Below are 258,013 nucleotides of genomic sequence, written 5' to 3' on the forward strand. Positions count from 1 at the left end.
GCCTCAAAATAACAGAAATGGATTACCTCACAGTTCTGGAGGCCGGGAGTTTGAAATCAAGGCATTGGCAGGGCCGTGCTTCCTCTGACGCCTCTAGCAGAGAATCCTTCCTCGACTCTGCCAGCTTCCCTGGCTTGTAGATGCACTGCTGCTGTCACATGGCCCTCTCCTCCCTGCGAGTCTTCACATCGTCTTCCTTCTGTGTGTGTCTGTCTCTGTGTCCAAACTTCCCCTTTCCACAAGAACACCAGCCATGTTGGATTAGGGCCCACCCTAATGACCTCATTTTAACTTGATTGCCTCTGTAAAGACCCTATTTCCAAAAAAGGTCACATTCTGAGCTACTGGGGATTAAGACTTCAACATATCTTTCTCGAGGGACACAATTCAGCCCTAACAGGGGTTTTCTTACTCCAAGTCCCTGTCTCCACCTGAAGCCCTGTGTCAGATGGAGGCCATGTTCCCTGGGCCTGAGCCCTTGTCCTCCAGGGTACAGCACTGCCTAGCTCATAACAGTCCTTCTTCCACTCGTCTTGGCCTGGGAAATGGAATCTTTGGGACTTTCCTACTATGCTGCTTGCCAGTTCAGCTCTCGGAATATTTTGTGTTCCTAAATTCCTCAGCTGAGGCTCTGTCCATCTTCCACAACATCCCATTCTCAGGATGCAACATTCCTGTTGCCGGTTGCCATGCCTGACTATCATCTGTCACCTATGTTGCAACCCACTAGATCAGTGTTTCTCAAAGTTGGTCTATGGGCCACCTGCAGCAGAATCATTCAGAAGTACTGTTAAAAATATTGTTTATTTTGACCCACCCAACCCCACTGAATCAGAACCTGTAGCTGTGGGGTCCAAGATTCCATGTTTCTTACCAACTGTCCTAGAGGTGTTCACGAACACTCAAATTTGAGGATCACTACTCCAGATCATGCCTTCTGCTTACCTGGCTTTCCTGCCAGCTCCTGCTGTAGGGTCTGCCTCGCAGTGTTGGCACTATTTCTGCAGGGAGATCTCCTTGCAGGCTCTGCTCCCCTTCCAGTCAGCCCCTCACTACCACGGTTAGACCAACCATTCTGAGCCACCAATTCAGATGTCACAGCCAGAGAGGGGAGACTAGTACTGAAATAAGCTATTCTTATGAAGAAAAACACAAGTGTCTGGATTTCACTTAGCCTAGTAAAGGTGTGTCATCACATTGTTGTCATCTGCCACCAGGTCGGCTCCGACTCTCGGTGACACTGTGAATGAGAGATATCCACAAGGTCCTGTCCTCAACAGCCCTACTTAGCTTCTGTAGACTCATGCCTATGGCTTCCTTTATGGAATCAATTTATCCCATGTTTGGTCTTCCTCTGTTTTTTAAAAAAATTATTTTATTGAGGTCATATTGGTTTATAACATTGTGTAATTTCAGGTGTACATTATTTTATATCAGTTTCTGTATAGACTGTATCGTACTCACCCCCAATAGTCTAGTTTTTGTCCGTCACCATATATATGTGTCTCTTTACCCCTTTCACCTTCCTCCCACCCCCCTACTCCTTTAGTAACCAATAATCTGTTCTCTTTATCCATGTGTTTGTTTATCTTCCACATATGAGTGAAATCATACAGTATTTGTCTTTCTCTGTCTGGCTTATTTTCTTTAACATAATACCCTCAAGGTCTATCCATGTTGTTGCAAATTGGACCATTTTGTCCTTTTTTACGGTGGAATAGTATTCCATTGTGTATATATACACCACATCTTTTTTATCCATTCGTCAGCCATTGGGCACTTGGGTTGCTTCCACATCTTGGCTATTGTGAATAATGCTGCAATGAACATAACGGTGCATAAATCTTTCTTTTTTTTTTTTTTTTGAGGAAGATTAGCCCTGAGTTAACTACTTCCAATTCTCCTCTTTTTGCTGAGGAAGACTGGCCCTGAGCTAACATCCGTGCCCATCTTCCTCTACTTTATATGTGGGATGCCTACCACAGCATGGCTTTTGCCAAGCAGTGCCATGCCTGCATCTGGGATCCAAACCGGCAAACCCTGGGCCACTGAGAAGCGGAACATGCGAACTTAGCCACCACGCCACTAGGCTGGCCCCTGCATAAATCTTTTTCTGCTGCTTTCTACTTTTCCCAGCATTTCTGTCTTTTCCAGAGAATCCTGCCTTCTCGTGAGGTGCCTAAAGTAGAAGAGCCTTGGTTTTATCATTTTTGCTTCCAGCAATTAGATGAGAATAAAAGTATTTATTGAAGGGCTCTAAGAATATCCCCCAAAATTAAAAATCTGATAGATAAACTATCTACAACAGTCATCTAAAGATTAATCATATTAAATATATTTATATATGTACACAATGAATATATATATATCTTATCTGTATAGGTATAAAATGGATAGTAGAGAGAGGCTATCCATAGGCCTGATTGCTTCCTTCAAGCCCAAACACTCTTCTCCATTCTAGTCCAGAAAACATTGCCAGTCTGAAAGTCCTCAATCACCTGATTTAAACTTTAGTTTAAAAGAGCAAGCCTATTTTATTCTGGTGCTTTTAAGGATTCAGACTTTTGGGGTTTGGCTCCAGTATAAATGAATTATACAATAGACGAAAGTATGTAAAGATATTAATTTTTAGAGCTCAGTTCACGAATGAATTCTTACAATTTTCTTTGAGAGATTGAACTTTCAATTCTATTTAACCACCAGAAAAGAGTGGGCATGGGGCCCAGCACAGAAACAGCCCTCCTGCGGGGACCGAATAAATATTTGATGATGTTGATCATATTCTCGCCCAAGGCTGAGAGATTCTCACCAACACAGGGACAGATGATCATCCCTTAAATGGCTTGTGGTTTTTGTATATAAAATTCATGTCAGACTTTTACTTGTTAATAATACTGTACGTTATAATGACAGAGGAGTTTTCTATGCACCGATGCCTACCAGTTATTTGAAAATAAATCCTTCAGTATCTAGAACAAGGTTGAGAAACTCCAAAGCAAGGCACAGGTTGACAGAATGATCTCACTGAAGTAAAGAAAGATCTAAAGTGATCATTTAAGTAGATTAAAGAAACTCATTTGGATTTCAGTGATATTTCCTGGATATTTCAATCAAATTGTGATATTATTCACTTCATTTGCTCATTTTATAAAGATGAAGCCGCCATAATTATACTAAGTTTAAAGGAAAAGATGCTTCCATTCAATTTTTTACAATTCAGCAAATTTGCATTTCTAAGGAACACTTTTCTTGATTGTTTTTTTTTCTGCCTTCTTACAGGTATGTTCTTTAAATAGTTGACGCTAGGACAGAAGTGTTGTATAGTAACAGGCCAGGGATTTCACAGTAAAAAGCCAGGACTGTTGACCCTCTGACACCTCCAGAGACCTGGCACATTTTCCCAGAGTCAGAGGAAGCTGTCTTTGCTGCCTCCTCGTCTCCTTTCTGACCTCAGCCCTGCCACCTTCACAGCAGTCTCCGTACTGAGCTTCCCCGAGTTGTCCCCTGTTGTGTAAAGCCTCTTATTAAAATACCACTCAGGTTTCACATCACATCACCCTCACAAAGTACCCCGCAAAAGAAAGAATGCAAATGCTACCATTCTCATTTTCCCCACTCCACTTCTAAGTAGTTTCCTTAGCTACGAATTAAGAAAATTTAGCTGATTAAAGTAGCTCATATTAATCTTACATTATAAAAGAGGAATATGTCAGGTTAAATGGGGAAAGAAAGAGAATGAAATAGGGTTCTCAGTGGCCCTCACCATGGCTGTCTACTTCTCCATGACAGATAAACAGGAGGAACAACTGGGCACCCCATCTTTGAAGGGGTGCCCCCCTTCCTGCTTACTGCGTACCTTCTAATCCACTTTTCTCTTACCAGTTAATCTCAGCCCTTCAAATATGAAAACGCCGATGCTTTGATGATCCTATATGCAGACCTCAGAAAGAGTTACTCTTTCATCCACACCCACGAAGTGTTTCTTTTGAACCCCAAACAGAAGGTAAGGAGAAAGCTTTGATTTTTACTTCATTTTTCTTTTCTTTACACAGAATAATCTTTCTGTGTTTAGATACTGTAGGTAATTTGGGAATCCCAAACTATGTAAATGACCCCTCTCTACGTTTCAGTTATACATAAATTAAACTACTTCCTCAAAAGACATTTTGCAAAGTACAGGCCAGCTTTGAAAACGTGTGTCAGTTTTTTATTGAAAACAATTCAAAAGCAGCCCACGGCATGTCGTATTTGTTTTTTATGTGCAGCTATAAAAGAACTCATCGGGACAAACATACAGGTGAGTTTTAAAAGGCCAGGGTGGTGGTATCTTTCAGTAGTTGTAGACATTATAAGTTTAAAAATTGTGAACTTGTGTCCTTTCCATTTCTTATTTCTTTTCCAATGAGACATTGGGTTAAGTTCTAGTTTTTAAATGTATCTGAACCAATAGAAAAGAAAATTAAACAAAGGCCTAGGGTACCGGTTCCAGTCAAACTTTAACCTCCAAGACCAAAACCCGCTAAACTGGCTGAGTTGAGCATCAGAACAAGCTCAATTTGGGGACAGCACCGTGACACAGGGCAATAGCTGCGCCAATCACATCTGCAAAGCAGCATTTTGAGTGCAAGTCTGAATTACTATAGGAGAGAAAATTTATGGCATTTTTCTCCTCCATTTTGAGGCTTGTCAACAGTGCTTTACAATAGGGAAATACTACAGCTGTCATCTAATAGCAGAATGCATTTGTACAGAAGGGACAATGGGCTTCATCGCGCAGATGACCAATTCAATACATAAGCATGTCAAGTTGATAAAAGGAGCATAGATCAAGGGGAACCCACAGCTAAGCACTAGAGAGACAAGTAGGAAGAGAGCCTGATGCAAATACTGAATAAGGAATAACGTTTGAAGGCAAGCTGACTAGTGACAACAGTCCCATGACTATGCAATACTAGAGGTCTGCAGGAAAACTGTTATAGTAGTGGTTGTGATAGTTAGAATACAGCTCAAGGGACTATAACAAAGAGAGCCAAAAATACAGCCCCTTAAGTAAGATAGGCGTTTGTTTCTTTCATACATTGCTGCCCAGAGGTGGTTGAGCGTTCCGGGGCACATAGGTGGCCCTGTTCCGAGGCCTGATGGGGAGCCAGGTTGCTTTGATTTTGCAGCCCTGCCTCCTATTAAAGTGTTGCTCTCATCCTCATAATTGGAGGTGGCTCACTAGCACCAGACCGTGTGCTTGCTATCAGAAGCAAGGAATGAGAAAGTAGAGACAACCAACTTCTTTTTCAAGGACATGTCCCAGAAATTATATGCATCACATATCTTCCCGCTAGATGCAAAGGAGTCTGGGAAAATCTAAGACTCAATGGCTTTTCCTGCTCAAAAGAGAATGGATACTGGAGTTCAATTAGAATTTTCCCATAGTAGTTAAATGACAAGCTTCAGAACACACGTGTGTGTATCGTGTGCCTACCCACTCTCATACACAAGCATTCTTCAGAGTAATTAGGGCTTATATGGAAGGCAATATTACTTAATGGGTAAGATAGATGAACGGTAAAGTTTGAGACCAGGGAGACCTGAGTTTGAATCCTGGCTCTACCATGGACTAGGTGTGTAGCTCTGCTAAACGTTAATTTTCTTCCCTATAAGATGGAGATAATTCTTACCTCATAGAAATGTGACAAGGGGCAAATTAAATAATGTGTATTGTTGGATAATAAAGAATTTTTCTGGTCTTTGCCCTGGGTTCCTGGCAGGGAGTTTCTAAAACCATCGGAATTTCCCAAGTGTCTTTGTTATTCATGAACCCTTTGGGTCACCCTTGAGTTCCTGCTAACAAGATAGAGATGGCTTAGGATAAGGGCTGGTTACCAGAAAGACCAACTGTGTGATTAGAGGTTTGGGACCCTGGGCCATGTGATATCAGCCCAATCTCCTGACTCTTGGGGAGGAGAGTTGGCTGGAGATTGAGTTCAGTCACATGGCCAATGATTCAATATGTATTGAAATCCCAATAAAAACTCTGGACACCAAAACTCAGTGGAACTCCCAGTTGGTGAACACATTGACGCCAGGAGAGTGACACACACTGATTCCACACGGACAAGGCAAAGGAGCTCTGCATTTGGGACCCTCCCAGACCTTGTCCTATGTGTCTGTTCATTTGACTGGTCCTGATTTGTGTCCTTTATAACAAAACTTTAATAATAGGTATAGTGTTTTCCCCAAATCTGTGAGTTATCCTAGTGAATTATCAAACCTGCAGGAGTTGTGGGAACCCCCAAATCTGTAGCTAATCAGTCAGATATGTAGGTGGCATGGGGCCCTGCAAAGTGCGGTTGGCATCTGAAGTGAGGGCAGTCTTGTGGAGGACCAAGCCCTTAACGTGTGGGGTCTGTGCGAACTTCGGGTGGTTTGTCCCAGAATTGAATTGCAGTACACCAGTTCCTGTCAGAATATGTATAAAATGCTTAGATAGTACCTGGAATATGTGAGAGCTCAATAAAGGCTAAATGATACTATTGCTTTCAATTATTTTTATTTTTAGAGTTATCATTACTTGATTGAGTTACTGGAATCCTAGTGATGTTGAAATAATATTTAACTGCAATCCTTCTCAACAGAGTTAGTGTTTTCCCCAGTATGTGGCTATCTCCAAGCCCCTTTCTATGAATAGAAGGTTGAAATGAGGGCCTTGTGACCATCCCAAGTTAGTGAAGAAAACCAGTACACCACCAGGCCTTGCCTCAGATGTGCAACTAAGACCACCTTCAGGAGCACCCAGTTTCGAGGCTCCTGCGTGAGCGCCACTTATAAAGTACACAAGCTTATAAGCCCATCAGAATTGAGAGTCATCTGAAGGAGGTAGAGTTTTATTCAAGCCAGAGGTGACCTCGTGCCTATATTCTGAGGGCTGCCACCATGTAGAAGGGGGGATCCCAATTCACAAAGTCTGGCAGAGTCATGTGCTTTATGGCACAGTGGAATTACCAAGATCCAGGCAAGATGGGGATGATTTTTTATATACGTTTAAGTGTGGTAGAAAAACAATGTGACTTGCAGTTTGGCAGAATTGTGTTGAAATTTATTTTTGCCACTAGCAACTATGTGATGTGGGGTAAATTTTTTAATTTCTCTGAATGTTTCCCTCTTATAAAAATGGAATAATAACGCATCACTCACGTGGTTTGGAGCAGAAGCAGTGAGATGGTGCGTGTGTTCACCACAGCACCCAGCTCATGGAAGCCACAGAGCGCGTGTGGGTGCCCATCTCTTCCTTTCCTGGGGCATAGGGGGAGGGAAATCCTTCCACTCACTTACTACTTAAAAAGCCCAGTGCAGAAAGCTTTCTAGGATCCGATTACCAGTTATTCTTTTCCTGAAAGGCAAATCTTAAGTTACGGTTTTACTGTAAACATCTCCAAAACACTGCAGGCAGAAAGATCAAGGCGATTTGCAGTTCCTGAAAGGATTCATGATATCCCATGAAAGTTCGTGTTTCAAGGCTGATCTGCTGGTTGATGAGATTCTGTCATCAGGAGTTTTCTTTCTCCATGTGGCTTCTTAGAAGATAATCTGCCTTTCACAGTTTATTCCCCACAATTTGTCCCTTTGCACAGATAGTATTTTCCACCACTTTGGCATTTAGAGAACATTTCTATTCAGAATTTGCCATAAGGGATGGAACAGAACTCTTCCACTAATGAAGAATCTTTTCATTTAGACAGAGCTTTCATCTCTTCTCCATCTCTCCTCTCTCCCTGATGCTAAAATCCTGCCTGCCTATCTTGCCAAGGTAGACATGACTACAGAGTTCAAGGTCGCTTTCAACAGATGACTGTGTGGTGTCCCAGGGAGGCAGGATATCGATCCTCCAGAAGGAAGGTGCTTTTATTTTTATTTATTTATTTTTCTTTTTTGAGGAAGATTAGCCCTGAGCTAACATCTGCCGCCAATCCTCCTCTTTTTGCTGAGGAAGACTGGCCCTGAGCTCAGATCCGTGCCCATCTTCCTCCACTTTATATGTGGGAGGCCTGCCATGGCATGGCTTGCCAAGCAGTGCCATGTCCACACCAGGGATCCGAACCAGCAAAGCCGGGCCACCGAAGCGGAATGTGTACACTTAACTGCTGTGCCACCGGGCCGGCTCCAGAAGGTGCTTTTATTTTATTTTATTTTATTTTTATTTTCATGAGGAAGACTGTCACTGAGCTAACATCTGTGCCAATCTTCCTCTACTTTATGTGGGCCACCGCCACAGTGTGGCTGGAGGAGCTGTGCGTAGGTCTGCACATGGATCTGAAACTGCAAACCCCAGGCCACCAAAGCAGAGTGTGGGAACTTAACCACTACGCCACCAGACTGGCCCCTAGAAGGAAGGTACTTTTACAGTGCACGTGATCTATAAGTCATTGCACTTCAAAACATCATTAGACTAATACTAATTAACCAATAATTAAGTGTTTGTAATTAAGGATGTGGGCAAATATTAATTATAAAAATGTTCACCTCAGTATTTTTTAGTATTTCTACTTCATAAAACAGTAATTCATAAAAAAGTAGAAACAAAGTGCCCAACCCATAAAGAATTAGTTAACAGTTATGGAATTCTACATAATAGAACACTATTTAGCCATTAAAAATGAAGTTGTAGAAATACTTATTAAAGTTTATATATTAGCAATCTACATGTGCAAAAAAATTATAAAATTACGTATTGTACAGTTCCATTTTGGTAAAACAATTACATATTTATGTATTGTTTGTATACTATGAATATGTCAAGGAAAACGTCTATCACTAAAACCCAAGTAATAGAATTACAGGATTTTTATTTTCTTCTTTTTTCTTGAATATAGTCTCAGTTTTTCTATAATGAACAAGCATTACTGGCATACATTTTAAAAGTTATTGTTAAAATACTCATTTTCTGAACACTACACTGTGCTCAGTGAGACGTAAGGAAAGCATAACAAGGCTTCACAGTAAAAAGAGAGTTTATGTGCCAGAAGAGGCAACGTACTGGAAGACCCAGCCTCAGCTGAACGCTGGGATGCTTGCGTCCATGACAGACTCGCCTCTGCACGAGATAACCTTGGGCAAGCCATATCCCTTTTCTGTACGTCACTTTTTTTCCACATAGAAAGCATGGTGACATTCCACACCTTGATACCCTATCACTGAGATTGGGTGCGTACCTCTCATGTGCTCGGGGTCACAGGAAAAACCCACACACTGTCAGCACTCTGGATTTCCATTCGTGATGCGAGCTACGGGTTTGTCGGAGTGTTTGTTTAGTATTTCTATTTATTTAGCTATTATTAGATTATGTTCTGGACACTTTTCCATGCATCATGGGGAGCGCGTCTCTGTGGGTCATCTGGGACTCGTAATCATTTCCATCAGGAGCAGAGAAGCTGTTTTGCTTTTCGCTTCTCTGATAGGTTCGAGGAGATCTTTGATACGTCTCTGTATTGTTTGGTTTGCAGTGCAGGCTTTACTCAAGCGAAAGTTCACCAAGAGCATGGCCTCTGACTGCAAAACTGGGTAATTCAGTAAAAGGGACATGAAGAGTTTTTAATGGCTTTTAGACAATGTGCGGTGGCCTGAAGAGAAAATAGATTGTAAAACAGAGAAATATCTTAAAGTTGTGCAGGTTGGTCTTTATAACTCTATGCGAGACTCTATGGTTCATACACTTGAATCTTTGCAGCGACTCATGATGTGGAAAATGCTCATCTATGCATTTAAGACGAGCAGAGAGAAGGGGGATTGCTATCAATGTTTCTTCAAATTAAACTTAACAGGAAAATCTGAACTTGGGTATTAAAATCAGGAGACATAACAATGTTGACAAGCCTGAAGATGAGTGTCTGAGACTCTCTTTCTGGCTAGCTCTATAGCATGCACACTTCTACATCTGGCAGAAAACCGGAGCACCCGAAATCTTCCTCTGAGCTTACAGATGACCAACGCCAGGTGGCTAATTATGATTCATTTTTGATTCCAATTTAACCATTAATTGAAGTAGGTATCCTTGACTTACCATTCAGTGCAAGAAAAGCTCAAAAAAGAAAATGTGATACACAATCCTGAAAAACTGCTGCCTGGTTCCATTACCGCCTTTACATCTATTGCTCATGGTCGCTATAGCAACTAGCATTGAAGATGCAAACACACAAAATCAAAGTCCTAGGCTGATGTGACAGCTCTCAAATGGCTTTGTTCCATGTCTAAGATTTCCCTGCCTGGTCTTGCATCACATTTCACCTCCAAAGCCTCGAGTGACTAACTTACTGCTTGGGAATGGGCAGGCTAGCGGGATAAGGGTGGGCTGGAGACAGGCTATGTTAGGGTCACCTGCCCTTTCAGAGAAAAAAGAGCAGACGTCCAGTGCACTTAGTGAGACTCAGCCCCCTGTGTGTTCTGCTGGGAAAGAAAGAGGCTGGTCTGCGACAGCTGTTGCATTGTTGTGAGCGATGCTTGCCCAGCCCCCTCCGGGAGCAAAGATGGGGTCAGGCCCTGCGTTGCCTGGCCACAAACTCACCATAGCCTTGCTTGGGCAGTGGGTGGGGTGGGAGTGTAGCTTCTAATTCTAGACCAAAAAAGGACAGATGATTTTTCAAATGTTGAGTTCAAAGCAAAGAAAGAGGGAGAGAGCCGAGCAGGAGAGGGAAGCTAAGCTAGAATTAATACTCCGACCATTTATGAAAAACAAATTGGGCCAGTGATTTTTATTTGGATTTAAATAAACATTATGGTTTATTTCATCTATTTTTGTAGCAGACATGGGCAATGTGTATAAACAGAAAAGTAGTAAATAGAAACTATTCCACTTGGGCATTTATAATTTCAACATAAAGAGATGTTGACAATTATGTCCAAGACTGGCCTTGTATGCTACAAGCACAATTTTCTGGCGTTCCATTAATTAAGAAAAATTAGGCCATCTTCCAAACAGGGAAAATTGCAGACCCCAAAATATCCCTTTTGGAAAACTACATAAGTCATGACATGGCATAAGTTGGAATATTTTTATACACATAAATCCTTAACTGAACAACAAACTAATAATTCTCAAGCATTTCTCTAAAGGGAGCTTAATATTTTGGTTGGCACATGTGCCCAGGGGAAGTATTACATTAATACTTGCTTTTTACACAGGTCCTTTTTTTATGTACTCAGAGTGCTTTATGGTGGATTAGATCTACAAATTGAAAAGAGAATGAATACATTTTAGCATTTATGACTTACTTTGTCAAAAGAACACTCTTAAGAAGCACAAAAATAAAGCCCTGTCTCAAACCTGAAGGAAAGCTTAAATGACTAATGGCTTGAGAAAAATAAAGAAAGCTACAATATATTTAAGGTAATAATCCATTAATCAGATGTGGGAAAAATACACAATACTGCTTTGCTAATGAAGATTATAACTGTGTGATCTGGCCTTGGACCTACTCAAATCAGGTTGGACCTAAATCCAATGATCTGGGGATAAAAATATAAAAAATTATGATCCATGACACAAATGCTCCATTTTCTCAGGCCCCTGGGCTCAGTCACATCTGTTGGGCGAGTTCTCTGACACTGTTAAGTGGAGAAATGGCTTGTGGAAAAGAGTTCTAGAATTTTCCCTATGTCTGAAGTGCTGCATATGACATTTAGGCCTGAAAAGTTCATTTGTTACTTTAGTTCCACTGTCAGTGCCCGCGTAAGGGGTGGCAAGGGGAGGGAGCTAGGAGTCCATTCTGTTTATCTTATCTGCCTTTTTAGCATTAAGCCCAAAAGAAAAGTGGCAGCAGTTAAAGAGGTACAGCTGCTGGAAATGCTTTTTATTTCGGTCAATTGGCAGACAAATATAATGCGATCTCTTAAGGTAAAGGGACAGATGCCATTCGATGCAGCCATTAGCAAAAGAAGGGAATCACTTATTGATTGCGATAGCTAAGCATAGTGCTGATAAACACAAAGCTGACATTTATGAGACATTATGCCCTGGGCAGTTCAGACGTTCAACAGGGTGGACACAGGGAACCAAGTCAGGGGTTTCAGTCTTGAGTGACTTAGTGAGGCTGCTTGCCTGGCTCTTTTGAAAACCTGGGTCCAAAAGCGCAGCAACCTTCTAAATGAAGAGTGCACAGTATAAATGCACAAAGGGCAGGCACAGGGAGTGGGTGGGCTGCGGAGGGGCTCATCTCACTGGTGTGCCAAAAGTCCGTCCAAAGCCAGCGCCTCCCTGTGTTGATCTCCCAGGGACAGCCGAGAGTATAGGCTTAGGGAGACCAGAGAGATCTGATTTCAGATCATAGATGTGTGATCGATCTCGGGCAAATGACTTCATCTCTCTGAGCCTCAACTTCTCGTCTGTAAATCAATGGATTGTTTACAAAGTGCTTGCTTCACACATGCCAGGCACATATTAAGACTTCCCTCTCCCTCGTCAATCTCACTCCTTGCCATTGACTTCTCTGCTTTAACCACGTGGCAGTACGAAGGCTGTTCTTTTGCTTACCAATTCTTTCACTTGCTCAGCATTTTATTGGTTGTTGGTCTTTGGCTTTCCTACAACTGAAAAAGAACCATGAAGAAAGCAGAATGGTGTAGAGTTATTACAAGGATAAAAAGAAATAATGCATATGAAGTGCACGTTGGAGGTAGGCATTCACACATTCATTCTTTCCACAGACACTTGCTGTGTGTGACTGCGCCAGGAGTGGGAGCCAGACTTGTCCCTGGTCTATGTGGGTGATGTGGGAGTAACAGAAAGTGTTGGGGGAGGACAGGACACCAAAACCACTTCCAAAAAAGGGCAATGCTTGAGTTGAGTCTTGAAAGAAAAGAGGGAGGCAGCCAGATTGGGAGTTGGGGAGAGCGGGGAGGGTGTTCCAGAAAGGGGGGTTGGGGAGGGAAGAAGGGCCAGGGAAACACAGCACACCCAGAGCTCCCAGGGCACCTTTCAGTTTCCTCCTCCCAAACGTGGGCAGGCAGGGGTGCCACTCTCTGAGGACAGCTCCTAACATGAAAACAAAAGATGGGACCCCAAACTAAAAAAAGCAAGACAATACTTTGAGGAAATAAAATCAATGCAAGGAGAACTCTTTCAAAAAAAAATCATTATTAATATCATCATGGAGAGTAGAGAAAATATCATACCCATGAAATAAGCACAGAATGCTATAAAAATATTAAAGAACAAACAAACAAACAAAGCTTCTGGAAATGAAAATCTTGAAAGTAAGATCAAGGTAGTCGAGCTGTAGAGAAAAAACTAAGGAGATACAATAATCTGACTTTTAAATGGACAAAGTCGAAGTCTGTTACTATGTTCTAGATGTCCATTTCCTCCAGAAAAGGCTACACACTAGAATTATTCCTCACAACCCAAAACAGCTGACTGTGAGATGGCTGATGACCCCCTAAGGATGAGGGTGCTCTGAGAAGAATGAACAGATTTAATTCTCATTCCTCCACCTAGAGAGGAAAATTGCTGTCTCCCATCCTGGAGCACAGTTGGTCACAAAATGTTGTGGCAAAAAGTGGTGAGACTGTTCCTGGTGTCTCATCTGTTAAAGAATCATTTTTCCAAGAGGATAAAATAATGGCTCTCAAACAAATATCAAAGAAACACGTGAAAATTTTTAACTCACTAATAATAAAGGAACCAGTAAGACATTGTAATCTGCTCCGAAGAGAACTCAGAGTACCAAACACTTATAGCGAGAAAAGGAATGCTGAAATGAATTTGAAGGACAAAACTTGGAAGTGAATTTTATTTGCCTTAGTTTTTAATACCTGAGTCTGAAAAAAAGCTGTAAGGTGCATTGAAAATCTTAGTAATATTTGCTGAGTTTTGATGGCCTTGCTTTTTTTTTGGTTTACTGATTAATGCCTTTGCCTCCAGCCTGAAGGGCTGTTCTTCCATTGCAATCTACCTAGTTAGCAAACACTCTGTGCCTCAGCAGAGAAATTTTCTGTGCTCCATGTAGCCTTTATTGTAGCCTTTATTGTTTACACCCAAAACAGTTTCCTTACTTATGATAGAACTAGGGTTCTTTTTAATTGTGCTATATTCTGTGTTTATTTTTAAATGTTTTATTGCTACTTTGATTAAATAGGTAACCGAGTGCTGTTTCACAAAAGCTTATGATCTCATCTTAGTTGAATATCCACATCTCCTCTGACAACTTTTTCGGTTTTTGTCTTCCCAGAAAGTGGGCTGGCCCTTGACAGAAGCGTTAATTAGGTGAATTCTTCAGCGGCTTCTTTTTACATTCTAATTTCTATTTTTTCTGGTACCACACAGCCCCTTTCAAGGACCCAACACCAGGAAGTAGAACGTGGCCAAATGCAAATGTCTTCCCTCAACTGGTAAAACCAAAGCTGAAGATGCTCCCTGCTCCTGACTCTTCTATCAGAACCCACCTGTTCCGTGTCTCCTTCCCCAGAATTCCTGTTGTCTTTTAATCTGATGAACTATTCCACGGCAGGGAATTAATCCTGTCCTTTCCCAGACATCATTGGAATTTTAGCAGAAGAAACATTGAGAGACATTTAAATTTTGGAGTCCATATTGAGGACTGTTTTGTTGGGCACTATGCTCTACCTAGATCACCAGACATGGTCAATTCCCAGACTCAGGGAGCTTATCTTCCATTAAATTAAGTCAATGTGGTAAGTGCTATAGTAAAGTTACATAAAAAAAAAGTCCCAGAAGCCCTCACCTTTACGTTCAATTAATTTTTAAGAACGGTGCCAAGATAATTCAGTGGGGCAAAGAAGAGTCTTTTCAAGAAATAGTACTGGGACCACTGGATATTCACACGTAAAAGAATGAAGTTGGACTTTCACCTCACACCATAAACAGAAATTAACTGAAAATGGATCAAAGATCTAAATGTAAGAGCAAACTATAAAACTCAGAAGACAGCGTAGGAATAAATCTTCCTTACCTGGGTTAAGCAATGGTTTCTTAGATATAATACCAACAGCACAAGCAACCAAAGAAAAAATGGACTTTATTAAAAACTTTCATGCTTCAAGGGACACCATCAAGAAAGTGAAAAGACAACATCCAGAATGGGAGCAAATGTTTGCAAATCATGTATCTGACAAGAGACTTGCATCTAGAATATATAAAGAACTCTTGAATAGACTTTTCTCCAAAGAAGATATACAAATGACTAACAAGCACATGAAAAGATGTTCAATTTCCTTAGTCATTAGGGAAATGCAAGTCAAAATCACAATGACATACCTCATCATGCAAACTAGGATGGTATAATTAAAAAGACAGACGACAACTGTTGGAGGATGTAGAAAAACTGGAACCTTCATACACTGCTAGTGGGAATGTAAAACGGTGCAGCCACTCTGGAAAACACTTTGGTAGTTCCTCAAAACATTAAACATAGACTTACCATGTGACCCAGAAATTCCACTCCTAGGTATATACCCAAGAGAATTGAAAACATATGTCCACACAAAAACCGTGTACATGAATGTTCATGCCAGCATGGATCATAATAGGCAAAAAGTGGAAATTACCCAAATGTCCATCAACTGCTGAACGGATAAAAAAAATGTGGCATATCTATATAATGGAATATTATTTGGCCATAAACAGGAATGAAGTATTGATACATGCCACAAAAACAAACCTGAAAAACATTATACTAAGTGAAAGAAATCAGTCACAAAAGACCACGGATTGTATGATTTCATTTATGTGAAATGTCCAGAAGAGCCAAAACCAGAGAAAAAAAGTGGATTAGTGGTTGCCAGGGGCTGCAAGGAATGGGGAGGGTACAGGGCTTCTTTTAGGGGGTCATGAAATGTTCTAAAATCAGATTGTGGTGATGATTGCATAACCCTGGGAATATTCTAAAAGTCACTGAACTGAACACTTTAAATGAGTGAATTTTATGGTATGTGAAATATATCAATATATCTGTGTATTAAAAACAAGTCTGAGAAAATGGAGTAAGCTTAAATGAGAAGGGAAAAGCTTTATGAAGAAAATGACATTTGATCTATGGATTAAAGGATGAAGAGTAGTTTTCCACACAGAGAAAGGTGAAAGGACTTTTCAGCCAGAGGGAAAAGCAAGGAATTGTGAACTCTGAGGTATTTGGGAAATATGTGGCCAGTGCGTGCCTTGAAAGACGTTAGTGGGAAACAAGACTGGAAGGTAAAAGGAGAGTTTGAATCAGCCAGAGTCTCAGCAGGAAAAAGAAAGAGCCCTCAAAAGCGAGTAATTAAGGAGAATGTGACGAAGAGATTGTCCACAGATGTGTGGGCGGAGTTAAAGGAACTCAGAAGGGAAGATGAAGCTCTCCTGGGACCAATAGCAGCAGGAAGTCATTATGATCCCTCAGCCTAAGGGAAAATGACCAGAACTCAGTGAGAGCTATGGCTATTGGAAAGAACCCAATCGATTTAGACTTTAGGTAGAGGAATGTGGTTACTGCCAAACCTTGGAGGAAAGAAGCCCGGGGGGGGGAACATACTGTGACTTCTCTCTCTTCCCACCCTCCAGTCTCCTGTTAGCCAACCCAGAGGGCACAGAACACAGAACCTGTTGATATGGTACACACAGGTCAGCTTCTCAGGGCTCAGAGCTGGGCCAAGTGTGAAGAGTGAGTCTGGAGAGGAAGCAGCTCAGGGCCATATCATGAAAGATTTGTGTGCCTTGCCAAACAGTCTGGACTTAGTCCTATGACAGGAGGAAACCATGCAACGGATTTAAGTAGGGAAGTGACTGCAGTGTGATGGTTTGGAGGGAGAGAGCCTAAAACTGGTTCTCAAAATGTGGTCCCCAGAGCAGCATCATCCGCATCCCCTGGGAAGTTGTCAGAAATGCAAATTCTTGGGTCCCCTCACAGACCTACTGAGTCAGAAATGATGAGAGTGGGGCCCAGCAACGTGTATTTCAACAAGCACCTTCAGGTGATTCTGATGTGTGCTGAAGGTATAGAACCACCGGCCTGGAATCTTATCCCAGAATCAGATACTCAGCAGGATTACTGGAAAGTTGCAAATCACACCTGTTTTAAGTAAGAGTGTGGCTTCGCCCAAGCAGGGCCACTGCTAGGACTGTGCGGGTTGGCAGTGCACATTTCTGGAGGGCACCATTCAGATAGACCACCATGGCCCTGCTAACCGAGGACCTGAAGAGGGGAGGGAAACACTACGGGCCCACACATTGACCTTACTAATGAGGATTTCCGGAGGCAAGCCTGAGCCTAACGGGAAGGAAGTATAATCTTATATACCAAGATGATGTAAATCTTCACTCCTAGAATAAACTGACGTCTGTTGGAGGAGCACACCTTCTCCCCTTGGAAAAAGACTGTGTATGACCGATTGCTTGTCCTATGAAAGAACCAGACAGATTCTCTTCTGAAAGTAATCATAACTGGAAGCAATCTAAATTTTCAAAAACAAGAGATTGGCTAAATAAATGATGGTACATCCTCAAAAGTAATACTATATGGTATTACATGTATTACATCAAATGTATGTATTACGTTGATACATAATTGATAATTCATAAGAATATTTAATGTCATTTAAATTTTTTAAATTAAAATAGTATGTTCTATGGGATTCTACTTTTTTTAATTACATGACTATTATATATGTGTAGAAATAACCTGGAGGGATATACTTTAGAATATTAATAATTCTTATCTCTAGCTGGTAAAATTACATAGGTTTTACTTTCTGCTTTTAATTGTTTGTATCTTAACAATTTTTCATAGTGAACATGCATTTTCAGATAAGAAAAGTTATTTAAAAGAGAAGGCAGAAAATATAATGGAAATATGTTAATATTTAAATACTTAAAAATTTAAAAAATATGTACGTATAACTAAATGACCATAAGCGAAGTTAAAAGAGATGTCAAATTGGGAAGATATTTATAAATTGTATGATAGTGGGTTAATACATAAAAGAATACCCCAATATAAAAATTGGCTAATGTCATAAACTGTGATTTTTAAAAGAAGAAATATGAATGTATTTTAAAAAAAGAAAAAAACATTTAACCTTGCCAGCAATCAAAGAAATGAGAAATGGAAACAAGGTCCACTCCTGCTTGTCTGATTGGCAAAGATTAAAATGAATAATTCAGAGTGTTGTGAGAGTGTAGAAAATGGATATTTTATCATGGTTTGGACAAGAATATAAATAGTCACAAAATTTTTAGATGGAAATTTCAAAATATGTTCTGAAAGCCTTAAAATATGGCCTTTGACCAGATGGAAATTTTCCCTGAGAAAATATTAACCAGATAATTGTATGTAAGTGTATGTTTAGCTAATAAACATTGAAAAGATGCTTAACCTCGCTACTAATCTGGGAAACTCAAATTAAAACAATATGCTATCTTTCATCCATGAGACTGTCAAAATTTAAGAATTTTTCCAACATCAAGCATTGTCAATATTCTGAAAATACAGATATACATTGTTGGCGGAAGCTAACTTGGTATACTCACTTTGAAGACAAATGGATGCTGAGTATTAAAAAAATACTATACTTACTTCCTGACCCAATGATTCTACTCTGTTATCTAACATAGAGAAAATGATACACATCCACAAAGAAAGATACATAAGGATGTGATGTTCACATACTATTTGCAATGAAAAAAAAAAAAAAGAGGGGGAAGAACCTAAATTTCCATACACAGGGGACAGATAAATAAGAGAGAGTGAAGTCATAATATGAAGGAATGAAGTAGAATTATGTATAACTACGTGGAACAGATGTCAAAACATATTGCTGAACGAGAAAAGTAAACTGCAGAATGATGTGCAAGACAATATTATTCATGTAAAAAAACACAAGATGTTACTAAATGTTTTTTGATACATATATTGTGTATATGTTTAGATTACAATATGCACCAAACTCATCATACTCATTTCCTCTTAGAGGAGGGAGGGACCAGATTAGAAGCTGGTAGCCAAAGGGAATTTTCATTTTACTTGGAACAGTCTTATCTTTTTTTTAAAAGAAGAATATTTGTATACTTTAAAAATATTTATATACGTGGAAAGGCTGGGAAATAATGTGTTGAAACACTAATAGTAGTCACTTCTGAGTAGTGGGAAATGGGTGTTAGTTTCTGCTTTCTATGTTTTTATTTATTAAAAAAATTCAAGCTCTTCCCCAAAAGGGATGCACATAAAGAAACTTTACCATAGCTTTGCTAAAAAAAAAAAAAAAAAAAAAGAAAGAAAAAAGAAGAAGGAGAAAGAAAGAAAAGAAAAAAAATCTGAAAGGCTACATAGTGCATGATTCCAATTATATGTCATTCTCGAAAAGTTAAAACTATGAAGACAGTGAAAAGGTCAGTGGTTGCTAGGTTTTGGGGGAGGGAGGGATGAAGGGGAGGAGCATAGAGGATTTTTAGGGCAGTGAAATTACTGTCACACTATAATACTGGATAGATATCATTATACAGTTGTTCAAAGCTACAGAACGTACACCACCAAGTGTAAACCCGAATATAAACTGTGGACTTTGATGATTATGATGTGTCAGTGTAGGTTCATCAATTGTGAGAAATGTACCACTCTGGTGAGGATGTTGATAATGGGAGACTATGTAAGTGTGGGGGCAAGGGGTACAGGGGAAATCTCTGTACCTGTCCCTCAATTTTGCTGTGAACCAAAAACTGCTCTTAAAAAAAAAATAAAGTCTATTAAAAAGGAAGAACTTAACAGTTCCAACAGAGAGGGTTGATGAAATTATGATATGCTGTAGAATAAGTGTTAAAGAAGAAAATCATTAAAAACAATAATAATATGGAAGAAGACATTTTTAAATTTACAACAAAGTACAAGATTAAAGTTAAAAAAAGCTGGTGCAGGGGCTGGCCCCGTGGCCGAGTGGTTAAGTTCGCGCGCTCCGCTGCAGGCGGCTCAGTGTTTCGTTGGTTTGAATCCTGGGTGCGGACATGGCACTGCTCATCAAACCACGCTGAGGCAGCGTCCCACATGCCACAACTAGAAGGACCCACAACAAAGAATATACAACTATGTACCGGGGGGCTTTGGGGAGGAAAAGGAAAAAAATTAAATCTTTGAAAAAAAGCTGGTGCAAACAATTTATGTTGGAATCCATTTTGTGAAAAAGCAGCAAACACTTCTAAATGATAGATCTGTGGGGAACTTTCTTTTTGTTTATCTGTATTTTCACACTTATCTAAAGAGAGCCTTACTAATTAAGTAATAAAGTTGATAAAAGAAAAAAAAGTTTAGTAAGGATAGAGAGGAAAGATGAGTCACTCACATTCTTAGTATTACCCTAGGTGACATTTGATTCTTATTTAGCTTCTATACCTCCCTTTTACTACCTTAAAAAAAAAAAACCACCTGTCCAGGGGACGGCCTGGTGGCGTAGCGGTTAAGTGCACATGTTCTGCTTCAGCAGCCCGGGGTTCACTGGTTCGGATCCCAGGTGTGGACATGGCAAAAAGAGGAGGATTGGCAGCAGTTAGCTCAGGGCTAATCTTCCTCAAAAAAAGAGAGAAAGAAAGAAAATAATTAAATAAAAATAAAAAAATAAAGTACAAAGAAATAGTGGAAAACAATTTTAATATATTTTATTTAACCAAATATGTCCAAAATATTGTTTCAACGTGTAATCAACATAAAACTTATTAATCAGATAATTTACATTCTTCTTTTCACACTGTCTTCAAAATCAGTGTGTATTTTACACTTAACAGCACATCTAAATCCAGACCAGGCATATTGCAACTGTTCGATAGACACACCCAGCCAGCGGCTGTTGTAGGGGACAATGCAGGTCTAGAAGGTTCCACTCCGGAGGGTGCTCCATGTGTACCAACGCTCACATTTACTGAAGAGGGGACACTTCACTTTCTTGTCCTGTCTCCACCTTATAGTCAGAAATTGGTCAGAGGCAGGAAAGGGATGGGGCAAACCATTTGTGAAGTTTTCAGGGAGCAAGGAGCCCTGCTTGTTATCATTCTGAGGTACTTAGGGACTGAAGAGGGTGCTTTGTCAAAAGCAGGCTTTTTTGTGATGCCTCAGAAGCATTCCCTGCATTCAAGGGAGTCTGATTTATGTCCTTGCACGCTCATCACCTATGTGATAGGCCTGGGCCTGGCTTTTTGCACAGTCTCTCCTGTGGTTTGGACCGAGAGGAATTCCCTAACCCACACTGTTTTTCCTATCTGGAACCACCGATAGATAATTCACTCTGCAAGGATTTCCTTCTGTCTCTGGCCCTCTAAAATGCCAAGGCTCTGCCTGCGAGGGAGTGTAACTGATAACAATAGCTTCCATCTCTCTGGCATTTGGACTTTGCAAAACAAGCTCAAAGGCGCTATCGTGCCTTATCCTCACTGCAGTTTGTTAGGACCGCTACTTTGATGAAGAATCCAAGTTTCTGAAAAATCAGTGATTTGGTGATTAGTCTCTGGCAAAGGTTTTTGAAGTTTAGCGGGCATAGGAATCTTTGAGAGTGTTGATTACTGCTGGTGCCAGGGCTTCCTGCCCCGAGAGTCAGGCCTTGTGCAAAGCAGCATTTTTAACAAGCACTCCAGGTAATTCTGAGTCAGGTGGCCTGGCTCCTTACGGTTTAGAAATACCGCTGTGTTACTAGAACCCAGGCTCACACACACAGAACTTCTCTCTCTGTGTCCTCAGCTGTCCCAGATTGGGAGGCAACAAAATAAATCACTTGCATTTTTCTATGAAATTATATTTCAAATGCTTTTTGCCCTTCAGAGGTTTACCTTGGCAGCACGAAATTCTGGGTGTCTTTTTGGGAAAACGAGCTGCTGGACAGGGTTTGTTTTTTTGTTTGTTTGTTTGTTTGTTTTTTGAGGAAGATTAGCCCTGAGCTAACTGCTGCCAATCCTCCTCTTTTTGCTGAGGAAGACTGGCCCTGAGCTAACATCCGTGCCCATCTTCCTCTACTTTATATGTGGGATGCCTGCCACAGCATGGTTTGCCAAGCTGTGCTATGTCTGCACCGGGGATCCAAACTGGCAAACCCCGGGCTGAAGCAGACATCTGCACTTTACCGCTGCACCACTGCGTGGGCCCCTGTACTTTTTTAATGTGACTACTAGAACATCTTAAAGTACATATGTGGCTCGTATTATATTTCTGTGAGACAGTGGCACTCTAGAATGAAAAAGCAAGCAGGTGCTGGATAGCAAAAAATATAAGCTAGACGTGGTTACTCTATTGCCTTTCAACCTGGCCCAAATAGAAGCACAGTTTCCATTTTAAAATGCCTCTCTCTGACCTTTGCTCAAATTGCGGAGATTTCTCCCCCTATCTCTGGTGAAGAGATATTCACTCATTTTTACTTTTTTTAATCACTCAGTTCCTCAAGGTTGGGGGCCATGTGGATTCTGTGTTTTTCGTGGCTCCACATCCACTATGAATGAGAAAGATTTACCCACAATGATCACCATCTGCGCAAACTCCCTTCTACTGTTTATACCTGATGGTGGTTCATCAACGTTTGCGATTGTTCATTACTGTTCAGGCTTATAAATGAACAACTATTGCTAATTGATGAGTATTTATTGCTAATGAGTAAAGGCAGACTGAGAGATGATAATAGAGAGTTCTGGTTACCTGAACAATAGATCAAAAGGCAATTCAAGCACCAAAAGACACCTGTTTTGTGTAAAGCGTAGGGGATTAGGTATACACACACATTCCCCCACACACACGCATGCACACACACAGTGTACCTCACACCACCCCTCTTCTATGGCCTGAAGCTTCACAGTTCCCATAAAAATCCCTCATGGGAAATGTGAAGCTTTTCAAGTATGAATCTGAAAAAATTGAGAGGATTGTAATGTTTAATCTGGAAACATTTGTTATTCTGGGGCTGCATGTACCAGTGGGCAATTACCAAAACAAGGATTAGCTCAAATCCAACTTTGGCTATTTCAGGAAAATCTGTGGGTCAAAGGGGGAAGTTTGTGAAAATCACAAACACACTTTAAAGGATTAAGCAATTTGCTGGCAGTGTGCTTCCGTGGGACCTGCCCCATTCCTTCCTATTCCAACAGTTTCCCCCAACTCTCCCTCTGCCTTGGTTCTTTGTACCTTTTTGTTTGTTTTTTAAATTTCATAATATACAATTAGAAATGACTTAAGTTTACAGGATCTGACCTGAAAAATTAAAATTATTCTGGAAAATTGGGGCTATTAGTCATTCACACATTTGTGTAAACTTGTTCAATGGCCCCTGAAACCAGCTACATTGGAAAAATGGAAGGATGGGCTATGACTGAGGGGAGGAAGGAGCCAATAATTTTTGGAACTTGGAGCACTTTAGGAATTCGGACAGACCTTTGAAGGTACCATAGCGGAGAATGCAGTGCCATGAGGGAACGGGAGCCTGATGAGAAGGGATACCAGATACTGAGAAGGCGTAAAGTGAGTCAAGCGGATGGATGTGGACAGACTTCACAGGTTCAGATTTTCCTAGGGCACCATCCATTAGCTCACGGGAAGGAAACGCTATGCCGTTTCCTCTCTTCCACCCTTCTTTATTCCTGCAAAGACTACCCCTTCCCCTTCAACTCAGACTTCAGGCTAACAAAATTAATGCTGTGACTCAACTGTATTCTGGGGTGTATTTGCTTTTTTGGTCTAGCCTGGGAACATGATCACCATTTATAATATTGATTTTTTTTTTAAGAAAAAACAAATATTCTCTAGCCAAGCAGATGAAATAGGCACAAAATGGACTTTGGGGACAAAATAATTAAGATATAAACTACCCATATAGTTTGGATAATAGCTTCGTGCTTCTAATAAAGTTGTCTTTATTACTCTTGAGATGATTAACCTACGACCCCAGAATAAAGAACAGTCCTTTTTATGAAAACATTTCATTTCATGAAAAACTCTCTCCATTGTCTTTTTGAGATTATTTTTATCATTATTTTGCAAACTCATGAAAATGTTTTTAAGGACAGCATGTGCATGTGGGGCCCCGTTTGTTGTAAGCTGCTGTGTAGTCCTTCAGGCTCAGTGCTAGTGCAGGTCTTCCAGAATTCTCTCTGCATTCCCTCTGATACATCCAACAGCCAAGCTGATTTCCTTCTCTTTCTGCTTCAAAACCACTACCTGATGCTAACTCTATCCCCACATTCTTTTCTGTGTGAGAAAAATGCCAGCTCCCTGAACCCAGAGAGGAGCCGGGCTCTTCTCTTCTCAGGATCTGATGCCACACTTCTGCCCAAGTTGAACAAAACGACACATGCACCCCAATCCTAGAACCCAGCAGTAGAATGAAGTCACGAGAGAAACATGCAGAGCACTGCATAGCAGTTAGTGGAGGGTTGTTCTCTTCAATTACAAATGCAGGGGGAGGAGGATGCCAGCAAATGTTCAAAAACGGGATCTGTCTGGGAAGCCCTAATCTGTAGCATTTGCAGATTTCCGTGATAGAACTCCGTCCACTACAACTGATTTTGAGCTCCCAACGTGATGTCACAGAAGTGGAGCTGGGGAGAGATGTGCAGCGGCACACCACGACACAGTGTTCCCACCATTCACTCGGGGGAACTTCAAGATCACAGATAAAGTAAAACGTAGTGACCATTAACAAGTGATGAGTTTTGAGTATTTATCATCTTTGTGGGTTTTTTTGTTTTTCCTTCTTTTTTCTCCCCAAATCCCCCCAGTACATAGTTGTATATTTTAGTTGTAGGTCCTTCTAGTTGTGGCATGGGGGACGCCACCTCAACGTGGCCTAATGAGCAGTGCCATGTCTGCGCCCAGGATCCGAACCCTGGGCCGCCGAAGCAGAGTGCGCGAACTTAACCACTCGGCCACGGGGCCAGCCCCATCTTTGTTTTTAATATAATGTATGTAACTGTAAGTTTATTTTTGATTTTTTTGCTTTTTCTCCCCAAATCCCCCCAGTAGATAGTTGTATATTTTTAGTTGTGGGTCCTTCTAGTTGCGGCATGTGGAACGCCGCCTCAACATGGCCTGATGAGCGGTGCCATGTCCGTGCCCAGGATCCAAACTGGGGAAACCCTGGGCTGCTGAAGCAGAGTGTGCGAACTTAACCACTCAGCCCTGGGGCCAGCCCCTAACTGTGAGTTTGTATAAGTTAAATTTTAATATTAAGTGTGTTTAACAACTGGCTCACAAAATTCCTGAAATTTAACAATGGCTTTTTGTGAGGCAGTGCCATGGGGCTCCAGCATCCTATTGACATAGACCCACCTTGAGCAGGGGACTCTTCACCTGCATATTTTAAGAAGGGATGTGCCTAGTGAGAAGGCCTCCTGAAATGAAGGCTGTAGGGATCTGCCACTAATGCATTAGGGACACAATCAAACTTACTTAAAATCTTATGTTCCTCTCTCAGACGTCTGGGTTTTCTTTGGAGGTTCCCCTCCTAGTATTGACCTTACTCAAAGCTACTCAACTTGCAAATTCTAGTGGACTTATAGCCACAAGTGGTAGAGCTTCCAGCATCATTGACTTACATGCATAAGTCAAGGGAGATGACCCTGTTATTCAGAATCACTCTTACACTTGAGTGAAAATTAACAGGGTTGGGGCCAGCCCGGTGGCATAGTGGTTAAGTTCATATACTCTACTTCAGCGGCCTGGGGTTTGTGGGCCCAGATCCTGGGTGAGGACCTACACACTGCTCATCAAGCCATGCTGTGGCGGTGTCTCACACACAAAATAGAGGAGGATTGCCACAGATGTTAGCTCACTGGCAATCTTCCTCAAGCAAAAAGAGGAAGATTGGCAACAGATGTTAGCTCATGGCTGATCTTCCTCACCAGAAAAAAAAAAGAAAAGTAACAGAGTTATATTTTACTTGCTTTAACTATGTTTAGATTTCAATAAGTATAATTTCCTAAAACAATAACATAAATCCCAGAGAAGAAGATCTGTCACTTGCACAAAAGCAAAGCCGGAATTCCGATATCTCCTGTTCCCCTTTAACTGGGTGGCTAGTTTTCTGACAACCCAAAATATTATTTTAGGAGCTTGAGACACAGGGAGAGGGCACAGACAACCCGAGAGAAAAGGTTACAATCACAGTTTGGTGAAGAGAAAATACTCTCACAAAGATAATATGCCATGACATATTGTACTGGAGTGTGGCTTTCCATGAGAAATTCCACATCACAAGGTTCTCATGTAGTACAGGACTAAAGTCGCCCCTAATCTCCAAATCCAGAGTCTAAGTGCTCGCACGACCTGCTGGGAAATAAGGCTCTTACATAAATCCTGCAAGCTGTAATATTTCAGCTACAATGGAGAATTTATCTGCCAGGATAATTCCCAAAAAGGAAAGCTACAAAACCCCAAAGAGTAAACAGAATCCTTTCTCTCCACGGCATGCCCAGCCTATCTTTTACTCGTAGACAAGGTTTTGCCACATGCTGACTGCCCATTTTAGGGTTAAAGAGCCCATGCAGAGATTTGATGTTTAAAGAGAGAAAGAAAATGAAAATTGTATGACACACTCAGTGGGGCATATTTTGAAAGCTAACTTGGGATGGTTTGTCTAAAACGTATGGCCAGGGAATTCTTACCAATGGAAGGTCCGTAGAGTCTTCATCTGAGAATTGCTGATCAAGAGTGACAGGACTGGGTACCTGGAGGCAAGGCTTCGGTCTTCAAAACCAGAGACAGCGTCAAGGATTCCACAGAACACAGGAGGCACTCTGCATTTTCTGTTTCTGTTATTCTTGAGAAGTTTCAGGTTGCTATCTCCAGTCTTTAGATCCTATCTATATTTCCTAATCAGATGTTCAACTATTTTAAAACTTATGTGAGTGCAACATGCTGGTGTATAAACTGATGCTGAGATCAAGAAAGCCAGTTTTCTCTTATTTGGACTTACCTAGTGTTATGGGTTAAATCGTAATCCCCCCTCCCCCCGCCTCCCCCATATTCTTACATTGAAACCCTAGCCCCCAGTACCTTAGTGTGAACTTCTTTGGACATAGAGTCTTTACAGAGGGAGCTAAAGCTAAAGGGCAGGTCATTAGGTTGGGGCCCAATCCAAGATGACTGGTGTCTTTATAAAAATGAGGAATTTGGCCACAGAGACAGACATTTATAGAGGGAAGACGATGTGAAGAGACATGGGGAGGTGATGGTCTTCTCCAAGTCAAGGGGAGGAGCCTGGAACGGATCCTTCCTCATAGCCCTCAGAAGGAACCAACCCTGCCAACATCTCGATCTTGGATTTCTAGCCTCCAGAACTGTGAAGAATAAATTTTTGCTTTTAAGCCCCCCAATCTGTGGTACTTTGTTCTGCATCCCCAGCAAATGAATACGCCTAGCACATCCTAGAGGGCCAGGTAACTAGCGACAACAGAAGGCGCTTCCCCTTGGACTTCATTGTTACCTGATGATTCCCTCAACCACCCCATTAGCACTATTAGAATTTGTCTGAAACAGTGTAAGTTGTTTTCAGGAAATGATTTAATTCTCTCAGAGAAGACACCAGACCTATGTGGGCTAACAGGAAACATCAACCATAACATCTACAAACAATAAAAACGAGTATCTGGGCAATTTGGCAACATGTATCAAAGCATTAAAAGCCTTTCTATCCTCCTATGCTGTATTTCTACTTCTAAAGACCTGCTTATGGGTGAACACAAAAATCACACTAGGATGTACATCAGAATTATTGATAATTCCAAAACATTGGAAACGAATTATTCTACAGTAGATAGATTAAACTATAAATTATATAGGTTGATTAAATAAAAAATGGTCACCTTTGCATAATAAAATACCATGTAGCCATTAAAATGCAGATGGAAAAAATTTTGCTGACATAGAAATAAAATAAGCCAATTATAAAATAAAATGATGCCAAGTTTGAAAGAGAAGGAGGGCAGGGGGAAGAAATGTTAATGTTTCTCTCTGGTTTGTAGACTTACGGGGGGTTTTATTGCCTTAAGTAGCGGTATTATCTAAGTTTTCTACAAAGAACAGAATTTCTGTCATAATTAGGAAAAACCAAAAAACTTGGGTACCAGAATTCATAAAATAATTTCTTATGGGTATGATCTTGAGATAATTTGGTCTAATTTTTAATTTATATAAATATTTTATTTTCATATAATGCACATATATAAAAGCAGACAAATCATAAGTGTATGGCATGGTGAATTTTCAAAGTGAAATACCCGTGTAAGCAGCACCCGGATGAAAAATGTGAACAATACCAGCAACGCAGAGGCTTCCTTCATGCTCTCTCCTATCACTATCCCCCGAAGGTAACTGCTCTTCACTATTAGTTTTACCTGTTTTTGAATTTTATGTAAATATAATCATACAATATATACTCTTTCACTCAATGTTGTTTTTGTAAGGTTCATCCATATTTTTACAAGTAGACACAATTCATTCATTCTCATTGCTGGACGGCAGGAGTTGGCAAACTATGGCTCACAGGCCAGACAAGTGTTTTTGTAAATAAAGTTTTACTGAAACACAGCCATGCTCATTCATTTACATCTGTGGCTCCTTTCTTGCTACAATGGCAGAGTTGAGCAGTAGTTGTAACAGAGATCTTACGGCCCACAAAGCCTAAAATATTTATTATGTAGCCCTTTACAGAAAAAGTGGGCCGACTCCTGCTATCTACTTTTTTTTTGCTGAGGAAGAGCTGCCCTGAGCTAACATCCTTGCCAATCTTCTTCTATTTCTTAGTATGTGGGCTGCCAGCACAGCATGGCTGCTAACAGAGCTGTGTAGATCCATGCTTGGGAACCAAACCCAGGCTGCCAAAGCAGAGTGTGCTGAACTTAACCACTAGGCCACCGGAGCTGGCCCTTACGCATTCTGCTTTTGATGGACAATTGGGTTGTTTCTAGTTTGAGGCTATAATGGGGTTACCAGATTTATAAATAAAAATAGAGAATGCTCAGTTAAATTTGAATTTCAGACAAATGACAAAGAATATTTTTAGTGTAAGTATGTCCCAAATATTGTATGTCAACCCCAGGCTGAATAGTGTAGCTGTGAACATTCAAATACCAAAATTCAAGGATGCTCAAGTCCCTTTCATAAAATGGGGTAGTATTTGCATATAATCTACGCACATCCTCCCACATAGTTTAAATCATCTCTAGATCACTTACATGTAAGGTCAATGCCATGCAAATAGCTGTTATACTTTATTGTTTAGGGAATAATGACAAAAAAAAGTCTGTACGTGTTCAGGACAGACACAACCATTGTAGGTCTTTCAATCCACAGTTGGTTGAAGGCATGGTTGTGGAACCCAAGGATACAGAGGGCTAACTGTAGTTGGCTCAGAATTCTGCAAAGTCCTCTCCTTTAGGCAAAACCACATTTTACCATTAAGACCCTGACCTATTTACCAGCTTTAGCCGACACCTTCTGGGGTGGCTGCCAAGTTCACAACACTTTTTCCTCTCTGGGAAGACTCCCAGACACACAGGGATAGGACTGAGGGATCATATGTAAGCCACATGATCTTGTAATCTTTGCTATAGAAAGTGTCGGAAAACTTTCCTGTGTGTCAGAATCAGCTGGAGGATTTGTTAATCAGCTGGAGGACTGTGGAACGCAGCCCTGAAGGTTCTTTTCCAGTAAGTCTGAGGGTGGGGCCCCAGCACTGGCATTTCTAACAAGCCCTCGGGTGATAATGCTGCTGCTGGTCTGGGGCCCACACTTTTGGAACCAGCGCTGTAGATAAGGAAGTCAGTGATAGTCACCTCGAGATAGGGCAATCTGCTTCGCTCAGGAGTCTGAAATTCGGAAGGAGGAGACCCAGTGACTGAGGGCTGTGAGTGCAAAGCTCTGGAGAGAAGGGTCAAAACCCACCACTGTTTAGGTTCCCAGAGCTGGTCTGGTTCCTGCCTGTTATTAGGTGGCGCCTTGGTCGTTTAATCCTTTTTTTTTTTAAGGGTTGGCACCTGGGTTAACAACTGATGCCAATCTTTTTTTTTTTTTTTTTCTGCTTTATCTCCCCAAAACCCCCTGTACTCAGTTGTATATCTTAGTTGCAGGTCCTTCTAGTTGTGGGATGTGGGACGCCGCCTCAACGTAGCCTGACGAGTGGTGCCATGTCCACGCCCAGGATCCGAACCCTGGGCCGCCGTAGCGGAGGGCGCGAACTTAACAACTTGGCCATGGAGCCAGCCCCTCGTTTAATCCTTTGAGTAAATCCTATTATTTCTTTATTGTGCATAAACTGGCCACAGAAAGTTTCTGTTGCTTGCCCCTAAAAGAACTTGAACTAAATCATGAGGATATCAGTTAACTGTTCTACCACGAAAACAAAAACCATTCTAAGTATTTAAAACAGACTTAGGGAGCCAGCCTGGTGGTGCAGCAGTAGGTTCGCACATTCCACTTGGGCAGCCTGGGGTTCACTTGTTCGGATCCTGGGTGAGGACATGGCACTGCTTGGCAAGCCATGCTGTCGCAGGCGTCCCACATATAAAGTAGAGGAAGATGGGTACGGATATTAGCTCAGGGCCAGCCTTCCTCAGCAAAAACAGAGGATTGGCAGCAGATGTTAGCTCAGGGCTAATCTTGCTCACACACACACAAAAAAAACAAAAAAAAACAGACATAGGACAGGGAATCGGTCACATGGGTGATAGAAGTTCTGAAAGCCAGGCAAGCAAGGAGAGCTTAGCAACAGCAGGAAGCCACCTCCACCCCTAGACTGGAGGGACAAAGGGAGAAGTTGGCGTTAACAGAAGCAGAGGTGACCGGGAAGAAGCTGGAACCACGACAGACCAGTCCAACAGGGGAAGTGCTATTGCAGCTGCCAGAAACATCACCCAGTGCAACTCTGCCGGCTGCTCCCTTCCACCCCTCCAATCTCCCAGCAGCCTCTACGGGCTGGGAAGCTTGGGGAAGATCACCTGTGATACTGAGGACAGCTTGGGGCACTGCAAGGACAAGGTATGGATCTGAAAACAAGCCAAGGACCAGCATGGTTCAATCTAGATTTCTCATTGTTTGTTCAAAGTACATTTTGCCTACTTACAAATTACTGAAATAATGTGTGCATGCTGTAAAATTTCTAATAGTTTCTTGTTAAGAATAAGGTTTTTTTCTGTTTAAATAGGTTTTTATTAACTTGTTCCATAATTAGGGCTGACATTTGTAAGATAATCTTCAGGGAAAAATTGCAAATGATAAGAAGCACTAGCATTTGTATAGTTCTTTTCAATTTGAAATGTTTTTTGTGTATCTTAGCTAATTTAATCCTGAAAAACCTTGTGAAGTAGGTCTTACTGTTAGTCCTATTTTTAAGATAAGGAACTGAGGCTCAGAGAGAATAAGTAATACAGAACAAGCAAAGTCACATTGCTCAAAAGTGGGTGAAATGGCCTGATCCCAAACCTGGGCTCCACACACCTCAATTGTTGCAAAACACCAAGCTATTGTGTAAAACACATGCAAGGCTGCAAACTTAAATTCTTGCTCTGTGCATGTCTCATTTCCTCTCTTATCTAAACCCCAGTATCTAGAAGTACAGCTTTGTAACCAGAACTGAGAGAGGTTATTTTGAAAGATCAGCAAAATGCCCCATGGCTTCTTTCCCCTCCTCCACCTGTAGATGATCAATTAAGTCTGTTCTCTGCAGTCCCACAGTTCCTAATTAGTAGGCAAGGATTTGGGGACAAGACAAGGCCTTTCATAAGATCACTCCAGAAGAGCAGCAGTCGCTTAAAAAGGAAAGGAGAAAAAAAGTAAAGAAATCCTTTGAGAATATACATTAAGTTAGATGGAGTGGGTGTTTTTTTGTTTAAGATTTTATTTTTCCTTTTTCTCCCCAAAGCTACCCGGTACATAGTTGTGTATTTTCACTTGTGGGTCCTTCTAGTGTGACATGTGGGACACTGCCTCAGCGTGGCCTCATGAGCGGTGCCATATCTGCACTCAGGGTTTGAACCGGCAAAACCCTGGGCCGCCGAAGCGGAGCTTGCGAACTTAACCACTTGGCCATGGGGCCAGCCCCAAGTGGGTGTTATTGATGGCTTCTGAGACTACTTAGTTACCTAGAAAGAATTAAATACAAACACAATGAGCGTGTGTGTGCATGCGTGTGTGTGTGTGTGTGTGTGTGAGAGAGAGAGAGAGAGAGAGAGAGAGAGAGAGATAGTGACAGGAAGAAAGAGAAAGAGAGAGTTCCCTTCTGTCTCCATAGGAGTTGTTACGCTTCCTCTGGTCCCAGGCCCACAGACTGTATTTCTGATGCTGAAGAGCCAACTTTGTGTGCCCTGGTTACCAATGAAACAGTGTGCAGCGATCAGTTCAAATCCGTCACACTTATAGCAAAATGCTTCCAAACACAATATCTTGCTTTTAATACTTATATCTATATCTACTTAATGGGAAGAACAGCTCACACATGCACATCCACACATTTCTGTGCTTATAGTCTATTGTATATGATGTCCTTTACATATGGAAATGAGCCATGTAACATGACACATCCCTATAATATTAATTGCTATAAAGAATGGAATATTTTTTTTCCAGGCAGACTCTATCCCCTCCTTCATTGCTGAAGACCCAAGAGAACTTGCTGTAACGTGATTTGTCCTATAAAGTTACTCCTCCTCAATAATATACTTATATCTATAAGGATAAGCCCTGCCTTACAGAGAATCTCCACATCCAATGTGACGCAGTAAATTTCAGGCTCACTGATTACACTTCCATCTAAAAGCTTTACACAGTTGTAAAACTGGGAGAGCTTTTAGACTCATCTCAGGTCAAGTTTCTTTTTGAATATTTTTCTGCAATGAACTGCAATACATTAAACCTACCCATTAGCTAGAATATCACTGATTGTGATCTGATGGCCAGTGGAACATTTGTATTGTCTGGGTTCCATTTAAGACAATATTTGGAATGGATGGAATAGCTCAGAACAGGAGAGCAATATTCAACGTCATCTTCCTTCGGTGGAGAAAAATGTGTCTGGTCTACAAGGAGTAAGCTTGTTAAAAGAAAGTCAGCATTAAGCACTAAAATCCCTCTCTCAGCAAAACAAAGCATCTCCCTCTTCCTTGAGATCCTCAACTAGTTCATGTATCATTCTCTTGAACCCAGGTTACTGTTGCACAATGAGGTGAGAAAATAACAGCGACAGGAAGACTTCCACCAACAATTAGGTGGTGAGTTCTTTGAAATCTTCAGTCTTCTAGAGATTTTGCTAGTGGAAATAGGGGTGTGAACCGATCCTCATATGACTGAGACATCGAATGCATTATAATTTACTTTACAACTGGAGTAACTAGATGTATTGATTTTTTTCGTTTAAAAAGACCTGGAGATTTGCTCTCCATGTTAATTTTTCATAATATTTGGTATTCATTAAATAATGAAAAATGCCACGGAAAAATTTTACATATTAGAAATAAAATCTTCCAAAAGCTTCAGAATTCTACTACATACGTTTTTCTTACCTTTAAATACACATTTAGGTGTGTTAAGATCACATCAATTCTTGAACAGCACAGTGTTATGTGGTTTAGGTCATTTAAAAATATTTGAAGAGAAAGGTATGGAAAATGAAGAGAGAGTGTTGTGGACTTAAGAGTATGTGTATACACATATATGTCATTTATTAGAACTTTAGACAAAGATGTCTTCCTGGGAGTTGAGAGCGATGGGAGCGGGAAGCCTGCCGCAAGGAAGAACAAAAGCATGGCTGCGCGATAGCAGCGTCTCTGCAGCACCCCAGGCTCCCTGACGGAGGGCTGCGGCGACTGTCTAGTCTACTACACCGCGTTTTCACTAGTGACAGCCTCCGTTATTCTGTCAGCTCAGCCAACTAAGCTGCTCCCCGCGTTCTGGCTGGTCACCCGGACTCCGTTAACCGGGAGAAGGAAAGAGAAAACAGAAAGCTGATTTGTACCAAGTGGGACACTCGGGGATTTCTCTCCTTCGGGGTCGGCGTCGCCTCACCCTCGGGGACGTGGGGGAATTCCAGGACCGCGCTTAACCCAGAAACCAGCGCGTCCTATTAATTAGGTGCTATGCGTAGGGAAGGCAGTGAAAGGCTTAATCTTCTCTCTCCAGCTGCGGCCAAAAGAGCCGGGGTGGTCAGAACTGCCTGGTCGGTGCGCACTAGCCCTGGACCCCTCGCGGCCCTCAGAGCAAGAACCGGGCCGAGGGGAGGTCAAGTCAAAGGGCACGACCGCAGGGCGCCCCGCCCCCTCCCCGCTCTGTCCGCGGCTGGGCTTCCGAAAGACCACCGCTAACACTGAGAGGCTGGAGGGCGGGGAGGGGGAGGGCCCCGGCGGGGGCGGGACTAGGGGCGGGGACGAAGGGGCCGAGCATTACGTCGGGAAGGGTAGTTCCGCGAACGCCAGTAGCGTAGGTACCCAGGCTCCGCTTGAGAGATCGGGACTACACCTCCCAGGAGTCTGCGGGCTCGGTCGCGGGGTCCATGCGCAGTGGGCGCCACATTGTATCCTATCAGGCGAGGAGAGGGTGATGTCACCTGCGAGTTGGTAACCTACGAGCGGCTGTGAAGGAAACTGTTTAACCGGATCCCATTGTACCCGGAGCGCAGAGCCGCCTTTCCAGCATGCAGGGGCTGCTCAGGTAAGGGGGACGCGCCGCCTCGCCCGCCGCACTCATTCATTGAGTGGCACCGCGCGGTGGCGCGGGGGTGGGCGCGCTTCTTGGCACCGGCGCTGAGTTCCCGGCGCGCCCTCTCGCTGCCTCCCCGGAGCTCCCGGGCCAGTAGGTAAATATTAAACCCGTCCTTCAGGTTGGATCTGGGTGGGAACGGGACCTAGACAGCTCCCGGCTGCCAAGCTGGGTTTGGGAAAATGGCTGCAAGCGCCGCGCAAAGCAGGGCGAGCTCAGAGGAAGGCACCTCCAAGGACAGGGGTTCCTCCTTCCTTTCTTTCTAAGACGCTCGGGTGCCGAGAGAGCCGGCGGGGTACCACTCGCCGCCTTGCTGCAGACACCCCGGGGCTGGGGCGCTGGGGGTCGTGGCCTCGGGTGGGAACTGCGGGCACTGCTGCTGTCGGGAGCTGCTGGCCCGGAAGCCTCCGAGAGGGAGAATCGTGGACTCGGAGGTGGCGACGAGGAAGGAGGGACTCGTTTACCCGCCAGCGTCGGAGCAGAACCCCCAACATCCTTGGCACCCTCACTTCAAGCCTCATTCGAAAGAAATGGGGTGACTATATTTCAGGCAAAGTTGGAAGCTAAAGATCTGAAAGAGAGAAGGGAAACCCGCGCTGCGGAAGGAGCAAGGTGTTGGTGGACAGCGGCGAGGGGAGGCTGTGCTGCCTTGGGACCGGGTTCAAGGCGTCGCAGAGCGCTCCCGCCTCCCGTCCCTCGGGCGAGGGCGCATTTGGGGCCCCTGCACTGATTGCTCCCTCGACAAAGAGCACCTGAGTTGGGGCGAAGCCTGGAGCCCTGGGATGGGAGGTGGTAAGGCGGTGCGGGGTGTTGAATAATCTGATGATAAGGCGCACTGTGGGGCAAGAGGGCTGGGTAATCGGGTTTTCTCAGCTGAGGCTGAAAATCCAGCTGCTTGTGATCCGCTTGCCCTCGGACTGGAGACGTGCCTGAGGCCCGAGAACTCTAAAGTCCTCTGTATTTCCTTTCACCGTCCCTAGCACCCTTATTCTTTCGCTTACTCACTCATTCATCAAACCCTGCTAGTGGCTCTGTTCTCAGGTTGCTCACAGCCTGAGGTTGGGGTGTTCTGTCTCTTGCCCCCATAAAATATTTTAGTGGGCCCGGGAATAGATACTTAGACTCCATCCTCTACCCCCTCATCTCCACCCACGGGAGAGCATCAAGAGCAAATGCCACCCGTGACCGTTTTGCTCCCATTGAGCTGGTAGTTTCTTGAGGCTGGTGAAGGACCTAGTGAATCGAGTGGAGTTTGTCTGCAAGATGAATCCCGTTGCCATGGCGACTCCTGCCGTCGGAATCTTAACTGCTCGCACTGCTGTTTCGATTCGATGTGGCTCTGCGGGCAGCTGGGAGGGCGTGGCCAGTGGGTGTGGTCAAGTGCTCGCCCTGGGCCCAGCTGCTCTCTCCTCTTTTCAGAGCCCAGAGGCTCTCTCCATTCTCTTGTAAATAGCTTGGACACAGTTCTTGGATCCCTTTCCTTCTCGCGTGTCCATTCCTGTCTCCCCGTCCCTCCCCAGAAATGATTGTTTGGAGCCTTTTTCCTGAGGCAAACTCTCAAAATTACAATTGAAAGATCTTCCCTTTCAGGCTGGCTGCATCATCTTCCTAATAAAGTCTATTACAGCGTTGGAGGCGGCTTTCTCAAGGAGGGAGCTCGCCGCTATTCTGCAGGAAGAGAACTCCCCGGCCGCCAGTAACGGTCCTCAACTGGCACTCGGTGCAAGTCCCGGGAAGTTTTTAGGGACAAGTAAATGACTCAAATTGAATTCTGGTACACAAGGGATTACTGAAAGAAAATAAAATACATTAATACAGCGTATTTAAAACATACAAATTACATATGAATTTTAATTCAAATATCAAAAAAAAAAAGACTCAAATTTCAACTTGACCCTCTCTTGACACAAGATACTTAGCGTATGGTCAGTATGGTTCTCACAAAATCTGAAAGGCTGCCTAGAGGATGCAGGACCTTGAGAGTGAAGCCGGCTGCGCTGGGATCTAAGAGGCCTGGGTCCTGCTCTGGCTCTGTCATTACTGGCTACCCGTTCTGGGGTTAACCCTTTCCCTCTGGGGGACTTTGGTCATTGGTGACGTGGGAAGAGGTATAGAGGGTTTCCTAAGGTTGATTCTAGGTATAAAAGTGTATATAAGACTAGGTATAAAAGACTCTGAAAGGACTTATTCATTGTCTTTTATTTTTCTCAAAGAAATCTGAAGATAAGAGTTTAAACCCAGCTTCTGACACTGTGGCATTGGGTTCATGTCTCTGAGTCTTACTTGTATGGATGGCAAATAGCCTGGCTCTTGATGGCAATCCTTCAAAGTGGGCAAGGCAGTCCTATTACTGTTTATAACATTGTTTCTAATATTACCACTGTTATCCCAGTATTTGGACTTCTATTTATACTTTTGTGTAAGAATTAATTGTTTAGGTTTTGCCTTGTTATAGATTTTCAATGAATGCAGTTATTTGAAACTTAATTGCATTAAATATAATTGAATTACACAAATACTTTGTTTCTCTTCTGTTTTCATTTCAGACCAAGGTGGATTATCACAGATATTGCAGTTCAGGGAGGAAAAGTGGGTATTTATGAGCATCTATGCATGTGCATTTGTGTGCAGGTCAATGCCTGGGGATGCTGTGTACCAGGTGGTTGACATTCATCATCTCATTTTAAGCAGGTGATTATATCCCCACTAGGAAACAGGATCAGAAGTTGTCACTCACTCTTTATTTTTGTCCTAGAACTTATCATTGACTGAAAATCTCCTTCAATTATCTGTTTACTTCTTGGCTCCCTATAATTCTGACACCATTTCCAATGTATGGAGTTTTTCCCCCACTCCCCTAAGGTCTTTGAGAGCAGGGTCTTTGTCTTGTCTATCCTTGTCTCTCCAGCATTTAAAGCAGTGTTTGGCCATTGGTAGGTATTTAATAAATATTTGTTGCATCAGTGTTAAGTTGTAGAGCCATAATTGGAGATCCAAGATCTATATTCTTTCTACCAATAGTTCTGTCATCAGTTGTAATATTCCTCTTAGCTTTCTGTCAAGCAGTTTCATCTCAGCATAAACCAAAACTCGTGTGTAGTATGTGACTTGAAATATAAAGGCTTCCCAGGTGTTTGAAAGAGAGAGATGTATTTCGTAATTATTTGCTTTTGGAATACATTCGCCCACATAGACTTTTTTTTCTAGAATTCTTAACATAATTCTTATTATCCCAAACCAGACATTTCTAGATTTCTCTCTATTGTACTATCCCTGGCCCAGATAACTTTCCCAGGAGGTGAATGACAGGAAAATAGGGAGAAAGACCAAGGCAAAGATGCGTAAGGCTTTTGTCAGGTCACCAGTGGCTCCCGAGGCCCCATTTGGGTAGAAGAGCTGGACAATAGCTCTCTCATCTGGGCTGGAGTTGTTCTGTGAACAGCGTCCGTGGTTCCAGGCTGGCTGATGTGAGAGAGGAACGGGGGGAGACATTTGTCCAATATTTGTAGCATTCTGTTATAATCCAGTTATCATCCAGATTTTGTGGGTTTTCAGAAGTGTCAATGAGTGAGGAGGTGTGACCGTAAAGAGGGTGCGGTGGGTCGTGTCCTTGAGTGGTGCTTACAGAAGCTCTGTGAGTAGGTGCCAAGGAATTTGAATCCTGGCTTTCTTGCTTTGTGGACACGCTCTGGGTGTTAAGAATGCGAGTGTGTCTGTGTGTGGTTTTATTTGAGCCACTTTGTTTAAGAGGCTGCCTTTAGTGTTGGTATTATGGTCATCAGAACAAATAAGGTGTTTACAAACAAAACATAGTTAAGATCGAAAGTGTTTCATTGTGTAAATATTTTGGGGATGTTAAAGAGTGGCTTTGGCTTGAGAATCTTGAGGTCTTCTGTGAAATCACTTAAAAAGTTACAGCTGTTGGATCAGGGGAAACAAGCTTTTCCAACAAAGCTTGGTACCACTGAGAGCCTTAGTTGTTTGGTTCAGAAAATAATCATGGCTTGTCACTTCTGTGGGGCCCCCCTTGGCTTTGTGTTGTGCTCGTGGTATCTCCAAGTGTTAAATCTATCCTTGTATTGCAGGAAACAAGGCAACTTTGCCAACTTAGGTTAGCAAACTTGTTTAATGAAAATCCTTTTTTGTTTTGTGATTGATTTTTCTTCTTTGCATAAGGAACGTGGACTACTGTCACTTATTTTGGGATTACAATTTCTAACTTGGTAATGTAGGAAATCTTGCAAGTGAGTGTGTATCTTAAACACTCGCAACATCAGTTCTTGGTTTTCCCAAGAGCTCAGTTTAGAGACAACCGATAGCACAGGTGCTATTGAAGAAATCGGCAAGGAGGGCGGTTTCTGTATGCCGGCAGGAGGCTGGGGCTGAGGATACCTCCCTTGAAGTTACATTCGCTCAGCAACTGTTTTCTTGTGTAGATTGTGCTTAGAGTGGCTGAGAGCGGCTGATAGAGATTGGAATTGAAAGATGGATCTGCAGTGCCCTCCCCTTCCTCCAAACCACCACTTAGTACCCCCACTGAAAGAGGCCCGGATGAAGATGAGCTGCAAGTTGATCTTGGTGACCTACATTCCACTCTAGCAGACTATTTCTGCCCCAGAAAAAGTGTTTACCTTTTTATTTTCTGGTGTCCTTTCCACTGTCCCAGGATCAGAGAAGTGAGCATTTCAGAGTGAGTTTGCATTCATAGCACATGTGTCTAAAAAGGAATTAAATGTTAAATCCTAGGAGCACAGCAACAAGCGTACAGAGCGCCAGCCCTGTTAATCCGAGGTTACCAAACACACCCTCAGCTTTGGTGAGCTTATTTTCCTTGTTGATGTTTAAGCGTGCCTGGCTTTCTTCCCTGTCTGTGACTTTGCAGTAGTAGCCTCCCTCACCCGGAAGGTGCACTCTTCTGATGTCTAAATTCTCGTGCTTTCAGATCCAGCTTGAGTACCGTAGCTTCCAGGAAGCCTTCCCTGCCTGTCCTTCAGCTTTCACCGCCCCCTCTGCTCCTTCCTCCTGAGAGCCCTTAGCCGGACCTCACAACTGACCCCTTACAGCTACTTGTCAAGGTATGGGAGGTGCTGACCTTTGGCCAGGCCCCTCCTAATGCTTTATATGGGCGTAACCATCGACTCCTCACAACAACTCTGTGAGGTGGGTACTACCATCACCGTTTTATAGCTGAGGAAACTGAGGCATGAAGAAGTTTAGGAACTTGCCTGGCTCAGGTCACATAGCTAGTCAGTGGCAGACCAGGTTAGGGACCCAGGCAGCCTAGTTCTTTACACCCTACACTATTGCCTTACCTCTAGTTTCTTACGTGTTACATTCTTTTCTCTCCACCGAGTTGGGAGAATCACAACCTCCTTTGCGTCTCTTAATTCTGAAACGGTGCTGCGTCAGTAACTGCTGGATTGATTAAGAGTGAAAATGCTTCTTCATTTAATGGTTTCTTATACATAGTCTGATTTTCTGGAACAGAAAATGTTGCACAAGATTAAAAATGTTGCATTTGCGTGTTTGAATGATAACTCGAACTCCCTCCTTTTTGCTATGTGAACAATAAGCAAATTATTTGAAAGAGGAACTCCTCTTATACGCCATCTCTAAATTGATTTGGAGTCTGTCCAGCATGAGACCCTATTTGTTAACTGAGATCACTTTTGAGTAGGTTGAATCTTTTATCTGAAAAGCCCTTCTCCCTGGAGCGGGGCCACGGAAGCGTCCCTCAAGAGTTAAGAGGGCCCATAGCTTCTTAGCTTCCCTCCTCCCTGTTGTGTTTTAACATGAATTGTGAGAGCTCTTTTGAAAAGAAAATAATAAAATAATGAAAACTTGAGCAGTTGTCAAACATGTAATCTAATATTGGGTATCCTTAGATATCAAAATAAGGTTTTTTTTCCCCACCTCAAGAGAGAGATTTTTATTTATTTGTACAGTGGAGCAAATTTGGTGCCAAATATACAATTGCAATTCTTTTAAACCGTAGCCATGCTATTGTGAATTAAATGTGGAAAACTAGGGAAGCAAGTTCAATTTCTAATGTAGTTAGTGTCATTTCCTGACTTACGACAGATCTTTTCCTTTTGGCTTAAAACTGGATATTGTGCCACTTTGATAATATTTAATGAAGACACTTGACTCAAACACAAACTGTGTCATTTAGGGAAATAATAGGAAAATTATGCCCTAACAGCATATCGTCAGGAAGGGAAAATGAAAACAAAAGTCTTGTTAGCCGTTAGACTACCCAAACATACTATTCATTCAACAGACATTGATTTCAGGAGCTTTTGTTTATTTAGTTTTTCCATTCATCTTGTTACACTTCCTATGTATGTCATTCACCTTTAGTAATAACTTGAGCTCTTTCTGCTCTATAAATTGCACCAGGATTAGAGTTGAAGGTTACTTGTGTTTCTGCCAGGTACGCAATTAGGGTCACCTATTAAACTGGTCTTTGTCCTTTTCATTTCTGAAAAAAATATCTTCTGTGCGATTAGCGAACTTTGCCCATCTGATGGACTTTCTGAATTTAGACTTCCAAGAGTACACAGCCCAGATCTGAGCTTTAGGCATTGTCTGCGCAATACAGATGCCCATCTTCTGTTTTCTGAGATGGCTTCTTATATTCTGGCCTGTTGGCGAAGCTCAGTTTTTTAGAGACATGCAAACCAGATCGGGGTGTGGGTTAGCTTTGCCTTGTTTTGGAGCCGCAACTGCACATGCAATTCTAGTTGCCCCCCTCTCCCCCCCCCTTTTTTTTTTTTAACTCATCATGTTCTTGACCACAAAGGAGACTAGACAGTATGCTGTAAATATATCAGTGCATAGCCATCATCACTTGGGGCAAAAAGATGGTGCCATATTACAAAAGGAACTGATTTCAGACCTCGTGAGTTAGAGGCAAGGCTTTGTCAGCAGTTTGCCAAGGAACTACATGCTTCTGACAGATGTCCTCCTGTGAAGAGTGGGTCAGGATTAGGGGCAGCTCCCTAAACTTTGCCAAAGCCCCATAGTCTTGGTCTTTTCCTTCTTGGGGGTGTAACTGAAGCCATTGGTGTGTGTTTTGATGCCACATAAATCTTCTGCAGATTTGCACCCTAGAAGAAGGGTGAGGATGATGGTCAACATCATTCACCAAGTGAGTTACATTGTTCATATGTGTATAGGCTTAAATTTGTATTTGTTTCATAGAGATTTGGTAAAACTGAGCAGTGAAATGTCAAGACACAAGTTAAGTTAGTACCTGCAGTTCTGTGACAAGAGGGTTAGACTAGAGACCCTTCTAAATCCTGAGAATTTATTGCAAAACTTATTGTAAAAAGTTAAAGAAAATGAAATGGACAAATTAAACCATTTGAAGGACTGTGCTGCATTCTCTACTTTATTCTTGAAGCTTGGCGAAATTGTGTATACAGAAAATATCATATGGTTCTGTCCAAGGTCAATGATTCATTTTTTCTTGTTTAAAAAATGCATTTACAGTTACCCATATTAGTGGTTGTTATTTGGTTTAGGATGTTGGTGGCAAAAGAAACAACAGTAACATTTCTCTTTGTTTCCCATTCTGCTTGTTTGTGGCAATCTTGTTTGCCTTAGAGGTACTCCCCCAGCTCCATTCTGCCTTGCTCAGCTCTCAGTGGTAATTCCAAGTCAGAGTCAGAGAGGATGTGGAATGAATGGTGCTGGAATTGAAGGTCATGGCTGAGACTGCATCATGTTCTCAGAAGGTTCAATGAAGGGCCTGCCATTAAGTTTTTGTACTTTAAAAATCAAGAATAGAGAATTGGATTGGACTAGAAAACCTCTATGACCCATTTAGGGCTTGACATTCTGTGAGTAGGTGACACCTCCAGCTACAGAAGTTCCAGGAACCATGGCAAGATACTGCTTTGCCTGTGACTTTTTCTGCTAAGAGATTGATTTAAAATTAAAAACATATGTATTATTTTTAGTTTGACCCAATTTCTTTCAGGCTGTGACTGAAGCTGCCTTTCTTCCATACTCCGCCTTTTCCTGCTGTACTCCTTGGACTATAACCTGTGTCTGGAGGACCACTAAACTGCTTCCTTGCCACTTCTCTCACGCCTCTCTGTGGCAGAAGGAGGTTGTTCCCAGTCGGCCAGGTTGCATATGAGGGGAGCAATCACTGACCTTACAGGGATGCACATCTTCCCCTTTAACCTCCTGATTTAGGATGGAGCAGCCGAGAGAGCACAGCTTACATTTTAATTCTCCCAAGCTCAGATTGTTTTTCCGATGAACAAGTTGGGGAAGTAGGTGGAGGGGAGGACAGAGGGAGTTATTGGATTTCACTTATCTTATCATTTGTTTCCCTCCGGATCGCCTTTGTTTATACTGTCTCTTCAGGCCAGGAATTCCTCCAGCAGAAAGCACGCATACACGTGGGGATGTTCAGATCCGGCTTCTTCCTTCTTGTGTTCCCTTTGCTGACTTGGCCTTCCTCTCTGCAGCCTGATCTGAAAGGAGGGCTGGAGATATTTAACCTGCTTTTAATTCTTCCATTATGTGGAAAAGAGTTCTTAAGACAGTGACTTGGGGCAAACGTGTTAATGATTTTTCTAATGGGGAAAAAGGATGATGCTGAGTAGGTTTAAATTTAACATCCACTTGTAACCTGTTTATGTCGGTTGAGGGTTTAGTCACAACGTTTGATACCTTGAAAGGAATCCGTTTGCCTTTTGATTGCTCTTGCAATTGCACAGAGGAAAAACAAACACCAGTTGATTTTAGGTTCAGATGTGGCAGCTCCTTCAAACTTACTGGACCTCTGTTTCCTCATCTGTGAAATCATGTGAAAATGCCAAAATTTTATGAGAACGATATCACCTTAAAATAACGACCTCGTTTATATGGCATTGTGTAGTATTGATGTACTATCCACTGCGTTCCCCTAGAATGGAGATTGTGAGGGGGAACTCTGTGTTTTTACTTTTAGAGCTTCCAGTGTTGGCCCCTGCTCTTGGCACAATGTGCCTGAGACCCTGTTCTTGGCTGGAGCCAAAGATCTGATCTCTAGTCTCTTCTCCTTAACTGAACAGCTCTGGTCACATTCCCCAGTCTTGGGGCTCAGGAAGTTCTGTAGGATGTAAGGCATGACTAGCCACAGTGTCTTTGGGGGATCATCCAGTTCTGTTTAAATTGATGATCGCTTTGAACCGGAGTTGGGCCACCGTTGACACACAGGATGGACGGAGCCAGCTGTTGTCTTTGGTTTGGCCGGCACAGTATTATTTTTAAAAATGGAATGATTTTAGTGAACATTTACATTCTGATTTGTCACAGACATCACCATACACTGATGCCTTATCCACAGCCACTTTGTTTATGTGATATTTCCTTGCCTTCTTGGCCTTTGAGTTTGTTATCTGTATTTGAAACTAAATTATGATGAGAGCCTCTTCAGGCATTTATCCAGCAGTGGGCTGGCAAATACTCTAATCCAGGGTTCCTCAACCCTGTTGGCATTTTGGGTGGGATAGTTCATTGTGGGGAGCTGGGCTGTGCACTGTAGGATGTTGGGCAGCATCCTTGGCCTGCACACACTAGATGCCAGTAGCACCCTTTTTCTAGTTGTAACAACCAAAAATGTCTCCAGACATTGCCAGATGTCCCCTGGGGAGCAAAATCGCCCTGGTTGAGAGCAAGCTGACAGATTTTGGATACCCTGAGAACTTTAAACATTGGACCAGGTTTGCCTATTCAGGGATAAATTGGGATTCATCTGGGAAACTGAGCCACCCTGCTGTTTTTATTTATTTGGGCAGTTGGTTAGAGCAAAGTAAAGGTCAGTGGATAAGACCTTTCGGGGTCACTTCTCCATTCTTCCATGACCACTGCCTAGGAGGCCTGCCACATTTTAAGGACATGTTCCTGGTCTCAACAGGGGACTCTGTGAGACACTGATGCTGGGTCAGGGCAAGCCCACCAGAGCTAGTGGGTAAACAACTTTGAAGCCCATGGCCTGTGTTGGTAGGTGAGTAATGTTATCTGTGGATAAGGAAGATGAGGCTTAGGGGAAAGTCAGCTCTGTCATTATTGTCAAAGGCCAAAATGCTTAAAAAAGGGGGGAGGGCCTTCACCCTTTAAAAATGACAACTTATCTCAAATCAGCAGTGTGGGAAGAGCTCTGAAAAGGATTAACAGAGTGATATTTTTTTTTTTCTCTTTCCCACACAAGAATATCTTTAAAACTTGACTCTCAAACTTGGGCTTTTGGCAACACTCAAACTTGCCTTGCTTTTCAGAAAAACATTGATACGATTTTCAGTAGACAAAGGGAGAATGTTGTGAAGTTTTAATTAGCCAACCCAAGCTCAGTTCTTGAGCGACTAATGCAAAGATAAATGCTTAGAGAAGCATGCAGCTTCAGTTAATATAAACCCAAGTCCCTTCACAGAGGGTCAGGTGGGCCTTCTGGAGGGCTCCATGCTCTTCCTCAAGGCCGTGTGTTGGTTCTCCACCCTGGATGGGCATCAGAATTCCCCATGGTGGATTTAAAAAGGAGACACTTAGGGACTCTGATTCAGTAGATCTGGGGTTTGGGCCCCATCGCCAGGATTCTTCAAGCTCCACAGGTAATTCTGACATGTAGCCAGGACTGAAAACGAGTGGGAAAGCACAAGATCTTGCATTTGGGCAATGTGGTTAAGTTAAAGATGTGTGCTCGGCCTGGATGGATGGCTGGGTAAATGCCCAGCTTTGTTTGTAAAAATTTTGTGTCTTTTGGTATGAATATTTTTTTACTCCTCTAGAAATTTGAATTTGTAAAATCTTTTATATGTGGTGTAGTATGTATGGTCTAATACATGGAACCTAATGCTTCTCATAATCTTGAAGCTTTATTATATTTTGGCATATTTTACCGAAAAACTTGGGGAAGTTATCCTCTCCTTTTCAAAATGCTTCCCTGGGAGGATCACTTTGCATATTAACCTATTGTTTAAAGAAAAGGAAACATAAACCACCCAATCACAAATTGCCAACACCATGTGTGCCCTTGAGATAAAGCGGGCGGCAGAGTAGTAGTAAATACTCTTACTAGCTTCCATTCTAGGAAAATCTAGATCCTAGAAAAGATCTGGATATTTCACAGCTAAGTTGAACTCAGTGAGTTTCCCATCAGGCTCTTCTCTGGCTTCACAAAGTGGGGTGAATTTCTTTGTTGTAAGTTTCCTTCCTTGCCCTGTGCCGCCCGCCATGGAGGCCACAAAGCCCCGGGGTTATAACTGCCAAAGGTGGGAAATAGAATAAAATGCCTCCTTTTACTTGGATTTTACTTAGAATTTCAGATCCAGATTTCTATCAAGCATAGCAGGGGCAAGGGAAGAACTAAGTTTTATGTGAAAATATTATACTGGACATTTCATGGACTATCTCATAAGCCATGGAAGCACCATCTTAAAACATCATTCATTTGGCATGTGAAAAATGTTTTAATGTTGGATTTGAATGTTTCAGAATGCTATTTTAAATCCCACATTTTTAAATTTAAAATACAGAACTTTTGTTTTACTTAAATAAAGCTCAAATCATATTTTCTCTTCAACTTCTGAAATAAATTACGTTGTACAATAGATGAAGAGTCTCCCCAGTGACAGATTCTTCGCTTGCATTGGCAAGTAGTTTCATGTTTTGCTTATTTGGATCATGTCCATGTTTTCAAAGGAATGTTCACAGCATCAGTTATAGGAAGCAATACTCTATAATCCCAAATCACAGTTTTTCTAATATTTGTTGTGCCCTAGATCAAATCTTCCCTCAGTTCTTTTCTTCCCTAAATGCTGATTTTCAGTCTCAGATAGCCAATGTTATGTAGTATTAGAGGAAAATTTGTTAGCATAACATGATAATAGAGAAGAATGACAATTAAAAAGAAAGATAGAGGGGCCAGCCCTGTGGCCTAGTGGTTAAGTTTGGTGTGTTCCACTTTGGTGGCCCAGGTTCAGATCCTGCGTGCAGACCTACAACACTCGTTGGTGGCCATGCTGTGGTGGTGACCCACATACAAAATAGAGGAAGACTGGCACAGATGTTAGCTTAGGGCAAAAAAGTCTTCCTCAAGCAAAAACAAAGAGGAATATTGGCAACAGGTGTTAGTTTAGGGTGCATCTTCCTCAGCAAAAGAAAGAAAGAAGAAAGAAAGAATACAGGATTTCTTTTTAGGGGTGATGAAAATTCTAAAATTAGTGGTAATGGTTACATAGCTTGTAAATATACTAAAACCAATAAACTGTACATTTTAAATGGATGAATATTATACTATGAATTATACCTCAATAAAGCTGTGATTTCAAAAAAAGACATGCTAGGGGGCAGCTTGGTGGTGCAGAGGTTAAGTTTGTATGTTACGCTTTGCTGGCCCAGGGTTTGCCAGTTCGGATCCTGGGTGTGGACCTACGCACTTCTTGTTAAGCCATGCTGTGGCAGGTTGTCCTACATATAAAGTGGAGGAAGGTGGGCACGGATGTTAGCTCAGGGCCAGTCTTCCTCAGCAAAAAAGAGAGAGGATGATTGGTGGCAGCTGTTAGCTCAGGGCTAATCTTCCTCAGGAAAAAAAAAGGGCTAAGAAGAATCAGACTAAGTACAACCTTAGAAGCAAAATTTTAGCCCATAAGGACAATATCTATGACTTACTTTTCCATTTATTTTCTACATGTACATTTTAATTTTTCCTCTAAATAAATAGATATATAATATGGATAAAGAATAATTGTGGGGCGGGCCCCATGGCTGAGTGGTTGAGTTCGTGCGCTCTGCTTTGACGGCCCAGGGTTTTGCCAGTTTGAATTCCGGGCGCGCACATGGCACTGCTCATCAGGCCACGTTGAGGCGGTGTCCCACATGCCACAACTAGGAGGACCCACAACTAAAAATACACAACTATGTGCTGGGGGGATTTGGGGAGAAAAAAGCAGAAAAAAAAGAAGATTGGCAACAGTTGTTAGCTCAGGTGCCAATCTTTAAAAAAAAAAAAAAGAATAAATAATTGTGATAATTCCTTAATATTTATGGACCAGCTGAAACATGGGAGACTTTGTTATGAAGAAATTTTTGTTGTAATGGAATCAGGCTCGTATTTTTCTCATACCTCCTAATTGTGAACTAGGGCATTAAAGAATGGAAAGCTTCGCACTGTTTTATATCTACTGTGATCATAAACTAAGGTTTTGGTGATACATTTGGCTTAGTCACAATTTGCTTTAAACTTGTTCCATCTGATTATTTTGCAGGATTTTTTCTACTGTAGAAGCCTTCACCCTATAAAGAGCACTCAAGTATGTAATCTTGCCTGTAAAGCTAACTGTGTGTGTGTTGGATCAGGAATATTTCATTTATAAGGGATTATGTAGCTCAAGGTTTCTCAAATTTGGATTCACGATCCTTTGAGAAACCCTGCATTAAAAGTTAAATTGCTGAATGTTTAGGTACTCATGTGGGCCAATGGGATCGTAAACTCATGCTGCAGAGGTCGGCTTTGAGGTACTGCAGTGCTATTCGGGTATAAGATGCTTATCCAGGCATATTAGTTTTATGGCTGCGTAATGGATTACCACAAATTCAGCGGCTTAAAACCTCGCCAGGTCAGAAGTCTGGGTGTGTTGTGGCTGGGTTCTCTGCTCAGGGTCTCACCGAGCTAACACTCATCTGTCAGACCAGGCTGTAGTTCCCATCTGGGGCACAGGGGATTCTTCCAAACTCACTGGTTGTTGGCAGAACTTATTTCCTTGTGACTGTAGGTCTGACAACTGCTAGCTGTTGGCCAGGGACTGCCTTTAGCTCCTAGAGGCCACTCACATTCCATGCCAGATGGCACACATTGGCAGTTCACAGCGTGGATGTTTGCTTTCTTCCAGGCTAGCTGGAGGACATGTCTCTGCCTCCCTTTTTTGTAATCAGCCAGAGAAAATACTAATTTTAAGTGCTCACCTGATTAGCTCAGGCCCACCCAGGATAATCTCCCTTTGACCATATGGTGTAACATCATCATCATCATATCCATAAATTCCGCTCACACTCAGGGGTAGGGAGGATAGTATGAGGGTCACTGTAATGAGAAGGTCGCTTAAAGTTCTGCCTATCATATCAAGTGACCAAACTTATGCTGATGTATTGTAGATGATTAAGTCGAAAATACAAAATAAAAAAATGGATGCACCTCACAGTTAGGCCTCAGGACCCCCTCAGATTTATTGCTTTCCATGCCTACTTTTCTTATTTCATGTAGAGAGAAAATGAAGACTAAAAAGAAGTTATATCATTGAAAATTTCTTACACACACACACACACACACACACACTAACTAATACGAGAATCCTCTGTATACACCCACAGCTTTACCAATTATCAGTTCATGACTAATCTTTCATTTCTACCCTTCACTATTTTCCATCAACTCTGGGATTATTTTAAAGCAAATTCTATAAATCACATAATTTCATCTGTAAATATTTTAGTATTTATGTCCAAAAATATCAGGACTCTCTTTAGAAATGTAACTAAATTGCCATTATCATACCTAAAATAATTTAAATTATGTCTTTAAAATCACCAAACATCCAGTCAGCTTTTAAATTTCCCCGTGACTTTTTAAAAAGTTTGACCAACTCAGGATTCAGATAAGTTTCATACATTGTGGCTTTTTATATGCCCCTTACACCTCTTTAAATCCTGTGCAGTTTTTTCCCTTGCAGCTTACTTGTGAAAAGAGCTAGATTATTTGTCCCGTAGAATTTCCTATAGTCTGGACCTCATGGGACAGCATCTCTCTCTGTTTGCCGTAAATTAGTTAAAATGAAAATAATTGATACTGTGGACTAATCTGATCACTAGAGGTAGAAAAGCTTATTTGGTAAACAGAATATATACATATAATTTACTAGATTCATGTGTGTATAGATATTTAGAAAAGTATTTGGGAGTAGAGCAAATATGTTAGGATTTTCAGATTCCTATTATTGAGAGCAGTCTAAGTGTTATATACTTACAGTGCATTATTTAGTTCAATTTAAATTCTTATAGAAAATATGCAGTATATAGATTCATTAAGTGATACTTGGAATTGTTTAGTTCTTTAGCCTAAGCATTTTTGTTAAATCAGATTTTAGCTTCCATAAAAGGAAAAACAAATTCTTTTTTTTCTCTTTGATTGTGGTCGTAATAGTTCATAATGTAGTGAAATTTCAGTTGTACATTATTATTTGTCATACACCATATAAGTATGCCCCTTCACCCCTTGTGCCCACCCTTCACGCTCCTCCCCCAGTAACCACTAATTTGTTCTCTTTGTCTGTAAGTTTGTTTATATTCTGCACATGAGTGAACTCATACAGTGTTTGTCTTTCTCTGTCTGGCTTATTTTGCTTAACATAATGCCCTCAAAGTCCATCCATGTTGTCATGAATGGGACGATTTCGTCTCTTTTCATGGCTGAGTAGTATTCCACTGTATACATGTACCACATCTTCTTTATCCAGTCATCAGTCAATGGGCACTTGGGTTGCTTCCACATCTTGGCTATTGTGAATAATGCTGCAGTGAACTTAGGGGTGCATAAGTCTCTTTGAATTGTTGATTTCAAGTTCTTTAGGTGAATACCCAATAGTGGGATAGCTGGGTCATATGGTAGTTCTATTTTTAATTTTTTGAGAAATGTCCATACTGTTTTCCACAGTGGCTACACCAGTTTGCATTCCTGCCAGCAGTGTATGAGGGCTCCCTTTTCTCCACAACGTCTCCAACATTTGTTATTTTTTGTCTTAGTGATTATAGCCATTCTAATGGGCATAAGATGATATCTTAGTGTAGTTTTGATTTGCATCTCCCTGATGATTAGTGATGTTGAGCATCTTTTCATGTGCCTATTGGCCATCTGTATATCTTCTTTGGAAAAATGTGTGTTCATATTCTCAGCCCACTTTTTGATTGGGTGGTTTGTCTTTTGTAGTTCATTTGTGTGAGTTCTTTATATATTATGGAGATTAACTCCTTATCAGATATATGATTTGTAAATATTTTCTCCCAGTTGGTAGGTTGTTTTTTCATCTTGATCTTGGTTTCCTTTGCCTTCCAGAAGCTCTTTAGTCTGATGAAGTACCACTTGGGAAAAACAGATTCTTAAGGAGGAAGTTATTTCAGTTTTGAGTTTTGGAAAATAACCAGATATTTTGTATTGTGAAGATTATGAAATGATTACTTTTTTATAGTAGGGCTTTGCTAGTTATTTCATATCTGTAGGGTCTCCAAAGACGTGTCCTTTGTCCTCAAAGAACAGGATGTATGTTTTAAGTCCTCACCATTAGAATATTCTATTTTAAAAAATGCAACATGTCAATCTTTAAAAAAAACAAAAAAACAAAAAAATCGCAACTAGCCTTCTAAAGCCCACAACTAAAATATACAACTATGTACTGGGGGGATTTGGAGAAAAAGCAGAAAGGAAAAAAAAAAGAAGATTGGCAACAATTGTTGGCTCAGGTGCCAACAATTAAAAAAAAAAATGCAACATTTAATTTTGTTTTAAGAGAAGAATTTTATATGACTGCCATTGAAAGAAAGTAGAAGATGTTACCTAATTTAAATTGTGTTTTGGAGGAAAAAATAGCATTGGGTTGAGATAAGTAAAAGCTTAATTAAGATCATAATAACTTAGAATAGGGGACACAGAGCTTTTTCTGTAAAGAGCCAGATAGTAAATATTTTAGGCTCTGTAGGCCATGCTGTCCCTGTCAAGTATTCAGTTCTGCGGTTGTTGTAGGAAAAGCAGCCAGAGACCATATGTAAACAAATGGGTGTGGCAAGTTGGGAAGAACCGACATCTTGGCAATGTTGAGTCTTCCTGTTCATGAGCATGGACTCTCTCTCCATTTATTTAGTTCCTTGATTTTGTTCATCAGAGTTTTATAGTTTGCCTCATACAGATCTTGCACATTTAAAAAAAAATTTATAACTAAGTATTTCATTTTGGGGGATGCTAATGTAAATGGTATTGTGTTTTTAATTTCAAATTTGACTCGTTCATTGTTAGTATATCGGAAAGCAGTTGACTGTTATATGTTCGCCTTGTGTCCTGCAACCTAGTTTTTTGTAGCTAGTCTTCATCAAGTTGAGGAAGTTCTTCTCTATTCCTAGTTTACTGAGAGTTTTTATCATGAATGGGCATTGGATTTTGTCAAATGATTCTTCTGCATCTATTGATATGGTCATATGATTTGCCTTCCTGGGATAAATCCCTTTGGTTGTGGCATATAATTCTTTTTATACATTGTTGGATTCAATTTGCTAATATTTTATTGAGGATTTTTGCATCTAAGTTCATGAGAGATGTTGGTCTATAGTTTTATTTTTTCCTAATGTCTTTTTCTTGTTTTGCTGTTAGTGTAATTCTGGCCTCATAGAATGAGTTAGGAAGTATTCCCTCTGCTTATATCCTCTGAAAGAGATTGTAAAGAATTGTAAAGATTGTAAAGAATCCTTAAATATTTGGTAGAATTCACCAGTGAACCCATCTGGACCTGGTGCTTTCTGTTTTAGAAGGTTATTAATTATTGAGCTTTCTGTTTTTATAGTGTTATGGCCTGTATGCAGAAACTGATCTGTTTGTAGGTAGTTGATACTAAAGAATAATTTCCAAAGAGTTTAAAAATAAGATTCTCAAAATTATAAAATAAACATGTCAGCAGTTTTATTTAACTCATTATTTTGTTTTCTTTTTTTTTTTTTAATAACAGCAAGGCATTTTGTAAATTCTTTTTTTTTTTTTTTTTTAAAGATTGGCACCTGGGCTAATGACTGTTTCCAATCTTTTTTTCTTAAGGATTGGCACCTGGGCTAACAACTGTTGCCAATCTTTTTTGTTTTTTTTCTGCTTTATCTCCCCAAACCCCCCAGTACATAGTTGTATATCTTAGTTGCAGGTCCTTCTAGTTGTGGGATGTGGGATGCTGCCTCAGTGTGGCCTGACGAGCAGTGCCGTGTCCGCGCCCAGGGTCCGAACCCTGGGCCGCCACAGCGGAGCGTGCAAACTTAGCCACTCGGCCACGGAGCCGGCCCCTAGAAAATATTTTGATTATAGATTATCTACACTCTTTTGCATTCTCCCAATGAAATGTTGTCATAAGTGTTTTTCATGTTATTAAAACTTTTTTTTATTGTGGTAAAAAACATAAAATTTACCATCTTAGCCATTTTTAAGTGTACAGTTCATAGTGTTAAGTATATTTACGATGTTGTGAAACAAATCTCCAGAACCTTTTCATCTTGTAGAACTAAAACTACACTAATGAAATAATTCCCCTTTGCCCCCTCCTCCCAGCCCCTTGAAACCACTGTTCTTTTTTTTGTTTTTTTTTTTTGGAGGAAGATTAGCCCTCAGCTAACTACTGCCAGTCCTCCTCTTTTTGCTGGGGAAGCCTGGCTCTGAGCTAACATCCGTACCCATCTTTCTCTAGTTTAGACGTGGGACGCCTACCACAGCATGGCTGCCAAGCAGTGCCATGTCCGCACCCGGGATCCGAACCAGCGAACCCCGGGCCGCCGAGAAGCGGAACGTGCGAACTTAACCGCTGCACCACCGGGCCGGCCGCTTGAAACCACTGTTCTAATCTCTTTATCTATGACTTTGACTACTTTAGATACCTTATATAAGTGAAATCATATAGCATTTGACCTTTTATGGCTGGCTTATTTCACTTAGCATCAGGTCCTGGAGGTTCATCCATTTTGTAGTGTGTGTCAGGATTTCCTTCCTTTTTAAAGCTGCATAGTATTCACTGTATGTATACTTCACTTTCACCCACTGATGGACATTTGGTTGCTTCCACCTCTTTGCTATTGTGACTAATGCTGCTGTGAACATGGGGGTGCAAATATCTCTTTGACACCATGCTTTCAGTTCTTTTGGATCTAGACCTAGAGGTGGGATATACCCAGAGGCTGCATCATATGTAGTTCTACTTTTAATATTTTGAGAAACTGCAATACTATTTTTCATAGCAACTGTACCATTTTACATTACCACCAACAAAAGTGCACATTGTTGCCAACATTTATTATTTTATTTTATTTTTTAAAGATTTTACTTATTTCCTTTTTCTCCCCAAAGACCCCCCCTATACATAGTTGTATATTCTTAGTTGTGGGTCCTTCTAGTTGTGGCATGTGGGACGCCGCCTCAGCATGGCCTGATGAGCGGTGCCATGTCCACGCCCAGGATTCAAACTGGCGAAACCCTGGGCTGCCAAAGCAGAGAGCAGGAACTTAACCACTTGGCCATGGGGCCGGCCCCATATTTTCTGTTTTTTTGATAGTAGCCATCCTAATGGGAGTGAGGTTATTAAAACTCTTAATAAACTTCTTAGATGGCTGCATTTATTTCCATTTTATGTGCAGTATAGGTAATCATTTTCTTAATGTTTTTCCATTAAAATTATTATGAACATCTTTTTCTTGTTTCAGATTATTTTCTTAGGATACATTCTTAGAAATAAAATAAATGAGTCAGAGTATATAATTTTAAAGTTTTTTGTAAGTACTGCCAAATTATCCTCAAGAAAGGCTTTGCCAGTTGACACTGTAACAGAGTATTAAAGCATCTTTCATTTCACCCGTATCTGTGTTGAGTATTATTATCTTACAATTATCTGTGATTGAACCACTGGCAAATGCTATGACATTGTATTTTAATTTGCATTTTAAAAATTTGTTAAATAGAACTTTTTTCTCCAGGCCATTTCCATTTTTCCCTTCTCAAATGGCCTGTTTGCCCATTTAAGTCTCAAAGTTTTACAGGTCATAAAAGAGATTAGTTAGCAATGCAAATATGAAGCTACCAGAACTTTTCATAAATATAGTAAACAATCATGAAAACCATTAGAAGGGAACTTACGAGATCTCCAGGGGTGTTTAAAATGACCTAAAATATTTCTCTGTGATTGAGGGTCTCTGTCTGCAGATTTGCATAATTAATTATCCTAATAAGTCCTTTCTTCATTATCTGGAGGGAAACTTTAGGTCAGTCAGCTCCTGTCATTTTATGACCAGTTTGCATTTCCTGCCTCAGTGGCTTCTTGATGTGGTTTTTCCGCTGATAGTGAAATAGCTACAGAGAGGGCATTTCTGAAGGCGGAGAGAACAGGCAGATGATATATAGTTTTTCCATTGGCCCGAACATGTTTGGAAGACTAGGAGGTAGAACAATGAAATAATCCAAATGTTATGAGGAGGGAGGCAGAAGTTTACATTAGAGTGGTTTATGTGATAAAAGAAATGTTATACCCAGTACTTTGTGTTTATAAATGATGTCTTAAAACAGATACTCAAATGTTTAGCTAAAATATTTAAAGCATTGCCTATACAGCCCCTACTATTACAAAAATGCCGTACGCATCACAGTCTGATTGTCTTCATGTCACTATGTCATAAGTCAGTATTGGGGGGGAAATGGGTTTTCTCCTACCTTAGTGCTTTAGGTTTTGTTCTAACTTAAACAGAATAATCCTCTTCCAAGCTAGAGAGAGAGGTTCATGTTTTGAAACTAATTTTAGATGGTTATGGTAACACAGTAATAGAATATAATGTAGTGTTTCCCACCACATTTTAGAGAAGACCACTTATTCAGTATAATCATGGTTCTGTTCACTGTCTTTTTTTTTCTGGGACTCTGTTTTGAGGTGCTGCAGCTGTCTGTCTTCATTTAAGAAGTAACAAACAAACAAGACGAGAACACATCCTGTGGAGCTTTCTGGTGAGGCAGGTGGCGGCAGCTAGTCCCTGTGCCTTAGTTGAGGAGATGTGGTTCGACACAGGGGCGTAGTGGCTGTTACGAAAGGATTTCAGTGCAAAAGTGACCTTCTTCTTCCTGAGACATCAATTCATGTCTTCCCAGCCTGGAAGAACGGATATTTCTTCCTAGCTGATTTGTTAGTTCCTAGACAGCATTCACATCACAGGTGGTTTGACTCATTATAAAATTGACTGATATAGCAGAATTTCAAAGAGTACCAAATGCCTTTCCGAGACTCAGATACTTCACACGTTCCGTGGACAAATGACACCTCCAATGTAAAAGGGACCATCATATTTTTATCTTAATTTTCTATAATGTTTTCTTGACTTGAAATAGCAAAATCTTTTTAATGAAATGTCCTTAATATGAAACAGAATAGCGATTATAAAGCCTTTTATTCTGTGGCTGGTAAAGTTCTAGACTAAAAGTATTCAAACGTACTTTTCTTGTTAATGATAAGGACTTCCGTACTATTTTATGAATTTAACTAAAACACTGATTTAAGAAATATAAAAGATTGTCATTTTCAGATTCAGCCATTCCCTTTTAATTCTTATTATAAAAGAGTTAAGTGGTATATATGACTGATGGATTCGTGTTTTATAACTTACTTTTTATGTAGGTTTCATTTTTTTTTAAAGGTGTTGGTCCTAAATGGTCCTACCGAGATTAGCAACAATTATTTGGTTTGTGTTTACTGAGATTCTCAAACATATAATTTATCTTGTTTTGTTCTGTTGAAAAAACACTTTTAATATCCAGGCTTGAAAATGACGAAGTATAGGTCTGTATTATAGCAATACTGCTATAATTTATTTAGAACAATTACCCAGTTGACAGGCATGAACTTTTTTGAAGTGGAATTTTTTTTTATAGTATCAGATGGAAAGCCCTTATATTATCAGTTGTCCCAAGGAGAACTAATACAAGTAATTAAGTCAAAATTTCAAACCACACATTATGGCTCATGTAGAAAACTCTCTAGTGAGGGAACACAGATTCTTTAGCCTGCTATCTACTTGCATGACTTTGGCCCACAATCTCTTGGGCTTCAGTTCCCTCCCATGTAAAATGGAGAGGTTTGGATTAGCTCACCTGTTCTGATGGATTTGTTGTCTCCAGTGGCTTCTAAAGGAGTCTAACATTCACTGTCTGAATTGACCCTGGAAGTTCTGCATCAGAAATTAGGATGACTCCTTAGACCTGGCAAAATGGAAATCTGGAATGAGTGATTCGCCTAATAATAAATTTAGTGGAATGACAGAATCAGAGTTAGAACTCAGCCCTCCACTAACCATCACATCTTAGATGATTGTCTGGCACAGCCCTGGATGTCAGATATGTGTGTCCCTCCCCCACTTCCTATTCCCTCCACAGCTGTGGCAGACAGTGTTTATCTAATGCTTATCTAAGGTGACATTTCTTTCCTACCCAGCCTGGACACGGCCTCAGAATCCTTCTAAAAGCAGCATTCTAATAGCCACAGCTAGTAGAAGGGAACCTAACTAGTTTGATATTGTAGGTAGTAGTGTCTTTAAAATAAAAAAGGGCACTGTCAGTTTTTTTAAAGAAGATTTACCTTTATTGTTTAATTCAAGTGGAATATTGTTGCTTTGTCTTTAGCAGTGGTTCCCAATGTGATGATTCCTTTTTAATTTTAAAAAAATTATAGATTCCCACATGCCCATGAATTCAAGTAGCACTTTAAATGCATTTCAGTTTTATTAATCACAGCATATAAATTCATTTGGAAAAATGGGCAGACATATCTATGTAAGACATTTACATCCTTATGAAAGAATGACCCCCTGTAATACCTTTGCCACCTCCCCCCCCCAGCCCCACCTACCAAGAGTCAGGCATTAGAGACCATTACTCTATATACCACTCTGACTTTTTTTTGGTTTCAGTTTGAATTTTTTCAGTAAGATTGAGTTTTAGTTTTAAGAGATGTCATCAGTGGTTTTCATGGTATGTGCTGTTGTGTCCCGATTCCAGGAGGAGCCTCAGGGGAGAGCCCCACCCCCCAACCCCACACCCATTCCAGCTTTCACCAGCCTGTCTGCTTGGAAGTCTTCTATATACTGGGGTTCTCCATGAGAGAACCATCATTTGGATAAAGGGTTCACAAACTTAAAAAGCCCTGAAAACTCATGATACTCCCACTTTTCCATTTTTATACAGTGTTTCGGGGTTACTTTATTAGTTAACAGTGGAGCCAGGATGAGGACCTCGATTGTTTGGTTGCAGGCCACTCTTCACCCCCTACCCGAGCTGCTATTCACAGGACCAGTGGAGGATGTCAGCTCGCCAGCTGGGAGTCAGCACATACTTATATGGAAAGAAAAATTGTTTACAATGTAATACCAAGAGACTCAAATCTCTTTCCACCCTTGAATAAAAGTTTATGTGGTGTCCGTGTTTGCAAATGTTTGCCTCGTTTGGGTGTGGACTTCTCTCACTGCTTGGGGTGGGTGGAGGGATGGTGAAGCTTTTTTTTTTAAAGCTTAATTTTATTTTAAAACGGTAAAGAGTGATGCCGTGGGCAGAAGACTGTTTCATTTCCCTTTTCTCCCTGTGCTGTGCCACTTCCTATTGTGTTTGTGACATGCTCTGCTTTGTCAATTTAAGCACTGTCCTAGCAGAGTATCCGGTCTCTTTCCTGGATTTTGCTGTCTGATAAGACAACCTCAGGGCTCATTTCTCTGTGGTGGTCACCTATTGTCTGTATTAAATCAATATGCCATCAGGATACCCAAGTAGGATGCTTCATGTACCCTGTCTGGGCTACCTTTTTTTTGCCTGGGGTCTCAGCAAGAAGCCAGATATCCCTCCGAAGCTCGCTGTGATTTCTAGGACTTGCTCACGTTGGTTTACCTTGGGTGTCTGGGCCTGTGAGTGATCCAGGATAGGTGGAGGGATGTCTGGTGCCAGTTTGCGGAGGGTGCTGTGTAGACCTCAAGTCCATCCCTGGGTGTGGGGTGTTAAGTGTTTCCTGTTCAGATTCTTCCTCGTTGGCAGGGCCCAAGCAGTGCTGGCTGCCCCCACAGACCCCTGACAGGCTCTTGCTTCCTCACCTCCTCAGAAAGCTCATCTCCTAGTGTGGGGACGCTTTTCTGTTAATGCCGCAAAGCCACACACTTCACTTCAGTCAATAGTTTCAACCTGCTTCTTTCTCACATATTTTAACAGATCTGATGATGGGAAACTGGAATGACTTTCTCTGGTCCAGCTCACTTTTTACTAAAGAAGAAGAGCCAAAAGTTAGGAAATAAAAGGAAGAAAGAAAAAAAGAACATAGGAGAGTCTTACTTCAGAAAGCTGATTATTAGTGGGGCTGGCCTGGTGGCACAGCAGTTAAGTTCACACGTTCTGCTTCCGTGGCCTGGGGTTCGTGGTTTGAATCCCGGGTGCGGACCTACACACCGCTTATTAGCCTGTCCCACATATAAAGTAGAGGAAGATGGGCAGGGATGTTAGCTCAGGGCCAGTCTTCCTCAGCAAAAAGAGGACGATTGGCAGCAGATGTTAGCTCAGGGCTAATCTTCCTCAAAAAAAAAAAAACAAAACTGATTATTAGACAATTGAGCAATAATTATCTGCCCTCTTTGACAAGAGCTATTTCCCTCTTATCCATCAGCCCTCCAGCAGACCTTGTTTTCTTTCAGAATGAATTAGGATGGCTAATTGCAAGTACTTTGTCCACCTGAGGAAAGACTGTATGGGAGCTTAGTTATCATAGCACATCACCAACAACACTCTAGAGAAAGACTCACTGAGTCCCCTTCCAGGGGCAAATTTGGTGAGTAACAATGAGTTTGAAGGGCCCTTAAAGTATGTATGAACTTAATGTGCTTTGGTGGGAAATTTCCCTAATGGTAACTTGGTTTCCTTTCCATGGCAAATTAGAAACTGGGAGGTGTTAAAATGTACACTGCTCCTATCTGTGTCACTGGAATCGATTAACTTGCTGTAATCACAACCGGAGTAACTACCTGGTTCAAGTAAAAAGAACAGGAATGTAACCTCAAAGATTATTACCCAGAAGCTGTTTTAAAAGGGCATCCTTAGAAATCTGAGTAAGATCTGTAGTCGAGTTAACTGTGTATGTCCATGTCAATTTCCTAGTTTTGATAATGTGCCTTGTTATGTAAGATATTACAGTGGGGGAAGCAGGGGACTTTTCTGTACTTTTTTTGCAGTGTCTTATGAGTCTATGATTATGGCAAGATAAAAAATTTTAAAAGAAGATACCTGAGAAGAATAATTCTCACTCAGGGTGAGACATTGCAGGTCTGACTTCCTTTGCTCCGTTCTTCCCTGCCTCTCTCCCTCCCTCCCTTCTTTCCTTAGCTTTATTCACATACATTTCACATACGTAAAAGTCACCTATTTTAGAGTACAGCTCATTGTTTTTGTCATAATTCGTTGGCTTATTCACAGAGTTGTGCAACCATCACCACAATCTAATCCTAGAACATTTTCAACTCTTCAAAAAAGGTGCTCCATACCCATTAGCAGTCATCTGTGACCAGCACCCCCCGCCCCCGCCAAATGCCTGGCAACCATGAATCTGCTTCCTGTCTACAGGGATTGGCCTATTCTGGATATTTAATATTAATAGAGTTAAACAATACATCAACAGCCTTTTGTGACTGGCTTCTTTCATTCAGTATAATATTTTGTTTTTTTTGGAGGAAGATTAGCCCTCAGCTAACTACTGCCAGTTCTCCTCTTTTTGCTGAGGAAGCCTGGCTCTGAGCTAACATCCGTGCCCATCTTTCTCTAGTTTATACGTGGGACGCCTACCACAGCATGGCTGCCAAGCAGTGCCATGTCCGCACCCGGGATCCGAACCAGCGAACCCCGGGCCTCCGAGAAGCGGAACGTGCGAACTTAACCACTGCGCCACCGGGCCGGCCCCCAGTATAATATTTTTAAAGGTTCATTCATGTCATAGTGTGTATCAGTATTCAATTCTTTTTTATTGCCAAATAGTATTCCATTTTATGGATATACTACATTTTGTTTATTCATGCATATTTAAGGTTGTTTCCACTTTTTGGTTATTATCAGTAATGCTGGTGTCAACATTTGCGTACAAATTTTTGTGTGAACATGTGTTTTCAGTTCTCTTGGGTAAATACCTAAGCATGGAATTGCTGTGTCATATGGACAGTCTGTGTTTAACATTCTGAGGAACTGCCAGACTGGTTTTCAAAGAGGCTGCACCATTTTATTCCCACCAGCAATGAATGAGGGTTCCAGTTTCTCCACATCTCAGGTGTTTCTTAAACACTGTGTTTTTGTTGTGTTTGGGAAATATTTCCTCATGTCTTGGTGGGTGTGGGAGCAGGGAGCTGAATGATGATTTTGGAGGAAATGAAACAAAATCAAATAAATTATTTTCAGATTGGCTCAGTATAGCTCTGGAAACCTTTCAGCCCTGATCCTACAATCCTTCCTGTTTGACTGGATATGACATTACCAGAATTTTACTTTCCTGGAGAAAAACAAAATATGCCATTTCCTCAGCTAGATGTGGAGGGTTCAAGCAAACATAAAGGACCCCTGAGTTACTGATAATTCCACGGGAACGGGTACTTGGTTTGTGCCTAGAACAGTTTCTCTAACATCGTTCTCTTGATGTTTCTTTGGGGCCGTTCTCCACCTAAGTGTAACATAAGAGCTGAATCAAGGTTTGTTTAGTCACTGCTTGGAAAAGAAACTGTGACTGGATGCTGGTCAGCTGGCTGGGGGCTGCTGGCAGGCCTGCCACAGACCATGCTTTCTGCAGGCCACGGCCTCTCCTGCTTGTTAAAGGCCTGCACCAGGCAGTGGGGTTTCCATTTGCCCTGCCTGAGCGCAGGATAACAGGGCTTTCATAATCCCCCATGGCAGTGGGCAGGCAAGTCTGGAGGTCTTGGAAGTGGCCCAGGACACCAGGGAAAGGCATGATCCCAGCTCCTTGCCCTGCGTCGCCAGCTTGAGGAGTGGGCTAGGGCGAGGGCTGGGGGTAGGTAGGGGAGGGAACACCAAGAAATGTTGCTTCTTAGTTCTGGTACATAGGTATGATAACTCCCACTGTCTTCTCTCCACTACTGGTTATTTTTGGTCATATATTGGCAATCAGATTATTTTGTAAGCAATCAGATTATTTTGCCTGCAGAAACCACACTATAACAGAGAAGGCCTGCCTCTTATGACAACTTTATGAATGGTGTTTGCAAGTGTAGATTCTCTCCAGATTTTCCTTCACACACTCTCACACCCGCAGCGTGAGCCTCTGTCTCTCCCCTTGTGAGAGGGGCTCTGTAGACACAGGTAGGGTCAGAAGGTGAGTGCTGGTCCCTACGGCCTCTCCAGCCCTGTTTTAGCTGACTTCTCCTTTAGTGCTGCCTAGTCGTACCTCCTCTGACTTCCCAGAGTCTTTCTCTGAAATGCCTTACTTTAGTCAGGAGAGGACCCCATATTTCTACCCTGTCTCCATTAAGAACTCCCCATCTCAGGCACATTGTATCAAAGTCAGTGTTATCTCTGTCAAATCAATATCTTCTATTAAAGTGAGGTTAGAGGTGTGTATGGATAGCTGCCTATTTGTTACACCCGTGCAAATTGTCTACCCATTTTATTAAGCCTGTATTTCATAGATTAGGAAAATCAAGGATTTTTAAGTACATCCATTTCAAGGGTCAATTTCATATCACCATGAAGTACTGAAATCCTTTAAGATTAGAGTAACTGTTGGTGTGTTTTCTGTTGGCCAACCCGTTGTGTTGTTTCTCTAGTAAGTAATGTATTTGGCTTAATGACTTCAATTAGGACTCTAGAATTGAATTCTAAATATATATGTAAAACATACTTACTTCTTTTGACTTGTTTGAGGCCCAGCCATGCTTTGACCAAATTGAGAGTTCATAGTTCCTTCCCAACTTCCCCAAATAGGAATTTCCAGTTTTCACTTTTGTTAAATGGAGTTTGATACACATTTGTTCATCTGGTATTGTGTTTGACCCAGTCTTGGGAGAAAGAGAACTGTCTGAAAACGCCAGTTCTCGCGTGGATAGGGGGTGGAAAGCTGCTCTTCCTAACCTGCATGCACCTTCTGTATGACTCACCTCAGTGGACTCAGAGAGGCAGCCTGTCTGACCTGCCAGGCCTCAGGACCAGCTCCCTGTGAGTGTTTGTGACTGGTTTCTAAGGAGGAAAGGATTTGTCAAGCATCAGTCACCAGGACACCTCATACAGCTACCTTCAACCCGAGTCCTGGAAGTGGATTTATCCCACATACAGCTTACCCGTAGAAAATCGTCCTTTCAGCTCCTTGTGACATTTTCGCCTTTGATGGGCTCCTGATTTTATCCATGGTTTGTAACTGGAGTTATGAGTAAAAGTCTGAGATTTGATTCTTCTAAATAAACACGGACTGTGCTGTCCAGTATGGTAGCGACTAGCCCTGTGTGGCTATTTAGGTTATCATTAATTACAGTTAAATAAAAAATTCAGTTCCTCAGTCACCCTAGCCGCATTTAAGAGCCTCATTAGCTGCTTGGGGCTGGTGGCTGTTCTGTTGGACAGTGCAGAGATGGAACGTATCCGTAGTCAGAAAGCTGGCTGACTGTAGACTTCCCTTACCCCAGAAGGTCCAAGCAAGGCACCAATCACAGCAAAGCAAAAGCTTTGCTTAGGTGAATTCAGGTGCTGGAAAGTCGCTGCCGCCTGTCTCTAGTCAAAATGAGAAAAGCAAGTGGACCTGCCATTTGTCCTCTGGGTTTTCTCTGGGCACTGTCTCCTTGCTTCCTTGGTATAGTTTCCTTTCCAAAGGGGTGTGAATGTCCAGTAATCAGACTTGCTCATATTCAAATGCAAGTTAAATATTCTGAAACAGTATATAAATAAGTTATTATCTGCCCTCCCCTTCCATTAGAACCAATACTTCTAGTTCTCTGTCCAGAAGAAAGATGAAGGTAAATTAAAATTTTACCAAGATCCGATTCTCACATATGTTTGAGTTTCATCTTATTTGGGCTTTGTCTTTTTAGGGGTTAGATTTCTTTTTGGTTTAAATGTATGTCTATTGGCTTTGAGTTCTTTGGAGATATTTTTAAGACTGGATGTTTGTTAACTATATCCACCTTGAAATTTGAATTCACAAGTTATAAATTTGCAAAGAGAAGAATCTGGCACAAATCTCCCCTTCTCTCAGCCCTCCACGTGAGACTTGAAGTTGTTAATGGTTTTGTGTGACCTGATATCCTAGGGTTGAGACTGTATACAAGCCATATGACATAGACACACAATGTGTTAGCTCTCCAGCAAGCTTCTAGTAAATGGACAGAGGAGTGGCAGTTAACTGAAAGACCTTTCCTAGTCAATGTGAGCATTGTTTCTTTAATTTCCATTAATTTAAAAATTCTCAATGGCTTGACAGTATATAACTGTGTTCTTTCTAATGTTGGCATTTAGTGGTGATGGTGTCTACATCAAAGTTACATCTAAATTCCTCTCCAAACTCAGACCAAATGTGTGATGCTGAAAAGGAATTTAACACCCGCTACCCTGCCCCCCCCCCCATTACCACCCTATCTCCAGAAACTTTGTAGGTGAGGTTGTGTCTGTGTGTGTGTTTAATAATCTTTTCCTGAGGGCTGGAAAAACTTACTCCACAGCAATTAGCCAGTTCTTGGCATAATCCCCTGGGAAGACCATTGGCTGTGGTGAGTATCCTCGTTCTTATTCTGGGACAGGCAAGAGCACTTTTTTTTTTGCTGAGGAAGATTCGCCCTGAGCTAACATTCACTACCACTCTTCCTTTCTTTTTTTTGTATGTGGGCTGCTACCACAGCATGGCCACTGACAGATGAGTGGTGTAGGTCTGTGCCCAGGAACTGAACCCGGGCTGCCAAAGCAGAGCATGCTGAACTTAACCACTAGGCCTCTGGGGCTGGCCCACAAGAGCACTTTTTATTCTGGTTACAGAACTTCAAGAAGTAGCTTTTACATTCTCTCTTTCATAGAGGACCACTCATATTTTTTGTTCTTTTGTTATGTTTCACACCTGCGTGTAATTGGTGGCACTTTTTGTTAGTCTATGGTAAATTTGTATTTGACTATTATATAACGCTTTTTCCTCCAAGAGTATAACCCAGGCTAAAGTCTAGAAAACTGGAATTTCTGCTCTGCAGAACCTAATCTTAAATCTAGTCAAGACTTCGTGCCAGTGTCTTCTATCTTCATGTACATATAGATGTATAATACTTGGTTTGAACATGAACTTGGCTGTTGTGTTCTGATTCAAGCAGCCCTTACTTACTCGGGCTTCTTGCTCTCAGGTTCCTGGTTTTTAGTATCCCTTTGGGGCCCTCTCCTTTGCCTCAGGAACTGCAGTGCCACATCTAGCCAAGCCTGTATTCATTCTTAACTGTGGCCCAACTTCTTGCTCCAAATGCATACATTTACCTTGTCTGAGTGCTAGCCATAGGTTGTGTTTGGACCCAAGAGTGGTTCCTGCTATGGATATAGCTGTTTGTTTTGAAAACAGAGATTTTCCAGAATGGCATCCATTGATGCCATTGACAAGACAAAAGTATTGTCTTGGCTTCAGTTCTTGATTTTAAGCATTTGACCCAAGTTTCAAGACCTCTCCCCCTGGGATTTTGTTTTACTAGCATCTTCTGGCAGGAGATAGAATGATCCGAGGAAGAGATCCATGAAAGTCGGGGAATTGATGGCTCTATTCTCTAGATGTCAAGGAACTTAACTGAATTTTAAGCTCCTGATCGTCAAGGGCAGTATGTTTTACTGTATTAGCTATACTTAACCTATAAGTACTTAAACTGTAGTACTTAACCTCGAGCCATTCCTGATGGTCTAGTGCTTAAGATTCAGCACTCTCATGGCTGCAGCCTGGGTTTGCCTCCTGGTCAGGGAGCCACACCATTCGTCTGTCAGTTGTCGTACTGTGGCCGCTGCATTGCTGTGATGCTGAAAGCTTTGCCATCAGACAGCAGGTGGAAGAGTCAACTCTGTGCCACTAACAACAACTTAATCTAGTCTGGTGTTTTAATTTTTATTAACAGTTAAAGGTGTTAAAATTGAATATTTCTATATTAAAAATGTTTACCTAGTTTTGAACAACGAACTGGCTTATTACATGGTTTCTTCATTAACCACACTCATTATTGCTTCCAATGAATGAATCTATTAGTGATAATTAATAGCTCTCATGATGAAGCCACAAAATGAATATGGTTAGTGAAGCAAAACTGACGAGAGCGTTTTCCCCCTAACACAAGGTAGGACTGGGCTTCCTCTTTCTTGGCCTGTGCTTTCTCCTCTTCCACCTCACTCCACACATTGGTTTAGCCCCATATCTTCCATTAGGCAGTGAGGACCTCCACGACTAGGTTCACTGTGGCTCCAGGGCTCTGGATTTGTCAGGATAGTGCAGTAGAGTGCTGGGTTTCGCGGGCAGAGACCTTGATTTGAGCCTGTCCTGGGGCCAGCCTTGCTACTATTAGCTCTGTAATTCTGGGTAAGATTTGATTCAATTCTGTAAGATGGCATTATGATGCCTGGCTTCCCTGCCTACTTAGAGGGGGCTCGTGAAGATCAAAGGAGGAATAGTACGTGGAATCATTTGCACAGTACTGTAAAATGTAAGATCCTGCTATTATAAAGAGTAGTAAATTGGGGCTGGCCCAGTGGCGTAGTGGTTAAGTTCACACACTCTGCAGCCCGGGCTCGCAGGTTCGGATCCTGGGCGCAGACCTAGCACGGCTTGTCAAGTCACGCTGTGGCAGCATCCCACATAAAATAGAGGAAGACTGGCACAGGTGTTAGCTCAGCAACAGTCTTCCTCAAGCAAAAAGAGGAAGATTGGCAACAGATGTTAGCTCAGGGCCAGTCTTCCTCACAAAGTGAAACAAACAAACAAAAGTAATAAATTGCCTGTGTATATCTCTGGGTTGATATTTACATTCTTTGAACCCTCTTATTCATGTGTCAAGAAACTCAAGCCTTATGGCATTGGGGCAACTGGGAACAACTGCAAGGAATCCAATGGAACATATGTTCAAAATGTATTTTAGGGCCTGATGATGTTTTTTTTTGCATTTGAATGATCAACTTGGTGCCTCCTGTTATTTTCAAGTAGTTTGAGAATGGAACTCAGGACAGTTTTTACTGGAGTCCATTTGGTAGCATGTCCCCTGGGACCTTTGCCTTGATGGAAGGGTTTTGAATTGATACCTCGTTCCTTGGTGTGCTGTTCTCTCTGCTGGCTTGGTTTGTGCTTCTGTAAGAGCATAGAGAAGGCATCAAGTAGCACCAAAGGGGATGTTTCTTTCTTCGTTTCCTTTTAGCTGATGCATCAGGATTATTTTGATTGCAATCAAGAGAAATCAAACTTAAGCAAAATAATACAAATAATAATAACAATTTACCAGAAGAATATGAGTAGGTCTTGTACCTGTAAAGAAAGCTGGGAAGCACAGGGGGCTTTGGAGATTTAGGATTCCAGGGAGAAAGTCTCCTTGGCCTATCTTGGGTCTTTGCTCAATACTTACACATTTTGTCAGGGTTGGAGGGAGGAGGAGCGTGACACCAAGAGGTGCAAGGAATGGGGGTGGGTTGTTCCCTGTAACATCAGTATGTTAGGCGGCAAAAACAACAGTAGATTTCAATAGGCTTCTCAGTTCTCTGAACCTTCAGGGGCAGCTTAACATTCTTCTGTCCAAGTATCTGCCAGCGTGGGTTAAGCCCCCTTTCCCTTTTACTAACGAGAAATAGGAGTTGAGAAAGATCGAAGAGAGAAGGATTATTATTGGATTGGGGGCATCTGTCCTGAAAATACAATATGAGGGCCCTTTCCTTGGGATCTGGGAATGGGCCGTGGTACTCAATAGCATTCCTCTATCATTTTAAAGGGTAGCGTGTGGCTGTGTAGACTGGCATTGCCCAACTCCAGTCACAGAAAGTGCAGTGTGAACGGTGCCTCCGGAGTTGTGAAAAGTCATGGTTTCTACTGTCCCGTATCTCTGGCTGTGTTTCTGTCAGATTCTCTTCCCACTTCTGTACTTTAAATAAAGTGTCCGGCACAGGTCTGTGGAATTTCTAGTAAAACAACTAACCACTGTTTTGAGCCAAAATATCCATTTGTCTGTAGTCAAACTAATTAATATATGGTATACCTTTAAAGTAATTTTCTTATGTTCTGATTTTAGCTTCTGATTCTTTATACAGACTCCCTTGCAAACACTGTTGCAAGTATTTCAGAAAGTGAACCACTGTACAGAAATGGGTTTACACGTGTGCAGGAAAGGGGTGGTGTAGGTTTCACTTCCTTCCTCTGTGGGAGGACAGTCTCTGGCACTCCATTACTGACCACCTATGTAGGTCACCTTCTTGTCCTCTTATCCTGTTTAAAACCCAGACGGCTAGCCGTGAGATGTGTTTGTGTGAAGGTCCTGAAGGACTTGTTTGGGATGGCCAGATATCAGAAGTGTGATTTGTAAGTTTAATTTGTTCCAACACTGAACATTCCTCCTGTGTTCATGCCATGCTGCATAAAGTAAGCAGAAAAACAGGAGAGTTCACGTGTGGGCCTGGATTTTCTCCATAGGTTATCTGTGACCTCATTCTTGTGCCAGTTTTTCCAGTGACCCAGAGCAGACCTGGTGTTCCTGAGCGTGATTAGGAGAAGTTATTCATACTGTAAGTTCTTCCACTAAACTTGGCTCTTCTTGAGGGCAAGGATGGGACCTTGTTTATTGTCATAGCATCACTGCTGGGCACCCATCGGCACACCCAGGACTAATGAATGCCTGGTACTCACTGCTCCAAAGGCAGGCTGTCACAGTGGGGCACAATGACTTGGTGCTCAGTCATTGCCACCAAGCTAAATCTTTGCCTTGTACTGAGATAACTGAGGCAGGACTGTTGTTCCTGTGGGACCAAAAGGACATCCACATATGCCTCCTCTCTGCTCTTGTATAGTGAAATGTGATCCTTTGGTACTCCATTTTTTCTTTTTTGCACTACCGTTGTAGCTATATAATTTTGAATAGTGTAGCTAAAAGAAGGAAGACTGTCTTTTCTTCCTGCCTTTGGGGAAAAGGTTTACTTCAGCTGGGGGCAGCATGGAGCATAGAACCTGCTTTTTAGTAGATACCCCTAAAGTATTTTTTGAACAAGTGCTGGAATTACCACATATTTCAACCCACAAGTTGTTTTTTTTACCACTTTTTTTTCCAATCTTAATGGAAGGAAAAAAAGACGTTAGGTGGTGATAGTGAAATCTTTTAAATTTGTGGCATGATAGGAAAATGTAATCACAATGTCAACATTCTGTCATCCTCTATTCATCTTTATTTATGGAAAAAAAATAATTATAGTGGTTCTCACTGACACAATTCCAAGGATCTAGTGGTTTCCCATGACATAAGTTACGTATTAAGATGGTTTACCTAGAGATAATATCAGCTTCTCGTAGACTTTAGAAATGACATTCTTGCCCAGTATTGTCCCTGCCCCCATCCCCCCTCATAGGAGAAAACTAAAGGAAGGGGAAATTGCATTTTTACTCTTGGTTGAAAATGGTTCAGAGCATTACTTTACTTTTGATCATATCTGGAAATTCACTTAACTCAAACTGTTTTGTCTTCCCACACATTTTGAACGGATGCTAAAAGGAAAATACCTCTGTAGAAGCAGAAGGGTTATTTTTAGATTGCACTCCTATATTTGGGCTTCATTGCTCAGATTTTTCCCCCAGGGCCAGAGTCATATTTATGTGTGCTGTGCTTGATGGCTTTTCCTTGTTCTTCTCTCTACCCAGAACCACCTGGGGGCCAGCACACTGAGTACACATGTCCGTTTGTAATCTGAATAAATCGTGTGTCTTCCTTGCCTACTTTTTCCCTCAGCACTTCCCCCAAGTGTTGTAGATCCAAAGGTCACTTTGTTTTAGATTTACCTCTGGTTTCAAGTAATTTATTTCTACTGGTTACCAGTGGCAGTCTATTGATAGAACGAATACTCTATTTTCTTTTTTTTTCATGAGTTCTTAAACAAGTTAATCTTCCGTTGATTTTTTTCAAGTTATATTACATTTAGAAAATGTTAGAGAAGTAGTATAATACATTTTTTTGATGAGGATTTGATTATGAATATTTCTATCTCTGATTAGCCAGCAAATATTGAAATGAAGAAGGATTTGGTGGGCTTATCTGGAAGATTCCTCCCAGAGTGTTTCCTCAGTGTATGCCATTTTACCCAACCTCACAGGTCAGCGGTGGATGTTATTGGTTTAGCGTGTTTACCAAGGACACTCCTGGCTTTCATTGAGCGAATGATGCTTTTGTAGTTTTTTTCCATTATGTTTGGAGGAGATCTTTCTGATGCCAGTGTATCCTTTAGCTTTTGATTTTTGTGAGTTTGATTTAGAAACTTCACATGGCTCTTAAAGGGAGGTAAAACCAAGGGAAAAGAAAACCATGCAAATAAGACTAAAAGGAAGACACACATTTACTTGTAATCTGTCCCAGCCCTTTGTGTATTCATTCTGTTCTCAATTTTGTTTTTTTTTTTTTGCTGAGTAGGATTCACCCTACTTCTGCTCTCAATTTTGATGTAAATATAGTAGAACGATTTCTCCATTCATTTCCCTTCTAACAAATGGTCACTTTGTGTAGTCCTAAGTTCTAAAAACTTGGTAAGAGTAAATAAAATTATGTAAAACCTGTTTGATAAACTTTTTGGTCAAAATTCAAAGGAAGGAGCCTTATCCCCACCATGTGGGTCAGCTTCTATTCTAACAAGCCCTCAGAGACAGTGAAGCCAAGGCTCTGGATGGTGGCTTCCATCCTGATGGGTGGCCATGGCTACTTTCCTGCCTATAAATACCTCACTGGGTTGAAATCAATGCCAAATAAGTCGTGCCACCCATTTTAATATTTTATTAGTAGAATGTTTGAGATAGTGGAACCGCGATGGGATAAATTTATCACTGTCAGCTTAGTGGGGTAAACCTTAGTTGTTTTTAAATTTAAGGCTCATTATTAACTCTCTTCCCTTTGCAAATGGAATTTCAGCTGTGATGTAGATTAGGCAAACCATGTGACAGATCTGTTATTTCTCCGTGAAACGGTAGGTATCTGAGTGCTCCTCTTACTGCTTCCCTACACATGGATCCCCCAGGTGGCCATAGTGGAACAACATAGCCTCTGTGAGCTGGAAGGCTGACTGGGTTAGCACAGAGACTAGTGTAATTGAAAGCAAACACTGTAGCCAAGTAGGGTGGTGGCGTGGTGGGAGTCGGGTGGACATGGGGGCTTAGAGGTCTTTTTCACAATTTGGGGTCCCCTTACCCAGGGAGGCAGTGGTGTTCCACATGGTTACATGCAGCCTCTTCTTGAGCCTGTGTTTCTTTCTATCCACGCAAATTAAACGCTTAAAAAATAAACATATTAATTAAATTGACTAGAGACTTTTAAGTCATGTGAATTTAAGAAGCTGCATTCTGTGGCACCTGGGACTCCTTCTATCATGCTGTCATCAGAGTTAAAAGTTCTCTCTTGAACCAACCACTGTACATTTGCTGTCAGCATGTCTTTTGCTAGTTACAATGATGCAGAGGTTAAGACAGATCAAATTCAAATGTTTCTAGCAGGTAGGTAATGTAACTGAGCATGGGAAGGAAAGCAGCCATTCATTTTGCATCTTAAACACAAGAATATTCATTCCTGCTTGTCTCCCCTTTTTCTGTGAACATGTGGCATGCTATCTTGTATTTTCCCACTTTTGCTAAAAACACAAGCCCAAGAATTATTTTACCTTCTTCCTAATACCTCCATAAGAAAAAAAAAACGTACAAGCAATAATGATGAAAAATAGCAGCTGACTCCTAGCTTTGGTGTTGGAGAAAGAGTAGGGAGTGGTGGGACCATGGCAAACTGTGCATCAAATTGTTCCTGCTAAGGAACAAAAGTCCTGTGTTAATAGACTGTCCAACTATTTGGCAATTAATACAACTACGTTTTAAAACAGATTATTTCTTTTTTTTTTTTTTTATTAATGTTATGATGGATTACAAGCTTGTGAAATTTCAGTTGTACATTTTTGTTAGTCATGTTGTGGGTACACCACTTCCCCCTCTGTACCCTCCCCCCACCCCCCCTTTTCCCTGGTAACCACCGATCAGATCTCCTTCTCAATATACTAATTTCCATCTATGAGTGGAGTCATATAGAGTTCGTCTTTCTCTGACTGACTTATTTCGCTTAACATAATGCCCTCGAGGTCCATCCACATTGTTGTGAATGGGCCAATTTCGTCTTTTTTATGGCTGAGTAGTATTCCATTGTGTATATATACCACATCTTCTTTATCCAATCATCAGTTTCTGGGCATGTAGGCTGGTTCCACGTCTTGGCTATTGTAAATAATGCTGCGATGAACATAGGGGTGCAACGGACTCTTGAGATATCTGATATCAGGTTCTTAGGATAGATACCCAGTAATGGGATGGCTGGGTCATAGGGTATTTCTATTTTTAACTTTTTGAGAAATCTCCATACTGTTTTTCATAGTGGCTGTACCAGTTTGCATTCCCACCAACAGTGTATGAGGGTTCCTCTTTCTCCACAACCTCTCCAACATTTGTCGTTCTTGGTTTTGGATGTTTTTGCCAATCTAACGGGGGTAAGGTGATATCTTAGTGTAGTTTTGATTTGCATTTCCCTGATGATTAGCGATGATGAACATCTTTTCATGTGTCTATTGGCCATATTCATATCTTCTTTTGAGAAATGTCTGTTCATGTCCTCTGCCCATTTTTTGATCGGGTTGTTTGTTTTTTTGTTGTTAAGCAGTGTGAGTTCTTTGTATATTATGGAGATTAACCCTTTGTCGGATAAGTGGCTTGTAAATATTTTTTCCCAATTAGTGAGCTGTTTTTTTGTTTCAATTCTGTTTTCCCTTGCCTTGAAGAAGCTCTTTAGTCTGATGAAGTCCCATTTGTTTATTCTTTCTATTGTTTCCCTCAACTGAGGAGTTACAGTGTCCGAAAAGATTCTTTTGAAACTGATGTCAAAGAGTGTACTGCCTATATTCTCTTCCAAAAGACTTAATGTCTCAGGCCTAATCTTTAGATCTTTGATCCATTTTGAGTTTATTTTGGTGTGTGGTGAAAAAGAATGGTCGATTTTCAATCTTTTGCATGTGGCTGTCCAGTTTTCCCAGCACCATTTGTTGAAGAGACTTTCTTTTCTCCATTGTAGGCCCTCTGCTCCTTTGTCGAAGATTAGCTGTCCATAGATGTGTGGTTTTATCTCTGGGCTTTCAATTCTGTTCCATTGATCTGTGGACCTGTTTTTGTACCAGTACCATGCTGTTTTGATCACTGTAGCTTTGTAGTATGTTTTGAAATCGGGGATTGTGATTCCGCCGGCTTTGTTTTTCTTGCTCAGGATTGCTTTAGCAATTCGTGGTCTTTTGCTGCCCCATATGAATTTTAGGATTGTTTGTTCAATTTCTGTGAAGAATGTTCTTGGGATTCTGATTGGGATAGCATTGAATCTGTATATTGCTTTAGGTAGTATGGACACTTTAACTATGTTTATTCTTCCAATCCATGTGCAAGGAATGTTTTTCCATCTCTTTATGTCATCGCCTATTTCTTTCAAGAAAGTCTTGTAGTTTTCATTGTATAGATCCTTCACTTCCTTGGTTAAGTTTATCCCAAGGTATTTTATTCTTTTCGTTGCGATTGTGAATGGGATAGAGTTCTTGAGTTCTTTTTCTGTTAGTTTATTGTTAGTGTATAGAAATGCTACTGATTTATGCACGTTAATTTTATACCCTGCTACTTTGCTGTAGTTGTTGATTATTTCTAATAGTTTTTCTGTGGATTCTTTGGGGTTTTCTATGTATAAGATCATGTCGTCTGCAAACAACGCGAGTTTTACTTCTTCGTTACCTATTTGGATTCCTTTTATTTTTTTTTTCCTGCCGAATTGCTCTGGCCAGCACCTCCAGTACTATGTTGAATAGGAGTGGTGAAAGTGGGCACCCTTGTCTTGTTCCTGTCCTCAGAGGGATGGCTTTCAGCTTTTGTCCATTGAGTATGATGTTGGCTGTGGGTCTATCATATATGGCCTTTATTATGTTGAGGTACTTTCCTTCTATACCCATTTTACTGAGGGTTTTTATCATAAATGGGTGTTGGATCTTGTCGAATGCTTTCTCTGCGTCTATTGAGATGATCATGTGGTTTTTGTTTTTCATTTTGTTGATGTAGTGTATCACGTTGATTGACTTGCGGATGTTGAACCATCCCTGTGTCCCTGGTATAAATCCCACTTGATCATGGTGTATAATCTTTTTGATGTATTGCTGTAATCGGTTTGCCAAAATTTTGTTGAGGATTTTTGCATCTATGTTCATCAGTGATATCGGCCTGTAGTTCTCCTTCTTTGTGTTGTCCTTGTCAGGTTTGGGGATCAGAGTGATGTTGGCTTCATAGAATGTGTTAGGGAGTTCTCCATCTTTCTCAATTTTCTGGAACAGTTTGAGGAGAATAGGTATTAAGTCTTCTTTGAATGTTTGGTAGAATTCTCCAGAGAAGCCGTCTGGTCCTGGACTCTTGTTTTTGGGGAGGTTTTTGATTACCGTTTCTATTTCCTTACTTGTGATTGGTCTATTCAGATTCTCCATTTCTTCCTGATTCAGTTTGGGGAGATTGTAGGAGTCTAGGAATTTGTCCATTTCTTCCAAGTTGTTCAATTTGTTGGCATATAGTTTTTCATAGTATTCTCTTATGATCTCTTGTATTTCATTGGTATCTGTTGTGATTTCTCCTCTGTCATTCCTGATTTTATTAATTTGCGCTTTCTCTCTTCTTTTCTTGGTGAGTCTGGCTAGGGGTTTGTCAATTTTGTTAATTCTTTCGAAGAACCAACTCTTTGTTTCATTGATCCTTTCTATTGTCTTTTTTGTTTCAATATCGTTTATTTCTGCTCTTATTTTTATTATTTCCCTCCTTCTACTGACTCTGGGCTTTGTTTGTTCTTCTTTTTCTAGTTCCGTTAGGTGTCGTTTGAGGTTGCTTACGTGAGCTTTTTCTTGTTTAGTGAGGTGAGCCTGTATTGCGATGAATTTCCCTCTTAGGACTGCTTTTGCTGCATCCCAAATGATTTGGTATGTCGTGTTCTCATTTTCATTTGTCTCCAGATAATATTTGATTTCTTCTTTAATTTCTTCAATGATCCATTGTTTGTTGAGAAGCGTGTTGTTTAGTCTCCACATTTTTGCACCTTTCTCTGCTTTTTTCTTGTAGTTGATTTCTAGTTTAATAGCGTTATGATCAGAAAAGATGCTTGATATTATTTCAACTCTCTTGTATTTATTGATGTTTGCTTTGGTTCCCAAAATATGGTCAATCCTTGAGAATGTTCCATGTGCACTTGAGAAGAATGTGTAACCTGCTGTTTTTGGATGAAGTGTTCTATATATATCTATTAAGTCCATCTGGTCTAATTTTTCATTTAATTCTATTATTTCCTTGTTGATTTTCTGTCTGGATGTTCTGTCCATTGGTGTTAATGGTGTGTTGAGGTCCCCTACTATTATTGTATTGTTGTTGATGTCTTCTTTTAGTTCTATTAAGAGTTGCTTTACAAATTTTGGTGCTCCTGTGTTGGGTGCGTATATATTTATAAGTGTTATGTCTTCTTGGTGGAGAGTCCCTTTTATCATTATATACTGTCCCTCTTTATCTTTCTTTATCTGTTTTGCTTTGAAATCTACCTTGTCTGATATTAGTATAGCGACACCTGCTTTCTTTTGTTCATTATTAGCTTGGAGTATTGTTCTCCATCCCTTCACTCTGAGTCTGTGTTTGTCTTTGGGGCTGAGGTGTGTTTCCTGGAGGCAGCATATTGTTGGATCTTGTTCTTTGATCCATCCTGCCACTCTGTGTCTTTTGATTGGGGAGTTCAATCCATTTACATTTAGAGTGATTATTGAGACGTGGGGGCCTACCACTCCCATTTTGTGTCTTGTTTTCCGGTTTTCTTCAGTTTCCTTTGTTTCTCGTCCCATGGTTTAATCTGTTCTGATGTAGAGCTGCTACTCTCTGTTGTTGTCCTTCTACTTATCTCCTCTGCTCTTGGTTTTGTAGCCCCTTTCCTTTTTTGGATTTTTCAGGAATGAGGGTTTTCCTGAGGATTTCCTGAAGAGGAGGTTTTGTGGCAATGAACTCCCTTAATTTTTGTTTATCTGGGAAAGTTTTTATTTCTCCATCGTATTTGAAGGATATTTTCGCTGGGTAGAGAATTCTCGGCTGTAGATTTTTGTCCTTCAGATTTTTTAATATATCATTCCACTCTCTTCTAGCCTGTAAAGTTTAAAACAGATTATTTCTTAAGGAGAGTGTTTGGTCTGGTGGTGAAGAGTTTGGCTCTGGAGTCAGACATCCAGCGTTCAAATCTCAGTTGTATCAGTTATTAGCTGTGTGACGTTGGGCAGTATACTTAATCTTTGAGCCTCAGATTCTTGCTGCAAAACAGTGCCAATAATAAAAACCATAACACAGGCCTGTAGTTAGAACTTGATGAGATAATCCATTAGAAGAACTCAGTGCCGGCATGTATTTAGTGCTTAGCCAACATTAGCTGCTATTATGTTGTTAGTCAACACCAAATAGGTCTAAGAAAGCCTGATGGTGGACCACCAATGTGCAGCTTCCAATATGCAACTTCTGTTTAAGAGCATAGACTTGGGGGGCTGGCCCGGTGGCACAGTGGTTAAGTTCACACGTTCTTTTTCAGCGGCCCGGGGTTTGCCAGTTTGGATCCTGGATGTGGACATGGCACTGCTTGTCAAGCCATGCTGTGGCAGACATCCCACATATAAAGTAGAGGAAGATGGGCACGGATGTTAGCTTAGGGCCAGTCTTCCTCAGCAAAAAGAGGAGGATTGGCAGCAGATGTTAGCTCAGGGCTAATCTTCCTCAAAAAAAGAAAAAAAGAGCAAACTTTGGTATAGCTGGCTTTGAATCTGGGTGCTGCCGTTTACTCACAGAGTATCTTTGGGTAAGCCATTTAACACTTCTGAGCCTTTATTTCTAATTAATCGTAGATGTGGCAAAATAGTACCTACTTCTGGGTTTAATGAAGATTCAGTGAGGTAAGGCATGTGAAGTGATTGACACATTTGAGAAATAGATTATTTATTGAGGACTTAGTAACGTGTCCACCAGCCTGAGGGCTGGTCCTATTTTATCCCCACTTTACAGGAGAGGAAACTGATTGCAAGTTGATTCTCCTGGGAAGTAGTACACTGGCTTTTCTCCAGCAGTGCTGCTGTTTGAAGACCGGCACTTCAGCCTGTTTCTCAACATTGTTCTTCTATAGCCTGCTCAAGTCTGGTTGTAAACATCCATCCCGTCCCCGCACAGTGTGCACCATGAGGAGAGCTCGTTCTGCAGGTCCATGCATCGTCAAGTCTTAGGGAAGGCCAGTCGGATGTCATACCTCCAGAAGATCTTGTAACTACCGAGTCTTCCTAAATTTCAGCTCTTTGCTGAGGGTTATGGTTTCATCAGAACACCTGCCTTGGCCTTTCTTCTAAATGCCCTTGATTTCTTATATTCCTGGATCTAAAAATGGAAAAGTCATCTTTTCAGATTTATAAATCCCCTAAAAATTGGAGGGGAAAGGGCATTAACAAGGGAGATTGATTTGGTGGTTATTTACCAACATATTGAAATTCTCTCCCCTGGAACAGTCTTCCATTTAGTTTGGAGATGGTGAACTAAGCCATACAGTACATCTTAACAGGCTTTCAAGGAATATTGCATTTCATCCAAACCAGCCAACTCTTTTGAAAGATTTCTAGTGGGACGTGCACACAGCTGGTACACAGAGGTGAAGAGGAGACAGACCTCACTTCATCAAATGAATAGCCTAGTAGACTTAGGAAAATAGTCTTAATTATTCTTAATAACGGGAAATTCCCTTTCTAAGAAAAAAACAAATCCCATTTGAAAGGGTCACTTTATGTCTTTACAATGAGAAGGGTACTCAGTCTTTCTTTTGGGGGCCGGTAATTACTTCCTTAGTGGAAACTGTTTCTAACAAAGCGTTCTTTCGTGAGCTGCTAAGCATTTGAAGCTTCAGGTAATTTTCAGCAGATCAAAAGGAAAAAGTTTTCTATTTAGTAGTGTTTTTTAATAGCTATGGATCTGAAGACAGAAAATTTATAGAATCATGATTCTGCTCATTGTTCATCACACATGGTCAGGCCCCTGCTGGCCCTTTGACATTGCCTTGTGCCTCTTCCTCTTGTCCACTCCGCTTCAGGTACGTCAGTCGCCTTTTTGTTTCTTGAGCGGGTCCAGCATTCCTCCATTCAAGCCTTTGCTCTTCTCTCTGCGTGGAACAATCTTTCTGTAGAGTTTTACATGGCTGGCCTTGTCTCATCATTCAAATATCAGTTCCAGTGGCATCTTCTCAGATGTCACCTTCGTGACTTTCTATCTTCTAAAGAATCGCTAACCCCTTCGGAATCTTGGCCACTCTCTCTAAATGCCCTGTTTTGTCTATCTGAAATGAGAGCAGTTATGTTTGTCTGTCTCCTCCCACTAGAGTACGACCTCTATTGAAGACGGGGCCTTGTCTTTCTGGTTCACTGATGGGTCTCCAGCACCTAGAACAGTCCCTAAAGGTGATCAGTATATGCGTGTTAAATGAATGAATGAATTTATTTTTAATAAAACTGTTTTTGAAAACATCCCCAAACACCTCTTATTTCATGTACTTAATGTAGAGCCGGGGTCAGCAAATGTTTTCTATAAGCTGCTCGATAGTAAATGTTTTAGGTTTTGGGGGCCCCAACATCTCTGTGGCAACTACTCAGAAAGCAGCCGTAGACAATGCGGAGGGCATGGCTGTGATCCGTTGAAACTTTATTTACAGAAACTGTTGGTGAGGGGAGAGGTGCCGCATTTGGCCTATGGGCTGTAGTTTGCTCATCTCTAGTGTGGAGTCCATCAGTTTTAACCTGTACTTTCTGGAATATATGTGAAAAGGGTGGGATTTGAAGAGTAGCTGTCTTAATTGGAGGCTCAGTTCACTTGGTTTGCAACCAGGAGAATGTGAACATCGATTCCTGTTGGGGTGGAAGAGAATGTGTAGTGAAAATTATTTGTAGCTTGACAGTAACATTCCAAAAGAGAGACATCCCACTGCGGGTGGAATACACAGTAGAGACTATTGGAACAGAAAAATTAAGTGCTGATCTAGAGTTGTAGTGGAAATACCAAGGAGAAATATTTATAGGGAATTGAAAGTTGAAAAATTTTATTTTGACCCCCCCCCAGCCAAGCTAAGCTAATATAGGATTTAGTTTAGGCTAAGACAGCACATTTAGGAAATGGAATGATCTGAAATTATGGGGCACTTTATCTGAAGAATAGTAAACTCAGGGATACCTATATGCCATTGGGCATACTTTTGAAAACTTGAATTTCTAAAACGTTTTGTACCAGGATTGATGCAGGCCTCTAGTAAGACACTACCATGGATCTGAGCTTTCCTAGTAGCCAAGGAAACTGGTAGTCCTTGGATCTTCTCCTGTCTTCCCACACCACTCCTGACAGCAGGACCAGCTGGCGAGTGGAAAGAGTCTCTGGTCTTGTTCCTTCAGTTATTTGAAGGGTCACAGATTCACAGATGGGGTGCCACAGAGTTTGCCTCTGGAGTTAGGTTTCTGCCTTTCCTCTTTGACTGAAAGAGTTAAAGAAAATGCAATCAAAGTTAACTTGTTCTACTAAGCAATTAGAATTAGACTGTACAAATTTTGATAAAATTCCAAGTAATGTTTAAAACAGCATCATTATAAACCAAAAACATTCATGTAAGTATTTTTTTTGTTTTACCTACCAATCAATTTTTTAAAGTTGTGGTAAAAAATACATTCATACGGGATTTTGAGAGTCATTTGCTAGGTCAGGCTCCCCACTTGTCAAGAATCTATTCAGAATTGCTCCTTGAGCCTTATTTAATTGCTGTGTCTGCAGATTAGTGAGTGACCTTGAGGAAGTCTTTTAATCTCTCAGAGCCTCAGTTTCCATAAAATGAAGATTATCTTTCAAGTCTCCTTTATGATTTGCGGTGATTTTTAGTTGAGCACGTATGCTAGCTCCAGTTTTGCTGGAAATGGGAAAATCAGTGAAGCCCAGAGATCCCTTTGAAGCTATTTGCATGCTTTTAGATGAGGTATTCATAACTTCCTTTTCCTTCAAAACTAAATGGTCTGTTTAGAATGACTTGGAGGATATAATTGACAGTTTTGAAGAGTAGGATATTGGTTCTTTGCGTTGCAGTCTTTTCATCAGTGGGTACGAAGGCTATTTAGAGAGAAATGTTGGCGGCACAAATAATTCATGTTCTTAACATTTTGGCTCAGGTCCTAGTAACATGAGTGTCTTGGATGTCTTTCATCACTTTTGTTGGTTTGTCTGTTTTATGAGATGTCTTTACGATCTTGTGAATGAAAGTGTGAGAGTCGAGCAGCACCCCTGTCCTCAGCTATATGGCTGTCACAGACCCAAATGGAACGCAGAGTCTCTCAGGATGTGTCTCTACAGGGAGCAGGCAGCTGGCTTTTGTAGCCCTTTCCTTTGCTCCACTAAGATATAACAGTTCTCTAAAGCCCCATTCATATTTCATCTTTTTCAAAATATTTCTGAGGTCATCCTCATTGGAAGTGCCCTCTGAACTCTTATGGTACTTAATACCTCTTTTGTGGCATTTGTATCTGTTGCTCTGTCTGTTGCTGTGTTCATGAGTCTCTCCTCTTGTAGACTGTGAGCTCCTTAATGACTGGAACCAAGTTAATTTCTTGTATTGTGTCCCACCCTATTGAGACAATCTTGGATATGGTTAGTTCGTCCTTCCTTTGTGTTCTCATGGCACATTTGCAGGTCAACCTCTCCCTCTTATTGACTTGACTTCTGAAAGGCACAGAGTATGAGTTGTTCAGTTTTGTATTCCTGATCCTTCACATATAGGCCCTGACAAATAGCTGCTTAATTCATGTTTAGATGAATGGAAGAGCGAGTAAAGCTGTAGTTGACCCAGTGAAACACTGGAATATCTACATTTGTATGATTTTTGCTGCTATAGACATCTCCTGGAAGTATGATGTATTGCCCTCTAAACCATCAAATGTGTTGATGACACATAGAAATCGTCTACTTCAAATATTATTTAAATGATGTTCTTCCATCAGAGCCTTTCAGCGAAAGAGCCTCAGGCTACTCTTCGTTAGAAGATTTTAGGATGCGCAGGCTGGCAATGCAGCATATTGTAAGAAGGACGACTTGAATTCAAGTCTCCCCTCTGCTGCTTAGGAATGATTTGACCCTGTGGAGGTCACTTCAGCACTCAGAGATAGTTTCTCATCTGTAAAGTATGAATAAAAACAATATCTGATTGCCTGTGCCTCTCTCTTCTCCCAGGCTTATTGGGAAAATCAAATGATACCATGCATACACAAATACTTCCAAAACCATAAATCACCTTATGAAGGGAATATACTATTGCGTGTTATGAAATAGGGTGACACCCTACGGTTTTAACACTTACATTTTTGTGGTCATATAAAATAGATAATCCAACCTATAATTAGAACAGTTGGCTATTACCCAAACAGGGGCCTCAGGTTCCACCTGTTACACCCACATCCTGCAAAAAAAAGGATAGGAATGCCCAGTTAAACACAGTTTCTTTATTGCCACGCTAGTTCTTTTTCTAGATGGAAAATGAATTTTATGCCCAGAGCACACACTACCTTTTATCGCCATACTCTTGCCTGTTCCAGCTTCTCCATCCCCTTCTTTCTCACCCCCTCACTGGTCGGCATCTTTACCTGTGACACTTTCTTTTGCAGGCTCGATGGTAGAATTTTCAGATTCTTGAGACTTGTCTTAAATTTTGCCTTGTTGTATGCTCTTGCCCCCCACTATGCTCTTTGTATTCCTTTTCGTGCCACGTGGTCTCTCTCTCAAAATCTACTGCTGGGGACAGAGTTAGAGATGAATGGCTAAAATTTTGGATTGTGGCCTGTGTTTAAGAAAGGGGGCTGGTGGTGGTGTTTTCTGAATGCTCCCTATTTAGCAATGATGATGACTTTTATATTCAAGTAACTATGTCTTTTCAGCACCATACATATCAAAACTTGTGTTACTTCCCGGCTTCAAGGAATAAGTCCTCCATAGGTTTATTTAAGATTCCTGGATAGTCAATTTGGCAAAATTTGTGTCCAAAACAGGAACTCTTTGAGAGTTCATATTGATTTGTGAGCAGCAAAATCTTTAGAGCCTTGTCTAAAATGAGACGTTTGTGTTTGGATTTATGACTTGATTGTTAGGTTGACTGTTAGGTTGATTCTTAGAAAATAATAATGCAGGAGCTCGAAAGATAGGAGTTTCTGGTCTGAAAAGGTATGGTGTGTAGAAAGAGAGTGGGCTTTGGGATAAGACGGACATAGTTTAAATCCTGGCTGACACGTCCTTGTTCTATGGATTTTCTTCGTATCTTTATTGTTTTACTGTGATATCTGTTTCCCAGCATGACTATAAAAATTGGCTAAAATGGTGCTTCTTGATGCCCCACGTGATCTCTGACACTTGGGAGGCACTCAGTAAGTAGTAGCTTCCATCTCATTTAGTCAAGTGGAGCATGAGTCAGGGTTCTTTGCATTGTTAAGGGAAGTTCAAGGGGTATTTGGCTTGCGGTTCAGCTGGATCTTGTATTTAAATGGTGTCATTAAAGCCTCCTTATCTCCCCATTGCCTTAGTCTCTTCTCTCAGTTCTGCTTTTTTCTATGCTGGCTTCATTCTTGGGCAGTTTCCAACAAATGGTGGAAAAGGCAGCTGTTGTAAACTGCAGGTGTATACCATGAGGTCCTTATATCTTGGATTCCAGGAAAAAGAAAGTAGCTTTCTCATCTGTAGCATGTGCCCACATAAAGACACCTGGTCTTCTTTGTGTTGTGTGCCCATCCCTGAATCAGTCATTCTATCCAGGGGCTGGAGTGCCCTGATTGGCCAAGCCAATGCCACGTGCCCACGTGTATGGATGGAGAGGCAGGACCACTTGGTTGACTACCCCGATAGAACCATATGGAGAAGAAGGCGAAGTAGTTCCCAAAGGTGTGTGAGGTAGGCAAATAGGTAAAAGACTTGTTCATTAGTGGTAGCGATCAGAGGTCGCAAAGACAGATACAGTGTACCCTGAAATTTTGTTCTCTGTGTGTGTGTGTGCCTGCGAGTGTGCTTTAAGGACTCCTTTGGTGCATTTTGGTTGTGTGTTATTTTAAACTAGAGTTCTTGAGGGGCTAGCTCAGTGGCGTAGTGGTTAAGTTTGTGCCCTCCACTTTGGTGGCCTGGGGTTTGGGGGTTTGGACCTGGGCACGGACTTACACACTGTTCATCAAGCTATGCTGTGGCAGCATCCCACAGACAAAATAGAGGAAGGTTGACACAGATGTTAGCTCAGGGCCAATCTTCCTCTCCAAAAAAACCCCCCAAAAATGAAAAACTAGAGTTCTTGAGCTGAAGCCCACGGTGAACTGTCGGGGATCTGGGAACTTCCTGAAATTGTATACAGCATTTTGTATATATGTATAGAAAAAATAGATTTTCTGAGTTAATGTTGTGCAAATGTGTTCTCCAATAAAGTTAATGGAGGCTTTTTACTTTATAAAATTCTGCAAAAGCTTTGGCGTGTCCTCTGCAAAATGTTGGGAAAACGTTCGGAAAGGTCCTTTCACAACTGTTTTGGAAGATCAGCCATAGATTCTCTTGGAGTTCTGCCACTTCCTATTTCTTCTAGTGGGACCTTTATCTTGAATGACATTTACCAAAAAGGAAAACATTCGTTTTTGAAATGTGGCTAAAATTATCTGTGTTTTGTAAGGTTTGAAGCAATTAATTTTGTGGGAGGTTTTGTGTTGGTAGTTGATAGCTTACCGATTATGGCGCATTCTGGTATGCACAGCTGCCAGGAGAAGCCAGCTGCTGACGTATTTCTTCTTGTTTCTCAGGCGTTGGAGCTGCTACAGTGTCCTGCCATTTTCTTCTCAGTTATAGAATCGTAGACAGAAGAGAGAATTCTGTTTCATCGAAGCCAATTCAAACATTGCAACCAGAAGGAAGGGCTTCCCTGCTTCCTCTAATTATATTCTTTAGCTTCTCAAAGATCAAAAGAATGGTTTACCCAGCAACAGGTAGAAACAATGGGGCTACTACACTCTCCTGTTTTTAGAGGATAAATCAGGTGGTTCTAGGTTTAGGAGTTATGTGCAGACTTTTATGCTATCCTAGGTCCAGAGCTTATTTCTTCAGGTTTCTTAAGTCACAGACTTTCCTTCCTCAAAATTAATTGTTTCCTCTGTGGGGATTTGACATGATGAGGATTAAATTGCTCAAATAAAGACAAGAACAGTGTGCTTCTAGAATGGATCCTCGGGTTCACTTCATTAGATATTAGAACTGGAAAGGATCTCGAAGATTCTTATCCTCCCTCTTTAAAGACAAACTGAGGCTCCAGCAGGCTGAGTAACTTAACCAGAGTCACAGGGCTACATCAGGAGCAGAGCTGGGATTAAGGTGTGGGTCTCCTTTCAAACTAGTGGTTTTTTCCCCAGCTATTCCCACATTTTTCTCAGGCAAAATTTTAACAAATTATCTCCAAAGCATTGTTTTCCTTATCACATAGCACAAATGTAAATGCCGAGGGCAAGAACCAAATTGGCCTTTTCCATCGTCATATGCCTAGTAGGAGCATTAATTAGTAGCAGTAATAGTAGTAATAATAATAATAGTAATAGCAGGAATAATCATCATCATCACGTCCATAAGAGCTTACCATGGGCAGATGTTATTCTTTGTCCTTTACATATATTTACTTATTTAATTCAAACAACAACCCTATGGGCTGGGTACTATTATTATTTTCATTTTACAGATGAGGAAACTGAGGTTCAGACATAGAGGGCCTAGAAATGTACATAGAAGTCACTTAGTAAATAATTGTTGAATCCTTAAAATTTCCAAAGTGCTTTCATAGTCATTATGTAACGTGATGACCCTTCAAGTGGGGGTATGATTCTGAGGAAATAGTAGCCCAGAGAGCTTAAGAGACTGAGGTTAGGAGGATAGTCAGTGGCAGAGCGAGGAGCTACTTTGATCGTGACCTTCTGAACCTGTTAGTGTCATGAGTGGATTTCTACAGAAGCACATTCTAAAGGCCCGTGGCTGGGGAAACTCTGAGCCAGTGTCTGGTTTTATATTTACCCACAGGTTGGCCATTTCCAGCGTTCTTCATTGCTTTGCGTAGATCCAAATTTCTGTCTGGTATCAATTTCTTTCTGCCTGAAGGATTTCCTTTAAAGAGTGTTGGCCTTTGTTCTGCCACACAGTTGTTACTTGGGATCAATGAGCTCATTTTGAGGCTGCTTTTAAGCTTTTTCCAGAGTAGCCTGAGCCTAGGACCCTTTTAGAGACTCTGCCTGATGTTTTATGGAGTATGAGTTCTTTCTACTCAGGCTGGTGGGAATGCAGATTATCCCCAGCCCTGTGTGAACCCTAGGTCCACATGCAGAGCAGACTCAGCCGACAATGTGAGGGGACCCGTCTGTGGATTTCCAGAGCACTAGTTGCCTCAGCCTCCCTGGACTTTTATCTCTTACTCCTCATCTCAGTAAGACCCCTGAACTTGGCTTGGGTTTCCTCGTCCTGCCTGGAGTAAGTTGGGTCAGTAGTAGAGCTCACCTCAAGAATTTCCTTCTTTCAGTTTCATGTAATTGTCCATTTTTCTTGTTATTTGTAGTAGGAAGGCAGTTCCTGTAGTAGTTAATCCTCCGTGGATGGAAGTGGAAGTCCATGTCTTGTCTGAAGTTCCAAACATTAGCGTCCCAGGGGTAACTCTGTGTCACCTGTTTCTCAAGAACACAGACGTCACCCTCTGCTTCCTTTTACTTCCTCTCCTGGGTGCTCCATATTCAAGGGAACGTGGAAATTCCTGGTGAACTGAATTGCTTTTTGAAGCAAGCAGAATATTTGCTCTTGCCTGTTGAAAAAGAGGTGAAAAGCCGTTCACCCCCTCTCCTCACTCACGTCTGTCTGCTCGCAGAGCTGGATAGAGTCTGTAACGTGGAGGGCTCATGCCAGGGCTCAGTCCCTGGGAAGGATCTGCGCAAGAACAAGGTGCACATGTGTTTTGTTCATCCTTGTGTCCCAAGACTGAACAGGGGAGTGGGGCACATTAGGTCCGTGGATGAACGAATGAATAAAAATGTATAAATTACCACACACACGGAATTGTGAATTTGGGATTCGTGTGTATGTGTGCGGGGAGGGGGTGATTCTTGATTGCCTGTGAATTGCACCAATGAAGAAAAACCAGTTTGACATGTATGTGGGGGATGTGTGTGTGTTCGTGTGTGTGTTTAGGTTGATTACTGTGGGCGTCTCAGTCCTGGTTGCTTTTCCAGTATGAGCAGGTATGGTTGTTAACCAGCATGCTTTTCCACGAAGGAGCTGGCTTTTCCCTTTTTGCATGCCACCACCCAGTGAGGTGGGGCAGTGTTTATAAGAGGAGCCAGGAACCAGGTTAGCAAGAGCATTTGCCACAGCTTTGTTTACTGCTGAGGAAGAGGAGGGAGCCCTAAGGAAAACAGACCATCCTGGTTGATTATTCTCGTGGAATGGAAAGTGGTACCTGTAAGGTAAATGGGGATTTTAGGAGGAAAAACAAGAGATGTGGGGACAGGGGAAAGGTGATGGCACGGATGTAGAGATCACGGCTAAGTAAGAGTTCAGTGTTTCCTGTCATGTCTTCAGGTAGATTGAATGCTCCCTTGAAATGCAATGCCTAACTTTCTTGACTTTGTTATTTTGAGTTCTCTTTTACTGTTATACCACCTCTTATTTTGGCCTTAATTTTCTTGTCTTTCTTTAAAAAATAGTGACCAATGTTTGCCTTTGTCTGTTGTGATCAGCTGTTGCGCTTCCGTGTGGTGCGCTCTTGTAAGTGATACTCTCCATTACCGTATTTGCGTGCTTATTGAAGGTTGGGTCAGAAGCCGTGAATGTAACAGGATCCACTGAGCTTTAGAGCTGGGCTTTAGGAAGCAGAACCGTGAGATTACTAAGCAGATTCGTTCCTTTTGGGTCAAACTTCCCAATGAATACCTAACAAAACTTCCTTAATTAGACGCTTTTAGTCTTTTACATAGTGTTGCGGGGGCTGCCTCCTGGAAAGTCGATGTCCTGAAGATAAAGATAGCGATATTTACTTCTGTAGCAAAAAATACAGTGGATTGGAGGGGATTCCAAATTGTACTATTTTGACGAAAGTGAGCAGCTGTGCATTCTGTTGCTATGGTGATGAGATGGAATTGCATTGATATACAGTATTGTCTTTAGTAAATGGTTTGGTAGCTTCCCCTCCACTGCCCCACCTCTCCCATTCTAAATTAATCATGTTTAAAGGAAAAAAGTCTCTGCTCATATTGATGTTTTGCAGTTTAACAGATTGTTTTCATTTTGAGAACTAACAATTGTAGGGTTGGGTGTGGTGAAATGGAAAAGTGCAGAAATGAAAACATTCTGTAAACCAAGGTCAAAGTATATTCATTGACAGTGGACTGTGTTCCTAGGAGGACTAAATGAGACACTTAAGGACTCATTGCTTATCTCTGATTAACTGAGACAACAAATGGTTGTAAAGCACATTGAAAGTGCCTGGCATGTTGAAGAGAGCTGATAAATGAAAGTTAGTTAATTTTTTAAAAAGACTAGTTTAAAAACAAATATTGCTAAACCTTTCTAAACTTTTAGAAACAGCTTGATAATTAAGGCAAAAAAATGTGGTCCAAGCCAATGTTAAAAAAAAAATCAGAATGGAAGGGACTAAGATGCAAGCAAGTTCCCTTCCTTCTCCAATCACCATTCTATTCTTCAGAAGGAGCCACTCTTCATGGGTTTTTATGTTATTTTATCACATGTTAGACAATTCTTTGTTTTAATAAGTATATCCTTTTCACATTTAGGATATACCATGTTTATTATGCAACTTGGACCTTTTATTTTATATACTTTAGACCTCTGAACATCAGAAAAGATGTCTCATTCTTTTTAGTGGCCGTATAGTATTTCAGTATACAGAGGTACCCTAAATCATTTAACCAGTCCTGTATCGATGGCTTCCCATATTTGGCCACTTGGTGACTTTTGGCTGTTTGACAATATTCCTTAGAATATGAAGTCCAAATATTAAGCTCAGTCCATCTGCTCCAGTCTTAGTAAATGAGTTGAAGTAACAATTTAAAACAGAGCTTTTCTTGTTATCTCATCTAGATCAAATTTTGCAAGAGAGGCAGTCTCTTCAGTGTCTAGTCTTCTTGATTACCCAATAAAGCAATTACTACTCTCACCTGATTACATAGAAGGTTACAGAGTTGGGTGGAGTGGGCACATTGGAGAGTGTCAGCTTCCCTTCACACTTCCCTTTGGATGACTGTGGAATGACTTTTTCTTTTTTTTTTTTTCGGCCTGGGCTTAAATTAAGTGTGTGGTGATCCATGTGTAGTCGTTAAAATTCAGTAAAGATCTTTCTTCACTATTTGTTTCCTTCTGCAGTTTCAGAACTGTTTGTTAAGCTATGTGAATAATTTCCCAAGGATATTTATCGTGTGGAGGGAAATCATCATTGAGAAAACATACTGTTTATTGTAGCTGCTGGTAACTTTTATTGATTGTCAGCTTTGTTTAATGAAAGAGATGATATTCATCCACTCAGCATATGTGTTCTTGTGTCCTTAGCATGTGCCCACCAGCTCTGACGACTTTCCTCCACCCCTTGTCCCATCTTCAAAGTCTGTGCATTGTTTTGATTGTGTATAAATCAGGCAGTTTTGAAGTGCATATTAAAGGGAAAACACTCTCTGTTTTCCTGAGAGCACGCGCCTCAACTTTCTACTTTCTCACAATATCTTTGTATGGCTTCTTAGCACCCAGAAATGACATCCTTATACAGTTCTTCCCAGGTCATACTGGGATTTCTGGAAGTGACTTGGAACTCAATTGCCAAAGGAGACTGTTAACTCAACAGGTATCAGAACAATTTCCTGGTGTCTCAGTATTTTCCCAAAGCTCGATAGACATATTGCAGAGATGCCAATTTGTTCAGAACTGGTCATCATTGTCCTATGAGCTGTGTGTACTTATGTTCTAGTATCTTGTAACAATCTCAGAAAAACCCGTTTTCCTTTTCCTTTTCCAGTGGGCATTTACTTCCAAAGTAATGGTAAGTTTATTTCACTGGGGCTGATACCAGCATACTGGTAATCATTTGGCAGTTCTCAGAATTATTGATTTCCTTTCCAGCTGTTTACAATGAATATTTAGTGATGTTTGAAGGAATCAGGTTTCAATTACATAAACTTTTGGGAGGTGTGGGCAGGAAATAATTAGAATCTTATCTCATAGGACTATTGTCAACATTGAGACCTCAATTTCACAAAATTCCTTGATAAAATCTTAACTTGGTCCTGGAAGGACCATTCTTGCCTCTTATAAATTCATACAATCACTGTGTTTTCACATGGTTCTATAAGCAGTGTGGCGACATTTTTATTGATTGATAAGGAGTCCCTGGCGTGTTGAAGAGGGTTGATAAATGGAATATTTCACCTTTAAAGATGGAAACTCAGGAGCATGTACTTGAGAGAAAATTGCTGGAAACCAACTTTAAAGTTGTTGTAGCCAAACAGCCAGTGTCCAGGCAAGTATGGATTATGCATACTTTTTTTTGTGATGCCCTTATCATTTCTGATCCACAAGAGAAGTATAATTGAAACAGAGCGAAATAAAAGAAAAAAATAATAGAACTTCCCAACTTCTCTTCTTACTGGTGCCGTGACCATTTGAAGAACTTCCAACAGAATGGCTTTAGCAAACCAGAAATTCTCCAAAAATCGCTACTTGGGACATGTAGAATTTAAAACAAAACAAAATATTTTTGTAAAGTTTATCACCTTTGTCATCCCAATAGCTGGTGCCTGCGGCCTTGGGAATATTCTCCCTCTCTGTTTCATCAAGGTTACATCTAACATTACATTGAAGTTTTTAGATTTGTTGGTTGACATAGAACAACTTTTAAATGGGCCATTTTGGTGGGTCTACAAATCAATATAATATTGACAGTGAAGCAGTCGGCGTGGGTTTCAAGTATGCACAAAGTGAGCTGTAATTTTAAATAAAAGAATCATTACAGTGACTAATGGGTTATTCAGGTGCATACTTAGAGTTTTAACAGGGCTGTTGAGAAGGCTTGTAGACTTTCTAGTTTCAATAAAATACTGATATCTGCATGATGCACTTGTGAAAGTTCAGTATCCATGTGAAACTTCCTATAGGCTCCCAAAACTTGGATGCACGTGGAAATAATAGCCACCATTTATTGAGCATGTGCTGAGCATTTGGCTAAATTCTTTAGCGACTTTACAGTTACTACTTCCAATTCTGGAAGGATTTCTGTGCATTCACGTATATAGGGGTGTGTGTGTGTCTAGCTACAAATACAGTTTTTAGTTTTAACATAAATGGTGATACATATTTATTGTTATACAACTTGATTTCTTTCTTTCTTTTCTTTTTTCCTCTGAATATGTTAGATCTTTCCATGTCACTATCCATGGACCTAGCCCATTTTTTGAACCTGGGCATAGGTTTCTGTAGCACTAGTTCTCAGACTTAGCTACACATTGGAATCAGCTGCGGAGTTTGAAAAGATACCCATGCCTGGGCCCCTAACACCAGAGATTGTGATATAATTGGTATGGGATAAGGCCTGGGCATGGGAGTCTGAGAACCTGTGTTTTATACTTTGGGTGCACCTACATTTGTTAAAACATTCTCCTGTTGAAGGACACTTAGACATTCTCTATTATGAATAAGGAATCCTGTTTTCTTTCTGTTACAGCATTGTAGTGAACATCCTTGTTAATATATCTCTGTGCCCGTGTGTGAGGATATCTGTAGGTTAATCCCTTGATATGGAATCTAAGAATTTTTAGGTGTGGATTAAGGGGCCAGTCCATTAAAAACAACAATAGGCACTGCAGGATGGCCCTCCGCTGAGCTGATACAATTGACTTTCCCATCCACAGCTTATTAGATTGCCCGTTGTGGGGCTGAGGTTTTTTTCTTTTTTCTGGTCTTCTCCGCCACCCCTTTTCTTTCATCCCCTCTCTCCCCCCAGTGTTAAAAATAAAAGTTTGTTCTGACTTTGGAGGGTTGTGTATCTAAGTGCTCATGGAGGTTCCCAACATGAAGGGAGACTGAGGAAATTCCATGTCAAAGTTTTATTTCTATAGGTCATTGTAGTGCAGTCTTTGGAAATTAGTTTTATAGGCTGCCCTGACAAAGCAATGCCTCCGCTTCTAATCATTAGAGGGAGCGTGCCTCTCTCATCAAGGGCTGGGGCAGTGCTGACTGCAGAGCAGCACCACGAGAGCCACACAACGCCTGAAGCAGGTGGAGGCTGGAGTGCCTCTTTACCGCCTCTTTCTGCACCTGAGCTTGCATTCCGCCGAAGCTTCTACTGTCTTCCCATAAACCTCTCTTGAAGATTTATGATGTAAAATTTGTAGGTAGGATTTTTATGAAGGTCAGGGTGCTTCTTTTGAAGGGAGTTCCAGCTTTCATAATGTGACTCCATCATCTGTCCTTATTGTTTCTGGGTGGCTTCTTCCTGCTTCGTCATGAGCAGAACTCATTGGGAACAGCCCGAGCATAGGTGTGGTGCTGGCCTTGCCCAAAGTGAGCCCCTCTGAGCAGCCAGCGTTGTGGGGAGACTCAAAATCTAGTAAACAACTCACCACACTGTAATTTTAAACCCAGGAATCACTGTGTACTTAGCTTTCTATGAAGATTTTTTCCATTTTTAGTGGCAAATGTTGGCTGTGTGCACACGTGTTCAGAATGATCTTTCTGAGGCAGAAGTGTGAAAGCCAGTGGCCCCAGGGGCTTGCAGTAGGTTTTCTGTCTTGGTGACCAATTCACACTTTCCTGGGCAGGCCAGATGCCTCTAATGTAAGAAGTAGAATCATAAGTAGATGAGATCAGTGACTGAGGAAAATGTGAAGAGGAATTGGGTCAGTGTCGCAAATGTCAGCGTCCTTGTAGTGACTAAGTTGGGTGTGCTGTGTGGTAGTTCTTGTATAAGTGGTTGGACTGAAATATTAAACCTGTTGAGTGTTTCAAAATATATGGGAAAGTGAAGATTTCTTTTAATCTGAGAGAATTTAATCTGAGATTAAATCTAATTTAATCTGAGAGAATTTAAACCCTGAGAGAATTTCCCACAGTTTGCAGCTAAGCTGACTAACCTGCAGAGCCCTGGATTTAGTGATGACAACGGCCTCACAGAGATTAACCAGCCTCATTCCAGGAATTTGTTCTGCTGATACACACAGGAATGTCAGAGAGAGGAATCTGGTTAACAGAATTCTAGCAAACAGTAGTTAACAAATATAAATCGCCCCTCCAACTTTTTAGTGTGGTTTTCACTTCCCTTTGTAATGTCCTTAAATCCATCAGATGTTTGGAGAGGACTTGAGGATGCTGAAGTCTTTCCTAAAGTCACCCCGGGAAAGAAGTGGTTGAGCTGGTATTTGAACCCGGGTCGCGACTCCACCATTGCCTGTATCATATTGTGTCTGTTCATCGGTTTTTCCCCAACTGAAAAGCAGAGACATTTGCTGTGAGAAAGACGGGGGTTTCTTAACAGTTACCAGAGAGCGAGGCTAATTTTAACCAAGAATGTTTGTTCTACGTGGTGTTTCATTTTCTCCTGTTGCAGTTGGATTAAAGTAATCTTGGTATAAGAGTGGTCAGAAGAACATGAAAAGAAGAAGGTAATTAGTGAGTTTTAAAATTTGCTTTCAGTAAACGTGAACATACAAAACCCCTAGGCGAGCTTGTATTTCTTTATTTTCAGTCTGGAGAACTGTAGTTTCCCTGGGATGCCAGCAGACATTATTCTCTGGGTACAAATAAAAATTACATCTACTTGGCAATAAAATGCCTCGATGATAGAATGTAGTGGTAATATTTGAGAAGGAAGAAGATTGAACAGCATCTGGTATGGGGGCTGTAAGGGCGGTAGCTGTGCTCGCTTTTCCAGGGGACCACGTCTTATGGCCTCACTGAGGAGAGGGACTTAACCTAACCGTGAGGACGGTGGCGTGCGTGAATCCTTGGCCCAGAGTGCTTCCAGTTTAGCTTCTCTAACCCATACTGAACTTTGCTTGAAGATCTGGAAAACATAGTTGTTCAACCTAAGTATATATCTATTCAACCTTTTCTCTCTCAGGGTTTGCCAGAATTATTTCAGTTGTGAGAATTTTCAAATAAATGCGTAACAATATATTTCTTTTTAGGCAATGTCTTTTAACGTCATTTGCATTTTCTGTGTGGATGGCACCAAAGGGTTGGCAGCTTGTTGGGGAGATCTGAAACCTAAAGTATCTGAAGGTGGGCATTGCGGTGGGGAGACATTTTAAGAGGTACCACGTTTACCTGTAGTGGTGACGACTCTGACTACAGGCGTTACTGCAGTGGGGTCAGCAGAGGACCGGAGCAGATGGAGTGCAGGTGATTGCTGGTGTCTTGCAATGTACAAGTGTTCTTTTCCAGTGACTGTGATGTCTTACTCTCGTATCCTTTGTGAAAGAGCTGCTGGGTGACTCAAGAAAGTTGCATTATTTTACATGTTTGTTTAAAGAACAAAACTTGGCCTCTTGGAAGAGTGAGAGCTTTGATGTGACAAAGCTGGCCATTGAGTCCTAGCTTCCTGTGTAACCCCGTCATTTAAATATGTCTTTGTACAATCTGAGTGGATCCCTTAAGAGGCAGTGAAGACAGAAACCCAAAGGGGGAAAATGATTTGCATTTCTTTCAGCTTCAGCTTAAAATTGTTTATTGTCTTAACTCAGACCAGCAACAGGTCAGCAGGCCCAAGGGCACAGGCGCTCTGGCAAGGCTCTGCTTTCTTTGGTGGGGAGCTCCAATGACACTTTAGGTTTGGCTCTTCTCCCAGATGATCGAGACGAGATGTCCTGGCTTCCAGACTGGTTTCTGTCACGTGAACAGCACAAATTTCCTAACTCGAGAACTGTGTTGTATTGGCTTTAAGGATTTATGCCCTAAACCCATGGTTAAAGTTTTGAGTCATGACAGAGCAGTCATTGCCAGTTTTTTAGGGTGAAATCTGGAGGTCTCCTCCTTTGCCCTTTCCCTGAGGAGGGGGTGTTTTCTGGGGGGAGTCTGACTTGGGCTTGGAGAAAGACTGTTAATTATGTGTTGGTTGAGGCCTGGTCTGGCTTGAGGGTGTGCTTGGGCTTCACTTGTTTCCTTCCTCTCTTATCTAGGGAGGAAGTGGGGAAGGAAGAGGCCTGGTTCTGGCTTCCACTTTGCCCACCCCCACCTACACTGATGCAGGGCGGACAGAGGAGGGAGTGGGCTTTGCTTCTGCTGGCCTGCTTTAGGCAGTGGAGCAGAAAGTGTTTTCAGAGTGCCAGCGGCTTTTTTGAATGTTTGGGTTTGGGTTTCCCCATCGATGGTGGGGTGCCCAGATTGTTCAGAAAAGTCACTGGGCTGAGAGGACTGACTGCTGGGTGAATTTCCAGGAGACACTCCAAGAAGTGCCCTATTAGAACATGCTTTGGGGACCAAGTGTGTGGGAAGGGCTGTCCCTCCACTGGACACACTCACTGAGAAACGCCCTTTCCGTTTCCTGGTGGAGAGGATGCTGAAACTTGCGGAGAAAACACATCCCCTTTCAAACGTTTCTCCTACAACCTTTAGGCTGTATCCCATGATTTTTTAAAGCTCCAAATAGTATTTGGCATCTGGTGTACTTGGGAAATGAAACCAGACATGAGGAATGTGAGAGGGGAGAGAGATGGCCAAGGAAAGATGCAAAGCAATTTTTTCCTTTCACATTCTTCTTGATAAGAGAATTTGGATTAGCATTATCGTGTTGTTGAAACCCAAATTGCATGTCAGGGCCCTTTGGAAAATTGCAGACTGTTGGGTAAACTGCAGCCCTGAAAACAATAGGCATGGCAATTAAAATGAGAGCTCTCCCAACCGTTCTCTTTAAAGTTACTCTCATGGTGTAAATTTTTTTTCTTGTTCCTCTTTTTATGCCTGTGACATTGTTTCAGAAATTCCAGGGACTATTTATAATAAACAATGACAGTATTTTAGTGTTGAAATTATAATTGGAGAATTCAATGTGAAATACTGTCTGTCTTGATTAAAATAATAGAAGTGGGGCACGACATGTGTGGTCCCCACTGCACTTTGCACTACGTGCAGAAACTCTCAGCTGTTCAACCCACTTGGTGGCTGGCAGGAACTCATTGTCTCTCCGTCTCTCCCTTCCTCCAGCATCTAAGCTGTTGTTTCCCCATAACCGCTTTGGTTAGAGAAAAACCTTGGAAACTTAGCCAGCGAGCTTATCTCTCTGTCTTATAGAGGCAGAAGTCCCTGATGCCACGCGCTGAAATGATGTGTGTATCGTACACATCTATTTTGTCAACATGACCTTCAGGTTTCCCCGTATATCAGGTACTATTGTGTGTTGCTTTGTGGAAAATAGACTTTACATATCACGTATATGTTGCAACTTGGTATTATCAAAGGAAGAGTGTTAAGGAGGGTTTTCTTGTGGACTATAAGTTGTTCTCCAATGTTTTTATCATCATGATGATCACCATCTATATTCTTTAAAATTTGGCTGTCATTTTTTTACTGTAACCACATTGAGAGTCTCGTTTGTTTTGTTGAAGAGCAGTACAAATGACTCTGACTTCCAGATAGGCCAGAGATGGATTAAATTTCTTACTCTTTGCTAAGCAAAATGCACCTGCTCCAGAATCTTAAGTAGCTTTTTAATTGCTTCCTTGTGCACAGCATAGCAATAGTCATCTGTAATGTTATAGATGGATTGCATTTTGGATGTCCCAGAATTGACTTCTTTCCCTCTGCAACGATGCCAGAAGCTGAGATTAGAAGATGTGTTCTGGTTGGGGGCCCAGCTGTCATGCTGGAATTAGTCCTTTCCCTTAGGATGATCTGATTAAAAAGGGGCCAAGATGTGGAAACACAGGCCCCTGGTTTCAGTAACTTTGCATTCCCTCCTCATTGGACAGAAAGACCAACTTCACTGCTCCCTAAATGTCCTCACTAGGCTGTGACCTCCCTAATCTGTGGATTTTCTTTCTCTGCATCTCTAGCACCTAACACTGTGTCTGGCCTATTGAGGAATCTTGGCTATGATAGCTGAGTAAGTGAATACTTTCTTGGGCAAAGTGTTCACTGAATGTAGGGAATGGGGAAAAGTCTGAAAGATTCTATCAATGTGTCTATTCTAATGGAACTTACTTGAGGATGGGTGTAAAAATCAGGCACCAGCTAGTTCAGCCAGAAGGAACCCCCTTCTCCAGGGAAGCTGCAGGTACCCAGAGGGTGAAGTCTGTGGGCAAGGCTACTGTCAGCATCCAAAAGCTTGACAAGTGACTCAGGAACACTTGGCGACCTGATTGACTTCAAATGTTTGGGCAGTTGTGAAAAACAGATCTGCAGGCAACTGTGGGAAGAACACCCACTTACGTACCCCGAAAGTCAGAGATGAGCCCATCTGTTCACTTAGGCATTTCTGCTTCGGCATTCAACAAATATTTATTGAGAATATACTGTGTGCCAGGGACTGAATGAAACTTAGTCCCTGTCTTCAGGATCTCATGGTGTAGTGGAGGAAATGGACATGAATTTACAAAAAATAATGCAGAGAAGCAAAAAAATATTCAACTATGTAGATGGTGCTAGGGGTGTGGAAAGAAATGTGTGACCATCTCTGGGAAACTTAAGGCTCATGAAAGCAGCCGTATTTGAGCAGATCTTGAATGGTGAGTGGCAGATGGTCAGGTAAAGAAGGACAAGAGCACCCTGGGCTGAGAGGACTGCAGGATGTGGGCTCAGAAGTGTGATTCCTGTCAAGGTCTGGTGACTGTGTGCACAAGTGTGAGGTGGGCACATGGGTGCGCAGTGTTCAGGGTGTTGGGAGATGAGGGTAGAAAATAGACAGGGCCCAGGCCGTGGAGGGTCTTGTGGTCCAGGCCAGAAAGTTGGACTGTATCCAGGAGACACTGCAGAGCTGAGTGACAGAATCAGATTTATGATGTGCTGAGAATAAATCCCAGACTCCTCACTCTGGCCTACAAGGCCCTGGGGTCTGGGCCCCTGTCCTCTGTAGCCTCATCTCTCTCAACCTCCCGTTACTCACATTGCTCCAGCTGCACTGGTTTCCCTCCCTGACTCAAGCAGGCGAAGCTCCCCACCTGTTCTGGGCTTCTGCACACACTCGCGCTGCCTGGAATCCTCTTCCCCGACACTTTGCAGGGCTAGTCCCATGGATCCATTAGGACTCAGCTTAAACGCCCCGTCTCTGGAGAGGCCTTCCCTGATCACACTGCCTGAAGTAGCTGTCCCCTCCCACCACCACTACCATCACCACCATTTTCTTTCACTTTCTTCTGGCATCCCCTATAACACTAACCAAAATCAATAATTTTGTTTTAGTTGACTTAATTTTTTTCTGTCTTTTCCAGAGCAAATAAGCTCCCTACGGGTACACCGAAATGGGAATTTTCATCCCTCTTTCCTTAGTGCCTAGCACAGTGTTTGGCACATGGTCAGTAATCGATAAACATTTGACTTAGTGAATTAAGCGAATGAATGTGGACTAGAGCAGCTGATGGCGGCCTTCAACCCTTAGGCCAACATGGGCACACCATCTATTTTTGTATGGTCCAGGAGCTAAGAATGATTTTCACATTTTTAAGTGATAAAACAAAAAAGAATAATACTTTGTGACATGAGAAAGTTATATGAAATTCAAATTTTGGTGTTTATAAATAAAGTTTTATTGGCACACAGGCATCCATGTTCACAGATGTCTGTGACTGCTTTCGTGATAAAACAGCAGCGTTGAGGAGTTGTGACAGAGGCTTAGTAGCCCAGAAAGCCTAAAGTATTTACTATCGGGCCCTTTACAGAAAAGATTTGTCAACCCCTCGACTGGGGTATCAAGGTCAGGGAGAAGAGTAAGAAACTGTTGTAGTCGTTCAGATGAGAGATAGGGGAGGCTGAACGAAGGTTGAGGCCCTGAGGTTGGAGAGGGTGGGGACTGGATTCCAGCGGGATTAAGCAAGCGGGTCCCCTGACCTCTGCCAAGCTTCCCCGCCCCACTCCCAACCAATTAAGCTCCTCTGAATCAACATCTCTTTACCTTTACCAGCAAATCAAGTATCTCCCAAACTTCTCTCTGCCTAAGTGCCCTGCTGCCTCTCAAGTCTCCTAAGTCTCGCTGTGAAATGAGGATGATGGAATGAAATGATGGGTGTGAATGGGATTACTAAAATCACGCACACCGGCAGTTGTTGGAATCACTCATTAGTGAAGTGCTAGGGCGGTTAGGGGGGCTGGGCAGAGTGTCAGCTGCCACTGAGGGGTCAAGTGGGATGCTTACTTTTGCTTCCTATTCTGTTCTATCTCTAGGGGACTAGGCTCTGAAAACTGAAGTTCCAAATATGTGTATTAAAAATGGTTGCTTGTGGGGGCCGGCCCCATGGCCTAGTGGTTAAATTTGGTGTGTCTCGCTTTGGTGGCCCAGGTTCACAGGTTTGGATCCCAGGTGTGGACCTACACCACTCGTCAGCCATCCTGTGGTGGCAACCCACGTGTAAATAGAGGAAGATTGGCACAGATGTTAGCTCAGGGTGAATCTTCCTCACCAAAGAAAAAGAGATTGCTTGTTGGAGATCTCAAAGCTTTGCCATCGTCTACAGTTTAAGGATGGGTTTAATGGAAGACCTTGTATTTGGGGTTCCACAGAGGAGCCAGCGTCAAAACTTGGCCTATGGGCTTTACTGAGGCTTTTAAACACAAATCACCTGTCAAAGGCAATATTTTGTCTTTATTAAAATGGTTTCAATTAGGTTCTTAAATGTAATAGGCTCTGTCTCTTATTACTCATCTTAGAAACTAGACAAGACCTTCATATTCTTTTGTTTATAGAACTGTGGCATTTTTTTTAAGACTTGAAAAATACTTTCAACTGATTTTTTAGATCTTAACATGTCTTCTGCACCCCTCCTTGATACAGCCAGAATGTAATATAAGTTGGGTTTAAGTGAAGCAATTTGTAAAATGCAAAAGTAAAGCCATCGCTCTCTTTATTCGTTTCCCAAATACTTTGGTCATACTCCTATATGTGCACGGCACCAAGTGACACATGTTATGAGCACTTTTCCTCCTGGAATTGACTCTTGAATGGGGGAAGGAAGACCCAGACCACAGATTACTGTAACTGTTGGCTGTGCCACATGGGGGTCCCAAAACGCTAAGAAGGCCCAGACCACGTTCAGCTGGGTAGGTTAGCAAGACTGCCTGCGAGTGAGCTAGAAGGCTGAGCTTGGACCCAAGGACCTTCCAGGAGCTGGCCCATGCCCCCATCTCCCAGCAGCCTGAACACTGCCTCCCTGTTAGACCTTGACAGTGGTCCCTGAACAGTCTCTCTTCACTTTCCTGATGGTCGAGTGACAGGATATGCAGGACGCTGGCCTGGCTACTGAGTGGGATATGGTTCCTGCCCTCAGGACAGACACTGGAGACAAACCTTAACGGTTATGTTTTAATGAGCTAAATCTTAACTCCCATCTGCTGGTGCACATCAGTGCTGTTGCTGCCTGCCCGTGCTGGTTAACAAAGTGTGCAAGAACTGTACACTTAGAGAAATTCCTACAGCAGTTTGACATTGCCGAGATGTTTGCACTGTATTTTACAAAAGTAGTTTATAACAGGTTGGAGGGAGAGCAACTTCACCACGGAGAGTTTGAGAAGCTGGTGTATAGATCACCATAACTTGGATGTTTTTGATAGGAACAGTTTTACATACACATTCCCCCCCCGTCATATAAACAAAAATCATATAAAGTGTTTTTTAAAATCTCATCTCATGTTATTAACTGTGAAAGTAGTATATCTTTATTGTGATAACAACTTGGAAAGTACAGAAGAGTTTTTCGTTTTTTCTTTTAAGTGATCTGTACGTCTGACATGAGCTAACTGCTGCTCACATTTTGGTGCATTTCTCTTGTCCTTTTTCCTGCTCATAGATGTAAATTTTTTCTTACATAAATGGGACATTGTACACATATTCTTTGTTTTATATATCATAAGTATTTGCATGTCATTAACATCTTTTACAAAGGACCACTCAGGAGTCTGTCATCTAGTTGTGCCATGATTTATTTACCCTTTTCCTTTAGTCCTCTGTTACTAGCACTTGTTTTATGCCTTTGTTTGCTATTATAGTTAATGCTCTGAAAACTTTTGTTACAACGTCTTTGATAGTATCTCTGAATATTTCTTTAGAATGTATTTCCAGAAGTAGAAATACTTGGTCAAAAGATATGGCTATTTTAAGACTTTGATAAATTGCCCTTTAGAAATGTCAAAGCACATTTCAGCTACCACCAGCAGTGGGTCGGCTCCCCACACTGAGGACTCTCAGGATCAGTACTGTCAGGGTGGGGAGAATGTTGACAAAGACAAGGGCAGAAGGAATGAGTGGACCACTTGGATGGATGATGAGAGGAGAGAAGATGGTCATGGGGCATGGAAAATGGTCTGTTGGCTAAAGTATAGGATATTTTTAAGGAAATAGAAAAGACGAAAAAGTTGAGTTGGATCTGATTTGGGTGGGGCACTGAAAGCCAATTTAGAATAGTATTGGGGAGACTTTGTGGGTTCTGAGCAGGGAGATGAGTGCCCCAAGGCTCTGCTAGGGGAAGATGGTGGTATCCGCACAACCCATGTCATATCACCACTCATTCCCTATATGCTCCATGTCCCTTCCCACCTCCTGCCTTTGCTTGCACTGTTCCCTCTGCCTAAATGTCCTCTTTCCATAATCTATCAAAGCTCCACTCATCCATCAAAGACCATTCCCAGATTTTCTACTACGTACTTCTTGCTCCATTATGTAGAACTTACTGATGTGATATTCTGTATTACCTCTGTTATAACTATTTGGTGCACTGTTCTCTCCCACCGTATTGTAAGCATCTAGTGACCCATTCTTTCTGTATCCTTAGGAGCTTACTGTTGTGCCTGGAATATAGTAGGTATTAATACACATTTGCCAAGGGAATTCCAAGTACTACATATGTCTCCTGTGACCTTGCACAAGTGCCCCCTAGGCCAGGAGATGTATGCTTCAACATAATGGGATAGTGGATGTCTCAAATCATCATGTAGGGCTCCCTGAGGGCACCCTGCTGTTAACATTTCCCCTCCTTGCTCCTCCCAAAGACTTCCAGTTGCCAGCTTTCAGAGGCCACTATCCCTTAGAGTGAGTGGAGACCTTGACTCTAGAAGTGTTTGCAAATCATAGTTACTTATGAGAACTTTTACCTGAGTTTGCATCATTGTGTTAATTACAAAATCAAGAAATTTGTGGCAGATTTTGGAATTGGATTCTCTGATTTGGAAGAGAGGCTGTAAGTTGTTGAGTTTTACTTTTAAAACTTAAGAACAAAACCGAAGTTCAAAGAAGACATCCATTTCCTCACTGTGCAGAACTAACCATTGTTATATGTGGGCACACTTGCTTCTAGTCTCTCTTCTGTGCGTATACTTTTATTTTTAATTGTATAAATAATATATGAATACATTGTTCTTTAAAATTATAAAATCTTACAGATAAAGCTTAAGGCTCCCTTGACTTTCATCCCCACCTCCCATAGTTTTAAGTTTTTTTGAAGTAAAGTCCTTGGTTTAAGTGAGATTTTATGTAGAAGTCCAACATCCCTCCAGTAAATATGTGAGCATCCCACGTCCATGTGTCCCATGTACTATCATGTGCTGGGGACAGCGATGAATAATGTGTGCGGGGCCCCTGCCACCATGAAATAATCATATAGGATAATTTCAGTGATGACTACCGTGAAGAATGTCACACAGGGTGAAGGGATAGAGAGTGACTGGAGTGGGAAAGAGGACTGCTGCAGACACGCTTTTGGGGATGACCTCTCTGAGAAAGTGAAATTCAAGCTCAGGCCTTAATGAAGAGGAAAAATCAGCCATTCACAGATGTGGGCCAGAACATGCCAGTCAAGGACAAAGCTGATGCAAAGGCCCTGAGGTGGGAGCCAGCATGATCTGTGTAGCTGAAGTACAGTGACTGATACGAAGAGTGCTACATGCTGAGGTGGAGAGGCAGGTAGGGGCCAGATGGTGGAGACCCTTGGAAGCTGTTGGAGGGCCTTTGCATATTCTTGTAATTGCAGTGAGTAGCCACCGGAAGTTTCTATAAATAAGATTGATACCTAATATTTCAACATCCAAAACAGGTAAAAGCAGAGCTGCTGGGTGGCTGGTCCGGTGGCGCAGCAGTTAAGTTCACATGTTCCGCTTCGGTGGCCTGGGGTTTGCGGTTTGGATCCCTGGTGCGGACATACACACTGCTTATCAAGCTATGCAGTGGCAGTCGTCCCACATATAAAGTAGAGGAAGATGGGCACAGATGTTACCTCAGGGCCAGTCTTCCTCAGCAAAAAGAGGAGGACTGGTGGCAGACATTAGCTCAGGGCTAATCTTCCTCAAAAAAAAAAAAACAAAAGCAGAGCTGCTGGAATTGAACCTGGAGTGAGAAGCTCAAATCAGCACATACTGAAAAATCTCTGATCTCTCCCCCATGTCCCATCTCACAGTAGCTGCACCTTATACCTTAGGCATTTCTAACAGGTGACTCTAGTCTGAAGAAAACAGAACCAGGGACTCCTCACCTCCATCCTATCCCAATTGCAGACGTTCAAAATTTCGTCCTTAGGTCTCCTTAGAGCTTCCACCCCTTGGTTTTAAATTCAGCGTGGAGGGTGACACAGCTCTGCTCCTGCTTCTAGGTAGCGGCCCTGAGAGCAGTTCAAGGATAGTTGCAGGCCTCGGCCCCCCCCCGGGCCTCCTCTTCCTCTCAGGAAGCTTCTGCTCTGGTCTTAGCCCTGTCTCTCAGCACATGCTGCGTTTGTCAGGATGGTGACATTCATTACATCATCTGCTGATCTGCAGTCTACTCTCTGTGAGGGTGCTCACCAGTCACTGTAGCTTCTCCAGCAAGGTCACCTGCCCACAGCTCTGAAAAAGGAGAGTCAGGGGCCGGCCCAGTGGCACAGCGGTTAAGTGCGCATGTTCTGCTTCTCAGTGGTCTGGGGTTCGCCGGTTCAGATCCTGGGTGCAGACATGGGACTGCTTGGCAAGCCATGCTGTGGTAGGCGTCCCACATATAAAGTAGAGGAAGATGGGCACCCATGTTAGCTCAGGGCCAGTCTTCCTCAGCAAAAAGAGGAGAATTGGCAGTAGTTAACTCAGCGCTAATCTTCCTCAAAAAAAAAGAAGAGTCATCAAGACCCAACCACATCTGCTTGCTTGCTTGCATTTTTCGAGAGAAGAGTAGGGGAGGCTTCTCGATGTGAGTCCTAGTTGCCAGTGGGATAAATCCAGACTCAGCAGACTGGATTGCAGCTCCTCCACACCAGCCCGCCTCTCTTGTCTGACTCCTGGTGACCCCTGCCTCGAATTCACGCCTTTGTCCCACCATCTTCCCCATGCATTTCTCCTCCTCTGCCCTTCCCATTCATGAAGGGTCAACTCACATCCCAGCATTTTTTTTTTCTTTCAACCCTATCTCTTTTCAAAAATTGAAAATCTACAAAAGTTATTCACAATATGTGCTCATTATAAAAAATATAGCACTAAAAGAACATTTTCTTTTTTGCCTTTTCCTAGTCTCCTTCCTCTCTCAGAGTTAGGAATTTGTGGTGGATCTTTCCGGGCCTTTTGCTATGTATTTACATGTAAACGAATTTAGGTTTTTGTGTGAGATTGTTTTAAAAAGACATTATGGTATCATGCTATACACATTATTCTTTGACTTGCTTTTTTCACTTGACAGTATGAGTTGGAAAATTTTCTGAGGCAATGCATATACTGTAACTTAAAAAAACTATATAATCATAAAAAATGTATTTTTATGGTACGAATTCAAATTCAAAAAGATGTAAAGTGAAAAGGAATAGTTCTCCAATCCCCTGTGTTTATTTTGGACGTCACTGCTATTAACCCTTTCTTACATATATTCATAAATACATACACGGTCATGCGTCACTTAACCACGTTCTGAGAAATGCGGCTTCAGGCTGGGCTTGTACCGTTTGCTCAGTAGTTGGTCATAGGAAGCATCCAACAAGTGACAAGACATGTACTCTCTGCCCCACTGGCTTCCAGACCCTCTTGGGGTTGTCCTCTCTATGCCCTGCAGGGTACTGACATTGCCTTCAGCGCAGGGTGCTTTTTTTTTGAATTGATGTGACTTAAAAAAAATTCTTTTAATCGTTTTTGCACACTTAACCATGTCATGTTCTCTTTCTGCAGACTTTAGTCACTCCAAGAAATAGAACAGAGTTCAGCCATGGCCCCAAGGAAGAGAGGTGGACGGGGGATTTCATTCATCTTTTGCTGTTTCCGAAATAATGATCACCCAGAAATCACATATCGGCTGCGAAACGATAGCAACTTTGCGCTTCAGACCATGGAGCCAGCATTGCCCATGCCCCCTGTGGAGGAGCTGGACGTCATGTTCAGTGAGCTGGTGGTGAGTCCCAGACTTCCATCCTGGTGGTGCTTGGGGGCCGGGAGGGAGAGGGGGGGACGTGGATGATTTGCTTTGGTCAGCCGTGGGCTTGTCCTTCTTCAGTGAGATGGCCCCATCTGTCCCTTATACCTGCCCCCCCACTGTCAGCACCGAGCTGGGGAGAAGGAGACGGAAGAGCGTAGGGTAGCATTACGATGTCACAGGGCTTTGCTGGTGCTCTAAGTGGAGGGATTCAGACCTTTAGGTCTTCAAATGTGGCAGTCCTGCACCGAAGCTGCCCTTTCTAATTTCTCCCCATCCCAACCTGACTTTATGCCCGTGTGCATAGATGATTCCCTCATCTGCTTCACACCTCCTGGGATTCCCCACTGCTTCCTCCACCCCTGGGCCCAGTGTAGTCTTTTTAAAAATTAGTCACACTGCCCTTTCTGTCCTTGATTCTTTGATGAAAGACATTATTACTTCAGTACAGTATAATTATTTATCCTAATGATAGGATTGCAATAATAATGTTGTGGGAAACTTTTTATAGATGCTATCATACTTTAGATTCCACTATACTGAAGTGAGAGAGAGATCTGGTGTAGGACCCAGTCATCAGGAGATGTAAGTGCTCTCTTCAACTTAGCTTTTCAATCCTCTCCGAAGTAGTGTTTCTTTCCATTCTTAGGCTGTTACAGCATAGTTTAAAGGACACTGGCATGGGGATTAGGAAGACTTTAGTTCAAGTTAGTGTTCTGTCTTTATTATCTATGTAGATAGGGGAAAAGTATATGGCTTTTCTGAGCCTGTTTTCTGGAAAGGGGAGAAAAAATAATTCCTCCTCCTAGTTTGATGTAATGTTCAAATGAGAATAATACATACCGAGAATGGCCCAATGCCTGGCCCTTATTAGGTGCTCATTAAGTGTTCTATGAGTACTCTGTCCTCCCTTGATCACCACTGGCATTTTCTAATGGAGTCAGTTCTAATCAGACCATTTCTGTAGCTCAACAGATACTAGAGAGTGCTATCGTTTTGCATGACTCTCAGGTCAAGAAAGTAATGTAGGCTGTGTCACCCTCCAAGGGTAACATCTGAACTGATGGTGTCACTCCAGCTCTGCTAGACCAGAAGTCACTTGTAAGCCTATCTTATAAGATAAGCCAGTATGACAGAGTACTATGAAGCTGATATTTGAGTTCTGGTCTCCTGAGTGGATTAATGGGCCTGTTACCAAGCAGAATTAGTTAGGAAAAAGAAGAGGTGACTCTTGGCGCAATGATTATACTTTATGATGTTGAATATTGTCAGTGTTTAAGGAATCGTTACCCTCTTCCATCTCCACTGCATGCAGAACTCTGTTCTAAGCATTAATGAGGAGATTCGGAATAGCAAACTAGAACCTGCTCCCAAAGAGCTGACAGCTTCAGTAGCAAAAGGGGACCGATAAAGGGATAATGCCACCACAGGAAGAAGCACAGGCCGCCTCTGCAGAGACTGTGTGTAAATGTGTTGTGGGGTGTAGGACACAGCCATGAGGAGGGTGGCCAGGGAAGACTTTCTGGAGACGGTGAGTTGTGAGGAGCAACTGAAGGTGAGAAAAGAACTGGAGGGGATCCACGTTAATGGCCATCTCAGTCATCTGAAGCTAGTTTATCCTACGATAGCAAAACCTCAGTGGTTACAACAGCAGAGTGACCTTTTGCAAATGCTGTATGTCCACTATGGGTCAGTTGTCGTTCTGCTCCTTGCCTTCTATCTAAGACTCAGGCCTGATGGAAGAGGAGAGTCATGGCGAACTGCCAGCAGGCTCTAAGCTTCTGCTTGGAAATGTCACTTCTGGCCACATTTCATTGGCCAATGCAAGTCACATGGCCACTCCTGAATTCACAGGGTAAGGATGTATCATTCTTCTGTAGAGACTGGCAGCACAAGTCACCTGACCAAGCCTGAGGTCATTGGAGGGGGTAGAAGACCTCTCCCAGGGAGGGGCAGTGAATCATCTTTCATGATGGTTTCAGGAAGGGCAATAGTCATGCTTTGACAGGCTTCATTTTATTTCCCACTTAAGTATTTTAAAACCAAAAGTCAACCTAAGGAGACAGATATTGCTGATAAGTGAAGGCCTCCTTGGTGGTAGTGGTGCTGACGGGCAGAGCTGTACCCTCAAAGCATCCACATCCACTGTCCTTTCAGTTGTGTTCTGTCAGACTCCCCACATGGGATCTAAGCCAGAGCCTGTGTGGTGGCAGCTCTGTGTACATCTTGAAGACAGCTCATTGTTCTGGATTCATAAGGGAGAAAATTCCACTCTGCCTTCTTGATGTCTTTATTCTGTGTGAAAATTGCCTGCAGCTGTTAGTTGTTAAAACACTGATGCCAAACCAGAACTTTAAGCTGAAACCATTGGAAAACAAATTACGTTGAGGTTTCTATCTGTCCTGGTGAGTAACGGATGGATTTCTGTCTACTCCTGACTTCGGGGACTTGGACCACAAATCCACCCAACTGTCAGGGATGTCCTGGGGCAAGGGAGGTGGGCTCAGAGCCACTGGAAACCTCTGCCCTGGTTCTCTTGAGGAGTCACAGAAGCAGTTCTGCCTCTGCCTGCACACAGGAGAGGGAGGCCACATGGGAGGCGGAGAGGGCGTGGCCTCCAGAGTCAGACCACTTTGAAACCTAGGATAACTTCCTTTAAGATGGTTTCTGTTGGAATTTGAGTTTATTTCCTTGCCTATAAAATAGAAATCATACTGTCTCTCTGAATGGCTTCTTTAAAAAGGCTGGCACCTAGTAGGTGCTTTACACCGCACATCCTAGTGCAGTGAGAAGGATGGTAGATAATTCAGGTGTTTTCTGGGCACAACACCCTAAGCAGATATCCTAGCTTTTTTCGTTTTCTTGAAAGCTAATCTGCCTGCTGTGAGTGAGCCAGTGTGGGTCCTCACCTGCAGCTTGTTTTACCTCCGTATCTGTTGGAAAGCATCTCATCAGAGCTGGTTGTTGTAGGCTGGTTTCCTTGACCTCTCCGGATGACTCACTCATTTGATGTTTTTAGAAGTGATACCAAATAGGTTTCTTGCAGAACTGCTTACTGCAGACTTACCATCTCATAAATAAAGCAAGCCCGGATGGGAGGTCAGCCGCGTGAGTCTTTAAAGAAGGTGGGCGCAATGTATGCCTCGTTCTCCAGCAGGCTCCCTGCCACCGGCAGTGGAATCAGACTCATTCCAGTTTCAGGATGTAGTGGTTTCTGGGGGTCCTAGTTCCACACCCAGCCTATTTTTTTTGTTTAATAGCAGCTTTATTGAGATACTGTTCCATACCGTATAATCCACTATTTAAAGTATACCAACCAGTGGCTTTTAGTATATTCACAGAGTTGTGTAACCATCACTGCAATAAATTTTAGAACATTTTCATCACCCCCAAAGGCAACTCCCTTACCCATTAACTGTGACTCCTCATTTCTTCCCAACCCTCCCATCCCTTGGCAACCACTAATCTACTCTCTGTTTCTGTGAATTTGCCTATTCTGGGCATTTCATATAAATGGGATCATATAATATGTAGTCCTTTGTGACTGGCTTCTTAGCATAATCTTTTCAAGGTTTTATCCATATTGTAGCAGGTATCAGTACTTCATTTCTTTTTTTGCTGAATAATATTCCATTGTATGGACATACCACTTTTTGTTTATCCATTGATCATTGATGGACATTTGGGTTGTTGCGAGTCTTTAGCTATTATGAATAATGCTGCTATAAACATTCATATACAAGTTTTTGCACGGAAATATATTTTCAGTTCTCATGGGTATACCTAAGAGTTGCAAGTCTGGGTCATACAGTGACACTATATTTAACATTTGAGGAATTGCCAGACTGTTTTCCAAAGTGGCACCATTTTAGATTCCCACCAGCAGTGTGTGATGGTTCCAGTTTCACCACATCTTTGCCAACACTTGTTATTATTTACTCCCTACTGATTGACCAGCTGCTTTTAAAGCTGTTCTATAGCTCCTGGAGAACTGAAGACATGTAACTTGAGATTTTTTTTTTTTTTTTTGTGAGTTACCAAATAGAGTCTCCCTGCTAACAATTTTTAACTGATTTGGGACACTTAAAAATAAAATATTAAGTTGAGAGTTTGTGTAATCTCTGCTAACCAGATATTTTATGCCTTTTGAGCCTCTATCCTTTTTCTTATATTATCTCCCCCACCTCCCCTCTCCACTTCTTCTGCTTTGTCCTCTGCCTCAGCCACAAATCAAGAACATAACCAATCTGAGGCTTAGCACGTTCCCATAAAATAAGATTCAGCTGTAGTCTTGTCTTTTCTACAGGCTTTTAAAGGTCTTAGATTATCCCCACCGACCTACTTGAAGAGGAGGCATGACAACTCCCTAAGTTGTCCTTGTCCAAGTAACTTTTCCATCTCAGTGTTAGCAGTGGAAGGTTTCCTTTGAGATGAGCAGAGGAATGTGTCATTAATTGACTAATTCTTTCAAGGTGTGTGCGTATGTGGTAGGTGCCTGCTCTGTGCCCTGAGGTCACTGGTGAGCAAAACAGCCACGGTCCTTAATGACTGTGGGGCGGAAGGTCTGGCGGGGGAAACAGGCAGCTAGCACGCCGTCTTACGCAGTGTGACCGAGGGCTGCTCCAGCAGTACATTGTGTTGGGGAAGATCCTTTATTGCCCTTTTTTCACCAGGAGGGAGTTCCATTCAGAGGTTCCATTTATGTCGCCCTTAGCTCTCTTGCCCAGTAGTGACATTCCCAGCTTCTCTTCCCATTCCTCTTTGGGATATGCAAAGCTCAATCTCTCTCCCTTTCTCTATTTCTCTGCAAATCAATCTGCTTTCAGAAAACGCACATTCTGTGACCCTTGGTGCTATAAATTTCATAGGAATGAGCCCTCTTGGGGAGTTCTGCACCTGTCCAGCTGTCTCTGACTGATGGGTAGGTATCTAATTCAGCTCTGAAATCTCAGCAAGCCCTCTTGTCTGCAGATGAAAGTGCACTTCTCCAACTCGGCTTCCGTGAGTGAAAAGGAAGGTATTTTGCTTTCCATTTGTTTGATTCCTTAACTTAGCTCTCAGTTAAATCCAAACTTGCTGGGGAAGAAGGGTGCTATTTCCTGACACCTCCCCCAAACCCCACAGATACCTAACCTAGTGTAGAAGGATCTTGGAAAGCTTCCTGAAGGAAGTGACATTTACTGCAAGACTTGAAAAACAAGAAGGAAGATCCCAGCAAAGAGGAGAGAAAAGGCTATTACAGTGAGACAGCATAGATAGAGTTGGGAGCTAAGAGAGAAAGTGTGGAAGGCTCAAAGAATTAAGAGTTCAGTATAGATGGAGTATGAAATAGGAGACTTGGAGGATTGGTGGTTCTGAAAGGTGAGCCTGGAAATGGGGATGGGGATGGTTGTATTATTGATTTACTTATATATCTCAGATTCTGATTTGAACCAGAGGAAAGTACCTCTGCTTTCTTACAGTTTCTCAGTGGACCAAATGTACCAAAGCACTCAAAATATTTTGCTATGTGGTTGCATTTACAAAAATAACCATTGCTCTTTGCATCCTCTAGAGGTGTCAGTAACTTTAGCAGAAGTTGTCATTTCTCCTTGGGTAGATTATGAGTATATTTTCCTTTGAGTCCAGTTGTTGAGGTGAGATGCCTTCTTGTTATGTACCTCCTCTGGCTACTTTAATTCTGAAATAGGAAAGAGAGAATTACTAAGAGCTCCCTTCCACTTTTCTACCCAATGCATAGATTCCTGCATATGCCAAGAGTTGATGGGCTAAGGGTTTCCTACAGAACATTTCACAGCAACACTACTATTGGAATTGGCATCTCCTCACAGATTCCCTTAGCTCTCTTGCCTTGTGAAACCTGCAAAATATCCAACTGCTTTTCCTGGGTGAGATTTTAGGTGAGAAATCAGGTTTAAGACAACTCTGGTTATTATTTTTGAAGTGTATTGTAGTAAATCTCACCTCTTATAGTACTTATATTGTTTGTGTATTTGGAAGCAGTTTCATAGACTTACTAGAGGAAAGCTTTCATTTCTAATACAGTATATCACTGTGAATTTATAGCTGGTTGAAAATAATATGCAGTGTGGACCCAAGTTTTTCTAAGCCTGAAATGTTACCAATTCCATTTTCCACTCTTTTCTGGTTAATCTGCCTTCCTTCAAATCCAGTGCTTAGTCTTCCATTTATTTGGCCAATGAGTCTAATGTTTTGGGAGAATACACTATAGAGTGCTGTGCCTTCCAGGACATGTAAAATATTTTAAAGGAACTTACTATGAAATTCATTACTGATCGCGAAACTACCATTTATACTATTGAGGATTGTAAATGAAAGTTAAAATCTCTATGGGGAAGGTAATGATGGTGGATACCAGAGGATGGTGGGAAGATTTGTATCTTCATAAATATAATTACTTACTATAGGGTCAGTTTTATTATTATTAAGTACTGAGGACATTCTCAACATTAGTAACCAGCACAGAATTTGAGAAATGAAGATAGCAGGGATGAGAGAATTTAGTTGATAAATCAGAGTTAGTTGAATTCACAGTCAAGGTCAGCTGTGCCAAATGAATTCATTTGGGAACCTACATCAGTAATCTCTTCATTTTTCAATATATTCTGAAGTCACTTGGGTATGAAAGGAGCTATAGGAATCCAAGTTAGTCTTAGGGATTTACCAGGGTACAACTTTTGTTCTTTTACTACTATGTGAATTGTTACCCATCTTCTCAGGCTGTCAACGTAATTTCTTTATTACTTGGGCTATTTTAAGCTCTCTTTAATAATGAAATTCTTCCATTATCCCCAGAATCGATGAAAAGTTTCAACACTTTTTATCTCTTTATTTTTAAAACTCGCCTTTTACACTAAGATCATGACTAAGAATAGAAAGTTTCCTGCACGAGCTATTCAGTTCCTGTCTCCAAGAAAGATGCAAAAATTGGGTAGCAAGAACATTTTAATCTGATTGAAAAAAAGAACTGGTTGTAGGGAGTCATAGTTTTAATCTATTGTTTCTTAATTAGAGTGTAAAGGATTGCTCAGTAATTAAGTAGAGGAAGTAAGACTATGTAAAGACTTCAAGGGAATATCTAGAATAGTCTCAAAGTGTTCGGTTGTCTGGAAGCCAAAAATCAGAATCTAATAAGGGAATTGATATTAAAATTGTCTATATCTGTAAGGTTAAAATTTCTTTTCATTTGACACATCTGTAAAGGTCAAAAGAGAAAATTCTGTTTAGCTAAAGGACATGATTAGTTGACAAAGAAGGAAAAAAATATTGAGTACATCTGCCCCTGACTCTGTGGCATTTTTGGATAAATCAACTTGATGAGTTCATAGAAAAATGTTGAGAACACTATGAAAGTATGCAATACATCACAGAGGGAAGTGGGAATGTAGATATGGGTTTAAATGTGTTCAGTGCTCAAATTCCTATGTAGTAGATGTGAACTGCTGCCAATATATGACAAAGAATGATCCCAAACCCAGAACTTTATAAACAAATTATTTTGGCCTGGAGAACAACTGGTGGTGTGTGACACAGGGTGATGGTGTAGGTGGTTCTGCTTGCTTATATCTGTTGTACTTTTGGATGGAACATTGCATTACTTCTAAGAGTCAAAGCGTGTTGGCAGTAGATTGTCATCCATGGACAGCATTCATTTCTTTGTACTGGTTGAGGTCCTGTCAGCTTAGCGACAGTAAGTTGGTCAAGACGGCTTCTTAAGTTTCCTTCTTGTCCTCTGATTCGCTAAACGAATTCAGTAAAGCTTAAGGTAAACCACAAAACCGTTTTATTCCTTCTAGTCTTAAATTTATATTTTATCTCACCAAGATCATTCCAAATGTCCTTTTCTACAGGCTGTTAAATTTAGATTTTGACTTCATGTTAGGTACTTTGTTATTAATCAATACATTTATTTCTGGGTGCTTCTTAATTTAGATTACTGGGACTGAATTGGGGGGGATGCAGAGAAATAAAGGAAAGAAACATGAAAAAATTTTTTTTTTAGATATAAATACTGTGAAACAATCTCTGAACTAATGTTATTGAGAAATTGGTTATGAGTCCCCTTGGCCTTGATGATTTTCATTACTACGAATCCTAAAGAGACTCTGAGTAGCATGTTCCTATTTAGCTTTTGGCTCCAATTTAAAATCTGATTATTTAACTTAATCCTCAGGCTACCATGTGTAAATTACACAAAGTCAACATACTATACTGACTTGCCAACTCTCTCTGTGTCCCCATATACGCCAATATAGGTTTTAAAAGACTGGGAGAATAATTTGATCTCCATAAGTAGTGTGGTTTAGATAAGCTTTCAAGTGTAATTTTGAAAATGTGTTTCAGTAATGGCTAGGACAATCTGGTAGTTTGTATCAATAACTGCACATAGAATATATATTGATGCCCTGGGAATCATCTGAACACAATTTGCTCTCACAAAACATATGTCACATGGCCTGTGGGAAGTAAATATGTGATACGTGGATGGTTTATTTCAGTCCTAAACCGTCCTTGAATATTTTTACACACTGTGCTTGGAACCCTCCCCTCCCCAGTCTTCAATTCCCAGAATTCTGCTGGAATTTCAAACTGTTTCTTGATGCATGTTATAGGAGCTCAGTACCAGCTACATCTTCTAGTTATGATTTTCTGGCTCATGGATGGAGAACTGTATTTACTATTTTTTTTGAAAACCAGATCCCTAAAAAAGTTTCAATTTTTTCTCTCGTGTCCAATTTTAAATGAATCCGCAGGAAACATCCCACAGCTGCTAACTGTTTATTTCAATATACAATGTAATATTTAAGAAATAAACTAAATCAATGGCTGATAGCTCACTTAGAATATATATATATATGGGTTGTTTTCAGGAAAGATGAACTTTTCTTAGATGTAGAAGAAAAAATCAGTAAGTCCTTTGCCATCTTTTAAACAATCAGACAGTTTGAGTTTATTCCGGTAAGGAACGCTCATTATGTGAAATGCACTATGAATAGGCACCTTTGCGCCCCCGGGAACAGACTGGCACACAGGCGTCCTATCTGGCTTTTTCACCCTCAGGATCCCCAGCACCTAGAGCAGCGCCAGGCCCAGAGTAGTGCTCAGTAAATGCATGTGGCCTGGATGAATAGCTAATTACTGCAGGATGATACTTGAGATGCTCAGCAAGTATTTGAGTGCATGCATGCGTGTGTGCATGAATTAATGACTGTTGAATGCCCCAGCAGTTCGGTTTGTATTTTGAATTGTTCTCGAAGTAGTAGTGATAGATTTGGGCTGATCCCTGCACTCTTCCTGCACCCTGTCCGCCGGTTGTCATTCTCTTTACTCATCTTCTTCATTTGGATGTCAGTTACTATGGGATCACCCAAGTGGCTGGGATGAACGGTAGCAGATTAAAAGGATGAGGGGGATAATGTTTAAAAAATATTTTCTGTCCTTAACAGTCTCTCTGCCATATATTACATGGTAAAATAAATAAATAGCTGCAGTTTGGAAGAGACTCATTGTGCTAGATATCCTTTGACCCAATTAAAACTTAAAAGTGTCAGGTGAGCTCTCAGCAAGTCTCTGGAGGGCGTGCTGGGCAGGTGTGGGGGACCTGGGCTGGCAAGAGCAGCGCTGTGTCGTTGGGCGAGGGGTATGTGGGTGGAACTTGGCTTCACAGTTGCCGACAGGGCTTTAGGGTGCCTTTCTTGTCTGTCACTTTACAGCTGGTTCTGTGTCCCAGGAGACAAAGTCCCTCCATTCAATTAGGAAAACACTGCTTAGAAATTCTCTCAATTAAGCCTTGTCAACAGGAGTTGTACTAGATTATAGATGCAAAAACTGGAAATTTGAGTGGCTGAAAGGAATTGGGAGATGATTTTAACATACCTTTAGAACAGAGTTATTTATTTTAGATTCCTGGAAAACTGCTGAGGATGCAGACTAACTAAAAGTTAGTGACTCTAATGAGTTTCTAGTTGAAATAAGTCAAAGAAGCTAAATAAGAAGCCTATAGGTTTGGCAACGACTTTGTCTAGCAAACTGGATATAGTTTGCATTGCTTACTATTACAGGGTGGAAGGGAAATAGTATGAAACATTTAACCATAGGTACTAAGAAACCAAAAATTATTTTAGTCAGCTTTGCTTGTGGGATTTCTCACTTATTTTTATGTATCGAATGAAAACACATCTAATAGACAGAGAGCATTACTGTGCGGGTGGTGGTGAGTCATACTGTGGTATTTCGTGTACTGACTTAGAATGTTGGCAGGAACCTTACCAGCTGAAAACCTTCATGTTTGTTCTCTGTGTGTACACATCCCTTTGGGATTTAAAGCTCTCTGTTGTTTCCTCACTGGTTAGAAGCAGGTAATAATTGACTGAATGGACCTCTAAATAGACAAAACCAACAAAAATCTTATCTGACTTTCAGATTTCAAACCATCCCTATGAAAATAAAATACCATTCTCAGGGTCATTGTTAAATTTTAAGAGCTGTATTGGCAATTGAGGGTCAGTTCGTGAGTCCTGGATGTAATGGTCATTTCCTGAGGATGGGATGGTTGTTCATAAAATTAACGAGTTATTTCAGCCTCATAGTACATTCTGTCCAGACATGTATGAAAGTGTCAGTTTTTGGCTGCCAAAGTGTCACCCTTCAGTCTTCCACCTGCCTTGTCTGGCTTTTTCCTCTGTGATGTTGTACTTATCACTGTGACATATGACTTAAGGCCAGGTCACTTGTCCCTCCACGGGTCTGACTTATTTCTGGTAGTGTTGAGTTGTGGGGTGGGAGGAGAGGGTTAAATCCAGAGAAGGCACTGCTAATGCTGGGTGTCTGTGAGGCGAGCCTGAGGGTTGCTGCCTGCGGGGCATGTGGGAAACCTTTGCTGGGTGGGGTCTGGATGGGTGAGTTGGGCCTGCTTGCTGTGGGCAGATACCTGAAGTATATAATTTGAAAGAGAAAGGTTAGCCTTGTCTGAGTAATAATGGTTAGAAATTCTGTGTGCTTCGTGCATGGAGTGAGGTGGATGGTTACCTTGTCAAGGACCATTAAAAAGCCAAAAACCAAAACAAAACAATCAAACACACACACACACACACACACACACACACCCCGAGTTGATTAACAGGGTGACCCCAGGGACCTGTCTTCATTTCCCCTTCTCATTTTTTAATTCTCCATTCCCCGCTACGTTAATTGCATGTCCTCCTACCTCTATGTGAATATATATTAGTATGTATATAAAGAGTTAGCTTAACTAATTAGAAATAGAAATCCTGAATTCCTCTATTAGAGATTTCTTTGTTAGCCAGAAACTTATTTGTTGGCTCACTGAAATCTGTCGATTTGGTAGATTTTCAAAAAATAAATGCTTTCAATGTTGCTGTGGAGGTTTTATAAATAACCCCATATTTCAATTTAGCTCACATCTCTGGAAAAAGCTTTTTCAACTCATTCAAGACCCTTATTGTATATTATTTCAGAATTCCTTCCCTTGCTTTATCTAGCACATCAATCCATTTCCTTAGATTTATTTGTACTGTGCCAGTTTTATGTGGATTTCCTTATAGAGCTAGCTAGCTGCCTGCTTACTCTGGAGTGCAGGGCTGGGGAGATTCTTTGTCCAGAATCTTTTAGAAGTGGGGCTTAATAACATGCTTTGTTAGGGTGAAACCTAGAACTTCAGTTCCCACAGCTGGGCTTCTCTCAGAGGTCCTTTCTTCTTACAAAAATATATAATTTTACCTGTTCTCCAGGGTATTATAAGTATGTAAAATATATATTCTATAAAGATGTAAACAATATAATTAATATCTTCTCCGAGAAAGCCTTAGGTTTTGTTTGTTGGTTTCAGTTTTTGAGAAACCTGAGCTTGGTGCAAATGTTTCTCCTTTATTACTCACTAAATCATTTTCCTTTAATTAAGTTTAAAAACTCTAAGAAAGAATAATATGAAAAAATAATTTAGGGGCCAATGAAAGGAGCTGGCTGGCCATCCAAGTCTAAGATGAACAGCAGGAACTAAATTTGTTCTGTTCATCTTTGCATTAACTGCCAGTCCTCAAAATGGTATCTGATGTAGCCCAGTTGCAAAAAAACGGTGCTTGAGAAGCAGCCAGGATGCTTCCCGGGGTTGGACTAATTACATTTGTTTGTTAATCTTAGTGGAAAACTTGGCGATTAACTCAGAGAGGAGCCAGTACTCTTCTGTGGTGCCGCCACTAGGGAAAAGGAGAAAACAGCACAGAAAAGTTTCTTAAGGACTTAGCGCTGATATGAACCTATCACTTAATTTAACGTTAAGGGACCTGGAGAGAAACATTGCCTCTCTTGGCCTAAATGGAATGTATACTAATAGAATCTAGGTAATTTTCAAGCAATGGATAAGGATATTTCATGGAAGAGATCTTTGGTTTCAAGCATAAGTTGTGCCTGAAATTGTAACATTTCCCAGATAGAGCTGCTTACTCTAAAGGGGTCCGCATTTTTCCTTTCCCTCCCCTTTGTACATTTCTTCCCAACCAGTTTCTCTTCTAAACTGACTCCTTGGTTTATCTAATGTTCAACCAGAAATTTCTTTCCTTACTGTGTACATAAGGCTATATTTTCTCTACTCTGAATGTTTTGTTTTCCTGGGGCTCTAACAACAAGGCTTGATTTTTTTTTTTTTTTTTAGCAACTTTGAGATATAATTTACGTGCCATAGAATTCACCCAGTATAAGTGTATAGTTCAGTGAGTTTTAGTGAGTTTATACGGTTGTGCCACCATTGCCACAATCCAGTTTTAGAACATTTCTGTCCCCCTGTCCATTTGCAGCCAGTCCCTGTCCTGCCCTGAGTCCTGGGTGACCACCAATCTACTTTCTGCCTCTACAGATGTTCTTTTCTAAAAAAATCATGTAAATAGATGCTATCTGAGATACAGAAATCCTAATTGCCTTGTTTTCCTTGATTGCCTTTTTCAATATTTCAATTAAGTATCAAAATGAAAAATTTCCTGTGATATTACTTTGAGGTAATGTCAGAGCTTGAAGAAACTATTGTGTCAAGAGGATTTTCAAATTAGTCTGTATTCCATTCTTCTTGCTCCTGCCGTCAGCTGTGCTTCGGTTCACCTCCTTGGCCAGCAGTGTATCTAAATGAGTGCAAGTACTGGAAAGGAGAGACGACACAAGCAGTCCAGCCGTGTTGTAACTGAGAAGGACACCAGGAGTGGGGTCTCTGAGACGGGAGTGTAGATTCAAACAGAAAAGCTAAAACTGAAACTAGACAGCTTCCGTAAGAAAGCATAGAATGCTTTTTTTTGAGGAAGGTAGCCCTGAGCCAACTGCTGCCAATCCTCCTCTTTTTGCTGAGGAAGACTGGCCCAGAGCTAACATCCATGCCCATCTTCCTCTACTTTATATGTGGGATGCCTACCACAGCATGGCTTTTCCCAAGCGGTACCATGTCCGCACCCGGGATCCGAACCAGCGAACCCCGGGCTGCCGAGAAGCAGAATGCGCAAACTTAACCACTGTGCCACCGGGCCGGGCCCTAGAATGCTTTTTTGACCTGCAAGTTGCAAAAATTTCTTGAGAAGACAAAAAGCACTAACTGTAAAAGAAGAAAGATTAATAAATTAGACTTCATCGAAATCAAAACACCTTGTGATCAACATAGACGTATCAACAAAATGAAAAGGCAAGGCACAGGCTAGGAGAAATAGACTCGGTACAGTTGTCCTCGGTGTCCATGAGGGATTGGTTTGGGATACCAAAGTCCTTGGTTGCTCCACTCCCTTAGTCGGCCCTCTGTATCCGCGGATGCAGAGGGTCAACTGTGTAAATCTGACAAAGGCCATGTTTCCAGAATATGTAAAAAAGTCTTTAACTCAATAATAAGACAGGCAACTCAATAAAAATGGGCAAAAGATTTGAGTAGATACTTCACAAAAGACACATATGAATGGCTAATAAATGTGGAAAAGCATATTCAGCATCAGTTGTCGAGAAAATGCAAATGAAAACTACATTGAGATACCACTTCATGTAAACGAGATGGCTAAAATTAAAATGACAGCACCAAGTGTTGGTGAGAACGTGGAGTAATTGGACCCACCATACATTGCTAATGGAAGAGTAAAGTGCTACAACCCCTTCAGGGTATACCTTTGCCAAACTCAACATTGTGTACTTGGATCTGTACATTCACTCTATGTACATTTAAAGAATGGGTTTTAATCTTTGAAATGAGTTGATCATCACTATATCCTTCAATAATCCCCTGTCTTCTTCCCTCCTTCCCCCCTCCCTCCCTGCTTCCCCAACTTCCTCCACCTTATTTTTTCATTTATTTTTTTGGCAATCCAGCTATGTCAGATATTGCTTTGGGGACATAATTAAATTAATTTGGCAATTAATGCAAGGTGAATAGAAAAATTTAGTTCCTGCACTCTGGGACTCCAGAATGGGAGTCAGACATGCCAATGAGATAACAGTAGCAATGTGCTAAATGCCCTAAGGACAAGGGAGCACAGAGGAGCTGCCCACTCCAGGAAAGTCAGGATAGGCTGCCTGGAGGGAATAGTTGATGCCTTGTAAAAGCTTAGATGAATAGGATTGATCCTTAGACCTGGTGGGAAGGGCTCTCTGAGAAAAGGGAACAGCATGTGCAAAAGTTTCAGAAGTGGGCAGCTTGTGATCAGAAGTGCTAAAAAGTGGCTGCTGGTGGAGGAAGAGGAGGGGAGAGGGACCAAGTCGGCAAAGGCCACATCATGAAGGGCCTCTACCTACCAGCTGAGGAATTTGGACTTTATCTTGGAAGGGAACTGTTGAAGTCTTCTATCATCTTATCTTCCTAACTAGATTTAAGTTCCGTGACATCAGGGTCTGTTATTCATCTCTGTAGTCTTTGTAATATCTGGCTGTGGTCCTGGAATGGGTATGACAGCGAGTGAGTGTTGATTGATCCCTGAGGCTGTGATGGTCTCGAGTCTTGAATGCTTGGTTCAGCCACATTATTAACATGGAATGAGTCAGAGCAGAGGCACTTTTGGAATGGAGGAGTCGGGGTCTTGTTACACTCTGGGCATTGTGCCTAGGCACTCCCAGTTATTATCTAACTTAATCCATGTCACTCTCCTTGCTCAGAATCTGCCGGTGACCTCTGCTTGCTCTTGGGAGAAAGACCAAAATTCATGTTGTCCTTCAAAGCTGCTGCTCACTGGCTGCAGTGCTTTTCACCTATTGAATTCCCATGCAGCTCTCAGCTCTCACTTCACTGCCCCGGGAAGCCTTCCCCGCCCCGCCCTTCCCCACACCAAGGGGGCTCCCAGAGCTCGGCTTCCTGTGTGGCCATCCTCAGTTCACAGGTTCACTTGACTTCTCCTGCCCACCAGAGAATATGAGCTCTGTGATGTCTTTCTGTACCCCGCACCTCACATAATGCCTGGCATTTAACAGACATCAAAAACATTTTTTGGTTGCATGAATGAATCCTTGAGAGAACGCGATCAGATATATATTATCATTCTCACTTTCCAGGTGAAGAAATGGAAGTTCAGAGGTTAAGTCACTTGTCCAGGGTTGCATACCCCATGGGAGCCAGGCCTGGGCCTCGTGGGCGGTGAGTGCGGCGGAGGGGTGTGTCCCGCTTTCACCTTTGAACGTGGGCTCTGTAACCAGACAGCCTAGACTCAAGTTCCTCCTCCAGCATTTACTAGCTTTATTACCTTGAGCAAGCTGTTTAATCTGTGATTCAGTTTCCTGGAAAATGGGGTAACATTATCCACTTTATAGGATTGTTGTGAAGATAAACTAAATTAATTCATACAATACATTAGAACAAGCACACAGAAAGTGCTCAATAATTTTTAACTGTCACTATTACCAGTATCCATTTATTCCTCCCATTTTCTTACTGTAATCCGAAATTACATCCAGAGACCCTATAGCAATTTTTTATTTCTTTATTTTGTGGAAATTCTATTCTTGCATGAACCCATCTGCCCTTACGGCCTGCTTCAACTATGTTCTCTCAATTCAAAATTGGTCATTTCTGTGTCTCAGCAGAAGCAGAAGTTTCCTATCCCTAACAGCAAAATATGTTGATATTCATACCCTTTGCTGTGAATTTCTAGGTTTTAGGATTCACACATTTCTTAACACTTCCGCTCAGTTAGCAAAAACACAGTGTTGTAATGTATTAAAGGATGCAACATTAATAGCCCCGTTCTCTCTCACAAATCACAGACCTTTTCCCCAAACTATTCAGCATGTTATCGAGCTGTTTGAATAACTGAGCTGACCCCTCTCCCCTCTAAAAACCCTGATTGTTGAGAAGTGATTTATGTCACATTATTTTCCCCATTCATCAATAGGTGAAAGCAGGTGTGACTTACAGGAAATTAAAACAGGAAGAAAAATAATTGCTTCACATGTATAATAGTTGCATGCCAAAATTTTAGCATGTTCCCTCATAATAGAATTTTTTGTAAATATCTTTAGTTCCTTCCCTGGTTGTTCATTGTTGAAAGTCTTAACTAGTTTCATGTGATTAGGGTGTAATAGTGTGTGGGTGTATGGGTGTATGTTTTAGTGACTTAACTGTTTACCTTTTTCTTAAAAGAAAATAGCACCTGATTTGTGTTTAAATAATGAGAGAAATGACAACAGTACAGTTGTCTTCCCTGTGCCAGGCATTACTGCATGCTTAGTTGATGTCACTAATCTTCACAGCAGCCCTGCAAGAGGAATGATATGCCCATGATTTGAGGTGAGGAAGCAGGGGCTTATGGGATTAAGAACTTCCCTGGGAAGCTAGCATGTATCAGGCCCTGAGTGGCCAGGCCCTGGAGGTGTAGGTGTTAACAAGATAGGGCATAAGGGGATAACCAGAAGCGCACCTGGCAAAGTCAGTTGGGTGATAAATGGAAGACCTCAAAGGCAGAGTGAGGAACGTATAGTTAATTTTGTAGGCAATGTGGAACTAATGAAGCTTTTTGAACTGGGAGCGCAAAACAGCACAGGTGTTCTATTTTTAAGGCAAAGGTTTTAAAGCTTGGTCCCTGGACCAGCAGTATCAGCAACACTTGGAAACTTCCTAGAAATGCAAATTCTTGCACTTTCTCCCACCTGCTCCATCCTAAACGCTGGGTACTCCGTGGTTTAGGGCGTCCTCCTGCTGATTCTGGTGCACACTGAAGTTTGAGAATCATCGCCTTAATGCATTCTGGCCGTGCCGTAGGAAGGGCTGGAAGGGTGAGGAGGAACAGTGTGGAGGCTCTTGCTAGAAGCCAAGGGAGAGGGTGTTCAGGCATAAGTTTGGGTGGTTTCATTGGGAATGAAACAAGAGGAAAATCATGAACTTCTCAAGGAAGAGATAATAGGACTTGCTGACTAAACGGAGGTAGGAGGCTAAGATGCGAAGCCAGTGTCCACGAGAGGCAGAATTGCAGATGAACACTGAAGGTATTCAGACGGGGGCTTGTTTGTGCTCCTCAGGGGTCTAAACCTTATTGTGCCTTAATTCATAGCATCTTTTATATGTCTGTCTTACATCCACCAATCTGCCACCCTCAACTAAATCACTTTCCCTGTAGGGATAAAAGTGTACCAAACACTCAATACCAGTAATAATACTGACCATAGATTGAGGTATTAAATGCCAAGAACTTTTCTCTAAGGACTTTGTATTCGTTATCCCATTGTTGTTAATCACTAGTTATGGATGCTTGTAAGTTGCCTTCCCTTAGTGTCCAATCTAAGTTGTACCAGTGTAAATTAATGTTTCCAGACAGTGATCTGAGAGGGTGAGTCTGGGCTCTGCAGTCAGACAGCTCTGGGCTGAAAACCCAGCCCCATCATTTGCCAGGTGTGTGGTCTTGAGCAAGTTACCCAATCTTACGCCTAAATTTCCCCCAGCTGTATTACAACAGGAGTTATTATTACAGCGAGGATGTAATAACGAGTGGAACTCTTAGGGTTGTTTTGAGAACCAAATGCAAAAATGCATGATGCTTGGCACATCAAGTGCTGAGTAAATCTTAGTGGAGTTCATGGTGATGAAGATGTCTCCCTTGCTCAGAACCTCATTGGTGCCTTTGTCCAGAGTATAAACACCTTAGTCTGGCATCTAAGACTTTCCACAAACTGGTCACTGCCTGCCTCTCAAAGCTTTAACGTGATGATTCATTGCACAATCCTAGTGCTTCAGCCAAGCTGGTCGGTGTCCCCCACACTCACTGAGTCTGTTACCACATCCCGGCCTTTGGGTCTGTCCCTCGCTCCTCTCATCGCGTCCAGGGCCTTCAGGGCCCAGGCTGATATTCGGTGTTTGTGGAGGTGGCCCCAGCAAAGCCTTGTCTCTAATGCAGTTAATCCTTCCAAACTCAAGAGGCCTGATGGCCTTTACTGCTCAGTGGGCCCTCTGCTGCAGTCCCCGTGCTCAGGATAGCTCTGTCCGTGCTCCGCCCCCTACCTGAAGCTTCATTCGGTGCAGGGCCTGCTTCTCGCCGGGCTGTGCCTTCTGAGTGGTGGTAACATGCACCTTAAGTTCGCTTCTTGCTCTTTCCCCAGTTCGTTGAAATACGTGCTCGTGGTTTTGTCTCTCCCTGATGATGCTGATAACTTCCCCTATGGGAATAACATTTAATCTATGAAATACTAATTATTATTTTTCTTCTCAGGATGAACTTGACCTCACAGACAAACACAGGGAGGCCATGTTTGCACTTCCAGCTGAGAAAAAATGGCAGATATATTGTAGCAAGAAAAAGGTAAGATATTCATTATGTTTATTGTTAACTGGAAAATCGTCTCTTTTTTTTTTTGTGAGGAAGATTGGCCCTGAGCTAACATCTGTTGCCAATCTTCCTCTTTTTGCTTGAGGAGGATTGTCCCTGAGCTAATATCCGTGCCCATCTTCCTCTGTTTTATATGTGGGATGCCTCCACAGCATGGCTTGATGAGTGGCGTGTAGGTCCACACCTGGGATCTGAACCTGTGAATCTTGGGCCACAGAAACAGAGTGCACGAACTTAACCACTAGGCAACCAGGCCAGCCCCTGGAAAATTATCATTTTTGATTCCCTTTGCCCTCCCATTTCACCAGCAGAAGTCAGGCAGCTCTTTATAATCTACGAACCAGATTGGATGTGTCCCCTTGTGGCCTTGGTGCTACGTGCGGCAAAGTGCTGACCTCTGATGTTGTTTTTCTCAGCACTTCATTGGACGCTCCGCAGCCCTATAGTCCTGTGCAGCTGAGCCCCAAAGTAACGCTGGCCCACATGAAGATCAAAGTTTTTTTTCTGCTCTTAAGAGTTTGTATATAGGTAGGTTAGGATTAGTGTTGTGGGGTCACAGTCCTCTGTGACCACCATCTAACAACTTTCCGTTTCACCATGTCTAAGGTGCGGTCCTGTCCTCGTGATCCGAGGTGGTTCTCCAGCCATTTCACATTCCAAACTAAGGATGCAGGATAGGGAAAGAAGGCACGAATGTGCTCCCCCCCTCCACTGTTAGGGACATGTCTGGAAGTTATACACCTGACTTCCCCTCACATCCCACTGTTAGCTACACGGCCACACCTTGCTGCAAGGAATGCAGCCTTTATTCTGCGCGGCCACCCCCACTTAAAAGCTGGGGGTTCTGTTACCTTCGGATAGGAGAGAGTGGACATCAGGAGCAGCAGAAACACCAAGGCTCTGTTCCTAGCACCCACAGCACTAGGTGTCACCCCGTGGACTGTATCTCCTGCAATACAGTTCACGCTCCATCTTTTAAACCCTGTGGCAAGTTCTTAGACTGTTCCCATCCCATTTTTGGAACCAATCCTGTTCATGGCCATCTTTTGCCACTTTGCTTGTGTTCCATTATGTACTTGAATTCAGACGGGATAAGCGGGAAAGGCAGGGCTGGCACCTAAGAGAAATACCATCTCTCTTCGACAGGCAGTGGACAATCCGATTACTCACTCTTGGCCTCAGAGCACAGGAACAAACTATAGCAATCCAGTGTCTTTTCAAGACATGGCATCAGTCAGGGAACCCTTTTCTTGGGTGACTAGCATGCATTTGGGGCCCCCACTTGCCCACATGGCTGTCTCTTGGCATGCTGCCTTGTGTCAATGCTGTGGCCCCTTCGTGGAGCATCTCTCCAGTGGTGAGCCTGCATGGGCCCCTCTCCAAACAGACTTTATGCCTCTGGGTATGAGGCGCCATGTCTCACTCATCTTTGTAACTCCAGCATCTGGTACTTTGAAATGAATGTATGATGAGTCAACCACTGAGTTAACGTTAGTGTCATACTGAACTGTCAAAAAATTTAAAGTGCATTTAATTTTCCACCTGAGCAGTTATAATTGATGAAACTATATGTGGAGTTCGGTTCCAGGAGCCTTTGCTGAGAGACGTGTCTAGCTGTAACCTCTGAGTGTGATTTCTGAGCCGATTGCTATCAGATCAGACCAAGTTGGAGTCTTAAGTGTTGCTAACCCAGTAGTACCCAGTAGGAAGTGTCTGACAATGAATATGTCCTCTTCTCCTCTTTCTCTTTGTACACATCTTAACTGGAAAACCTCTCTTTTGTTGAACTGATTGTCCTGGCTCAGGAAACAGATAAAATACTCTGGGAAAGAATTTTAAAATGAAGCTAAAACGTGTCCAGTTCTGAAAGTGGGGTATTATACGGTCTTTGAAAACGAGGGAACTTTTCCTGCAGCCGTCTTAAAGACCTGGGCCCCAGAGCTGAGAAAGAAAAGTCCTCAAGTGCCCGTGCACACAGAGGAAATTGTCTATTTTGGCTCATCCAAGTGCACATTTTTTTCTCAAAATTAGGAAACAATGTGAAGTGGGATTGGGAATATGCAGTGGAGGAAAGGAAAGGGCAGGAAAATGGGAGCAGCTTACCGAGGGGAAAGTTTCTTCTTTCCCAGATTTTATTACACCCTTGACAGCAATTGAAAGTTAATCATGGAAACTACTGCCCCTTAGATTAGAAAAGGCAAACCCTGGAGGATAGCAGTGACCTCGGGCTCGCAGCTGCTGCTCGTTTTTCAATTTCCAGGCCTATCAAATCCCCTTGCAAACCTTGTCTCCTGTGCACGTGGTGGGGTTGGCTCTTTGTGGGAGGATGGATACGGATATGGCCACTGGCCTCAGAATCCCATTTCTGGATGGATGGGCCCTTCCTGCTAGTACCTGGCCAGATCGCACAGATCTGTGGCAATGCAGTTCTGCTTCACTCCAGCAGCTGGGATTCCTTATGTGACTTAGCAGTGGCGTGGCTGAGTGGGAAAACCATTTTAGCTCTTTGGAGAATCCCATGGGCTTATCGATCTGCCTCATTTTAAAGTGGATGGTAGCATTGCTTGACTAAAGGTTGTCTGATTAGAGCTTCTCAGACTGTTAAAACCATACTATGCCTTTGGTCTGAAACTGACCTTTTTGGGCACTGTAATGAATTGGGAAATAATACAATAAGTAGGAGAACACAAAAACCTAAACAGGAAAGGAGCATGCTGTTTACTTCTCTTCAGAGAATGTGATCTCCTAAGGAACAGGTTGCCCATTCTCAGAATGGAGCCCGTGGTGGCCATCCTTAATACTAAGAGCAGATTATTTTCCTTGAACCCTATCTTGTGTAGCCTTTTCAAATCAGACTTGTCACCAGCAAGCCAAACCATATGCATTTCTCAGCCCGAGGGAAACCTACACACCCATGGCTCCTTCAGATTTTCCTTTTTTCAAGATTAGAACCCAGGGCACTACAGCATTCTCCCACATAGTGAAGCCGCAGCGTAAGGGCCCGCACAGCCCACAGAAGCAGATGCAGGAGTTGGTGACAAGCAGGCTTTCTGTGGAAAAGCGCACAGCAGTCGTGAGGCAAATGAGACTGGGAACTCAAGACAGAGCCAGGCCTTTCTCAGCCAAGTGGCTCTTTCCATCCAGCGGTGACTTTGAATGCCAGCAGTGGCTGTCTGCTTATCAAGCTCTGCGTTCATTTCTCAAACTTCTCTATCTAAGTCTCTGGTTGAAAACTCATTTCCAGAGCCAAAATGAAAGCAGCAAAAGTGTTTCTGGACTCAAAGAATTGGAAAGAAATTAATTGGAATTTTGCCTAATTGAGTAATCTGAGGGAGAGAAGAGATGGATGTTGTGGCCATGCTGGAAGTCCAGACAAATCTGTAAAAATGACCAGACTGGTTGGTCAGCCATGGTTTCATGTATGCAGCAATCCACTGTCAAATTTTTCAACTTTCATGAAAGGTCCACAGAAACGTTTTGTTGGTGGGGCTGGGGGTATTTTCAAATAGGAAATGTTTGTGCTTCTTATCTTTAAAGGTAATTCCCTTTTTAGTTCCAATCACAACATACTCTTTTGTTTAAGTGAGGTTTTTCCCAGTCCCCAGCCAGAAACTGCATCTGTTAACAATCTTTTGGATTTTAAACTGAAGCTTTTTAAACAATGAACCATCTGACCACGAAAGGCATCTGGCCATGCTGTATTTGCTTATTGTTAACATGATTTTTAAACCCTGGGAAAAGTAAGGAGTTGGTCTTCAGAGAGGAGAAAATGAAGCGGTGTAAAGGCTGTATTATGGCGACAGCCATCTTATCAGCACGGGCAGAAGCCTTCCTTAATTGCAGTTCTTCATCGGAGCAATTGTGCTGGTTGTATCACTTAACCCGTCCATATAAGTACCCAGAGAATACTGTTTCCTTCTCCCTGAGCTTCAGAGTTCACGCAGTGAGTGAATGGGGCTGACACTGTTGGCTGTAGTGCCGTCAGATGTTGGAGGCAAAGATCAGGATTTGACCGCTGCGCCTAAGTTTCCCTGCTTCCATTTCTGATCTCTGAAGCCAAGGCTTACGTCCGTGGCTCTGGATTCTTCAATTTACTTTTCTGTATCTTTTGAGGTCTACTTTGGGAAAGGTGAATTTTACTCTGTTGCTGAGTTGTGTTTAACTCTGGCTGAATTAAATCATTCAAGCATCTTGCCTAGCTGGCTGCAGCTGTCGTGGCTTGTGCAGAGTCCTGATCCAGTGCCGGGCACCTTTGGAGACATCTAGGAAAAGTGGCTGAAAATTCAGCTGATACTTTTCATTCAGTCCCTTTCTTTGCTTTGTGTATCCTAATTGGATCACTCTGCCACCGCTCTCCACAAAAGGAATCCTCCTTTCACCACACACACAAAGATTAAAACTGCGTTGTGTCTGGTCGTCAGCATGCGGTTCTTTCCCTTCCCTGAGAGTGGAGGCCCCCTGTGTTTGGAGCGCAGGGAGGGAGTGGTTTGATGAAAACAGGGATTTAAAGGAACATATGCTAACGTAGTGGCATTAAAGACAAAAGGAACCATCAGTTTTCTACACAGTTCTCAAACAAAGCAGCTGGAAAACGAGGAGGTGAGGCGACAGGTTAGTCCTCTAGTTGTTCCCAGTGTCCTCCTGAGAAGCTGCTATGGGTAGACTGACAGGAGAAGCAACGGCTGGGCACTCGACCTGGCAGAGCTGAGAGGGAAGAGAAGTCAGACGTCCTCTTCTTTCTTTACTGTAGTTGTTTCAATGTGCAGTCGAGTGAGCTTTGGGTTTTCAGGGGCCCACTTTGCTAGATGTCAAGATTTGAGAGAGGGAGCCAGTGGAACTGGATTTCAGCATCTGAGTTTCTAGACTTCTTTAGAAGTACCCAGTCTGGTCTCCTGCCATTGAGATTTCACCCTGATAATGGATTCCAGTCGTCATTTGTGCCTCTAAGTGCCACGGGGTTAAACAAGTGGCAGAAGTTGTAATGATTAGAAATAGGATTGGCGGTCCTTTCATTCTGCTTCTCTAAAGAATAGATGAGGGCAGCACGGTAGCTGGAGGACAGCGGGTGTCTCCGGGCGCTGCAGGCTCTGAAACGCCCTGCTATGTCTGCATATTCCCTGGGTATGGGAGATGAGGATTTGTGTACCAGACTGAAACAGTGAGAAACAATAAGCTTTGAGTATCTAGTACTTCACTCAATGAAGCAATGCGACTGGTGAAGGGCATGTTGGTGTGTCTCACCTGACATGCTGAGTACCTTCTCTGGGGTGGACTTTTGCCTATATTTTGAGGATGATTAAATGAGTAAATCAAACTTCCTGGAGTGGATGGTCCTGGTAGCAGAAGCAGATAAAGTCAAATAATTGCCCTATCTTGTCATAAGCTTCATGATAGGGTAAGCAGACAGGCTCTGGAGCACAGAGGAAGGAGCCCCCGTGCTCTGGGGGAGTTTGTGTGACTGAGGTGACGGTTCCTTCCCTGTGCTGACCCATCCAGTGGTTATACCAGTGGGAGAGCTGGTGTTGTCATGCTTTCATCCCGTCTTCTAGAAACTGGCCCCTTTCTCAACAGCTGAGCTGTGTTCACATGCACTGTACACTTTCCCTCTGGATTTGCACTTTGTTCTGTGTCCCTTTTGCCAGTGCTTAAAAGGTCAAGTTCAGACTGTTGGCCTAATCTGATCTTTACTAAACAATTTGTAGGGCTTGTTAGGAAATCCATAAAGAGGCTTAAACTTTTGAAAAGTGAAGACACTGGGGGGAAGACTGAGATAACTGAGGTTTGTTCAGTCGGGAGAAGAGGAAGTCAGGTGGCAACTCCAGCACAGGCTGATGTTCACTGGGTATTCCCCAGTGAAACTGTAGTATCTGTCAAAACATTGCCAACTTCCAGTTGGTAAAGAGCAGCTGCCTCCATCCTCCCAATAAAAACCGCCCTGACAGCCTGACCCTTCCCCCAAGGGCCCGCCAGTCTTCCGCCGTGATTCAGGCACTCAAGGGTCAGCTCCTGGCACAGCACAGCGGGGGACTCCAGGAGGCTGCTCCCACATTGCAGCATTGGTCCTGATCATTGATGCCTGCGCTATATTGGTTGGTAAAGATTTCTAACATTGGCCTAAGTATGAGATGCTGATTGACTGAAGATGGTGACCAAAACCATTTGATAATATGTGTCCAGAGACTGAAACGTTCCTCTTCTAGGAGTTGATTCCAAGGAAGTGATCAGAGATGCAGGCAAAGAACTCTGCATGAGGGTGTTTTTGCAATATTGTCTCTGAAAGCCAATGATTGTAAACAGCTTAAAGGAGGATGGTTATAATATGGTACACAACCATAATGTAACAGAGTATCTTGCAGCCATTGAAAAGCCCTGTTTTTAAAGAAATTTTAATGACGTAGGAGACTGCTCAGCATGTAATGATATAGTTTAAAAAAGATATAAAACTGTAATCAGTTTTGATGAAAAGTTTGCAATAAAGTGTATATAAAGGTAGGCAGACAGAAACAGTTGTTTGGTGGGATTGTGGGTGGTTTACTTTTCTCTTTATATAAATATTTCCTAAATTTTCCATAGTTCATTGTTATCCCTCCTACCTTGGAATATTTTTCCTGGTTGTCAAAATAAAATTGGGCTTTTTAAAAAAATGCATACAATATATTTTGTATCAGTCAGCTTTCAGTCAGAGAAGCAGGACTATTGGCGGGACACACACACAGAGCACAGAGATTGTCCCTCACATAATCAGGGAAGCTGGCTAGGCTCTCTCTTTAAAGCTCTGGTCTTTACATCTAATGTTGGAGCTTCATGTCCATGGAGCCGGGAATTGGGAGGGAAGGTGGATATGAACTGAGAGAAAGCAAGGAGAGCTGGAGCCCGCAGGGACAGACTGAAGCGTGCGTCAGTTCTCGCTGCCTCTGATCTGATGTCGGTGTCCTGCAGAAGCCTGAGCCGTCAGTCATGCAGCTCAACACACACACATGCCTGGCCCGGGAGAAGCTGAAGGAGGATCAGGAGAAGGTGGAGCAGAGGCACACCTGGCTGCCGCTTCACTTCCTCCCTCCACGTCTCCCAGGAGAGTCTCTCTTGTGGCTCACCCTACCTGGAAACCTGCAAAAAAGGATGTCGTTCAGCCTAGCCAGCTTGAACGTTACAAAGCAACCACATATTTCTATTGAAATTAGGGGGAAAAATATTATTTAAAATGCAACCAGTACTCATGTTGCCAAGACAACCCTGGCATTTTTTCTTTGTCTAGTTCAGGGACCCTTTTCACCCTCTCTCTCTTTTTTTTTGACTCTTCCCTGGGGGAATTAAAACAAAGATGAATCTGTAAAGCACCCAGAGTTTCTCAGTACCATTTATCAGTTTAGGCAGTGGCTGAAAACACAACGACCTCGGCCCTGATGAGATTTCCTCAGTTTTCTGCCCAGAAACCTGCTGAAGGCTTGTTTCTCATTACCCTTCTTCCCCCCAAGTAGTGTACTGTCAAAGCTAGTGACCCATTTTCTTTTTCTTTTTATTACAAAAGCCAGTGCTATCAAAAAGAACACCAAATTTTAGATTTGGAGTCCAAAATTCACAGACTCTCTGCCTCTGGCAGCTCTTGAACTGAAGTTGTATTCTAATAAAGAGCGGTTGGCTCACGAGTAGTCATTTGCCTCCTCTCCCTGGAATCTCTTTGTTCAGTGATACCAGCTTTGCATATTTTTTCCTCCTAGTGTTATCACTTCTGTCATTCCAGCTGTGTCTACTACCACCCCTGCCTTGTAGTGTCTGGAATGGTCCTGAGCTCACAGTTCCTGTTTTCATAAGTGTTGACGCCCGCTAGGTGCCCAGCTTCATTAACGAAGAAGCAGTAAGCACACTGGCCCATAGGATGAACCCAAACATACCTGTCTTCTTTGGTGCTTGGAGAAGTGAAGAATCTAAAATATTGTGGACAACTTCTGGCAAGGTCTTCTGTTGGGGTGTTGCGTTCTGGTTCTGTAGAATCCTCTGTTTCAGGCTTGAGATACTGCCAGTGAAAGGACCTCCCTTGGGGTGGATTATCTCCAAAAGCCTTTCAATTGAGGGCTCTGCCTGCAAGTTTCCTGAATTACATTTGTCCCTCATATTTGTTCCAAACTATAGTGTTTTGTGTTTGTGACACTCTTTTTTCTAAGATAAATAGAAGCCAACTAATAGCTGTGAGAAATACATTGCATAGTTAAAGGCCATCCAGAAGGTAACCTGAGAAGGCAGGATACCACCTATGAGTTGTACCACCTGGGGCGTATTTCTTAACCCCTCTAATTTCTCTCTCCTCCTCTGTCCAGTGGGATCAACTTCATAGGGCTGTTGTGAAAAGTAAGATAATATGATTTCATAGTTATCAGAGAGCTGTGGGGGGCATGGTAATGTTAACTGTTGTCACCATCAATGTCAGTGATGGCAAGTATGATCAAAACAGTAGTATGGACTGAGTTTCTGCTTGTTCACACTCATCCTAGCTTGGGATTCATCTCTGTGTTCTTAACTACTGATGCCTGGTTTTCTCAGAACAGTAGCGAGAATTTCAAAAGCAGCTCTCCCTTAGTTAAACCACGGGACATTTCAGAAGTGGAGATGGTAAGGTAGGAGGATATATTGTAGATAAGGGAAGAGACCAAGAAAGTCTGTACTGTTAGCACCAGAAATTGGTAAAAGGAGGCCCCATTTATGTCAAAAATGGTAGGGCAATGGTGATCAATGTGCACTCCATTCGTTTCTGGGTGGAGCCCTGAATCTGAATTCAGGAGCATCCTTAATTTATGTTTGGGGAGACTGAGGCCCAGGGAAACTCAAATTCCACTCCACTCTGTCTTCCTCTCGTCCACATGCCCACCGAGTGCATTAGTCCCTGCAGGCCAGGTATGGCCCATGGAGATGCTCACTTCACTGGGCTTGCCTAGTGAACACCTACTCAACTCTGGGAAGTGGGCATGTGTGGGTCAAGCTAGTTTTCAACTAAAATTAAAATTTCTACTTTGCTGCCTGGAAAAGGCAAGTGATTGATAAATATCTTCAGTTTTTGAAATAAGAGGACTAAAGAATATTTTTAGATGAAAACATTGCTACTACTCTTGTTTGCAGTGGGGGGAAAAACCCTTTATAGGACACAACACCAAGAGGTTCCATTAAACAAGTCAGTTTTCACAAATAAGTAACTTACTAGGTCGAAGTGAGCGAGATTTACAAGTGCTATTCAGCAGCAAAATTTGTTCAGAGTTGCGGCATTATAATTCAATTGTGCATTCTAGTTGTGTGACTTAGGAAGTTAAGCTAACAAAATAAAACTTCACTGTTGAGGAGGTATAATGTTTCAGCATGGTTGCAGATACCATTATTGTTAGAAGTCTTAAACCTCATTGCTAGAGCATTCTGGGTTCTGGTAAGTTGGATTCTCTAAAATTTCTTAAAAAAGAAAACTAACAAACCCCTGATAAGTTTCCCCTAAAGTCATGAGATAAACTGTTATTTCCTGGTTGATTATTTTTGTTGTTGTTGTGAAATTTTTAAATATACAAAAAAGTACAGAATGTAATAAAACCCATGTTTAACGAATGATAACATCTTACCATATTCCTCTGGGATTTTTAAAAAAAGAAATAAAATTTTATAAATACAGTTGAAGCCCAAAGTTGACCTCTATTCTGAAGGTGGGATGTGGTTTTTTTCCTTGCTCATGTATTTATAACCTTACTTTGCATGAATATATTCATAAACAATGGGTGGTATTTCTTCGTTTTAACTGTGGTATAATATTCCATTATATGAACATGCCACCGTTTATTTTTCTCTTCCTTTGGATAATGCTTATTTCCAATTTTTCATTATTTAAAAAAATTTTGCAATGAACCTCTTGTGCATGTATTCAAGAATTCCTGAGGATAGACACCTAGACATGTAATCACTGAGTTGTTTGGTATGAATATTTTCACCCTTAGTTGCTCTCCAAGTGATTGTAACAGTTTATACTCGCAGTGCTTTAGTTGCCACTCATCTGAGGAGCTGGTACTGTCTGAGGGGAGGGAACTAGTATCTCGTTGCCCTGATCAAACATTTTACATAAGTCTGGATGTTTCAGATACAAGAAACTGTCATTAAAGTTCTTCGATTTTCTCCCACATGTCTTAGCAAATCAATTGAAGTAAAAATTACTTCAATAGAAAGTGCTCATTTAAAAAAGAAAAACCTAAAGTTTAGAAAATGAAAGCATTCCATACAAATACCCATAAAGGCATACAAAAGTACAAAATGTTAGAGTATATAAAAATGGACAGTTCACTCAGCATTGTGTTTCTTTGGTTTGACTGCAAAGGAAGCTGCTCTCTGTGTGGTTCACCCTCCCTCTCCTCTGGACCTCTTTACTCTCAGTCCCAGACGCACGCAGATCGCATTTCCATCCTTAGCAAGCTCTTGACTGGATACGTGCCGTCACCAAATGCAGGAAGTTCCTCTGAGACGTTTGCCATGTCCCTGATGGGTCACTCCGGCGCAGGTGCAGAATCAGCGCATCTATACAAATAGGCAGATTGGCAGTGGCTGGAAATCACACAGTTGGTGTCTTTCTCCTTCTCTAACCAGTGTCTTTATCCTGAGCATCTCTTTATAAAAATTATGAAAGCGTTTCCCCTTTCCTGTGCTCCTTGATTCCTTCGGATGTTAAGAAATTGATATGTGTAACTTGCCGTCTGTTATCTCTCGTGCCAAAATTCGGAGCTAGTTTCTCTGTACGAGTCAATTCATGGATTTGGGGATCGTTGATTCTTCGGTCTCTAATACTTTACTCTCCTTTGCTCTTTACAGCATTGTGAAAACAGTGAATGTGTATCTGCTTTGGGGATACCATCTCGCTTTTGTGCTTCCTCATTGTGGCGTTTCTTCAATGAGTGACACTGTTTATCCAAGGCCTTGCTTTCCCTGTGTTTAGGGAATACCCAGCTGGAAGAGGGTGGGAGAGTGACCCTGTGTTTGCGTTCACTTAGAATCATTCAAGCAACAATAAAAATAAGTGAGCAGTATACAGCTGAGAAAAGTAAGATATCTTAGTTGGACAAACCAATTAGTATGGCTTCATGGGGAACATGGGGGCTGTGTGTCCTGTTGATCTCTATTTTCCGTCCTGGAATGGGGACTAGAGAATCAGCTCCCACAGCTTTCACTCTGTGCTTGCCGCTCATGCCTGCAGTGGTACTGCACTGCGGCGAGAACACTCCTGCCCCGGCTCCAGTCATTGGAAGAGACTTGGAGCTTTGGGTTTCAATGGAAGCCCTGGGAGGACGGCATTTCTCAGCCACCATGAAGCAACTACCCTTGGCTTCCAAATCTTAATTCTTAAGCAGGTTCCTTTCGACAGTTCCCTTCTGACAGCTTGGGTACAGGACAAATTCCATCATGTGTTAGTTGCAGAGTTAGGAGTACATGACTGTCTTGGAGCTCTCAGTCTTTGCCACGGAGTACTTGTCAACAGTGCTGTTGTGGAACCAGCGTTCTAAATGTGACTGTGAGGCCCTTTGAGCCCCTTGCTTGTGTGCATTGAAACACATAGGCACAGCTCCATTTCACTTCCAAAATCCTGCTATCTGCAGGTGTAGAATTGCACATTGAGTGAGTGGTCAGCGATGGCTGTATCTCTGAAGGAAAGGGATATCTATATCTCACATCCGAGATAGCTGCCCTTTCTGATTATCACCAGCCCAATGGAACCCTGAGGGACATGGAGCACAGGAGACACTCCAGACCAATGCACATCTTTTGTTTCAGTATTCCGTAGGGCTGTGGCTTCCTTCCCTGGTTAACTGAGTGCACTATGAATAACCTCAAGCAGAACTGACAAAAAGGATTACCTTGATTACTAATTCTGAACAATTTGGGGTTAAAGCCTGTAGCGCTTTGAGAAAAGCGTTCAGAGGTTACGAATGGTCTCAGTAAGAATAGTGTGGTGATTGATTAACAATGTCTGCCGTGAAACATGATGGGAGAATGTGGCATATGTAGCAAGTATTTGCCATTCTTGCCCTTGAGGGCTCCTCTTGCTCCTAGATTATGGTTGTATGGAAGTATCACATTCCATGCTTCTTGTCCCTTGGGTCTCTCCCTGGTTCTCTGCAGACACTCTAAGTGCTATGGCACCTGCTTTCATAGAAAGAATGCCTCAAGCCTGCCTGACTTTATCTCCAGGAGACAGGTTCATGAAAGACCTCAGTGGAAGGAAGTATCCACTTTGGAAGAGAGATCAAAGAAAAACAAAAACCTCTTCTCCTGAGTTTTTCCTATATATATTTATTTTATTCTTTTCACTAATAGCTCTAGCATGCCTAATACTATTAAATCCATGTTATTCTTGGTGCATTTCAGAGCTTCTCCCCCTTGGGAAGTAGGAAGCAGCTTTGAGTTTCCAGTGTAAGAATGTACCACTAATTCTAATTTTGGGTTCTCCAAATTTCTTACACTCCAGGAACCTAAGTCATTTGTGGAACTAGAAATGGCTTATAGTAGAAAGTCTGCTGAAGAATACCAACTTTAGCTTACAGTGTCCTACATTCTCAGTGCGGTACAGGGCAACATTTGACTGAGCAGTCTTAAGATGGTATCCTTTTATCTGTCCCCACATATAAGGAAGAGCATTTTTTGTTTTCTCAGTTTCTAAGATGAACTTCCCCACGTCCTCACATTTAGACATTTCTGATATAGTGACATTTTCCAACTGGTGCTTTTCTTTTGTATTTCTTTTGCCAGAAATGCTGTCATTAATTCAATGATGGCTCAACATTGGAAATACAGTTAGGACTTTCCTTCTAGGGGACATTTAACCCTGTCATAGCACTTTTCACAGTCATCCTGAGAATGCTTCCCTGAAAGGAATATGCCTTTATGGGCTCACTGTTTCCCCTGATTCTCTTCCTAGTTTAATTACTATTTTCAAAAGTCCTTTCTTTATAGCCTCGTGTTAAGCATTATATTGCAAATCATAAACACACTTTGATTGTTTTCCCAAGAGCAGGTTACAGAACATCAAAACCTGCTTTACGACATTCTGCAAGGTGGGTCTGGTAGCAGCAAGTCTGGTAGCAAGATGTGAGGCAACAAAGGCCATTGACACCACTGATTGGATTTCCACACTGCATAAGGGTTTAGTGATGTGTATCCAAACATGTTAATTTACCAACCAGCTGGACTAAATTGTACCTGGGTCTGTAGCATTCCATGGTGACATGTGGGTCAAAGACTTGACTGGTAACAAGCTACGTAGAAGTAATTTGTTTTATGTCATTGTACACCTTTGTGTCATAGGCAACAGGAGAATGTGAGTTTATATCGTTTCTGAAAATAATAATTGGAGTATGTTTCTTTTTCTTTGCCATGAAAATCAGGGGGGATTGTCATCTAAAATTGGCTTCAGATGTGGGAGTTACACTGATTGAGATTTTTAGGCTCCAGTCATATTCTGTGCTGTGAAGTGCTTTGCCAGAGAAATAACTTATTAAAATAAATAAAATAAATGTCTCATAGTTTGGGAAGTGGACTGGCAAGTCTCGACTTTTAGTTCTAGGTAAGGATTGTGGCTATTTTCTTAGATATATCAGCAAATGAGATGCATTTTCCCCCAGGATCCTGTAGCATATGACTTGTAAGATTTCAATTCTGTAAAGTCAGCCAAGGCTTTTTCAGGGAAGAAGAGGGTGTTGGAACAGACTGGGGCCCTGTGCTGTTTCAGAAATGCACTTGGTTTCTTTACTCTTGGAACGCTATTGTCACTCTTCTTTTTGTTTCATTGCTGCTGATCCCGTAGAGAGCCTTGAACTCTTTAAGGTGGCCCTCTTTTCTTGATTTTCTAGGGTATGTGATTTTGGGGAAAGCAACAGAAATGATAGCTGGCTGAGGAGTAGCACAAGCCTGATTTTTGATGTACTATGTTTCATTTCTGGTCATTCATAAATTTTTGATGACTTTTACTAGTGTAAATAAGTTTGTGACATAAAAATTATTAAGGTAACATTTTGTGCTATCGAGGAAATGTTTCAAAGCAGTTTTCCCAGTGGAGCTTAGGAATGCTTATGCTTGATTTTTATTTTGAAATTAGAAGATAAAGTTGTTAAAGTTAGTTAGATAAAGAAGTTAGTTGATAAAGATTGGAGTTTAGTAAAAATGCAGGAGAGTTAATAATTCTTGACTGTTTCTTTTTATCATGATGAGAAAAGGGAGTGGAATCTATAAATGGGTACAGTTCTTTGTGCCTATACTTGGAAAGACTGAGAACCTGTTGTCAAAATAAGTTTGTGATCTAAGAAGCTCTCAACACTAAAGTTTGGAAACATATTCTCATGTGTCTCAATTCATGGATGACTAACAAGGAAGTTAGAGAGAGCTTTGTTCTTTTATTTATGTATTTGAACACCTAGAACAGTGCCTAGGCCATTAACAACTCAACAAATATGAGAAGGAAAGGAAATGACTTTGTAGGTTCAGTGCGAATCTTGAACATGATGGGCAGAGGGACCCTGTTCCAATCCTTCCCTTGAGAAGCCTTCAGTTCAGCAGCATATTGTTAATGCTGCTCCCAAGTTAGGCTCTGTGTTCCTCTTACATGGCGTCAGGCTCCAGCCCAAACTGTTAGGGAACAGTTGCCAAGCATAGCTTTCTTTCTGGCTGGGGGTACACAGGTGGGGAATGGGTCTAAACTCACTGAACTCACCCCTTTTTTTGATGAGCAGCGCAAGAGGTCTTAGAAGTACCCCAACTATTTGACCCATAGATTTCTGGAGAGGATAGAGAATCAGGTTCAGCAGGGGGCCTAAGCGGGCTAGAGTGGAATAGTGTCAGTGGTTTCAAGTCAGAGACTCAGGGATGCACAAACAGAAACCATGCCACACAGCCTAGACAAGGCAGTGGAAACGGGCGGAACTGAGGTGAAGTGGTCAGGATGGGGTAGGAGTTCTTGAGCAAGAGCTTTGGGCAAGCCTGAGTATTTGGGTAATTTAGGTCTAAGGAGCCTAGAGCAAAGGGTTAGTCATACAACCTGGCGTTCACGTTACACCTTTATAGATTGTGTCGCCTTCAACCAGGAGGCACTAGTCATGCGTCTCTTATTCTGCTAAACTAGTTATATTGAAATAGGAAAAAAAAAATTGCTGAATGTTCTGTTTGTAGCACTCATCAGAGTGATCTCCACCTTTTACTATCTTTGAGCTATCTAATAAATCCGAAAATTGTTTCAAAAAAAACTGCAGTGCAAAAAAAAAAGCACAATTCTTGTCCATTAAAATGCAAATTGTGTCTAATGCAGTTGATTATTGACCTCTTGCCCAGTTTTGCATCTATTTATAGATAGATGCTTATGTATGTCTTTGCCCTTTGGATTCTCTTTTGAGTGCATTGTAACTTCTTACGAGTTCCCTCATATATCAGTGAGTTCAGCCAGATCTTTGACATGAGTTCACACTATGATTTTACCTTTTTAAAAATTATCCTTCATCAATATAGAATTTTAAACTTAGAGAATTGATAAAGAGGGGCCAACTTATTCTGAAAAATCTGAGATCTTTAATAACATTTTATGTTGGAGTTTATGATATGATAGTGGGAGGCTGTCTGTGGGAAAACATGCATTGTATATCAGCTCTGCTGAGACTGATACCTGCATATATAGGTATAAAGAACCAGCACTTGGGAGGCATAGACCAGAGACAGGGAAGAAGCAAAACTCAGGGTCAGAAGAGGTGTCAGACTTCACGTGCATACATGAGAGAAGGTCCTGTGATGGTAGAGGGGACAGATGTACAGGAGAGAGCAGGAACAGCAGAAGTGTAATCCAAGAGACCTGAAAAACAGTGCTCCAAAGGGCTTAACTCCCCATAAAAGTTCTTGACAGCTAGTGAGCCTACATCCTATTCACCCATTTTTAGTTCTGTTAACTTGTATTAATGTTTTAGAGGTAAAGCATCTCAGTCTTTAATAAGAAAACCAATTTTACTATTGAGTTTATGGCCACTTTGTTAAAATATGTATACTTAATCAAACAAGGACTATATGTGTTACCTCTGCTTCATGTGACGTGCATCTTTTATTCTAAATCGTAAATACATATGTCGTGGACCATCAGGAGAGCAAGAACATGTTCTGTTTCCTCTTGGAGAGAGAGTTCCTCAGACATCCTGCCCCCTCAGTGAGACTGCCTAGAGTTGTGTATCACTGAGAAACGTGTGAGAAGAGCTCTTTCATAAGAATGTAGACGTATCTGTGGGAGTTATTGTTCCAAATAGTGGACATGAGGGTGTGATGAACTTATAGAAAACTTGAGATTTATTTATGAATTGAGGAAGATAAACTTGTGCTGTACAGCCAGTGGAGGATTTTTGGCTTGGTAAAGAGACAACTTTGGGAGGACATAATAGCTTTATTCAAATTGTTTAAATATTTGCCGGGTTATTGTTCATAGGAGAAATTAGACTTATTCCATGCAGTTCCCAAGGGCAAAACTAAGGCCAATGAGCACTTGAAGTTACAAGGAGACATCTGTCAATTCAATATGGGTGAATTCTCTAAAAATTAGAGTACTGGTTCGAAACAATTGTGGACCCTTTGAAGCCTTCTCTCAGAGAGCACGTGATCGCTCACCTGCTGGTGACCATACATCAGAGACCCCTATGAGGGAAAGCTTGGACTAGGGTGTCTGTAGGGGGAAAGACCTAGCTATATAATCATGTGATGGCTTTCCTTAAAAACATACAGATGTTTTGTAGCATTAGGAAAAGTGAGGAAAGAGGTTTGCTCTTCTTTCATGATTCTAAATGCTAAATATGAAAGCCATTGTTATTGCAAGTCACTCTCCAGTCTTTCCAGAAATGACTGACATTCTGAGGTTTAGGAGGAGGTGTTGGGTTTCCTGGCAGATGAAGAAGCTGCTGTCTGTAATCATTCCTTGTGTGGGCCCAACCGGATTTTGGCAACAGATGCGCTTGATGTGTAATTGTGGCAGTGGCCAAAAAATGTAACCAGGATTGACAGTCTCAGGGACCACATGAAATGTGACAACACAGGAATTATTTTTTGAAACCAACTGCCTCCCTTTGGCAAGCTTAGGATATGGGAATATAGTTTTAGCCCACTGCTAGGGGTTGGGGTGGGTGTTGGAAGGACTCAGGAATCTAGGTTTGTGGACCTGTGAGTTCTTCTTTTCCCAGTGAAAGAAGAACAAGATAGAAGGAGTTGGAGGCAAACATCAGGATTTAAAGGACATAATGATGCTATGCTATTTTGAAAAGTAGGATTAAACTATTTTCAGGGAGTAGTGAGCTTGGTAAGAAGGTAGACTTTTCAGGCATAGTAGGTCTTGCTTCTTCTCCAGAAAAAGTAAAGATTACTGAGCAAACATTTTATGAGCTGGTCCTAACTTATAGCTGGGGTTTACTGGAGATAGAATGGCTTCGAGAAGAGGAGAAAGAATGGAAAATAATTGATGACAAGTTAGAATTTTCATATACTCCTACCCTCTTGAGAGCCAAGCTTAATCTAGCACAGGGGTTGACAAACTATGGCCCGTGGCCACATTTGGCCAGTTACTTGTTTTCGTAAATAAAGGTTTATTGAAACACGGCAGTGCTCATTCATTTAAGAGTTATCTGTAGCTGCTTTTGCACTGTACAATGGTAGAGTTGAATAGGTACAACAGACTGTATGGTCTACAAAGCCTAAAGTATTTATTATCTGGCCCATTATAGAAAAAGTTTGCCAACCCCTGGTCTATCAGGCTGTTCCACACTTCATCATAGTCGTCTTTTGAAAAGATGCTACTTAGGGTTTTATTGAACCAGAAGGGAAAGTTAGCAGAAGTTCTTAGCAAAGCTTTCCACTAAATATTTTTCCGTCTTCCTTGCTCTTCCTTCCCTGTTCCTTGGGCCTGGTCTCCTCGACAGTGGCACCTGTTTCCCATCGTTCATTTGAGCTTATTAGATGCCACATAGGTCATGGAGACATACCTAATAAAATAAAATATTTTGATCTGTCTGCCACTTTCTGCATAGTATTCTGCAAAAATTCTAGATATAAAGTGAATTTATTTAACATCTGTTGTATTCATTAGTATATGGGGCTGGGCCCATGAAATCCAGATTAGTAATAACAATTTAATGCAACAAGTGACTATTTTGATCATTAACAAGGGGTGGAATTTCTTGATCCTATATATGATCACAGTTAACATGTTTTCTAATTGCATTTTTTCACAATACCTGAAACAGGTTTTTACTAGTATTTAGTTGCCTTTGTCCTGTAATGAAAACTATCAGAATGAAATTTACTTTGTATCATACTGCAACAATATCTTTCTGCTGTTGAAATTTATTTAGTTAAACTTTAATATGTCCGTACTATTTTTGAGTTGATGGTACTGTTAGACATTGCTAGAGCACTTTTAGCTCATGTAGACAGTGAAAGAGTGTGTCTTTCTTTCCTAACAAGTATTATCTAAGAACCTCATGGGTTTCTAACAGTGAGAGTGGAGATTTATGGCTTTAGTTGGCCAAGTGCATGTTGCTCCAGCCTGTGATTTGTGGTCTGGTGAACAACCGCAGAGCATGTCCTTTACAATTGATTGATCTTTGTACAGCCTATTTTGGGCCTCGCTAAGAGCATCTTAAACTGAAGAAAAACTCTACCAGTTCTGACGTATTATTACTTGGGAAATAATCCTAATAAAAATTTGTCCTGTGGTAATTTCAAAATAAGTGATCCTTACTTAAAGACTTAATTTTTAAACTGTACTTTGAGTCCCACTTACATCACTGAGAGACTTCAGCTGCTACCAAGAAATTGTTTGCCACACAAATACATAAATGTGGAAACTTAGGAAGTTTTAGCATGCTGCAAGTACATAAATCTTAGCCCAAATCCTACAGTTTCTTTATCTGCATAAACAGTTGATGTTAGGGTTATAGTGTGTTTTAGAAATAGAAAATCCGGTGAGAGAAAACAATTAGAGAAATGTTTTTAAATCTTTGCTGTGGGGAGCAGAGAGATGCCCCAGAGGTGGCGAAAGGGGCATCCCAAATGTGGCAGGTCTTGACTTGGCGCGTTTCACGTTACACAGAACATCAGAAGAAGCAACTCGTGTCTTAACAGCACATGTAGTACTTTAGAACTTACTTCTGTTTTAATTGTGAAAATAGTGCATGTTCTTGGTAAAATAAGAGTTCGAGTTCTACAAAAGTTTATAAGTAAAAGACCTTTCTTACTGCTACCCAGAGGTAGCTACTGTTAAATTTTGTTGTATATATTTCCAGAAAGGTTTGTGTGTAAAAATGGACATAGTTTTCTTTTTTGCTTTTTTTACAGATGGGAAATAATATTCTGAAGCATTTTTTCTTCAGTAATATATTTGGTCATTTTTAATATCATTATGTAAATCTACTTCATTCTTTGTTACTGCTACAAAGTAATTTATTCAACTATCCCCCTTTCCATGTATTTAATGTTATTATTTGCTAATTCAGACAACACTGCAGTGAAGAAAGTCTTTGTAATATACATATGTGCAAGTGTAAATATGTAATTATGGGCTGAATTCCTGAAAGTCGACTTACAGGCTCAAAAGCCATGTGTGTTGTAAATTTGAACAATGACTGCCAAAATTTACCTCCAAACTGATTTCTCCAATTTCTGCTGTCCTAGTAACAAGGACTTAGAATGGCCGTAGCTGGAGATTCTGGAACAGTATCGTTATCATCCTAGCTGACGTTCATCGAGCATGTTCTGTGCCTGCTGTTCCCATGTTTCTTTACTTGTATTAACTTATCAAATCCTCACAATGACCCTATGAGGCAGGCACCCCTTTCACAGATAAGGAAACTAAACCTGAGTCACGCAGAGAGGTTACTAACTTGCCTGCCTGTATCCTCAGGGTAGTGAGTGGCTGAGGATCCAGGAGCATGTCTGTTGATGGTGGTGGAAGCAGTGGAACAGTCAGCTTGGATTGGTAGAGAGAGATGATAATGAAGCGAGAGACAGAAGTCTGGGACATAGCTGTGAATGTTTACTCCAGAAAGAGGGCAAAGAAATAACGTGCAATTTATTCTTATGGGCAAAGTGATGTTCAGAAAAACAAATGCCACTGTTGTGTATTTAAAGAGGATGGGGGAGGATCTCTTGGAATTTTTTTATTAGCCACCAACCAGAGATTTGGGATAAAAAATGTGCCAGTTAGAAATGAAGCGAGGTTAGAAAGACTGTATTCCTTTACCTTCTAAATGAATTGGTTGATTAAAGCCTGATTTAAAAAAAAAAAAAGTGTTCTTGAAGGTTCCTTGTAATGTACAAGTTCCCTTCTCTTTCTAAAAAAGGAGGTTTTGTTTTGTTTTTTGTTTTTTCAGAGTTTGAGATAGTGGGAACAAAGTAGACAACCAAGAAAAGAGGTTGAAATTGTAGTCAGTGCTGGCTGAAAGCAAAGGCCGCGTCGAGTGTCCCTCAGCAGAAGTTTCGTCTGTGAATCTTCTACCGATGGCTCTCAACCTACTAAGGAAACAGGATGAGCCGGATCAGAGAGAGAATAAAATAATTAATGTTGAGATTTTGTTCCCCTTCAATTACCTGGTTAAGGACATAGCTATTGAAAGTTAGGGGTTTTGTAACTGAGTCATTGAACAACATAAATTTAAAAAAATTATTGATTTTAGAAATTGGTCCCTCACACTAAGTGCGGTCCACACTGCGCATCCCATGACAGCTCACCCCGAGCCCTGTACAAAGTCTTAGGGCTTGCAGGGACGTAGAAGCGGTCTGCTCTCGCCCTCTTATTTTGGAGAGAAGGAAAATGAGGCCCAGAGATATTCAAACTTAGCAAAAAATTCCAATTGAGTAAACCAAAAAGTAAGTTCTGGAATCTGATCTTTAGATGGCCTATCTGGTCATCTTTCCACCGTATCGTCTCTCTGAAAATAAGTGATGTTTGAAAATATTCTCAAAAACCAATAATCAGTGAAGAATTCAATAACATAAAATGTTTCTATCAATTCTAGTTCTCTAATAGACCTTCTGAAGATGGGCAGATAAACTTAAATGCTTATAACATTTTCAAGAGGGAACAAAACTAGATTTTAATCTGAATTATCCATTCTGTGGGTAGAATAAAAAGAACATTTAACGTGATTTCTAGAATTTGTATTCCCTTAGGGCAGCCTTCTCTAGGTGTCATTAAGTTTACCAAGAATCTGTTTTAAAAGGGAAGGGGAATCCAACTTTTTAAAAGAATAGAATTAAGCCAACATTCTTGCTTATTAGAGAAAAGTTCCGGTGGAGTCAGTGACAGAAGGAGACAAAAGTAGGGTGAGATCTTTATGGTTTAGGGAGCGATTTGTTTACCCCGATCCAGTGTCCAGAACCACTCAATGCTCTCAGGTCATCTGCAAGTGCTCTTGAGAAATCCCATGAGGATGGCCTTGAGACTGAGCTGTAGAACAGAGCAGAATGGGGTGGGAAGAGCTTCTGAAGTGCTGTCCTTCTGCATGTGTATAAAGATAGGCAGAAAAGTTCCCGCAGGAAGAATCTAGAGGGGGGATCAGAGGTAACCCCGGGAAGACACCAGACCTTAGAATAATATTCAGAAATGTCGAACATAGCAAAAATAACAATAAGAGTTAGGGAAAGGCAAACTCATTTTTGGCCACTAGCCATGTTTGAGTTTCTTATAGTGAAGTGGTTAAGAGTAAAAGGCTAGCTTTGCACTTAATATTTATTGCTTGTGATTAATCTGAGGTCTAGTCTTAGCAAGAGATTGCCCTGATTCTTTCCCATTGACTCTCAGTTTCCAGCAACATGACCGTTGGCAACTCATCATCCTCTCTTTGCCTCTCATTTCCCATTTAGTAAAATGAGTATAATAACAGCACCTGTCTCACAGGGTAGATTAAATGAAGAGCACAGAGCTTGACACATAGTAAGCTATTTATGTGTTGGAAATGTTGTTGCTTCCATTACAACCAGGCTGATAATACATAGGACCTAGTTACCTTCCAGGAAATTATACACATTGCACTTCCATCAGCAGTTTCTTTCATGGACTTTCTAGGAGAGAGTCTCCCCCTTGCCATGTCTCAGTGTCCAGTACTCTTTAGGGGACCAGGGGAGAACAATTGTCTTCATCTCTTTTGTCCTGTGCCTCTGCAGAACCACAGACTCTAGCAGCTACAGAAGGTAGGAGCAGAGAGTTGGCTCACAGATGTGAGTTTCACTTCGCTGCCGTAGCACACGTCTGTATAGGAGGACCAGGAGTGCCCTAGGGAATCTGGAGATGCACTTGCAAAATGCAGACCTCTGAAAATCACCCCCAGGAATATAGTGATAACACTTAGGACATTTACGAGAAGCTTTCACATATGTTACCTCATTTGATTTTCTCAGCACTGAAGCATGTGAAAGAAAAATGAAGCTTTCTTCCCCTTATTTTGACTTCAGTATCTAGGTCTTCTCTTCATCTGTTTACATTATTAAAGCACTTCCAAAGTGTAAAGATTTCTCTCTATATACTAATCTTCAGTTTCTAAAACAATCTCTCATCTGTAACCATGACTTTTTAGCTAACAACAGACAGGCTCTCATGGGACCCTACACATGGGGCATGATTTTGTTTTAGTTTTGGAAATTTGCCCTAGTTTAGGGGAATAGAAAGATCTGGCACCTTCTATTTCATTTTATAGGTTCAAACACCAATGAATATCACTGTGGGTTTTGGCTCGCTGAATACATTGGTAACACTGGGCTTTTGCTAACTTTAACACTCCATTTTAACAGGAGAGAATGGTTCAGCATTTACACTACCGTTATAGCTATTTTATTAATGTGTTAAATAATAATCAAGAGCTGTTCTAAGAACTCATCAGATTTCCTAAGCTTTTTAAAACCATGTAAGTGTAATCCAGTCCAACTTCAAAGCCACTGCTGTAGCCTTTGTCCCCATCATCTGGCTTGTTCAGTCTCCAGATGAAATTGATGCAACGGCCAGAGTTATCAGAAGCTGAGATATCAGTTACTGCCAGCTTTTAAGGCACCGTAATAGTTACTTTGCTCTCCTTTTGTGACTACTTAAAGAATAGTTTTGAAATCATGTTTCTTTTATCTTACCCGAGTATATCTGCTTGGAAAGATTAGATTTGCTTAGAGAAAGTGTTTTTTTTGAGGTAAAGTATAGGACTGAAATTAAAAGCCACACCTTGAAACCACTGTCGCAAGGATTGGGATTCTGACATCAGGCAGTAGGGGGTAACTACTTCATTGTCCAGTAGCAGATATGTGTACCTGGCCCAGCATCTTCTCCAAGGAGACAGGGGATGTCGTTTATACTAAGATGCTCTCTGAATATGACACTGGAGAATAGCTGAAATTTCCCTCTTCGAGTCTGTCTGATTGCACATATGACTTACAGCCGCATAGGTTTGCAAACATGCCTGGAAATCCCAGGCCACGATGCCATCTTCTGATAGACTCGATGCTCCGATGGAGCAGAGGCCATGGCTGCCTGATTTTTTTGGAGGTGTGGGTTTAGTCTGGCACAGATCTCCCATCCACAGAGGCCCTGGGGGCTCTGGTGCTGGCTTCCAGTCACACTAGTGTGTAAGATGTAAGACTGGCTGGAGCGGTTTAGGAAGGGGTTCCCAAATTCCTTGGGTTTCAGTTCTCGTCAGCTCAGATGAGTTACGTTTTCTCAAACTCACAAGCTGCCCCAGCATAAGGACTGGGCCTGGGACTAGTGATGTGTGTTCATTCCATTCTTTCCATTCACCGTCAGGCCACCCCTCATCTGAAGCAGTAACTGGTTTTGGTCACATCAATGAAACCCTTCCTTAAAATGTCTACTGTTGGGACCGGCCTGGTGGTGCAGCAGTTAAGTGTGCACGTTCTGCTTCGGCGGCCCGGGGTTCACCAGTTCGGATCCTGGGTGCGGACATGGCACCACTTGGCAAGCCATGCTGTGGTAGGCGTCCCACACATAAAGTAGAGGAAGATGGGCATGGATGTTAGCTCAGGGCCAGCCTTCCTCAGCAAAAGGAGGAGGATTGGCGGCAGATGTTAACTCAGGGATAATCTTCCTCAACAACAAAAAAAGTCTACTGTCTGCTATAGTCTGAATAAACTAACTGAAAAAGTCTAGTTAACAACTGGCTGAACCTCGTGGCTATTTTTTAAGACAACTTTCCCTCTTCTGTGGATTTCACCCAGATGTATAGTCCAGCAATACCGTCCTCAGTGTGACACAGGCCAAAGATCCTTTGTCCTTGCAACAGACTCAGTGCCCTTCCCAATGCTCTTGTGCCCCCAAAGGAAAATAACATCACACCATGGTATGGCTAAGTTCCCATTTAAATTCCCCCTTGATCCATGGTTTGTGTCACGCCTTGCTCAGGCTTACATGCTCTCTGTGCAAACTGGATCGGGAAGACCACCCTAGTCAAGTGGACAGTCTGATGATTTAAAGCCAACATTTAAAGACAAATCACTCAGTGTCTTCTACTGGTTTGTGTGGGCCATTGTCTAGATGCTCTGGAAGTCAGATGTGCTTATGGCCGTTGTGTGTATACATCTGGTGGTATATCACTTTTTTTTCTTTCTCTTTAGGACCAAGAAGAAAACAAGGGAGCAACAAGTTGGCCTGAATTCTACATCGATCAGCTCAACTCCATGGCTGCTGTAGGTGACTTTCTGTTCTACCACACACAGTTTCAAATGCAAGTCTAGTACAAAGCACACAGTTGCACAATAAATCCACTTGAATAAGAACTACCAAATGTCATTATCTTTCCAAACACTCAACGTTGTGGGGGAAATAGGGGGCAGGAATGGTACTTGGCAAAGTGATTTTTTCTAGTATGTTTTAAATAAAATCAACACACACTAAAATATAAGTGGTTTTAATGTTATAAGAGGAAATGTAATCTTAAATCTGGCTTATGTTCAACTTTAACTTTTAATTGCTTATACCAATCATTTGGAGCTTTGTTATGGCAATATTATTCTCAACAGCCTTTGCTGTTCTCCTCCCACTCTTTTTTTTTACTGGGGACTTGCTTAGTTCCTGGGTTCTTGATTTCACAGGGCACCAAGGTACTCTTTTACTCTCATAAATAAGAAAAAGGAATTCATGGAATAAGTGATTTAATGAAAAGGTATAATAATAATTATGCTGAGATGTCCTTACGAAATCTTTGGTACATGGGTTTTTCCTTCAGTAATTGCTTAAAGTGCATTCTCGATGTCTAAAATGTGCATTCTGGTCATGTGGTTGTCTCTGTGATGTCAGTGTTCCAAGCAGCTGGAGGAGAACCTATGCAACAGAAAACACATCGTCAACCTTTGAGCCTTAGTAGCTTGAATCCTTTGTGTTGATAAAATTGGAGATTGCCCACGGAGAACACAGTCTTGGCCTCAGTGGGCACACTCACAATTTTAAAAGTCAGTCTGTTACATTCAACTCTGAGCTTATGATATCCAAGCATATTGTGATATGATAGCTTCCATAATACTTTTCTTTACCTCTTTCTTTCCTGGCTTCCCCAGAGTCCTTATGGAGAATTAGTTTCTTATCAGTTAAAGCAAACATTTTAGATTGTCAAATATTTTGCTGCTGCTGCAAAAGTTAAAAACTGACTAGAATATGTGAATCATTCACACTTTTGCTAAACTTTCAGAGGCCTTGACTTTGAGTAACTTCCTCTTTTCTCGCTTTTTCTTTGAAGATGCTTCTTCTGCTATCACACATTGAATAATAAATAGCCTGGTAAATGTAAACAGGGCTGTATAAATTATAGAAGAAACTGCACAAGCTTTTGCCTCATGGGTTTCTAGTCTAAAAGCACAGCAGAAAAGAATAGAAAATAACCACCAAATCCTCCTTTAACAAGACATCCTACACAATGACAGACATGCGAAAAGGGTGATCTCAGCATTTGTATGAATGTGTTAGCAGAATGGGAGGCTTGTGATGAGCATCAGGGATTTTCTCTGCATCCACCTAAGCAATAATGATTTAGAGCCATTTTACATTTCCTGCATGTGAAGGTTATTTTCTGAATTCTGGTTGCTGGCTGTTAGGGAACAGAAGAGCTGTCGGGCAGGCCATCTCTCTCTCTAATTAAGTCACCGTTTGATGTCTAACAAGGGAAGTTGCATCTTTGCTAATGAGTTCACGTCTATGAATGGTGAAGTACTGAGCCCTATGGATTTTTTCGTCAAATTTTGGGCTAGTTAGGTTATTTTGCCCTTTAAAGACTTAATCCAGGCCTTGGCTGGAGTCAGCCTGGCTCCTTTCCTGCACTGGAGGGTCCATGATGTGGCCCTTCTTCAGAAGCCTCCTTTGTCCAGCTCCTTGGACAACCCTTGGCTGCTTTCATGAGTTGTCTACATTTGAATTATTTGCTTCCCAATCCAAAGTCCTTTCCAAGAGCACCTCAAGGCTATTAAATTGTCATATTGTTATGACAATATTAAATTTGTAAACTTGCTATTCTTTATGTATTAAACACCTAACAAAGCTTTCTAATGCTTCTTTAAGGACTGAGCCAGCAATTTCCAGAGTTAAAGGTAAAGGGCATCAATAGTTCATGAATTAAGGAGGCCTCAGAACTCCTGCAAACATGGAGGAAGGAGGGGGCCTCTGGGACCAGAGACTTTATGCTGAGTTTTCTGTTTTTCTTACCATATTTGTTGCCACTACCTCCTCCCATAGTTTTGGCTCAACCCTGAGAACTGTATTGGAGAATTCTCGACAACACACAGCAGAAGTCCTGAGATGTTGTCCCTGGGGACTAGAAAGGCACACAATTCCTCCAAATCCTTTCGTGGCCTGGCAGCGAGACTCTTTGGCTCTCTGCTTAGGGAATTGTTGAAGGGGCATTTATTCACCTTGTCATCAGCCACTGTCTTCAGCATCAGTAGCAACTACTGCTCTTGAGTGGGCATCATGCGACAGGCCATAGAGCAGGCACTTTCCATGTTGGTTTCAACCCTTACAAGCACCCTACACTCTAAGTGCTATTACCGATAAGGAGTCTGGGACAGAGAGAGGTTACCTTGCCCAAGGTCATCTAACTAGGAAGTAGTGGAGCTGGAATTGAAACCTATCAGTCTGAGCTCAAAGATGCCTTTCCAGTTTGCCTCTGACTCACTCAGTTTTTAAAACCGTTTGGCATGTAATAGGATACTCCCACCCCAGCCCACCCCTCCTCCCAAAAAGGCATCTGTTTTCTTTAATGCCTGGGAGTCTAGTAAACGGTCTAGGTTGAGAACTTCAGCGCTTACTGGCCTGTGAAGCTCTTTGTGGAACAAGTTCAGTTACTTCACATAAGCTTCATAACAAGATTCTTTGTTCTTTAAAGGACCCCTGAGTGATCTACTGGCTTTTAAAGAGTGAAAAACAGTGTGATAAAAGAGTGCAGCCCAGCAGATTCGGGAAGGACCTGGGCTCGCTGGCTATGTGGCTTCTCTGTGCCCTCTGAAGGAGGAAGGATGTAAGGTGAAGTTCAGTGGGCTCAGTGGCCTGCCTTATTGATCTCACACCAAGGAAATGTTTCCCGCAAGAACTTAGTGCCAGACTCCCAGCCAGGAATGATGTCTGAGGCTCCTTTGTGCCTCTGTCTTGGACCTGCCTGTTCTGGTGTATACCTTAGCTGCTTGACCGGAAGACCCTCTGCCAGGATGTGCTTTCTCCGTTCCCCACTTCTCATGTGAGCAGGGATTTAGTAAGTGCATAAAGCACTCACAGAGGCTGCCGCAGGCCTGTCCTGTGTATGTCAAGGTGGATGCTGGATGTTTGGTGTCGCAGCCAGCTTCAGAAGTGTAGGTATAGCCCCCTTTTCTACCAAAAGTTGAAAATTAAGCCTTTTTTCTAAATAGGAAGCTGGAAAACTTGAGATTTTATGTAAATTATTTTGTTTTGAAAAGTCATAGTAGAATATCAATTTCCTCCTCATACCCTCAATACAATAAACGCAATCTTAGATTCAAATCTAATTGTATCACATACAGAAAAAAGCACATTGTCTTCTGTTTTGAGAGGAATAAAATGCTCCTTATATTGGGAAAGGAAATTGCAATTTAATTTTCTTGACATTTCATAAATCTCCCAACTCTACTAGGGAGAGACATAATGTAGTCTGCTTTTATTCAGATGTTCCACCCTCTCCAGGATCGTTAAAAGGATGAATCCATGCATCTTTATTCAGTATTAGGGAACCACAACAAGAAATCTGTGTCGTCTAATTTGGAGATCATTTTGTGTGGTTAAACTTAGGAACAAGGAGTGATATTCATAAAAGGCTTGATTCTGAGCTGCAGATTCAAAGTGACTGCTTACGAGTCTAAACGAGTTCAGCTGTGCCATAGGAGATTAAATGGCTTTGGCTGGATCTGTGCTGAATTTTCCAGGAACTGGGTCTCATGGAGCCGTGAAGAAATTCGTTGTCTATTTCTGCACGCAGCTTCTTCCCCTACTGTCCTCTGGTGACAGCTGTCCAGGCACATCACCAGCAAGACAACAGCTTTAGCAGAAACAGTAACAAGTTTAAAAAACAAGGCTTTACTGATTTATATTTTAGTTGCCATAAGTGATGCTGATACGTTTGCTTGCTTTGGGTTTTACCCTCCTAATTGCGGAGTCAAATTTAGGCTGTAGTTAACATTTGGTTACTTAGAGTCAAATTTAGGCTGTAGTTAACATTTGGTTACTTAGTGCTGATACTGTTGACTTGACAAAATTAAGTAAAGTTATCCCTTGATGATTTGTGGTCCTGAAAGAGTGGGAGAGACTGGACCGTTGAGACACACGGATAGGACTCTTTTTCCCAATACCCCAATCTGTTTCCAAACCATGCATTTTATCAGAATTGGTAACAGGTAAACAGACTGAGCCTAGATAAGCACATGTTCAGAGTAGGGTGAAGGCAAGGGACAAGTGGTTCCGTGGGTGGAGGCACCTGGGGCCGTCCACCTTGGGGATACTTTTAGTACAACTGGGTGATCAGGGGGTGAAAGGAGTGCAAAAGGCTTTTAAACAAGTCTATAAACCTTACTAGCGTTCCCCACTTTATAACATCAACTGAGATCTGCTTCCCTAGAGCCTCGTTCTTCAAAGTGAGGTCTACGGCCTGCAGCATCAGCATTGCATGGAAACTCGTGAGAAATGTGGCATCTTAGGCTTCACGCAAACATAACAAATCAGAACTCGCATTTTAACAAGATCCCCTGGTGATTCGTATCCACATTTAAGTTGGAGAAGCACGGCTCTGGCGGATCCCTGAGGAGGGAGAGTGTACACACACACACAAACACCCACGTCCACATTCCATGTCCTGATTTCCAGATGATGTTGAACCATTTCTAAAACTTAGACATTTACTCTAAAGGAATTGTCCATCTTAGTACCAGATCCAACTTAATTTTTCTCTTAAAAAAAATTTTCATGTAATAGAAAGTATAAAAGATTAGACTTTTCAGTGTGAGGAATGGGAGAGAGAGCTTGGGAAGATTGCTGCCCACCTCTGTTTGATAGTGTGATAATGTTATTTAATTGCTAGAATGTTGTATTTAACTGCCGGTCCAGTCTTCTTTCTAGCAAATATAAATAGTAGTATCTTCATCAAAGTGTAGTTGTACAAACAAACATTTGGACAACTTAATCTCTACTAACATTTCTAAACATTTCCTTAAAGCTTTATTTAGAGTTTGAAAGAACTAACTTGTATTCTTGGTGCTTCTGCTCTATATTTTGGCTTGTAGTAAATCTTAGTCATAGATTTGTTGACTGATTATTTGTATTAAAAGTGAGAGTAGCTCGTCATCTTTGGACTTGTCTTGCTTGTGCTTTAATTAAAACACAGAATTTAAAGAAGTAACTTCAGTATTCTTTGCATAGAGAAAATCTCTGCTGGCTTTGGAAAAGGAAGAGGAAGAGGAGAGAAGTAAAACTATAGAGAGTTTGAAGACAGCACTGAGGACAAAACCAATGAGGTAATGTTTTCCTGGGTAGCGTGCGCTACTTGTCTCTTCTTTTTCTTCTTCTCTTCTACGCTTTCTTCCCTCCTTCTTTTCTTCCTTCCTTCCTTCTTTTTTCTGCAATAGCCAAACTTTTGAGGAAGTCTTAAATTAAAAGCATGCAATTGAACCATGAGTGAAATACTTTAATGATTGAACATTCAGTAAATTGATTTTCTTCAAATCAAAGATGTGCAGACAGCCATTAAGGTGGCTAAATAAAAAAGACAGAGACTGACAATTGTTGGTGAGGATGTGGAGAAATTGCAACGCTCATTCAGTGCTGGTGGGAATGTAAAATGGTGCAGCCACTTCGGAAAACAGTTGGACAGCTCCTCAGAATGTTAAATATAGTGTTGCCATATGACCCAACAATTCTACTCCTTGATATATAGCCAAGGGAAATGAAAACGTGTTTCCCAAACAACTTGTATGTGAATGTTCATATCAGCATTATTCATAATAACCAAAAAGTGAAAGCAACCCAAATTCTACCAACTGATGAATGGATAAAGAAAATGTGATGTATCAAATGGAATATTATTCAGCCATGAAAAGGAATGGAATGCTGATACATGCTGTAACATTGATGATCCTTGAAAATATTTATGGAAAGTGAAAGAAGCCAGATAGAAAGGAGCACATATTGTATGATTCCATTTATAGGAAATATCAGAAAAGGATAATCCATAGAGACATAAAGAATAGTGGTTGCCTGAGGTTGGGGAGAGGGGGAAATGATCTTTGGGGGATGATTAAAGTATTCTAAAATCACATAGTGGAAGTGGCTACACGACTCTGTGAATATGTTAAAAATCCCTGAATTATACATTTGAAAATGTGGATTTTTTGGCATGTGAGTTATATCTTAATAAAACTGCTATAAAGAAAAAGATGGCAGTCAACTTCCACTGTGTGTGCGCCACACCTGCATTTCCCATTAATGCCTCTCAAGTTTGGTGGGGTGTTGGATGCTTCCAGGTACAGTTCATTAGTACAGGTGCTATGAATGAAGCCAACTGGTTTAACCAGCTTGGCTATATCTGGGTCATCTGGTTGGGTGAAATGGTTGGAAAATAAAGACTTCCTTCCTTTTTTTGACTATAAAATGCTAACTGAGAAAAACTATTGATTTATCAAAAAGCCTATGCAGTTGTGTGACAGAGTCCTTCTAGCCTATTCCTAATATATCAATGTTTCCCTCTGTGTTCTGCATTCTCTGTTGTTAGTGGGTATTCAAGGCTAAATAAGTTTGGAAATTTCTGGAGTGGTCAGATACTTCTGAACTTTTCAGAGGCTTAACATGCACATGTCCATTATGAATTTTTCTCATTGGTTGACTTTACAGTAAGTGCTATAAATATCAGTAAAATTACAGTAATAAAGTATCATTTATTTATTTTATATATTGGGATGCCGTGTAGTATTTCATACAAAGAAGGGGTTTCTACACAACCTTAGGGATATAGACTATCATTTATTTGACACGCAAATATCCTGTACTTTAAGGATGTTCTTTGACTTTCATTGATATGAGCCCTGCCTGGGTCAGTGGTCAGTAGACAAAAGTGCATAGGGCTGGATGTTATAACCACGCGGATCAGCAGATGACTTTAACCTAAGACACGTATTCTGAGTGTCTTCTTAATCCTGATTTTCTGGGGTTATATCACGTGTTAATTGGTTCTTTGTATCAATTAAGATCTGTTTACCTCAAATGGAGGTTTTTTTCACACTTGTGGTTAGCCCTGACCATTGGATCTGTGCCAAGGAAGAGGCCAGGAATTAAGAAGACTTCATCAATGTAAGCCTTTTGGTATTTTAGGAACTACATCTTGCTTTCTTTCTCCAGCCCCCCAAACTTTTTCCTTAAGTGCTATCACAAAATTCCAAGGAGACTTGGGTCTGATACGTTTTAACCTTCTCCTCGTGACAGGTTTGTAACCAGATTCATCGACTTGGATGGCCTGTCATGTATTCTCAACTTTCTAAAGACCATGGACTATGAGACCTCAGAGTCTCGGATACATACCTCTCTCATTGGATGTATAAAGGCGCTAATGAACAACTCTCAAGGTCGGGCTCACGTCCTGGCTCATTCTGAGAGTATTAACGTAATTGCTCAGAGTCTGAGCACAGAGAACATTAAAACAAAGGTGGCCGTACTGGAAATCTTGGGCGCCGTGTGCCTGGTTCCCGGGGGCCACAAGAAGGTTCTGCAGGCCATGCTGCACTACCAGAAGTATGCCAGTGAAAGGACCCGCTTTCAGGTGGGTGCTCCCTCACTGCTCTTCGTTCACCCTTCTGACAGGTACCTTTCCTGGCCTGAAGGGGGAGCCTAACCTGAGATTTCCCCCATGGTGATGGCTCACACCACGACTTCAAGCATTTCCTTCCTCTCAGGTGTTAGTACCAGAGACTGGAATATACTTTCTATACATGATCAAGCTGGGGTTTGGGATTTACTGAATTAAAAATGTGGCTCTGCTTCCTACCCATGATATAGCATACATCTTTTTTTTTTTTCTTTTTGGTGAGGAATATTGTCCCTGAGCTAACATCTGTGCCAGCCCTCCCTCCATTTTGTATGTGGGACACCGCCACAGCATGGCTTGATGAGCAGTGTGTAGGTCCACACCTGGGATACCCAAACCCCTGAACCTAGGCCAGCAAAGTGAAGCATGCACACTTAACTACTACGCCACCCGGCCAGCCCGTATATAGCACACATCTTTTGACTCCACTGAATGGAGTGTCCCTGAAAACTTTACAGTTGCTATCCTTGATTTAGGATCAACATAAACAGTGAGATTATGTCATCATATTTATACTCAAATATAAAAAGCAAGCCGAGTTAACGAAGCACAGTCTTTCGTACTTTGTATGTGTGTATATATGAACATATATGAGGTAACAATTTTGAAAGTAGAATTTTTAGACCTAATCTTAAGAAAAAAAGGTGGCTTTTTATAGGTCCATATAATTCTGACTAAATACAGGATTTAAAAAATTAACTTCTGAGTAAAAAAATTAATAAAATGAGTGTGTGGTTAGTAATGACTCTGTCCTTTGTTTTTGTGTTTGAATCCTTGGTAGACGTTAATCAATGATTTGGATAAAAGCACAGGGCGGTATCGAGATGAAGTGAGTCTCAAGACAGCTATCATGTCCTTCATCAATGCAGTGCTCAGCCAAGGCGCAGGAGTGGTAAGAACCTTCTGGACCACAATTTAAAACATATTATTAAAGAATAATAATAATAAAAGATTACTGACTATGGAGTCTAAAAAGCTTAAATGTGTATTTTATCACCCTTGTACTTTCAGGAAAGTTTGGACTTTAGACTTCATCTTCGCTATGAGTTTCTGATGCTAGGAATTCAACCTGTAATAGATAAATTGAGGGAACATGAGAATTCAACCTTAGATAGGTAAGTCAGACTGTTGTGATCTGAGACATACTTTTTCCATGTGTGTGGTGCCAGCCTGTGAACTCCTTGTGACCTGTCTGTAACAGCAGGAGCTTGCCCCAGAATGCGGTCCAACCAACGATGTTTCTGTAGGCAGACTTTCTCAATGAAAGAAGCAGCACCCTGTGAAGAGAACCTAGCATGGGTTTTGGCATTAGACCTGAATCCATATCCTAGTCCTGCCTCTTATTTACTATGTATTCTGGTCAAGTTACTCAATTTTTCTGAACCTTACTGTTTTTCTACCTGCAAGAAATAGTGATGACGATAACAACAACTATCTTCAGGTCTCTTATGAAAATTGGCTATAAAACGTGTGGAATCCCTTGGTACTTTTGATAGACCTTCTGTGGATGTTAATTTCCACCTTCCTATTCATTTGCTCTTGTTTGCAATCATTTTACTACTTCTGACATATCCCTCTAGCCCTCAGATCTGTTCTGCCACTCTTCTCCCTCATTCAGGCACTCCAGCATGCTCTTCTCCTTGATTGTTCTAGGAACATGTCTAAATATTCTTGCCTCAGGGCCTTTGCACTTGCTATTTCCTCAGCATTCAAAGATCTTCCCACAGATGTCCAAATTGCTTGTTCCCTTGTTCCCTGCAGAGAGACCTTTTCCAACCACTGTGTGTACATTACTCACCTCACCTCCCATCATTCTCTATTCCCTTTACCCTCGTGTATTTGTATTCATAGAACTTATCATCCCCAGTGTCTGAAATACATAGTAGGGACTCAATAAATATGTGAATGACAAAGTGAATGGCATGGGCATTTCTTTTGTGATCTTTAATTCAGTGGTCAGTCAAGTGTAGGTTTATAGGCTTGTTTTTCCATAAAGGGAGTGTGAGAGCAGGATCTGGACTTGATTGCTTTTGGATTTAGTGAACATTTATTAATTATCTACTATATATTAGGCATCCTTGACCTTTAAATTTGTCTGTTATTGTGATCTCATTTCACTCAGATGATGTCTTTTTCCTTAGACAGGGTGTAGTTAAGCAAAGGCATTTAAATTTTGTTGTCTTATTTCTTTCAAAGATATCTCTCAAGAAGTTTAGGCTTTATTATTAATGTCCTGATTCGTATGTGCCTGTGCTTAAAGGACATTCTACCTTTATTAGCTTTTCTTTAATTATCTTTCAGGCACTTAGATTTTTTTGAAATGCTCCGAAATGAAGATGAATTAGAATTTGCCAAAAGATTTGAACTGGTAGGTATGCTTACAATTATTTTGATTGGACTCATCAGCTCACAGAATTTCCTTATATAATGTGTGTGGTAGAGTTGACATGGACCAGTGTAACCTAAGAGCTAAATCACAGTTCTGTTTGCTTCCTAAGTGGCAAGGTTAGCTTCTGTTTGCCTTGGATTTGCTTACCTTGTGTGGCAGGAATTGAGGAACTTGGATGTTTGACTTAGATTTCTTTTCCATACGAAATAGGTGCATATAGACACAAAAAGTGCAACTCAGATGTTTGAGCTGACCAGGAAGAGGCTGACCCATAGTGAAGCTTACCCTCACTTCATGTCCATCCTGCACCACTGCCTCCAAATGCCTTGTGAGTGTGTTTGTGATGTACACATGTGTTTCTTCAAGTTTGGACATCATCGAAAGGGCTGTCTCCTCAACAGTGCTCGTTAGGTTGGGTGCACATCAGGGATTCTGCACCTTGGCTTTGTGTCAGCCCAGTGTGTCTACATAGCTTAAGGGGTATTGTGAAGTTCTTAAAATGAAATGAGTTATAACTTACTTTGATTTTCAAATAAATATATGCCTTACAACACATTTAGAAAAGGATAGCAAGTGCCTCTCAATCAAGTAAATAATCATCACATATCAGAATTCCAGAGACTTTGGGAAGCATTGGTGCGGATGTTGTAAGCATCTCCCTGGTTCTGTGGCTCTGGTGGGTGACTGCTGTTGAAAAATATTTGTCCTAGTTTAGAAACAACTCGAAGTATTTTTCCACCATTCTTTTCTTTTCTAGACAAGAGAAGTGGCAACACTGTTCAGTACTGGCTACTCCTGGATAGAATTATACAGCAAATAGTTATCCAAAATGACAAAGGACAGGACCCTGACTCCACACCTTTGGAAAACTTTAATATTAAGAATGTCGTACGAATGTAAGTTTCTTCTTATTTTGTTGCCTATGAGATAATAGTGACAATGTAAAACATTTATTTTATCTTACATCAAAATAGCAGCTAGGAGAAATGAAACGTGCTAGAAGGCAAGTATGAGTTCCTATACTAAATACGCATGTAATACATCTAAGTAATGTCTGGGTTTAAGAGGGTTTTAGGCATGCTGAGGATTTTCTCTGCAGTAGACTATTTTTGTAACTAGAGAGCATGCGTTTAACAGTGTGCCTTCTATGTTTTTTGTAATGAATGCTTCTTTATTGTACAGGTTAGTTAATGAAAATGAAGTTAAGCAGTGGAAAGAACAAGCAGAAAAAATGAGAAAAGGTAAATGAGGAGGCTCTGACAAGAGAAGAGACCATGTTACTGGTTATTGGACAACTCTGCTTTCTGTATATTTTAGAAGTTTGCATTGATGCTTCTTATTAACTTTGGTGTATCAACAGCCTTTCTTTTTCCATGTGTTAAGGGCATTTTGCACTTTTTTTCTTGAATTGAGCTATTTTAGTTGTTATACTGACTCCCAAATATTTTATCCTTTTATTATAGTCATGTAAATTTTTTTGAAAAGCTTGTAGCATTTGCTGTTCAGTATTCATTAATTAAAATTTTCTTAACTGGCAATCATTCCAACCCTCACCGCAACCCTATAACTGCTCTTTAAAGCAAACTGGATTTTAAGAAATATAAGGGACAACAGGAATTACACAGAATTTTAAAAGAGAAGCACAGGCCACTTGGTTTCAGCAGCCAACTCTCCACATGACTTTAATTTGGCACCAGTTATATAAAGAGAAATCATGCAGAAAATTAGTGACCATTGTAGATATAGGTGTTATGAGACGTTAGCACACCAGCTGTTGGTGAGTATTTGAATGTCTTTGATATTAACACTCAGCACTGAGTGACAGGAGGGTCATTTGTGCCCATCACTATGCCAACCACTCACAAAATAGATATAACTTTTCCCCCTCCTTCAAAATATTAGCAAATCAAAGTTGGTCTCTTTGAGCAAACAGTCATAGCCTCAGCCACTACTCTTTCAGTATGCTGCTTAATTGACTTCCTTTTCCTTTTCCAAGTTATTCAGTCACAGCCAGTGAAATACAATAGCACTCACCCCAATATTTAGTGTGTTGACAGGAAGATCCGAGCAATGCCGAAGCATTTCCTTTCCTCTCATCACATTTGTCGTTTCCATTGAGCAGAAAAGCAGAGCCACCACCGATACCAAATGTGGAGTCCTGTTATGTTACGGGTTCATCATATAAATTCAGATTGTTCTCGAATAAGTAAGGTTGCATAGACATTTTTATAAAGAAATTCCAGAAACTGCTATAGAAAGAATAGAAACACAGACTAAAAGTTAGGGTAAGGAGAGATTATACCAAACAGAAAGTGGTCAATGAGTGGTATTTTAGGGGTACACTCTGGAGCATGGAGGCCGAGATGTGCAAGTTGAAGAGAGTACTGAGGACATAAGCTTTGGAATCCTTCAGTCATTCATTCAGTGGATACTTATTGAAGGCCTTTGTGTGTCAGGCACTGTGCTAGGCTCTGGGTCGGAGTCACAACTCTACCCCTGACTGACTGTGTGGGTAGGCTAAGTCATAACCTCTTTTCTTCCAGTGTCCTCCTCTGTAAAATGAAGATTAAACCTAACTCTCAGGCTTGTTGTGGAGATTAAATGACAAAACAAATATAAGAACTTTAGCATTGTGCTGGCACATACTGCTTGCACAATCAGTGATGAGGACTTTTGTAGGATTTGGGTGGCTGAGGTGGTTCAAGAGAAAATGGGAAAGGTCAGTAGGAGGAACAGCGTGGTTTGAAGTGAGGTCATGGGTAGACTCCAAAAAATGAGATACTATAGATAAAATCAATTCTTTTCTGGAAGTTTGAAGTAGCAAAGTTGTATTTAAGAAGGCACATGGTGATGAGTTAGTTAGAGGGTGGAGGCTGTGAAGAGACAGAAAGTTCTGTGGACCTGAACGCTGGAGAATTCTCTTTCGTGCAGCGCACCCAGTCAGTGCTGAAGAAAAGCTTAATGAAGGGAGGTCATTGGTGGAGAGAATCCCTTAGTCTGGAGCGTCCCGAACATCTAAGGAGCATTTGGAAACTACCCAGCCCCTGGCCTGCGGAGAAGGCTCCCTGGACCAGGTCTGCGGGTCCTGAATGTTCAAATCCCTCAGGTGGTTCTGAGGCTTGGCCAGATTTGTCAAAGGCTCATGACTGGTGATAGGAAGTTAAGTCTTGGAGTTGGCGAAGAGGAATGAAATGGAGAAAGAGGAAAGAAAATGGGGCACAGTAGTTTCCCGTGAGGTCATTTGTAAATGTCTCTGAAGCAGTCAGGGAAGCATCCATGGAGTGGTGGAAGTGGGTTGATGGTTACTGACTCCAAGGCTGGTGAAATCCAAAGATTTTAATGGCTTGAACCGTGTTCTGAAAACTCCAATTTTGGAGGACTCAGAAGAGGGGAAATAAGAGACAGAGAAAGCAAGGATTTAAATGTGTTATCAAATTCAGAAATAGAGACCAAATCTGTGTAGCTCTGCCCCAGTGGGTTATATCTCTAGTGGGTTTATTGATATAAAAAGAATAGGAATTGGGGCCAAGTATTTGAAATAAAAATCTACAGCCTAAACTTCATTAGTCCTCTTTTCCACAGATCATCACTCCGTCAGTGCCAGAGTCGGCCAGCGTATTGGCAGTGTAAATAGGCATTACACTAAATTGGATGCCTTGTTTCATCATAGCAGGATTGGGGAAGCCAGGAAAACTACAGCTGAGAACTAGTATTTTTCTTCCCATATTATGCTGATTCTCCTGCTCAGCCAGTACTACTGCCCTGAAGTATTTAATTCTGAGATGATAACATCTGCTTTCACAAGTTTTAGGAATTGTTTGCTGAAAGCATAAAATACTTCCAGTCCCAATGGCCTTCTGAGGGGAGTGGGAGCAATGACTGCGCTGGGACAACACTGGGTTTGGCAGCAGCATTTCCACAGTGCAAGAGCCTCCCTTTCAGCCCCTCTGCTAGTCGGACACGAGCCGGCAAACCTAGCTAATAAACACTGGACTTTTCTCATTCTCATTTCTCATTTGTGAAAAGAGGCCCTTTTAATATTCATTTTCTCTAGTGTGTCTACAGGGCCCTTTCTATGACAGGATTCTGAATTAAATACTAAACAGGCAGCATTCTCCTCCACAAATAGTTGCTCACACTTGTGTTCCATCTTTAGAACTGGGACTTTAGGGTCTCTTCTTCCGTCTTTTACCAAGTGTAGTTTATAAAGTTGTTCATCTGAAGCCCCCTCTAAGTACGAACACCCGTGAGCCCGCGGGTTGCTGCCTCTGACCGAGACGAGGAATAATACTTACCTAATAAAGAGCCTTGCAATCATCCTCAGTCAGTTTTCTATTTAGAGAGAATGCTTCTTCAGCTTTGAAGAGTCCCTTGTTTTCATGTGCAATTGTGTTCCTGCATAGAGCACAATGAGTTACAACAGAAATTGGAGAAGAAAGAGCGAGAATGTGATGCCAAGACCCAAGAGAAGGAAGAGATGATGCAGACCCTAAATAAAATGAAAGAGAAACTTGAAAAGGAGACTACTGAGCACAAGCAAGTCAAGCAGCAGGTGGCGGATCTCACGGCGCAGCTCCACGAGCTCAGCAGGGTGAGGCCTGAGGGCCGCGGGCCACGTCTTCTGTTTCTGGGCAGCTGCTAAGGCCTCAGTTATTCTGGAGCCCTAGTCCTTAAGTAGGTGGCTCCTGATGGGCGAATAAAACCTGAATCATCTTGTGATTTCTCAAGGTGGATGTGAGACTTGCTCCCTCTATTTAGCGTGTGGATGAGGCAGCAGAGGGGGTTAGGGTATGCATTTTTCAATACAGAGCCTCTAATAAGAGCAAGGGAAATCACATTAGCTTCTTAAAATGAAAAGCAATTTCATGAAAACCAAACTGCACGGTGGTGCAAGAAGTGAGAGACATGTGAACACTTTGCAAACAAGCGCTAGAGTGCCAATGCAAAGGGCTGACCCAGTAGAGGCCATGAAGGCCCTAAAAAGTCCATTTGACTTGCTGCCCCTTTAAACCCATGTTATCCGAAGCATGGGTTTCTCTATAATATAGATTTTAGGCAAAGTTTCAGACTCTCTAAATCATCCGATGAGTTTACGTCTTCCACTGACCCTCTTTTTCCTGTTTTGTCTTTTCAGAGGGCTGTCTGTGCTTCAGTCCCTGGTGGGCCCTCCCCTGGAGCCCCAGGGGGGCCCTTTCCTTCCTCCGTGCTGGGGTCTCTGCTTCCTCCCCCACCGCCCCCAGCTCTACCAGGTGGAACACTTCCTCCTCCACCCCCACCCCTCCCTCCGGGTGGCCCGCCTCCTCCCCCAGGACCTCCTCCCTTAGGGGGAGTCATGCCACCTCCTGGCGCTCCTCTGGGTCTGGCACTTAAGAAGAAAAACATTCCTCAGCCCACAAATGCCCTGAAATCCTTCAACTGGTCTAAGCTGCCTGAGGTAAGTCATTTGTTCCAATGCCCTCTGATGGACAGCATTAGCAGCTTACAGCCTTGTCCCCAAAGGGAAATAGCCCTGTCTGTTAAATGATCTCATTTTCTAGAATGAACTTGGGATTCTCACCAGCTGAGATATTTAAGTGTTAAAGCTTCTGAAATAAATGACAGGTTGTTTGAGCCAACTCACTTTGAGCATCTGGTAGGATGAAAAATTGGGGATAGCAGCACTTTTTAAAAAATAACCACGTATGTTCTTTTTGTGTATAATATAAATCCTGGCACTTATTAACTTAATGTTTGCAGAACAAACTGGAAGGAACAGTATGGACTGATATTGATGATACAAAAGTCTTCAAAATTCTAGATCTTGAAGACCTGGAAAGAACTTTCTCAGCTTACCAAAGACAGCAGGTAATAGCATGTGCCCTCCAGATGCTGGAAAAGTAAAAAATCATGTCCTCATGCATTTTCCCTGAGCCAGAGGCCGTAACCATGATACGATAAACTTCTTAGTTCTAGGCTGTTTGGTCTCCTCTGGCGTGTTCCTGCAAAGCAGCATGGTGCGTGTGTGTCCCTACGTGTGTCTAGGTGCCCATCAGTGTGTGTGTGAACACTCTGAAGGTAAATAAGCTCCTTATTAGGGAGCTTCAAAACCCGATTAGAGTCCAAGACCTTGTCTCCATTGGTAGAAGGAGTTCTGTGTCTTATTATCACTTGTGCTTAGTCAAAATGGGTCACCAGGAGAAAATATTAGTTGGTGAGTTACCTAACTTGTATTGCCACCTCATGGTGTTTCTGAAGCCATCTTCCTTTGTCTGACTTTTAAATGTAAGTGTATATATATCAAATGGTATTATCAGAAGTAGACTGGTTTTTGAAATAGATTGAACCTTTAGAATTGTATGGGGGTTGGTAGATGACTATAATTTGGTGGCTAGATACAACCTAGAGAGAAGTTTTTACTGTGTGTCGTGAATACCATCAACTCAGAAGTGGGGCTTCAAAGTCTAAGCAAGTCTGGGGATGGCAGTGAATCAAATAGGACCAGGGGAGCTTCTGAAAAGTGAGCAAAGCTTTCATGATAGTAGTGAGAACATGATTTGGTGCTTGCTGACGTGGCCAAGTAGTCAGCGTCACTTTGTGAGCCCTGGAGTGCGGTCCCAATCAGTCAGTTAGAGACCTGGGAATGGAAACACCGAGTCGTGGAGTATTGAGGAGAAAGATTCTTAAGGAAGACTGAGGGAGTAATGACAAAGAGAGCAGAGTGCATCTTAATTGGACACATGAATGCCGGGCATCTGCGCAGGGGCTTTCCATGGGCTTTTCTGGGAGGCCCTTAACTACTGTGTGAATCAGCCCAGGGTGGAGCATCCTCAGACAAGCAGCAGACTTCCTAGTCTGCCTAGGTTTGGCCTGGTTCCCAAGAAAGAGTGTCTCAGAACAGACCTGCCAAGCACTGAGAGAGAAGACGGACTGACGCTGGGGGAACAAAAGCTGAGGGTTGTTATTTTCAAACTGGCCTCTGATGCATCTGCAATTGAAAAGAAAAAGTGGTATTCCTTTAGCCGGAATATTTTCTCTTAGAGGAAATCTGCTCTGCAGTGCATTTTATGCTATTTTAGTAAAGTACAAAAATGCAGGGGATTGCCTGCCATGGCAGCATGACCCTAAACAGGACCCCTCACCTGGGGCTCGCTATAATTATGAAGGCAAACTTGTGCAATATCATACACACCAAGTAAAGAAAATTGAAGAAAAGATGATAGGACACTGTTGGGTAGAAAGCAAGACACTTTATCTTTCAAAGGACAAACAAAAGATGTGTTTAGAGCCCTTATACTACAGGCGCTCGGACCAGACTCATTCATGATTAGCTACAACAGGGCTCTCTCTCTCTGCTGTCCCAGGAAGGTGTCTGCTGGGCCTTGACATGAACTCTTAGTACATTTTAGTAAAATTCCTGGCAGATTCAAATAATCCTCTGACTTCAGTACACATCCCATTGATTCTCACTTCAGTTTCCATCACTAATACTGATCCATTCTGGTTGCTTAAGATGAATGTTTGGGAACTTAAAGAAGTAAACTAATAGAAGGAAAACAACAGTTATTCAAAATGCTGCTGTTCAAGTCTGAGCATGTGGGTTGTGTTTATTATGAAGGCAGGTGGTTGAAAGATCCAAGTTTACAAGATTCTTAATTAACTGGCTTTCAGCACAAGGTGCAGAAGGATGCTGCCAAAATGCTCTGGGAAAATATGTGGACAGTTCTCAAGAGCTCTGGGAGACAGGGTTGCAGGAAGCCTAGCAATTGGGTAATTGTCTCCTAGCAACCAATCACTGTTTAAGTAATCAGTAGTCATTCCAATCAGGGTAGACCAGAACATTTCAGTTGTACTTAACACTAAGTAGACTGGTAAGTGGAATCATTTGTGACATTTTCAGTAGCACTTTCTAGAGAAAAATTTCAACACACCTGCTCAGCTTGATTCAAGTATGTTTCTCCTCTTGGTGCAAGAATTTGAGATGAGAATTTTTAAACCATAAATATGTTTCCCAAATGAAGGTAATTTGAGCCATTTTATTGAATTTACTGAATGTTGGGAGAGAGATGCTATCAACATCGAAAGATGCTTATATTCTAGTAGGAATATGTAGGACAGAATAAAGGAAATGGAGTGCCTGTCATTGAATGTCACCTTGTCTCACTACTAATGGCAATGTCAAAGACTGTGCATTTTCATTTTAGTCCTGGCAGTGCACTATATAATTACCATCACACTTGAACTGCTCTCTTTTCCACTCCCAAATGAATACTGGGAACCTATTTTTTCTATGGTATGTCCTCTTCTTCCAAGGTTATAAAACCCTGCTCAAACTCTCTGGACTTCAGCTGGTTATTTAGCCAAGTAAGTTTCTCAGAGAGGCAAAGGAACACATGAATACTATTATCTGCATGCATGCAACAGGAACGCTACACAGAGTAAGAGTTTGAAAAAATCTCAAGTATTAGATTAGTATAATTTAGGTGAACACTGATTAATGACATTTAGGAAAGATTTTATATAATTGTATTTACATACGTACATACAAGATATGCCCTGTTGATTTGAGAATTATTGTATCATTAAAATCAGAATAGATATTTATACTGTCTGCTTTGTATATGAAGTACTTCACAGGATGTAAATATATTAAACTGTGGTACAGGCCTACAGTGCAACTCAGAGTATAAAAGCTAAGATGAGGAAAATCTGTAAATAGCTATAAGATAGACTGAAAGATGATAATCAATATTAAGTATTCATATATTTTTTGTGCTGAGTATGATATACACAGTTCCCAATCTCATCAACCGTAAAATTGGGTTCTCAAGGAGCTCTTATACTTATTTTTTAATCTCATGCCAACTCTGTGAGGTGGGTATTATTCCTATTTCACAGATAAAAAAATTATAGCTTAGTGTGTATTCATTGTCCGAATAGGTGGCACAGTCAGGGCTACAAGTGGCGTAATTCTCAGTTTCACTTTGTTGTTGAGCCGTGGTTTTATTCATTATGAAGTTCAGGCTTTGCAAGGACTTTCTTTAACTCCAGTTTTAAGAACAAGAGCATTCCTATTCAGGATTTTTTTTTCCATGTGGCTATCAACGGTGTGCAGAGCTGATTGTGTAAGCTTAGGTGCCACATGGAATGGAATTTAATAGCGTGCGCTTATTCCCCTGCTCACATTCCAAAAGTTCATTTGAAAGTCAGTTTCTTGAATCTCAGAACCTCTTTTTCTCATTGAAACTATATTATACATGATTTCCAGGCCAGCCACAAAAGACTTATTTTAGTATGTAATGTAGAGCATTGCAGAGTAGTACTATTTCAGATACAATTAAACAACATTCATCCTGTTTTTGTGGGAAATTTTTGTCTTGAGATATTATAAATTCATTCTCCCTATCCCTGCAGTTGGACAGAGGAAACGGACTTTACATTTACCTGAAGGGAGTCTTATCTTTGTGGCAATAAATTAACAGCTCACTATCTCCGCTCCCCCTCCCTCCTTTTTGCCTGAGGACACCTCTTCTTTAGGGCAAATGGTCTAACATTTCCAAGCCTCTCAGCTCTGGTCTAAGAAACAAAGGGTCTCTGCTCTCCCAGGCTCCAGAATCTGACCTCTCCTGCTAATGTGTAACACACAAGTCATTCTTGGGTCCCATTTGGAACATTCATTGGTATTTTCTCATTTTTCATAAATGGTTAAAGAATTTTCCTTTTTTATTCTTTTTATATTTTTCATTATTCTGTATATCTAGCTTTCACATTGAAAAATTGTTATGATTTGGAACATTTATTTCAGTAATCTTGGTCCTTAGCCATGGCACATGAAGGCAGAAGAGAAAATTGTGAGTGATGGTTTTCCTTAGGACCACAGTATAAGGTAGAGGTTCTATAACTGGACTCCACGGTAAGAGTTAATCAACGCAGGGTTTTATATGAATATTAATGTATGCATTTTTCTGGAGAGGGATCTCCAGCTTTTATAGATTTACAAAGGGATCACAACCTCAAAAAGATTAGGAACCATTCATGTAAGGGTTATAATTATCCATGAAGTGTTAAGTCATTGTTTCATTATGGAACCGTATCTGTAGGAATCTATCAGCACTGGTTCCCGAAAATCCAAGTTCCAACTTCCTATTTATCTCCCAAGCCCTAAACCCTATAGCAAAAGTCATCTGGAAAAATCAGACATCCTGTGAGGTGGAGCCAAATATAGACGATTCTATCATGTTTGGCCCAAGCTAATTAGTAAATAATTTAAGATTTCAAAAAGAATATTAACCTATTTGAAATAGGCCTGGAGGAATCATTATTTTTAACATACCCCATCTAATAAGCTTGTGATTTTATTTAAGATGTGATAATTAAAGGACTCCTAAAGAAGGGAATCTTAGGCTAATAATTAACCAAACTCTCCCATCGCATTCCTTCACCTTACCACCTGAAAGATAAGATACATTACTTAGCTACTAACTGTTAAACTTATTGCTGCCACTGGTTACAAATGGGAGATCTTGACCAGCTGTTCTTCAACTCAGCTGAAAGCAGAGTAATAGGAGAAAAAATGGGCTTGATCATCAGCTTGAAAGATAATTGAATTGAATGATAGTTTCCAAGTATTGAGCTCATAATTATGTGTCAGGTACTGTACAAAATGCTTTACGTGCATTATCGCATTGATTCCTCACAATAAGAATCCAGTTGTCAACCCCACTTTACAGATAGCGAGACTGAGCCCCAAGCCACACCACTAGCTAGTGACAGTTGCCTGATTCCATACCCCACTACAGTAGAGGTCAGAAGTCTTAATTTCCTGACAGTGTGAACTTAGGGAGAATGAGTTGCTGGAGAACTTCGTAGAAGTTTCTTCTTTGAAGGCCAGACCGTGAGAGCAGGGTCTAAATTCAACTAGCAACTTGTCTCTTTAACAGAGAAAGGTAGGGTAAGATAATCTCATGGAGTTCACTTCACTGTGGTTTTTTCTGCCCTTGAAAAGAGAAACTGCTTTTACAGAGAAAGAGTCCTAAGGAGCTTCAGAGTAGAAAACTTGATCGTCACAACAGGGACAAAAGAAAACTGTGACATCAGGAGAGAAGAAAGGTTTCTTGTGGTTATCAATTTATTTTTTAAATGCCATTCTAGAAAAGCAATCTCCTTGTGTGGGTGGAGCAAGGGAAGGACACATTTTGTTTCCCACCAGAAGAATGATGTGAAACAGCTCATCTGTGTAAAATTGGCCTTGGCAGTACTGCCAGGGCCAACGAGGCCTTAAGGAATCTGCTGAGCAAATGCTGGTTGTGCAAGCAGTTGGCCCGAAAGCTGAAGTGTATTTTGCACACCGAAGCTTTATTCATGCTAGCATGGCAAAAATATGCACAGAAAGCTCTAACTTTCTCATAACATGTCGATTACTTCTTCCTCTTTCCCTTCTTTACTGCAAGTCTTTCCTATGAACTATTTCAAGAAGAGGCAGTTGACTTTGTGTGCTTGAACAGCCCCGAGTTCTTTGGGACAGGGCCACCAATGGCTGCACACCATGTGAATCACTTATTGTCTCTTAATTACACGTCCTGTCTTCTTCCTCATACCTACCATAGCAACCACAGGCATTGTTTGGACTCTCGGAGGGCGTTGAGGGTTAATATTACTGACCTATGTCGTTGAACTTGTCTTTTATCTTTTCTTAATCCTTCCTATGACACAAAAAGACAGGAGATTATTTCCACCCAAAAACATTTTGCTGGTAGTACGTGACAATGGGAGTAGTTTCCTCAAGTTGATGGAATTGATTGATATTTTCCTGCTTCAAGTAAAAATTGTCATGTTGAGTAAATGAAGCCCAGTGCACCTTTCATAGAGGACTTGTCCCTTTGCTAACTTGGGTCTCTCTGGGGTGTTTTAAGTCCTTTTTTTTCTGAGTTTGACTTGCCACCATTGGAAATTGTGTACAGCATGTGCTGTCTTCTCTCTCTACCCTGAATGCTTAGGACTGGGCTCTTCATTGTATCTTCAGCCAGGCACTCTCATCTCCATCAGCTCTCGTTGCTGCTCCTAGGGGCATAAATCATCTCTTACCCTGTGTCACTGATTTCCTTCACTGCTTTGACTTTCCCCCATTTTTTGCTGTAATTTCTGAACAGCATGTATCTGATTTGCCTTTTCCATGCCTCTGCCATGGCTGTAGGATTTCTTTGTGAACAGTAACTCCAAGCAGGTAAGTGAGCTACCACCCAAACCTTGCTTAGTGTAACTCCTTGGCTCACTATAAGTTCAAAATGTCCTGGTTATCCCGTTTTTTTCAGTTAGTGTAATGCAATGTCTGGGTAATTCCATGTTGAGTTTTAACTCTTAACTGAATATTTAGAGGTATGCCTGAAATCGCGACATGACAAGAGACAGTTGAAGTTTGGTTACATGGTGCCTCTTATTATAAACTCCATGTCATCTTTGTTTCCTAAACCGTTAATACAGTTCCAGAGCTCTTTGGTTTCTTTACATTTTTAAAGTGCCATCATCTATTGTTTAAATTGATCATGACCTCTAATAAAATCAAACTTGGTATTTACCAAGTTAGTCTATGTTTTTACCTTGATTTTACATATAATTGTTGTATGCCTCTCCCACCATTATGACTGGCCATTATTGCTCACAGCTTTCTGTCTGGCAGCAGAGTACACAAGTAGTCTTTTATTGTTAATTTAAGTAATTGAACTAATGCCTTGAACCGCCCCCTCCACGTTGTCCATCAGGCTCCAGGGTAACGAAAGGTACCATCTGGGCTAGGGAGCTTCCTGTGGCACATAAAGACATTTGGGAAGTTTTATTGTTTAGCTTTTTGAGTGCCCAGGATGCAAATGGTTCTGGGTTGAATGGGCCCTGCAAATGGCTGGACCAGCGATGGCAAGCCTCAGCTGAGCTTGATTCATAGTGACAGTTCTTCTGTCTGCAAGCCATAGGGATTTGGGGGACAAAGGGAGGGCTCCACTCGCTGATCATTTATGCGCGCTTAGCATCTTCAACTTAGAAGCGCTTTGTTCTTCCAAACAATGTATTTTCAAATGTGGGTGGCCAGATTTTCTTATTTCCCTTTATCAACTAGATTTTAGCCTTTGTTTCAGTTCCACCACCTCCCTACGCTCCCCTCCTCACCATCTCAGCTTTGCCTCTGTGTGTGTGTGTGTGTGTGTGTGTGTGTGTGTGTAAACAGAAAACATAAAGTGTGTGTCTGAAGATGGAATGTCCCTATTTGACTTTGATGGATTTCTTTCATGCTCTTTATAGAAAGAAGCAGATGCCATTGATGACACACTGAGTTCCAAACTGAAGGTCAAAGAGCTTTCGGTGATTGATGGTCGGAGAGCTCAGAACTGCAACATCCTTCTATCGAGGTACTGTTGATACTGAATAAACATTTCTGGTAGGACCAACCTTTCCACTATCTGGCTGCAAACCTCATGTTTCTACTTGTTCTTTTCACTGGGCTCTGCTGAGGGCCAGTTCATTAGACCCTCTTCTGTTTAAGGTGAGGAGAACCTTGGTGCTCACTTTCCCTAGGTGAATGTATCAGAGCCGGATGTCTACTTTCTTAGAATTTCCACAGACTCCTAAATGTAAACAGCAGAACATCCCAAATCAATGTTTGTTTGTTTGTTTGTATTTCCCAGAGAGCCTGTAAAATGCATTTTACTTGTACTTATACTTCTTGGCTGTAGAGGTATTTTGGCCATTGAGGAACAGGGTCATAGAATCAGCACCCACCATGAAGCTTTGTATTATTTTGCTTTTAAAGTCATCTTTTTTGTACTTCAAGGTTATATGATTTCATGCTTTTTTTAACACTTTTATTCAACTAAAGAGATATGTAAATCTCAAACCTCAGTGAAATGCTAATTTATCCAGTTCAGCCCCTGTTCAGCAATCTTTCTCATAATTAGTGAACCATCACGGCCTTGGAACTTGAAAAGAAGAAAGGAAATTGGGAGCCTGGAATCTGATTGTAGCTTCAAGCAATGTGTTAGGTCATCCTGGGCATTTTAAGTAGCTTTTCTAGATCTACTTTCTTTTCTCTGAAAGGGACTTTCACATTAGGCAGACACTGAATGCTTAGGAGGTGAATGAAGATGAAAAGAATCCTGAACTTTGGGGCATTATGTATGTCACGTTGGTTACATTCTGGAAAGAATGTTGTATATGCATTGAGGCTGGTGTAAGGTGTCTTCTCTTTCAGAGAGAATAAAGAGGGAAAGTAGTTGTCCTTATTTTTTAGATGGTCTTAGAGTGAGTTTCTTTTAACACAAAGAGCCACTGTCTGGTTTTCTGCAGGAAGCTTGATTGTTAGCCAGGTAGATGTTACTTTAGGGAGCAAATGGTGCTTTTAGTGAAAGAGAAATTGAAGCTGAGTGAGATCACTGAATTTTAACATAACTAGTCAGGTAACATGAGCCATCTTGTTAGCAGGTCATTTCTGTGTGCAGCTGGAAGCTGTGTAAATGCCCAGGCCCTTTAGTTACCGCACTTTTCTCCCTGAACACATGCCCAGAGAGGCACCATCAAAAGTAGTTTGAAGGCCTACTAATTTTTCTTCTGTGGTGTGTACAATTTGGGTTGTTACAATTTCTTTTTACAAATAACATTTACTTAATAGCAAAATTAATTGAAAATTTGAGGAAAGTTCCCTTTTAATCCTAGAATTTCTCCCTATATTTTGTGCTTTCACAGTGTAGATGAACACTTTAACTTGACAATAGGAGCTATCACTCTGAATTTTGGTAGTATTTCAGTGCTCGTAGGAGTAGAAACTGTGTCCCAGTTCCTCATAGACGGATTACTCTCGGTACCAGGTGCCAACCAGGGTAATTAGATTAGTTATAGATAAGGTTACAACTCTTTCTGGCAAATTTATCATCCCCTTGTTGAAAGAATTATTTTATATTTGTGGTATGTAATTCCCTTGTTACTGCAAAAGCGTCAGAGCCTAAGATGACTTAGAACCTGAATGTGTCTCAGCTCTCTCTAGAAGACAATTTTAGGGACTTGCTTCGTAACTGTTGATTGTCTATTAAAATCCAATTTAATAAATATGTGTTATTATGATGAGCATAATTAAAAAGTGTATTGTGCATAACAAAGTGAGTCCCAGTTGAGCTTATGGTAATTGAGCCTTATTGATCAGGTGCGAGAACCTTCTCTCCCACAGAGGCTTTAGTCACACATGCTTTTCTGCCCCATGATCAATAGTTTCATTCTCTCATCAGGAGAGCACAGGGCTGACCTGTTACATGTGCTGTGATAAGGTAAAAGAAATGAAGTAGACTTAATTTTAATTTGTTTTTCATTTAGTTGTTTAATCAGTCAGAGGTTTACCTCACTTCCATTCTCCCCTTTTGGTTGGCACTGCGTTACTACAGACAGAAGGAGCCAGAGCTTAAAGGAGGGACGGGAGATGTGAAAGCGTGTTTGATACTCTTTTCTTAGAGAGTTCTCACTTTGGAGCATTTATTTGCCTGACACTCTGCCAGGTGTCATAGGCTGTACCAAGACTTAAGACAGCACTGCTGCCATTGGAAGCTCATGGCTAATTGGAGGAGAAACATGACACAGGCGAAATGACTTGTGAACAGTTCAGGGCTTAGACTGGTCTGACTGGAAGGAGACGGGAGCTCAGCTGAGTGAGGTGGGCACTGGCAGGGCTTACCAGAGACAGAGGGTCTCGAAGGGCGCTAACAGTCACGTGGGCAGGAGGGTGGGAGGCAGTGCCTAGGAGGCGAGCCGCCGGAGTGCAGGCCCCAGAGGGCCGTAAGCACAGCTAGTGAAGAAAGCCCTGCATTACAGCGGTTGCCAATTGGATGGCTTGAGACCAGGCAGGAGAGCCTGAGACCCATGCCTGCAGCCTTTGTGAGAGCAGGGGCAGCCCAGGGGCAGCCGTGCCTTTCTCGTCTGAAATGGAGGTGATGAAGTGGTAGCCTTGCAGTGGGCCTGGGAGAATTAGACCAAGTGCATGGAAGCCCCTGGCAGGTTGCCTGCATGTGGTGGCTACTTAGCTAGTGGCCTGTGTATATACTCATGGGATCAGGAGTTGGTGCAGATTGTTTGGGAGCTTTGTTTTAATAAGGTGCAGGTTTGATCTCTCCAGGATTAGCAGGATAGGTTGGAAGTCATTGAGAGCTGGAGGCAAGGGCAGCCACCAGATAGGAGGCTCTTTCCGTTGTCTAGGTGAGACCTCATGAGGGGCAGACTCAAGAGAGGTGAGGAAGCCCTCAGCAGGACTCGGGAGACCGATTTTATGCATGGGGACAATGAACAGGAATGTTTCCAAGTTGATGTCAAGATTTCCTCTCTTTCCCCACTTTTATCTTTCTTCCTTTCTGCTTATTTCACCCCCAAGGCTGGCGCCCCTCTCTAGTTCCTAGCATTGCAGTCATTACACCAGATTGCAGCACAGGAAAAGCCTGCGGCATGTGCTGTGGGCTATATTTCAATGACTGCATGTGTCTGCAGTGATCGCTTATCCTTTCAGGCTCTTCCTTACCCCACACTGCAAAAGTTAGTGGACCATTTGGTCAAGGGCACCTGCCACAGGCCCGCCTGGAGCTGAGGAGGTGGTCGGAAGGAAAGCCTGTCCCATCCCAGGGGCCAAGCAGAGGAAGAAGTGCAGGTTCATTGCATGGGGCTCACAGGGTGAGTGGCCAGGGTCACTCACAGCCCCTGGAAGGAGACTGCCTGGAAGGTATGTGTTTGAATCAGAAACTCCAGGCCACAGGGGACCCTGCCTTTCGCAGACTGGAGACGAGAGGGGAACGGACACAATGTACCTCAGAATGGGAAATCCATGCCTCAGGCCCTAGGCAGAGCAAGCAACAACTTTTCTACGGCATGTGTATATGTGACATGTGGCAATTTGAAATTTACTGTGCTTTATTTCCTAAAACAGACCTCTCCTTTCCGGAAAAAAAAAAGATAAGACAGAAAAACTTGGAAGCTGGTTTATATTGCAAAATGAACCCACGTAAAATCCACTTTTATGAAGTGTTCTGCCATACTTTTTTTCCAGATGCTCCCTTAACATGGTAGCCAGGGTATAGTAACCCACAAAAAGCTACTTTAAAGTAGGGGATTTGGCTTAAATCCACTGAGGCAGAGCTAAGGCTGATCTAGCCATTCATCCTTAACTTATTTTAATTACGCCTGGATGTTCGAATTCTCTTGGCAAATTTTTGACATACTTGAGTAGAGCAAGGTAGAGTTAAATACTGTTTTAAAATGGCCCGTTTGTTTCCTGCCTTGTAAAGAGAGTTGAAGTGGATGTCTCAAAAGTTGTCACCCTCCAGCACACCAAAACACTGCCAAGCTTTAAAAGCAATTAAAAGGTTAGAATTGGGAGGGTCCTTAAATTACAGAGATTAGCAACTCATTTTGTGGATGACAGATGATACTAAGAGCTCGGCAACCTATGGAAGCGTCCTGGAGCGCAGCGTGCCCTTCTCCTCTGTCCCCAAAGGTGCGGTGTCTTTGTCTGCTCCAATAGCCACGTGCAAGGCAGTATGTTGACAGGTAGATTTTCTTAAGTACCATCCATTAAAGTCTCGAGTCTCTTTGTGGGCCACATTAAGAGAAACCAAAATTGTTACGAATTAGAGCTAATGTTTAGTCCAGACAGCCTCTGGGGGTTGAAGAGCATAAATATATACAATTTCAAAAGCAAGAAGTTCTGTGCTCCATATGGGCAGCTGATGAAATGCAAATCTGATACTTCAAGTATTGTACTCACTCTGATTTTCAACTCCTTTTCTTTTAAATGCAAAACAGAAGGACGCAGCAGGTCTACACCATAAAGTGGTTTCTTCAGCTCGGTGTGAAAGGACACAGAAATAATTTTTTTTTTTCTTATAAGCAGAGCTTTTCTCCTGATGACTGTAGATGTTTCCACAGCCAGTTGGTTTTCATTAGCGGCAGTCTCGGCCCTCCCTGATGTTCCTCTTCCCTGGCCTTGCATGGCCGCCGTGTGGCCTTTGCCCCTAACTGACGCGAGAGCCGTTCGTGTCGGGAATCTCGGGCTACCCAGGGCCCGCACAGGGAGATCTTGATACAGGCTTTCCCCTCTCAGATGTTTTACCCATGCCAACTTGGCTAAATTGTTCCAGTTAAATTTGGGGATTTCCATCATGATGTTCTTGTGAACATGTTGATGAAGCAATGATTGTCCCAAGAATGACCAAAACAATCTGGAGAAGTCTGCCCAGGTCCAGGGTTGCTGTCCAGAGCCTGGCAGTTCTGATGGCCCCGCAACTCAGACTAGGTGATTGAATGGGTCTTGTTTTAGAACGTGGACAATTTGGCATTTTGCCTAGATATTATATTTAGATTTGAAACCACGAAATAAAAAAGAATGCTATTAGTTCAATAGGATTCCCAAATTTGTTCCTTCCCTTCCCTACTTATTGGCACATGAAACAGTACTCAGTTTCAATGGTAGGATGGATGATGTTAACAAGATCCTGTCAAAATCTAGAGAATCGGACAAGCCAGAGGTGTCCAGAGTGCCATGTGTCTCATCCAGCTCCACCCCAGTTCTTTTCTCCTTACATGGCCTTATGTCCACACCTGCACGCATCAGCCCCACTTCCCTGTGACAGCACAGGTGACTGAGTGTGCTTTACCTACCCTTGTGTCTTGAGTGTTTCAGCTTATCATTTGATTCTCCAAAACATCACCACCTTTAAAATAAGGACCCCGTTTTCTAATTCTTTTTTAATACACCCAGCCTAATGGGTGTTGTATAAAAAAAGGAGAAACTCAGGTGAAATGGTGGGTACAAGGTACTTTGTGAAGTGTTCACAATAACCCTACTAAGCACCGTTTAATGATGAAAGAGCTGCATGTGAAGATTCAAGTTATATAAGTACTGCTGTTTTCTGTTCTGTAGAAAAGTCTGTCTTGCAGAATATACATACAGTTTACTGAGCCCTTTCTGGGGCCAGGCACTGTGCTAAGCACTTCACCTGCCCTATTTCACTTATTCACACACACACACGCTTGCCTTTTTTTGACGTAGTTGTTACTATTCCTGTTTTATAGATGACAAAACTGAGGCTTAAAGAGTTTTTCCAAGTTTACACTGGCAAGAAAGTGCCAGAGTCAGGGCTGGGGTCCAGCCTTTCTAATGCCAAAGCCCCTTCCTTCAGACGCTACGTGTGAAGGCTGCACGTCTTGCTCTGCGTTTGTGTTTATGCCTTTTTGTCCAGCCCTAAAGGTGGTTCTTCTTGAAGATCATAGACTATAAGAACAGATCAAATGGTATTAGTGTGTTCATATAAATAGTGTTATAAGCTAGTGGTAGCTTATAAGGAAGTAAGATTTTTTAGTCGAGGTCTAATGAGTGCAAATAGAACAGAAGAATGACTCCATTATCACAGCTAATAATCTGATTAAGATGTTTTGCCCTGGTTAAGACTATTGGTTGTACCTAACAAAAATACATTTTTGTAAGTATGTTTTAATTTCATGACTCTTTTTATAGTCAACACTTTGTTTTCGTGACATAATCAAGACATAAATCCTTGATTAAATTAGTAAATCATATGAATTTATGGTAGACAGAAAATAGATTTGTGTTTTTGCTTAAGTCCTTATCTATGAGATATTAACTAGATAAAGAATTTTTATAAAAAGAATTTGGGATTAGCAATCAAGAGTCTTGGGTTTGTGTTCAGTGCTGCCACTTTCTGTGTTTGACCTTGGGCAAATCACTTGGGCATTCTGAGCTTCAGTTTCTGCCTCTTTTAAAAAAGACCATCATAATTATTTTGAAGCTCAAATGAAATAGCGTATGTGAAAACTCCTTAACTGTGAAGTACTCATACATTTTATTTTTTATATTAACTATTTAATTTTTTAACAGTAACATAGATTCTAACCTTAAAATCCATTTTTAGTATGACAGCAAACTTTAAACGCTCCTGACATGTAATCAAACTAAGAATTTAGTTCTCCTCTTTCGCCTGCCATTCATGGGTAGTGTAAGTTAAAGCAGTTGTGTATGGGTGTCATCCGGATTTCTCATCTTCCAATTCCTTGCTTAAAGAAACTAAACAGTAGAACATCATAACTTTGTTCTCTGTGTCAGCAGAGCATTACAAAGCCCTGAAAGAATGTTAAAGCAGTTTCAAAATACTATTTTTAGGTGCAACATTGTCAGGAAATAAGCCTTCACTGAGAGATTTTGAGAAAAACAGTGCTTGAAAATCAGCAGCTGGAGTAGCAAAAGGAATGATCTTGCATAAAATTTTAATACACAAGCCAATATTGTTAACAACCAAAGAAAATATTCTTTCTGCAGGTTGAAATTATCCAATGATGAAATCAAACGAGCAATTCTAACAATGGACGAGCAGGAAGATCTGCCCAAGGACATGTTGGAACAGGTGAGCCAGACAAGTGACAGCTGACTTTCAGCAGGACGTGGGATATTGAGAAAACCTGCTTGTTGCTGGTAAACGATTTCCTCTCCTCTGAATTGAGGAGATTGAACCAAGGTTCCATGGGGCTCTGTTAGGAGACTTTATGACTTTATCCTGTCATTCTTCCTCAAAATGATGGATGAGAAGGAAGGTGACAAGTTTTTTAAATGCCTGAGATGCACAATGCCAGATTTTGGCCCTCATGCTGCAGTTAAGTTATTATGCTTTAGTAGGTCATATAAATCTACTAGCTTTCGTGGAAAATCTGTCTTTCACAGGAATATGGAGAATCTCTTAGTGCTCTGAGATTACGGACTAGACTATGTAAACTGATTCATTTCCAGATCCTTAACACAATTTGTGTCTTGATCTTGGTTCACCATTCCCACAATCACAGAAGCCACTGTTAACCCCTGGCACTGTCATCTACTTCGGAATACTCGTATGTGTCATAAGGTGGGGCAGAAATTTCTTGGGGCTGAGTCTTGTCTCCATTACTTGTGTGGCACTCTTCTTGTGCTGTAATGGCAGGGAATTCAAATGCCAGGGCTAGCAAGTGTGCAATAGGTTTACACACAGTCAGCACACAGCCTTGTCCGTGGTATTTGGAGATAATTTGTATTTCCCATGGCCAGGCAGCAAGTCGAACGTGGTGCACCAGCCTGTCTTCACGCGGTGTTTCTGTGACATGCTCGGTATAGCTGCTCCAACCGTGTTCTGTGTGGTTCAGCAGAATCATTGAGTTGTCCCCAAATGACAGAGTTGTTGAACCAGTAGGTATTCCAGGCCAGGGATTATCTTCTCCCTTTGTCTGGGCCGTATCTGTCTATGCTTCACGCAGATCGTTTCGAAAAGCTTTAGGACTGTTCTGTCTGTTCGTCTCATTGTCCTTGGGATGGAATCATATTTTGAGAGATTTTGGTCAAGAGTTCCATGTTTGTTAGAGCCAGGTCCACCTAAGGTCAACTGTGGACACAAGCAATCATGATTCTGGGCTGAACTTGAGGTCTTGTCTGTAGGCATGCTCAGCTCCCAAGAGCAGAGGAAAAGGACATTTTGTGCCACTAACTGTGATCCTGGGTGCTGAGTTGGCTCAGGGTAGAGGGCCTGTTTGTCTGCAGGTGCATTTTCCATGGTTCTCACTGATGTCCCAAGAGGCCTCAGACACAAAGCAGGGGGGAGCGATGTGTGCAGTGTCACCACTGCCCCTTGCCTTGCCCTGGTGTGGACTTGCCCCTCCCCAAAGCCTCTGCATGGGCAGTGGTCCTTACACTTAGCAGTGGAAACACTTTTCATGCTCTCCTTTTAAGAGGAGCTTTAGTTATCAAAATTGTTAATGACTATGTTTCCAAGTCTGTTAGGATGCTCTGTGTATGAATAGTTTAAAAGTAATTCCTAAAATTCATTTTTTAGAGCGTTTTACAGCTCCTCTGCACACTCTTTCCTCCCTCTCTGAACATCAGTCAAAACAGAGCCCTTGCCCCGAGAGCCGGCAGCCCAGGCCCCCTCTGCCCCTCCTGGCCCCCAGGCGACCCTGCACTCTAGTCACCTGCGTCAGAAGTTGCCCACGCACAGTGAAGAAGCACGCAAAAAGCTGCTCTAGTCCTTAGGCCTTCAGCTTCTATCGACAAGGTTGTATGTTTAAAATTCCACAAGATCTGTTTACTGTGAAATTGCATCCAGCAAAATTCCTCCTTGAGGGGAAGGGATTTCAGAATCTTGCCAAAAGGGCTCGCAGTACAAATAGAATGTACTTCAAATAAATACAAGTAAGAAAATCGGTCTACTGAAGCAGAATCTGGCCAAGCATCTCCAGATAATTCTGTGTGCCTCGCTCTCTGCCCATCTCCTGTGCTCATTCTCTTCCTCCGTCTTCGCCCATTTTCCTCTGCTTCCTTGTCCTTCATATAGCACTTGCCCCAGACTAGCGCTGGAGCCAGCATCTCTTCACTATTTGTGATATGCATTTGAGCCACGTTTGTTCCCTCCTCTCCTGCTGCTTTTAGCTGCTGAGCTCAGGTCTCAGATGAGATCAATACTTGCCTCTTTCTTGGAATGCATACCTTTCTCTTATTCCCAGGCATTTGTCTAACTCCACATTCCTCCCCAGACTATCCATACACAGCCCGTTACTCAGCTCTGCTTTGAGAAGGACTGAACCGTTAGCATGTGACTCTTACTGTGCTCTTGCAAGTGACAGAAGAGAGAGAGTGGTTGTGTTATCCTGAGCAGGGGCCTGTGGGCTCAGCACAGCTAGTGGGAGTGGCAATCCCTGAGACGAGGACTGAATTTCCTTGCCCAGTAGGTAAAAATCCAAACCAAGGCGGAAAAACGAGGCTTTTCCTCTCCCTCCTCCTCACTTCTCCTTGTCCTTCTACCCTTCCCTCCCCCCCCGACCCCTGCACTGAGGAACAGCGAAAAGACACTTGTCATGTCTAGTGTCACCATTTGGACATGGAACATAAATGCATAGAAGCTATCAGGCCACCAGACCTGTGAACTCCCTGGCATCTCTCCATCTTTCTCCCCTCTCGTCGCATTAGGAAAGAGGGCTGCCCCTGGCCTCTGCTCTGGCCCATCCCTTCCTTCTGCTCTGGGACCCAGCCGGATCCAAGGACTCTGCCCCTCCCCCCCAGATCTTCCAGCTCTCCCTCTCCACGTGTATCTTGCCCAAGTCCCAGCCGTCCCCACACACCCCCCTCAAGACTGCGAATCCCCATCCAGCTGCTGTCCTCTGTCTTTTTTCATGCAGCCAGTTCGTGAAAGCTTGTCCACACTCGCCTCCTATTCACTCTTCTTCAACTCACTGCAGTCTGTCTTCCTCACCTCCCTAAAGCTCTTCTCGCTAAGGCCACACACCTTCCTTGTTGCCAAAGCCAGGGGACACTTTGCAGTCCTTATCTTCCTTGATTTCTGGGTGAGGTGTGACACTGATGGCCACTTGTTCCATGATGATATGCCTTCTTCCTTTGGCCCTGTGATACCACATTTGCCTCTCTCTTGTCTCCTCTGAAGGTTCCTCTTCTTGTCCTCATCCCTTCAATGCTGGCTTCTCTCCAGCCCTGCTTTTTTTTTCTTGATGGTTCCCTTGGTTACCTCACTCCCATCATCAGTGCATTCAGTACCCTACCTGTTACAACAAACACCACTGCTTTGTCTTCCAAACAGAACTCTTTAGAATTCCAGACCCATTTGTCCACCTGCCTCCTAGAAATCACCACTTGGTTTTCTTGTCAGGATTTCAAACACTAAACTCACCTTCTCTCCACCTGCCCTCCTGCCATCTTCTCTTTGTGGGTTCTTTGTTACACTCTGTGTATCTTTGTTGCCTAAGCCAGAAGCCCGGACCTCATCCTTTTGACTCTCATCTACCACAATCCCTCCATCCATCAATAGAGCAGGCTGGTTCTATTAAAACCCCCTGAATAACTCTAGAATCTAGGATAAATCTAGAATAACTCCAGACTGCCCAGACTAGGCCACCATCCTCTCTCACCTGGATTACTGCGCCAACTATCTAAGCACAACCCCTAATACTTTTGATCCCTTCTAATTCTTTCTCCATTCTGCAAGCACAGTGATCTTTTTAAAATGCAAACTTATTCCCCTACTTAAGATTTTTAAGTTACATCCTGTGCCCTCCAAATAAAGAATGAACTTCTCATAAGGCCCTTGCTACTCCCGGGCCTTGCCCCCTACTGCTCTCCCCCCTGCTGTTACAGCCACTCTTCCACCTGCATAAATGCTGCACTGCCGGTTCCAGACCACAGCACGTGATATGCGCTCTGCCTGGAATGTATTTCCAACCTCACACCATTCACCTCCTTCCCTGTAATTCCAATTCTCTGTCTCTGCTGGTGGCTCCTAGACTGACAGCCTTTGCTGAGGGCCCTTAGTTAAATCCTACAAATATTTGAAAAGCTACTAAATGGACCACCCAATGCCAGCATCAAATTATGGGGAGGATCTCAGGGTACAGAGGGTCAGTGTAATTAAAAATATATATATCCAAGGGTACTTGATGGGCAAAATAACACACAAGCACAGGCCTGTGCATACACTTGCTGATGTTTGTGCCTTTAAAGAAAATCAGAAATACGGGGCTGGCCCCGTGGCCGAGTGGTTAAGTTCGCGCGCTCCGCTGCAGGCGGCCCAGTGTTTCGTTGGTTCGAATCCTGGGTACGGACATGGCACTGCTCATCAGACCACGCTGAGGCAGCGTCTCACATGCCACAACTAGAAGGACCCACAACGAAGAATATACAACTATGTACCGGGGGGCTTTGGGGAGAAAAAGGAAAAAATAAAATCTTTAAAAAAAAAGAAAATCAGAAATACACAGAAGTGCTTTTTCAACTTTAAATATTGTTGCCATTTCTTCCACATTCCATGCTCATTTCTTCTTCCAAAATAAAATATGGAATCAAAAACTTCAAGTCCCACTGTGTTCCTTTCATCCAACTCTACATGGAGCAAAAACTGAGATGGAATTAGATAAGCCAAAGAAATCAGCAAATGAATGGAAAATGTACATAGAATTACTCACTCAAGCATAAAGTCATAGGAAAAAGCATAGAGCTGAGAGTCAAGAGACTAGGTTCCATTTCTGATGATTACATGCACTTGCTTTGTAATCCTGGGTGAGAGGCTTAATCTCTCTTGACTCAGTTGTATCCTCTTCTCATGAGAGGGTTGACATCTCCAGGCTCCCTCTAATAGTCTGTGCAAAGTGGGTCCTGGAAGAGAGCTTCCTTCCACAGTTCTGACTTGAGAGGCAGAATAGAGCGGAAAGGTGCCAGGAAGGAATCTTATACCAATTTAACTACTTTCAAGTAAAAATGGAAAGATTTATTCATTTCTATTGTATCTTAAGAATCACCTGTGAGCAGAGTTTACAAATTAACAAAAAGTTAAAATTTCATCTTGGGACAGATTAACTGAAAGGGTGAAAAATTGCTACAAGAATTTAGATTATAAACCTCAGTTTGAATATTTGTGTGTACTTTTTAGCTCTTGAAATTTGTTCCTGAAAAGAGTGACATTGACCTGTTGGAGGAACATAAGCATGAACTGGATCGGATGGCCAAGGCTGATAGGTTCCTTTTTGAGATGAGCCGGTGAGTTTGAAAATGCTTCAAAAGTAAAGATGCCCCCATCTTTCTAAGGAAGTTAAACTTTTGATCCATGTTGAATTGTTGGGGACAGTTAACCTGGTTTAACTTGAAGCCTTTTGAATTCCAGAACCTTCTCAAGGCTGAGCTGTGAGGAATTGGATTGTTTTGTTTATGTGAGCTCTCGCTCCTGGGAGCCAGGGTCAGGGTCAGGGCCAGGGTCAGAGGCAGGGTCAGGGTCAGGGTTGCTTCACAGTTATTTCTGGGCCTCATGGACTCATGTGCTTTGACCTAGTCAAGTCATAAGTTTTCCTGGTTCCAGTCAGTGTTGTTCTCCTCACCACTTTGATTTCTTGAGATTGTACCTCACTCTTGTACCTCAGCATATCAAGGTGGTTGTAAAACAGAAAAAAAAATGGGCAGACTTGGCGATGTCAACCTGGAGCCCACTGACTGAACAGCCAGGGTCTGGATGTCAAGTCGTGACACATGCAGACATCACTAATCGATCGTGGCACTCTTCCCACGGAGCCTTGGCAAGCTTTCTCAACCTTTCTCCAGAAAGGCCTGAGGCAGCCACTGCTTTGTAATTGAGTTTGGCATGCGAGCTGAGTCTGTTTGCCATCCCAGGCCTAGCAAATTGATTCTGCGTTAGACAAGGACCAGTGGTCCTGAAACTCGCCATCAGCTGCAGGGCAGAACTCTTCCCCTGAGTGCCAAAGTCTGACAAACGTAGCCAAGGGGAACATGCCTCTCGCTCTACATTTCAGCCATATCCAGAGTTATTTGTGTTGTTGTTCCATCTTAACTCATCATTTTGTACACTACTGTAAGACAAAGGATTGTTTTGAAATTTGGAGGAAGGGCTGGGCTGATCCCTGGTCCTACTGGACTGAAGTTTCCACTATGGAGCAGGTTAGGCAGTGATTTCAGAGGCCTGAGCAAAAGTGCTCACCCTCGCCCCCTCAGCAGCACAGAGAGCTTACCTTGGAGGTAATCAGAGGCCAGCGTTCATTGCTGTTGTCTCTAGTGCTAGCGCTATCGTGGAAGGCAGAGCATGCCAGCCCTGAGGGGAGCAGATGCAGGGCTAACTGTGAAGAGAGGGGAAGGTGTGGGTGTGGATGAGGAGACAATGCTGTAGACAGGTTACTCTACAGTTTTGCCAAATGCAAACGTTGTGGGCCGTGAAGCAGCGTGGGCGAAGTGCGGGAGACAGCCTTTGTTGGCAGCAGAACGGACAGTCTTCACCCTTTCATTCCTTTTTCTCTCTTCTCTGCTCACAAGGGCTACTGGGACTCTGAGGAAGGGAAGGGGCTTGCTTTCCTCAACGGCAGCCAGCTCTCACTTTCTTTTAGCAGTTGCCTAGTCTGATTGGGGCTAAGGACCCTGCTGCAATTGCCACAATACCCACTGTAGGTCAGAGAGAAAGGGGCTCTCCAGGAGAAGATGGCCTCGCGCCCTGTGCTCCTGTCCAGGAGAGGAACTGTGCACGTGTGTGTGTGTCTGTGTGTGTTTGGGGGGTACTCTAGGGTACCTCCACCTCCTTTTCCATTGAGTGGACACAGATGTATTAAGTAAATGTTCGTTAATCCATGCTTGCTCTTACAGAATTAACCATTATCAGCAAAGACTGCAGTCGCTGTACTTCAAAAAGAAGTTTGCAGAGCGTGTGGCAGAAGTGAAACCGAAGGTAGAAGGTAAAGTCAGGCCACCCAGGCTGGAAATGACGTTTGTCTTAAGTGCCCCTTTACAAGTGCGATCCAGGTGCATATGGTGAACAGGATCGCTTTGGTGATTTTCTTGTTCACAATCTTTTGGAATTCTGATGGGTCATTACTTAATGTCCATGCTTGGCTCGCTGGCCCAGCCTGGGTTCTGGAGCTCCCAGCACGCCGCCTGGGCTCCTTTGCAGGCTCGGGCTTTGGACATCCTGGATGTTGGTGAGGAATTTATTTGATCACTGCTGGCATTAAGCCTATAATTAGCTTTCTTGCAATGGGGTCTTACTAGATTTTTCTAAGGGAAGAGCCGAGGCTCTTATATGGTTTGATTTTGAGGCTGTTAGATTTTTAGATGTTTGAAATATGGGCAAGGCAACTAAAGAGCACAGCCACAGAACGTGAGCTGGGACTTAGGAGCCTGCTCGAGCCCTGATCCCTGGTGATACCTGCAAGCTATAACATGTAACGCAGTTTTTCTATCAATGGAAGTGATCAGTAATCCTGTTGATCTGACTCATACCAGGCAGGAAAGTGTTTGCAAAGGAATGTGGGAAATGCAGTTGCTGTTCTGTGTGTTCCTAACTGCTTGTAGTTGATGAGTCAGGCGAGAAAAGGACTGGCAAAGAGTGGCATTGTGCGGCTGTCTGGCTCTCCATGTCCCTGAGTTCTTTGCCTCTGGTTGAAATGTTTTGAAAGCGCTCCCTGGTAGCCTAGCAACCCAATCTTACATCTTCAGTATCCACTGTTAGGTGTGCAGGTTTAGGATGGATATCACTGGAAAGTCTGGATTGTAATAGTAGTCTTTTTGTGTGTTTTGAAGCGATTCGTTCTGGCTCAGAAGAGGTGTTCAGGAGTGGTGCCCTGAAGCAGTTGCTAGAGGTGGTTTTGGCCTTTGGGAATTACATGAATAAAGGCCAAAGAGGCAATGCGTATGGATTCAAGATATCCAGCCTGAACAAGATTGCTGACACAAAATCCAGCATTGACAAGTAAGTGTGGATCTTCTGTCCTGGAGGATCTGGCTGCTCGGCTCAGGGCTTACACTTGTCCCTTGCTCCTCTGGGCCTCACAATGCTGCAGTCTCTGGCTTGCACTGCTCTTTCCTTGTCTGACTTGAGCCCTCTCTGACCTCTCGCACAACCACAAGTACCCCAAGTTCCTGTTGGGCCAATTATCCTTCATCCGTTTTCAGTCCACAGGGATATGATCTAGTCCAAATTTGTTGTTTTTTGGGTTTTCTTGGATAAACTTTTTATTATAATATAATGCACTAAAGACAAGTTCACTAATCGTAAACATGCAGCTTGATGAATTTTCACAAATTGAACACATTAGCATAACTAGTGCCTAGATGCAGAAAGAGAATCTTACCAGCACTCTGGTGGTCTCCTGCTGTCCTGTGCCAGTCACTATGCCTCCACAGAGAACCATGTTCCAGGGAAAAGAAAGAAAACCGACAGCTGATGACCGAATGTGAAGCTTGTTGGGTTTTTAAGTTGTGTTCTCCTTTATACATTGAAGCTAGCAGATATATGAAAAATATGTGTAAATGTGTTTTGGCTGTTGGTATTCAGCTGCTCATCCCAAGACTCATTAAAATGCTTCCTAGAAAGTGCATTTTAAGTGAACAGATTCTCCTTAGAGACACCGAGATGTGAAAATGCTCTGCTGCCATTAACAGGTAGGGTCATTGGGCACATTAACTCTAGCTGCCCTGAGAGCTGTGTTTCTCTAAGGTTCTCACTGACTTCAAAGGAACTTGCACAATTGTTTCTAAGGTAAACTGCTTTGTACCCAAATTCCTTTTAGAAATATGCACTGTTCACTCTAATTATGCCTAACGAGTGAGGCTTTTTACTCTATGTTTTCTATAGGGTTAGCGAAGCATAGCATTATGGCAACCCTGAATCCGTCCTATAAGAAATAAGCAGTGTGTTAAGTTGTTGGCCTAACCTTATCTTTGCATCATGTAGAGATAGATTAAGGAAGGGCAGCTGTTATGTTATGTCACTGCCACCTGATTTTTAATATAAGCACTTGATCCTTTTCAGAGCAGTTTCACATGTGATCGTCGCAACAGCCTGTATTGTACACAGGCCAAGTGCTATGTCGCCTGTTAGCAGATAAAGAAACTAAGCCAGGGTCAGGTGGCTCGTGTAACTTGCCTAAGGTCACAACAAGCAAGGTATGTGGCCCTACAGGTGTTTGACACCTGTCCTAGTCGTCTGTCCACAGCTCTTATTTGTAGGCGGTAGTAGGCAATTGTAGCATCTTACTTGCATACAAAGAGCAGCCACCTCTTGAAGGAAGAGTGTTCTCTTCAACTGGGCTTGCAGGTCAAAGGAAGGGAACCCTCACTACCAGTCAGTCCTGTTCTCTCTCTCTCAAAGAGAAACACACACCCACAAGTCCTTGATACTCTTTGCCCCCCTCAAACTTAATGATAACCTGGCACTTACTACGTGATTATCTGCTTATTAAAGTTACTACAGAATTTATCTAATGGGCAGTCTTTTTCAAAACAGTAGAGACACTCTGATCTCTTTTTTTCCTGCCTGTGAATCTTTGTTCCTCAAAAGTGTCTTATAAACCCATAGTGCCAGCAGAGTGCCTTGCTTATAAGCACTCACTCGTTAAATGTTCAAGTGAATCTAATCAAACTGCACAAGGCTGTCGGCATGAAGGGTACATGCATTCTGCATTGAAGACTTGTCTAGGTAACCAGAATTATTAGCCAGTGTTTGACTTTGCTGAGCAATTGTTTTCTAATTATTGAGAGCAAGGACAATTTTTTTTACATGTGGGCCAGTTGACTCAGAGGAATAGGATTGCATTGACTTCTGTGAAGCTGCTAGGGTAACCAGAAATGGTTTTCATTATTATGGAAAAGAAAACTCGGGCTGGCCTGGTGGCACAGTGGTGAAGTTCACAGGTCCTGCTTCGGCTGCCCGGGATTCACCGGTTTGGATCCCGGGTGCGGACATGGCACAGCTTGGCAAGCCATGCTGTGGCAGACGTCCCACATATAAAGTAGAGGAAGATGGGCACCCATGTTAGCTCAGGGCCAGTCTTCCTCAGCAAAAAGAGGAGGATTGGCAGCAGTTAGCTCAGTGCTAATCTTCCTCAAAGAAAATAAAAGAAAAAAGAAAATTGTTTGACAGCTCTGCTTCACTTTAGTTGGAGGTGGGTGGGACTGATGTGACAGCATTGTGAAATAGCAAACTGCCTAAAAATTAGGGATGTGTTTTTAAAGACACACATTTGTGTCTTCCTGATTAGGGTAACTTTCAATAGACCAGTGGTTCTCGATCTTACCTGTTAGAAATACTGGGGAGTTTTTAAAAATACCCACACCTGGCCTCACCTCTTTCCAATTAAGTGAATCTCAGGTTGGCCCCCCGGCATCTGGTGTCCAGGTGATTGTAATATGCATTGCGGATGGTGGGGGCACTGGGACCAGACTACCACAGCTTTGCCTAGTAGATAGTTTTATCAGACGCCTGCCTTTTCAACCTGGGTCAGTCAGGGTGCAGCCCTGTCACCACCAAAGAGGGAGCTGGGGTATGGCAGTTAGAAGGTGAAGTGTTGCTAAAATTAGGAATTGGATTCTCAGCCGAAAGGATACCATATCTGTGACGGCACAGTCTTGGCCCACTTCCAGGCTGGGCCCCGAAATCGGTGGCTTTCTAACTTTCTGACCACCGTTTGCTGCAACATGAAAACAAATAGAGTGAAAGAAATATTAAATGAGAATTATCCATAATCCTCATCAGTGAGTCGCTGCTCTGTTCCTTTAGACTGAAAATGGCTGTCCCTTGTTAGTGGCTTAAACACCCCTGCCTCCCCACCCCACACCGCCCTGCTTTGTGTGAATAAATGGTGGATGCACTATGAAGGTGTGTCCCCACTGCCGATGGTTCCTATTCATTTCCATCACCTGTAGCATTACCCAGATTTTCAAGGATGCTCGTTATGGGCCAAAGAAGTATAACTTTTATCCCCTGCCCTACCTTTTTAGAAGACGTATGCTTCCTTCTGATATATATTTCTGTAAATCTCATGTAGGCTCTCCCCATATCACCTTCTCTTGAGAATTCTTGCCTTACAGGAACCTCCAAATTTTGAAATTAATGCAGAAATATAGCATTCTTGTGGATCCAACCACTTGAATGTTTAAATCATATGCAGATATTAACCATGTTTGATGCTCTTTCCTTCTTTAATTATAGGAACATTACACTTTTGCACTATCTCATAACTATTGTGGAAAATAAATACCCCAAGGTTCTCAATCTACATGAAGAACTGCGGGACATTCCTCAAGCAGCAAAAGTAAAGTAAGTGCGTACAGTGAGTCGTGTCAGTTTTTTAATCATGTGGGCTGTGCTTTAGCCATTGAGATAGGTGGTCAGCACTGCGTGAAGAGGGTCCTCTGTTTGCTTTCCCATGAATAGAATGGGGAATAAAGTTTGAATCGTATCCCAATCACTCAAATGTTTGGAATATATATTTGTTCTAGCTCCTCTGGAATACCCCTGCCTGCAGTTTTTAACTTCCACAAAACCTAATTCTGTGGGTTATTAAAAGGAAAGGAAAGGAATGTGGTTTCACTAGGACTTTTAAATGGTAGTTGTATTAACATACAGGTAGGAGCACCCTTGGTGAAATGAGGATACGAGGTTAAGGAAATAGGAGACCTAAATGTCAGATTGGTGCTTGTAATTTTCACGTGTGCACATACTCCCAGAAACCAAGGCAAGCTTTTAATGAAAAGCAGTCTTTATGCAAATCAAGAAACTAAAAACAAAATGGAAGGTTGCCAAACTTTCACCACAAACTTCACACCGCTTTTGAGAGACTGAGGAACCGACAGTTTTCCTTGTGTTCATCCCTCCCCCTTTTGGCCCCCCCACCTTTTTTTAAACACATTTAAACTGCATCTTTTTGCAATGAATTTGAAAACTGTGATGAGCAGGCTAATTTTTTCCCTCTTTTTGTAGAATTTGGTAGAAATGTACCATATAAGGCATGAAATTAAAATGTTAAAGTAAATGAAATATTGGTGAATTTGTTTACATTTGAATTATCTGCAAGAATTAAGTTGTAATCTCTAATGTTTAAAAGCCATCACATATAAAGCATTATGAGAGAAGCCCAGGACACTTTCTCTATAAAAAAAAAAAGCAATGGAAATGAAAACTAGTTAGTACAACTTTAAGAAAAATCATTCTTAGTTGAAATTTAAGACATCACCTTGTATTATTCATGGTACCAGAGCTTTAGCGAATAGCAGAGCACTGAGTATGAAGGGCACAGCCTGAGTGTGATTGTGGATAAGCCGGTTTCCTTTCCTTGTTCAAAGGGAACCACGTACAGCAAGGAATTTATTTCCATATATAGTAATTTGCTTAAGTGAGATTTTTGTGAGATTGAAACATGAAATATTTTTGTCCAGATGGGAGATATTTCTATTCTGCTATTTTTAACCTATAAAATATACCTGCTGGCTGTGGAAAACAAAAAACCTAATTCCATAAGTTCAAAACGTTGTTGTCTTTCTGTGAGATCTGAACATTGAAGGGAATTTTAGACATTTCAAATAAACAAGTGTGGACTGCCAAGCATGAAATATTTAAACATATCATATATTTAATAGGTATCAGTCACATGTTGGTTACTAAAATGTTGTTATTTACAACAGCATGACTGAGCTGGACAAAGAGATAAATACATTGAGAAGTGGCCTGAAAGCAGTAGAGACGGTGAGTTTTGTTTCTTTCCTAATTCCCAGTCTTTGCACCATCCCTAGTGCTGGCGATGTCCAAAAGAGGAGTCGCCAGTTGTTTTGGCATGTGGTATGCCCCGGGGGAAACGTTTATTAAGAAAAAAGCAAAGGTAGGCTGAATTTAGCCTGATGACTCAATTGCGGGCAGGAGAATGTCACGGAGGGGTCTCTGGAGCAGGAGCTGGGAAACTGGACCCAGAATTCCACCCATTTCCTACCTGCGAGGCAGAACTCACTAAAGTGGACTGGCCTAGGTGATCCTCAAGGACCTGTGGCTGAGAAGGAGGGTGGAGTAAGCTTAGGTATGTAGAAGGGAGGTCATCCGAGGTTGTACGAGACAAGCTCTGCCCAGGCCTCAGTGGAAGGAAAGTGGGTCAGGCAGCCAGAGGCAGAGGAGTCTGTGGAATTAAACCTGACTGTTCAGGCACAGTGCCACGTGGGTATTGCACAAATGCCGCCAGCAATAAGGAGGCAGGTCAGGGGATGAGAAACCTCGTTCAGGAGAGTGGACATAGCTCTGATCTGGCACTTAGTGAAGGAGACTGGTTCCCAGCAGCTTGCGAAGGTGCCCTTCTCTTAAATATCTTTCAGATCATTTATCAGTAATGCCCTGAGGACCCTCCTTTTCTTTTTTTATTGCAAAACTATGCCATAGAAAGTAGTTAACCTCATTAAAGACACACCTCTAATAAAAATCACAATTGTAATGTCTAATCTTTTCTGTTTGTTTTTAATAAACTAAGGAGCATGTAAGGTTTTATTTCTTTCCTTTTTGGAGGGGAAGGAGAGGGGCTGTTTAAAAAGAAAATGAGATGAACTAATTGAGTGAGCTCTTTTTCTCCCAGTCCCAGTGGGCTGAGAGACTGGGAGTGAGCATGTAGGACGGTCCTCGGCTTTCAGAGGCCAGACTGGATCAGGGCAGTTTGGGACGAGGCTAGTTTTATAGCCTTCACTCTGTTGCCATTTCCTGCCAGTGGAAGGCTTTCTTGAGACTAGCCTGGCAGTTGTGACAGCCCTAAAGCCTGATAATGGATGCTCTGACCCTTGAGTCCGAGCCCGTTGACAGCAAGCATGAGAGGGGGCTCAAGGAAATTATGTGTTTGGGGTTTATTAAAGGTAGTTTTGCTGAAATCTCTCCATCCCCGGGGTCGTGTACGCTGTAACACATTCTTCATAGGAAAGGGGAGCTTAAGTGTCAAGCTGTAGCCTTGGGAGGAAATGTTGGGTGGCAGAACTTGGCCTATCTAAATATTCATGTCTCCTAATTGTGCTTTGCACAAATTGATTAAAAGTACTAGAACTGTGACTTTCTTCCAATCAGAGCAAGCTCCATAATTTATAAGCGTTTCCACTTCTGTTATTTCATTTGATTCTTATGCTGACATGGATCTGCCCTCTTACGAGTGCAGAAACTGAGACCCAGGACTCTTGTCATGGATAAGTCAGTGGTGGAGCTGAATCAGCACCCGTAGCCTGGGACCTGTACACTCCCGCTTGTTGGTACCTCTGCCAAAGTGGGTGCCAAAGAAAACAGAGAGATCCAGATTAAGTCAGTTGGTACACAGCATAGTTGTTGCTGAAATTCTGGAGTCACACAGGCTGGAGTTCAAACTCGGGCTCTATCACATATCAGCTACTCGACTTTGAGCAAAGAATTTAATCCCGCTCGATTTCAATTTATATCTCTGTAAAATGGGGATAATAATGTTTCACTTATAGAGGTATTGTGGGATTAAATAAGAAAGTGCCTGCGGTAATGGTTGAAATTAATTATTGAAGTTAGATTTGAATAATATGTATGTTCATCACCATGGTAATGGAGAATGTGGATAATTAACAGGACACTAATACTCCTACCTGCCTGTTCACAAAAACCAAATGGTGTGGACAAGAAGAAAAATGGCAGACAATTATGATGCCAAATGTTACAGTTGAAATTCTCCTGATCCAGATAGCATGGTGTAGGAAGTAAGTAGACTTGGCCAAGAGGGAAAGAAGGAATAATCAGGAAACCAGAATTCTGAGCACAGAATATCAACAGATTTTCTTGCTTTCAGTCACACACTCTTTGAATCCAGTTTGCTCTCCATTATTTGTTTAACGTCTATTAATTTTCTCCAAATGCGAATCTGCTGACTTCTACAGCTGGCTTAAGAAGTCACACTGATAAAGTACTCAGATGATTGGTGGAGTTGCCATTCGCAGATGCGTGTATGCACATGGGCATGGCTCTGGCACAGTGGGCGGAAGGGCAGGGGAGCTGGAGTGTCACACAGTGTTTCAGAGCAGGCTTTGATGTGTTTGCCATTCTGACTTACTAAATTTGAGGCATATGGAAAATGAGACAAGGTGTGTCTGCATTTGAAGCCTATGTTGACGTTACCCACTTCCTGTGTTTAAGGAGCTGGAATATCAGAAGTCTCAGCCTCTGCAGCCTGGAGATAAGTTTGTGTCTGTCGTCAGCCAGTTCATCACAGTAGCCAGCTTCAGCTTCTCTGATGTCGAAGATCTTCTAGCAGAAGCTAAAGACCTGGTAAATTGCCCTCTTGCACACTGAGTGTTGTTTGACAGGGCTGGTACTTTCAGATGTTATACTATAAGTATATTGTCATTTCTAGGACTGTGATCAATTGAGACACACCTTTTTTATATAACTGGACTATATTGCCTTTAGGTTAGCAAGATCTTGCAATATCCGAATGGTTAAAACCAGTAAATACTTTGACAATTGTCTCTTGGTTGATATTGGATCAAAATACTTATCTCTGGAAACCAGAAAAGAGTAGATTATGAAAAGCAGAGGCAGATGAAATCTGCAGTCAGATGACCAAGGCCCTGTGCCTGGGGACCTGTGAGTAATATGTTCTCCTGAGTCAGGGACCTGAGAGGACAGAATACTCCCTCTTGAAATCTCCAGCAGAACTTACTCAATGAGATGCACTTTGACTCATAGCTTCATTGCAAGAGGCATATATATATTTTTTAAGACATTTCTTTTTGTGACTTTTGCTATTTCAAAATTTTGTTTTCTTGCAAAGGAAAAATTTTTGTTGGCTAATAACCAAGACCTTAAATCCCCCTGGCTGTCCTCTCCCTCTCTCTCTCTCTCTGTCTGTCTCTCTCTAATTTTTCCATGGCCACTTGTTGAGTTACAGATATGGATGATTGTGTGTGTAAGTCTACACACACTGTGGTTTCAATTCCGAAGTAGACTGTGTGGAGATACATTTGCTAGTCTGCACCTTAAACCCCACCTCCAACATTATTAACTCAACTTGCAGACAATATATGCTCAGATGACTGCTGTTAGGTCTAGCCTCTGATATCCATGATTGAAATCAGTCAGCAGCCTCCACTGGGGTAGCCCCGCCACGTCTTGTGTATGCCACACTACTTGGGGTATACACTCCGGAAAGGAAGGGACCACTTCCCAAACTAGGCAATATAGTACTTATTTCCTCAAGGGGTCGAACATTTTTATAACAATCAACTGGATAATTTTTGATTTAAAAACACACACACCCACCAAACCTCCTTTTTTTATCTTAGTGTGAGAACTTCAGTCTGGGACTAGTTTCGTCAGATTTCTAAGAGTAGAATATACATGACTTCATCATCACTAGAATTCCTAGATAAAAAGATCATTCAGGATGGCTTGGAGTGTGTGAACTTGAATGTTTTAGAAACTCAATTTTAGGCTGTCTGTTGCTGTTTTGTTTATAGCAGACCTTTTAGAAATTAGCTTATAAAACCATGAAGCTAGCTAGAGTGCTGTATGTGGCATGTGAAAAATGTTGTATTTTTCTCTAAAGAGCGCTAGTTTCTAATAGAATATTTCCAAATAAGTAAAACATTGAGAACAGCTCCTCAGCAAAGAAAAAGATGGTAAAATAAAGATATGAAATAATTATAAAATGTTGTATGTATACACACAGACACATATATATGCACAACATAATCAAAAATTGTTTTATTTAAGAATAAATATTGAGGAGGAATTGGATGAAAGTAGTCAAAACGTTCAAACTTCCAGTTAGAAGATCGATAAGTCCTGGGGATGTAATGTATGATATGGTGACTATAGTTAACACTGCTGGATGCTATATTTGAAAATTGTTAACAGAGTAGACCCAACAGTTCTCATTGCAAGGAAAAAAACCCATTTTTTTTCCTTTTTTTTTTTTGGTATCTATATGAGATGATGGATATTAACTTGTTGTGGAATCACTTTACAATATATATGTCAAGTCATTATGCTGTACATCTTAAACTTATGCAGTGCTGTATGTCAATTATATCTCAATAAAACTGGGGGAGGGGAGCCAAAAAAATAAAAGGCAATCAATACTGAAAATATCTCCTTTAAGTAGATAATATTACTTGAAATATCAGAAAAACTTAATATAATAAAGGCAGGTAATGCAAGAAAAATAAAAGCAATTAGAAACTTTTGGGTTGGGGGACTGCATACACATGTGACAGGCTAAACCTGAAGAAAATTAAAGATCTGGAAAATTTTAAGTAGTTGATTAGGCATAGAGAATGAGAATTCATTTGACTTTGAAGCTAGAAACACCATCCTTAGTGGCTTAGGAATAACAGCATTAGATCATTAGATCCTTAGAGAAGGAGGAAAAATTCTAACAAGCCGTCTGACCTGCACTGAACATAATTTGGATAGTCATACTAATACTAAGACTCCTAAAAGCTTGCGGTCTCAGGTTATGAAGGCAATTGCCGGAAGAACTAGAATTAGCAACAATGAAAACTAAAAAGACTGGAAATACTGTTTTGTTACTATATATAGATATCTATAGGTATATATAGATATCTACATATATACACTTTCATTTAACTTTTTAAAATTCTCCCTTAATATTTTACATTTTATCTCTTTTAAAAAGATTTGCATTGAAAGGGGTTCTAAAACAAAGGATTTGGAATAAAATTGTATTCTTAGTCATAAATTTTGGGTTGCATTAATGATTCCATAATCAGTTATTGTTTTCTAATTAAGGCCCAGGAAGTATCATAACACCAGCATTATTTATAATTAGGAAAAGCATCTAGGAAGCACGGGATCCCATTTGCTTTTGATATTAACCATATGGCACCAATAAATGATATTAAACTACTTGAAAGAAAAGTTGAAAGTGCAAGTCTCCGTGCCCCTTTAGAGTTGCTGTTACCTTTATGTCTTGAGTGCTCTGCCCCACGATATTTTGCTTTTTTGTTTTTAGTACTGTTTAGTTAATAAAAAGTCATGGTAGGTGATCATGGATGTTAAGCTGAAATGAGGTGGACAAGAACGAATGGTTTCAAATGTGGAGGAGTATTACATTTTTGACTTTAGCAGTGATTGATAGACATGTTCAGCAGCCAAAGATAAATACAGGCTCACTAAAATCCAGCAAGTCATATGTGACTCAATTTGACCTTTGGTCATTCTACAGAGCTTTGATTATGGAATTCTCTTGGAACACTGAACTCCCTAAAACCTTCTTTTTTTCCAGTTTACTAAAGCAGTGAAACACTTTGGGGAAGAGGCTGGCAAAATACAGCCAGATGAGTTCTTTGGCATTTTTGATCAGTTTCTTCAAGCTGTGTCAGAAGCCAAACAAGAGAACGAAAACATGAGAAAGAAGAAGGAGGAGGAAGAGCGCCGAGCTCGCATGGAAGCTCAGGTGAGAGAGGGGTAATCAGCCAACTCCACCTCCTGCAAGTTCTCTTGCTGCAACTCCGTGGTTTTTAGACAGCATTCCGAGGTGCTGGCGAGAAGGAGGGCATCGAAGAACTCTCTAGAATACTGCTGGGAGTTTAAATTGGTATAAAGTTTCTCTTGGACAATTTGGCAGTATATGTCCAAAGCCTGAAAAAATATACCCACATCCTTTGATCTGGAATTCCATTTCCTAGAAATGATTCTAAAGAAATAATCATAAATTTGCACAAAGAGAGCAGCAATCTTTATAATAGCCCCGACCTGGTAACAACCTAAATGTTTACAAACCGGGCATTAGTTCTAAATGATGTAAGAGCTACATAATGGAATATACAGTCATGTCTTCAAACAATATTTGCTGATGCAAGAAAGTTTACAAAATGATTTCTCTATGATAGCTCTCTTTTTTTTTATTTTGGTAAAATAGGTGTTAATATAGAAAATAATGGTGGTGGGATGTACCCCCAAAAGGTTCACAATGGTTATCCTTGATGTAGAATAAAGGATGATTTTCCCCTTTTGTTTACCTGAATTATCTAAAATTACTTGCCTTCAATAATAGTAACTCTCGCGTAGCAGGTTCCAGGCATCCGTGGTAGATACAGGCTAAGCCTTTGATGTAGGGAGAGTGGCCTGATGAGCGTTCCTTGTAGTCTTTCTATGCCATCAAAGAAACCAATATTTGAGTCCATTTAATAGTGATAACTTTCTCATTCCATTATAGAAGTATGAATTGCCCCAACTGCTCTTTTTTTTTAACTCGAATATCATGGGGATCACCTAGATGCTGGATGGTTACAGTCTAATCACAAAGTAGTGATCCTTTTTGTTCCTTGTTCGTTGCTTCTACAGTGAGACCTCATGTCCCAGTTACCCCTCTCTTGTGACATCCAGGGGCGTTGGCAGCTAAGGATGGACCTGGCTTGGTGTGGCTGAAGCTCTGCCATATTTCACAGAATCCATCTCTACTGCAAACAAAAGACAACATTTTTACACTTCTCTAAGAGGTTGCTTTCTCTTTGCAGCTCAAAGAACAACGTGAAAGGGAACGTAAAATGAGGAAAGCAAAAGAGAACAGTGAAGAAGGCGGAGAGTTCGATGACCTGGTTTCAGCTTTACGCTCAGGAGAAGTGTTCGACAAAGACCTTTCTAAACTGAAGCGGAATCGCAAGCGCGTTACCAACCAGATGACGGACAGCAGCCGCGAGAGACCAGTCACGAAACTTAATTTCTAATTTTCCTTGAATACTTTTTTAGAAAGCTCATTAGCAGCCCTTTGAAGTGACTAGAACTTTTCATTACACTGCCTTGCAATCCAAACAGTGGCAATTTCTTCTTTCATCTGTGAGAGAATGTGTGAATGTGTGTGTATGTAAATGTATGTGTATATATATTAAAAAAATGTATATAGAAGTCTGAGTGTTGTCTGAAGACCTATATGTATGGTTAAAAAAAATCTATGTTAATGTATGTGCTCAGAAACCCTTTGTGTATGCATTCATATTGAGTGTGGCTCATTTTCTTCCCCTAAACACCACAACTGTTCAGAAGCACAATACTATCTCCTGAAAGAGATGACAGAGACATTCCCTAGAGTAAAAAGAAAAGCAAAAGCAAAAAAAAAAAGCTTGAGAAATATTTTATAGTTTCCAAGCTTAGTATACTTGGAAATTATTTTCATTGGTAAAACTAGTGTTGGAAAAATATAGATTTAAAATGGTTTTTGATAGTTGACAATGTGATGCTGGTGCATTGCATCAGTATTTGGTCGGACCAGCTTCGAATCTCTGACTTTGGTGTGGGGATGCAGTCTGTAAATGTTTATTGAGAACATCTTGCACACAATCTGAATTATGTAGAATGTCAGAATTTTTTTTTTATATATTTAAAACTTGGACATCAATTCTTTTCCCTAATTTCATCGAGTTCTCTGCCAAGCGCTCTTGATGATTTCTTTACATTGCTTTTGGAAAGAACACTATTTATCTAAATGCAATCCATGCTTTTGTTAAAGAACAAGATTGCCAGAATGTGCTTGTTGTCCTAACAATATAGATATATGAACTAAAAATAAAATTTCCCACCCAAGACCTAAAAGGAGGAATTGTCTGAAGGGTTGAAAGTTATTTAAAAAAATTTTTTATGGGGGTGCCTTTTTTTTTTTTTGTATTTTCTGTTTTGTAGGACAAGCTGCATCTTCTGTAACTATAGGTCTGGACTAAAGGACACTTAATGAATGCACAAAATGTCAACAGCACTAACAGAGATGCCAAGATCTATTTATCTCTAAGTATGTTTGAAGTGGTTTGCTGTTTATATGTTGTCATTTTAAATTGTGTGTCAGTAAAGCTACCTGTAAAATTTCAGTCCAAAAGATAAAGCTCTCAGGGAGAAATGAATAGAAACAATGAACATTAGAAAATAAAATATAGATGCTTACCATTAACCTACCAACTCTTAATATCGTTAAGTTATATATAAAGAGGACTGCTACTTTCTTTTTTTTTTGGCTTTGCTTTATTTATTTGTAGTGGGGGAGGGGGGCTAAGGTTCTCTTTGCTTTCCATCGATCCTGTTGCGGTTGGGTTTCCTGTGGAGAGAGTAGTTTGTCCTGTTGCACTAGAACATTATTTACTCCCTAAATTGAGTTTTTCAGTCAATTAACAAATATTTATTAAAGACCTACTGTGTGCCAGGCATAGTAGGGCTACAGTGGTAAGCAAGACAGAGCCTCTGCCCCAAGAAGCTTATGTTCTAACGGGGATAGTAAGGGGTGGATAGAATACCAATGTGTGCACTGTACAGGAATCGAACTATTTAAAAATAATTATAATGCTTAGCGCAGATAGTGAGGTCTGCGCTATGTGAAAGCTGTGAAATAGTGCTCTAAGAGTTGTCAAGAGCTGTGGTTTTACATTTTTTCCCCCCCATTGCAAACTTAGTGACTTTCTACACATTATGTGGAAGTAAATGACTCTAGCAAATACAACGTCATAAATACACAGCAGGCTTATGCTGCCCCAACTCCTAGTTCCCAAGGTCTGCAAGTACACCGTGTTAAAGCTGCAGGTGGAGACTGTGCTCAAAAAAGGCATGGAGGTGAGGAGGAGTGGGATGTGCTGACGGATTTGTCTATTCCTTAACTAAAGTGCCTCTATGTATATTCTTCTCTATTTCTAGCAGGAGAAACTTGGTCTGGCTCAGTTTTGAGACTGTACTTTGAAAACGGCTTTGTCTTACAGTTTAAGGAGCGGACAGTAGAAGGAGAGTCACATAAAGGAGCAAGCTTGTGTAGCATGTCCCTCTTGCCCTTTTTATCATCCTCATTTTGATGTGGCCATCCTGGTAGGCCTCCTCTGCCATTTCCATTTTTGGTTTCTTTCCCCAAAAGCTGTGTACAGGTAATTCCATGTGCCATTGTTGGAAAAAACCTACTTTTTAGATTGGTGCTGGTGTAAGTAGCCACTTTTCTCTCTCGGGTGTGTATTTTAAAAGTTTTTTCTTTGTTTTTTTAAATTAATGCCAAAAATAAAAAGCATTATAATTTGTAAACTTAATTATATGTCTTGTATCTTATTAGCTTAGTAGTTGGAACCGCTTAGTCTTTAGGTGCAAGACTGTTGTCATAGTACCGAGAAAAAACTGTTGTGTGTTATGAGACTGTACATTTTTTTAAATAGCAATATGCAATAAAGAGATGAATTCATTGGATGTGTGCATATGCTTTCTATGAGTTATTAAAATAGCATTATCCAACTTCCTTGCACGTAATGGATGGCAGCGTTCCCTCTGCCCGCAGAGTACCCTATGCTGCCTCTTTCTGTAACTCCGCAACTTCTTTGTACACCTCTAGTAAGTATTACAGTTTCGTGGTGGGGCTACTGATGAAGTTATTCAACTGAGGGTGTAGAAAAGAATCTCTGCTCTCTAGAATCAAAACCTTTTTCATTTTGATGCATTTCCTCTTCAAAAATTAATGTATGGTATAGGTCAATATGGGAAGTGTTACCTGTATAGAACAAGGAATGTGTATTTTATCTTCCAAAAATAGGGCTTTCTCTTGGCACCACGTCACTTGGGCTGCCTGGCCGTCCTCAACCCAACCTGAAGTCAAGCTGAAATTGTCCTGGTGGCTGATAGAGGACCGAAGCCTTTCTGATCTTTGGCGTGGACTCAGGATGTTCTTAGAATTGCTGACCATCTTGTTTTCCTCTCGTCACTGGACACTGCAGAGCATCCACAGCTACTTTGTTCTCTTACGCTGGCATTCAAATGGGAGAGATCCTTGTGCATGTTACACAAACGTTATATTCCATCCCACAAACTGAACGTACTGCTGTTATTTGTACGGTTTGAGTGTGGAGCCACATAAAGAACCATCACAATGCCCTTAGTGTATTGATAGAAATAGGGAAAAACCTGAAAGTTTCAGATCATTACATTTACTTTTATGTCCTCAGTTTCCCCAAAAAAATCACCGAGGAAGATGTGCTTCTGCTGGGAGGGTGAAGCTACTCGATCCTTCCAGGACTTTGCCCCTTTTTTGTAATCTAACATAGGTTTATGTGAGGCAAAAGGATGATCTTTATTGAAATAGTTTGAACACAATTATTCAAAAGACTGAGTTCTGAAAGGGAGGGAGAATTTTTTGTGAGACTTTTTTTTTTACATCAGCTATTTCCTATCAAATGGAAAGCCTAAATTAAGAGTTCTCAAGGTTTAACATCTATTGTATACCATTTGGTTCCATAAACACTGGCTTCGAGAACCATGGACCGTGTGTAGAGATTTAAAGGCAGGGTTCTAAGCTGCTTGTATCAGGGTCATTTGTGGACCATCGCTGTGTTACATGCTCATTTTGTCCATGTGGTGTATACATTGGTTTACATCTCTAAATTCCTGTTCCCCTATTAATACAAACTCTACTGATGTAGTCCTGCTGAGTCCATAATTAAGAGATGGCTTAAAATCTTTAAATTCTTTATCTTGGAGAAAGTTTGGAAGCCCTAGAGGAAAGAATTCCTTATTTATAAGAATTTTCATGTTTTCCACAGCAAAGACCAGTCAAAACTACTTTTTATGCATCTTGTAGGGAAAACATCAGATCTAACCTTTGGTCTCTTCCCTGATATGCTTTTGTCTACTGCAATCAACTGTGTGTTTCCATGGTTTCAAACAAGCAACATGAACACAACATTGCACGCTAGGGGTTTGTGACAATGGAGATCCTTATTTTAATCAAAACTTGTTTTTGCTTTTCACGGGAAAGAGAGTTTCCTAAATATAATTTTCCCAAGTCACTTAAAGCATTTGTTCTCTCCGCTTCTATATAGGCCTGTGGTTCTTTCACTGGGCAGAGAAAGGAGCAGTTCTTTACTGATTTTCATACCATCTCCCACTTCATTTATGCCCATTATGGTCACAGAGAAACATTTCTGTAGCAAAAAATCTGCAGGTCCCCATGCAATGGTGAACATCTCTTGTTGGTGTCCTTGTTAGTGTCCCCCCACCCCTGACTCTGGTGTAGAGAAACTTTCCTAAGTCTGTTGAGATTTGAAGGGGCCACTCTGACTCTCCTAGGATGGGAAGGGTGTCCAGAAAGGAGGTGATTGTGATGCTGAGCAATGACTCACGAAGACGGGCATAGAGGAGAGAAGGAGTTGCCTTCACCAGCTGCTTAAAAAGAGAAGAGTCCCTGTACACATGGCCCAGAAACTTCCCTACCTCAGGTCAAGTTGCCCTCCTCCCTTGCACATACCCCTTTCAGCTTAATTCCCTTTGATGACTTTTTTTTTTTTTTTTTTTTTTTTTGCTTGAGGAAGATTGTCCCTGAGCTAACATCTGCCAATCTTCCTCTATTTTGCATGGGGGATGCCGCCACAGCGTGGCTTGATGAGCAGTGTGTAGGTGTGCTCCCAGGATCTGAACCCTCAAATCCCAAGCCACTGAAATGGAGCACCAGAGCTTAACCACTACACCATCGACCAGCCCCTCCCTTTGATAACTTTTCATGCCCTTTACTTCCCCAGTTTATTCACATCTGGGTATATCTCAAAAAAATGACCCAACAGGGTAGCTTCTCATCATACTTCCCTCTGGACTTCCATTCAGACTGCCACCCTTTGCGAATTCAGCCCAGTCTCTAAAACTTCCCATTCTTAGACCCATAGGACCTTGCTGTCCATTCCAGAGCTCTTGACTGTAGAAGCCAGGGGGCAGAGAAGCAAGGATGGGCTGGTCACTGGTGAGCTAATCCCGCGTAGGCAGTTCACATTCCAAGCCCGTAGGATTTCCAGTTTAAGACAGTTTCTGCAAGTTGACTGTCATTAGAAGGCTCAGAAGAAGAGCCTGTCCTTCTTCCCTCCCTTTCTTCCTTCTCTCAAATCAGCTTCATTAGTTGCCCCACCATCATAAAGTCCTCGTTATTAGGAATTCTCTTAAAATGCCTTTTGCAGAAAACCGTCCTCTCCTACCACCTTGAAAGTGAGACACTTGACCCTGAGATGCAGCAGCTGCTTAGTGACCTGACGTTTTTATGGCTGGTGAGTTCACACTAAGAGCCTGGCTTTCCACTGTCTGCTAGAGGCCCAGGGTGGAGTGGAGTCGTTCAGGCCCTGTCTCACTGGAGCGCTGCTGGAGGATTAATGCAATGGGGAAAGGAGCCTCCACCACGTGACCTGGAGAAATGCTTGGGGCATTGGCAATTGCCTTTCCCTCACTAGAGTGTGGCAAGGGTGCCCCTGATGACAGCCGGAACTACCTACAGTCATTATGGTGCTCCTCACAGAAGGCTGCTCTCAATTCTTTTGAGCCGACTTCTAAGCAGCACACTAGAACCTGAGAGCTCTGAGTTCCAGAGCTGTCTGTTGCCCTCAGACAGGAGCCGTGCCCTAGGCAAGTCTCCTAAACCCCTTCTTTGGAAGCTGGGCAGAGCAGTTCTAAAACTTCCCTTTGCAGAATTCCTTAGTCCTGCCTCTGAGGCCCCGGGTCCCTGGGTGCTGGGATTTACTGCAGCCAATTTACCAACTAGAATTAAACGGACTTGCTGATTACACATTGTTTATCAGCCGCAGCCCAGAAACCCAGCCTCTGGGTTTCTCATTAACCCATGTTGAGGTGGCGTCCCACATGCCACAACTAAAAGGACCTACAACTAAATATACAACTATGTACTGGGAGGATTTGGGGAGAAAAAGCAGAAAAAAAAAAAGATTGGCAACAGTTGTTAGCTCAGGTGCCAATCTTTAAAAAGAAAAAAAAAAAGAGGCTCATTCTAGGGTTTTCTTTTGTTTTGCCAGCTCACTGCAGTAACAGTGATCATCAGGGCTGCACCAAAACCACGTGCATTGATTCAGTCATAAAACGTATATCATTAACATGGCTTTCCCTGCAGAGGTTGTGGCGACCTAGGAAATACGGTTGGAAGAGGAGGAAGGAACAAATCAAACTAAATGGATGGGCCCACTGCTCTCTTCACTGGAGTGGCCACAGCTGGAGTGCCGTGTTCTCACAGATTCCGCATTTTAAAAGCGACACCAATGAACGAAAGTGCATCCCAATAAAGAGGTTTAAAACTGACTCTAAACCACCTACTGACAGGAAACTTTTAGCCTGCAAAGTGAACTATGAAGGAGATATGACAGCTGGCCTCAAAGGTTTGAAGACTTACCCCAATCTCACCAGAAGGCACAGCTACAACCAACGGGTGAAAGACACCAACAAATTGATTTCATTTTTTCTAGCCTGTAGAGAACTTTCAAACTCCTTTAACTAACGAGCAGTTGGACAGGCTGCCTCACAAGATACTGAGTATGCCCATCATAGAGGCATTCAAGCCTCCAGACTGGAGACCCAGAGCCTGGATGGCCGTCACATCAGGGATATTGTCGGAAGTTTGGGACTAAGTGACAGGTTGGATAGATGATTCTTTAGACCTCCTTATTCGGAAATAATCTCAAATTTACAAAAAAAATGAAAAATAAAAATAGCATAAGGAGTACCCTCTGCCTTTTCCCAGATTCACTTGTTAACATTTTGCCCCGTTTGCTTCCTCATTAGTTCTCTTGCTCTCTCTTTGTATCTGTGTATGTGGATACATACTGCTTTTCTGAACCATGTGAGAGTAGGTTGCATACCTCATGGCCCTTAATTCCTAAATGCTCCAGTGTGCATTTCCTAAGAGTAGGGAGATACTCTCACATGGTTCAGTACATTTACCAACTTCATAAATTTATATTGATACCTTTATCTAATCAACCATCCGTGTTCCAGTTTTGTCGGTTGATACAACAATGAATGTCCTTTATAGCATTTCCCCCTCCAGAAAAGGATCTAGTCCAAGATCAGCTGTTGCATTTAGTTGTCATATCTCTTTAGCCTCTTTGTCTTTATGACATTGACATTTTGACTAGTCCTGTGGTAGGCAGAGTAACAGCCCCCACAGCTGTCCATGTCGCAATCCCCAGAACCTGTGATGTGTCACTATGCATGGAAGGTGGGCTTTGCAGATGTGATTACACTGAGGACCTTGAGATGGGAAGTTTATCCTGGATCAGCCAGGTGGGCCCAATGGGATCACAAGGGTCCTTACAAGACGGAGGCAGGAGGTCAGGGTAGGAGAAGGAGATGTGAAGAGGGAAGCAGAGGTTGGAGTGATGTGATTGCTGGCTTTGAAGATGGAAGGGACCACAAGCCAAGGAATACAAGTCTCCCTGTCTCCATTTTTTTTTTAATCTATAATTTTCCTTTTGTTGTGTATGTCTGACGTTTCATTTTGTTAAGTTGAGCTTATGCACTTTTGGCTGGAATACAGTACAGGTGGTATCAGTGAATCACATTTGGAGGCACGCAGTGTTTGTCCCTCACAGGTGACATAAATTTTGATCACTCAGTCTAGGTGTCACCCAATTTCTTCTCTGTATAATTATAGGGTTTTGTTCACTCTTTCAATTAATAAGCAGTCTGCTTCTCATCAAAATGTCCTCCTGGGTTTAGCATACACTGATGATTCTTGGCTGAACCACTCCTTCCTGTGATGGTTGCAAAATGGTGACAGAGTTTAGCTCCGCATTTCCCAGTTGGCCTCGGCCTTCTGCTGTGCGCAAGCTCCCTCCCACCTCCTCCGTTGTTAATTTACCTGTGATCAGTATGCACTCGCGAATTTCTCTTTTTTCCAGTGGTTTATAATTGATTACTGTACTTAATTATTTTTACGCTCCAAATTTGTTCCAGACTTGACCCAGGGGAGCCCCATCAAGCTTGCTCCTGTATCCTTGTAACACGTCCCATTTTTTAAAGCATTTCCTAATTTTCTGGAATAACAAAAAGTTCCAGGTTTATTTTGTACCTACCCTGTCTTAGCCTCGGAGCGGCCATTTCTTCAAGGGACTCTGATGCGTTTCAGTGGGAATAGTATTAGGGACTGAGAGTAATTCTGTTTCTTGACCCTTTCCACAGACAGAGTGAGGGAGTGTATACATGTGCATCCACATGTAACAAGCGTGCACACAAATATACATTTTGACATAAACACGCATATGCATACATACGTTTCAGAAGTGATGACTTCAGACCAATACCTCAAATTCTCCTGCATCCCACAGGGTACCCCCTCACCTCCTCCGTTCTGTACTGGTACGCCCCTTCTTCCACAGGGAGAAGCCCTATCAACACACTCACTCATTTGCTCAACTCTATATTGAATCTAAAAGAGTTTCAAAATTACTCCTTACAGAACACGACAGAAAACGAACTCCTGAAGAGCACAGAGTTTGTCTGCACTTCTTCCCTCTTCCACTTCCCCTCCCCACATCCCGCTGTTCCAGACTGAGAGGCGTCATTAAAAACTGTGTTCGTACATTACTCGGATTGATTCTTTCTTTTTTTCTCCCTTCAGTATGGTTATAGTAATCATTTGAAATACACTCGGATTCACTTTTTCCATTTTCTTTCCGTTTTAGTTAAGTTTTGTCTCCTCATTCTTATTGATTTAATTTTATTTTTTGAATATGTAGACTACTAACATACTTTCAAAGTTGAAACTATACGAAAAGTTATACTCAGAGAAGTTTCACTCTCTTCTATATCCCTTTGACTCCAGTCTCCCAACCCCCACCCTACCTTGTAAGTATCCAACTTTAATGTTTTCTGCTTTACCTTTCTTTTGTAATGATAAACAGATATATGTATGTTTACTTATTTTTCCTTCTTTTTTGCACAAAAGGAAGCATACTGCATACTCCTTTGCAGGGAGCCTTTTACAGTTAATATCTGCTGGAAATTACCCATATAATTCATACAGATCTTCAAGCTCATTCTTTTTTATAGCTGAATAGTACTCCATTGTATACAGGTAACATAGCTTATTCAACCAATCTCCAATATTTTCCAATTACATATAACATTGCAGTAAATAATCTTCTGTATCTCTATTTATTATTGTTGGAGATATATTTCCAGTATAAATTTCTAGAAGTGGGATCACGGAGTCGAAGATTAGGCGCATAGGTCATTTGGTTAAAGATTGCTAAATTCTCCTCATAGGAATTGTGCCATTCTGCATTCCCACCAGCAATGTGAAAGGGCACCTAATGAATCCAACCAGTTCTCAGAGTCCACTGCCACCACCCTGAACAAAGTACCATCGTCTATGCTGGATTACGCCAAGGCCTCCTAATTGGTGTCTGCTTCAGCCTTTTCCCCAAAGTCTATTCTCAGCACAACAGCCAAAGTGATGCTTTCAAAATGTAGGTAAAATCCTATCACTCTGCTTCAACTCTCCAGAGGCTTCCTATCTCACATAGAAGTAAACATGATAGTTCTCTCAATGGCCCCCTCGACCCTAAGTGATTTGGACAGCAGCCCAGTGTCATCACCCCTCTCACCTCATCCATCCGCACCACTTTCCTTCTTCCTCCCTTTGCCCCAGATGCACTGGATTGCTCTTCTTCCTTGATCTACCAGGCACCCCTACACAGAGCCTTTGCACTTCCATTTCCTTTGCCTAAACACTCTTCTCTTAGACACCCTGTCACTTTCCCTGTCCCTTCCTCCAGGTCTTTCTTCCAATGGAAACATCTCAGTAACGACATCCTTGTCACTCAATGGGCAGTTACAACCCACCCTCCTCCCATCACCCATCCCAATTCTCTGCTCTGTTTTCCTTCGTAAAACGTATCATGGTATATTTTGCACATCATTTGTTTATTATGTCTCCTGATCCGACCCCACCCATTAGAATAAAAGCTCCATGAAGTCAGAGATGTTTGTTTTGTTTACTGAGGATTCCCAGCACCTGGAACAAGGTCTGACATTCTGGAGGATCTCAATAAATATTTGTTAATTTTAATGAATGACTTCAATATATCACTCTCTTTGATAGATGAAATATGCAGAATGATAGAGATGTGAATAATGCAATCAATGAAGTTGATTTGATATATTTTAAGCAAAGATATATGTCAGAAAATAAGTCCCTCTTTTAAAATGTTTATGACAGTGTTTCTGACAGCAATTATTACATTTTGTGCCAAATAATCATTGTGGGGGCTGTCATGTACTTTGTAGGATGTTTAGCAGCATCCCTGGCCTCTACCCACTAGCACACCTCCCCAAGTTGTGACGACCAAAAGTCTCCAGACATCACCAGATGTCCCCCGGGAGTAAAACCTACCCCTGTTCAGACTCACTTACCTATGGTTACATTCTCAAAATTAAGCCACACATACACAAAAAGAACAGAATTTTATCAAAGCTTAAACAACAAAAACCACAATCATTTGGGGAGACAATCTTCCAAGAAATATTGGGTCAAAGGTTAACCAGATCTTGTCAAGATGGCAGCCTAGGCAGACTCTGAACTCACTTCCTTCCATGAATACAACCAGGTTACAACTATTTTTGAAAAAATTACCCTGAAGAGAAAACTGGAAACTGGATAAAAAGAACCTCCAACACAAGAGACTGAAGAGGCAGAAATTCCATCTGGAGAGAAAGAAAGCCATCTTTGTGAGCTGTGGAGCTTCACTGCCAGCTGGGCAGGAGCCACGCTAAGGTATGCAGCCCTCCCTGGAGGAGTGAGATCCTGAGCGGATGCCTGTTACCCCTAGAAGCATCCTCCAGACTCAGCGTGACTGAGACAAGTGTCCTACTTCCTGGCTTCTCTGGCTATTAAAAGCAATGGGGAATACCCCCAGAAAAGTTATTGACCGAAAGCTGAAGAAACTCAGCTCTCAAAGGGTCCATACACAAATTCACCTGTCTCAGGGAGCAACCTAAAATCACCATAAAGAAGGCTGCACAGTTCTTTGGTGAAATGAGACTCATCTGGTAGGCTCTGGGTGTATCTCAGTGAGAGGTGATGGTGGCCATTGTTGTGACCTAGTCCAGGCATGCTGACACAGACACTGGCAGATGCCATTGAAGCTGTTCCCCTGGTTTGTTAGCCCTGGGGTCTGCCACACTCACTAGAACACAGGTTTAATCCAGTTCAGCCAGGGCAGGCAAACCCCCTAGGGACCGGCCCCACCCAACAGCAAGCCCTCAGGTTATTTGTTGGCCTGCATAGACTGGGCACCTTGATCCTCTACAGGTAGGTGAATGTGTCCACCTCTGTGGGGCAGGGCCTGTGTGAGGACCAGGTGAACTGTGGGGGATGTTGGTGGAAAAATGGGGGCCTCAGCAGTGGGGTGACTGGATACGCTTCAGGGGGTCAGGAAGTGTGCATGGACCAGGACTGTGTTGATGGTGTGTGTGGACCTGTGGGGGGTAGGGCTTATCAGTGGCAGAAGACCATGGCTTCACAAACAGCCACAAAGAGAATTGACTCCACCTTCCAAAGCCTGAAACAACTGGGTGCTCCCATGCCTAGGACCAGCCCCACATAGCTGCACTCCTAAGAGACCTAACAACAGCCTTGCAGGCATGAGGCATACAGCAACTGTAAGGCCCTGCACCTAACAACCAGCTACAATGGGTACCTACCCAATTAACAGGAAAACTGCAACAGGAGTGTGCTGTTAGACCTTGTAGCCAACAGAGCTGGGGATCCCCAAACCCGATTTACAAACAGCTGACCAGGGAGGGAAAGACTAAGCTCCCTGGGTAGGTGCAGTGAGAGCAACCCTGCCACAGCAGAAGGACACAAGTAGCCCACAGAGGGGTCACTCCTGGATCATTTGGACTGGTGACGAGAGGGAAGCACACTGCTGGGCCTCAAAAGGCACCTCTTACATAAGGCTACTTTTCCAAGATCAGGAGACATAGCTGGCTCACCTAATACATAGATATAAGCACACAGAAAGAGGCATAATAGGAGGCAAAGGAATACATTCCAAGCAAGGGAACAGGACAAAACCCCAGAAAAAAGAACTAAATAAAACAAAAATAAGCAATCTACCTGACAAAGAGTTCAAACAAAAACTCATAAGGATGCTCACTGATATTGGGAGAAGACTGGATGAATAAAGTGAGAACATCAACAAAGAATTGGAAAGTATAAAAAAGAACCAATCAGAAATGAAGAATACAATACTGGAAATGAAAAATTCACTAGAGGGACTCAATAGCAGAGTAGATGATATAGAAGAACGGATCAGTGAGCTTGATGAAAGACTAGAAGAAATCACCCAAGCTGAACAGATAAAAGAAAAAAGAATTAAAAAGAATGAGAACAGTCTAAGGGAACTCTGGGACAATATCAAGCGAAATAACATTCGTATTATATCTATCCCAGAAGGAGAAGAGAGAGACAAAGGGGCAGAGAATCTATTTGAGGAAATAATAGCTGAAAAGTTTCCTAACCTAAGGAAGGAAACGGACATCCAAGTACGAGAAGCACAGAAAACATCAAACAAGATAAGCCCAAAAGGCCCACACCAAGATACATTATAATTAAAATGTCCAAAATTAAAGATAAAGAGAGAATCCTAAAAGTGGCAAGAGAAAGGCAATAAGTGACATATAAAGGAAAGCCCATATAGCTATCAGCAGACTTCTCAGCTGAAACCCTACAGGCTAGAAGAGAGTGTCATGACATATTTAAAGTGCTGAAAGGGAAAAACCTACAGCCAAGAATACTTTATCCAGCAAAGTCATAATTCAGAATGGAAGGAGAGATAAAGAGCTTCCCAGATAAGCAAAGATTAAAGGAGTTTATCACCAAGTAGTCAGTTCTACAAGAAATGCTGAAGAGACTTATTTAAGTGGGAAAGAGAAGACCACAAATAGGGATAAGAAAACTATCCAAAACAAACAAACAAACAAAACCAGGCAATAAAATCACTGGTAAAGGCAAAAATATAGTAAAGGTAGCAGATCAACCACCTATGAAGATAATACGAAAGTTAAAAGACAAAAGTACTGAAATTACCTATTTCAATGATAAAAGGGTAATGGATAGACACACACAATACAAGAGATTAGATATGACTTCAAAAACATAAAATGTAGGAGAAGGGGAGTAAAAGAGTAGAGCTTTTAGAAAGAGGTCAAGCTAAAGAGACTATCAACTCAATATAGATTGCTATATACATAGAAGATTACATAGGAACCTCATGGTAATCACAAACCAGAAACCTGTAATAAACAAACAAAGAAGTAAGAGGAAAGAAATCAAACATATTAGTAAAGAAAGCCATGAAACCACAAGGGAAGAGAGCAAGAGAGGAAGAAAGGAACAGAGAAGTAACTAAACACTAAAACATCCAGGAAAAAAGTAACAAAATAGCAATAAATACATATTTATCAATAGCTACTTTAAATATCAATGGACTAAACGCTCCAATCAAAAGGCATAAGGTGGCCAATTAGATTTTTTTAAAAAGACCCCTATATACGCTGCATACAAGAGACACACTTCAGACATAAGACACTCACAAACTGAAAGTGAAAGGATGGAAAAAGATACTCCATACAAATGACAAAGAAAAGAAAGCTAGGGTAGCAATACTTATATCAGACAAAATAGACTTTAAGACAAAAACTGTAATAAGAGACAAAGAAGAGCACTGTATAATGATAAAGGGAATAATCATCCAACAAGACGATATAACACTTGTAAATATCTATGCACCCAACATAGGAGCACCTAAATATATAAAGCGGTTATATACCAGACATAAAAAGAGAAATAGACAGTAACACAATAATAGTAGGGGAATTTAACACTTCACTTACACGAATGGATAGATCATCCAAACAAATCAATAAGGAAACATTGGCCTTAAACGACACATTAGACCAGGTGGACTTAGTAGATATATATAGAACATTCCATCCAAAAACCACAGAATACACATTCTTTTCTAATGCACATGGAACATTCTCCAGGATTGATCACATATTAGGCCACAAAGTAATTCTCATCAAATTTAGGAAGATCGAAATAATACCAAGCATCTTTTCTGACCACAAAGGTATGAAACTAGAAATCAACTATAAGAAGAAAATCAGAAAAGCCACAAAAATGTTGTGATTAAACAAAATGCTACTGAACAATGATTGGGTCCATGAAGAAATCAAAGGAGAAATCAAAAATTACCTGAAGACAAAAGAAAATGAAAATACGACATGCCATTATCTATGGGCTACAGCAAAAGCAGTTCTAAGAGGGAAGTTTATAGCAATACAGGCCTACCTCAACAAACAATTAAAATCCCAAATAAACAATCTAACAGTGCACCTAGAGGAACTGGAAAAAGAAAAACAAATGAAGCCCCAAATCAGCAGAAGGAAGGAAATAATAAAAACCAGAGCAGAAATAAATAAAATAGAGACTAAAAAATAATAGAAAAAATTAATGAAACCAAGAGCTGGTTCTTTGAAAAGATAAACAAAATTTAAAAACCTTTAGCTAGATTCACAAAGAATAAAAAGAGAAGCCTCAAATAAATAAAATCAGAAATGAAAGAGGAGAAATTACAATGGACACCTCAGAAATACAAAAGATTATAAAAGAATACTATGAAAAACTATATGCCAACAAATTGGATAATCTAGAAGAAATAAACAAATTCTTAGAATGATACAACTTTCCAAAACTGGATCAAGAAGAAATAGAGAATTTGAATAGACAAATCACCAGTACGGAGATCAAAACAGAAATCAAAAACCTCCCCCATGAAAAAAGTCCAGGACCAGATGGCTTCCCTGGTGAATTCTACCAAACATTCAAAGAAGACTTAATACCTATCCTTCTCAAACTCTTCCAAAAAGTTGAAGAGGAGGGAAGGCTTCCTAACTCATTCTACAAAGCCAGCCTTATCCTGATACCAAAACCAGACAAGGGCAACACAAAAAAGAAAACTACAGGCCAATATCATTGATGAACATCGATGCAAAAATCCTCAACAAAATACCAGCAAATCAAATACAACAATACATTTAAAAGATCATACACCATGATCAAGTAGGTTTTATTCCAGAGATGCAGGGATGGTTCAACATCTGCAAATCAATCGTGATATGCCACATTAACAAAATGAAGAATAAAAACCACATGATCATCTCAATAGATGCAGAGAAAGCATTTGACAAGATACAGCATCCATTTGTGATAAAAACTCTAAATACAATGGGTGTAGAAGGAAAATACCTCAACATAATAAAGGCCCTATATGACAAACCCACAGCTAACATCATTCTCAGTGGAGAAAAACTGAAAACTATTATTCTAAGAACAGGAACCAGAGAAGGATGCCCACTTTCACCACTCTTATTTAACATAGTACTGAAAGTCCTAGCCAGAGCAATCAGGCAAGAAAAAGAAATAAAAGGGATCCAAATTGGAAAAGAAGTGAAACTGTCACTATTTGCAGATGACATGATTTTATATATAGAAACCCCTAAAGAATCCACTAAAAAACTTTCAGAAATAATAAATGAATACAGTCAAGTCACAGGACACAAAATCAACATACACAAATCAGTTGTGTTTCTGCACTCTAACAACGAAGTGGCAGAAAGAGAAATTAAGATTTAAATTCCATTTACAATTGCAATAAAAAGAATAAAATACCTAGGAATAAACTTAACCAAAGAGGTGAAAGATCTGTATACCAAAAACTATGACATTGTTGAAAGAAATTGAGGAAGACACAAAGAAATGGAAAGATGTTCCGTGCTCCTGGATTGGAAGAATTAACATCATTAAAATGTCCATACTTCCTATAGCAATCTATAGATTCAACACAATGCCTATCAAAGCTCCAACAATATTTTTCACAGAAATAGAACAAAGAATCCTAAAATTTATATGGAACAACAAAAGACCCCAAATAGCCAAAGTAATCCTGAGGAAAAGAACAAAGCTGGAGGTATCACACTCCCTGATTTCAAAATATACTACAAAGCTATAGAAACCAAAACAGCATGGTACTGGCACAAAAACATAGACACTGATCAATGGAACAGAATCAAGAGCCCAGAAATAAACCCACACATATATGGACAGCTAATCTTCAACAAGGGAACCAAGAGCGTACAATAGAGAAGGGAGAGTCTCTTCAATCAATGGTGCTGGGAAAACTGGACAGCCACATGCAAAAGAATGAAAGTACACCATTATCTTACACCATGCACAAAAATTAACTCAAAATGGATTAAAGATTTGAATGTAAGACCTGAAACCATGAAACTTCTAGAAGAAAACATAGGCAATACGGTCTTTGACATCGGTCTTAGCAGCATATTTTCTAGTACCATGTCTGACCGCACAAGAGAAACAAAAGAAAAAATAAATAAATGGGGCTGCATCAAACTAAAAAGCTTCTGCACAGCAAAGGTAAACATCAACAAAACGAAAAGACAACCTAAAAACTGGGAGAAGATATTTGCAAACCATATATCAGATAAAGGGTTAATATCCAAAATATACAAAGAACATATAAGTATCAACAACAAAAAAACCAACCACCCAATTAAAAAATGGGCAAAAGATCTGAACAGAGATTTCTCCAAAGAAGATCTCTGGAGGGCCAACAGGCACATGAAAAGATGCTCAACATCATTAGCTATCAGGGAAATGCAAATCAAAGCTACAATGAGATATCACCTCACTCCAGTCAGAACGGCTATAATTAACAAGACAGGAAACAACAATTTTTGGAGAGGATGTGGCGAGAAGGGAACCCTTGTACAATGCCGGTGGGAGTGCAAACTGGTGCAGCCACTATGGAAAATAGATGGAGTTTCGTCAGAAAATTAAGAATAGATCTACCATATGATCCAGCTATTCCACTGCTGGTTATTTATCCAAAGAACTTGAAAGCACAAATGCATAAAGACACATGCACCCCTATGTTCATCACAGCATTATTCACAATAGCCAAGACTTGGAAGCAACCTAGGTGCCCATCAAGGGATGAATGGATGAAGAAGATGTGGTATATATACACAATGGAATACTACTCAGCCATGAGAAATGATGAAGTCCAGCCATTTGTGACAACATGGGTGGACCTTGAGGATATTATGCTAAGTGACATAAGTCATAGGAGGAAAGTCCAATACCGTATGATCTCACTCATAAGTAGAAGATAAAAACAACCACAAAAAAACACATAGCAGCAGAGATTGGGTTGGTGGTCACTAGAGGGGAAGGCGGGAGCGGGGAGGCGAAAGGGGTGATTAGGCACAAATATGTGGTGATGGATTGTAACACCACCTTTGGTGGTGAACATGATGTAATCTACACAGAATTCGAAATACATTACAATGTATACCTGAAAGTTATATGATGTTATAATCCAATGTTACTGCAATAAAAAATTTTTTTAAAAGACAGGGATGGAGGGATTTCATCTTTATTTTCATATGAATAACTGGATAGATGTAATAAAATTATTTTGTTCAATTTTTTAAAAAATAAATAAATAATTAAAAAATTTAAAAAATGTTAACCAAAACTACATCTAAGATCTATTTATAAGAGAGTTACCAGATAAATTATAATTTAAATTATAATTTCAGATAAATCATTTTTTAGTTTACATATGTTCCATGCAATATTTGGAACATACTTATGCCCAAAATTTATCTTGTTGTTTATCTGAAATTAAAATTTAACTAGGGATCTTATATTCTTATTTGCTAAATACAGCAACTTTAAAAATTATGAATATGGCATTGCTACATACAAAAATATGGCTACTACACGCAGAATACAGCCCAAACTGTACTCAAAGGCATGGTCCCTTCGTGTATACCTGTAGCAAAGCTATGTTTGCCGATGCCTTCATTTCTTAAAAGGAGAAATGACCAAAAGTGAACTAAAAGTTTAACTTAAAAATGAGAAAACAACAAAATAAATAAAAAGCCCACAAAGTAAGTAACCTAAAGGAATGTCTCACAGCTAAGTTAAAGGAGGAAGCTTTGCCCACTCTAGTTATAGCCTTGCCCATTGGCCTGCAAGGCTCCAAGACCTTTGATTCCTTGATTCTGGGTCCATTCTAATGATGTTCTGCACCTGTTCACCCCTCTTCTAGGTGCTCTGTCTATATCTTCGTAGATATCTTTTTCCTTTAGATACATTACCACACATCTTTGTCATGCTGTGTAATGTTCATCAGATTTTGTCTACAGCGCTTGATCTTATGACTGGAGGGAGCTCTTTAGTCACAAGTACACACATTATCGTTTAAACTGGTGACTTCAGAAGGAGCCTACTTTATGTCCATTTAGTTGATTTAGTTAGATTAACTGAGACCTAGAGAATCTCACTGTTCCTCTCACACATTATCCTCCAGCATCTTTACAGATGATTCCAGCGTTTTCAACCATTTCTCGCACGCGCTCTTTTAGACATTTTCAGGGAGATGGTGATGCCTCCCTCAAACCATCGGTACCCGAGACATGAACCTGTGAGTAACTGGACTCCCTGAAGGAAGGGATTCTATCCACCAGCTTTGAGAACCAGGATGGGAGCAAAGAAGCAAGGCCTATTGTGTGTGATCAACTGTCACTGTATTGTCATTTCCTGAGCAACTGACTTATCAGCAGTGGCTCTGTCGCCAAATTTCAATTCGAAAGAGCATTACAAGGGGGAAAATATCTGAATCTTTATGTAGTATTTCCTAGGTAGTAAACACAGGATTTCCTGCATCCGAAATGACTTCAACAAATTGCCTGTTCCTTCAAACATGGCCTAGTGACCAATGTGGACAGTGTTCCCTTAGGCGCAGATACGCTTGCTGATTGACATCTGCTGCGCTGAGCAAGGGTTTTTGCTAAGGGTGCAGCCAAGTTCAAAAAGCTGCCCAGCCCCACTGGCCTGTGAGCTGCAGAAATGTGTTTTCCTGTCACACCGATTTCTCCTTGGTCTTCGTATTTCACGTGGTTACACATCTCCCCAAGTAGCGTCTAGAAATGTTAGATCACCCTTTTCTTCTGAGGGCTCAAGGCAGCATGGCGAGGAGTAAAAAGGTCGCTAGGTGGTCAACAAATGCTTTTGGTTCACTGGTTTTAGAAATAATGACATGAGGGAAGTCTGAGGATTGTCACTGAGTTTTTGAACACCGGCGCTTTTATCTGGGACAGAAAGGTAAACTAGCCAACTCTCAGTCTCCAGGGGACGGAAGTGTGCTCAACAGAGGGGCAGGAATCTCGCCCTCTCAGACATAATTCTGGTTACACCAGGGATATTTGTAAATCTGCATTAGAAACAGTTCCTTCCTCCATTTCCCATTCCTAATAAGGTGCTTGTGATGAACAAAGTCAGTGGAATTCTCCCGCCTGACTTCAGCCCCTCTTTGTTTTAAAATCCTTCTTTAGTGAGCTGCTTCCGGAAGTATGTGGTTTCACAATTCCCAGTACGTACAGTTGGCCTGAAACTCATTTGTACTTTAGCCATCGCGATGACATACCAGAGAGTCACAGCAACCACTCCGGTTTTTCAAAGGACCAAGGACATACAGGATTTTGATTATATATCAAAATTCTACAGAAATATGATATCCATGCCATTATGTGGAAGTCACTAGGGAGGACATTTTTTCAGGAAAAGCCAGGGTAAATCTTCAGAGTGAGCATGTGTAATATTTGTAATATTTCTACCACATTGCCCCAGTTGCTGTGAAATACAAATACCAGCTAAGTACCTGGGCACAATCCCAAGGATACGCCTGTATTTACGGGACGCAAATCTGCAGCTTCAGTGACTTGCCACTCTTCATTTTGCTAGTCCCCTGGGCTTGGTTGCTGAGAGTCCAAGAATATCTATCTGTTCACCGTGTCTCCAAGCTTTAATGAATTTATGAAAATGAATTCACTAAAATATGACCGTATAAATTTCCATAATTAACATTTGAGACGAATTTCCCTTTTAGAATAATAATAACTACCATCTACAGGCCCTGTAATAACCATTTTCCATAAAACAACCCAATAGAAACCCAATGACATATTTTACAGAGGAGGAAACAGGCTCAGAAAAATTAAGACATTTGCCCAAGGGTGCACAAAATTCAACCATAATGTGATCAAAAAGTCTGAGCCCTTAACAAATATTCAGTAAAGAAGAAATTGCAAAAGACACTGACATTATCCTCTTATTTTATTTTATTTTTTACTTCTATGCTGACGCTGCTATTCTCTGAGATTAAAATGTGAAATCAGACCAGAGCCTGCGGCTAGTTCTCTGGGGTCATTTCGGCTCACTATTGCAAGTGTGAATTTTCTAATAATGGAACAGTAGTCATAGATTCCTGGGGTTGGAGGGGACCTCGAGGACTGTAGTGGTCACATGTTTTAGTTCCTTACTATCAACTTCTCCTTCTTTTGCTAGCTGTCATTGCCCACCATCAATCAAAAGGTTCCCACCTCCTAGATCAAGGGGTGGACACGTGACCCAAGCAAGTCAATCAGAGCTGAAGAGCACCACGCCTGGTTCCAGTGACAACCCCTGCGGAGACTGCCCCTTAGTCCTTACTATTCAGAAATCAGGAGCTTCTCTGGACCCAGGGAAGCTTGGTTCTGCCGTTCTCCTTGCAAAATTTTTCCCAGCAATTCTGAAAATTGGCCAAAGTCAGATTCTGCTGCTTGGAACTGGAGAATCTTAACTGATGCAGATATCTAACCTGGGGTGCTCGAGGGACCCAGGGGCCGGACCGCCACTTCTGCTTCAGCAGAAGTTTGAACCAAAGGTTTTGTTTTATTAAAGTTTGAAACCACAAATCTAGTCCAAGCACCCTTCGTCCTGGGTAGCTCAAACTTGACCAGCTAGCTTAGCTCTTGGGGCCTTTAATTTTGGTTTTTATATTCATTTGTTTTGCAAATGAATTAAAATGTGAGGAGAAGATGGTGCCTTAGGAGCCCCTTTAATCTCACCACAATTTTTACATCAGTTGGGACAGATGTGGAAACAGCTGCCATCCCAACTCATCTTCTGTTGACAACATTTCCAAACCTGGTTTCAAATCACATCTGACCTTTCCTCTAAACAACTTATTATTACCATCAAATCGTAAATGGACAACACAATCGTGGACGTATTCAGCATTGTAGCTTTTATTATTTCCTACTCTGTGCCTGTCAAAAGAGATTTGTTCAAAAATTTATTCTTGATTGAATTTGAAATTTATAAAATTATAAGGGACCATTCCAAATTCAAAACTAAACCTAACGAACCTCATCAGAACTTTCAAGCTCCATTCCCCATTTCCCACGCTATCCTCTCCAAAAAGATGAGAATCCAAAGCTCTTTGTGAAGAAAAAAAATAGAGACCCACATCTGACTTGCAGCGTTTTGGTTTGAGACTGAATGTAATCTTATCCTTGACAGCAGATATCTGTCCTTTTCTCTCAAAGATAGGTTTATCTTTTTCTATTTTGATAAATGAGCTAAAATCCATGGGGAAAATTGAAGGGCATCTGAATAGCTCTATCAGGGTTGGGGCGGTCTTCCAAATTCGGGTTGGGAGGCTTACGGCATGGAGCTTGTAACACAGTTGTGAGCCTAGAACAAACTGAATTCCAAAAGTTCAAGTGGGAATTAGTTTTTAAAACTGGAAACGTCTTTTCCATTGGAAATCACATATAAAATTATAGCCCTGTCCTCAAGTTTAGCCTACAAAGGGCTTTCAGATTGTTCTGACAGTCCTAGCACTTAGTAAATAGTCCTTATTTATATGGAAAAGAAAGGAACCTTGTTAAAATTTGACAGCTCTTTCTTTGCCCCTCCCCCTCGCTCCCCAATGCCCTTTGCTTCCCTAGGTCTCCCCTGGGGTTCTCCCTCTGACTTGTACTTCCCCCAGTGCCACTACCCTCAGGTTACCTGCAGCAAAATTACATCATGGGCTTATTAAAATGAAGATTACTAAGCCCCATCTCCTACATAAAAATTTCTAGAAGTGGGATCAAGGGACCTGCATTTCAACCAGCTCCCAGGTGATCCTTTTAAACACTGAGGTTTGAGAACCACTGCCCCAAGTGTTTAGGTTTCTAATTGCCTACTTCCATCTCCGCCCCAAATCCAAATTTCTAGTCACACAAGCTGGCTGATCTCAGTTCGAGTGAAGATGAAGGCAGTAGAATAATGTATTTGCTGAAGATTTGGGGGGTGGCGTCTTCAGGGTTCCTGCCCTTTTCTCTCCCTGACCTAAAGATAGTCATTTTTAACATCTAGGTATATTTCTTTTCAGATAGAGACAGAAATTTATGGGGAGAAAATTGGAATTATTATGGAGAGATATTTTCATCCTACTTTTTAAAAAACGTAATAATGTATTTTCCCACCTGTTAGGTATTTTGGGACAGCAGAATTTTAAATGACTATCTAATATTTTAATTTTATGAATTTGACAAGTTCCCTACCTATTGAACATTTACCCGTATTATAAACAAGGCTCTGATGAATACTCTTGAATATAAGTCTTTGACAGAATCTCTGCTTTTTCCCTTGGGGTTCATTTCTGGAAATAGAATTCGGGGTTTTGCATTACAGATTGCGGAAGTTCCCTTGGGAAAGGACTGAACCAGGTCACACTCCCTCAGGCTGGGTGCCAGTGTTCCCTTCTCTAACTACATCATCATCAACATTGAGTAAGAGAAGGATTAGAAAACTTTTAGGCACTTTTTTTTTACATTATGGATGATTCAAGCTATGTCTTTAAAGAACAAAGGGGTAGGGAAGAGAAAGAAGTTGGAGGTGTGGGCAGAGCCCTGGAGTGTGAATCAGGAGCTGGGTCCATGGACGTCATGACTGTGAGTCTCTCTGAGTCTCTGGGTGAGCCACACCCATGGGGAGGCTGGTGCATCATGAGGCCATAGGCCAGGCAGAACCACTCACCTGGTGGTGCCTCTCCTACATTTCTAGGCAGAATTACTAAATCAGTGGTTCGTACATGTTAGTTTGGATAAGAATTACACAAGGCAAGAATTACAGCTCAGTTTCCCAGGTCCACCCAGAGATCCTGAATCAGTTGGCGCAAGGTAGGGTCAAGGAACTTACCCAATGTGAGTCCAACATCTGTGGCCTAGGACCTTCCCTGAAGAAATATTAAACTAAAGGAGGGGAAGAACACCTCTGGAGTGCCAACCCTCTAAATTCAAACTTATTTTATCTCAAGAAGTGATTCCAGTATTGCTCTTTCCAAGAGAAAGCCACTCTCAATAATTTCATGGTATTATAATGATTCTTTTGTTCTGTTCTGAAATGGACATCTGCCCTTGGAGGCAGAACTACTTGAGTGATGTATCACTAGGACTGGCTGTCTTTAGTGATACACGATGCTAGTTTATAAGGATAGTAAGAGGCCTCAGCTGATCATCTTTCCCTCTCCAGCTTCATGCATGAGCACTAACCTGGTTTGGTGTTGGGTGGCACTAACCAGACAGCAATGGTAGCAGATGTTGGCATAGACTTTTTGATAGCACGTTCTTCTGTGGTATACAGGCAACTGGTGGAATACAGGCTGTTGTGCATGGAGTCAGAGACCATGTGCTTCTTGACATCTGGTGAAAGGGTCACCAGGCCAGGTCTCCCCAGCCCACAGTGAAGTACTGAGAAGAGGGGGAAGAGAATCTGCATTAGCATCCAGGCTCCACATCTGCCACTTCCAATTACCATCTAAATGTGTACTCAAAGGGTCTCTGTCAACATTGCTTAGATCTGAAGATCAAGTTCAAGGAAAATAAAAAGAGTTTGCAGAACTAATGTACAAGGTAAGCCTTAACCTCAGGAAAAAATGTGGTTACTCGCTGTAATGGATTGAATTGCATCCCCTCAAAATTCATGTTGAGGTCCCAACCCCTAGAACCCCATACTATGACTGTATTTGGAGACAGGGTCTTTAAAGAGGTAATTAAGGTTAAGTGAGGTCACTATGGTGGGCCTAATCCAAAACGATTGGTAACAAGAGGAGATTAGGACACAGACGCACACAGAGGAAGGACCATGTGAAGACAGAGGGAGATGTCAGCTGCCTAGAAGCCAAAAAGAGGACATAGAATGAAACCAACCCTGCTGACACCTGGATCTCAGAATTCTAGCCTCTAGAATCATGAGACAATAAATTTCTCTTTAAGCCACCCAGTCTGTAGTACTTTATCATGGCAGCCCTAGAAAACTAATATGCTCATGGTAGTATGATTTGAACCAGTCTCTCTCCCCTTGGTGCCTGGAATACTCCCATTAGAGATAGTCAGTCCTTTGGCTTTGGCTATTTGGTTTAACAACCTCATACTTAATAACACACACACACACACACACACACACACACACACACACAGATTCTTGTTGCTCCTTCTGGGTCAGGCAGCTGGCTTACTTATCTCTGTGTTCCCAGTCCACATATCAGGATCTCAATCTAGTGGAATTCAACAAACATTTATTAAGTACTTACTATATGCCAGACATGCTAAGTGATAGAGATTTTAAAATATAGATGTAATGCTTATATTTGAGACGCTCACTGTCTGGGGAGGGAGAACAAAGCAATTTTAAGGGCTGGGGTGGAGATAGCTTTAGGAGGACAGAGGTGGAAATGACTAATTTTGCCAGAGGGACCTGGGGAGTCTTCACCGAAAAAGTGAGTTTGAAAGGATGAGTAGGACATTTCCAGAAGAACAGGGAAATTCTGACATACTAAAAGGAATAGTATGTACCAAAACACAGAAGTATCAAACAATATTTGGAAATGATGAGAACCTCAGTGGAGCTGGAGTAGAAGGTTGTTGGGAGAAACTCAAGTGGCCACATGCACCATCCTAGGATGGCAGGGCAGGACAAAACCTTTCTGCTTAGCGCACATTGGTCAGGAGGGCCCTCCAGCTTCGCCAGACTCTTTGAGCATCTCTGAAGCAAGTGGATGGTCCCTGCCAACGCCATTCCTGTGCATTGGCTTTTAAGAGCACAGAGAACCCTGCACAAGAGCCAAGGCCCACATCTCACTCTGTCGCATTCGATATTCCCAGGCTCAGCTTTCCCCTTCTGGAAACCTGGAAAGTAACCAAAGTAAGAGAGGAGGTCTAAGCTAGCCCCTAACATACACTCAGGAGAACATAATATCTTTATTGCTGTCTTTGTATCCAAGGTTCATTCAACTTGTCAGAAATCCTGATGGCATTCCTCCTCCTTTCTGTGTGGTCACACCAGAGTCTGTGTGTTTTGGCGAATAACTGATATTCTTGCTATTTATAGACTGTTTCCCATGTTGCTCACTTATAGGGTTTCTGTAATCCAATGTTCTGTCAAGTCCCAGCTGGCTGGGAGTGCATAATAGTCATTAACACTACAGCTGCTTTTTTTTATAGTCTCCACGTACAGCTCAGTTGTTAAATGCTCTTAGATAAATTTAAAACTGTTTGTGTTAAAACACATATATCTAGCTGGGTAAAAATGCTCGTTTGTGTTAAGTGCCTTTTAAAATTAATGTCAAAGCTAAAGATAGATTTCCCCATTATCCAAGTGATAAAATATTCATTTTTGCCTTTTCAAGATATAGAAGAGTAAAAAATGTTTTTGGAAAAATGTTTCCTGATTGATCTAAACCAAAGCATAACCTTTGATTAAGGTCAAATGTCCCAGGGGACTGAGCAGAGACCCAAATGCCTTTCTCTTTTCCTCTCTTCTGCTTGCTTATAATCTGCTTTGAGAAGGAGAAAGTTTGGTAGGTGCCTATTCAAATGCTGAATTTCCTCTTTCAAACAGAATTTTTAACAGCTTATGTAACCATTCACCAGCATATCCTCTCATGCCTTAATAGTTCTTGATATTATTTTGATGGTTTTTTAAAATAAAAAATTATTGAGAGATAATTCACATGCCCTATAATTTGCTCACTTGAACTGTATAACTCAATGGCTTCTAGTATATTCACAAAATTGTGCAACCACCACCACTATCCATTTTAGAACATTTCCATCACTCCAAAAATGAACCTCATGCCTTTTGGCAATCACTTCCCTTCCCCTGTTCCTCTCTCCTCTAGCCCTAGGCAACCGCTAGTCTACTTTCTATCTCTATAGATTTGCCTATTCTGGATATTTCATATAAAAAGAATTACACAATATACTGTCTTTTGTGACTAGCTTCTTTTACTTAGCATGACATTTTCGCAGTTCATCCATGTTGTAGAATGTATCAGTATTTCATTCCTTTTTATTGCTGAATAATAGTTGTATGTATATACCATTTTGTTTATCCATTCATCAGTTGATGGACATTGGGTTGTTAGCCACTTTTTGGCTGTTATGAATAATGCTGCACAAGTTTTTTTGTGGACATGTGTTCTCATGTATTTCCAATGGAGAGGAATTGCTAGGTCATATCATTTTGACTACTTTTCAGTGTTGAACACGGACACCCCCAGATTTCATAACTGATGAACCCAGGGGAAGGTATTGGTTAATGTTGTTCCCATAGACATAGAAATGAGTCCATTTTTTTTGCCCACTTCACTACCTGATTCCCTGGCCAAAACAACAGCTGGCTGATAACTCATCTCTGACTTACAGAAGAAGAATCAGCTGGTCAGCAACTGTGTTCAGTGATTATCTAAGGAAGTGTCTATGTTATTCAGATGTACAAACACACAAATCAGGTATTTAATGTCAAAAGCCAACCTTTCATTAAGATATCCTCTCTTCCTTTGTGTCATATTTAAATGCTTGGCTGCTAGAGAGAGCACCATGAAGAAGAAGACGCAGGGCCTATAATGTAGGAACTACTTGCTACTATTTTGCCAACACTAATGTTGCATATTTTCTTTTTATTTGTGGGACAATTCATTTCAACACTGAGCATCTGGAATGTGCCATGACTTGAGTTCAGTGCAGGGAGTAAAAATGTGACTAAGACATGGCCACTGTCCTCACAAAGCTCCCAGCTCCAGCAGTGGGGATGAGACTGGACAAGCTCACCAATCGCTAATGGCAGGCATGTATTAATGACTGCCCATTTAGATGAAAGACAAAGCACCACCAATTGGGGACAATGGGAGGGACCCCCGAAGAAGAAGTAGCATTCGACATGTGTCTTGGAGGATGAGTAAGATTTTGATATGTACATGCATGTGGTGAAGACACTACAGCATTGCATATGAAGAAAAACATGTGAATAAAGGCAGACAAGCAAGAAAGCCTAGGGTCTATTTGGGGAGCTTAGATTTAAATGTTCTCAATGCTGCTTACTAACCACGATACTTTGGGCAATTTGCCTGAATTCTCCAAGTGTCAGTTTCCTCATTTGTAAAATGGGCAAAATAACACATACTATTGGATGTTGTAAGGATTAAATGATGTATTTAAAATGTTCATCACGGTGGCTAAAATATAGTAAGTGCTCAAGAAGAAGTTGGTTTCAAGGGGTTTCTTTGAAATATAGGTAGATCCAAGAGGGCAGAAGGCAGGTTGGACCCATAATGCAGAGAGCTGTGATGTGGGATGAGAAGTTGGAACTTAGACCCCTAGGAAGTGAGGAACTGCAAAGATTTTGGAGTAGGGAAGCAGCATCATTAGAGCTTTGCTTGGGCAGGAGCATGTAGAATGGGACAAAATTAGGCTGCTCTTTAGAAGGCTATTGCACTAGTCCTAGAGAAAGGCATTGGGGACCTGAGATCAGACAGAAAGTAGAGAAATTTAAATGAGGAGTCAATTTGAAAGTCTTTATAAAGGCAGACTGCATAGAACATAGCAATTGCTTAAATTCTGGAGGCAAAAGAGAAGCCAAGCTTTTGAGCCTATGTCCCTGAGGGAAGAGCAATGTCGTTAGCCAGGAAGAATGAGTTAAGAGGAAAGATAATGAGTTCAGCCTTGGCTCTGAGGAGTTTGAAGTACCTGTGAGACACTGGTGTGAAGGTATCTAGCAGATAAGTAGAAACGGGGACCAGAGCATTAGAAACAGGGACCAGAGCATGGGAGAGCAGTCCAGGTTAGAGAAGCTGGAGCTACTTGCCAAGAACTATTGGTGAAAGTGGGGGCATGCATAACACAGATCTTCACAGGAAAGTTGAGACTGCTATAAAGAAGAAGAGAAACAGGACATGAAGAGAGGTCAAGGAGACTAGTCCTGCGTGCCTAAGGAGGTTACCAACAGGAACATCCTTCACTAGCTGTCAAGTGCTGCAAAGACTCCAATTGATGAGAAACAGAAGAATGAACAGCTACTGTGAAAAAGGTCACAGGGAGTCCTCTCCTGAACCAATGGTACAACAGTGATTTTTTTGATGGTTCTGATAAACAGTCAAATGAAATAATCACACTGCTAGTCCTTGGATAGGGTGTGATAGCAAAGGAGTCATTAAGCCAAACTGTTTTTTTCAAGGGAATTGCTCTTGTATGTTTCAAATAACTGCATTGATCGTTCCAACTTTCTTGACTATTCCTGCTGCCTTTTGAGTAGGCACTTTGAGCCGTGTTTCCAAATTAAGTAACGATGCATTGGGGTTTCTATGACATTGGTATAGGTATCAGTGGCGCCATCCACTGTCCCCTTCTTTGATGGAGACAACTTCCAGAACAAACTTGTTTTCTCCACCACACATTTCACATCAAGTCTTCAAAGTATAAACAGTTCCGCATTTTAAAGTTTGTAATCACACAAAGGATGATGGCTTGTTGGTGGCAACTGCCCTTTAAGTTCTAGCAAAATCTTAGTTGATGTGTCCCTGATGGTCATTTGGGAGGTCAGAACCTGAGGCTGGAGGAAGTCAGGGACCATAAAGGCGGGAGGCTACTGAGCACCAGCCTTCCCAGATGCCGGCACTCAACACCTGTAATCACAATGGTTTCTCACAAAGGACCTTCAGGGTAATTACTTTATCTCCAATCTTCAGACAAGGAAACGGTGACTAAGAAAACTTAAAGTTGACCCAGGTCAAAAGCTAGTAAGTGGCTGAGTTAGAAGTTGAAACTATAGTTGTCTGACTCAAGTGTTTTACAATGGTCACCACAGCAGTCCCCGACACAGCCAGACTCAGACTGCCCAGGTGACGGTGCAGCTGCGGTTCAAGGCACTGGGTTTTCCCCCTTAAACCATTTAGCATTTCACTTTTTTATGCTACATTCACCATTCTAAATATTTTTCTTGTACATTTTGTTTTCAAATACCTCTATAATTGAATTAAAGAAAACTATACCTGTTTCAACTTAACTATTTTTCCTATGCCCTTCTTAGATAAATCTGTGATGAGAGAAGGGTTAAAATAAATTCCACGTCAATGAAAAGGTGAGTCTTAGGTATAACTTCTTATATAAATGCCTTTTCATAATCACGATTATAAAAGTGAAAAAGATAAATTTGAAAATATTTAGCAACAATAAAGCTCCGTTCTAAAAAGGTAAGAATTGCTAATAGTTGTATATTTTAGTCGCTTATGGATAATGCAAATGTAACAACCATTTTGTGCAAAATATGTGACAAATCAGAGTACAATAAGAATTCATCTGTAAATTAACTTGTGAATTTAATAGGTTTTATGCTTCTCCCGAACAAAATGCTAAAAAAGTCTCACGCGCCCTGGGGAGGTACAGACAAGTAAAGCAGGCCTGGAGAGATCTGCAATTTTACTAAAATAAATCCCGGCTTGCCAACATTAAGGGGAAACAGTAATTTATAGGGCTGCAGTGAATACAAGTTTTTAAAATTATGGTCTGTCCTCGGTGAAACTACCCCTATACAAATGCATTTACAGGAAAATAATTGGAAAAGTTCGGAAGCTTGGGCACTTAGAATACTTTGCAGTGGCCTAATATTTTATTACCGCCATTATCTGCCTAAATTAAAGTGCTTATTAGACTTGATCTCAGCCCTACGAAATTTTAAGGTAGTAAAAAAAAAAAGTGATATTCAAAGCAGGTCTCCCTCATTATAGCAACATCCCTGATTCTTCATATTTGAGGTGTTCTGAAGTTGGTTAAGCTCTTTATCACACTGCTTCTCAAAAACGGCTCCATACATAGAATAGATAAGGAATTAGAGTAGTGCCCCCTTATCCGAGATTTTGCTTTCTGCAGTTTCAGTTACCCGCGGCCGACCTGGGTCAGAAAATATTAAGTGGAAAATTCCAGAAATAAACCATTCATAAGCTCTAAATTCTACACCATTCTGACTAGCACGATGAAATAACACACTGTCCACTCTGTCCCGCCCGGGACGTGAATCATCCCTTTGTCCGTGGATCCACGCTGTCTACACTACCCACCCGTTAGCCATGTAGACATTATCAGACGACTGTGTGGCACAGCAGTGCTCGTGTTCAAGTAGCACTATTTTACTGACAGATGGCCTCAAAGCACAGGAGTAGTGATGCCAAAGAGAAGGCGTACAGTGCTTCCTTTAAGTGAAGAGGTGAAAGTTCTCAACTTAATAAGGAAAGAAAAAAAAATTGCTAACCTTGCTAACATCGACAGTAAGAATGAATCTTCTATCCATGAAATTGTGAAGAGGAAAAAGAAATTTGTGCTAGTTTTGCTGTCCCACCTCAAACACGTATGTATAGGAAAAAACATAGTATACACAAGGTTCAGTACCATCTGTGGTTTCAGGCATCCACTGGGGGGTCTTAGAACCTATCCCCCGTGCGTGAGGGAGGACGACTGTAAAATATACAGATTTGTAAGCCGTTTGACAAGAGTAATTTGTAAATTAGGTTGGACCTAAGAATGAACCACCCCCCCATCAGCTTCGCTTCATTTTCTAGCCAACCTAGGCCCAAGGTCCTCCATGTTAATCCCCCTCTTGCTGGTACACACATCTCTTACAAGCACCTGCAAGCTCCTTCCCTGAATTAATCCCACTGTCTGACTTTTCAATGCCCCACAAAGGGCTGTTATGCCCTAATAGTATAAAAAGACAAAGAACACACCCAGCCATGTGGATTGGAGCCACCTCAAATTCAAGTTCTCCTACTGTTGCCCGCCCTGCCCTCCCCTCTCAGCACTGTCCCACGGGATGCCCTTGGCCAGCCTTCTCTTCCGCCCTCTTCAGAGGCTGCTGCAAACCTCCTCTTCCTCCTCCCTCAGACCCTGTTGCTTCCCCACATCTCCTCCTCTTGGTTGATGACCTCCCCATTCCAAAGCTCACTAGTCCTCATCCACTTTCATTCCTTTCCTTTCATTTCAAGGAACAAGGCTACTTGCACCACCTGCTCAGGAATTTTGGTCCATTAATAATTATCACTGTGGTCTGAAGTTCTCTCTCTCCTTCTTGGTTGATTCTTTCCCTTAGCAGACACAGACTCCTCCAGGTTCCCCAGCGCCTCCCTGGCCCACTCTTTGGACTGACAGCCCTTAAAATGTAGGTGGCCCCAGGGTTCTTTTCAAAGCTCTCTTCTTCATTACTCTATATACTTTCTTTGGGTGCTCCCGCATTCACCCGACAACAGTCAGAGTCCAGTTAGGAGACAGAACAATGTCGATTATTTTAACCAAGGGAAGTTAATACATAGAATTGTTAACTGGCATAAGCTGTTAACCAGGTAATGGAAAGAGTGAAAAGAGAACTCTAGGATGCGGCAGAAGTAGTCCCTGCAGGAAGCACCTCCACTCCTAGGGCTGAGGGAACAAAGAAAGAGGTTGGAATTATTAGACCGAGAACTTACAGAAGAGTTCCCATGGGTGGCGCCCAGACCTTGAGGGAGGGGCGAGGCTGGGTGCTGAAGTGCCTCATGTACGGGCAAGAGGAAGCTGGATCTGCAAGTGTTAGAAAAACTACGGCTAGACCCAAGGCTGCTGCTGAATGAACTACATTTGCTGGAATGAGGGAGCATGCCTGGAGGGGACTGGCGCTGGTCTCCCTGGTCCAGCCCTGCAGCCTCCCTCTACTGGCGGCGTTTAAGAAGGAGCCAACTGGCAAAGCAGTAATGTAGTTTGTGGAGTCCCAGCTCCAGCATCTAAAAGTGAGCATAGAGAGTGAATTTGGGTTGAGAGAGAAAATTGACACAACCTCACAGCCTCAAATACCATGGGAGGACTTAAAAGCCTATCTCCCCAGCCTAAGCCTCTCTCTTAAGCCCCAGACTCATTTAGCCAAGCTCCTGTTGGAATATTTCTTTGGATGCTCCATTGTTACTTCAAACTCACTAGGTTCTAAATTGCTCTCATTCTTCTCCTTCCCATCCCTGTCCCCTCCTTCCACCCTGCTTTCCCCAGCTGAATGAATACCACCATCAAGCATGTAGGAAATGCATAAATGTTACTTCATCATTGACTCTCGGTGTCCCTTACTTTTCCAATTCAATCAGCCATCAGAGTCCTTCCACTCCCCTTAACAGCTGTCAAGTCATTTCCCTCCTCTCCAGCCCCTCTGCCACTCAGTCCACATCCTCCTCGTTTCTTACCGGGTTAAGGCATTGTCTCCTAACTTGTCTCACTGTCTCACACTTGACTCTGCTGCTGCACCCTGGGCTCTAATTTCCCGCTAGTGATTCCCCACAACCAGAGTGAGCTTTCTAAAATGCAAATCTTGTCACCCTGATCTCTGCTTAAAATCCTTTACTGGCTACCCTTAAGCTTCAAAATTACATTCTCTTTGGCATGACTTAGAAAGCACTCCAGTCTTAATTCTTACCTCTACTTCTGCCCCCACCCCCTTGCTCAGTTCATCCCAAATTCAACGATCCGAGCACACCACACCGCTTAGCTTTCCCTCAGCCTTGCCATGTTCCCCCTCACCCTTGCACATTTGTACATCCCATTCCCCTTTCTGGGTTAACCTTCCCACTCCCTTCCTCTGACCTTTCTTCCCCTTTCTAAATCCTTCCCATCCCTCAGGAGTGAGCACAAGATTTGACTCCTGGGAGCATTCTCAGTCCAGCCTCCACGCCCACCCCCAGTCTGTCAGTGTCTCTCCCATGAGCCCCCATAACTCTTTGTGGTGAGTCTTTTTGGTGGTATTGCTGACTGGTTAAATGGGAGAGCTCTGGAGCCAAACTCTCTGTTCAGTTCCTAGCACTTCATCTTGCTGTCTGTGTGACTTTGGGAAAGTTGTTTAGCCTTACCTTGGCTCCCATGTGCATAAACTGGGGCTTATCATAGTACTTTCCTGAAGATGGTTATGAAGATTAAATGAGATAACTTTTGTAAAAGCCCAATCCCAATTTTTAATCATTCTTTTCAAAGTGTCTCACTTGCTTTTCTGGCTGTTGGTCCATGTGGACTACTTTAAAGCCAGGACATAAATTGATATACTGCTTTAGAATAACACTGCTCTTCTGCTGAAACTCACAAACACGTTTATTTTGGAAGGGCCAGGACCAGATGGATACTATAATTGCCTTGATTCCATAATTATTTGGGGATGGGCTTGAGTCTTACATTTTCTTAGGCACCAGGGCCTTCTACTTCCTCGAGGAAAAAGGGTGAATGCTTGGCCAGCTCTGGATCCTCTGGCTGTTGTTAAAGGGAGTTTGGTGGGAATGCCATTAACTTTTTCATGGGAAAGATGGAATTGGCCAGCCTGCTGTTTCTGCCTTCCAGTTTTGCTGGAGTTTTGACTGGGCCTTCAGAGGGGAATCCAATGAAGCATGAGCGGAGGTAGCAAGCTCTTCCCCCAGGTCTAGTGGGCCAGCAGGCCTCTGTTCCACCTTGATGCAAACACTCCTTCTAAACATTTACTTGTGCTTTCAAACCCAATGTCCAATGGGATCGTAAAATACTTTACTCTAAAAGAGATCACCCCCTACTAATTCCTTCTACCACACACAGAGAAAAAGAAAACCACACACAAGCCAACAGCATGGAACTTCTCCAGAGAACCTTCTGACCACCATGTATGAAGGCCTCAAATACAGCCATGGGGATCATAGTGTTTAGGGAAGGCACAGGGGCAGAATGAAGAGACATGAATGTGTTGTTTTGATTTTCTTTCCACCAGACCTATCCTTGACTTTTCCCAAATTTCCCAGCAAAAGAATCAGGATAGATGATAACATGGGAGAAAAATGTTCCACTGTGGCCAGTTCGTGTTCCTCTGGAGAGTCATTTGCATGCACGTGGATGAGCAACTGAGAGCCCCAGCTGGCTCACGCAGCGGGTGGGGAGGTCATGCTGCTCCCTGGGAGCTGGGATGGAGTGACCTCTGTCTTGTAATCCCCTGGGAGGATGCAGCTCACACTGGCTTATGTCCTGCAGCAAGCTGTCACCTCAGATGGCCTCAGCGAAGCAAACTGAGTTACTGGTAAGTTAGCATCAACCTGGCTACGTAATGCCCTCTTGTGTCTTCCCTTCAGGAGCGCTGACTCTGACGCTCCCACCATGGGGCCATGACAATTAGTAGGAAAAGTGTATTTGGGATATAGTTTTTTTAACATGACAAGGTTTTTGGGCTTGCTCAAAAAACATCTCTCCTTGATGAAAAAGCAAGAGGGCCTACATATGGGAGGAAAAGCCGAAAATACTCGCATCTCTAGGCTAACTTTCCTCCAGAGGAATATAAGATGTCAGCGTGACTCATGCTCCTTGAGAATGGTTTATTTTCTAATCATGAATCTATAGAATCACAAAATCAGACTGTATGCAGGCGTTTTGCACATATTCGTCATCATTGTTAGATGTTACAAATATATTATATTTATATCTAAGGTATTACAACCAAATTATGAGAGCCTTTACTTACTTTGCATTCTTCCACACTGGTGCCCTCCCGCCTGACCTGTGGAACGATCATCTGTGTGTTGGTCCTGCATGAAAGGGAACTGTGCTCCAGACTATTGATGAGAGATGTTTCAGCCATTTCTAAATTAGTGAGACAGAGACATTTCTGTTTAAATGACATTTGTTTTTAAAGTTAGAGTCAGTTTGCAATCATTTGCTGTAAAGAAATAACAAAGTTAAAAAAGAGTATATATTAGCTTAAATAGTTGATTTTTGAATATATTTTTTATGTAAATATATTTGAGTGTATTTATATCTGATTCAGAATTTAGTTTTTGCTAGGATGTAGGAAGTCAAATCATTTCCTAGAAAACAATCTGTAAAATGGATGAAGTAAGTTGATTTCACACTTTTTTTTCCTTTAGCAAAGGAAACCTTGTTGAAATGAAATCTTACTTAGAAGCCCAATGTGTAAAATGGGTAAAAAAAAAAAAAGAGAGAGAGAGAGAGAGAACAGCTTTGGCAGAAGCAGAGACGACAGGCCGTGAGCCTCAATCTCTGGGCTGTCTTGTGCAGCAAGGGCGGAAATGAGCAAATGAGCACATGTAAGGATGTTCGCTATCATTAGCCACTACAGAAAGTCAAATACAACCACAATGAGGCATCACTACACACCCATCAGAAGAGCTAAACTAAAAGAGCGACAATACCAAATACTGGCAAGGACAGGAAGAAACTGGTCCCTCATGCATTCCTGGTGCGAATGTAAAAGGTGCAGCCACTCTGGAGTATGACTTGGCAGTTTCTTAAAAAATTAAACATGCATCTGCCATACAACCCAACAGCTGCACCCCTGGGCATTTACCACAGAGAAATGACAACTCATGGTCACACAAATGTTCATAGGAGCTCTATTTGTAATAGCCCTCAAATGGAAACAGCCTAGATGTCTTTCAACAAATGAATGGTTAACCAAACTGTGGTGCATCCATACTGCAGAATACAACTCAGCAATAAAAGGAACCAGTTATTATTAATATATGCAACAATTTGGGTCAATCTCTGGAGAATTATGCTGTGAGAATAAAGCAAATCCCAAAAGGTTACATACTCTATGATTCTATTTATATAACACTATAAAAATGATGAGACTATAGAAATGGAGATTAGTGGTTGCCAGGAGTTAAGGATGTGAGAGGGAAATGGATGTGACTACAGAAGGACAACACAAAAGATTCTTATGGTGATGAAAATGTCCTGTAGCTTGTCTGTTATCAGCATCAATATACTGGCTGTAATATTGTACTATACTTTTATAAGATGTTGCTATTGGGAAAAACTAGGTAAAATTACAAGGGATCTGTCTATTATTTCTTACAACTGCATGGGAATCTATAATTAGAGTAAAAAGTTTAATAATGAATTTGTAAACTATTGAAAAACTTGATCTCTCTAAATCCTGTGCCTATGATTCTGCGTAACCCCACACAGCTACAACTTGGCTGTCACGTGCCCACAGTTGTACCCTTTTCTGAACTGATCCACATGTCACCCTAGAGATGGTCATGATGCTCTCTCAGACAAATGCCGGGCTCCAGGGTAAGCTCAACTCTCCTCCTTTCCAATCCAGTCAAAAGCACTTTCTTGAGTAGATGTCATGGATCAACACAAGATTCAGTGATGGAAACAAACTTGCTGTTTTTTAAGTTCATATCTTCTCTTAACTGGGTAGGTATTTAGGTGACAAGGCAGCGAAAGTAAGCAAGAGAGAAGTAATATCAACAAGAGACAATTGGTTGTCTGGTTGGTTGGTGGGGCATGTACCTACTTAAATTTCAAAAAAGATTTAGGATGCATTATTTTAAAAAACACGTATTATATACTGTGGTAGATTGAATTATGGTCCCCCAAAGAGGTTCACGTCCTAATCCCCGGAACTTATGAATATGTTACCTTACATGGCTAAAGGGACTTTGCAGATGTGATTAATTTAAGGGTTTTGAGACAGAGAGATGATCCTGGATTATCTAGGTGGGCCCAATGTAAACACAAGAGTTTTTACAAAAGGGAGGAAAGAGGTCAGAGAGAGAATGAAATGTAGTGATGGAAGCAGAGATTGGAATGATGATGGCCAAGGAATGCTGGAAGCCTCTAGAAGCTGGAAGACACAAGAAATGGACTCTCCTCTGCAGACTCCAAAAGGAATCGCCCCTGCCAACACCCTGATTTTAGCCCTCTGCAACTCATTTCAGATTTCTGACTGCCAAATTAGAAGAGAAGAATAACTGATGTTGTCTTAAGCCACTAAGTTTGTGGTAATTTGTTACAGCCGCAATAGGGAATTAATACATATACCATAAAGCTATTAAATTAAAAGAAGAGGAAAATAGAAATAAGATAAAACAAGAGCTTACTCAGTCTTTTAATTTTATTGAAATACTAAGTTGAAAGCAGGATTTACTTCTTATAAACTGTATATAGACAGTTTACTTTAAAGCTTCCCCAAAAAACTGTCAACTCTCACGTCAAGACATTAGATGATCTCTAGTAATTAATTTTTGGGGGCTCTGCTAGTAAAAAAGCCCATTTTAGGAATCCTTTAAAAAATTTCATTAAGCATTTCTATAATTTGTTTTAGCCTCAGTAAGAGTTCAGCTCAATATTCTCCGTTTTCTGCTCTTCTATTTTGGAAAACCATGAGTCAAGTAAATTACAGTAAAATTATTTAGAGTTGTCCATGCACGTCTCTATTCTTTCTCTGTTTCGTAGTTTGGAGGCAGCTTTATGTTCTCTGGCATCACTCCTTTTTCATTAAATCACCACCATCCATTCATTCATTCAACAGGTAATTATTGAGATATATAGATACACACACACACACACAAATACATATGCATACATATATACAATAGGAATTAAATTATTACTCGTATTTATAGTAAATGTGTCAGAACAGTGAAGATTCTGATTTTCAGAAGGGTGAATCTCAGAACATGATATCATGCCCTAGAAAGATCCTTTAGGACATTATGCAACAGTGGTTTGAGAACGTTTACAAAGGTGTCGTGATCCTTAGGAATCAGTGAAGTGGTTTTCTGGCGGCTTCAAGCGTGACCAATCCAGGTGGAGTGGACGCTCGCCTAACATAGGGGCATCTGAAAAGCGTCTGTCGTCCCAATATACCCCACACGCCACAGGCTCCAAGTGGTGTAAGGCTCTGTCTCCCAGAGTACCTGTTCACATGTGAATGACTTGATCAGAAACAACGTTCTTGCCAAGTTTATATATGCAGGCTTAAAAATAATCATGATATACTTTGTAAGTTTGCCTCACAGGTTTACAAACCACAGCATATCAGAGTAGCCCTACAGAATCCTTCTATAGCATCTACTTAAACATCCCTAGGGGATGGAAACATACCCCCTCCCTGTTCAACCTGTTCGTTAGACATTTTGTTGACAGAGAGCTGATCCCTGCCTCTATTTAACATCGACTCTTTGTTATCTATAAATAACATAAAATTCTGTCCCGGTATTCCAACACTGAAAGACGTCTATCAGGCCCTCCTGCCAAAATCTTCCTTTTTTCCCAAGTTCAACATCCGTTTTTTCACTATCCTTCACAGGACAGTTATTAGTCATTAGGGAAACGCAAATTAAAACCCACAACAAGATAGCACTCACAGCTATCAGGATGGCTAACATTCAAAACAAAGCAAAACAAAAATCCATAACAAGTGTTGATGAGGATGTGGAGAGATTGGAACCCGCGTACATTGCTGCTGGAAATAAAAAATGATGCAGCCACTTTGGAAACCTCAAAAAGTGTTGACAGTTCCTGAAAAGGTTAAACAAAGAGTTACCATATGACCCAACCTTTCACTTCAGGGTATATACCCAAGAAAAACTGAAACACATATCCGCACATAACTTATACATAATGTTCATAGCAGCTTATTCATAGTAGCTAAAAAGTGGAAACAATCCAAAAAACAACCTGTTCATTAACTGATGAATGAATAAACAAAATGTGGTATATCCATACAACGGAATATTACCCAGCAATAAAAGGAATAAAAAAGAATAAAGTGGGGCTGGCCCAGTGGCCTCGTGGTTAAGTTCGCTTGCTCCACTTCAGTGGCCCGGGATTCACAGGTTTGGATCCCAGGTGAGGATCTACACACCACTCATCAAGCCATGCTGTGGTGGCGTCCCACATACAAAATGGAGGAAGATTGGCACAGATGTTAGCTCAGGGCCAATCTTCCTCACCAAAAATAAATAAATTAATTAATTAATTAAAGAAATAAAAAGAATGCACGTGGATAAACCTTGAAAACAAAGTTTGTTAATATGCTAAATGAAAGAAGCCAGTCACAAAAAAACATATATATTGTAAATCCCATTTATGTGGAATGTCCACAATAGGCCAATCCCTAGAGCCAGAAAGGAGGGCAGTGGTAGCCAGAGGCTGGGAGGACAGGGGACGGGGAGTGACTGCTTACGGGGATGGGGTTTCTTTTTAGGGTGTTAGAGAAGTTCTGGAGTCAGATAGCGGTAATGGTTGCACAATTCTGTGAATATACTAAAATCCACTGAATTGCATACTTTAGAGGCTGAATCACATGGAACGTGAATGATATCTCAAGAAAGCTGTTATAAAAACCAAAGCTGCCCTGCAGCTTTTATCATTTTGCTCTATCGTTTACTGTCTCTCAGGCTTTGTTAACATCTATGTGGTTGTGAAATGAACTTTTCAAGACGTCTAATGTGGAATCTCTCATTTAGAGAAATGAAATTTCAGCAAAATAATTTTTAATGAATTCTGAAAATTGTCATATTAGACCAAAGCAAACCAAACTATTGAAAGCATGAGGTTTAAAAATAACAAACCTTAGGCTTAAAAATGTGTTTCATGACTACAAAGCTCAGTTAAAAATGTTTTTGATAAATTAAAAACATGGAAAAATGAAAGTATATCATCATTGGTGTTTATTTTATTAACCTCAAATGTTATGAAAAGAACTAAGGCAGTTTATTTGATTTGGCTGAACATACATTTACTTAAAAATAAAGCACAGCCTTAAAATATCATGTTTAGAAAGACTGTCTAGTGATTTAGAACTAATTACCAAATATTATTCTGTTGCTACATCTTTACATTTGTTTTCCTGAGGTTTGCTAAGTTAGTTAACGTAAACTCAAGCATAGCACGTTTCTAGCATACTTTTGATAGAATGTGCCACAAACATACACTCTTCCACATCTGTTTAAAATAGTTAATAGGAAACTCTCTTCCATCATGTTTTCCAGGAAAGAAATTAGTATACGGAAGTTTATTGTAGAGTGGTCTCAGGAATAAAATTGTAAGGAGTTAAGTAGATTGGGCAAAATAAATTGAACTGTGATGAAATTTCAAAAAAGGCCTAGGCAGATCCCGTAGGAGCTTGGGAGCTGAGATGGTCCTTCAGAGCTGTTCCAAATTAAGGTAAGTGGACGGGATTTTTGTACCCGCACATTGAACTGTCATTGGATATGACTGTCCCTGGGAAGTAGTCATAATCTTGGGTGAAGCAATTTCATCTGAGGGCAATTCTTGAAGAGGAATTAGCTATGAGCCATCAACAGATAACGCTTCTGTCAGCTAGAGAAATGAGTGCCTTGGTCTGGAAGTGGGTATCTGGACAGAAGCTCACGGCATCCACCACAGTGCACCCCTTGCACTGCTTGGATTCTCTTGCTTTGTATAAACCATTCATTCCATTTGGGTACAGCTTCCCTGGGATTCTGGTTGGTCTCTTTTTCTTAGGAAATTTACAGAAGAAAAGTTAGTGGGATGAAGGATAACTCCCACTACTGCAGTTGATCTCAGGGATGCAACTAATATTCAGCATCTTCCTTCTCTATTACTCACCCTAATTTCTCCTCACCCTTGGCTAGAACTTCTGCTAGTCTAGGTGGCTTACCTGCTCAGGTGACCCAGGCCCTCATTACTGTGTAATCCAAACCTTGCTCACTATGCCCTCTGCAGGGCCAGGGACTGCACTACTTTCCTTCCTGTCAAATGAGGCAGGAGAATACTGAAAGATGCCCAGGAGGTCAAATGGAACCAAACCTATTCTCTCCTTCCCCACTGTGTAACTGCAGTGCTGCCTCGTACAGAACCTGTGGTTGTATGCAGCGCAGTCCAGAAGCATAGTTGGGTTCTCCCATCTGGGGAAGCCAGCATGTAGAGAGTCTTTCTGCTTTGACCTCTTTCTCTGAGTGTCTCACTGTACGAGTATTGATGTTTCAATGTATACTAAACGGACTAACATGTGCTTTCAAATTTCATCCTCTACATCTTTTCAACAAAGTGTTGACAACCAGAATGCCAACACATGGTTTTAGAAATGTTGAGAAGTTCTCCCAAAGTGGAGAATATGTTCAGGGGGAATGTCCTCTGCCCTTTTCCCATGTTAGCTAGGCTATTTGAGGATGAAGTTGGGCATACTAACTCTTTCTTCCAAGGGAGTAACTTAATTTTTAAAGGACAAAGGGGGCAATTTCATTCCATGCAAACTGCTTACCAGATTCCCCATAATTAGGATGGGTATTCATTCAGCCAGGATGCATCAAAAAAAACACATTTTAACGTGTACAGTCAGCGTCTATCTCCATGCCGTACTGGTTGTTAAGTCTTTTGTCCATCACACCTGCAGTTTGATAATTTAAAGGTAAGCTGTGGATACACAAAGTTGATTAGTCTTTTTGGCACCAAAGACAAGGAACCAATCTGGAATCTATTTAGAACTTATTTGACAGCATTGACCTCAAGTTCACCTCTGTTATCAACTTCAATGCTTTGCTACACAAGAGTATTTGACTTTTTTTTTTTTTTGATAGGCTGTCAGGTTATCCACTTTATGTTAAATTCAACATTCTGTGTTTAATTTCAGATTATTTTTGCCCTGCATTTATCCCAATTATTGATTTAAACAAAATCCACTCTTGACTCTGTTTTTCCTCTACATATTTCTCAGAAAAAGTTTTGCAAATAAGCTGATCAAGTAGATCATATGGGAATGACCGAATATATTTTTATCAGCTCCTTTAAAATAGGTAGACAAGCAGAAATACAAAAATGTTACCTGAATTAAGAAAGTAAAAGGAAAAATGAAGTTAAATTGGAAAATTTTTTTATGGATAACCTTACAGAGGATGAGAGGAATTGTGTAAAAATAGAATGAACTAAGAATTGATCAGCAACATAATTTATTTTACTTAACAAATTTTCTGCTTCCCTCAATCTACGCACTCCATAAGACAAAACAACCATCTGATTCCCTGCTTCCCGCCAGGATCCGACGGAGAACCTGGCACATGGTAGATGTTCAGTAAGTATCTGCCAAACTAACAAGTGTTCAAAGTTTCTCTTGCTCTCTGACACCCCATCCTTGCAGCCAACTTCTCTCCTTCTCTCTTTCCTTCCTTAACATTTTCTTCATCCCCTTCACTGCCTCATTCGCCCCCTCTTCTTCCGTCTCTCTCTTTAGGAAGGGATTTCTTCCCCTCCCCTTCCTTCTTCTCCCTTCAACATAGGTCACAGGAAAAAGTTTAGAAGACACTCATTAGAGAATGTTCAGAAGGCATAAGAGAACAGAAAGTTTACACATGATCACATTTTTCTATTCCTCCTCCCTATTTTTATATTTTTACCAAATTCAGGAAAGTCTGAATTTACATGACTTTATTCAATGTTTAAAGCGGGTGTTGTTCTGTTGCATAGGTGTTTCATGTAATTAAGACCAGGAATCCACAACTGAAAAACATTCCCATCGAGTCCTTGTCTTACTGTACATGATCTCTAAGAGAATCTGGCCATTCTCAGGTCCAGAGAGTCTTTGTGGTGGATAATCTATCAGTGTTAGCCTCAGTGTAAGACTGTTTGTAAGACTAACTTCCCATTTCCAAAGACAGAAGTAGGAGAAGCTTTTCTTTCCTCTAAAGAGGTGGATATGTACACAAGTTAAAAGCAATCAAAGCAGGTTCTAACGCAGTCTCCTGCCCTTCCTGTGGGGCGGCGGGAGAGACTCCCCAGCTGTGCAGGGAATAGAGGTTGCAGGTCTGCACCACTGTGGGCAGGATGGGTGGTGTGCTGACAGAGGGAAGGGGGTGGAGCTGTTCAGGCAGCGTGCACATCCCCAAGGAAACCAGGTTCCTCCAGGTGCACAGGCAGCATCACTCTCAGTGAGCTCTTGACCACTTGGCTCAAGCTGCCCTGAGACATGGCCACCAGGTCTACTCTATTAGCGAGGCCAACTGGGTGAGATCCTGACCTTCAGGAAGTGGGACCAGATATCCAAGATCTCCATTCTCTATAGAAGATTAAAATCTTGGAAGACTGAAAATCCCAAATTACAAACCTAATTTCTACTTTCTTTTCTTTTGCCTCTAGGCTGCAAAAATTTTAAAATTTTTTATATTTTATTGAGGTCACATTGGTTTACAACATTGTATAAATTTCAGGTGTACGTCATTATATTTTGCCCTCTGTATAGACTGCATCTTGTTCCCCATCAAAAGTCTAGTTGCCATCTATCATCGTACACATGTGACCCTTTGCCCCTTTCACCTCCACACCTCTATTCCTCTATTCCCCTCTGGTAACCACCAATATGTATCTATGTGTTTGTTTGTTTATCTTCCACATATGAGTGAAATCATACAGTAAATCGAAATCTTGTCCATCTGACATTTCACTTAGCACTCCCTTCAAGGTCCATCCATGTTGTCAAAAATGGCAAGATTTCATCTTCTTTATGGCTGAGAAGTATTCCAGTGTATATATATATACCACTATCTTCTTTATCCTTTCATCTCTTGATAAGTACTTAGGTTGTTTCCAAGCTTTGGCTATTGTGAACAATGTTGCAATGAACATAGGGGTGCATATATCTTTCCAAATCATTGTTTTTGTGTTCTTTGGATAAATATCCAGAGGTGGTATTGCTGGATCATGTGGTATTTCTATTTTTAATTTTGTGAGGAATCTCCATACTGTTTTCCATAGTGCCTATACGAATTTACATTCCCACCAGCAGTGTACGAGTGTTCCCTTTTCTCCACATCCTCTACAACCCTTGTTATTTCCTGTCTTTTTAACAGTAGCCAGTCTGATGGGCTTGAGGTGATATCTCATTGTGGTTTTGATTTGCATTTCCTTGATGATTAGTGATGTTGAACATCTTTTCATGTGCTTGTTGGCCACCTGTATATCTTTGGAAAAATGTCTGTCCAGATCCTCTCCATTTTTTGACTGAGTTGTTGGTGGGTTTTTTTTTTTTATATTGAATAGTATCAGTTCTTTATATATTTTGGATATTAACCCCTTATCAGACATATGCTTTGCAAATATCATCTCCCAATCAGCAGGTTGTCTTTTCATTTTGTTGATGGTTTCCTCTGCTGTGCAGAAGCTTTCTAGTTTGAAGTAGTCCATTTGTTTATTTTTCTTTTGTTTCCCTTGCCCGAGGAGACATAGTCCAAAAGATACTGCTAAGACTGATGTCAAAGAGCATGTTGCCTATGTTTTCTTCTAGGAGTTTTATGGTTTCAAGTCTTACATTCAAATCTTTAATCCATTTTGAGTTAATTTTTGTGTGGTATAAAATAGTGGTCTATTTTCATTCTTTTGCACATGGCTGTCCAGTTTTCCCAATACCATTTATTGAAGAGAATTTCCTTTCTCCATTGTATGTTCTTGGGTCCTCTGCTGAAAACTTGCTGTCCAAAAATATGTGGGTTTATTTCTGGACTCTCAATTCTATTCCATTGATCTGTGTCTGTTTTTCTGCCAGGACTATGCTCTTTTGATTACTACAGCTTTATAGTATATTCTGAAATCATATAGTGTGATACCTCTAGCTTTGTTCTTTTTTCTCAGGATTGCTCTGGCTATTCAAGGTCTTCTATTGTTCCATATACATTTTAGGATTCTTTGTTCTATTTTCGTGAAAAATGTTATTGGGATTTTGATAGTGATTGCATTGAACCTATAGATTGCTTTTGGTAATATGGACATTTTAACTGTATTAATTCTTCTAATCCATAAGTACGGAATATCTTTCAATTTCTTTGTACCTTCTTTGATTTCTTTCTCACAGCTTTCAGTGTATAGGTCTTTCACCTTCTTGGTTAAGTTTATTCCTAAGTATTTTATTCTTTTTGTTGTGATTATAAATAGGATTGTATTCTTGATTTCTTTTTCTGCTAGTTAATTGTTAGTATATAAAAATACAACTGATTTTTGTATGTTGATTTTATACCCTGCAACTTTACTGTATTCATTTATTATTTCTAGTAGGGTTTTTTTTTGGTGAATTCTTTTGGGTTTTCTACATATCAAATCATGTCATCTGCTAATAGTGATAGTTTTACTCTTCCTTTACAGTTTGTATAGCTTTTATTTCTTTGTTTTGCCTAATTCGTCTGGCTAGGACTTTCAGTCCTATGTTGAATGAGGGTGGCAAGAGGGGGCATAGGAATCCTTGTCTTGCTCCTGTTCTTAGGGGGCAGCTTTCAGTTTTTCACCATTGAGTATGATGTTGGCTGTGGGGTTGTCATATATGGCCTTTATCATATTGAGGTACTTTCCTTCAGTAGCCATTTTCTTGAGAGTTTTTGTTATAAATGGATGCTGAATCTTGTCAAATACTTTCTCTGTATCTATTGAGATGACCACGTGATTTTTATACTTCATTTTGTTAATGTGGTGTATCACGTTGATTGATTTGTATCCTTGAATCCCTGGAACAAATTCCACTTGATTGTGGTGTACAATCCTTTTAATGTGTTGTTGTGTTCAATTTGCTAATATCTTGTTGAGGATTTTTCTATGTTCATCAGCAATATTAGCCTGTAATTTTCTTTTTTTGTATTGTCCTTGCTGGTTTTGGTATCAGGGTAATGTTGGCCTCATAAAATGAGTTAGAAAGCCTCCCCTCCTCTTCAATTTTTCACAAGAGTTTGAGAAGGATAGGTGTTAGATCTTCTTTAAATGTAGAATTCAGCAGAGAAGCTATCTGGTCCTGAATTTTTGTCCTTTGGTAGGTTTTTTAAAATTATTATTACTTTTTCAATCTCCTTACAAGTGATCAGTCTGCTTGGATTTTCTATTTCTTCTTGATTCAGTTTTGGAAGGTTGTACAATTTTAGGAATTTATCCATTTCTTCTAGGTCATCCAATTTGTTGGCATATACTTTTTCATAATATTCTCCTATAATCCTTTGTATTTCTGTGGTATCTGTTGGAATTTCTCCTCTTTCATTTCTGATTTTGTTTATTTGAGCTTTCTCTCTTTTCTTAGTGAGTCTAGCTAAAGATTTGTCAATCTTGTTTATCTTTTCAGAGGACCACCTCTTAGTTTCATTGAGCCTTTCTATTGTGCTTTTAGTCCCTATTTCATTTATTTCTGCTCTGATTTTTATTATTTTCTTCTTTCTACTGATTTTGGGCTTCACTCATCTTTTTGAGTTCTCTTAACTGTAATGTTAGGTTGTTTATTTGAGATTTTTCTTATTTCTTAAGGTAGGCCTGTATTGCTGTAAATTTTCCTCTTAGTACTCCTTTTGCTGCATCCCATAGATTTTAGTATATTGCGTTTTATTTTCATTTGTCTCCTGGTATTTTTTTGGTTTATCCTTTGGTTTCTTCATTGATCCAATAGTTGTTCAGTAGCGTGTTGTGTAGTCTCCAGATATTTGTGACTTTTCCAGCTTTTTTCTTGCAAATTGATTTCTAGTTTCATACTATTGTGTTCAGAAAGGATGCTTGATATGATTTCAGTCTTCTTAAATTTATTGAGACTTGTTTTGTTTCCCAGTATATGGTCTATCTTTGAGAATGTTCTGTGTGCACTTGAGAAGAATGTGTATTCTGCTGCTTTTGGATGAAATTTTCTCTCTCTCTATATATATATCTATTGAGTTCTTCTAGCCTAAAGTTTCATTTAAGGCTGGTGTTTCCTTGTTGACTTTCTGTCTGGATGATCTGTCCATTGATGTAAGTAGGGTATCAAAGTTCCTTACTATTACTGTGTTGCTGTCAATTTCTCCCTTTAGATCTGTTAATAATTGCTTCATATACTTTGGTGCTCCTGTGTTAGGTGCATATATATCAATAAATCTTATGTCTTCTTGATGGATTCCCCTTCATCATTGTGTAATGTTCATTTTTGTCCCTTGCTATAATTTTTGCTTGAAGACTATTTTGTCTAAATATGGCTACACCTGCTTTCTCTTGGTTGCCATTTGCTTGGAGTATCATCTTTCATCCCTTCACTCTGAACCTATGTCTTTAGAGCTAAGATGGGTCTCCTGGAGGCAGCATATTGTTGGGTCTTGTTTTTTAATCCATCTAGACACTCTATGTCTTTTGATTGGTGAATTAAATCCATTTACATTTAGGGTGATTATTGACATATGAGGGCTTAATACTGCCATTTTATCTTTTGTCTTCTGGTTGTTCTATATTTCCATTGTTTCTTTTTCCTTGTGCTTCTGTCTGCCACTTCAGTTTGGTGTTTTCCTGTGACATGTTTCTGTTTCTTCTTTTTATATGTTTTCTGACAGTGCTCTGAATCTTTGTTTAGCTGTTTCTAGGAGGTTTGTATAAAAGATCTCATAGATGAGATAGTCCTTTTTCTGCTGATAGCATCTTCTATCCATTTGCCTATGCAGGTTCTGTCCTTTTTCTCTTCCCTTTCTATGTTTTTATGTCACATATTATCCCTTTTTTTATTGTTAGTTTGTTACCAAATTGAAGTGGTTATAGTTATTATTAATGCTTCCATCACCTTTAATTTGTATGTAATAACTAAGTGTATACTATCCTATTCTGATACAGAGCTGCAATTTTCTGATTCTGTTTAGCTATTTGTCACTTTGCTCAAAGCTTTGTATACTTTCCCATTTTTGTTTCAGGTAGGAGAGCTCCTTTCAACATTTCTTGTAGGGCAGGTATAGTGGCTATGAACTCCCTCAACTTTTGTTTGTCTGGAAAAGCATTTATTTCTCCTTCATATCTGAAAGATAACTTTGCTGGGCAGGGTATTATTAGCTGAAAGTTTCCATCTTTCAATATTTTGAATATATCTCCCTACTTGCTTCTAGCATGTAGGATTTCTGCTGAGAAATCTGTCAGTGTCGCAATCCAATGTACACATCAGGATAGATGCAGAGAGGGCTGATGGCCACTCTGAGTTTATTATAACCAGCATTTCAATATATACATAGCTTACATCTGTTAAACATACACAGGTGTTTTGGATGAAGTAATTAGCGAATGCCAAGAATTCTTAGTGATTTCTCAAGGAGCCCTCCCTTGGCGTCTGTTTTGATATTATCATTTATTGCTGTGCTTGTATATTTTTATCTCAGAGCAGGCAAGGTCTCCTAGGCAACGGCCCCTCCTGCTCCTGATATCGATATCGTGTCTCCATCTGTGCCCCCAGGCGACCACGCCTGTCTTAGGTTGCCTCCCCCTGGAGGTCTTACCCATCATTGGCTGACCAGCCTTCTCATCTCTGGGTCACAGTTTGTTGGCAAGACTTTTCCAGTGATTATTAACCCTTCTGCACCAGGGGCGGCTACAATATCCACTGAAAGCCTGATGAGAATTCCCTTGTAGGTTATTTTCTGTTTCTCTCTGGCTACTTTTAATATTCTTTCTTTGTCATTGATTTTTGACAGTTTGATATGTCTTAGAGAAGGCCTTTTTACATTGAGATAATTGAGTGTTCTTTTAGCTTCATGAATTTGTATATCCAGTTTCTTCCCCAGGTTTGGGAAGTTCTCAGCTATTATTTCTTTAAATAAGCTTTCTACTCCCTTCCCTTTTCTGTCTCTTCTCCTTCAGGGATACCCATTGACATTACATTGCCCTTTCTAATAGAGTCAGGTAATTCTTGCAGATTTCTATGTTTTCTTTTAAGTCTTAGTTCTCTCTCCTCTTCTATATCCATCATTTCTAGGTTTCTATCATCGAGCTTGCTAATTCTCTCTTCCACATGATCTGCTCTGTTTCCAATACTTTCTAATGCATTCTTCATCTTATTTGTTGAGTTCTTCATCTCCAAAATTTCTTTTTGGTCTCTTTTAGAGTTTCAGTCTCTTTGGTAAAGTATTCCTTCTGTTCATTGATTTTAATCCTAAGCTCATTGAACTGCCTTTCTGAGTTTTCTTATAGCTCATTGAGTTTTTTCATGACAGTTATTTTGAATTCTTTATCGTTTAGATCACAGTCTTCCCTGATTGTATGTGTGGTTTCTGGAGAATTGTTTTCCTTCTGTAATGCCATGGTACCATGGCTTTTTGTGGTGCTTGCTGAGTTATTCCTTTGCCTGTGGTTTGTTGTACCAAACACATTTTTTGTTTTTTTGTTTTAATTGAGTTCATAATAGTTTACATCAATGTGAAATTTCAGTTGTACATTACTTCTTGACTGTCACCGCATAAGTGCTCCTCTTCATCCCCTGTGCCCACCCCAACCCCTTCCCCTGATAACTACTGAACTCTTTTCTTTGTCCATGTGTTTGTTATATTCCACATATGAGTGAAATCATATGGTGCTTGTCTTTCTCAGTCTGGCTTATCTTGCTTAGCATAATTCCCTCCAGGTCCATCCATGTTGTTGCAAATGGGACGATTTTGTCTTTTTTATGGCTGAGTAGTATTCCATTGTATATATATACCACATCTTCTTTATCCAGTCATCAGTTCATAGGCACTTGAATTGTTTCCATGTCTTGGCTATTGTGAATAGTGCTGCAATGAACATAGGGGTACATACATTACTTTGGATTGTTGATTTCAAATTGTTTGGGTAGATACCCAGTAATGGGATAGCTGGGTTGTATGGTAGTTCTATCTTTAGTTTTTTCAGGAATCTCCATACTGTTTTCCAAAGTGGCTGCACCAGTTTGCATTCCCAACAGCAGTGTATGAGGGTTCCCTTTTCTTCACACCCCCTCCAACATTTGTTATTTTTAGTCTTAGTAATTATAGCCATTTTAACAGGTGTGAGGTGGGATCTTAGCATAGCTTTAATTTGCATTTCCCTGATGATTAGTGATGTTGAACATCTTTTCATGTGTTTATTGGCCATCTGTATATCTTCTTTGGAAAACCATCTGTTCGTATCCTCTGCCTATTTTTTGATTAGGCTGTTTGTTTCTTAATTGTTCAGTTGTGTGAGTTCCTTATATATTATGGAGATTAACCCCTTGTCAGATATATGATTTGCAAATATTTTCTCCCAATTGGTGGGTTGTCTCTTTGTTTTGATCTTAGTTTCTTTTGCCTTGCAAAAGCTCTTTAATCTGATGAACTCCCACTTGTTTATTGTTTCTTTTGTTTCCCTTGTCCGAGAAGACATTGTAATTGAAAAGATCATTTTAAGCTCTATGTCAAAGAGTGTACTACCTATATTATCTTCCAGGATTTTTATAGTTTCAGGACTTATCTTCAAGTCTTTGATCCATTTTGAGTTTATTTTTGTGTGTGGCATGAGATAATGGTCTACTTTCATTCTTTTGCATGTGGCTGTCCAGTTTTCCCAACATCATTTATTGAAGAGACTATCTTGTCTCCATTGTATGTTTTTGGCACCTTTGTTGAAGATTAACTGTCCAAAGATGCACAGTTTTATTTCTGGGCTTTCAGTTCTGTTCTATTTATCTGTGTGCCTGTTTTTGTACCAGCACCATGCTGTTTTGATTACTATAGCTTTGAAGTACTTTTTTTTTAAAGGATGATTAGCTCTGAGCTAACATCTGCCACCAATCCTCCTCCTTTTTGCTGATGAAAACTGTCCCTGAGCTAACATCTGTGTCCATCTTCCTGTACTTTATATGTGGGATGCCTACCACAGCATGGCTTGACAAGTGGTGCATAGGTCCGCACCCGGGATCCGAACCAGCGAACCTCAGGCTGCTGAAGCAGAACATGCAAACTTAACCATTGTGCCACTGGGCTGGGCCCCACTTTGTAGTACATTTTGAAGTCAGGGATTGTGATGCCTCCAGCTTTGTTCTTTTTTCTCAGTATTGGGTTTGCAATTCAGGCTCTCTGGTTGCCCAATATGAATTTTAGGATTCTTTGTTCTAATTCCATGAAGAGTGTCATTGGGATTCTGATTGGGATTGCATTGAATCTGTAGATTGCTTTGGGTAGTATGGACATTTTAACTATGCATATTCTTCCAATCCATGTGCATGGAATCTCTTTCCATCTCTTTATGTCATTTTGTACTTCTTTCAGTAATGTCTTATAGTTTTCATTGTATAAGTCCTTCACCTCCTTGGTTAAATTTACTCCTAGGTACTTTATTCTTTTAGTTGCAATTGTAAATGGAATTGTGTTCTTGAGTTCTCTTTGTATAAGTTCGTTATCAGAATATAGAAATGCGACTTATTTTTGTAAGTTGATTTTGTACTCCGCAACTTTACTCTAGTTGTTAATTACTTCTAATAGTTTTCTGATGGATTCTTTAGGGTTTTCTATATATAAGATCATGTCATCTGCATACAGTAAGAGTTTCACTTCTTCACTCCCTATTTGGATTCCTTTTATTCCTTTCTCTTGCCTAATTGCTCTGGCCAAAACCTCAAGTACTATGTTGAATAAGAGTGGTGATAGTGGGCATCCTTGCCTTGTTCCTGTTCTCAGAAGGATGACATTCAGTTTTTGCCCATTGAGTATGACGTTTGCTGTGGGTTTGTCATATATGGCCTTTATTATGTTGGGGTAATTTCCTTCCCTCCCCATTTTGTTAAGAGTTTTTGTCATAAATGGCTGTTGGATCTTGTCAAATGCTTTCTCTTTGTCTGTTGAGATGATCATGTGGTTTTTATTCATCAATTTGTTGATGTGGTGTATCACATTGATTTGAAAATTTTTTTTTTTTAAAGATTGTCACCTGAGCTAGCAACTGTTGCCAATCTTTTTTTTTTCTGCTTTATCTCCCCAAATCCCCCCAGTATATAGTTGTCTATCTTAGTTGCAGGTCCTTCTAGTTGTGGCATGTGGGACACTTCCTCAACGTGGCCTGATGAGTGGTGCCATGTCTGCACCCAGGATCCGAACCGGCGAAATCCTGGGCCGCTGCAGTGGAGCACGCGAACTTAACCACTTGGCCACGGGGCTGACCCTGAAAATGTTGAACCATCCCTGTGTCCCTGGTACAAATCCCACTTGATCATGATGTATGATCCTTTTGATGTATTGCTGTATTCGGGTTGCCAATATTTGTTGAGGATTTTTGCATCTATGTTCATCAGTGATATTGGCTTGTAGTTTTCCTTTTTTGTGTTGTCCTTGTCAGGCTTTGGTATCAGAGTGATGTTGGCCTCATAAAATGTTTTAGGAAATGTTCCATCTTCCCTCATTTTTTGGAATAGCTTGAGAAAGATAGGTATTAAATCCTCTCTGAAAGTTTGGTAGAATTCCCCAAGGAAGCTGTCTGATCCTGGACTTTTATTCTTTGGGATGCTTTTGATGTTTCAATCTCTTTCCTTGTGATTGGTCTATTCAGATTATCTATTTCTTCTTGATTCAGCTTTGGGAGGTTGTAAGAATCTAGGAATTTATCCATTTCCTCTAGATTAATCATTTTGTTGGCATGTAGTTTTTTGTAGTGTTCTCTTATAATCTATTGTATTTCTATGGTATCCATTGTTATTTCTCCTCTTTCATTTATAATTTTGCTTATCTGAGCTTTCTCTGTTTTTTTATTTGTAAATCTGGCTAGGGGTTTGTCAATTTTATTTATCTTCCCGAAGAACCAGCTCTTTGTTTCATTCATCCTTTCTACTGCCTTTTTTTGTTTCAATAGCATTAATTTCTGCTTTGATTTTTATTGTTTCTCTCCTTCTGCTGACTTTGGGCTTTTTTTGTTCTTCTTTTTCTAATTCAATTAAGTGTAGTTTGAGATTGCTTATTTGGGCTTTTTCTTGTTTGTTAAGGTGAGCCTGTATTGTGATGAATTTCCCTCTTACTTTGGCTTTTGCTGCATCCCATTGAGTTGGTATGGTATGTTTTCATTTTCATTTGTCTCTAGATATTTTTCGATTTCTCCTTTAATTTCTTCAATGATCCATTGCTTGTTCAATAGCACATTGTTTAGTCTCAACATCTTTGTCCCTTTCTCAGCATTTTTCTTGTAATTAATTTCTAGCTTTATAGCATTGTGATCGGAAAAGAAGCTTGTTATTATTTCAATTTTCTTAAATTTATTGAGGCTTGCCTTCTTTCCCAGCATATGATCCATCCTTGAGAATGTTCCATGCGCAGTTGAGAAGAATGCATATTCTGCTCTTTTTGGATGGAGTGTTCTATATATGTCTATTAAGTACAACTGGTTTAGCTTTTCATTTAGCTACACTGTTTCCTTGTTGATTTTCTGTCTGGATGATCTGCCCATTGATGTGAGTGGGGTGTTGAGGTCCCCTACTATTTTTGTGTTATTATTAATATCTTCTTTTAGGTTTGTTAATAGTTGCTTTATGAACTTTGGTGCTCCTGTGTTGGGTGTATAGATATTTAAAAGTGTTATTTCTTCTCGATGGAGTGTCCCTTTGATCATTATATACATCCCCTCTTTGTCTCTCTTTACCTGCCTTATTTTAAAGTCTACTTTGTCTGATATAAGTATTGTGACACCTGCTGTCTTTCATTTGCCATTAGCTTGAAGTATCATCTCCCACGCCTTCACTCTGAGCCTGTATTGGTCATTGGAGCTGGGATGTGTTTCCCATAGGCAGCATATTATTAGGTCTTATCCTTTAATCCATCTTGCCAGTCTGTGTCTTTTTTTGGAGAAGTCAACCTGCTTACGTTTAGGGTGATTATCGATACATGAGGGCTTAGTGCTGCAATTTTATCACTCATTCTGGCTCTCCTGCATTTCCTTTGTTTCTCATCATGTGTGTTTTGGTCTAACCATTGAGTTATATAGCTTTTCTGTCATGTGTTTCTTTGTTTTCTCCTTCTTTATTATTTGTGTCTGTGCTTTTTTGTTTAGCAGTTACCATGAGGTTTGTATTCAAAATCTCGTGGATAAGATAGTCCATTTTCTGATGGCCTCTTATTTCCTTAGACTAAACCAATTCAGTTCCTTTCCTCCTCCCCTCCTAAGTTGTTTTTCTCACATATTATTCCATCTTGTGTTTTGAGCTTGTGGTTAAAATGACAAGATCATCTTTGTTTTTGGTGTTTTCCTTCTATGTTTAATGCTATACTTGAGTATTTGCTATCCTATTCTGATTCTGTCTACCTATTTATCTCCTTACTGCATGCTTTGTAACCCCTTTCTCCCTGTTTTTTTTTTTTCCAGGTATGAGGTTCTTCTTGAGATTTCTTGTGGGGAGGGGATCTTGTGGCTACAAACTCCCTTAGCTTTTGTTTATCTGGGAAAGTTTTTTACTTCTCCATCATATCTGAAGGTTATTTTTGCTGGATAGAGGATTCTTGGGTGAAAATTTTTATCTTTCAAAGGTTTGAATATGTCATTCCATTCTCTCCTAGCCTGTAAGGTTTCTGCAGAGAAATCTGCTGAAAGTCTGATAGGCATTCCTTTGTAGGTTATTTTCTTCTACCTTACCACCCTTCGTATTCTTTCTTTGTCATTCATTTTTGCCAGTTTTACTTCTATATACCTTGCAGTAGGTCTTTTTACACTGATATATCTAGGAGATCTGGAAGCCTCTTCCAAATGGATATCCATCTCTTTCCCTAGGTTTGGGAAGTTCCTTGCTATTATTTCTTTGAACATGCTTTCTACTCCATTCTCATTCTCTTCTCTTTCTTGAACACCTATAATTTTTATGTAGCATTTCGTAATTGAGTCATATATTTCTCAGAGACTTTCTTCATTTCTTTTCAGTCTTAGTTCTCTCTCCTCCTCTGTCTGGAGCATTTCAACATGTCAATCATCAATTATGCTGATACGCTCCTCTATGATGTCCACTCGAGACTTCAGGGGCTCCGTATTTTGTTTTATTTCTTCCATTGCATCTTTCATCTCTAATATTTCTGACTGATTCTTCTTTATAGTTTCATCTCTTTTGTGAAGTAGCTCCTGAACTTGCTGAATTGTTTCTCTACATTCTCTTTTACCTCGTTGAGTTTTTTCAGGATAGCTATTTTGAATTCATTGCCATTTAGATTACATATTTCTGTGTTCTCGGGACTGAATTCTGGGTACTTGTCGTTTTCTCTCTGGTCTGGAGATTTGACATAATGTTTGATATTGCTAGAGGGGGTGGCTCTGTTTTTACACATCCTGGTATTATGTGTTTGCAGTTACCACCTATCACCACTGGGTGGGGGTCACGAGCTGCATATTCTGAGCCCTCTGCTCTTAGCTGAAATCCCAGGTGCTGGAGCCATGCTGGGAGGGTGGCAGAAAGGGCACTTTCTCCTGTGTGCTCTCGGGGTTTTCGTCTTCTGCTTTTGCTATGTGCTCTCCTGGGGTGTTGGCTTGATGAGGTCACCCCTCCCACTACAAAAACTCTCCCCCTGTAGAGGTCTTCTGTCTAGGCTGCATGGGCCCTCCGGGGTCATTGATGTTCCCCAGAACAAACGTCTCCTCCCCCATTCTTTCCCTCTTGGATGCTGCCAGTGGTCCCAGGTTGCAGTCTTTGGGGGGTGAAATTTTCTCTTACACTGTTCCACCTCCTCCAAGCAGGGCTCCAGGCTCTCCGCCCTCTGTTGTATGGCTGCGTGTCTCTCCAATGCTATTTGTGTTGTGTTTGGATGTCCTCTGTTGGAGTATGGATGTTTTTTCATTGTGTGTTGGAGGGGAAAGATTACTGGGAAAGTTTACTCCACCATGATGCTGACTCTGCAAACACGTTTTTAAATTTAGGTCTAGCTTTGATTGATTCAAAATTTCCAACTGCTTGGACATTAGAAGGCTTTCTTTTGTTTTTTAGTAGGTGGCACTATAGCACTAGCTTTTGCTTTCTCTTACCTGAACTCCCTCTGGCTATATTTAAGGATCTGCATATTCCACTTTCCACTGCCTCAATTTGGGGTCTTGCTGGTACTCTTGTTGTCTCCACTTACCCTTCTAGGGGTCATTGATGCCTTTCTGTTGCTGGTGTCTTTGCGGTCACTGGCTTTGCCACCAGGGGCACGGGGCTGGCTGATGCCTCAGCTGGATCCAGGATCACCCGGGTTGGAAGCTCCACTGCCATGGTGGGAAGAGGGGGAGGGTAGGGGGAGAGCCGGGAATGTGTGGTATTGTCTCAGCAGTTGCCTGTTACCTTGCATAGGTGCCACTGTGGTTGGGATGCTGGAGTTCTGTGCACAACTCTGCTGCTGCTACCAGGATCTAGGCAAGGCCGGGGGCCCAGGATCTTGAGGCTCTGCCTCTGCTTTTGTTCCATTTCCCATGGCTGCAGCTGCCACTGCGGCTGACTCACTGGAGTTGCACACAAGCCTCTGCTGCTCCCCCTGAGTTCTCTGGGGCTGGGGGCAGCTGGCTCAGCTGTGCAGCTGAGATCCAGGATCCTGGGCTCTGCCTCTGCTGTTCCCCTGTTTATCCTCCTCTGTGTGCTCCAATTCACCCACCTTTGCATACACTAATGTATGGCCATTTCCAGGGTGTTGGTGTGTTGTGCAATGTAGCTTTTGTTGGGTTATGGATGTTTTACTCACTGTCTATTGAAGGGGAGAGACCAAGAGTTCCTCTCACACTGTCATGATGATGACTTCCTCCTACATGCTAATTCTATTTTCCATATAAGGAAACACATTATTTCTTAGTTGCTCTGACATATTTTATATACATATCATGTATTATGAAATAAATTAAACACAAAGTTACTTGAACATTTATAGCACTAGTCATATTTATTCTAACTTGCTTTTTTCAGAGAATTAAGGAGGCAAAAGAAAAAGCTAGTTTTAACATCATACATTGAAAAAGATATTAATTGTACAAATTATTTATGTATGTAATTAGTCTATATTTTCTGTTTAAATATTTCAAATAAATTTTCGGCCATTTAGAAATGTTATTACATGTATTACTTTAAATAGTTAAAATATTACAATGTACTATTTCAAGATATTACATCATCCAATAAGAAGATTCACTACTTTAATTTTAAAGTGTGATATTAAAATAATGCCATGGTCATATGTGTTATTGATTAGACAAAGAGCCACTAAACAGATAATAATGTTTTGCCTTATAAAGGGAAAACATTTTAGCCAAAGGTTAATCTCCTTTCTTATTTGACTTGGAAAGTCAAAGATCAATCTATGTGACAACTCTTTGATTAAGTATAATAATTGAAGCATAAGAAATTTCTTTTAAATATCATTTTATTATATTTATCAATCTTCCACCTTCTCTCTCCCCCCATAAAGACCCTCTGTCTTGTTCTGTATACTCAGCTTAATTTAAATTATGGGTTTAACACATGATACATTTGCCTTAGCTTTGCATAGCACTGAGATGATAGATTACTTTTTATATGACAATGAAAGCTAAACTGTAATCACTAAGAATGTTGGAGTGTTTAGTGTTTATGCAAGTTTAATGCACCACGACGTGCTGCTTTTAAGATGATTCATACTTTTTCCTCTGAAAATTGTTGTACTTGATAATGGAGCCTCCTTGTGGGGAATTAATAGTACTTCAGGCTTTCAAATTGCAGGTAAAATGCTGTTTTAATTTTTTCCCCTTCAGAGTGGGAGCACATGTAGCAGTGCTAACAAGAAAATACATACTTGCCTGTGGACTGCTGACATCCAGAAATCGGCAGGCACCTAGTGACCACCAGACATTGGTGAACTCTGCGCCATCTCCCCTCTGGTTTGTCTGTGGTCCTTATAGCTAAAGGTAAAGCAGGGTTAAAAATCTTTTTCAGTTAAATTGATTGTTAGGTTCTTTGGAGAGAGAACAAGTTGACTGACAATTGTTTACTTTTAAACTGGCCCATGTGGTGGGGCCTTGGAGAACATATTGAATGAGGCAGGTGCATATTTTGCCTTAATCTAGGCGAGATACTTCGTATCTTTGACCAGAGAGCACATTCCTCTGAGAGGAAAAGTAGCTGTACTCCACAAAGCCCAATGTGCTGGGGGAGATGCTGGCCATCCAGCTCAGCCAGCTCAGCCTTGGGAAGGAACAGGACAGCCATGGTTAGAATCTGGGGTGGGCGGGGGAGGGGGGGGTCGTGTTCTCCTAACCAAGGATACAGGGAGATCCAGCTGCAGGAGGGATGGTCAGGACCAAGGGAGAAGCCATATGACAAATTGTCCTCTAAACAAATAAAACAGGGTATTAGGTGTGAAAATGATCTGAATCCAAGGGGGGCGGTAATATAATAGTATGATTAAAAGTAAAAAGGTAAGACTGGCTTACAGCTTAACTGGATTTTTTTTAAAACTACTTAAACACACAACTCAGAACTGTTCCTATGGTAGTCTATTTTCAGGGGTTCAGGCCAGTAACTCAGGCCTCACTCAGAGGGTACTGGGCAGAAAAGGCAGGACCTCTGGCCAACAGGCCTGAAAGAGCTGAGGGCCCATTGCAGGAAATCCAAAAGTGACTTCACTCCCTTCAAGGCCAAGTGGAGGACTTGCCCCCTTCTCTTCAACACGGACCCCTCGAACTCCTCTTTTGTTATTTATTTTTATCATTCATTTTTTTAAGTAATATATGCTTATAAAAAACACAATGGGGTAAATTATTAATAACTGAAGAGCACCTATAATTACACCGTTTGGTAAAAATATTATTTGGTAGTAATAATATTATTTGGTACATATCCTTCCAGATTTATTTCAATGCAAGTTGGCTTTCCAAAAATGAGATCACTCTAAATGTACTATTTTATAACAGACTTTTTTCCTTTAATAAAATATTATCGATATCATTTCATTTTAAGAAATATCAATTTCATAATAAAATTCAGCGTGTATTGCCCATTTACTCTGTGTAGGCATCATGCTAAGTGCCTTCTGTGCACATGCATTATATAAATTACTCCACCTTTTGCCTAGGGGTATTTTTCAGACTTTGGCACTGTAAGGTGGAGCCCAAGTAGAAAATGGTGGTCCTCCCAAGCTGAGAATGTAGAAATCAGAGTTCAAGGCAGCTGAAGGGACTGGAATTTGTGGACCAGAAGTATCACAGAAAAGGGAGTTATGTGATGCAGGGAGACAGAAATCTGTGGGGGTCCTCCCATAGATCTTTGGTATAGAACTGGGCTGTACATATATAGAAAAAATCACCTTGAGGCCTGAGAAAGAGTAGCTACTCTAAGACCAGGTGATGAAGACAGATACCTGATATTATACTGGACTGGATGATGTCGGAGTTATAGTCCAGCCAGAGTGCAGAGATTTCATTGAGCACCTTGGGCATTCATTTAAGACAACAAAAAGACTACACTTTGGCAGTGAAAATCATGCTGTAAAAGAAGAGCCATATCCTAGGACTATGGACAAAACTAAAATAGATTGGTTTGAACAAAGATTAAAACCAAGTCTGAAAGGATCTAGAGTACCCATGAGTAATTTAAGTCAACAACCCTTTAAAAGAAGACACAAAATCCAGATTCTCTACAATATATTATCTTCAATGTCAAATATATAATCAAAGATAAATAGACAAGAAAAAAGAAAAGGAAATATGACTCATAATCAAGGAAAAGAAAGCAGTAAACAGAAACAGACCTTTATATAACCCAGATGCTTGAAATAGCAGACAAGGACTTTAAAAACACTTGTTATAAATATGTTTGAGAGCTTAAAGGAAAAGATGCACATAGTGAATGAACACGTGGGGACTCTCAGCAGAGAATTTCTATTTATTTCCACCATACATTTATTTTCCTTATTCCAGAGCTTCATATGGAATCATATAGTATGTACTCTTTTGTATTCAGATTTTTCTCTTGGCAAAATGTCTAGCATTCACCTATGTTATTGTGTGACCATTTTGTGTTGCAGAATAAACAAAGTGAAGTAGTTAGATGCTTACACCTAAATGTGGAATCACAGTGATTGCAATAACTACAAATGCAGACTGATACAAGTATTTTCTTTGCAACCTGTTACCTCAAGAAGTGTAGCAAATTACACTATGATTCATAGATTTGTCAACTATTTCAATGTCTGATGGGACTTCTGAAAACTGTATGGGATGAGAGACAATTCTGCACTGGGTGTTCTCTTAAGCTTTACAGGACATCTAGCATTTCTGGACACCACTAAGTGCCAGTGACATTGTGACACCAAAAATGCTCCCA

At 41.3% G+C, this 258,013-nt stretch overlaps 1 protein-coding gene across 10 annotated transcripts; it reads left to right on the forward strand.

Annotated features, from left to right (window-relative positions):
- Window positions 1-30,653: 30,653 nt before the first annotated feature.
- On the forward strand, window positions 30,654-200,394 carry DAAM1 (dishevelled associated activator of morphogenesis 1). Of its 10 annotated transcripts, none has more exons than XM_070513703.1 (27): window positions 34,527-34,628; window positions 37,223-37,367; window positions 104,126-104,345; window positions 123,050-123,139; window positions 147,791-147,862; window positions 153,081-153,175; window positions 155,136-155,469; window positions 156,296-156,406; window positions 156,526-156,629; window positions 157,816-157,882; window positions 158,114-158,231; window positions 158,661-158,799; window positions 159,086-159,144; window positions 162,307-162,494; window positions 163,038-163,337; window positions 163,640-163,747; window positions 170,073-170,102; window positions 171,170-171,276; window positions 178,224-178,308; window positions 183,355-183,461; window positions 185,064-185,152; window positions 185,997-186,165; window positions 189,406-189,513; window positions 190,878-190,938; window positions 193,363-193,494; window positions 196,475-196,645; window positions 197,709-200,394. In XM_070513703.1, exons 3-27 carry the CDS (start codon window positions 104,163-104,165, stop codon window positions 197,916-197,918), a joined length of 3,237 nt encoding a protein of 1,078 aa, XP_070369804.1. In that variant the 5' UTR covers window positions 34,527-34,628; window positions 37,223-37,367; window positions 104,126-104,162; the 3' UTR covers window positions 197,919-200,394. The 10 variants fall into 10 exon arrangements, with proteins under 10 accessions (XP_070369806.1, XP_070369809.1, XP_014719774.1 ...); XM_070513704.1 differs by lacking the exon at window positions 37,223-37,367 and adding an exon at window positions 47,939-47,983 and having other exon boundaries at window positions 34,587-34,628; XM_070513705.1 differs by lacking the exons at window positions 34,527-34,628; window positions 37,223-37,367 and adding an exon at window positions 30,654-30,965.
- The last annotated feature ends 57,619 nt before the right edge of the window (window positions 200,395-258,013 follow it).

Source organism: Equus asinus, chromosome 7 (genome assembly GCF_041296235.1).
Source record: "Equus asinus isolate D_3611 breed Donkey chromosome 7, EquAss-T2T_v2, whole genome shotgun sequence".
NCBI classification, from domain to species: Eukaryota; Metazoa; Chordata; class Mammalia; order Perissodactyla; family Equidae; genus Equus; species Equus asinus.

What these genes read in the sequence shown, in the direction of transcription:
- DAAM1 (XM_070513705.1), top strand. Translation starts at nt 104,163, where the DNA reads ATGGCCCCAAGGAAGAGAGGTGGACGGGGGATTTCATTCATCTTTTGC. An exon ending in TATATTGTAGCAAGAAAAAG is followed by an intron (nt 123,140 to 147,790) that starts GTAAGATATTCA and finishes CTTTCTCTTTAG; the next exon opens with GACCAAGAAGAAAACAAGGG. An exon ending in CCAAGGACATGTTGGAACAG is followed by an intron (nt 178,309 to 183,354) that starts GTGAGCCAGACA and finishes TGTACTTTTTAG; the next exon opens with CTCTTGAAATTTGTTCCTGA.